Source organism: Molossus molossus, unplaced genomic scaffold (genome assembly GCF_014108415.1).
Source record: "Molossus molossus isolate mMolMol1 unplaced genomic scaffold, mMolMol1.p scaffold_m16_p_6, whole genome shotgun sequence".
In the NCBI taxonomy this organism is placed as follows: Eukaryota; Metazoa; Chordata; class Mammalia; order Chiroptera; family Molossidae; genus Molossus; species Molossus molossus.
Genome location: NW_023425399.1, coordinates 9,325,938 through 9,544,574, shown reverse-complemented (window position 1 = coordinate 9,544,574; position 218,637 = coordinate 9,325,938). Strand labels below are relative to the sequence as shown.

The following is a 218,637-nucleotide window of genomic DNA, read 5'->3' as shown; positions in this document are numbered from 1 at the left end:
TTTATTTATTTATTTTTTAAAGAAACAAAATTCTGACAGATGCTACAACATGGATGAAACTTTATTTTTTTATCCTCACCAGCCAGGGCGGGTGGGTGCTCTTTTATTTTTTATTTATTTTTTAATCCTCACTCAAGGACATTTTTCCATATTTTGTTCAGATAGAGTGGGAAGGAGAGAGAGAGAAACACCAACGGGAAAGGGACACAATGACTGGTTGCCACCCGCACGACCCAACCAGGGCCGGGGACATACTGCAACGAAGGTACGTGCCCTTAGCGGGAACCGAACCCGGGTCTCTCTGGACCGCAGGCCGATGCTCTAACCACTGAGCAAAACTGGCTAGGGCTGTAATTGAAAACTTTTAAAAAGAGAAATACCAGCTGCTTCCAAAGACTCTGTCACAGGGGCGTTTGGAATCAGATGCTGACCAGCTAATAAATAGCTCTTATTTGGACATTAATAAATAAGTAAATAATAAATAAAATATAAAGAGAAATATTGTGTTCCAATATTGTGTTCCCTTGTGTTCCAGTAAACATGTTTGAATTCGAGCTCAAATAATGGCATATTGATTTTCTTCTCCAGAGTGCTGTGGGTTTCGGAGAGGCAGGCACAAACCAAGCACTGCCAATAGGCGAGGCCAGTGGGCAGATCATGGAAGCTGGAAGGAAGAACTGTTTGTGCAGTAGGGTTTGTGCTAACTTTCTGCCCTTTTGGACATTAGCGATAAGCAGGCTATTAATACCACTTTTTAAAGAGCTACCATTTATCGATGGTTTACTGTACTCCAGACACTAAGTGCTTTTCATACAGGAAGTCCTTAAAACCACAAAACAACCCTATGAAGTATATAGCAGTATTAAACCCCTATTTTTCAGATGAGGCACAGAGAGGCCCACCGAGGCTGTATAACTGGATCACAGAGCTGAGAAGTGGCAGAGCTGGGACTCAGACCCAGGTTCTGTCTTCAGAGCAGACCAGCTAATCCGGGATAAGGGTGGGGAAACCAAGCCAGGCCTGGAGCAGGAAGTGGTTCCGGTCTCTGAGGAGCTTATGTTCCAAAGCCCCTGTTTATAAGTTGAACTGCTTAGGTATTGCAAACACCTGAGTTAGAAACAGTATCTACCAGACCTCTTACACTAGCTTTTGGAGGGTCCTACCTAGGACCTTTTCACGACTATTGAGAAGTAGAGGAAAGGAACGGACTACCAGAGATAATGGAAGAGGAAGTGAGCAGATGCTGAGGTTGGGCCAGGAAGCCTTTGTTTTCTTCCTGCCCTAGCCTCACCTCTTTCTCACCAATTCATCAACTGCCTTCATTTTTCTACTTTACCGAACAACTGAAAATTCACCAGTTCCTGACTTTTTTAGGGTTTACACTTGCTCCTACCTCAGGGGTTTTGACCTTGCTGTTCCCCCTGCCTTGAATGCTCTCTCCCTAGATTGTTCCATGGCTGGCTTCTCCTCCTCCAGGGTTCAAGCCAAACATTAACACCTCAGATGCCTTCTTCATGACTGCTTGGAGCCCACCATCATCCGCAGTAGTTTGAGGTCCATCTCCCCCAGCTAGAATGGGAGCCTGTGAAGGCAGGAACCATAACTGTTTTGCGTATAACAGTCTCACCAGCTGGAGCACAATACGACACATAATGGGCACTCAACTTTTGGTGAACGAATGCAGGGGTTTCTTTTTCTTTTTTTTCTTTAGAGATATATTTTTTAAGTAGAAATTCTAGGATGACCCCAGTTGAACAATGCACACATTCAAGGGAATTCGGTCATTTCCTGTGCTTTCTTGGGTTGCTGACACTTCCTCTTTCCATTTGCCTTGCTCAGCACAAAGAGGAAGCTGCTACCTGAAAGTCCACTTCTCCATACCTGCCCTACACACTTACTTCCCTCTAAGGGAGTTCTGGAAGGTACCCGGCCCTTAATTGCCAAGGCCATAGGTGCCCAAAGGGCTCTTGGTGGAAGTGCCACATTCCCTGGACTCCATTTATTGGATAATAATAACCATTTATTGGATTGTTAATGTTCCAGGCATTTTCTCTGCACACATCTTCCCCTTAATTCTCACAACCACACCATTGGTTAGGTACTGTTATCATCACACCCCATTTTTTTTTTTTTATCCTCACCTGAGGACATTTTTTTATTTTTTTGTTCAGATAGAGCAGGAGGAAGAGAGAGAGAAACATCGACGTGAAAGGGACACATCAAGTGGCTGCCACCTGCACGACCCAACCAGGGCCGGGGACAAACCGCAACTGAAGTACATGCTCTTAGTGGGAACCGAACCTGGGTCTCTCTGGACCGCAGGCCAACACTCTAACCACTGAGCCAAACCGGCCAGGGCACACCCCATTTTTTATAGAGGGGTACTTGGGGCTCAGAGAGGTCAATGGACTTCCCTAAGGCCACACAGCTAGATCAAAGCCTAGAGCCCACCTCTTAAACACTGCCCACACCACCTCTCAGTGCTTGAGAGCCATCAGCGCCTGTCCCCGTCCCTCTCGGGCATCGCATCCCTGATTCTCCCTTCAGGCCCTCCCTGCGGAGCCATCTCCCACAAGGCATCTGCTGTCGGAGAGCAGACCAGTATAGATCATGGAGGGCACAGCCCCAGTGGGCAGAGAGCACAGCACAGTACTGACATCTGCTGGTTCTGGACAGAAACACAAATGTGGGCTCATAAGCAGTAAGTCTAAATATTTAAAAGTTTTACGTAGAGCTAATACATTTTTTAATCAGACGCATTGTCAAATGGTAGACTTCATCAAGCAGAAATGAAACGAGCTTTTTAGTATCTAATAATTTCAAAATAGAAACCAGCCCTAGTCATGTAACTCAGTTGGTTCGAGCATCATCCCGATATGCCAAGGTTGGAGGTTTAATCCCTGGTCAGGGTCTACAAGAAGCAACCGATGAATACATCAATAAGTGAAACAAGACATCTCTCTCTCTCAAGTCAATTAAAAAAAATAAAGATGAACATTTTAAAAATGACATAGACATAGATATTCAATATATTACCAACAGCAGATGTCCTGATTAGTGAAAGATCAAATGCTGGGTTTTTTTTTGTTACTCTGTGAATTATTTACCATGTGCATGCATGTTTAAAATTTTTTAAAGTGCCTCCAATTTTTTTTTTTTAAGAGAGAGTGGAAGGGAGGGAGGGAGAAAAAGGGAGGAAGAGAAAAAACATCAATGTGAGAGAGACACATCCATTGGTTGCTTCCCACACGACCCCAACCAGGGCCAGAGATCAAACCTGCAACCCAGGCATGTGCCCTTGAGCAGGAACTGAACCCGGGACCCTTTGGTCCACAGCCAACGCCCTTATCACTGAGCCAAACTGGCCAGGGCAAAAGTGCCTTCATTTTTTAAAAAAAGGTAAGAAATGACAATCTGACACCTCTCCTTTTCAGCCCTCAGTACTCTTCTCATCCCGGTGAGATTAAATTAAAAAAAAAAGACGTGCTCTTTCCAAACAGCCAGATGTATCCATGCCCTTTGAGTCCAAATAAAAAGTAAAATTACCTTCCTTGTGGAACATACCATAGATAATTTGTCTTTTCAGAAAGTCGACCCTCGATAGATGGGTTTTATCAGGGTTTGGAAAGAGCGAAAATTACATGAATACAGACATACCTCGATTCACTGTGCTTTGCTTTATTTGGTCTTCACAGAGATTGCATATTTTACAAATTGGAGGCAAGAACCCCCCCACCAGCAAAAAGATCACGAATCAGTCTTCTCGTGGCTGCAAAGGGCGAGGGGAGAGAGCACCACAGGAGCTGTGTCCAGGCAGAAAAGTCTTGGTACAGCTTGAGGGCTTTTTGCAGAAACTGGCAGAGATGCTAGACTGGCGCGAGGTGCCAGCCAGTCTCCTTCTGATGAGCTCTCAGAAATGGAGCTGTTAAGTCATCAGTGTCATTCTCAACAGGACTGGAGGAAAATGTCCAGGAGAGCGGATTAGTATAATTACGGTGATAACCTGTACCATTGCTGCAATGGTAAAGATACATCTCTTTCACCAATGTTCTAATAACTTATACCTTTCTCAACAGACTTTGCCTATTTTTTTTTTTAATCCTCACCCGAGGACATTTTTCCATTTTTTGTTCAGATAGAGTGGGAAGGAGAGAGAGAGAGAGAAACATCGATGTGAAAGGGACACATCGAGTGGCTGCCTCCCGCACGACCCAACCAGGGCCGGGGACAAACTGCAACCGAGGTATGTGCCCTTAGCGGGAAATGAACCCGGGTTTTTCTGGACCATAGGCCGATGCTCTTACTGCTAAGCCAAACCGGCCAGGGCTGTAATTTATTTATTTTTTTGTATATGCCCCTAGCAGGAACCGACCCTGGGACTCCCTGGTCTGCAGGCCGACGCTCCAACTGCTGAGCCAAACTGGCCAGGACTTTGCCTATTTATATAGGGCATTTCATTCAACATTCAACAATCACTTATTGAGTAGCTACTATGTGCCAGGTGCTGGGGCATAGCTGTAAATAAGATAAAATCCTTGGTTCTCATAGAGTCCTTAGGCAGGTGGAGGGAAAACGATTCACACAGAGAATTAATTGTAGAAGTGATAAATGTTATGAGGAAAATAGAATGAGCCCAGATGGTTAAAGCATCCTCCCGATATGCCAAGGTTGTGAGTTCGATCCTTGGTCAGGATGCTTACAAGAATCAACCAATAAGTGGAAAAACAAACTGAAGTTTCTCTCTCCTCCTCTCTCTCCCTTCCTCTCTCTCAAATCAATAACAAAAAAAGAAGAAGAAGAAGAAAAAGAAAACAGAATGATATAATGGAGCTAGGGCTGCCAGATAAAATGCAGGACACCTCATTTAATGTGAATTTTCGATAAACCATGTATGGTGTTTTTTTAGTAGAAGTATGGTCCATGCAACGTTTATACTAAAAAATTATGCACTGGCCGTGGCCAGTTTGGCTCAGTGGTTAGAGCATTGGCCTGTGGACCAGAGAGTCCCAGGTTCAGTTCCCACTAGGGGCATATAACAAAAAAAATAAAATAAAAAAATAAAAAATTATGCACTGCTTTTCTGAAATTCACATTGAACTCAGTGTCCTGTATTTCATTTTCTAAATCTAGCAACCCTATATGTTATGGTATTGGGTAGTGGAGAGTGGACAGTTTCAGACAGGGTGAAGGCCTCTTTGAGGAGGTGGCATTTGAGCTAGAAACTGAATGTACCAAGGGAGCCAGTCACTCAGGGATCTAGAAGAAGAGCATTGTAGTCAGAGGGAAGAGCAAGTATGAATGCTTTGAGACGGAAATAAGCTGGGAGTTTGGAAGAACAAAAAGGAAGGCGGAGTGGCTGAGCTGAGTGAGGGTGAAGGGGAGGAGGGAGGAAGGCGAGAGGCCAGACAGGTTGGCAGGGGCCAGATCTTGTAGGGCTTGTGGCTATGATAAGAGATCTTGAGTACTTTTACCAAAAACTTAGATCCATAACCTGAATCTAAGCAGATTCAGAAGCAGAACTTTTTACATTTTATCCATAGGAATTGCTTTGCCATGTGACAAGGTGCGGTCAAAGGTAAACACAGCTGGACATTGTTAAAGCAGTGAAAACAGATTTTCTTCAGTAACTACTGACATTAAGTAGGGAGCTAGAGATGCGGACTTTTGCAAAGCTGATTGGGCGTTTTAAAGGGACAATGAGGGAGTAGGGGAGTGAGAAGGCACTCAAGTGAAAAGTTACAAAGGGCCCTGTCCGGTTACCTCAGTGGTTAGAGCGTCGGCCTGAAGACTGAAGGATCTTGGGTTCGATTCTGGTCAAGTGCACCCGACCGGAACTGTGCAGGAGGCAACCAATCAATGTGTGTGTCTCTCTCTCCCTTCCCACTTTTCACTGTCTCTAAAGAAAATCAATGGAAAAATATTCTCGGGTGAGGATTAACAAGGAAACAAAAAGTTACAAAGGGCTGATCAGCATAAAATTGATTAGGCCAGCTGTGTCTGCTAGCTGGCATTTACCAAAGTTAGGCTTCCAGAGGATCTACCTTCCTAATGATTAGATTTCAAAAAATGGTTTTCAGGTCCTTAAGAAGGACACTCCTGAATTGTAGAAGGTACATATACATTCTCAAAGGGACAGAGGAAAAGTTTACAGGTTTAATCCCTTTATAGCAAATGCTCTAAGGAAGGGAGGTGGGCCCGGGTCCGTTTGGCTCAGCAGTTAGAGAGTCAGCCTGCGGTCCAGAGAGACCTGGGTTAGGTTCCCGCTAAGGGCATGTACCTCGGTTGCAGTTTGTCCCTGGCCCTGGTTGGGTCGTGTGGGTGGCAACCACTCGATGTGTCCCTTTCATATCGATGTTTCTCTCTCTCTCTCTCTCTCCCCCTCCCACTCTATCTGAACAAAATATCAAAAAATATCTTCGGGTGAGGATAAAAAAAAAAAAAGGGAGTCCTATCCTCAGGTGTTGGCTAGAAAAACATTCAATTGTCCTGGCAGCATTGAGCTTGCTGTGCTCCAGTTGTCCTAGGGAAATGGCTTTATGCTGCTAGAAGCCATGATGGCGTTTGATCATCTTTTAGTGCAGAGGTTTGGACGATCATTTAGTATGTGCTGACAACTCTGTAGTTCTCAGTATCTATATAATTTTGAGTTCTTATATTTGTTTCCTCGAATGATGACCAAATAGTGTTTTTTTTTTTAACCCTCACCTGAGGATATTTTTCTACTTATCTTCAGATAGAGTGGGAAGGACCGGGAGAGACAGAGAGAGAAACATCTATGTGAGAGAGACACATCGACTGGTTGCCTCCTGCATGACCCTGATCAGGGCCAGGATGAACGGCAACCGAGGAACGTGCCCTTGACTGGGATCGAACCCGTGAGTCTTTTGTCTGAAGGCCAACGCTCTAACCACTGAGCGAAACTGGCCAGGGCCAAATGGCATTTCTTTCAGTCCCAGGAATAACAAGCAAACAATTCCAAGAGATGGGCTCTGAGTGGAGACAGCCTGGCCTGTTGAGGGAGGAGGAGGAGGCCAAAACGGAGGCCTGGGATTTCCATAAGTCTCCATTGGTTCCTCTCTTTCCTACACTCAATGTATCATAAGATCCTAAGGGCTCTACCTCTAAAATATATCCTGAAGCTGTCCCCTTCTCTCCGTATTTATGCTACACACCCTAGTCCAGGCCATAACATCCTCCTGGATACCTCCAACAGCTTTCTCACGTGTCTCCCTCCTTCAAGCTCTTCCCCCCATACAGTCCATTCTCCAAGCAGCAACTGGTGGGCCTTTTAAAATATAAAGTTGGTGGTCATGCATTTAAGACATAGTTCAAACACTGGCTTATGAAGCCTACATCATCTGGCCTTGGCTGGCCTAATTTTATCTCCTGACATGCTCCACTTCATTAAGCCCCAGCCGAGTTCATTCTTGACTGGGAGCCTTTGCTATTGACACCCCTCCTCCTGAAATGCTCTCCAGGCCGATCTGCACGCAGCCCTCTCCTTGTTGAAACTCGGGTCAATTTTCACCTGTTCAGAGGACTTCTCTGACCATCCCATTGACCTTCCAAGGCACTGCCTGCCATATCCTGGTTTTCATTTTCTCCTCTTCATAGCACTTATAAAGATCTGAAATTATCTTACTTGTTCATTCCATTTCTCCCTCTAAAACATAAGCTGCATGAGAGGCAGGAAGCTCTTTTCTGTCTGAGACGCTATGGAGATGACGTTGGGCAGTTCGTTCAAGATGTACTAAGTGCCTGACATCAAGCCCGCACATCCAAATAGGTCACAGTCCAGTAGGCACTCACCGAACCTGTGTTCATTTCAGGAAAATGGGGATTGTGATGCCTGTTAGAACGGCTTGAACCAAAGGGCATTGTCGCTTGTGACGTCAGTGCAAACAGAGAGGGGTCAGGCAAGCCACAGATTGGTCATTCGAATTTGGGTGGGAGCCGAATGGTCTTGGCCCCGCCCCCTGCCGCTGCCCTGTTCACGCATGCGCCCAGACCGCAGCCTCGCCGCCGCGCCATTTTGCCGGGGTTTGAATGTGAGGTGGAACGGCGGCAGTAGTTGGTAGTGGTGGCTACAGTCTGCGGCCGGGATTTTCGTGTCCCTTCCCGTATTCCCATAAGGTAAGGCTGAGACGTGCATGGCCAGGCAGGGTGGCCTCTGGGAACCCCGCGGGGGGAGGGTTGAGGCTCTCCCTGCATTTCTGAGCGCTGGGGAGCAAGGACCACGCCTCTGGGCGAGAGCGGAATGTGGGCCTGTCTGTCGGGCACAGTCCTGGGGCAAGGTCTTTGCCTTTACGCACCGGCCTCGCGACATCTCAGTTCTCAGTCCCAGGCCCGGCGACCCCCGTGCCTGTAGCTGGACGAGGGCTGCCGCGGTGCGGCCTAACGCGCCAGAAAGCCCGCCCCTTCCCCTTTAATGCCGTTCCGATTGGCCGCGCCGGCGTCGCGTCGCTCGAGAAGGCCGCTTCTCATTGGTCACGGCCGCGCGTCCGTTCTCGGAGCTCCCGGCCACCCGCAACGTGAGCGGAGTGCGGCGGCGAGGCCTGTCGGCCTGCTGGGCGGAGGTTGCTGGCTTCCACCCGACCACCTCTTCCTTGGGCTCACCATCTTAAGGAGGAGGGGGAGCGTAACCTCCCTGTACTTCAGCCTCCTCGACTGTATAATGGGCATCGTGATTTCACTTTGCTGTTGTTTTTGAGGATTAAATTCTAGTCCATGCACCTGCCCAGTAATACGGGTCTGACTCTTGGGGGAAACGCTATGTGGTTTGGTAGTTTTGAGCATGGGCTTTGGAATTAGAATGCCTGGGTTTGTTCCAGATTCAGCCTACCCGTAGGAGCGCAATTTAGGGCTATTCACTGCATGAGCCTCCAATTCCTTCTCTGCCAAATGGGGTTGAAAACATAGTCTACCTGGTAAAGTGGCTGTGGGGATCCACTAAGTTATTACCGTAGTTTACAAAGTCCCACCTCGGGACCATTGTCTACCTCCCCCACCCATCTTTCCTCGTTAGCCAAGGTAGGCATACTGACTTGACCTTTTTTTTTTTTTTTCCTTAAATATTCCAAGTTCGTGCCCACCATAAAGCATTTGGACCTGCCTTTTATGCTTGGAAATTACTAATATCACATCTTTGCAAGGCTAGCTCCCTGTTCTTTAAGTTTTACTCACCTTAGGCCTTCTTTGACCAGCCTCTCTCCAACTCTTCATCACATCAACCTAGTTTTATTTATTTCATTGCATTGATTGTCATCTGTAATTATTTAGTAGTTTACTTGTTTGTTGTCTTTCTCAACTGCTAAGGTGTAAACTTTGAGAGCAAGGTCTTGCCTTTGCCTGTCTTGTTTACTGCTGTGTCCAGGTGGCCAGTGCTTGCCACCCAGCAGATGCACCAGTATTATTATTTCTTTGAGGCACAGAAGGGAATTTTTTACTCGTGGATCTCACCACTGCTCATTTTCTCTTCCCCTTGGGCCCCCATACTCGAATTTTTGGCCTCTCCTTTTTTTCTTTTCATTGAATTTTTGGGGTGACACTGGTTAACAGAATTATACAGGTTTCAGGTGCACAGTTCCACAACACATCATCTGTGCACTGTTATGCCCCCCCCTTTCCTCACCTGAGGATATTTTTCCATTGATTTGTTTGTTTGTTTAGGTAGAATGAGAGGGAGAGAGGGGTGGATTGAGACAGAGACAGATAGAAAGAAACATCAATTTGAGAGAGACACATCAATTGTTTGCCTCCCACACAATCTCACCGGGGCCTGGGATCAACTTGCAATCAAGATACATGCACTTGACCAGGAATTGAACTCTAGTCTTTTTGGTCTGAGGGCTGACGCTAACTGCTGAGCCAAACCGGCCAGGGCTATGGCCCCTCTTTGTGTGTGTCCAATTTATGCATAATTCCTGGGACTCTTGATCTACCCTACCCTCTTCCCTCTTAAGACCCTTTGTCTTTAACTTCTTTCCACCAGTGCAAGGGAATTCTCTTTCCTCTTATGGTTACTTTGATTTCTGCTGGTTGGGGGCTGGGACAGAGGGAAACCATTTTCAGGAGTAGATGGGTATGAGAGCACTGCTCTAGTTTTGGAATTGATTTGTTCCTTTTATTTAATAACTTTATTGAGTAGCCAGTTAATCTCTGGGAATACTGTGAAGAAACAGTAGTGGACAAGGTTCCTTGGGTAGTTGTGTTCTTATGGAGGGAAGAAACAACGATACAGATAAATGAATTAGATAATTTCAGATACTGACAAGTAACAGGGTGATATGATGATGAAGAAGGCTTCTCTGAGAAGGTGACATTTGAACTGAGACCAGCCATGGAAAGGTGAGGGGACAGAACATTTCAGGCATACGGAATAGAAAGTACAAGAGCTCAAAGACAGGAACAAACTTGGAATAATGGAATATTTGAGGAAAATCCAGCTTGCTAGAGTAGTGTATGAAGAAGGAGAGGTATCCAGGGGCCAGATCACATAGGGCTTTGTAGGCAACGTAAAGAGTTTGGATTTGACTCTAAGGAGTATGGTCCTGTGATTAGAAAGCAGAGTGTGGGGAGATGTTGGGTTATGTTCTTGATGTGTGTGTGCCAGATAGTTTTCACACATTGGATCTCTTTCCCTTTCTCCAGATGTAAGGCCTCAGGAATGGTTCTCTAATATGGAGGAAATATCTAAGGAAAAGGCACACATCTTGGACTAGCTTATGTCATAGGTGTCTGTTAGATGGCATTGAAAAGCAAAGCTTTTATTCCAAAAGTCTATAACTAAAGGCCTGTGGGAAGAGGCTAATCTAAAGTCCAGCCATTCATTCAACAGGAAGAACTTAGAATTTAGATAAGTCTGTCATAACTGATTTGTTGTGGTACATGTTTTTTTATTTGTGTATGTGTTAGTAGGGATTTCCAAAGATAGTTTTGTGGAGAAAGTACAAAGCACCATTCATTTAAACACAAAATAATAAAATTTCCATTTCTAGTTTGAGTATTTTAAAATCAATAACACTTTTTACATTTATATTTTGCAAATATTTTAACATGTCAAATTACCTTCATCTGTGGTCAAATAAGATAACTTAATTAGACCTTGATCTTGCTGTTATATTATGAATACCTTTGGGGTATTCTCTTAAATTACCTGATTTGTCATGCTTTCCCAAATCAGGGCTAAGCTTACAATTTGATTTTATAGACATTATCACTAAGGAGATATAAAAAGGGTTTGATTCCCGGTCAAAGGCACATACCTGGGTTGCAGGTTCAATGTTCGGCCCTGGTTTGGGGTCTTGGGGAAGCAACCAATGGATGTGTCTCTCTCACATTGATGTTTCTCTCCCCCTCCCTTCCACTCTATCTGAAAATCAATGGAAAAACATCCTCGGGAGAGGATTAACCCAACAACAACAACAAAATTCTAGGATCTATGTAATATTTTAACTTTCAGACATTGTGGCATGCATATTTGTGTACCCCCCCCCCCCCCCCATACACACATTTTTTTTTCCCCCAACACGCTTTTTTTTTTAACTTAAAAATGGTTTTGCCATTTTAGGGTTATTCTGTAATGTGGTCTTAGAATCAGTTGTCTCCACCCTTTCCTGCTTGTCACAATTGACGAGAATAAATGTGAAAAATGAGTGCTTTTGATGGAAAAATCAGTCAAGGGTATGTAGCTTTTGAAAATAGTACAACCAGTATGTAGTCGGTGCCCATTATTGTAAAGCTTTCAGGAGATTGCAGTAAACAAAACACAGAGTTCCTACTTGTGGAGCTTACAATCTGGTGGGGGAAGAGAGGCATAGTAAAAAAGACAGCAAATTAATATGCCTGATGAAATTTACTTGGAAAAATAGAATAAGGGAATGGAGAGTGGCTGGGGTGGTGCTCATTCATTCATTCATTCATTCCTCACCCGAGGACATCTTTCCATTTTTTGTTCAGATAGAGTGGGAGGGAGAGAGAGGAAGAGAAAGAGATAGAGGAACATCGACGTGAAAGGGACACATCTAGTGGCTGCCTCCCGCACGACCAACCAGGGCCGGGGACAAACTGCAACCAAGGTACGTGCCCCTAGTGGGAACCAGACCCAGGTATCTCTGGAGCGCAGGCCAATGTGCTAACCCTGAGCTAAACCAGCCAGGGCGCGGTGGGTGCTTGCTTATTTATTTATTTATTTATTTATTTATTTTTAATCCTCACCCAAGGACATTTTTCCATATTTTGTTCAGATAGAGTAAGAGGGAGAGAGAGAGAGAGAAACATTGATGTGAAAGGGACACATTGAGTGGCTGCCTCCCACACGAGCCAACCAGGGCCAGAGACAAACTGCAACCGAGGTACACGCCCTTAGCGGGAACCGGACCCGGGTCTCTCTGGACTGCAAGCCGAAGCTCTAACTGCTGAGCCAAACCGGCCAGGGCGTGGGCTCTCTTAGAGAGGTCCAGGAAGGCATCTCTGAAAAGATGACATTTGAAAAGAGACCTGAATGGCCCTGGCTGGTTTGGCTCAACGGTAGAGTGTCGGCCTGCGGTCCAGAGAGACCCGGGTTCAGTTTCCGCTAAGGGCACGTACCTTGGTTGCAGTTTGTCCCTGGCCCTGGTTGGGTCATGTGGGAGGCAGCCACTCGATGTGTCACTTTCACATCGATGTTTCTCTCTCTCCTTTCCACTCTATCTGAACAAAAAATGGAAAAATGTCCTCGGGTGAGGATAAAAAAAAAAAGAGACCTGAATGAAGTGAGCAGTGAGCCATGTATCTCTCCTGGGCCGGAGCTGCCAGGCAGATGGGACAGTAAGAGCGAAGCCCTAAGACAAAAAAACAAGCACTGCCATACATGAACAGTAATACAGGACAGATTTCAAAGTCACTTCTTTCTTAAAAGCTCTTTTGAATGGACAAATTAATTATCACAGGCAAGTTTGGTCATATGTTTATCTGACAGATGTATCTGAGTTCCTACGTTCTTTTGGGGCTGCTGATAGCTGATTCTCAAAGAATAGTCTCCAGTTCAGAATGGGAATTTATGTTTTAGCTGGCTGGCTGATATTGACTCATTCATTAATTCATGCAACAACTGCTTATTGAATGTCTACTATGTGCCAGGCAATGTTGAAGGTCCTGGACATATGGAAACAAAGACATCCAAAGTCCCTGACTTAAGGAGTTTACAAATAAGAGAAAACAAGTCAAAGATATTTCAGATGAGGATTAATGCTGTTGACAGTATAACAGGATAAGGTAGATAATAGGTGTGTATTAACAGTATAACAGGGATAAGGTAGATGATAGGTGTGGAAGGCCCTTTTGAAGAGTTGAGGGCTGATAGGTGAATGATACTTGTTTTCAAATTAGAAGAAAGAGCAGTATTACAGGCACAGAGAAGTGTCTTGACTGGTTCAAGGAATGGAAAGAAAGAAGGCTTTTATGGCTGGAACGTGAGGCAATTGATTAAATCACTACTTTTCAAAATGTGTTTCATGAAGTGGCCAAGTAATGGGGGAACTATAGGTTAAACAATGTTAGACTAATAACCATTGGAGTTCCTGAAACCTTTGAAGTAAATCTCCAAAAAAGGAAATATGATGTGTAGCATCTTCCACACTTTTGACATAAAACACAGAAAGGGGTAGCCTTTTAAATTGTGTGTGTGATTGAGTGGAATTTGATATTCATGTCCATCAAATAGTTTGTACTGAGTCGAAGGAAGTGAATAGATAGGTGGTGGTATCTATTAAATCCATCAGAATATTGGCTTTTCTTGTGATAAAAATGTTTTCTAATGAGAAAGGACTGTAGTAAGGAGAATACGTATCAACATATTTCAAACAGATTGTTCTCCTTAGAAGGTGTAGTTTCTGGTAGTGGAGTAGTACTCTGCACAAGCACATCATTAGCTTATAGCCCATTTCTAGCTTAAAAATTTTTATTTTATTTTTTTTATTCTCACCCAAGGACATTTTCTTGCATTTATCTTCAGATAAAGTGAGAGGGAGTGAGGGAGGAAGAGAGAAACATTGATGTGAAAGAGACACATCGATTGGTTGTCTACTGCACAACCCCGGCCAGGACCTGTGATTGAGCCTGCAACCCAGGTACTCACCCTTGACCAGGAATCGAACCCAAGACCCTCTGGTCCGAGGGCCAAAGCTCTAACTGCTAAGTCAAACCAGCCAGGGCCAGATTTTGTTTTTCTTATGATCAGAACTTTTCAGATTTACTCTATCAGCACTTTCAAATATATATTACACTATTATTAACTATTGTCACCATGCTGAACATTATGTCCCTGTGACTTATTTTATAACAGAAAGTTTGTACCTTTTGATCACCTTTTACCCATCTTCCCCTTGAATCTGTTTTCAGTATCTGAGTTAGTTTTTTTGTTGTTATAAAAAGATTCCACATATAAATAAGGTCATACATTATTTGTCTTTAATGTATTTAGCATGATGCCCTCAAGGTCCATCCATATTGTCAAATGGCAGAATTTCCTTCTTTTTTTGTGGCTGAGTAATATCTTTTGTGCCTATATACCACTTGTCTTTTTTGGTTGTTTGTTTTTTGTCCATTCATCTGTTGATCTACACTTAGGTTGCCTCCACGTCATGGCTATTGTTAATAATGCTGCAATCCAAATCTTTCCTTTGGATAAATACCTTGAAGTAGAATTGCTGGATCATGTACTAGTCCTGTTTTACTTTTTTTGTGGAAACTTTATGCTGTTTTCTTTAGAGGTTGCCCTAATTTACATTCTTGCCAACAGTATACAAGGATTCCCCTTTTCTCCATATCCTCACCAACATTTGCTATTTCTCGTCTTTTTGTTTTTATTTTATTTTTTTATCCTCACCCGAGGATATTTTTCCATTTTTTGTACAGATAGAGTGGGAGGGAGAGAGAGAGAGAAACATCGACGTGAAGGGACACATCGAGTGGTTGCCATCCGCACGACCAACCAGGGCCGGGGACAAACTGCAACCGAAGTACGTGCCCTTAGCGGGAACCGAACCCGGGTCTCTCCGGACCGCAGGCCGACGCTCTAACCGCTGAGCCAAACTGGCCAGGGCTATTTCTCGTCTTTTTGACAATAGCCATCCTAACAGGCGTTATAATAGCTCATGGTTTTGATGTGCATTTCCCTGATTATCAGTGATGTTGAGTAACTTTTCATGTACCTGTTGGCCATCTGTATGTCTTCTTTGGAAAAATGTCTATTCAGATCCTCTACCCATTTATTTTATTAAAAAAAATTTTTTTTTCCTTATTGATGTTAGAGAGAGGAGAGGAAGGGTGAGGGGGAGAGAGAAACATCGATGAGAGAGAACATCGATTGGCTGCCTCCTGCACACCCCCACCTGGGGGATCGGGCCCACAACCTGGGCATGTGCCTTGACTGGGAATCGAACCCGTGACCTCTTGGTACACGGGTTGATGCTCAATCACGGATCCACACTGGCTGGGCTGTTTCATAGCTTTTAAATTAGGATCAACTTTTATGGTGACTTGGATGAATTCTTCAACTTTACTTTTCTGTTTGCCTGTCATTTTAAAATCATGATACTTTTTCTCCTCATTTCAAAATTATCTCACCATTGTTTCAAAAAAGCCCATCTTAGCTAAGAGTCAGGTTTATAGCCCGTGCCCACACAACAAAATGGATGACTTTCAGAGAGAAGACTGATGATATAAAAGGATTTTAATGCAAATTACTGTGTTCCCCTGTGACCAATTACCCAAACCTCATTTCTTGTTTTAGGTTTTATTGCAATGGAGCTCAGTGATGCGAATTTGCAAACACTAACAGAATATTTAAAGAAAACTCTTGATCCTGACCCCGCCATCAGACGTCCAGGTACAGAGAATAAATACTGTTTTTGGTTAATTTATTCTTAAAGGACAGAAATCTTTGTGCAAACTGTTGTTTATAAATATTTAAAAAACAGTTTATACTTGGATTCTCAGATATACTTTATTTTTTATTTTCTAGCTATAAAATGTGTGGTTAGCTGTCTACAGCTCTTACAACAGGGTGGTGTTGGGGCTTTTTGCTTTTGTTTTTTGAGTAAAATAGCTTTTATTTGGCCTCTTCTGGAATAAAAAGTACTGATATGTTTAGAATGCTTTGTCCCTTCACCTTTCTGAAATTCCCCACACCTGCCAGTTTTAGGTAATAATTAGGATATAGAGTTGAGAGTTAATTGACAGAAACAATCAGACTCTGGCTCTTAATCTTCATGCTGGATTTGACTTAATTTATTTTAAGACCGCGGGTTCCTTTCTTCATCTCTTCCTTCTTAATATGACCAGTTTTCATTAGAAACTTAATATAAACTTAGAATTGCAAACTCTGGTGCCCACAGGAGTCAGATACGAAGGTACGTGAGGGAAGCAGGCCAAGTGTGGACTGGTAATACCCTGTGACTATATGCCTTGGCTAAGGGGCAGATATTATTTGGAACCAGCTAACTTTGGAGGATTTAAACCAGTTTTGCAAGATCAGATTTCCAGCTTAACTTAAAAAATAAGGTTGTTTATATGAAGTGTCCTCATTTCTGGTGATAGCAATTATTAACTTCAAACAATTTTGAAACAAGTACAAATCAAACTCATTTTGGGGGCCATATGTGTCCTGTGAGTAGTCAGTTGATGATCCTTGATGTAAATCATATTAACTAGAAATGCTTTTAATATGCTTCTTCAAAATTTACTAATGTGCATGCTCATGAAGAGGATTTGGGAAGGGCCCCATGGAGACACAAATGAATGCATGTGTCATGTTGATGTTACATATAAGTAGAATTATAAACATGTTAATGCATCCATACTATTCTAACAAAGCCTTGGTGATTTCTGAAAGGGAAAATTTGTGATCTTCTCATTAGTGCTTGAAGAAGTAATGTATTCTTGGATAAAGGGAAATTAATGACTCCAGTATTCTTAGACTTTCCCAGAGAGCCTCTGCCAACATTGTTTATTAAAAATTATTTTTAATAATTGTGTCTTTAAAGGTGAAGGGTGCTATTTTATGAATCCAGGACAGAGTGTAGGAATAATCGAATGTTTCTGGGATGAGTTGTGAATAGAATATTTCTCAGGGATCAGTAGTAGACTGACTCATCATCTTTATTTTTTAAAAAGGGTAAAATGATCTGGTTATAATAACAAATCTAACATGGAAATTCTTTTATAGCTGAAAAGTTTCTTGAATCTGTAGAAGGAAATCAGAATTACCCACTGTTGCTTTTAACATTACTGGAGAAGTCCCAGGATAATGTTATCAAAGTGTGTGCCTCAGTAACATTTAAGAACTATATTAAAAGAAACTGGAGAATTGTAAGTATTTTGTTAATACATAGTTTAATACCATGTATGTTACTGAGATTTATATATGCGGTGCTCCTGAAAGATCCAGACACAGATTAAAGATAAAATGGCCCTGGCCGGTTTGGCTCAGCGGTTAGAGCGTCGGCCTGCGGTCCAGAGAGACCTGGGTTCTGTTCCCGCTAAGGGCACGTACCTTGGTTGCAGTTTGTCCCCTGCCGTGGTTGGGTTGTGCGGGTGGCAGCCACTCGATGTGTCCGTTTCACATCGATGTTTCTTTCTCTCTCTGTCTCCCTCCCCACTCTATCTAAACAAAAAATGGAAAAATGTCCTCGGGTGAGGATTAAAAAAAAAAAAAAAAGATAAAATGAAGCAGGACCCTCCCCAACAAAATATTAGCAAATCAAATCCAACCGAAGAGCATAAAATTATGGACCATTAATTACCAGCAGGATTTATCACAGATATTCAAGGCTTGTTCAACATTCAGAAATTAACTAATGCCTTGTCTTGACTTGGGATAGTGAACACACAATAGAGTATACAGATGATGTATTACAGAGTTGTATACCTAAAAACTATATAATTTTATTAATGTCACCCCAGTAAATTCAATAAAAAAAGTTAAAAATTGCCCAGCCTGTCACTGGTTCAATTCCTGGTCAGGGAACATGCCTGGGTTGCAGGATGGATCCTCAGTAAGGGGCGTGCAGAAGGCAGCCAGTCAATATTTCTCTCTCTCTTTCTCTCTCCCTTTCTATCTAAAAACCAATTAAAAAATTTTAAAAGAGTAAAAAAAAAAAATGTTTTTTAAATTAATGTAACTCATCATATCAACAGACTAAAAAAAAAAAAAGAAAAGAAAGAGAAAAATCAGCCCTGGCTGGGTAGCTCAGTTGGTTTGAGCATTGTCCAAATACACCAAGATGCAGGGGGAAAAAACATCTGACAAAATCTAGTACCCATTCATGATAAATACTCAGTAAAGTAGGAATAGGGGGGAACTTCCTTTTATTTTTAACTTAAAAAAAACCAAACTTTTATTAATCACCTGGCTGGTGTGGCTCAATGGTTGAGCATCAACCCTTGCACCAAGAGGTCGCTGGTTCCATTCCTGCCCAGGGCACATGCCAGGTTGTGGACCTGGTTCCTGGTGGGGGGCATGCAGCAGGCAGCCGATGTTCTCTCTCATAATGTTTCTCTCTCTCCTTCTGCCTTCCTCGCTCTCTAATATCAATAAAGAAAAAAAAATAAAATAAAATATTTTTAATTGATTTTAGAGAGGGAGAGAGAAACATCAAAAAGAGAAGCATTTATCAGCTGCCCGCGTCCCCTACTGGGGATTGAGCTTGAAACCAAGGCAGGTGCCCTGACCAGGAATCAAACCGGTGACTTCTTCATGCATGGGATGATGGATGCTCAGTCCACTGAGCTATACTGACTGGGTAGAGGGGAACTTTATAGATAAAGACTATCTTTAAAAAATCTACAGCTGCTCAACCAGTGTGGCTCAGTGGATTGAGCATTGTCCCATGGACTGAGAAGTCCCAGTTCAATTCCCAGTCAGGGCGCATGCCTGAGTTGTGGGCTCAATCCCTAGTAGGGGGTGTTATAGAAGGCAGCTGATTTGTTTCTCTTTCACATCAGTGTTTCTCTCTCTCTCTCTAAAAAAAAAAAAATAAACATATTTAAAAATAAAACCTACAGCCAACATCATACTTAATGGTGAGAAACTTGAAACTTTCCCATTAAGATCAGGTACAAAGTAAGGATGTCCCTTACCACTTTTTTTTCAACATTATATTGGAAGTCTCTGCTAATGGAGTAAGAAAAGGTAAAACTGTCTTTGTTCACTGATGGCATGATCATCTATGTAGAAAATCTGAAAGAACTGACAAAAGTTAAACAGGACACGTGTCCAAAGTTCCTGTTGTTTCATTTGCATTCATATAGATTGCTTTAACTTTATAACCCGGGGTGCTGGAGGGTTGTGGAATTTGATTTTAACCTCCATTATGGTTGGAATTTAACTCTAGCTCGTTGTCTACTGAAAAGACGTGGGGAGACACAGTCTAAATGAATAATTGAAACAATTTCTTTTGTAAACTGGGAAAAATTACATAAAACTGAAAACTGCATTATATATATGAAAATTTGTAGAATGCAAACTAACTTTATGTTGAAGTTTTTGATATGAGATTGTGTCGTATTGTCTTGTGGAACGTGGAAACACATACTAATTTTAAGATGAATCTTATTGTCCTACAAGTTTATTATTTTTTTATTTATTATTATTTTTTTAATCCTCACCTGAGGTTGTATTTCTTTTTATCTTCAGATAGAGTGGGAGGGAGAGAAAGGGGGAGAGAGAAACAAGAAGGTGAGAGGGACACATTGACTGGTTGCCTCCCTCAGGACCTGGACCAGGGCCAGGGACGAACCGAAACCGAGGTACATGCCCTTGGCCGGAATCGAACCCGCAACTCATTGGTCCGTGCGCTGACACTCTACCACTGAGCCAAACCGGCCAGGATGTCCTACAAGTTTAATGACTAGTATAAATTTATTATAAATTAATAAATAAGTATTTTTTACACCTTAGCTTAGGACAGTGGTTCTTTTTTTTTTTTTTTATCCTCACCTGAGGACATTTTTTCATTTTCTGTTCAGATAGAGTGGGAGGGAGACAGAGAGAAAGAAACATCGGCGTGAAAGGGACAAACTGCAACCGAGGTACGCACCCTTAGTGGGAACCGAACCCGGGTCTCTCCAGACCGCAGGCTGATGCTCTAACCACTGAACCAAACCGGCCAGGGCAGGACAGTGGTTCTTAATTGGGTATGATTTTGCCTATCAGGCGATATTTGATGAAATGTTGGTTGTCACAGTTTGGGGCAGGGGGAGTGGTGGTTATTGGCATCTAGTGAGTACGGGTGTTTGTAACCGGTCTACAATATGCAAGAGAGAGCCCTACAACAAAGATTTATCTTACCCAAAATGTCCGTGATTTCAAGGTTGAAGAAACCCTGGCTTAGGATAAAGAAATAAAATGAGAATTGTTTTATAGTGATAGCAGTAGAGATACTTATTTAGAAAGTATTGCAGTTGACAAACATGGTCAGTTTTTCTAAAAAGTCAACTGTAACTCGTTACAAATTTATTTAGAATCTTTTTCTTCATTTTATAAAATTATTTAAAAATAGTAAATATTGCCCTGGCCGGTTTGGCTCAGCGGTTAGAGCGTCGGCCTGTGGTCCAGAGAGACCCGGGTTCGGTTCCCGCAAAGGGCATGTACCTCGGTTGCAGTTTGTGCCCAGCCCTGGTTGGTCGTTTGGGTGGCAGCCACTCGATATGTCCCCTTCACGTCGATGTTTCTTTCTCTCTCTCTCTTCTTCTTTCTCCCTCCTACTCTATCTGAACAAAAAATGGAAAAATGTCCTCGGGTGAGGATCAAAAAAAAAAAGAAAATATTGTTTTAAGCTTGTATCTTCAATAAGCATGTGAAAAAAATGACCTTGTAATTCTTTTTTTACCAACAAATTTATTTAGTTTTATTAATTTATTTTTGTTACAGATTTCTTTTTCCTCATTGACACCCTTCTCCTGACACCCCCTCCCCCCATATTGTTGTCTATGTCCATTGGTTATGTATATAACTTCTTTGGTTGATCACTCCCCTCCTCCCACACCCCTACTCTGAGGGTTGTCAGTCTAATCTCTACTTCTATGTCTCTGGGTCAACCTGGTGATTCTTAAAATGTTTAAAAATCCCTCCACCTCTATCTTGATTTGTAAAACTGGTGAGACTTCCAGACCTCCTTGGGTAATGTAGTTCTGGATGCATTCAACCTCAGTGGTCAAGAGGTTTTCATTGAAAACACCTTTAACTTAAGGTTAGAGTCAAAATTGAAGCTTTTTTTTTTTTTTAATGTTTTTTCTTTATTGATTTTAGGGAGAGAGAGAAACATTGATGAGAGAGAACATCGATTGGCCGCCTCCTGCATGCCCCTAACTGGGGATTGGGTCCACAATCTGGGCATGTGCCCTGACTGGGAATCGAACTGGTGACCTCTTGGTGCATGGGTGGACGCTCGACCACTAAGCCACACTGGCCGGGTAAAATTGAAGCTTTTGAAGATGAATATGGGCTAAGTAGCATATATAGATTTTAACCACATGTTCTGATTAGTTTACATATAAAACCAAGAATCTTAATTGGCATCAGGGAGTCAGAAGCTCTTTACTTTGTATGTAAAATATTTGGATTTGTGATGGAATGTACATTCTTCTGTTCAAAGTGTTCAGGCTTTTATGAGATTATGAAAGGAATTCTGTGACCCATTCAAGGGAAGTCTCTACCTTTCCCTTTGTTTTTTCTTAGAAAACTAGGAAATAAGAAATGTGTCTGCCCTGGCCAGTTTGGCTCAGCGTTTAGAGCATTGGCCTGGGGTCCAGAGAGGCCTGGGTTCAGTTCCGGCTAAGGGCATGTACCTGGTTGCAGTTTGTCCCCGGCCCCTGGTTGGTTCATGCGGGTGGCGACCACTCGATGTGTCCCTTTCACATCGATGTTTCTCACTCTCTCTCCCCCTCCCACTCTATCTGAACAAAAAATGAAAAAATGTCCTTGGGTAAGGATTAAAAAAAAATGTGTCTATTTTATCCACAAACCCATCTAGTCATGGACATGGATTTTATGTTACTTGCTGATGGATGCTTTGCTTTTAGGTTGAAGATGAACCAAATAAAATTTGTGAAGCCGACCGAGTAGCCATTAAAGCCAACATAGTTCACTTGATGCTTAGCAGCCCAGAGCAAATTCAGAAGCAGGTAATGTAAGGTCCTGCTTTTTTTTTAGGTAGGCTTGTTTGTAGAGCTTTCCTCTAATTAATCTTTTTTCTCGTCCCTTCAGTTAAGTGATGCCATTAGTATTATTGGTAGAGAAGATTTCCCTCAGAAATGGCCTGACCTGTTGACAGAAATGGTGAATCGCTTTCAGAGTGGCGATTTTCATGTTATTAATGGAGTCCTTCGTACAGCACATTCTTTATTTAAAAGGTATTGGTGTATACACTCATACTTTTAAAATACTTTTTCCAAATGTTTTTGCCTGTGTAAACAGTTATATTTCTTTAACATGACATTGTTATTCTTTTGAATATGATAATCCTAGAATAAGAGTATAAGCATCTCAATTCATTACTGTTACTTCTTTTTTTTTTTTTTGGTACATGCCCCTAGTGGGAACCGAACCCGGGATTTTCTGGTCTGCAGGCCGAGGCTCCAACCGTTGAGCCAAAGCAGCCAGGGCACTGTTACTTCTTAAGTAGGATGTTTATTTCATATTGCCCTCTCACTTATGAAATACCTAATCTCCTTAAACTGTGCTTGATTACTTTAAAAAGAAAACCAAGAATTTACTTTGAATTTCAGAAAGCTGCCTAGCCATAGTTTTTTCTCTAATCTACCCTTGAAGAACTGAAGTCAGAAAACAAAAATTTGTAAGTTACCTTTTTTGCCTTAATTTTCTAGATACCGCCATGAATTTAAGTCAAACGAGTTATGGACTGAAATTAAACTTGTTCTGGATGCCTTTGCTTTGCCTTTGACTAATCTATTTAAGGTATGGAATAATGTTAGCGATATTTTAAAGTTACTTAATATTTAAAATTAATTAAATTTTTAGGAAAATTTTGTATAAGATAATGCTTTTGAAAGCTTATTTTCTAGGTAATATTTAGAGCAGTGTTTCTTTTGAAAATTTTCAAACCTACACAGAAATAGAGCAGATGGTATATTATGAACTTTCATGTATCTATTACAAAAGGTAAACAGTTACAGTTTGGTTTTAAAAAATTTTATTCTCTCCCCCTCGTTTTGTAGGAATATTTAAAAGCAAATCCCAAGTATCAGTTATTTCACTCTAGTGTTTGAGTGTGTGTCTCTAAAGGAATAGATCCACATTTTTATTTGGCTGTTTATGTTGTTTAATTAATTAATAATTTGTTCATCATCTTGTACTGAGTCGGCTACTTTCCTAAACATGTTCTTCGACTTTGTGAGAATCCTATAAGATTGAAAGATGTATTGCTAACCACTTTTTCCAGATAAGCAGAGAGGGTTCAGTATCCGACAGGCCTCAAACCTACTTTCGCTGGCTCTAGAAAAGTGGTCATTTTTTAGTTTTGAAAGGGAAAGTTATGTGATATTTACAACTTTAAAGTGTAGAGTGTACACAAGATTCTTTATGGTTAGGATGTGTTACTGATGGTACATTTTTTTTTTTTATCCTCACCCGAGGATATTTTTCCATTTTTTGTACAGATAGAGTGGGAGGGAGAGAGAGGAAGGGAGAGAGAGAGAGAGAGAAACATCGATGTGAAGGGACACATAGAGTGGCTGCCACCCGCACGACCAACCAGGGCTGGGGACAAACTGCAACCGAAGTACATGCCCTTAGCGGGAACCGAACCCGGGTCTCTCTGGACCACAGGCCGACGCTCTAACCTCTGAGCCAAACTGGCCAGGGCTACATTTTTATTTTGAAAAACAACATTGGCCCTGCTGGGTGTGGTTCAGTGGATTGAGTGTTGTCCTGGTTTAATTCTGGGTCATGGCACATGCCCAGATTGCGAGCTTGAATCCCAGTAGGGGGCGTGCAGAAGGCAGCCAATCAATGTTTCTCTCCCTCTGTCCTCTCTCCCTCTTCCTCTTTCTTAAAAAAAAAATTAATAAAATATTTTTAAAAATTGGATAAAATGTGATCAATTTTTCACATCTATTGAATTGGCAAAGATTTTTATTTATTTTTTAATGATGTTAAAAATCTTAGTGAGAGTCCAGCTGGTGTGGCTCAGTGGTTGAGTGTCGACCCATGCACCAAGAGGTCGCCAGTTCACTTCCCAGTCAGGACACATGCCCAGATTGTGGGCCCAATCTCCAGTGGGGGGCATGAAGGAGGCGGCCAGTCAGTGTTCTTTTTCATCGATGTTTCTATCTCTCTCTCCCTTTCCCTTCCTCTCTCTCTCTCAAATCAATAAAGGAAAGGAAAAAAACAGAGTGCAATGACATGAACATTCTGGTGTACTGTTCATTTGATTATAAATGGTACTAGCGTTTTGGAGTTTGACATTTCATTGAGAACACCTTAATGTTAATTTTTTTCTAACTCCAGGATATAGGAAGTAACATTTGTTGATTGTCTTTTATATGCCAGCTGTGCACAAAGCACCAGGACCTTTTATGTAGTTTTTCTCATTTAATTTGCATATTCTCTCTGTGAGGCAGGCATTATTCTCATATTGCAGATGAGGACATTGGGTCTCAGTAAAATAACTTAATTTGTTCAAAGTAATGCTTATTGTGACTAACAGAGTTTAGGTTATATTTAAGTCTGTCTGGCTTCCAAAATTTGTGCTCCTAGCATACTCTTTTACTTTGGTAATACACTTCTAGCATCTGAACTTATGAAAATTAGATGTGTGCACAAATTTTCTAGATAGGACTATTTATTACTACAGTTAGAATAATAAACGATTGGAAACCCTAGATGCCAAGTGGCAGAATTATTTGATGAGAACATGTAAAGACAGTTTTGTGTAATATATTTATATATGCACAGAGAAGTGTGGAAGAATCTAGTCCAAAATACTAAAATTGGACATTTTAATAGTGCCAGCTAGGCAAATTCAAAATACGTACTTTAAAATATTTTTCAAAATCTCTACTAATTAAAAGCCAAGTTTTGGAGAAGAGGTATAGGTAGTCTCAGCCTAGTGCAAGCCTATTTTACGAAGGTTTATAATACACTAAAACTGTGTTCCTAAATTCCTTTCTAAGGCCACCATTGAACTGTGTAGTACCCATGCAAATGATGCCTCTGCCCTAAGGATTCTTTTTTCTTCCCTGATCCTGATCTCAAAACTGTTCTATAGTTTAAACTTTCAGGTAAGTTTTGTTTTATTGCTTGCTTTTGATTCTTATTCTTTGCTATCAAATATACATCTTTTCATTTGATAAACACCTCTTTGCCAGCATTGATTTTTCTGAAAGAAAGTTTTTTTCTGACTCTTCCCTTTTTTTTTGTCTATACAAATAGTGTTCAACTTGATCGTAGTTCCTAGAGATGCAGTGGATGTTTCATGGGGAAAAATAGCATTTTCATGTAGGACCAATAAGTTAGGGAAACCCTACATCCTCAGTCACTGTTTTAAAATCATCTTCTACTCTTTTATTGAAGACACTAAGAGATCACATTGTTAGGCCTTCCTCTTGTTCATTTAAGTGGCTCTTGGCACCGGGGAAGCCATGTTTTGATTAGAGATATGTGGCTAGCTTAAACATAAAAGCTTTTATTGGAAACAAGGCTGAAGAACCAGGCTTCAGAAGGTATAAGAAGCAGTGTTATTTCAGAAGAAACTCAACCACAATTTTATAGCAGAAAATACCTGATCACCCTATTGCTATTAAGATAGTAGCCTCCAATCATTCTTTCTGTTTATGACTGATTGCTTTAAGATTCGGGCCTTCAGGAACCAGAAGGGGATCTTAATGGTACAGATTACTAGACTGAGAGATGCAAGAGGAAGGATCTGGCCTTTTCATTTCTCCTAGCCAGACCTGAACTTAATCCTTACAGCATGACTCACAGTGGTAGGGAGAGCATTCCACAAAAGGGTTAGTTAGAATAGGAGATGAATAGCTCAAAATGTCTTATCCACATTAGTTTGAGAAACTCTTAATTAATGGATGCCACTGTTTTTGCTTATACCTTTTTTTGAATTCTGCTTCCTAGAAGTCAGGTAGAATGAGGCGCTTAATAACTTATTAGGCATAGTCAGGGATACCACAGGCATAATCTTACCATTGGGGAGCTTATCAACCTCATTAAGAAGGCAGTACTATGCCACAGGAAACCATGAATTGTGTAAGACAATAAGTCTGAATTGGTGGTCCTCTTATACTAAATGCAGTATTTCAGAAAGGAAAAGGTATATATTGGTCTTCTTTCATATAGTCTTAACTAGACCTTGAGGGAATAAGTAGATCTAAATTGGGTCAGGAAATTGAGATGGTGTCATTTGTAGTTGAAAGGGTATAAACAGAGGCAGAAGTCAGAATGGTTTATTCAGCTGCTAGACCTAGTTGGAACAGAAAATTCTTGTTAAAATAGATCATGGTTGGCTCAGGCAAAGAAGTGTGGACTTGAATCTGCAGGCATGGGGAAAACATTTGGGGTGTGTGAGGTTGGAGGAGGGGAGGTAGAACTTAGGTAAATAGCATATTTATTTTACTTAAAAGTCTCAAGTTGGCATTTGTCCTTTAGGATCTCCCTGAATTTTTTGAAGATAATATGGAAACTTGGATGAACAATTTTCATACTCTCTTAACATTAGATAATAAGCTTCTACAAACTGATGTAAGTATTGTTTAAAATGTTTCCCAAGTAGCCTTTTGTTAAAATTAAGAATTATTTGAGCCAGGCCAGTGTGGCTCACTGGTTGAGTGCCACCCATGCACCAAGAGGTTGCTGGTTTGATTTCTGCTCAGGGCACATGCCCAGGTTGTGGGCCCGGTCCCTGGTGGGGGGCATGCAGGAGGCGGCCAGTTGATGTTCTCTCTCATTGATCTTTCTCTCTTTCTCTCTTTCTCTCTTCTCCCTTCCTCTCTCTGAAATCAATAAAGAAAAAAATAATAATTATTTGAAAGATAATGTTATATATCAGTTATATCTCTTTCTCTTTTTAAAATTCAAAACATTTGACTATCCTCTGAAAACCTTGGAGGATCGTTAGACTTCAGAAAATGAAATAAAGTCATTTGAGAACATTTAGCATTCTAGTTCCTTAATAGGTATTTACTCGTGCATTATTAATAGCTTGAATTCCAAGAATGCAAATAATGTTTGATTGTGTGAGATGTTTGATGTTTGGTTATTTGTAGTGTACAGAATCAATTACTCTTATTGTGGGCCTGACTTAGGTCATGGTGTATAGATTAGACTATTTTAGTACATTGAAAATAAGGCCTTGGAGTATTCAGAGTGTGAACATTTATGAAATAGGAAATTATTTGTCATTGAAGATACTAAGAAAACTTAAAACTTAGACCTCTGTAGTTGTAGTTTCTTTTTAAAAAGTCATCCACGGCCTAAGAAATAGGGGACATGATGAAAGTTTGTGAAGTTTCTGATCTGGGTTTTGTAATATGTGCTTTTTAGCATATAGCACTTATAGCACTTATTCTGTTATTCATTTGCTTTTTTTTTTTTTTATCCTCACCTGAGGACATTATGATGTTTTTTTTTTAATCCTCATCCGAGGACATTTTTCCATTTTTTGTAGACAGAGTGGGAGGGAGAGAGAGGAAGAGAGAGAGAGGGAAACATCGATGTGAAAGGGACACATCGAGTGGCTGCCACCCGCACGACCAACCAGGGCCGGGGACAAACTGCAACCGAGGTACATGCCCTTAGTGGGAACCGAACCCGGGTCTCTCCGGACCGCAGGTGGACGCTCTAACCGCTGAGCCAAACCGGCCAGGGCGTGAAAACATTATTTGTTATTTTGTTCAGATAGAGTGGCAGGAAGAGCCAAACCGGCCAGGGCTAGCTACATCTTAATATATTCAAAATGAGAACCTTTTGGAAGACAGCAAGACACAATACAGCTAACTGTGTTACAAAGGAAAATGAGATATGATCTTTATGATTCAGGTTTCTGTAAGAATATGTTATTTTCCATTTAATATGTAAATATTTTATAGTTTAGCAACCAGAAGAAAAGGCTTTAATTTGAAAACTTTTGAGAGCTGTTCTCAGTGATTAATAAAGAGAAGTATTTCATCTTTTATTTATTTGAAAGCCTAGGTGAATGAATTGACAGTGGTGTAGATGTAATATAGAACACTTGGCTTTGGATTTAAATTTTGCATTGCAGCTACTCTCTGTATTTATGGTAGCATTAACCTGTATGTTTGAGTTTTCTGTTTTCTCTTATGTGAGGATGAAGAAGAAGCAGGCTTATTGGAGCTTCTAAAATCCCAGATTTGTGATAATGCTGCCCTCTATGCACAAAAGTATGATGAAGAATTTCAACGGTACCTGCCTCGTTTTGTCACAGCCATCTGGAATTTACTAGTTACAACAGGTCAAGAGGTCAAATATGACTTGGTAAGATGATGGTGGAGACAAATAATTAAGACATGCCCCTTCCAACCTCCCCAAGAAATAAGTGGTTCAGTTTTGCTTTTAAAAATATGCTCATTTTTGTGTTTTATTCCAGTTAGTAAGTAATGCAATTCAATTTCTGGCTTCAGTTTGTGAGAGACCTCATTATAAGAATCTGTTTGAGGACCAGAACACGCTGACAAGTATCTGTGAAAAGGTTATTGTGCCTAACATGGAATTTAGAGGTAATTATAGCAAAGTGTAAAGCTTTTTCAGGAGATTGCAAACTTGGTTTTTTAAAGAGTATGTTAGTATAAATTTAGTAAGTCTTCTTCCCGTTGATTTTTGTTACATATTCTAATTTTTTTATTGCTAAATAAAACTTTTTGTAGATCATTTATTGCCTATTTCCTAAAACAAGACAGAAAGTGTGGTTGATATAAAAGGCATTTGTAAAATGGATGCTGCTGTGATGAGCTTTGTTGTGTACTGTGGAGGTTTTTTCATAGAAATATTGAATAAGACTTTAATAATCCTGGTATATTGAGTAGAAAGTAAACTGTCTAGGATCTCAACTTATGGAAATGATTTGGTTTTGTTTGATTTAGTATTTCACCAAGGCAAATAGCTGTTTTCCAACAGTTGACTTGAGATTAGAAGTGATTGATAACTTTTAAATAGAGCGAAAGCCGCCCTGGCCAGTTTGGCTCAGCGGTTAGAGCGTCAGCCTGCGGTCCGGAGAGACCTGGGTTCGGTTCCCGCTAAGGGCACGTACTTTGGTTGCAGTTTGTCCCCGGCCCTGGTTGGTCGTGCGGGTGGCAGCCACTCGATGTGTCCCTTCACGTCGATGTTTCTCTCTCTCTCTCCCTCCCTCCCACTCTATCTGTACAAAAAAATGGAAAAAATATCCTCGGGTGAGGATTAAAAAAAATAAATAAATAGAGCGAAAGCCCACTTAGGTTGTGCTTAAGGTTAAGATAGTCCTAAGAGACTGTGTTTGTATGCAGAAATGTCTTCTTCTTCCAGTTGGGAAGAGCAGGTAGTAAATGTGGAAGGAACTGTGTTCCATATCACAGCAATCATCAGATCAGTGGTTATCAAATTATCTGGAGCAAAATGAGGAAATAAAGACAATTATATAATGTGAGGTTTTATTCCCTTTTGTGTTTTCATGAAACTATATTTACTTAAAGAACAGATCTTTATTCTGATATTGCCCTACATTTTTGGTGTTAAAATGATTTTTGTGAAATAATGGTGTTTGTAGTTGTTAGTTTGTTTTTTATTTTATGTTCTTATTTAGCAAAATTAAAAAATGGGCACCCTAGATTGGTTCCCAACACTCACTTTTGAAAGTTGATGTTAAAGTTCAATTATGGTGTCACCTGTCACATAAAAACAACAAGTGAGCCTGTATCACAGCTGTGTGAAATAGCTATTACCTAACCATTCAGTGTACTATTTGCTACTCTGAATAATGATTAATAATATATGAAGTAGTCATGTGTTGGGAAATAACACTTTGGTATATGTCAGTTCTACATACTTTTCTGCATACTCAGCACAGAAGTACAGTGATTGTCATGTCTTTTTGAGGGGTTATCTGAAATGTCGTCTCTCTCTATAGCTGCTGATGAAGAAGCATTTGAAGATAATTCTGAAGAGTACATAAGAAGAGATTTGGAAGGATCTGGTATGTATTTTGATATTTTCTGTTTTTGTTTTGTTTTTTTTAGTCCTCACCTGAGGATATTTTTCCATTGAACTTTAGATACAGTGGAAGGTGGGGGGCGGGGGAAGAGAGAAACATCAGTGTGCGAGAGACACATTATTCGTTGCCTCCCACACGACCCAACTGGGGCTGGGGATCAAACCTGCAACCCAGGTATGTGCCCTTGATTGGGAATTGAACCTGAGACCCTTTGGTCCATGGGCCAACACTCTAAGCACTGAGCTAAACCAGCCAGGGCTGTATTTTTTTTTTTTTTTTTTTATCCTCACCCGAGGACATTTTTTTGATATTTTGTTCAGATAGAGTGGGAGGGAGAGAGAGAGAGAGAGAGAAACATCGATGTGAAAGGGACACATCAAGTGGTCGCTACCCACACGACCCAACCGGGCTGGGGCTGGGGAAAAACTGCAACCGAGGTACGTGCCCTTAGCGGGAACCGAACCCGGGTCTCTCCAGACCGCAGGCTGACACTCCAACCGCTGAGCCAAACTGGCCAGGGCTGTATTTTTGGTTTTTAACAGTTAGTCTTAGCAAGCCAGTTTTATTTTTTATTTATTTATTTTTTTAATCCTCACCCAAGGATATTTTTCCATTTTATCTTCAGGTAGAGTAGGAGGGAGGGAGGGGGAGAGAGAGAGAAACATTGATATGAGAGACACACATCGACTGGCTGCCTTTCGCACGACCCCAATCAGGACCAGGGACAATCCGCAACCGAGTTACGTGCCTTTGACTGGAATCGAAGCCACGACTCATTGGTCCAGGGGCCGATGCTGTAACCACTGAGCCAAACCAGCCAGGGCTAATTTTTTAAAAAATATTTTTTCTTAATTGATTTTAGAGAGAGAGATAGAAACATCTATGAGAGAGAACATCAATTGGTCACCTCCTGCATGCCCCCCCGGTGGGGATCGGGCCCACAACCTGGGCATGTGTCCTGACCAGGAATTGAATTGGCAACCTCTTGGTGGCTGGATGGACGCTCAACTAGTGAGCCACACTGGCCGGGCGAGAAAGCCACTTTTAAAGTTGGTCTTTTTTTCTAGTAAATATGAGAAAGGGGGGCAGGGAGTTCAGATTAGGGCTTTCATTGGAGAACGGTTTCTTTTACTTCACCTTAAAAAGCAGCAAGCTATATCAATTGAATTATTTATCTTTTTTTATGTACTTATTAGTAGTGTTTATCATACTACTATGACCTTTTTAGTTTCATTCTCATTTTATGTTTTTTTGTATGTGTGAAAAAATGTTCTTTTCATTGTTTATATTGCTGATAGCTCTCTGATAGTAGCTTTCTTATAAACTTGATCAGTTGTTTGGCGGATGTTTCTTTCTCATGATATAATTCCCTTTGATTTTATAGATATTGACACTAGACGGAGGGCTGCTTGTGATCTAGTACGAGGATTATGCAAATTTTTTGAGGGACCTGTGACAGGAATCTTCTCTGGTTATGTTAATTCCATGCTGCAGGAATATGCAAAAAATCCATCTGTCAACTGGAAACACAAAGATGCAGCCATTTACCTGGTGACATCTTTGGCATCGAAAGCCCAAACACAGAAGGTGAATCTTTTCAGTACAGTTTTATTTCTCAAAAAGATGTGTTGGTAACCACAGATGTAGAAAAGAAGTAATGTATTTCTGATGACGCAGTCTTCTCTGCTAGATAACCTAATGGTTCTTTAAAAACATTTTTTTCTTTATTGATTTATTTTTTAGAGAGAGAGAGGAAAAGAGAGGGAGGGAGAGAGAAACATTGATGAGAGAGAACATGGATTGCCGCCTCCTGCACGCCCGCCACTGGGGATTTGGCCCACAACCTGGGCATGTGCCCTGACTGGGAATCGAACTGCTCGATGCTCAGCCACCGAGCCACACCAGCTGGGTGGTAACCTGTTAGTACTGATTAGAATTCATGTTGTCTCCAAAGAGGACTTTATGTTCATGTGTTAAGCACTTAAATTTCTTATGGCCAAAAAGTTGACAGATGCCACACTTGTTCCCTTAGCTAAGACTCGGTGTTTTTTAATTTAGGGAAGTTTGTCTATTGTCTATGAAAATAGTCTTTTTATTTATTTTTTTATTTTTAAGCGGTTTGTGTTTTGAAGTGTCCACCTCCATTTTTAACCTGTTTTTCTAAAGTTGCCTAGATTTCCAATGTGGTAGATATATACAGGTATTTAATGTTCTTTTACCCTGCTACAAATTTGTTTTCCAGCATGGGATCACACAAGCAAATGAACTTGTAAACCTGACTGAGTTCTTTGTGAATCACATTCTCCCGGATTTAAAGTCAGCTAATGGTGAGTTTTGTGAAAAATTACTTGTATGACTTAAAACTCCATACCTCTAAATTTTTATTTGCAATTTTTAAAAATTGAGAAACAGAGGGAAACATTAATTTGTGCACTTATTTATGTATTCATTGCTTGTTTCTTATGTGCACTGACTAAAGATCAAACCCACAACCATGGCATGTTGGGATGAAGTTCTGACTAACTGAGATACCTGACCAGGGCTGCAGTGTTATTTTATATTTTAAAATAATTAACATTAGCCCTGGCCAGTTTGGCCCAGCAGTTGGAGCGTTGGTCTGTGGACCAGAGAGTCCCGGGTTCGGTTCCCGCTAGGGGCACGTACCAAAAAATAAATAAATATATCATCTTGCTTTAAAAAATAAATACATAAAATAATTAACATTATGGTAAAAGTTGTAATAGGGGCTCTACATCACTGTATAGTACTCAAAACATCGGCTCCTATGCCTGTTGCAGGTATTTCTTCTACTGAATAAAATCTCAAATGGTTCCTCCAATTTTGTCCAGGTAAAACGAACCTTTTATCAAGAAAATGTTGGCTTATATAGAAGGAAAATAGGAACAAGTAAGATTAAATTGTAACTCAGCTTTGTGTTCTACTGGTATATAGTCTAGTAATCATACTTCGATTTTCTTTTCCTTCTCATTTGAAAAATAAAGTCTTAAAAATTAAAGGAAGTTTAAAGTACTTGAAAATAATAAGTATTAAGAGTAATTTCTTTTTTAAATCCTCACACAAGGATATTTTTACATTTATCTTCAGACGAGGGTGGGGGGGGAACGACAGTGATGTGGTGTGAGAGAGGCACTTCGACTGGTTGCTACCTGCACGACCCCAACCAGGGCTGGGGACAAACTGCAACCGAGGTATGTGCCCTTGTCTGGAATCGAACCCAGGATTCTTTGGTCCACAGGCTATGCTCTAACTGCTGAGCGAAACTGGCCAGGACTTAAGGGTAATTTTTTATGTTGAAGCTATATTGATCAAGGTACATAGGTACTTCCATGTTAATGTCCTCCAGCTTTAAGAATTTTTAGCAGCTGACAGATATTCTATCCCTTTCACTAATTTATTTTCCCACCACTATAGCAATTTAAAGCAAATCTCAGCTAGAGAGACATGCTCTTGATTCATAATAGCTTCAGTTCTGGGAAGAATATGGTATGATCACTAGTCATGGTTCGAATCATTTTTATTGAGTTACATAAGTAATGCATGTTTATTTGTAATGAAACTTAAAGGTGGGGGGGATTAAATTATTTATAATCTTACCAGAATTAATAGCTACATAGTAGATTATTATAGAATTAACTAAACTTCATTAACTTGGCATTTTGGTTACCAAAACCATGTTTTAAAAATCGGACAATGTTGACACCAATTTGGGAGTAATAGTCCTTAGTACTTAAGTAACTATGATTTATTTTTTTTAATAGTGAATGAATTTCCTGTCCTTAAAGCTGATGGTATCAAATACATTATGATTTTTAGGAATCAAGTAAGTAGCTTTTCATTTATATATTATATGCCACTTAATCCTTTGAGGGGGCAATGATTTGTCATAATTATACTTTGTTTTATTTCATCAAGTCATACACCATGTCTGGTTGTCTACTTTTTTTTTTTTTATCCTCACCCGAGGATATTTTTCCATTTTTTGTACAGATAGAGTGGGAGGGAGAGAGGAAGGAAGAGAGAGAGAGAGAAACATCGACGTGAAAGGGACACATCGTGTGGCTGCCACCCGCACGACCAACCAGGGCCGGGGACAAACTGCAACCGAAGTACGTGCCCTTAGCGGAAACCGAACCCGGGTCTCTCCAGACCGCAGGCCGACGCTCTAACTGCTGAGCCAAACTGGCCAGGGCTGGTTGTCTACTTTTAGGGGCGGTAAGAGGATCGATTCAGGTTTAGAGAAATACACTTCACTTAATATAAAATTCATCATTTTAAAATGTGCACTTAAATGGTTTTTTGTTTTATTTTTTTATATTTTTATCCTCACCCGAGGACAATGTTTGCATTTATCTTCAGATAGAGCAGGAGGGAGAAAGGGAGGAAGAGAGAGAGAAACATCGACATGAGAGAGAGAGACATTGCGTGGCTGCCACCCGCACGACCCCAACCAGTGCTGGGGACAAACTGCAACCGAGGTATGTGCACTCAGCGGAAACCGAACCCGGGTCTCTCGGGACCACAGGCCAACTCTCTAACCTCTGAGCCATACTGGCCAGGGCTAAATTTTTAAAAATTTAAATGAAAAAAAAAAAATCTTTTCACTGATTTATTTTCTTTAGAGATAGAAACATAGATTGGCTGCCTCCTGCACGCCCTGTACTGGGGATTGATCCCGCAACCCAGCCATGTGCCCTGACCCAGAATCGACCCAGGACCTCTCAGTCCATGGAACGACACTTGATCCACTGAGCCACACCCGTTGGGATCCTCATATTCTGAAATAGCTATAATATTCCATTGGGTGGTTCACGCATGGTTTACTCAACCAGTCCTCCCATCAATAAATATTCTGGGTGTTTTCTATCTTTCCCTATTTTAAATAATACCAGTTATTTTTAGTAATACTTTTAATAGCCTTGTGTATATGTCACTTAGTGATTTTTGCCGTTGTAAGTTTGTGATAGGTTCCTAGAAGTAGGATTGTCAGATTAGAGGGTAAATGCACATGTAATGTCAGATCTTGCCAGATTTGCCTTCATAGGGGTTGGTTGTATCATGTTATATTTCTTTAAGAATTGAACGAGCCCTGGCCGGTTTGGTTCAGTGGTTAGAGTGTGTCGGCCTGTGGTCCAGAGAGACCCGGGTTCGGTTCCTGCTAAGGGCACGTACCTCGGTTGCAGTTTGTCCCCGGCCCTGGTTGGTCATATGGGTGTGTCCATGTTCTCCCCCCCCCCCCCCCCCCATCTGAACAAAAAATGTCCTCAGGTGAAGATTAAAAAAAAAAATGTCCTCAGGTGAGGATAAAAAAAAAAGAATTAAATGAGCCCTTGCCATTGTGGCTCAGTTGGTTGAGCATTGTCCCACAAATTGAGATCGTTGGTTCCATTCCTGGTCAGGACACATGCACTGGCTTCAGGCTCAATCTCTAGTAGTGGGTGTGCGGAGGCAGCCAATTGATGTTTCTCTCCCTCACCCTCTCTCTAAAATCAATGGGAAAAAATTGAATGAAAGTGCCAATTTTCCCAATAGAGTATGTTGGAATTTTGCCAATGTCATAGGTGTGAAATGGTATCTTACTGCAGTTTTAATGTGCATTTCTCATTTTGAGTTTGATGGCATAACCTTTCCATTTAATGGGCCATTTTAATTTGTAATTTACTAATACTTAGCCCATATTTCTGATTGTTCTTAATTTTTAGAAAACATAGTTTTCTTATTTTTTAAAAATGTTTTTATTGATTTTTTAGAGAGAGAGAGAGGAAAGGAAAGAGAGATAGAAACATCCATGGGAGTGAGAGAGAGAGAAACATCGATGTGAGAAAGTCACATCTATCAGCTGCTTTCTGCACGCCCCCTACTGGGGATCGAGCCTACAACCTGGGCATGTGCCCTGACCGGGAATTGAACTGGGACCTCTCAGTCCATGGGATGACGCTCAATCCACTTAGCCACACTGGCCAGGTTTTTTGTTTTTTTTTTGTTTTGTTTTTTTTATAATAGCAAAAGAAATTATTTCTTCAGTCACTTTAATTTTAGTGAGACAAAAAAAAAAAAGGAAAGTTATTCATCCAGCACCTCTGCCAATTACACATTTACTAATGCAGCTATCTTGCAAATTATTTTACATACACAGCAAGAATAGAAAATGCAGTGTGGGTGGGGCAAAGGTTAGGTTTATAGTCATTCTTATGGAAAATAATAAAATAATAATACAAGAATAAACTGTTTTGTGTGCTCACAACTGTAAACCTACTTTTGCCCTACCCTTTATAGTGATACAGAACTACAATAAATCTTTTTTTTTCCTTTTATTGATTTTAGAGAGAGGAAGTGAAAGGGAGAGAGAGAGAAACAGTGATGAGAGAGAACATCAACTGGCCGCCTCCTGCAAACCCCCTACTGGGCATCGGGCCCACAACCTGGGCATGTGTCCTGGCTGGGAATCAAACTGGTGACCTCTTGGTGCATGGGTCAGCACTCAACCACTGAGCCGCACTGGCCAGACAAAACCAGCACAAATTTTTTTTTTTCACTTAGGCTTTTTAATATTTCATACAGCGATTATGGTGCATTCCCCATAACCCTCCCAAACCCCACTAGGAGGGCCCTCACCCATGCCCTCTCACCCCATTTGAGGGTCCCAGGGTTTAGAGTGGAGGAGCGGGAGGTAACCACCCATCTGGGACTGACCCCAGAGACTGTCCCTGCCCTGCTTCACCCTCCCCAGGGGTTAGGGGTTAACACCTGGGCACAACCCCTCATGCGCCCGTCCCTGCCTGTGCATATATACACACTATGGCTGCTTGCTGAGTTGGTCAGTTCCTGGCAGGGCCCCTACTCAACAGCACCGAGTGGGATGGGGGCAAGAGGGCTAGGCTAGGGAGACCCTGAGACAGAAGGAGGACCCAGCTATAGAACTGCAGGAGGGAAAGACTGGGGCCCCCACCGTGTCCATCTCCCAGGGAGTCTCCAGTGGTCCTCAGGTACCCTCCAGCTGGGGTTGGCAGGCGGGGTGCTGGGGGGTAGGAAGGTGAGCCAGCACAAATCTTAACTCCGTGACATCATTACTTAAATGTATAAATACATCCCCTTTCTATTTTCTCTCTCCCAGAGATACTAGAATGAATTCAGTGTGTTTAATACTCATTATTATAAGTATTTATGGTTTTAGTATTTATTTGTTTCCACAGAGATTCTGTGATTCCCTATTGGTTTAAAATTTTTAGTTATACATAACTGATATAATACTATAGGTATTGGTGCACACATCCAGTTTTTGTGTGCTTAACATTATTTTAGAGAGTTACTCATTTAGTAGAGTTATGGTTCATTTTTAATAGCTCTGTAGCAGTCCATCATAAGAATATGCCATAGTTTATTTCCTGTGGATGAGTCTTTAATGTCTAGATTTATAATTTTTTGTGTGTCTTTAGCAAGTATTTACCATGGTTACATGCAACTTTGTGAAGCTGTTCTATTTTAAAGAATGGATCGTCTAAATTTTATAGAGGCTTTTAATGAAGATTCGTGTTCTGATTTTTTACCCTTTTCCCCCCTTTTTTAGAAGAGAAAATAAGGCACAAAGCTTGAATGACTTGGAAGAAATGCCTGCTAGGGAAAAGTATACAGTCGTCTCTTACCACTTTGCACTTCGACTTTTGCGGCTTCACTCTATGACGGTTTTTTCAAATGTTTGTAAATACCGCAATAGAGTGAAACCACGAATGTCGAAACACGAAGTGGCCAGGGACGGCTATATAAATAAAGAATCCTACTTCGCGGAAATTCATTTATTGCGGTAGAGTCTGGAACTGATTAACCGCGATAAACAAGGAGATTAATTAAATCTTAGTCTGCTTCTCCATGATACTATTTTATGGTATGCAAGATTTTACCCTAATCAGTTTTATGCTCCAAGAAAGAATTGGAAAAATGAATGTGAATTGAACCATTGTGTTGGGATAGAAGGTTTTTTGTTTGCTTTTCTAAAAAATTATTTTAAATTTGTTCTTTTACTTTTTATTTATTCATTTTTATTAATTTATTTTTGTTACAGATATTTCTCCTTTTTTCCCCATTGACACCCTCCTCCCCATCCCCCGGGGTAGAAGTCTTTATTTCTCCACTGTCATTTTCCATTGTAACAGCTTAAAGAACACTTTTTATAATTAGCAAGTTATTTTTGTCTAGTTGTCTTTTACTCCAAGATCACATCGTTGAGGTAGAGCGTGTATATTACTGTATTTTTCAGGTACCAAAAGAGCAGCTTTTAGTCTCTGTTCCTCTCTTGATTAATCATCTTCAAGCTGAAAGTATTGTGGTTCACACTTACGCAGCACATGCTCTTGAGAGGCTGTTCACTATGAGGGGGCCTAACCACGCCGCTCTGTAAGTATTGGATTCTAAGTGATTTATATTTTTTCAGCTTGGGGTCGGGTATTCTGTATTGGTCAGAGATATCTCTGAATGTACTCATAATTTCACTAGTACTTAGAAAAATAAATGTGTACTTTTTACTCATTTATACTAGCACAGTCTGAAAGAATTGAAGGCAGCATGATAAAATAGATATATTATGATAATCAAGTAGAGGAAATTGGAGCAAGGAAAATAACTGGGGTGTGTTTAATAAATAGAAATGTGTGTCAGGACCCTGGACATTAGTTAAGGAAACTCTTGACTTTTAAGTGGAGTCTCCTAGCAACCAAGGGAAATTTGTTGAGTTAAAGTTTTCACAGTGTCCATGAGATTCAAGTTAAAAGTTACTCAGAAGGCATCTCAGAGGTGGGCCTTCATGACGAGAATGTGTGTAGTGGTCGTGTTCTCAGCAGCACCATGCAGCACAGTTATTTTCACCTGGTGGTGGTTACTCAGTGCTGAGATATGACATAGCTGAGTGAAAAGAATTTTCTAGGGTCCAAGATAGTAGCTTTTCTGGCCTGATCCAAGGATAAAATGTAGAAGAATGGATGGTCTGCATGTCTTTCAGGCCATTCTTCAACAGTGTTATTTCTTGAAAACTGAGCTTTGGGTAAGAGATGGAAAATAATTCTAGGTTCTCTTCATCAAGAACTTGAAGTGCAGATATTCTCACAAGCCAATTAAGGGTTGAAAGCACATTCTCTGAGGTGAGTCAAGCCAGTGTCTGTCTTCAGGACTAGAATTTAGCAGAAAACAGTTCTGAATCTGCTCCATCTCCAGGAATAATAGGTGACAGCCTCCTGAGGGTCTTAGTTCTGTGCTTGATGGTGGTATGAACCAAGAACGACCTTAACAGCTTCAGATGATGTTAGGTTTACTCGAGTTTGGCTTGTTTGTGATTGGTCTCAGATGTGCCGTTTTAGAAATTTAACATGAGCACATGTAAAAAATTGTTTTCCTAAGCATCCTGCCAATTGTCAGTGTGGGAGATGGCTCACTTTTATGCCAAGAAGTGTGATTTAGTAGTTGCTAAGGGTCATCCAAGGTGACTGGTTCAAGAGTTGGTAGTGACTGAAACCTCTTGTTTCGTCTATAGCTTTACAGCTGCAGAAATTGCACCGTTTGTTGAGATTCTGCTGACAAACCTTTTCAAAGCTCTCACACTTCCTGGCTCTTCTGAAAATGAATATATCATGAAAGGTAGGTTATTCCCTTGGTGTACAATCTATAAGTATCTAACCTCTGATTATAAGGGTAAACCATGAGTTATATACTGTTAGCCAAGAATTGGGTAGGTTTAGACATTAAAATAAAGAATATATATATATTTTTAACTATTAACAGTGTTTTCAGGGAAAAGTTTTACCTAATTTGATATTTGATAGAGAACTTCTCTTGTTAAAGAAAAAGTAGCAAACTCCTTTTTTCCTTTTCTAGATTGAATTTCTTGAGAGTTAGATCAGACAATATTCAGCGATGGCATGCTGTGCTGGGTCTTGGTGTAAAACCTGGGTACACTTGGTAGACCACTTACAGATCCTGCCCTCACAGACATACTACCAAGGATACGAGCAGCTGTACCCATCTGCCAGGTGTTCCATTAGGAGAGTGTCCTGGTGACAGCTCTCACTTGAGGGACAGTCATAGTCTTCTTCACTGTTGGATCCCAAGAGACTAGCACAGTGTTGGGTTCATTGGAAATGTTTCTCAAAGAAAATGATGCGTATCCTGGGTCAGGACCCCTGGGGTGTGTACATGTGTACAGGTGCTTATATGTATGTAAGTATGTTTTCAGCACTATACTTCTAACAGTGATATGTAATGACTGTTGGTCTTTGTTGCTGTGTTCCTCGGGTATGTGAGAGTACTCAGGATGTAATACCTTCTCAGTAAGTAACTGTTATGTGAGTGAATGAAAGGCTTGTGTGTCTGCCCAGAGTAGAGACACAGACAGATCCTTCCACTAACCCTCTTAACCTAGATCAGAGACAGGCTTTCTCTAGGAAGTGGTGTCTAAGCTGAGATGAGAGATAGGTAGCAGTTAGCTAGTAGGAGGGCGAGGCTTTGGCTCAGATAGAGGAAACGTCATTGCAATGTGTAGTAGGCAAGAGAGGATAACTTTCTATCCCACATAGTAGGTGCTCTACTTAGGGAACATCTGTTCTGTCTGTGCAAAAATGGCTATCGTACATTTTTAGCGGAATGAATTTATCTCCCATGTCAAATGTTTTTAGGTATCTTTTTTTTTTATCCTCACCCAAGGACATTTTTTCATTTTTTTGTTCAGATAGAGTAGGAGGGGGGGAGAGAGAGAGAAAGAGAGACAGAGACATCGACGTGAAAGGGACACATCAAGTGGCTGCCACCCACACAGTCTAACCAGGGCGGGGACAAACTGCAATCGAGGTACATGCCCTTAGCGGAAACCGAACCCAGGTCTCTCGGGACCGCAGGCCAATGCTTCAACCGCTGAGCCAAACCGGCCGGGGCAAGGCATCTTTTAATGAGCCGTATTTTTGCAATATGGACCCTCCATAGCTTTATAAATGTTTTTTGATTTTTCTTATGCTCCTAGGGGATGGGCAGGTGGCCTTCTCTTTAGGTTTCTGGATACACTACAGTCATACTTCCAATAGTCTAGGACTAAACATTTTCTGCCACTAATTTCTAAGTGAAAGAAATTAAAAATAGTAGTACTTCCTCTTCCTCTTTATCTCTTTAGTCACTTTATTATTTTTATTTTTTGTAAATTCTCACCCAAGGATATTTTTCCATTGATTTTTGTTTTTTTTTAAGATAGTGGAAGGGACGGAGAGAGAGAAACATTGACATCAATTGGATACCTCCTGCACAACCCCCATCAGGCTGGGGATCGAACCTGCAACCCAGTGATGTGCCCTTGACCAGGAATTAAACCCACAAACCTTTGGTTCGAGGCCAATGTTCTAACCATTGAGCGAAACCAGCCAGGACACTTCATTTTTTTTTTTTATTGTTCCTTTTTTAATTCTTTAAGCCTTATGCCCTCTGGAAATACTCAGTATTTCCCAGCTAACTTTTGTTTCCAGTCCTTGGCCTAATTTTAAAAGGAAGGGAAATTTATAGATTTTAAATCTAGAGATTTGGGGGTTATTTAAGGGTCTAAAAATTTCAGTTGATGAATCCCCCAATCAGTGTTTTGTTCTGAAGTTTAAACTATTTGTTTTTGCTGTTTTTATATTTTACAGCTATCATGAGAAGTTTTTCTCTCCTACAAGAAGCCATAATCCCTTACATCCCTACTCTCATCACTCAGCTTACCCAGAAGCTATTAGCTGTTAGTAAGGTAATAGAACCACTTCTGAAAGTACAGTTAGTTGCCTTTTAACTTTAAGCTCTAAACTGTTTGAATGTCAGGATTCCCTGGCACTAGGTCAGGATTACGAAAAGGTCTTTAAATTCTTCTTGACCCATCAGTTCATGTGCGTTTCTGAAAGTGTGGGGGTGACATTAGACTGGAGACATGGCAGCACTCATCTTTAAGTATAGGCGCAGAAACTTGAAAACGCTTTTATTCTCATTTAAAAAGTAACGTTCCATTTAAGAAAATTTAGAAAGTACAGATCATCTGAAATCTTAGGAAAGTAGGCTTTGTACCAGGTGGACACAAAAGAGGCTGTATTCATTCCTCCTTTGATTAGAAGTTTTACAGATATTTTGATTCATATTTTAATATTAATTCTAAGTTTTAGAACATACGAAATAATTTTAAAGCTGACAGAATTGCTTTTTAGATTCTTATTTTTAATACCCCTATGAAAAAGGAGATAAATTCATAGGAAGTATTAGAGCGATTTTGGAGAAAAGTGGTTATTTTTCCACTGAAGTCTGGTGGGTAAGGGTCTTGTACTACGTTGGGCCTTGGGAATCTCAGTAAGTGAAGCAGGGTCCCATCCATGGTATGTCCCTGCCCCCACCCTTTACACACTCATCTTCTGAGTTCATCAGCTTTATGTAGTAGCCTTCCAGGAAAAGTGCTGATATGAAGGGTTATCACTTTAGACACAGACATCACAACCTGTGCAGGTGGAGGTTCATCAAGGGCCCACACAAGGCCAGTGCAGAGCAGGACTTGCACGCCCTGCTCGTCTCCTGCACTGCTGTTCACACTGGCGGCCCTGGGAGAGCACAGCTCGGGGACAGGCCCCTGCAGCATGGGCAGTCGGGGCAGCGCTGTCACCTCCCTGTGACTCTGAAGTACGTTTTAGTGGACTTTTGCTCACTACAAAAAACAAGTCCAAACAAACAGGTATTAGCAAGTATTGTTTTGTTTTCTAAATTTTAAAGTCAGTGTTAGATGGCATTTCTTTGAACGTGTTTTGGAAAGATTAGGTGTGTTTTATTTTAAATGACACTGAATGTAGTCACTTGGATTATTAGAATAATCAGCCTTTTTTAAAAATTTCAGAACCCAAGCAAACCTCACTTTAATCACTACATGTTTGAAGCAATATGTTTATCCATAAGAATAACATGCAAAGCCAACCCTGCTGCTGTTGTCAATTTTGAAGAGGCTTTGTTTCTGGTGTTTACTGAAATTTTGCAGAATGATGTACAAGGTAAGTTAAAGGGGGTTGTTTTCTTCCTAATTGAATAAAATTATTAAAGTGATTTTAAAATGCAGGGTTCCTGACAGATGGGAACCTTTAGTGGCAGAGCCATTGATTCTGGCGCTGACAGCTGTTTTTATTTTCCTCTACAGAGTTTATTCCATACGTCTTTCAAGTGATGTCTTTGCTTCTGGAAACACACAAAAATGATATCCCATCTTCCTACATGGCCTTATTTCCTCATCTCCTTCAGCCAGTGCTCTGGGAAAGAACAGGAAACATCCCTGCTCTGGTGAGGCTTCTCCAGGCCTTCCTCGAGCGCGGCTCAAATACAATAGCAAGTGCTGCAGCTGACAAAATTGTGAGTCGGATTTATTTTCATGTAATTATAATTTTCTAAGGTAGCTGAGAGGAACTAGGGATCTCAGATTTTTAAAAAGTCCTTCACTTAAAACAAGTTTAATAAAAAGGGAAGTAATTAGTAAGAAATGTGTATTTTACTACAGTTACGTATCCGTTAGTTACCTCCATGGTGGAAAATAAAGAGCCAAATAAGGTTAATTTCAAGAACTTAAACTTTAAGGGCTTGTTGTGGTGGGATTATTTTTATTTAGTTAGTTTTTTTTAATCCTCACCCGAGGATATTTTTTCCATTGATTTTTAGATAGAGTGGAAGGGAGGGAGAGAAACATTGATATGAGAGACAGACATAGATGGGTTGCCTCCCACATGACCCCAACCAGGGCTGGGGATCAAGCCTGCAACCCAGTTATGTGCCTTTGATCGGGAATTGAACCTGAGACCCTTTGGTCCATGGGCTGACACTAACCACTGACCCAAGCTGGCCAGGTCATGTGGGATTATTTTTGTCTACACTTCAGAAATAAGGACTAAAGTGGAAGTGTTAATTAGATGATTACAGCATGTGCTGTTTTCCAAGATATATCACCTGTTTAACTTTTGCAATAGTCCATGTCTCTTTAACTGATTGTTATTTATTTTGTTGTAGCCTGGGTTACTAGGTGTTTTCCAGAAGCTCATTGCATCTAAAGCCAATGACCACCAAGGTTTTTATCTTCTGAACAGTATAATTGAGCACATGCCTCCGTGAGTATCAACATATAAACCTCATTGTACATTAGTCAAGGATTCTGTTAGGTACTCAGAAAAATGTTGAATTTATATTGCTTTTATTCATTTCTTTAGTGAGTCAGTTGACCAGTACAGGAAGCAAATCTTCATTCTACTATTCCAAAGACTTCAAAATTCCAAAACAACGAAATTTATCAAGAGTAAGTAAAATCATTTTGGCGTTCTTGCAGAAATAATGAAATTAGCTATAACCCTTAGGCGTTAAGGATACAAACTTTTTATCAGTTCTGTAAAATATTGTTAGATGTTTGTATTCTTCAAACAGTAAATCAGTTTCAAATATATTGTGTTCCAGCCCTGGCTGGTTTGGCTCGGCAGTTAGAGCGTTGGCCTGTGGACCAATGAGTCTTGGGTTCGATTCTGGTCAAGGGCACATACCTCAGTTTCGATTCATCCTCCACCCTGATTGCGGTTGTGTGGGAGGCAGCCACTTATGTTGATGTTTCTCTCTCTCTCTCTCTCTCTCTCCGTCTCGATCTAAAACAAAAATGGAAAAACGTCCTTGGGTGAGGATAAAAATATATATATATATAGTCGTCCTTCGCCACTTCACACTTCGATTTTTGCGACTTCACTCTATCACGTTTTTTTCAAATGTAGTATAGCATAGTATTTGAAAAAATTGCGATAGAAAACTGCTATGAAGTGAAGCCGCGAAGATCCAAGCATGAAGTGGCAAGAGACGACTGTATATAAATAAAGAATTCTACTTCGCGGAAATTCATTTATCGCAGTAGGGTCTGGAACTGATTAACGAGGGTATATGTATAGTGTTCCAAAGGTTAGTTGATAAGTTTAAAGATCAAGATTTTTTTTTTTTATCCTCACCCGAGGACATTTTTCCATTTTTGTTCGGAGAGAGAGAGGAAGAGAGAGATAGAGAAACATCAACGTGAAAGGGACACATCGAGTGGCTGCCACCTGCACAACCAACCAGGGCCGGGGACAAACTGCAACCGAGGTACGCACCCTTATGGGAACCGAACCTGGGTCTCTCTGGACTGTAGGCCGACGCTCTAACTGCTGAGCCAAACCGGCCAGGGCAAGATCAAGATCAAGGTATTTTAATAGAAATGTTATAAATAAATATAAATCAGAGACTGCGTGTAGACTGTTTATGCTGGTGCTATAAAGGCAGAAATTCTGTATGTTAAAATGTAAAGCCATATAAGTATTGGTGCCAAAGTTAGTCGCTTTTTAAAAAAAGTTATTTTCTTTATTGACTTTAGAGAGAGGAAAGGAGGAGAGATAGAAACATCGATGAGAGAGAACATCGACTGGCCGCCTCCTGCATGCTCTTTACTGGGGATCAGGCCCACAACCTGGGCATGTGCCCTGACCGAGAATTAAACTCACGACCTCTTGGTGCACGGGTCGACACTCAACAACCTAGCCACACCAGCTGGGCAAAGTTAGTCTTTCTTTTTAAAATCCTCTCCCAATATTTTTCCATTTATCTTCAGAGTGGGGGGAAGGGAGAGAAAGAGACACATCGATGTGAGAGGGACACATTGATTGGTTGCCTCCTGCACGACCCCAACCAGGGTTGGGGATGAACTGCAACTGTGGTATGTGCCCTTGGTCAGAATCGAACCTGTGACTCTTTGGTCTGCAGGCTGATGTTCTAACCACTGAGCAAACCCGGCCAGGGCAAAGTTAGTAATTTTTTAATGACAAATATTTCATGTGGCAGACTTACTGGTTTAGTGCAATGAGTCCTCTGGATTGATAATTTTGCATCTCCTTTTCACCAGGTTTCTTAGTCTTTATTAATTTGTATTGTATAAAATACGGGGCGCTGGCACTTCAAGAAATATTTGATGGAATACAACCAAAGTGAGTTTGTTTTTATTATTCATTACATTTTACTTTTAAGTTTATTAATTTTAGAGAAAGAAGCATTGATTTGTTGTTCCACTTATCCATGCATTCATTGGTTGATTCTTTATATGTGCCCTCACCAGGGATCAAACCCACAACCTTGGTGTATTGGGATGATTCTCTATAACCAACTGAGCTGCTTGGCCAGGGCTATATTTTATATTTAAAAACAAAAAACTGGACTTTTCCAAAGCATATCTATTTCTTCATAGTTCTCGGTGCAGTGACAGTGTTTTTCAAAATATTTTGAGGGTATTGGGTCATAAAGTAGAAAATCCCTGTAAGTATTTCCCTAATTCCCAGTCACTCCCCCTCTGGCATTCTCCACGGCCAGTGTTCTGTGTGAGGCCGTGTTGTCTCCAGGAGCCTTGGTTAATATTTTTTTTTCCTTTATTGATTTTAGAGAGAGCTGGGGGGGAGAGAGAGAGAGAGAAACATCGATGAGAGAGAACAATTGGCCACCTCCTTCATGGCCCACAACCTGGGCAGGTGCCCCGACTGGGAATCGAACTAGCAACCTCTTGGTGCATGGGTCGATGCTCAGCCACTGAGCCAGGCTAGAACTTATTAATGTATATATAATCTGAGACATTTTTTAGAATCATGGAAAATTTGTAGGATGTTTGCAACAACAAAGAATGATTGGCTAAATCATATTTTACTACAGCCATTAACCTTTACACAGTTGTAGACATGTAGGCATAGGAAGTTGCGAAGTTTATAGTCCAAAAATGTTAAAACTAGACTTGGTGGTGTATACTTTTTTTTCATTCTTCTTCTTGCTCTTAGAAAAAGGGGGTAAGTTTTTTTAAAAGACTTCCTGGGTAATTAAAAAGAAAAACAACATACAAGACCCAAAATTGGCTCTAAATATTGGGCATAGCCTTTAGTGTTCACAAAAGATGACAGCAATTGGCCACAGGTTTAATGTTTTGTTATCTCTAAGTTTCTCCCATTCAGTGTAACCTTGTTATTTTGTAATAATTACATTTGTAGGGAGTCACTGAGTATAGATGACATCTCTCTACTTAGAGTGGTAATCTAATTTAATATTGACTGGGTTTATTTTGTTTTGATTAACAGAATGTTTGGAATGGTTTTGGAAAAAATAATTATTCCTGAAATTCAGAAAGTATCTGGAAATGTAGAGAAAAAGATTTGTGCGGTCGGCATAACCAAATTACTAACAGAATGTCCCCCAATGATGGACACTGAGTATACCAAGCTATGGCAAGTACTCCATTCTAAAGTTCTTGGAAATTACAGCTTTTTCCTATGACTGCAAAATCAATCCAGCTTACTCTTGAGGGCCAAGAGAACTGGGTTCCGAGTTTGGCTTCTCCACTAGCAACCATCAGATCCAAGACATGGTCTGTGGATCTTGTTTCCGGATTCTTAACTTTTTGCAGGGGGAGGTAATTCATGAACCTCTTTTTTTAAATTTTGTATTTTCACCGGAGGACATTTTTGCATTCATCTTCAGGTACAGTTGGAGGGAGAGAGGGAGGAAGAGAGAGAGAGAAACAGTGACTGGTTGCCACCCACACGACAGGGGCCGGGAACAAACAGCAAATAAGGTACGTGCCCTTAGCGGGAACTGAACCCAGGCCTATCTGGTCTGCGGGCCGTCGCTCTAACCGCTGAGCCAAACCGGCCAGGGCTCATGAACCTCTTGAGAGTCTAGTAAAAGTCCCTGTTCTCGAGGAATCTCTAAGACTGTTTAATGATAGGTGCCCAAGTAAACTGGCTTCAGTCTTGAGAAACTGAACAGGGTAAGAGAAGATCTTACATGCTTGTGCTCAATGTCGTGCAGACTGAGATTTTCTGACCTCTTGCCTCTCCTTTTCTTATGATGGTTTTACTCAGCCAGCCCTTTCATAAAGTGATCTGATGAGGATTATTTCTCCTACCTTATAGCATTGAATGTCTTTCATTTGGCATGAGCCACATAGCCTTCTAAATGGCCAGGCCCGGGTCACAAAGCCTGCTTGAGACTCTGGGGATGGAATAGTTTTCAAAAGAGAAATTGGGGTGCTGTGGCTAAAAGAATTGAGAAATGGTTTCTGGATAGGCATGAGCACTAATGTCCATCTTAATTTCATTGGTCCTGTACTATTCTTAAGACTGTGTCTATGATACACGTTTCTAAGGAAATGCTGTTTAATACTTAAATCTTTTGTCTTTCTTTCTTCCAATCCAGGACTCCTTTACTGCAGTCCCTGATTGGCCTTTTTGAGTTACCTGAAGATGATTCCATCCCAGATGAAGAACATTTCATTGACATAGAAGATACACCAGGATACCAGACTGCCTTCTCACAGTTGGCATTTGCTGGGAAAAAAGAACATGATCCTGTAGGTCAAATGGTGGCCAACCCCAAGATTCACTTGGCACAGTCACTTCACAAATTGTCTACTGCCTGTCCAGGAAGGGTAAGTATCTTTGTCGTCAGAGACCATGATTAATGAAGACCTTTATCGGAAGGTCTAAGAGTAGTTGTTCTGCTGCCTGTTATTATTGGTCAGTATATTCAAATGACTTCCCATTGTAGTCGAGGCTTATTTTTCTTTATATATATTTTAAATGTTTCTATTGATTTTTTTTGGGGGGGGGGATAGAAACATCGATTGGCTGTCTCCTGCCGCCCCTCTCCCCCACCCCTGGCACATGCCCTGACTGGGAATCGAACCCAGACCTCTCAATCCACTGAGCCACATCGGCAGGGTGGGCTACAAAAATATTTTGAGTAATTTTAGGAGTAAATCAGGGTTTAAAACCTTTTAACTAGAAATGTATTTCTGTCCTGGCCGAAATTCATATGAGGCAACAGATTGATGTTTCTCCCTTCCTCTCAAATTGAGCCCTGACTGGTTTGGCTCAGCGGTTAGAGCGTCGGCCTACAGACCAAAGAGTTGAGGTTCGGCCCTGGCCCTGGTGGGAGGCAACCAATTGATGTCTCTGCCACATGGATGTTTCTCTCCCACTCTGTCTGAAAATAAATGGGAAAATATTCTTGGGTAAGGATTAAAAAAAGAAATGTATTTTGTTTCCCTATCAAACAGGCATTTATGTTTTTTGTTAAAGTGGAAGGGAGGGAGGAGACAGATGCATCGATTGCTGCCTCCTATATGAGCCTTTGGTCCATGGGCTGATGCTTTAACCACAGCATACTCAGAAATTAAATAACAGAATATAGAGTAAACTTAATAATGGCTGTATTGTTCCAGTAGCCATCACCTTTTACAGATCCTTAAGATAAATGTATATATTATTTTCATTGTTTTATGTAAACAAAAATAATGTAGAAATAGCACAACGAACCTTCACATGCTGACCTTCAGTAATAATCTGCCAATCTTGTTTCATGCATTTCTTTTAAAAAAAATTTTTTAGAGGATTTTACAGTAAGCCTTAGGCAGCATGTCATCTCACCCATATAGATTAAAAAATATAATAACCACACTGCCTCTACCATAGTGAGCAATAGTAATTCCTTATGGGTGCACTTTTTAGACTTTTTTTTTTTTTTGTACAGATAGAGTGGGAGGGAGAGAGAGAGAGAGAAACATCGATGTGAAAGGGACACATCGAGTGGCTGCCACCCGCACGACCAACCAGGGCCGGGGTCAAACGGCAACCGAGGTACGTGCCCTTAGCGGGAACCGAACCCGGGTCTCTCCGGACTGCAGGCCGACGCTCTAACCGCTGAGCCAAACTGGCCAGGGCCCGATTCATTTTTTAAGGCATAAAAGTAGTTGAGTTAGTTGGGAATTCCTTTCCAGACCTGTGGAAGCTCTCGTGAGGAGATGGGGTTTGTGTTGATATAGTAGCATCTCCAACAGCCGGTTTCCTGACTCTCGTAGGTTCCATCAATGGTAAGCACCAGCCTCAATGCAGAAGCGCTCCAGTATCTCCAAGGGTACCTTCAGGCGGCCAGTGTGACACTGCTTTGAACTATGATTTGACTAATGAAGCCCAGGATGGTCTGAAGAAAGCTGGGAGACTTCTGAGCACAGCTGCATAAAAACAAAGCAAGTTTTCCTTTTGAACTTGTCACAAATTCCATCTTGTAAGAAATATTAAATGTTGCTTTACTATGAACCTTGACTAAATTAGGTGGTTTTTGTGATCACAAATATAATTGGATGGCTTTTCCAGTTTGCAGCTTCAAGGGACAAGTATTAATAGCTTACCATAGATTTGAGTTGAGCATTTGCAGTTTGGCTAATTTAAAAAATTTGACACTGTGGAGACTTTTCTGTTAACTGAATCCTTTTGTTTTGAGGCTGATACCAATTTGTATTTTTGTCTGTTTCTCCTTAAGCTTTTATTGGCAATGTAAGTAAAGAAATCACTTGTGATTTGCCAAGAAGTACGCATTTCAGTTTTAAATCTGTAATCAGCAATAAAAAGTCCTAAGCGTAATGTATCTAAGAACCGCTTAAAGACAGGTTTTTGGTGCTCTCTGATATTTATAATGAAGAATTTCTTTAAATTTTTCTTTTTAAGTAATTCACTCAGATTACTTACCTTTTTACAAGGGAACATTTACACCCTTCTTTGGGGTTGCTGCATAAGTGGTAAAGCTGTTGTTAAAAAGCTCATGTATGATGGGAAAAAGCCATGAACTATATGAATTCATTCACCTATTTCTGGCTTCCCTTCCTTATGAACCGGGTGATGTGAGAAACTTGGTAGTGTAGAAGCACATCAAAAAAGCCATGACAGGTCAAGGGAAAGGCTTCTGACTTCATGTAAAAGACAACCAACTGGATAAACAAAACAAGAGAAGAGGTTTATTTACCTTGCACCAGGAAACTGTTCATCTTGCAGCTAGAGTCAACCTTTCTGCATCTGGAGAGAAAAATTATTGCTGTTCCCAGGAACCTGGGTTTCTGCAGCAAACATCAGCTGAGAAGACATCCTGACCTGTCTCCAAGTGGGTCTGCAGGGGAAGAAGGGAGTTCAGGACCTACCAGGTCCTGCCATTCCCAGACAGAGCCAGTTTATGTCCTAAGAGCTGGACAGCCCCACGCCTCAGGTCCGAAGTTAGACTGGTGCCAACCCTACGCAGAGCATCCTTCGTGGTGACTGCAGATCTCAGGACAGAATGAGGGAAGACGTCCCTGAGATGGTACCTGCTGAGCACCCTGGGCAGTCACCTTTCCAAGGAGGATTTGTAGTCAAAATGGTGAAGTAGGTAAACACCATGCTTGCCTCCTCCCACAACCATATTCAGTTAAATTATATAGAACCACCACCTGAAGACTAGATGAACAAAAATCCTCTTACTAAGGATACGAAGAAGAAACCAGGATGAGACTGGTAGGAGGGGCAGAGACCAGCAGTGTGGCTCAGTGGATTGAGTGTCATCCTATGGACTGAGAGGTGTCAGTTTGATTCCTGGTCAGGGCACCTGCCCAGGTTGTGGGCTCGATCCCCCAGTGGGGGATGTGTATAGGAGGCAGCTAATTGATGTTTCTCGCTCTCTCCCTTCTTCTCTTTAAAAAAAATCAATAAAAACATTATAAAAAGAAAAAAAAATCAGGAGGAATGTCTTGGCTGCAGAGGGGTCCCCCCCAGAGGAACGATGCCAGCCCCACACCTGTCTCCAGCTTGAAAAGCTCTAGCGGCCTATGACGAGGAACTGAATTGAGCTTAAAGGTGAGGGTTGGAGGGTCAGGACAGCTGGGGATGGAAGCAAAGGCAGACACCACTACTGCTCCTTTGTTGGCAGGCTCAGGCTGGCACCCACCTGAGCTCTCCATTAAGCTAACACTGATCTACGCTGAACCTCGCCTGTTGCCCTGAGACCCCACCCAACTAGAACGCCCAAGCCACTTCCAGCAACTTTCCCATGAAAGTGGCCTTCCTCCATGGGTGCTATGGATTTGAGTAAAATCTCTGAATCCCAACAACCCCAAACAAGGAGCTGCTAGCCTCATAGTACCCTGAACCTCTGGCTAAATGGCCCCAAGCCTGGCACAAGTGGCGACCAGTCTCAACTTGTGCAGTAACTCCCATCAGGTGGCCTCAGCTTGCAGCATAGCCTCTCTCCAGAGCCTCCAAGCATGGGACCAGTGGAACCAACTGCAGATCCTTTTGTAGCTCCCACCAGGAAGCCCAAGTCGAGCACAAACAGCAGCAGACTTTGGCCTACACTGGAGCCCCTCCTAAGACACTCCAAAACCAACATGCCTGGTGGCTGGCTTCAGGCCAGATCATACCACCACCTAACCAGCTCCACAGATGACACCCCTGAAGGTTGAACTTGGCTGGCACCAGAGCCCCACTAAAGCAAACTTCCCCTCCCTGGGATCAACCTCACGTTAACAGCTAGTCAGCCAGAGGGTCAGTCCCACCCACTGAAGTGCCAATAGCAATCAAGGCTCAACTGCAACAGTAAGGTTCACATAATCTACACAAAGGAGTGCCCTGGAGCACCAGGCTCTGGTGACCAGGGAGACTGTGCCACTGGGCTTCCCAAGACACCTACTATGTAAGGCTACTCTCAGGACTGGGAGACATAGCACCAAGGGATATTGTGGGCTCCATTCCCTCAAGGGGGCATGCAAGAGGCAGCCCACTGATGTTTCTTTCTTTCTAGCTCCCTCAAAAAAAAAAACCAAAAAAAAAAACCATTCTTTAAAAAAGTTTAAATATTAAACATGAGTTGCTCAGCATATATTAAGCAAATAAGTACAAATTTCCAAAATTTCATATTTTGGGATGCCATGTAAAGTACAGTCTGATTAGACTATGGTGTTTTAAAAATTATAGTTTCACATGTGTATTCTATACAGTGACAAATTCCAACTGCTGCTTTCAGGAACAAACCACCACCACTCCTCCCTGCCCATGCAGAAGTGCTTAAGTGCTTGACAAATAATTTAACTCAAGGATGTCTAATCTGGACATCTTTCCAAAGCAGCCAGAGATGGTATCACCTTAGAAAAACCTATTATCAAAGGAACCCGGAAATCCTAACATCCCTGATATTAAGTGGACACTTTGCCCTTTTTGAGTGGTGTCAACGAGGCCCAATTGGAAATAGCAACTAGAAGTTGTGAATTACTTCTAAGACTGTTCTGTCTTATCACCAGTGTGCATACTGTGAGGCATTGAGCCTTCAACACAGACACCTAAGAACACAGGGCAGACATGGTAGGTGACAAATGGAAGAGGAAGTTGCCAGGGCTGGGAGATTGGCTACAATCTCTATGCTGGAAGAGTACTAAAAACAGAAAGGGAAGGTTGGGAAGAACCCAGAACTGCTTGAGGTATCAGTATGAATGCATGGCTTTTATATACAAACAAACAGGAGTACATAGACACATGTACACTACACATACATATTTACCAGCTGTCTGCTCAGAAATCCCAGAAACACCACCCCAGTAGCAATGAGTGCTGCAAGCACCCAGATCTTTGTTTCTAAATGCTGTTACTAAAAGGAATCAGGGCCCTGGAGGGTTTGACTCAGCAGTTACAGGGTCAGCCCTTGGACCAAAGAGTTGGTCTGATTCTGGTCAAGGGCATGTACCTCGGTTACGGTTAGTCCCTGGCCCTGGTCCGGATCATGCAGGAGGCAACCAATCAATGTCTCTCTCTCACGTCAATGTTTCTCTCCCTCCCTCCCTCTTACTTTGAAGATAAAACAAAAATGTCCTTGGGTGAGGATTAAAAGGGGGAGGGGGGCAGGATTCCTTGGAGAACAGGCTGCACCTAGGACTAGGGGGAGGGAAGAACCTTTTCCTTTTACTGCCTTGATGCCTGCAGTGCTGAATCCCCTCTACTCCTCGGTGTGTTTTCCATAACCTGAGCACTTTCCGTTCCAGTAGTGTAATCCACAGGCTGGCTTTACAGTGAACAACTTTCTGAGCATCTTCTAAAATTGAGAGAAAACCATCAGTGCCCTCCCTCAGCCAAGCTAGAAAGGAATGCCTTCCCTTTACTCCTCTGGGTGTGAGAACACCCAAGAAGGGGAAGAGACTCGTGGTGTCAGGAAGTCTCCTCCCAGTCACTTTGGGTAACAGTATCAGGTTCAGACAGAGGCATCTCCCTTCACCTGGTGCCCACGCCTCTGGTAGCGCTCCTCCCCCCACCCCCGTGCTTCTGTGCCCTCACATCTTTAGTTACTGCTCAACAGGACCGAAAAAATCATTAGTAGCTGTTTATTGATCAATGGTTTGATATAAAGTTGTTTCAGGTCTAAAGAATTTTGCCCAAATGGAATCACAAGCATTACAAAGTTTTCTTTTTCCTTAAAAAAAAAAAAGGATAGGGGGCAGGTTGGGAGGAGACCCAACCTAGCAGTAGTGACATCTGAGAATAAATTAACAAAAAAAATTTAGTATTACCATTTATTGGTGATAAACACTAAGTTTACTTACATTCCATGGGGAGAAAAATTTCCAGCGTAAACAATGGATCGAAGCAGTACTTAACTCGCAAGGCTATGGTGCTTTCCATCTGGACCATGTGCAGGAAGGACCTTACCGCACATACTTCTGTGCACAGTAACACATCAAAAGCAATACAGTTTTAGAGATAAACAGGTCATTCTTTTCAGCCCGACATGGAGATGTAATCAACAGTATAAAGCACTCGGGAAAATCAATCTGCAGTTTTATATGTACTACATGGAGATCATATCCTGTAGTGTTGTGAAAGCTATGTGTCCTCAAGAGCCATATGTATATACACACAATTGTAATAACCTTTAAGACAAAGATCAAAGTTCATTTAAGTCCTGTTGCATTAACAAAAATGAAATAGCAAAGGAGCCAAATGATCATTGAAAGTTTAAAATTCCTAAACTGTCCAATTTATACAACTGTAGGAAACTTCATAAAGATTTCTGAGAAGTCCAGGACTGTTTCAGCTAAACCAGAGGGCACACAATTTACATCACTGAAATGGTCCTGGGTTAGTCCAATAAAATACAAATTATAACCATATACACATGGATTTATCTTTGCCGGTTAGATTACTGATAAAGTTAGTCTCAGGAAAGTTTCTAAACTGTGCTATGTAACTAGATACAATTGAGAAACTCAAAAGGAAAATTTATATAGTGTCATTTCAATCAAAAGAAAATAATGAAAGTAAGAATGTGTATTTCTTTTGGAAGAGAAAGCAGTGGTGATGGTGTGGGGACCGTGGGAAGTGGGCCATAGCACGCTAGAAAGGTTAGCTTGCGCTGAGTAGGAAGCATCTGATTTTTCTCTGGTGCTTTCAGCTCTGGGCCGGTGGTCTAAGGCCTCTCTCCGGCGTGGGTGTCCAGGATATGTCCCAAAGTGTTTGAGTGAGCCAGTCTGAGAAGGGGTCATGCTTTTTGCTTTCTTCTTTTACACAGCAAAAAATACAAACACAAATCCCAAACCAAGCACTGAGGTGCCCGGGCCACAGACCTGCTGGTTTCCCAACTGAACCAGGGCTGCTTGGCAGGCCCCACCTCCCCACAGCACATGTAAGAGCAGCCACGGCCGTCTCCTTGCGTTCCCGCCTGTCACCACTGCTGTCTCCAGTTCTTTACCCATCATGTCTCTCGGCCCACTGGAGGTATCAGAAATCCCAAATTTTCAAAGCAGTTTCAGTATTTTCAGTATACGTTGGGAATTTTATAATGGTTCATGGCCAGAAGGGGTTCAGCACCTTCCACACCTTTAAGGAAGAAAACAAAAGTGATACTAGTTTTTAAATATAAGAGAATTAAAACCATGTTTAAAAAAAAGTCACAGACACTGAGAAGCCTAACAGCACAGGTCCCAGCTTATGATAATTGGATCACAGTAAAGTTTTCACAGGACACACTGTCAAGTGAAACAGGCAAGGAGAAGAATGTGTGCACAGTGTGCTATCTCTGGGAAGAAAGAAAGAAAATAAAGAAGTATATGATTATATTTGTATAAAAAAGGAGCAAGTACCCATACATAAGAAACTAATAAAAAAGTGACCCGTGGGTAAGAGTAGAAAGAATGAGATGGATGGGGACTGCATGAGGGCGCTATTTATTCATCACAGCATACCTTTGACAGTAATTTTGACTTTGGAATTATAAGAATGTATTAACTATTCAAAAAAAAAAAGTGGCGCTCTCTGTCCCAGACTTGGAAAGCTGTCCAGAGAACGGGACAGAAGTGACTGAAGCAAGGGTTTCACTGCTGAGTTAAGCAGTTTGAATTTAATGCAGACAAGGAAGAGAACCGCCTCTCCGTGTAAGTCAGCTCACTCACACTGACATTGGTCCATTTCCTGTTCTTGGCATCTCTGTATTTTGTTGGTCCAACTCAGACAGCAACTTTAAAATGTTCAGTGCGGCCTAGCAGAGAATAAAAAGAAAAGTCTGACCACAGCATAAGAGACTGATTAAGGAGCGAAGAGATTCTCCTATTAGCCAACAAAGCAGGTGGTCCCACTAAATAACCTTATTCTTTAATATCTGAAGTTTTAATTTAAAATTTACATCATTAAATCACCTGTTACTTTTATTATATATTTCCTTCTAGTATTTTTAACCTTATCATAACTGGACTGTACAAATTTTATGTCTTGCTTTAAAACAAAAATTGATGTTTCCTTGTTAAAATACATTATCTTTGGAGACATTAATTTGACTGACGCATTATATTCCACCGGGTGAATGTGCCGAAGTTTATGTAGATTAATCGATTCCTTTTCGGTTTTAATATTTCTTACAAAAATTTCACCTTAACAGAATACCAAAATAAGGGGCTTTCTGCAGCTGCCAGAACCTGGGCCTGCAAGTCCTGCTTCCGGTAAGAGGCAGACTGAACAGTATCTGGAGGAGTTCCAGGACCCAAGGTCAGCAAGGGAAGGGCTGGTTAAAGCTGAAGAGTTCTCGTAAACAGAATGTGAAATCAATCCAATAAACTAAGAAAAAAGTCTTCAGAAATATGAAATCTATAAAACAATCAACTTCCAAAGTATGTTGGAGACCCCTTTATCTATCTTCCTGAGGCCAGCAATAGGTTGGAACCAGGCCCACCGTGTGGGAGAACATACCATATCATGGCAGGATTCCAAATCCTTTCCAATACCGTGGCTGATCAGAGGTGGCTGAGAGGAGCAATTGATAAGAGAGACAAATTCGTTCTTGTTGTTTTTGGGGAAGTCTTTGTATTCAACCTACGGGGGAAAAGAAAACTGAGGCAAGAGTAGGGAAGCACATGGGGCATGAGGCTGCAGCTCCAGTCCCAGTGAAGAAGATGACACCTCTCTCCCTGGTCTCAGCCTGACATGCTTAGTCAGCACAAAAGATGGAGGGGCACCTGGGGCTGCAGGCAGATCATGACCACAGCTTCCAGAATCTTCCAGGAACCTAGATGTCTACTCAAAACCCCAGTTTGGCCCTGCTGGAGTGGCAAGGTGGTTGAGCACTGACCCATGCACCAAGAGATCGCAGGTTCAACTCCTGGTCAGGGCACATGCCTAGGTTTTGGGCTTGATCCCCAGTAGGGGCATGCAGGAGGCAGCCCGTCAATGTTTCTGTCTCATCGATGTCTCTCTCTCTTTCCAAAAAAATAAAAAACATGAAAAGAAAACACACCCAGTTTGAAAGAAGCTATGTTGCCCTGGCAGGTTTGACTCAGCAATTAGAGAGTTGGCCTGAGGACTGAAGGGTCTTGGGTTTGATTCCTGATCAAGGGCACATACCTGGGTTACAAGTTCAATCCCCAGCCCTGGTCGGGGTCGTGTGGGAGGCAACCAATTGATGTGTTTCTCTCACATCAATGTTCTGTCAAGAAAGAGAGAGAGAGAGAGAGAAAAGGAAGGAAGGCAGGGTTAGGGTTAGGGTAAGAGAAGGAAGAAAGGAAGCCATGTGCTTCCCTACCAGGGGAAAAGGGCTAGCACAATGAATGCGTTCTCACTGAAATCTAAATTTATAGCTACCACTAGATCAGAGACTTTGTTATTACAGATGGCTTCGAGAATTAAAATTTTATTACCAAAGGTCAAGGATTTTCTCTTTATCACACAGGCTTATAGTACATCCCATACTCTCTACCCTTCCCCAGGATGACTCTTTTAACCACGCTTGCCTCACCCATTCCCCTAGACAAAAATCTTGATTTAAAGAACAAGGTACAAAGCTATTTTTCTGAGAGAAACAAGATGACAGACCACACAGCTCAGGTTTAGCAATTACCTGGAATCCCTGGACTCTGGAAAGATAGTCCAATTGCTCAGAGGGTCTCGTGAGAGGTCCATGGGGTACGTGGCCTGAAGAGATGTTATTCTTTAAAATGGTCTCGGCTGTGGGTGAGGTGCCCCCATACAACAATTCACGGGCTATCATGGCAGTTACTGTGGCCTTGGCAGGATTCGGAGCTGCCCGGGTAGAATCTTTGGTGTGATGACCTTGACTGACTCCTACAGCCTGGGCAACCTCAGGCACCATGGGAAGAATCCCAGCAGGCAGCTGCTGATGACTAAGATAAGGCATCCTAAACTCGTCCTCTTTATTGCCTAGGGAGGGACACAGACAAATCAATGCGAGTGCACACACACTACGCTGCCTGCCTGGAAAGACATCACACACCCCATTCCAACCCACCCTCAGCACGCACACTGCCATAGAGATGAGGCAGAGCTGAACACATCATAATTCGTTCACTGGGCACCGGCTCTTACCAGGAACCATGCAAATCCCAGAATCACATTCAGATTGAGACAATATTAACGGCACACTTACTAGTCCCATTTTCATCCCCAGAGCCAGGTTCAAAAAAGGTTACTTTTCTTCCATCCCCTGGTTTCTTTATAGGTGTCTTAAAAAAAAAAAAAAAACTATGAATATAAATCAAACTGTTGAAAAATTAGTTCCTGCTAGCTAAAAAACTATGAACGCTAATCAGCATTAGTCTTTGGTTTTTATGGTTTTTATGCTTTTGAAATCTGAGGAGTCGCTCAGCAGAAAGCCCTCCTCCCAAAGCCTGACCACTGGGTTTGCTTCTGCTGCTCAGTGAGCCCCAAGGCGAAGCCTCTGCTCTCCCAGCGCACAGCCCCACCCACCCACCCAGCCTGTCTCCAGAGCATCTAACAGCGCAGCGCACTGGACTGAGTGCTGAGCCTCCGCCTGTACTCACAGGAAGAGAGGGGAACATTAAATCAGAAGGAGCCTGAGGATACTAGATTGGTAGAGCCCATGGTGAGGAAAGACGCTTTTCGACTGAAGCTAAACAATTATTTCTTGGAGCTACTATCCAATTAAGATATAAGGTGACATTTCCACAGGTGATAAACTTAGGAGGAAATGTTACTAGATAAAAATTTTGTCCAATACAGGGTCTCCATTCTGAGAAGGTAAGGATGCCTATGAATGCTCTAATAAGATTTTGGAATGAAAAACCCAAAAGCCAAGTCCAGGATCTATGCAGATTCTCTGATGAGTGTCTGGGGTCCCACTCATTATGTGCCCAGCAGGTGCTGGGCTGACACAACTGGCAGAGGGGAATGAATCAGTACTGGATTTTTCAAGTTTATCCTGACAGGAGCATTCATTCAGTCATTGGAGACAGGGCCAGTCAAGGCTTTTATTGGGGGTACTGCTTAACTCTTGGCAGAAGTTAAATGTTCAATGTGGCATTATTTTTACCTAGTGTTAAATTTATAAAGAAAAAAGAAATCTCAAGTCTAAACTGTGGATTTGGCCATCTCTAAAATCACATTAAGTGTCCCAGAAAAACCAAAGTCTGCTCCACAAATCACGAGAGCCAAAGTTGATTCATCTTTTATGCAGGCCTCATTCTAAGAACGCAAATGATGGAATCACTTATTCATTAATTTCAAGCCCAATTACCCTTCTAACAGAGAGGAGCAGGCTGCCCTCCAGTGAGGCATCCTAGACCACAAAGATACTGAAACAATAATAACTTGACCCAGAGCCATTCCTCTGGCCATGGACATGTGATTCCCCTTCTGACCACATTATAAAGGTCCAGATGGAGAAGACGTTGATCGGCAGGGCTGCTTTATAGCCAGGATGAAGCCTTGCCCTGAAGCTTGGCCCTGGAGGTGACATGAGGGGAGAAGGACAAAGAGAGCAAAGACACAGAGCCCCAAGCAGTCACCTTCTCCTCTGATTTGAGGGCTGGTTTGGTGGGCTGAGCCTGCGGGACTTTGAAACCAAGAATCTCCAGCATATTCTCGGCTGCATTGCGTTTGGCCACCTTCTTGTTGGTGCCCGTTCCCTCTGCGGTATGGTTTCCCACCTTCACCTGCATAAAAACAGCAGGATTCATATCAGTGCTTAAACCTTCAGAATAAAGAACAGTCAGGAATTGATGTCCTAGCCAAAGACTCCAGCAATAGAAGCCAGACAGCTTACCAGTGACGTGAGGGAGCCAGCCTGCACCAGCCTTTGCAAGCAGACTGGTAAATATGCAAGAATTGGGAGAACTTGTTGTTAAAGACAGTCATTATCAAAGTGTATTATATAAGCTTATACTTAAATAAATTCAATGGAACCTCAATTCTCAAACTTGTTCTGAAGTCTGTTCAAAAACCGAATCATTTTTGTTCCCATTAGAAAGAATGCAAATTGGCCTGGCCAGTGTGGCTCAGTGGAGTAAGCATCATCCCATGGACTGAGAGGTCCCAGTTCAATTCCTGGTTAGGGTATATGCCCGATTGTGGGCTTGATCCCCACCCCACCCCGGGAGGGGGGGGGGCTGTGCAGGAGGCAGCCTATCTATATTTCTTTCTCACATCAATGTTTCTATCTCTCTCCCGTTTTCTCTAAATAAATTCAATAAAAACATTAAAAAAAAAAAAGAAAGCAAATTGAATTAATCCATTCCAGACTCCCAAATGACTCCCTGTTTTAACCTTTCCTACATACAGTACATATCTAGTGTACTGTTTAATCTATAAACACTTTGAATACTTAAGATTTATCATTTCTTAATTTGACTACATTTTGCAGTTATCTATGCTTTCGAAGTTCTTTACATCAGTTGCATTTAAATATTCTTATTGATTTTTAGAAAGAGGGCATGGGAGAGGGAGGGAAAGAAACATCGATGTGAGCGTGCAACATCTATCAGCTGTCTCCTGCATGCCCCCTACTGAGGATCAAGCTGGCAACCTAGATATGTGTCCTAAATGGGAATTGAACTGACAACTTTTTGGTGCACAGACAACGCCCAACCAACTGAGCCACACTGGTCAGGGCACATCTGTTGTATTTGTATGGTGGAAATGTTATATAATTATATGTTGCTGCTCATTGCTTCTTGACTCCATAACCAGGCATGGAAACAGCCATGATTGGGATTTCATGGTACTGAAATCTGCAAATACTACAGAGAGCAAGAATTAAGTTTTGTTGAATCTTCTAGACTTAAGTGATGGAGAAAAGGTTAATAATGAAAATTAAGCTTAAATGTGTGTAAAGTCTCAGCCATGACACTTTAGTACAAAAACTGAAAATTCTTCTATGAAATGCCAAAATTATTATCTGATTGAACAAAAAAGTCACTCATATCGTTTACAAATAAGAGAAGTTTCCACATTGTCTTTGTTGTTTTCCTTTCATCTCATTCGTTAACATGAACAAAAATACCAACCAATACTCATGCTGGAACTACACTCATTTGTCAGTGACATGAGCAGCCTGGACAGTACAAGCATTTATCCACAGTCTGAGTTTATAATTCTATTGTCACTGATGGTCACACTGAAGTTAACAAGGTATGAAATTTACAATAGAGTACTACACATATGTAATATATTATTTGTAAACATCCTTTCTTCAGTGAAATTTATAAAACATCTGTGTATGTATATACAGGGTGGGATAAAAGGTTTAGAGTTGTGAGCAAGAAAGTTTATTTTTGTATTATTATTTATTAATTATTGTACTGTTTTTCATATGAACAACTAAATCTACTATTTAGTTGTGTGTAGATCTCCACACACACATCCCTCCACCATGCTACCCTCTCCTAAGAGCTGGAAGTAAAAATATTCCAGGACACCCGAAGCCACAATCCCCTTGTAAGCTGGTCTGACCAAATCCAGATGCCCCATGTCACAAAACTGAGTCAAGAAAACCTTCCCTGGCCGGTGAAGAAGGGTCTAGGTTGAACCTCAAATAGCCATCTACAAGCCATTTGACCTTGGGCAAGTTAACTACTGACCCTCTCAGCAAGCTGGTTTCTTCTTGTAGAATGGATCAATCATTACTCTTCTCGCCTTCTGACTGGGTAGGTGGAACACACCAGGTTAAGTGATGGTGCTTTAAGTTGTAAATTGCTACAGAAGAGTTAAGTATCCTGATTTTCACTTGACAACACTATTAAATGCAAATCACAAATTAAGCTGCCCATGTAACGATCTGTTTAATAAGCTAAATACAAGAAGAAACCCTCTGTACTAATCTGAAGTGCCACTGCACTCTAAGGAAGAGCAATCTGGACTCCAAATTCTATAGAAGGATTAGGAGGAGCAAGAAGAGATTGTTTGATATAACTTATAAAATTTACCTTCTGAAAATATAAACCTTCAGGTAGATGTAAAAAATAAAATAATTCACTACTCCAGCGCTCTTCAAAACCGACTCACTGTGTCCAAGCGCCTACCTGCAAGCAGCGCACATGTGGTGCATATAGGAATAAAGCTTAAAGGCACCAAATTCCTGCAAGCAACATGGTCTTAATACGGAGAGTGCTGATGGCAGGAACAGTCCACTGGACCAAGGGGATCTCTTCAGGGTCTGAGAAGGACAAGGTCAGAGAAGGGCCCTCCACAAGCCACACTGACCCACCTGCATCACAAACTCCCTGCGGCGCGGGGCACCTCGCTCTGTGAGAAGCATGTACTCCGGCTCCTTGTCCTTTTTTGCCTGCTGGATCTGGGCCAGTCTGCTAACTGGGTTGATCACCTGGCCATGCTCTGGGCCACTCTGTACCTGAGGGACAATTATTGCAGAAACCATGTGCCATGTTAGTCACAGAAAGGACCTTGTCAATTCAGAGATCAGGACACAACAAGAGTTACTTTTATATTGATCTAATGGCTAAGAATTAATCTGCTTTTCTAACTTTTTTAAAATTGAAAGATGCTTAATGATTTTCTATTATTGTCCTAAAGTGATTTTAAGGTCTTAGAAAACCAACATCAACATTTCATTATGAGTAGGCAAGCTGCTTTTTAACAATTTCAACATATCACAATTAATGAAAAGGTAAAAAAAGAGAACACTATTCCTAAAATTTCCCTAAACTCTGTATTGCTAGATGAGTTCCCAACCCGACGGGTGTGGCTCAGTGGACTGAGTGTCATCCCATGAACTGAGAGGTCCTGGTTTGACTCCAGTCAGGGCACATGCATGACTCAAAACTCTAAAACAAGGTGTACAGGGAGATGTCTTGCTCCTACACCTGCCCCTGGGCCAGCTTTCCTCCCACAAATCTCCTTCACGATGGAACAGTGCAGCAGTCCACAGGGTAGAGGAAACTTGGTTCATTGCTCTCCCTGTGGGTGGGTACTGACTGCCCTTGTGATCACAGGGCTCTGAGGACACCCACATCCACAGATGTGTGCATGCCTGCAGGTGCCTCCACTGAACCCAGCTCAGTGTCCTTACCTGCCTGACATGGGACTCCCAAAAGAACTACCAAGGTGGCTCCTGTAAAGGGTCCCAGGCCTGGTATGTGCGCTAGCTCCCTCCCCTTCCACTAGTCAGCAGCCAGCCTTCCTAGCTCCCCAACTGTCCTGGGGCAATGAAAACAGGATATTCAGAAAGATTCTTACCCTGACTATGGGTTTTGTTTTCTTTTTGATTCGGGGCTTCACCCGCTCAACTGTAGGCAGGGGTGGTAACTTCCTCAGCTCCTCAAGAACAGCTATAGCAGCATTTTTCTTTGAAATCTTCTTGCTCTTCCCTTCACCTTCCCCCACAAACTCCCCAACAGACACCCTGGTCACAAAGCTCTTCATGTGGGGTGGGCCACTCTCCCGGGCGACCTGTTTTAGAGGGAAAGACTGAATGAAAGCGTGACAGACACTTATTACAAGCTGTAGGACACACTGGTTAGCACACTACTTCACATGAGACACAGATAAAGGGGAATTAAAGACAAAATCCATTAAATGAAGGGAGTATAAATGTTGGCAAAGGAAACAGTGATCATGCTGAATACTTTCTTTTTTTCTATTTTTCAAACATGTTAATGCTCTGGAGTCTGAGTCCAAAACACTGAGGCATGGAAGAGGGAAACATTTTTTTTTCTTTCTTTTATTATTTTTTAAAGTTTTTTTTTTGTTTTTATCCTCACCTGAGGACATTTTTGCATTTATTTTCGGATATAGCAGGATGGGAAGGGAGAGACACAGAGAAACATCGATGTGAGAGAAACCCGCATGACCCCAACTGAGGCCGAGGCACATGCCCTTAGCAGGAGTTGAACTTGGGGCTCTCTGGTCCACGGGCCGACACTCTAACCGCTGAGCCAAACTGGCCAGGGCGAGGGAAACATTTTCTATCACCACCCTCCCATAAGAATGGCTCACATCTTACCAGGGTCACAGACTATCCTGAATTACACATGATCCACTGTGGACGGCATAAAGGAAGCTGGCCCAGCAAAGCCCAGAAATAACTGCAGCACAAGAATTCAAGTTTAATATTTGCTCTGAACCTCCGGCCAAGATTGATATTAAATACTGGCTGCTATGCAGCTGTAAAGAAGAATGAGAAAATCTCTAACAATGAGAGTGATTAAAATCTAAGGAATCGCTAAGTGAAAAAAGCAAACTGCAGAAGAGTAGATATAGTTCTTTAACTTCTCTGTTTAAAAAAAGGGTTTTAGGCCCTGGTCAGTTTGGCTCAGCAGTTTAGAGCATCCGCCCGTGGACCAAAGAGTCACGGGTTCATTTCTGGTCAAGGGCACGTACCTAGGTTGCAGGTTTGATCCCTAGCCCTGGTCAGGGTTGTGCAGGAGGCAACCAATCGATGTGTCTCTCTCACATCGATGCTTCTCTCTCTCTATTCTCCCCTTCCTCTTCTTCCTTCCTCCCTTCCACTCTCTCTAAAAATCAATGAAAAAAAAAAAAATAACCTAGGGTGACAAAAAAAATAAAAACATTTAAAAAGTGAAAAGGGGACCTATAGAATGACAGCAAATATTTGCAATGCATGTACCTGACAAAGGATTTATATCCAGGATATTTAAAGAAGTTCTACAAGTCAATAGTCAAACTACTCAATTAAAGAATTGCCTGAACAGGTATTTTACAAAGTAATAAGATCTCTAAATGGCCAATAAGCATGTAACAGTGTTCAACAGCAGTGCTGTGCTCCTGAGGTGGGAACAAGGGGCATCTTGACAGAGACCTTCACTGCCCTACACAGGAAGAGGCATGCTGGGAAGGACCCCGCTTGCACGGTCCCTGCACCTGATTTCAGAGCACTTCCTCAGGTTGCCTCCCATACTGACAGCCTAGATTCCGAAATGTTCCCTCCCTGAACAGTGTCCTTCATGTCCTCAGACCAGCCACCATGATGGTTCACATCAAATTCACAGCTCCACCCTGGCCTCTCAGCAACCATTTTTACTGTATTCACATCATGATCCCACCAATCTACACTTAAGAGTTTGACCTAGAATGTATTTACTGTGATCAAGTCACAACTGCCTCCCAGTGACTATATCAATAAGCATCATCACATTTTCTAAGTAAAACTATGTATTTTATTAAAAAATTAACTTGTATACTTTTTCTGAAGAATTGTATGAATGAATGTCTTCTACCAAACACCTAACCCAGCTTCCTGTGTGACAGATTTTACTATCAAAAACTTAGTTTAAAAAAACAAAACAAAAAGCTAATCTGTTGCCCGGTTGATGTGTGGCTCAGTGGTTAAGCGTCAACCCACGCACCAAGAGGTCGCCAGTTCAATTCCCAGTCAGGGCACGTGCCCAGGTTGTGGGCCAAAAATCCCCAGTGGGGGGCATGCAGGGGGCAGCGAGTTGATGTTCTCGTTCATCGATGTTTTTATCTCTCTCTCTCCCTTTCCCTTCTTCTCTCTCTAAAGTCAATAAAGAAGAAATATTTTTTTTAAAAAGCTAATCTGTTCATTTAGTCAATAAATTTTTGCTGAACATCCGATATATGCCAGGTAATCTTCCAGGTGCAAGAGATAGAACTGTGGGGGGAAATGGAAGCCCTTGCTCAACCTAAGGGAAGTTAATATGAACCTTTGATAAAAAAAAGTTATTTAATGTAAGTATTCACATCAACAAACTCAATGCCTTAAAACTGTAATGTTTTAAATTATTACTTTAAAAGATATTCACCACCAGAGGGCACTCCCACAATTTCTTTTGTGACTACTTGACAACTCCCGGCTATATGTTCCATGTTCCTTCCTGCACACACATCTGAAAGCCAAATCTGAGACCTAAACAAAAGTGGAAGTGGAATGAAAGCAATCTGGTCTCCAAATACCACAGAGCCAAATATAAATGGCAATCCTGCCTTGGCCAGTTTGGCTCAGAGGTTAGAGAGTCAGCCCTCTGACCAAAGGGTCGTGAGTTTTTGACCCCCAGCCCCGGTTGGGGTTGGCAGGAGGCAACCAATCAATGTCTCTCTCTTACATGGATGTTTCTCACTCTCTCTCCCTCCTTCCCACTCTATTTAAAAAGAATAAATGGAATAATATCCTTGGGTGAGGATTAAAAAAACAAAAAGAAATCTGCCTGTATATTAAAAGATAACCTTGCATAACCAAGCATGGAAATCAAAAGAAAATAGTCTAATACATGGCAAATTCAAAGAAAAACATTTTATTTATTTTTTCCCTTTATTGATTTTAGAGAGAGAAGACGTGAGAAGGAGAGACAGAAACATCGATGAGAGAGAACATCGACTGGCTGCCTCCTGCATGACCTCCACCACCAGGGATTGAGTCCACAACATGGACATGTGTCCTGACAGGGAATCGAACTGGCGACCTCTTGGTGCATGGGTTGATGCTCACCACTGGGCCACACAGGCTGGACAGGAAAACTTTTTAAAATTCTCCCTTATCGCCCTAGCTTGCTCAGCGGTTAGAGCATAGGCCCGTGGACCAGAGAGTCCCGGGTTTGATTCCCACTAAGTGCTGTACCTCGGGTGCAGTTTGTGCCTGGCTCCGGTCGATGTGTTTCTCTTGTGTCGATGTTTCTCTCTCTCTCTTCCCCTCTCTCCCTCCTGCTCTGTCTGAAGGTAAGTGCAAAATGTCCTCGGGTGAGGATTAAAAAAAATAAATAAAATTTCTCCCTTACCTGCCTAGTCTATGTGGACTCACTGTGTCTTTGAAGGAAACTCATACTAAATATAACTTATTGTCCATTTTCAGCTAGCAGCCATTAATTATTGTTTTTAGACTATAAAGTCTCCAACAAGAAGTTATTAGATGAGAGAACTGGGGTTGGGAGAACTGATGCTGGACAGTAACAAAACCTATGTCCTTTTAAAAATTACTCGGATAAGATATTTAGGGACTACTTAAAAGTCTTAACATTTAGGATAACAGATGGTTTTGACAGTCTTATGAAAATAGTGAATCCTGCTCTGGCCGGTTTGGCTCAGTGGCTGGAATGTCAGCCTGCAGACCAGAGTCTTAGGTTCGGTTTCCACTAAGGGCATGTACCTTGGTTGCAGTTTGTCCCCAGCCCCGGATGGGGTTGTGTGGGTGGCAGCCAGTCGATGTGTCTCTCTCACATCGATGTTTCTCTCTCTCTCTGGTCCTCCCTCCCCCTCTACTTGAAGATAAATGCAAAAATGTCCTCAGGTGAAGATTAAAAAAAAAAAGTGGATCCTCTCTAGAAGAACACACATGTGAGTATAAATACAATGTTCCTCAGCCCATTTTAGGAGGTTAACAGACCCTCTGAGGCCATCCATGGACCATCCAGAGAACCAGGGCTGACCCTAATCACTCCTGGAAGAGAAGACTGCACTTTGCTAAATATACAGTTTTAATCTTAAATTTGAAGGTTCACATATATGTGATTATTATTCCAATGTTAGCTAGGAAAAATATAATTCCAACAATAAATGCCAATAGAATTTTATAATACAGAGTCCTACATGTAAAATAAACTTACCTCAAAATTCACAGGCAAGTTCCGTTTAAGTGCAATCTCAAACACTTGACTTATTTCAGATTTATTGAGATTTTCTTCTTCTGATTCTCTTCCGTTCATCTAAAAGAACAATAGTTGTTTAATAGTTAACTCTTATTAAAACCATCAACATCCCAGCTGTGATAAACCTTAAAAATACTAAACCTTGACTTTATGGACTGAGCATCAAACCAGTGAAGAAGGCCACGTGTGCCATGTGTCAATGAATTTAAAAGGTTAAAAAAAAGTCCTCTATCAAACTTGGGTCAAATCCACCACAGACAATGTATATAATAACAGACCTTTGAGTATGAATCAGTCTAATCATGGTGCAGCGAGATGCCATGGCTGCTCTAGAAGAGTGACTTCTAAAGCCCTCCTCGAGGGTCAAGTCACATGGCAAGTTCAAATATAAGTCTCTCCACCTAAGTATGCATGTTTCTTATCTGTACATGAACCCCCTAGAAACCACTTTTTCAAAAGGATGCAGTGGAACTATTATACAACTGCCAAGCATCCCATACTTCCTGCTGCTGGCAGAAATGGAAGGTGCAAACTAAGAACGTATCCTGGCCCTGGCCAGTTTGGCTCAGCGGTTAGAGTGTTGGCCTGCGGTCCGGAGAGACCCGGGTTCGGTTCCCACTAAGGGCATGTACCTCGGTTGCAGTTTGTCCCCGGCCCTGGTTGGTCCTGCGGGTGGCAGCCACTCGATGTGTCCCTTTCACATCGACGTTTCTCTCTCTCTCTCTCCCTCCCACTCTATCTGTACAAAAAATGGAAAAATGTCCTCGGGTGAGGATTAAAAAAAAAAAAGAACGTATCCTGAACAAAGGCTGAGACTATCTTTGTAACCAGGTTCCTTTGCAGTTCTCCAATCAGGGCTGGGCCTAAAGAGGAACAGAGACCTTCTCTGTGCGGGCTGATAACACGATTCTATATTGTGCTGCAGTGATAGGAGAAATTATATCAGCTCAGTAATAGTAAAATGCCCCCAAAACATGGCAAGCAATCTGTGTTTTTCCTCATATTATTTGGTCTCTGTAATCATAAAATTGTAAAATCCTACTTCCAAGATCCGAACTATCTGACAGAAACCTTCGGCTGAAACTGCTGAATGGGCAAGGCATACAGGACTAGCCAGGATTTCCTTACGTTTTTTCAGGTAGATTCTATACCTACAATGGATCATTATTTTAAGCTGTAATGAAAAGAAATAAAACTCTAAGTTTTTAAAAAATTAATATAATCAAGAATATAATCCTGTACAAATAAATTTATCCCAGACACTACTTACAACTCCTTTTAATGTTTTCTTCCCAAGCTGGTTTCACCTCACTCTCTGCCTGGTCAAAACTATTTGTACAGCATTTCTGGTGGTTTCTTAAGCTAAACACACTTTTATTCCTGTTGGTTAAACCCTAAGAAGAAAGAAGGCCTGTCTTTTTATGAGTGAATCCTTAAAGCCACAAATCTTCAAGCAAGGTACCCTGTAAGGTATAGGTTCCACAGAGGTTTGGTTTGACATTTATTACTTAAATTGGTTTTAAACACCACCACCCCCCAAAAAACCACAAAAAACTATATTTTAAAATTAAATATGTTCAACAAATGGTGCTGGGAAAAGCAGATAGTCACACGCAAAAAAATAAAATAAAGTTGGACCCTTACCTTACACCATATACAAAAATTAACTCAAGATGATCAAAGACCTAAACATAAGGGCAAAAATTATAAAACTCTTAGAAGAAAACATCAGGGAAAAGCTTCATGACACTGGATTTGGCAATGATTTATTGGATGTAACACCAAAAGCATGGGCAACAAAAGAAAAACATAAATTGGACTTCAAAATTAAAAACTCTTGTGCATCAAAGGACACTATCAACAGAATAAAGACAACCTACAGAATGAGAAGAACTATATCTGATATGTAATATCCATAACATAAAAAGAACTACAAAACTCAACAACAAACAACCCAAGTCAAAAATAGGGAAAAGACTTCAATAGACATGTGCCTAAAGAAGATAAAATGGCCCAAAAAAGCATGTTAAATGATGCTCAACATCACTAGGGAAATGCAAATCAAAACCACAATGAGATACCACTTTATTCCCATAAGAATGGCCACAGAAAACAGCAAGTGTTGATGAGGATATGGAGAAACTGGAACCCTTGTACGTTGCTAGTAAGAATGTAAAATGGTGCAGCCTCTGTGGAAAAGTTTGGTGGTTTCTCAAAATGTTAAAGATTTATAATATGATCAAATATTATTCTAGATACATACTCAAAAGAATTTAAAGTAGGAACTCAAACAGATACTTGTACACCCATGCTCATAGCACCACTATTCACAATCACTAAAAAGTGAAAACCAAAACATCCATCAATAGATGAATGGATAAGCAAAATGTGGAATATTCATACAATGCAATATTATTCAGCCTTAAAAAGAAATGAAATTTTGAAACATGCTACAACATGGATGAACCTTGAAAATATTATGGTAAATGAAATAAGCCAAACACAAAAAACAAATACCTACTTAGATGACATATCTAGAATAGGCAAGTGAGTAGACAGAAGTAGAATAGAGGTTATCAAGGATTGGGACGAGACGGGGCAGTTACTGTTTAAAGGTTACAGAGTTTCTATGCGGGATGATGAAAAAGTTCTGCAAATGAACAGTGATAGCTGCATAACTTTGAGAATAGATTTAATGCCACAGAACAGTACACTCAAGAAATGGTTACAATGGTAACCTTTATGTTCATCTTATTGTATAGTTCATCTTACTGTTTTTTAAAGCAACAAAAAAGTATGTGTTTCACACCAAATATTAACACAGAGAAGAATGTCAACACATTAACTTGAGCTAACAGGTTAACCCACTTTTGTGCACAACAAAAATTTTTGACATCTGTTTATTTGAAGAGTATCCAGAAATTTTTTAAATAAATGAGCTTTAAAAAAAAAAAAAGGTCCACTCTCATGCTAAGTAATTGTATCAATGACAATGTTCTCCTTATGTGCAACCAGAACAAAAGTTGGAAATAAACTAGGCGATGAGGCTGATATAAGACATCAGTTATGCATGTTCTCCAATTTTCAGGTGTTTTTTTTTGTTGTTGTTGTTGTTCTTTATACCAATCCAATTAGTTTTAGCTTTTATTTTTAATTATGACCTATTTCAAACACACAGAAAAGTACAAGTAATGTAACAGGCAACTGTGCTGGATTTAACAAATGTCAACATTACTTACTATTGACATTACATTTTTTTCTTTCTTAAGGAACACAATGAAGCCCTTCTCATTCTCCTTTCCATGGCAGAGTTAACCACTATTCTAAAATGAGATGGTCTTTCCCAGCCATGTGTGTGTGTGTTTTTTTTTAATGGAAGAAAGCTACAGTATAATTCTATGGTGTGAAAATTCACATAAATTACTTTAACTCATTGCTTTATTATAAAAATCAAACTTTTAAGTTCACATTAATGAACGTTACTTTTCTACTTTATATATTGAGGTTCCACATAAGTCTGATAGAAAACAATAGTCTACTGCTAAATCTAAACTCCAAGCTAGTGGCTCTCAACCACAGCAGCATTAGAATCACTTGGGAGCTTTACAAAGACAGCTGTTGGAGCCCTGCTCGACAAGTGAACTCAAAGTTTTGCAGGTAGGGATTGAATACCCATTTTATTTACAGTACTTGTTTATTTTATTTTTTTAAGTCCCCAGGGGATTTTACTAGCAACCAAAGTTGAGATTCACTGCTCTAAGCCATTGCTTCCAAAGAAATTTCAATAGGGACAAAGCAGCCAGTAAAATAAAAATGCAAAAGAGAAAACAAAGATATACATTTATTTGGAACTGAGATTATGTTGCTCTTTTACATAAATAATTTTGTATTATCTGAATTGGACAAAATGTTGCAATGGGGGAAGCAGCAAATGACTCAAAACAAATCCACAAATACCATTCCCAGTAAGATGGGGAAAGTGTAGTAGGCCCTTAGTCTTACCTTCATGAAGTGGGAATTACTGTTAACATCAATCCCATAGTGTATGGTTCAGCAATAAAATCTAGGCAACATTAAGAAAAGAAAAAAACACTCTGAACCATGCTTAACCCTCAATATGCCAGGAAAAAATAGTCATCACCATTTACCATCTGGCTCCAACAGACCCTTTTTATTTTTCTATATTTCAAGTCATTTTACAAATAATATACAGAATAAAGGATAAAAAAATCATTTCAATAAGAATTTAAAATAGCAAACCCAAGTTTTTATCCCAGGTTTGTAGTCTGGAAGGCATATGTACCTGAAATGGGCAAGGTCCTTTTATGCAACTAACTGTTCATCAGTTGGCACACCTGAACCTAGAGCACAGTCCACTTGTAATGATGCCCAATTTTAAATCTATCTCCAATAGGTTCTAGCTTATCCTGACTCTGATTCTTCTTGTACTGGTATTGTCAAAACACACTTTTGAAACCAACTCATATTTTGTTGATGGGAAAAGAGCCACCTTCTTTGTTCCATAACTAAAAAATGTTTTCATTTTTAGATTTATAAACCCCAAAGAAGGATCTAATGATTTTTTTCATGTTTCCTTCCAGTCATGTTTGCACATACACCTCCTTTTACATCTGTCCACTTACTTCGCGGATAATAGTGTTAAGAAAGTCTGGTGGCAAAATGTCATAAAGGATGAAAGAATGTTGTCACACAAACTTTAAAAAAACAAACATCCTGGCCGGTGTGGCTCAGTGGTTAAGTGTTGACCATGCACCAAGAATCTGCCAGTTTGATTCCCGGTCAGGGCACATGACTGGGTTATGGGCCTGGTCCCTGGTGGGGGGCATGGAGGAGGCAGCCAATCGATGTTCTCTCTCATCGATGTTTCTATCTCTCTCTCCCTCTCCCTTCCTCTCTCTCTAAAATCAATAAAGAAATAAAAAACAGAAAAACAAACAAACAAACAAAAAAACTGGGATGGTCCAGGATCATGTCATAAAATTACGGTGACGAAGTTCTTCCTGTTAAATGACTGACCAGAAGAGAATATACATTTCCTTTTTGTACACCACAGAAATATATTATTCACTTGCTGATTCTTGAGTATGGGAAAATTTATCTGAGGTATCATCTGAAGACTCACAATCTGATATTTTACTTAAACACTCAATCTCACCATTGCAATTACAGTCTAGAGTACTGCTATCTGTCCCTTTGCATTCATCTTCTGATTTGTCTAATAAAGGAAATGTCTTCCTTTGTCAATTTCTTCTCTTTGCCAGTAAGGATGGAAAAAGAAAAATTCTGAATTCTCACCTGAGTTCAATGAAAGCTAAAAGCAGAGTAAAAAGATGGCACCTGTAGTCTTCTTTTGTGTCTTCTTGAAAGACAATGCAATACATTAGGCAATGCAATAAGAACATTAAAAGATGATGCAATAATGACAAATATTTTACTACTGTATCACCTACCTAGGGATTTCATCATTCTTCCATTTTCTTATTATTTCAGTCTTGCTTAGTATATTTGGAAATATATAATGACTAGTACTGAAATGATATGTAGGATGAATAACAGCAAAAATGTTTCAAAACTAGAAAAATTAAGATTTGATAATATGAAGATTTATAAAACGGTCCATGGACCCACATAATCACTGTAAGACAGAATAAGTTTTATTCTAATTTTAAAATAAGTATATTTTCTCTTTTCTTTGTAAGACCTCTAAAAAAGAATAAAAGTCATGCAATGTAAATTGCAGAGCTTGGAAAAAAAAGCCCAAAAATGAAAACTGAGTTCAATGGACCCTGATCATATAATGAGGATTAAAGTCTTCAGTTTTAGTTTTACCTAAATATAGCCCTGCCCCAAGTGAAGATAAGGCCTCAAGACAAAGAAGAAGTGTTAACTACTACAATTTTTTAAAAGTTTGTCATCTACCATTATCACCAAGAGAAAATTTTTCAAGTTTGATATAACCATCAAGATAGAAACTATGTGTGCATGCATGTGCACACACACACACACAAAAACACTACACACATAATAACAGCTCTGGATCTTAAATCACCCCACCGACTCAAGAGATTATGGTCCTCCTTTCATGCCCATGTATACAGATTTACCACTCTAGTATTCCCTTTGATAAGTGTATCCATGTAACCATTTCTCTACCAATGGACATTTAGGCTAGCTCCTGTTTTTCTCTATTACTGATACTGTAACTATGACCATTTTGCTCCAAACAGCTCAGACATTTAAAAAGTCACCCTTTATTACCACAAGCATTAGATTAAAAGTAAAAGCACTTTCCCAAGTGTTACATGGGCTGCTCCCTTGGCTGGGAAAGTACTTCAGCCCTGCTCTTTTGCTCATCCTTAATCTCAGTTTACTGAATATACCACCATTACTCCACTCTAAATGAGGCATTTTATGCTCTCATAATACTTACTGCTTTTCCATTCTAGCACTTACTGCACTTTTTGATGATACCAATGTTAAGGTCAGTCAGCTCCATTCAACTAAGCTCCACAGGGGGAGGGAGCCAGCACAAAGCCTGTTATCAAGGGACCAAGCTATACCTGCCCTGTAGACAGAAACTGCTGCCTTTACTGGCTGGCTATGTTCTAGAGAAGATGAACTAATCCACCACACAATCACATGCTCCAAAATTTTCAACAGCAGAAAGGACAATTTTTTTAAAATGACAACTTCCAATGTTGACAGGCTGTGGGCAAACAGGCTCCTCGTGCCCTGTTGGGAGAGGTCTAAAATGGTACCATCTTCCTGGTGGGGAACTTGGCCACATACATGGCCGTGCAATTGCACTTCTAGGACTGTGACTCACTAAAATAGCCACAGATATACACAAAGATTTAACTAAAACAATGTTCTTCATGATGTATAACAGGAAAAGGTGCAAACAACCTAAATAACCATGTGTCTGTTGAAAAAAATAAACTGGTATGTGCACACAATGGAACACTTAGCAGTCATTATTAAAAGTGCCTAGCTACACACTGAATCCGAGTCCTCCATAGAATTACTAAGTAGCATGATCAATATTCATGATAAGCACATCAGTGAAAATAGGTGGTTACTGTATAACATCATCCCATCTTTGTAAAATAGGTAGGTGCATGTATTTACTTGTATATGTGCTAACATCCACCAAAATGTTTATTATTATTTATGAGTGGTAAATGTATAAATTGTTTTACCTTCTTGAATTAAAAAATTTGTATAGTTCATATGCATTACTTGTAAAAAAAAAATTTAAGTTTTCCTTTGAAAATGTCTCTCTTTGCTCCCTACCAGGGGCCCTAGTAAATCAGGGACAGCTTTAGGTGGGAGGCCAACTATTTCATTTACTACTTCAAAGAAAAAGTCTTATCCTTTTTATTTTTATTTATTTATTTTTAACGTCTTTATTGATTTTTGAGAGAGTAAGGAAGGGAGAGATAGAAACATCAATGAGAGAGAGAAAAACATCGATCGGCTGCCTCCTGCACACTCCCTACTGGGGATCAAGCCCGCAACCCAGGCACATGCCCTGACCAGGAATCAAACAAGGACCTCTCAGTCCCTGGGACAAAGTTCAATCCACTGAGCCACACCAGCCAAGCTTATCCTTTTTAATTATTCTCATTTCTGAAGCACTGGAAAAAGCCAGTCTCTGAGCCATTTCTGAAGGGCACTGTCTCTACCTCAAACTATACGTGATTACGGAAGGGACAAAAAGGAGAAAACAAAGGGCACAAGTCGATTTGAACTTTACTCTTGGCAAAGTTCCTTATAGACATGAGATGAGCCCAGAAGAGCAGATCTGCTACAGCCTCTGCCCGCAGGCCTGAGCCAAGCATGGTTGCCCTAGTGAGTGATGGGGCAGGCTCAGAGACAGCAACAGGCACTTTCCCTTTCTGACAATAAACTGAGTACTTCCAAGGAGGACTCCAAGCAGGGAAAAGTGCCTGGAAAGCACTGATAATACTTAGGACCTGTGGTTCCTGAACCCTGACCATGCTTTATAATTATTCCAAGAGCACATTAAAACAGAAAAAAGAAAATGACAGACTCCTGGGTCTCACCCTAGACCTACTGTATTAGAATCATGTAGGTTGATCCAAGGGATTTTTTTTAACTTCTCAAATTATTCTAAAGTAGACAATCCACATACCAGTGTTCAGTGATCTTTTAACAATTGCTGGCTAGAAGAAACAGAGAAATATCTATTCCATCTGACTCCAATTAGATTAGCATCAAAGTCAAAAAATGAAAAGCCTCCAATAGGACTCAAATTACACTAGCTTTTGGTGTTTTACCAAATCTCACCACTGAGAAGCTCATCCTTTTGACTTCACTAAATCCTCCTCTTCTAAGTTACAGTCCATTCTCCTTTATTTGGTCCACAGTGGACCCTGGAGATCAACTCTGTTAAAATGTGATTACAGCCATGGACAGTTTGGATCAGAGGTTAGAGCATTGGCCCTTGAACCCAAGAGTCTCAGGTTTGAGTCCTGGTCAAGGGCACATACCTGGGTTGCAGCTTTAATCTGCAGCCCCAGTTGGGGTTGTGTGGGAGGCAACTAATCAATGTCTCTCTCTCACATTAATATCTGCCCTCCCCCCCCCATCTAAAAATTAATAGAAAAATATCCTTGGGTGAGGATTAAAAAGAAAAAGTGATTACACTGAAAGATGGAAATTCACTAAATGCACTGTAACAAAACAAAAACAACTTCCCTACCCCTCACTGTGTAGCCAGCCCTGAAATCACTGAACACCATCCTGAGCTGGAATACCCTGGGGGAGCAACTGAACACAATGGAACACAGCAAGCACCCTGCTAAGGGTCCACTTGGGTTCATACCTAGCATCACACACTTACACCAACGTTCTGTACAAGATTTTATTCTCTGTGAACTTGTTTCCTGAACAGAAAAAAATCACATGCTTCCCAGGGATATTTTCAGCTGGCATCTCGGGCTGTGATTCAATAGAATCATGAAATCTCAATGTTTTCTATCCACTGAGTTTCTTCTGGACCTATGGTGGTAAGACTATGCCTTACCAGAGATATTCACTAAGGCTCTGACCCCACGGTGGTATGGAGTCACTGATTTCCTAAGACCCATATTCCCATTTAGCCACAAAGAGTTAATTAAAATCCTTTTCCTATTGTAGCAGTTTCAAAACATGGCCTCCCAAGTTCTCTGATATTCCTTTCATCCAGAAGTGGGGTTCTCAACACTGTGAAATGTACTAAATGCCACGGGAATGTAGGCTTAAAAATTATTAAAATTGTGAATTTATATTATGTGAATTTTACCTGAATTTTAAAAAGTGAGATTCTACCTCTTTTCCTTTTGAATCTGGACTCTGTGCCTGAATGACCTGTAGAATAAGGCAGAAGCAATGCTGTGCTGATTTCTGGGCTCAGGCTTTAAGAAACTGGCAGCTGCTTCCATTTCCTGTCTTCTAGGATGCTCACTCTTGGAACCGAGCCACCATACCATGAGGATGTATAAGCTGTCTTTACAGGTTAACTAGGAGAAGAACTGAGGTCTCTGAGCCAGAGCTCTCACTCAGTTCCCAGCCAAAAGCCAACAATAACTTATCAGTTGTGTGAGGGAGCCACCTTGAAAGTGGATTCTCCTGCCTCAGCCAAAGCTATGTAGAGCAGACAAATTCTCCCTGCCAACCCCCACCCAACCTGCAGATTCATGAGAAAAATGAATGCCGGTAGATGTTTAAGCCACTAAGCTTTGTGAAGGCTGGTTATGCAGCAATAGAGAACTGACACTTGAATAAAGGATGGCTGGTCAAAATGGTTTCAGAAAATTCTCTAACTTGATACCATAAATCACAGTAGATTCTGACAAGTATAATCTTGAGCACCAAAGAATTCATCCATGCATGTTCTTCACAACTCAACTGAGTCACAATCTTTCTAACATGTTCATTCAAAAGGATGTCAGAGTAGAAAAGAGGGCATCTGACTTTCTGACTTCCTTGATAAGACTTTTTATTAAAAAGAGAAAAAAGGCAAGAAAGCTACCAGGGTACAAAATCTTGTAAGCTATCAAATAACAGAAATTATGAACAGCTCTCAATGCATCTTCTTAGAAAAAAGCAACTTGAGGTGATGTCTTTCATACTCGCTTGCTCGGCCAAAAGTGTCAAGGAACTTCAACTCTATTCTCTCCTTACCTCCAGCCTCTCAGGTTGGGGCTCATTCTGCAGAATCCTCAAAGCTTTCGCAGCAGCATCATGTTTTGCAGCCTGTCTTGTCTTTCCTTTCCCATTAAATTGCTGTCCTCCCACAGAAAGTTCAACTTGATAAAGTAAGGGTGGTACTGGAAATGGGTAAAAGTACCTAAAAATAAAAGGGGGTGAGGAAAATTACGGTCTCAGATTGATAAGTCACCCATACATTCTCTGGCAAATTGCAGGTACTTCCTTCATCAGGTCTTAATCGCATTAGTGTTTGCTTGCCAATGAGGACTCCTCATCATATATGCAGAATAAATCTACTCTGGATTAGAATTGTCACACAGTATTTATAAAATCCAAAATGAGCCTGGCCAGTGTGGCTCAGTGGACTGAGTGTCATCCCATGGACTGATAGTTCCCAGTTTGATTTAAAAAAAAACAAAACTATAAAAGCATATATATATATATATATATATATATTTCAAAATGAATTAAGCTTTGGCTGAATCAAAAAACTTAACTTGCTCTCCTTTCTCATATCTGAGAGTCACACCTGCGTCTTTCCACAAAAGTCTGGGAAAAAAATTTTTTAAGAGAGAGAGGAAGGGAGAGGGAGATAGAAACATCCATGTGAGGGAAATACATCCATAGGCTGCCTCGTGCACGCCCCCTACTGGGGATCAAGATCACAACCCAGGCATGTGCCCTGATCAGGAATCAAACAGGGACTTCTCAATCCACTGAGCCACACCAGCTGGGCAAGGCTGGAAATTTTCAGACAAGTCTTTTCAAAAAGACCCTCATTTATGGAAATCCCCAAAGCCTGTAGCTTGGCAGCAGCCAGACTACAAACTTCAGAGTTTATATTTTTAAAATGGCTTTGCCCTAGCCAGTTTGGCTCTGTGGTTAGTGTCGGGCCCTTCAAGGGTTTGATTCCCAGTCAAGGACACGTACTTGGGTTGCAGGTTCAATCCCTGGCCCTGGTCAGGGTCGTGCAGGAGGCAACCAATTGATGTCTCTCTCTCACATCAATGTTTCTCTTTCTCCCTCTCTCCCTTCCATTCTATCTAAAAATCAATGAAAAATATCCACAGGTGCACGGGTGAGGATTAACAAATAAATAAATAAAAATGAAATAAATAAAATGGCTTTGATCTCTCTCAAGTAAGGCAGGAAAATGATGACTCTCAACTTTGATCATCACTCTATCCCACTGATGTCTTATGATTGAGAGCAGAAGCTTTTTATTAACACATGGTATTTTCAGGTTTCAATAAGTACTGCACTATACTTGTCCACAAATGCTATTTACAAAGCACGTAAATTCAAATGTCAAAAAGTACCCATTAAATAAAAATCAGGAAATCAATGAATGCAGAGAATTCCAGTATTGCAGGAATCATGTTCAAATGTGATTCAGTTAGCCCTGGCCGGTTTGGTTCAGCGGTTAGAGTGTCGGCCTGCAGTCCTGAGAGACCCGGGTTCGGTTCCCGCTAAGGGCACGTACCGCAGTTGCAGTTTGTCCCCGGCCCTGGTTGGGTCGTGTGGGTGGCAACCATTCGACGTGTCCCTTTCACGTCAATATTTCTCTCTCTCTCTCCTATCTGAACAAAAAATAGAAAAAATGTCCTCGGGTGAGGATAAAAAAAAAAAAAAATGTGATTCAGTTAAACAAAGCAGTAACAAGGGTGATCTTTAACCAGATTGCTTGAGTGCACAAGCAACACTGCTAGTGAGGAACATGCTCAGGTCTTTCCCAAACACAAAAGATAAAAGAACATCAAGATACATTCCAAAGATATCAAAACAATGAAGACTGACTTCAATATCAGGGCAAGCCAAAGATGACCAAATCATCATGTGCCCCACAATCTATAGATTTCATTATTCTTTATAAAAGATCAGATAAAATTTCACCTGTATTTAAAACACAAACAGCCCTGGCCGATTTGGCTCAGTGGTTGGAGCGTTGGCCTGTGGACCAGTGAGTCCCGGGTTTGGTTCCCGCTAGGGGCACGTACCAAAAAATAAAAATAAAATAAATAAATAAAAAAAAACAAACACAAACATACCTTGGGGGATAAGCACCTCCTCTCATGTTGTAGTTATAGGTGGACTGCATCCGAGAGTAAGGGTCAACAGGCTTATACATTGGTTTTGTCCCAAGTTTCATGCACAGTGCATTTAGCTCTACAGTAGGGGTTATGCTGTCTGCAACACAGAATTAACACAAGCACAGTATTTTTCTTTTTCTGACATGACAATGAATGATAGTCACTAAAATAAAAAAGGATAGCATGCTTTCTACTAATTGGATTCATGATACAGTTCATGAAAGGGTCTAAGTACTTCACTGCTAGGCATCAGGTCAGGAAATCCAAGAATCTGCTGTGATTTCTAGATATTTATACAATCAACAGCACAAAATATATATATATATATCAGCTTCCCAGGTGATGGCTCAGCTGGTTGGAGCATTGTCCTATACACCAAAAATGGTTGCGGGTTCAATCTCCGGTTAGGGAGCATATTGAAAGCAACCGATCAATATCCACCCCCCACCCCCAAATCTCTCTAAAATCAGTAAAACATATCCTGGGGTGAGGTTAATTTTTTTAAATCCCAGGTGAGCCCTGGCCAGTTTGGCTCAGCGGTTGAGCATCGGCCTGTGGACCAGAGAGTCCCGGGTTTGGTTCCCGCTAGGGGCATGTATCACAAAATAATAATAATAATAATAACAATAATAAAATAAATAAAATCCCAGGTGACTGCTAAAATCACTTTATTGTTTGGGAACACTTAAATGATATAACTATGGTTGTACTGACTTACTGAGTTATTGGCTTATACTGAGAAGTATGTTTGTACACACAATTACATAGAACAATGCATTTATTCAGTACTAACTGGATGCAAAGGGCTGTATTAAGCTTGAGGGGTGCAATTCTTGCCCAGATAAGCTCAAAGCACACAAAATTCACTCAAAGAACTGCAACAGGATGTGTTATAAAGGCAGATGTAGAATCACAGAGGAGAAGGCAAGTAAATTCTATTTGGAGAAGTTAGATGAGACCCACAAAATATTCAGATATTTCCATTCTATTTATAATGGGATCTGACCAATTAATCATGTGGTAATACTTGTTAGGAAAATGAGTTTTCACAGACAACAGGAACGAGTTTATCTTGGGTTACACCTTAGAATTATCAACTTGAAAAAATACACACTATTCATTTCCCATTTTTTTCTAAGTTCATCCAATTCGTAAACCTTTAAAAAGAAAACCAACCTGAAAAGATTAGTGTCAGTGCACAATCATATTTAAAAACAACACTTTCATATCAAACACAGAACAACACTAGCAATGGCAAAGTTCAATTTAAATGCACACAAAAATCCACTTTAAAATGCCTCTTTTGTATGTTTATATAGAGGAAAATAAAAATGACTTGATTCTGTACTATAACTGGTCTGATTAAATTTAGTGCATGAATCAAATTTATTTTGGGGTTTGCAAAATCAGAGGGTCACATGAATAACCAACCCATCTCCAACATCAGAATTATATTTTTACAAAATTCATATAGTTGCATATTAAATATAACCTGAATCATTTTAAGAGCAGCTCTGACCCATCAAATTTATCTGCAATAGAGAATGGATTTAAAGACCTAATACCACAAATAAATCAAAAGCAATGAGAAAGTTGTGACCGAGTTCTTCCCAGATCATTTCTATGTACAAAGGCCTGGGATGACTTCATGTACTTGAGGAGTAATTCTGCTAAAACAGCCACTTCTCCCACAGCCACCAGGTCAGTGGTTCCCAACCTTTCAGCAGACACTCTTCTTTATTAGTATTCTTCTCGCTTGGTGCCCTTGTTTGAAGAGATGTTATCTATTGATTTGTATGTAAGTTATTTTTTCATTATTTTAAAGATCGGAGACATATAACTGACAATCACGGTTTCTGATCAACATGTTATCATCACTATTAGCATAGAGTTGAAGTGATTCTAGCTAAAACCTACATTTTTGGCTATCTGTACAACCTCATCAAGGGAAAAATACGTTTTTTCACTAAGCTTTTCCAAAATTTTAGTAATGTTTAGTGACACCCCCTCCTCCCATGATTGCCTCTCCAGATCGTCAGGAATCGAGGGACCATAGGTTGGGAACCACTGTTTTAGAGTCTGGATAAGCATTTGCCACTGGTAGTGCGGAATCTGTGCTTTCAAAATCAACAAGTTAGTTTAGAAAGAATTCATATACATACTAAATGGGTACCTCTAGACATACTTTTGAAAGGAACCTGTCTTGGCCCACGCATAATACCTGGATTCCTTCCTTCGCTACGAAAAGGGCGGACTATGGGTTTAGGAAATTTTGTTCCTTCCAAAGCTTTGGCAGCAGCTGTATGTTGGGCTTTTTTAATACTAGTTCCTTCAGCTTCCCAGTGCTGATCTCCAAGTGTTAGCTGTACTGTAAACACCTACAAATGAAAATTGTGAGCTCTCAATTCATGAAACCCGATGTTAATTGTAGTATGTCACTTGGACCTTGAACATTTTTTATGGTCATGGTTTAAAAGGCCTGGTCATTATATTGGTAATTTATCCCATCACCACTTTTTTTTGTTGTTTTTATAACACACACACACACACAAATATATATATAAATCACTGACTAGCAATGCATAGCACTCCATGAAAAAGCTATGCTTTGAAAGAGGGAGTAAGTACAGAGATTTAAAAATGTTTTCTTATATATTAAAGTATTAGACACATTATTTGGAAGTCATCAAAACAGAACCTGTCTTCCAATGACTTCTCATGGAAGAAATTTAGCAAACTTGATTTAGACACATAATAGTACCTCATAAAAATTAAGACAATATTTGTTTTGATGCTGTAATGTGTTTGTGGACTCTGAAAACACAACCCCAGTAGGACAAAAACGAATAAATTTGGGGATGTCAGCCAGGTTCTAAAATGTTGCCTTTCACTTTCCTAAGATTGCACTATTCAGACGCTGCCTCCACTTTCAGACGAAAATCAGACCCATAACAAGCAAAGAGCTAAAAAACATTTCTGAACTCAATTCTGAGGAGGCATCCAAAACAGGTAATTTTGTTCTCAACAAATGGCAAGCCTCTTTTTTCCTTTTTTAAGTATAAAGGTAACTCCACTCCATTGTCTAAATTAGGTTATGCTAATGCTATCAGTATTGAATACTGTCAGAAAACGACCCATCAGAGCACTGTGATAAGTTAACTTTGGTATGCACCTGAAGAATAACTTAGGAAACTTGGTAAAATACACACACCCAGAGATTTCAAATTAATAACATGAGAAACAACTTAGCATGTCTAATTTTAATAAGCTCCCAAAGTGATCTTGATGCACTCCAAAGTATGAGATTCACTACTTTTGAGGGTTTATTTTCCTGTTTTTATCACTGAATATCATCACTTTATTTCATTTAAAATAATTTATATGAGAAGTGTTTATTTCAGTATGTCTAGGTCATTTCAGTTTGGTGCCTAAAGGGATGGGGGCGACTTGCCTTCATAGCTGATTTTTCTTGTAGGTCTTAACTTCAGGATTCCCTCAGTGCACAGCTTCCACTACAGGGGAAAAACGAAAGACTCCTTCATCCCCCTTGACACATGAGGGGCCTCCTGTATTTATGCTGCAGTTCACAAGGTTAGTTATTTAAGCTCCAATAGCATGAATGCAAACCCCTGGCTGGCCTGTGAAGTCTGAGTAGAAGCCTGCAACACTGTGCAAGCTCTGGATCATGTTCGTGATCCTTTCATGGAAAGACACTGAAGGGGAAATGCTAAAAAACAAAATTAAGAGTTAAATCCATTAATAGTCTTGCCTTTCTCCAGGACCTGACTCATCCAGCGCTGCTGTCAGTCTGTTGCCTTCTGTGTGGAAGGTTGGTAGTGAGTTAGAATCTTGGTTTTGATAGAATTAAGAGTACACAAGACCTCTGACTTTTTAAATAGTCTAATAGTAACCTAGGAGGGAATAACTTTTTCTCTTTGAATGAGTTGTAGGTTTAAAAAAATGCAGTTATAGATTAAACACACAGCCAAATTACCTGAAGTACTAAAGTTCAAGTGAGAAAGTATATATTTAAAAATATATTTTAAAAAAATACCAACATAGTTAATTAAGGGAATCCCAAAGTTAAGGTCTGCAAAAAAAATCCTGTAGAAGAAACAGAACAGTTACAGAAAATGACTAATTGCCTGCTGAAAGTAAAGACACATTTCATATTATGCTTTAAAATAATGTTAAAACTAGTTTCATGTGAGTTGAAACTTTGTTTTTCTTAAATGTATAATTGTTTAATAATAATAGCTACCATTTCTCAAGCATTTACTAAATGCCAGGCACTATGCTCCACACATCTATTCCCTTCTTCAGTTTTCACAATACACCTATGTAGTAGGTATTATTATCCCCATTTTACAAATGAGGAAACTTAGGTTTAAAAAAGCAGTAACTTGCTCAAGGTCACACAGCTAGAAGCTAGGATCCAAATCCAGATCTGACTCCAAAGGCCACTTACCTAACCATCCTATGCTATGGTGCACATTTATGATAGTGGTTGGTGTTACTTTTAGTAAAATGTAAACAGAAGCTTGATATCATTTAAGGGTTGAGGTTTGCAGGTCAAGAAAAATGAGGCATAAAGAAAAAAAATAACTCATCCTTACTTATGTTACTGCAAAGCTAGGATCAGAAATAGGAGGCCAAATTCCTATCCCTCATACTGTAACTTCTCATTCTACATCCCCTCAGTGGCAACAGATAAAGCCAGATATGCAAACATTTATGTTCCAAGATCTATATTAGCATGAATATCAAACAAGCTTAAAAAACTGAACTCCTGAACAAACAGTAAACATTCAAATTACAGTCATCTCTTAATCTCTAAGATAAAGGGAATGACAAGGATCACTGAGACCAGAAACAATCCAAAATACTCACTTTCAGCCTGATTTCTACCTCTTATCTTCAAACTTTTTTTTTTTTTTTACCTGATGGTTAATAAGGGACAAAACTGATATCTAGTTCACCCCTTTCCCTGCCTAGTCTAAGGTACACTTGCAAACAAGCAGGAAAAGAGCCAGAGGTAGGCTGCAGCCTGGAAAAATCAGAGGAAATCATTCACAGGTGCTTGAGAATTGTCTTTATTCAGAATCCTAAACTTTGATACACTAATTGGAGCTTAAAAGCCGAATATCCTAAACAGAAGTATATCTTTTATTTGACACATTCTACAAGGATGAAAAAAGAAGCAACTTGCCAAAAATCTATACTTTTCGCATCTCTTTAAGACAACCTCAGCAGTTTGAAAAATACGTATTTTGAATCAAAGAACCACTCGCAACAGTATAAAAAAGACAAAAAACATTCCTGGTGGGTTATAAATGCACAAGCAGTATGAACAATATTTACCTTACAGTGAGCTGGACCTTGCTCACGCAAAAGCTTATACTCAGGCTGAATCTTGTTGAAACGGGCTAACTCATTCACAAGACACATTGGGGTTTTCTCTTTGGGGTGTGCCATGCTAGAAGGAACTGAAAAATAACGTAAGAGCAATGAAGTCAAGTATATAGACTGCTGCTCTCCTATGGATCTGAAAAAAGAGGAAAAGCAAACTAAAGGTCTAAAGATTTAGAGTGGCAGTGATGCAAAACTGCAAACCACATTGGGGGCACGTGCCTGAAGACAGCTGGATCTTTTCTAAACCAGCTGAGGCCAGCTCACCTAGGAGAGAGTGTCTTCAAAAGAGAGAGAATAGAAGTTGGGGGAATAACTAAACCATGGCAGGCAAGCAAGATGTGAAATCAGATGAAGCACTGCTCTTACAACCAACCAAGGGAATAACGAGGAGGTCTTTTAAGCAGACACACTGGTTACCACAACAGCTGTCAGCTGTATTCTGTTCGTTATTTCACAAAACACAACATGCCAACACCGTTTCTCAAACAAAGACGGTCATTTTCCACACATTTAACCTCTCATTCCTGGGTATTCCCTAATCTGATCTGCATAGGCTGCCATCCTCTGACCTTATCTATGTCTGAAAATTATGTAAGGAAAATAAAATGGCCTCAGTGGGCAGGCGCTTTACAAAGTCAATAGGATATGGATGTAAGACACATTAGAAGAAAAAGCAATAAATCCCAGAGTACAGAAATAGTTGGTGCCACTGCCTTTTAAGACAGTCTCAAGTGACAAATGTGGGGAAAAGTGAACCTCTAGGGATTGTGACAAGTCAAGAATACTATCTGGTGAGCCGGTCCAACGAAGTCTAGAGCCATGCAGCTCTGAGTGGGACAACCTAACACTCTAAGAATAGATTTACAAAGTAAAGGAAATGAAAGAATGAAATGCAAAGGAAAACGGTCAGGTAAGAGGGGTTTAAAAGGCATTTGTTATAAGGTGACTCTGACGTGGAGATATCCATGCTGACACTCCATTTAATTGGTTTTGACATTTTAGGGAGAGGGAGGGAGAATACTGTTTTTGAGGTTTTTTTATTCAGGAGTTTCAGATCTTTTCTTATCAATGAGCACAATTCATTTTTAGTTTCCTAATAATCAGATCTGAATGCTTCTAAACGTATTTCCTTTTTATAAATCTCTGCTTCTTTGTTCAATTTCTAACTGGTCTTCATTATGATTTCTGAACTACCTCTGGAATCCCCTCATCTTAAACTTATTCAGAATAAAAATTAACAAATGCCAATGCACTCTTCTGCTTGCCAGTAAACCTGACTGTCCCCCTGCTTGGGATAAATTCTTATAGACAGCCCTGGCCGGTTTGGCTCGGCGGTTAGAGTATCGGCCCACGGACCAGAGAGGCCCGGGTTTGGGTCTCACTAAGAGCACGTACCTCAGTTGCAGTTTGTCTGAGGCCCTGGTTGGGGTCATGTGGGTGGCAACCACTCAATGTGTCTCTCTTGCATCGATGTTTCTCTCTCTCTCTTCCTCCCTCTCTCCCTCCTGCTCTATATCAAGATAAAAATGCAAAGGTGTCCTCAGGTGAGGATTAAAAAAAATAATAATTTTTATTTTTACATACAAAATGGGGCTTAGACTGGCCAGTGTAGCTCAGTGATTGAGCGTCGACCCATGCATCAAAAAGGGGGCTTATACCTATAACAGTTTTTTGTCAGTTTTGGGAAATAATTTTAAAAGTAGAATTTTCCCACACAACAATGACTACCCAAAGTAGAATTTAGGGTTCAATTCTCTCTGCCAGCCACCACTTTATAACAGACTAGGCCTTCTAGTTTAGTTTTCAGTTCTCTTTTTTTACACTTTGAAATGGTCTGTCAACCAAGACCTCCATCAACCCAATATACATCTAAGTGGCTTATAGGTGGGATAAAAAAGCTCAGGCAGTAATATTTTCTTCTGCTTCTTGAAGGCAAATGTGAGCGCTCCCTACCTCTACAATCTACTTATCAGATCAAAAAACAGGCTGAGAACACATTTGAAACAGAAGACACTTGGATTCATACGCTTACCTGCAGCTGCACTGGTGGATGTAATAGATGCAGAGGGTAAAGCAGAGTTTTGAATAGGTCTACCTGCATTTTCAGAGGGCAGAGAGCTAGTAGTAGAAGGAATACTCATCAAAGGCTGTGAGAGAAGAGACTGGTTCTTGTTCAGTATTTGGCTCCCTGAGAGAGCAGCAGATGGGTTCTGAACTTGCACTTGAACTTGAGACATGGTCACTTTCAACAAAAGTGAACAACTGCAGGTTAACAGCTTTCAGTGCTGGTTAATTCAGTGCTATGAAGTCTAAAGTTCTACCTAAAAGTTGTAAGGGAAAGAAAATAAAAAGGTAAATTATAGAGGAGATATGTAATTGCCAATATTCAGTCAAAATTGGTGTCACCTTCTCAAGTATGAAAACAGCCCCGTTTAGCATGTAGCTATGTCAATGTATTAGAACTGTTCCTCCTAGGTATACAATGAGGTTCCTGGCCTTGTGACTTTTTTTCAGTGTTTTTAAATTACTTACTATACTCATATGATCTGCATATTTATTTTGTGAAGAAAATCAGCAGGGTATAATACTGGTGACTCTTAAGAATTATAAATTGCAGCTTATATTAAAAATATACAAATTTTAAAATATGGGGAGGTTTTTCCATAGTATATGAAATATGGTAAAGATTTCTGGCCTCAAAATTCTAAGACTGAAAGCAAACTGAGTTGCAACACCATTAATAAGTGAATGTAAACACTGCTTGCATTTAGAGGCCACGTACTCAGACTGGCATCTTTAGAGCTTCCCTCAAGTTAACTGAAGAAAGAGAAAAATCTCTCACTTCCACTGTTCCTTTTTATGATGATAAAAGATCAATTTGTTTTCCTAAGAGGTTTGTTCCAGACCCCAAAAAGAAAACTGTTACACCCACGTGAATGCTTGATCCTGAGAAATATGAATAGCAAAGAACATTCTATAGTATTTGTACTATTAAAAGCAAAAATGAAGATGAAGAGAGGAACAGATTTCAGACTGGCAATTTTTCTGGTGTGGCTGGTGAGGATAGAGCCTGGGGAAGCAGAGGAGATTGTTGCATCTAGTAAGTTCCAAAGGCATTCTTTCTAAATACATTTTGATTTGTCCACAAGTAAAAAATAAGGACAGTCTGCTCATTTTTATGACCATCCTTCAAAAAGCTGAAAATACCGAAGGCAAAAGTACTAAAAAATAACTAGTGGCAACAAAGAACAGAAAATCCAACCAAAGCAGAAACCAGCAAACTAACAAATGAGAAGTTTTATTACAGAGTAATTATTCATCACTTTAATTTTTTAAAAAGTCTCAAAATGATTTTTAATGAAAACTGGACCTCTAGAAAGAAATGAATGACCAGAGCAATTAAGTTACATGAGGAGTCCTGGCACATTCTCTCTTTCTGAGAGCAAAAAGAACTGCAAAACTCAACTAAACCAGACCAAACCAAACCTAAAGCCTCAGCTGAAATATGACTTTGAATCACAGAGGCATAAACATTACCCCATTCAACAAAATTGCCCAATATTGTTCCTTGTTTACTTCTGAAATCAGAACAAAATAACAGTTCCACTGGAGATCTAGATAATGATCTTAGCAGACAAGCTGCCAGTGTCAAGAAACATGTCCAGAACCATTTAAAGCCAACTCTGACCTTGTTTCATTGTTTTTATTTCCTTCAGCTGACAAAATATAAATATTTCTCTCTTGATCTTCTTCCTCCCTTTTTTATTCACCTCCTTCCTTTCCCTCTCTTTCTAACCTCTGTCTTGAGGGCATTTTTCTACCAAAAATACAAAAAAGTCATTTATAGTATACTCACAACTTCAGGACATCAACCACAGATCACAGGTCAAAAAGTAGCCAAAAGCAAGTGTTTGCTTCAAGGTCTACCCATATTCCAGAAGGAGCAACCCAACTCTTACTCTGGGTGGTCTTACAGTCTGTGACTGAATGAATGATTTAAATTTAGAAAGGGAGAGGCCCAAAGGGATCTATTTTGGCTAATGCTGTCTATAGCGGACCCAATACCAGCATTTCCATCACAGACAAAAATACACAGGTTTTCTAGAAGTTGAGAAAGGGAACAAAGAGGTTTTAAAATAAGACTGTTCCAAAGACATGTGACAATGTCTGAAGACATTATTTGGCTATAACTAGGGGACGTGGAGACCTACTGGTATCTAATGGGTTGAGGGGTCAAGGATGCTGTTTCAAGTACAAATATACTAACCCACAAAATAAAATCTTACCAACAAGTAGCTTATATATTTTCTTCTTTTTTAAAAATATTTTTTTATTGACTTCTTAGAGAGAGAAAGGGAAGAGAGAGATAGAAGCATTGATGTGAGAGAGATAGATCAATCAGCTGCCTCTTGCACACCCCCTACTGGGGATAGAGCCCACAACCTGGGCATGTGCCCTGACCAGGAATCAACGGGGACCTCTCAGTCCATGGGACGAAGCTCAAGCCACTGAGCCACACTGGCTGGGTGGTAGCTTATATATTTTCTTAGACAGAAAAAGATAATCCTCTTTTCCCCTCAAAGGCTCTAAAAAACTGATGCTAATTCTTTACTCAAACAGATGCTCCTCTCCCCAAGTCAGGCAACTATCATAGTTATAAATGGGAGAAAATACAGTGTTTACCCACATAATTCAAAGAACAAATACAGCTTTTGTCTACTGCTGTTTAGATAGTTCACAGCAGCCTTCAGGGGAATCATGGAATTTTGGATATATAACTTCTGTATAAATTTGGAACCTGGTGCTCACCAGTAGTCTGTCCTGAAGATTAAATCCTTAACTGAAAACTTGTCTTTTCTTTTTAACCTATCTTTAAGGATTGTTTTCTACCAGATAAATTAAGGATTCAAGAGAGATTAAAATATTTTTGTTGGAGTCTTCTTAGAGAAGAACAATATTTTACACACAGTAAAATTAGGTTGAAAAAATTTTAAACACAAAGACTCCTCAGTTTTTCCCAGTGTTGAAAACACTTTTGACTCTTAAGCCTGTGTTATGCTGCTATTTCCCTGCCTCCAACACAGATGAGGACCTTAGTTTTTTTCTGCTTGAAGAATTTTAGACATCAACTCAGAAAAACACACTCATCTTATTTTCAAATCCTAAATTTTTTTTTATCCTCACCTGAGGACATTTTTCCATTTTTTGTTCAGAGAGTGGGAGGGAGAAAGAGAGAGAGAAACATCAATTTGAAAGGGACACATCGAGTAGTTGCCACCCGCACGACCCAACCAGGGCTGGGGACAAACTGCAACCGAGGTACGTGCCCTTAGAGGGAACCGAACCTGGGTCTCTCTGAACTGCAGGCCGAAGCTCTAACAGCTAAGCCAAACCGGCCAGGGCTCAAATCCTAAATTTATGAAGCATATATCAGCACTATAACACAAAGAGGGGTGATATAACAGAATTATGGGAACCTCTTTTGAAAAGACTCCCAAATTCCAATTCTCCCCACCCAGGCATCCCTCCCCTGCCCAATCCCTCCTGGGTCCTAACTTTGGCTTAGGGACACAAAAAAATCTTCTTATAAAAACAGTCTTGCCCTGGCCGGTTGGGCTCAGTGGTTAAAGCGTCGGCCTGTGGTCCAGAGAGACCCGGGTTTGGTTCCTGCTAAGGATATGTACCTCGGTTGCGGTTTTTTTTTAAGTCCTCACATGAGGATATTTTTCCATTTATCTTCAGATAGAGTGTGAAGGAGGAAGGGAGGGGAAAAAGAAAAATATCTATGTGAGAGAGACACATGGATTGGTTGCCTCCCGCATAACCCTAGCGACCAGGGCCCGAACTGCAACTGAGGCATATGCCCTTGACCGGAGTTGAACCCAAGACTCTTTGATCCAAGAACCAACGCTCCAACTACTGAGCCAAACTGGCCAGGGCACATCTACCAAAGCATTTTTAAAAAATTATACATGCTATGCATAAAGTGATCAGGCACAAAATACATATTCTTTACTAAGTAGTGAACCTACCAAGACTAGGCCATATTAAGTACAGCATGAATGATTTGTTTAATACACAAGGCAGACCCTTCTAGAAATAGTTTACAGGACAATCTGCAATAATGCTTAGTCTTATTCACTCTCAATTAACATTGTTAAATCATAGTATGACATAACTTCAACAAATATGGAAAAACATAATTTTTACTATCTAATTTTAACCTGATTAACTCATGGTTTATAATGAAGTGTCTGTACTTTTGTGTAATCAACACATCATCTGCCATTGTAATAAGTGATGTCTCCAAAGACATGTCTAAAAAAAAAAAAAAAAAAAAGAAGTCATCCAATTCTAGCCAAGATTTTAAGATAGCCCAGCCAGTGTGGCTCAGTGGATTGAGTGTCTTCCAAAGGACTGAAAGGTCCTGGTTCGATTCCTGCTCAGGGCGCATGCCCGGGTTGCGGACTCAATTCCCCAGTAGGGGGCGTATAGGAGGCAGTCGATGGATGTTTCTCACACAGATGTTCCCCTCTCTCTCCCTTCCTCTCTCTAAATAATCAATAAAAACATATTTTTTAAAAAGATTTTAAGATAGCCACAAACATTTCACTAAATATTTCCCCATCAAAATCCTTTATTAAATCTTATGTAGAATGGGGACACAGATACAAAGGAATACTCCAGTTCCTTGCTATAATAAAGCACTAGCAGTATCAATAGCAACTTTAGGCTATATTCACTCAATATTCAAGAAAAGTTTATTAGGCATCTACTACATGTAAACCCTTAAATGGCAGATTGTACATTCTCCAGTGATAGAATCAATTTGATAGTTTTTCTGAAAGACACAGAACAGATCTTTAAGCAAGCAACTGTAAGTCTATTAATCTGTTCTCTTTAGTTTTTGAGAGGCTCCATTCTCAGAGAAACTTTGTCAACAACACGAAAAAAGTTGAGGAAGAAACCATTTTTCCTACAATAGCCTATTTTGAAATATACCTAAAATGCCTTTATATCCAACAGTTATTTCCAAGATATTTTTGACACATCTTTCTAGTTGCAATGTGGTTGCATGTTTTCTGCAAGTAAACTCACTCCCCCAACTTCACCCCCACCAGCACCTGCCATCCCCTGCCCCCTGGAAAACAGCAATTCATTGACTCCAATAATTATCCAAACACCTGTAGACAGGGCACCCACGAGTATAGAAACATGGCAATCATTATTATTATACATAATCGTTTCCAAAAAGGCAATATCAAGCAAATAATGTCCAATAGCAGACCCATATCTCAAGTCACAGTACTGAAAGGTTATTTAAAAGAAATATGACCAAACTACTTAGAGAGAGAGACCATTATGTACTTGGTGCTCAAGAGAAAGACACAGAAAAAGTAACCCTAACGAGACACAGTCACTTACAAGACAATAAAATCAGTCAAAAATAATGCCTGGAAATAACCCAGGCTGTTCAAGACCTTTGCATCCAATACAAGTGACTGAATGTGGCCCCTGTCTCACAGTTGGCTCAATGCCAACTGGGCAAAGGAGGATTTTTCTTTCCACACAAATGTAACCATTGGGTGGTCCATTTAAAGAAACACTTCCTAAAAGAGAATTCATTATTAATTGTTCATCCTAGAAAAAGCATCACACCATACTGTGTACTAAAGTGGAAAAAAAAATTACCTCTGCAGCCTAACAAGCTACAAACCTTAATTTCTTTTCTAGCTCTGAAACTTTATCAAGCTCCCCTCTTCACTTCCCTAGAGAAATTCTTATAAATAAGTAAACTCAAAAACATTATTTTTGTAAACTGGAAGTGTTTTTAAAATCTAAACTTATAAAAACACAGAAAAATGTTTTAAACCAACCAAAATAAATATCTATTTATAATATGGTAAAGATTTTTAAGAGTATTACCTTGTGACACATTCTTAAATAAGGGGTTTGGTTCAACATAACAGTTAACTGGCTTTTCCTTTCAGAAAAGGAAAATTGTAGTCTGTAACTATGTGCCATCTACCTAGAAACATGACTGCATTTACCATCATCTTCATGCAAAACAGACCAGGGCCAAGACCCAGTTTCTAAGAAACAAGCCTTGCTGCTAAGTAGCAACCAACAATGTTAAATCAGACCAAACTTCTGAGTTGTGGCTTTTAGTTTTACTCCCAACTCAGATAGCAATTACACGTCCAACTCTTGGCAAGCCACAGCCCAGTGCCTCAGTTTCCCCAAGTCACTTTGTAACAGGATATTTCACAAAGGCTCAGCCCTAGCAACCTGAGAGCTAAAACCCTGAAGGAATCCTAAGACTTGGTAAGTTATTCAGTTCTTTGAAAAGGAAAGCATTATACAATTTCAACATGACGAGTGTAAATCCATTCATTGAGCTTTGTGCAACTTTTCTAATTTCCTTATGCTTCAATTTCCTCATTCCAAAGAAAACTGGATTAATTTGTCCACTAACTGCCACCTCAAAGATATGATATGATGATGTGTTTTCAGTTCTTAGAGAGAAAGTGTTAAAAAACACAAGCAGTGTCAATGCATGCAGTGTATTTTGCAGATAAAAAACTATAAAATCCTGCCCGGTAGGTGTGGCTGAGCGTAGATCCATGCACCAAGAGGTCGCCAGTTCAATTCCTGATCAGAGCACATGCCAGAGGTGTGGGCCTGATCCCTAGTGCGGGACATGCAGGAGGCAGCCAATCGCTGTTCTCTCTCACGGATGTCTCTCTCTCCTTCTCCCTTCCTCTTTCTCTAAAATCAATAAAGAAAACAAAAAAACACCTGTAAAATCCTAGGAACACTCATAAAATATTTTTGGTCACAAGTGGCCAGTGGTGAATGGAACTTGAATCCTAACTCTATCTCACAACAGAAAATAAAGTTGAATTAGTTACACAGGTTTGAAGAAAAACAAATTTAACATAAACAATCTGAGAAATCAAAGGCAAACTACAAAAGTTTCTATAACTGAGACGCTTTTTGACCAAGTAATGTTAATAACAACTTCAGTAGTCAATTTTCACTTCCCTCCATTTAAAGTATATGGCAGTGATGGTTAGAGGGTTTTATATTCTTGTCAACATTTTCCCTGCATTTAATTACTTACTAATTAAGTCTCAAGAGTAAAAAGAAATTCAAATGATATAAAATCTCTTCTGTTTCCCTAATATTTACAGCCAGAAGTAAAAATCATTTTTCCCACGAATCAATGAAAAATTTTTAAATATTATGAATTATGAACAGGCCTGAAATTATAGAGCCAAATTATGTGTACCTTAAACAGAGGTGCTCCAGGAACAATGTTGTGGTTCAGGTCTGAGGGGTTATGTGGTTAAGAAAATTCCTGGAAAATAAGAAATAATAATTTACTAGAGATCTTTTTCTGAAAATGAAGATATATTGCTAAAGTTCAGGGGAAACCTAAAATTTACAAGAAGGGAAGTTTCCAAAAACACAATGTCCTGGCTTGAAGCAGCCCACTCTAGAGTCTACAAAAGGCATGTCTATCGACACATGAACATAAAAGACAGTCTCAATTACTTCCTGATAAGAGAAAGAACTGGAGCCCTGGCCAGTCTGGCTTAGCAGTTAGAGTGTTGGCCCTCAGAACAAAGTGTCATGGGTTTGATTCTGTTCAAGGGCACATACCTCAGTTGCGGTTCGGTCCCCAGCCCTGGTTGGGGTCTTGCGGGAGGCAACCAGTCGATGTGTCTCTCTCACATTGATGTTTCTCTCTCTCCACCCCCCTTCATTCCTCCCTTCCACTCTATCTGAAGATAAATGGAAAAATATCCTTGGGTGAGAATTTAAAAATAATAGTAACTAAAAAAAAAAAGGACCCCGCACTGGCCAGTTTGGCTCAGCAGTTGAGCATCAGCCTGTGGACCAAAGAGTCTGGGGTTCAGTTCCCGCTAGGGGCATGTACCACACACACACAAAAAAAGGACCTGGTCACAAAAACCTGATTTTTAAACTTTTAACTACTGGCTAAATATTTTATCCTTACCATGTGCTTTGTAATGTAAATACAATTAACACAGGGAATTTTTACAAAATGGCACTTTGCACACAAATATTCTTACATTATATTGCAAAATACAAAAAAGCACATTACCTCTAGTAAATCCAAATCATAATCCTTCATTATTTTTTTTGCTAATCTTTACCCGAGGATACTTTGTTCATTGATATTTAGAGAGAGTGGACGGGAGGGAGGGAGGGGGAGGGGGAGAGGGAGAGGGAGGGATGGGGAGAGAGAGAGACAGAGACAGAGACAGAGACATTGATGTGAGAAAGACATGTGCCCTGACGGGACGGAGATCGAAACTGGGACCCTTTGGTGCATGGGTTGATGCTCTAACCACTGAAAAACACCAGTCATGGCCATAATCCTTCTTTAGAACAGGATTTCAAGTGACATAAGAGTTGAATTCTCAAACTCTCAGGTCTGCTCTATCTAGAGGTTTCCCAACTTTATAAATGGTAGTAGTCAGAAACAAATAGAATTCCTTACCTTGAGATGCTTTTTGCATTTTTACAACATAATTTTGCTCATTTCAATTTCTCACTGCTACTGTCTTAATAAACAATAAAAAGTAGCTGTTTACTTATCCAAATAATTTTAGAAATAAAATCAAGTGCTTTAATTTGCTTACAGTATTTTAACAACTCAAGCTATTCTTTTGGTCAATGTTTTACTATACTAACAACTTTCCAATCTGTAACCCTTTGGTTCCATAATCTTACCCATTCAAAAGACTAGCATGAATGGAAATTGAGCAGCCCAAACAGATGTCTAAGACCATCCACCTAATAGAATCTATACCTTTTACCAATGGGGCTTTCCTCAATTCAAACCCATCTATGGCAGATTCAGGTATCTAGGTTTCTAACCCAAAACAGAAGTAAAATAATTAGATTGAAAGAAAAAGGAGCTGCTAAAGTCAGACATAAAGAAAATAGTAAGAAACAACCACTGCCCTGGCCGGTTTGGCTCAGCAGTTAGAGCGTCGGCCTGCGGTCCAGAGAGACCCGGGTTCGGTTCCCACTAAGGGCATGTACCTCGGTTGCAGTTTGTCCCTGGCCCCGGTTGGGTCGTGCGGGTGGCAACCACTTGGTGTGTCCCTTTCTCATCGATATTTTTTTCTCTCTCTCTCCTCCTCCCACTCTATCTGAACGAAAAATGGAAAAATTTCCTTGGGTGAGGATTAAAAAAAAAAGAAACCACCACCACCAACTCAAGCAAAGTAAAAAGCTGGAGTGGGAGAAATATAGCAGTCTGCAACCATTTGGATTTCAAACATCTTTATACAACACAAGTGATAACTGAGACTCACTACAGATTCACACTTCCATAAGTAAACATTTTTAAAAATCCTCTGACCATTTTCAAATGATAATCCAAAGCCATCATGACTACTACCAATATATGTATATAGCACTTACTCCAAACAGCAGCAGAGAAGAAAGAATGTGGGTTAAACTCAAATCCCTTTCTTTCCCACTCAAGAAAGCATACTAGAATCCAAGAGAGTGAATTAAATTCATTGCTTTACTCATTCAATAAAAGTTTATTGAACACCTACTATTTGCAGGCCCTATTCTAGACATTGCAGGGAGAGGAGCATACAAATATACAGCCTCTATCCCCCTGGATCACATTTGTAAAGGAATTATCTTGAACCCAATACAAATTTAAATAATCCACAATGGCATTTTAATTAGCAATAACAAATCATTTATAATACACATCACCTCATAAGACACAGGAGAATGTGAAAGATCTCTTGGCTATAAAATGTTGATTTAGGGTAAGGGAAAACCAGCTAGCACATGGCTCTTTGGGTATCATGGAGGAAGCTCTTGACTGGGGGTCTAAGTTTGGGTACCAACTCTGGTGCTCAGGTGAATAACCCTGACCAAGTTACTCCTGCAGGCCTCAAACTTTTACTGTATTAAATGAGGTTACCTCCATCAACTGCATGATTAATAAAACAATAATCATATGAATCTTGAGTGAATGACTGGTAACGTAATTAAAATGTTTATGAACGATGACATGCCATACCAAAGTTAGCTATTAAACATCACTTCCTTAGGGTATACAGTAACTGATATTATAAAATATTAATTAATCATATTCAAAACACACTATTTAAGAAAGAAAAAAATGCAGCAAACTTAAAAAGAACCTCATACCTCCAAAAATAATATTTAGCCCTGTCCGGTTTGGCTTAGAGGTTAAAGCGTCGGCCTGCGGTCCAGAGAGACCTGGGTTCGGTTCCCGATAAGGGCACGTACCTTGGTTGCAATTTGGCCCCGGCCCTGGTTGGGGTCTTGCAGGAGGCAGCCACTCGATGTGTCCCTTTCACATCAATGTTTCTCCCTCCCACTCTATCTGAACAAAAAATGGAAAAATGTCCTCGGCTGAGGATTAAAAAATATATATATTTACTTTATTCTTTTATTTTTGGTGCTTAAATTGATCAATCCTAAATTAACAGGGAAATTAGCACCTAAAGGTAGTCATCCTATAAAGGTGCACTCTTCTACAAACCATAAGGAAAACTTATTTACCTAATTATATTCGACTATCATCTAGGTAAAGGGTCACGGGGCCTTAATGAACAGGTTGGTAAATTGTTTAACAAAGAACATAAGTCTCCAAGCATAATCAGACTAATCATTACATATAAATGATCTTTCTGACAGAGGAAAGGACTGCCTAGCATTTTGGACAAAATCACAATGGCGTCAATAGACAATGGCCCTATTTCTATCAGAGTGGAATCTACAAAGGTAGAAAATTCATACTTTAGTTAATTTTAATCTATAGAAAGCATGAACTTCAAAAATGCAAAGAAGTGAGAGAATCACACAAAATCTGATTAGATCATAAAGCTCATGCCTGAGGGAAGTCTATATAGTTACAATTTAAGAAGTATTATCTGCCCTGGCCAGTTTGGCTCAGTGGTTAGAGCATCGGCCCATGAACCAGAGAGTCCCGGGTTTGGTTCCTGCTAAGGGCACGTGCCTCAGTTGCAGTTCGTCCCCAGCCCCGGTTGGGGTCCTGTGGGTGGCAGCCAGTCGATGTTTCTCTCTCTTTCTTCCTCCCTCGCTCCCTCCCGCTCTATCTGAGGATGAATGCAAAAATGTCCTCAGGTGAGGATTAAAAAAAAAGTATTATCTACTCACTTCATCCCCAGAAAAGACACATTTCCAACACATTTTCATGATTAATGAGTCACACGAATGTCATCACAGACTACACAGTTGCCTGAGTTAAGGTTAAACACAGAATGGAAATTCATATACCATCTCACTAAAACCCCAATCCAAAGGCAGATTTAATTTCATTGATCTAGCCTTTTAAAGCTAGCCATAAGAGATGACTACTGCCTGGGTGGACAACCAAAGAGGCTTCTTATTCAGAAGACAACTGATTCAAATAAATTAAAAAAGAAATTGTTCAGGAGACAGTTCAACACCAAACGGAATGTTACACTAAATATTCCTAATATCATCAAAAAGGAAATGGATGTTAGCAATGGCTGAGGGCAAAGAGAGCAAAAATCTTATAAAGTTAACTAGAAGTTCAGTTAACTCACTTCCACTTAAGCAGAATGTTATAATTCTAAAGAAACTAATTTTCTTGGCAACAACCTTGTGTATAGTTAATAAATCATTTTTTAACACACTTCATGAAGGAGTATAGCAATAATTTAGGGGAGAGTCTCCTTCAGCACAAAGGTTACTGAACACCCCCCCCCCCCGTTTACTTCCAAGTACCCCCTCAAACGTTTGAATCAGTTTATAAGTTTTAGTTTAATTTGACTGCGGCAATCTATCACAACAAACAAAAGTAAAATAAACCTTCAAATTACTTCTAGGGAATGACAAATAGGTTTCATTTTAAAAACTGAGTATTACTAAACCAGATTTTTCCCCCCAAAATTGGTCTAAAGTCCATGTGAACAAAAGTGTTTAAACACTTTCTCTCTAAATATGCTCAGGTGCTTTTTGTTTAGGATAATTTATTCCCCCACTCGTCCACCCACCGAAGCTAGGATGGATTTTGTTCACATGGACAACATCTGTAACAAAAATAAATTAATAAAAAATAAAAATGTCCTTGGGTGAGGATTAAAAAAAAAAAAATCAACGCAGCTATATATTATAATCCTATTTTCTCCTTAGTAGGTGAGAGCACAGGGTCCGGTCATCATTATTCAAGTTTTGTAATAATTTATTGATAAACACACCTTGGTGCAAAAAAATCATGAAACAATTTCCTTTAAAAAGCAGAGTTCCAGAATTAAAGCAAAATTGGAAACATATCAACAAATCTTTTAAAGATCTAGGAATACCTTATAGAGCTGTCTCAATTTAAAACTGACTGTGATAGATATGCATGCTGAAGTATTTAATGCACTGATGTAATTTACTTTAAAATGTATCAAAAATAAAATGGATTAATGAATTAAAAGAGATACAACACAGAGCAGACGTGATAAAGCAAGAGTAGTAAAATGTGAACAGCAGAGGGTAGGTAGGTGATAGATATAGAGGTGACATTAAAATTCATCCAACTTTGTTATACAGTTAAAATTTTTCATAATAAAATATTCAGTAAAAATAACCACAGCAACCATGTCTTCTCGTAGTTCAATCTCTAACTTGTAAATTATATTTTTGGGGACAGCATAAATGCTATAGTCTTAATTTCGATAGTTTTATTTAAGGAAAAGCTCAAGTAGAAAATTGCACCAGAAGCATATTAACCACAAAGGTTTCCATTACAAGTTAATTTAAAACAGCCTGTCATTGGTCTAGTATAAAATAAAATCTGTCATAAAATTCTCTAAAAACTTCTAAAGGCTCCAAAATCCCATTCTGAAAGAAAGCAATGCCAAAAGTTTTTATTTGAGGGGAGGAGTTTACATTTCCCCAAATTGAGCAATTTTGTGTCACTAAGTTGGACATCAAATAAGATGATCCAGTCTGGAGGATCAAAAAAAAAAAAAGGCCCTATGACATCCCACAAAAAGACACCCTTTTCATGAAAGTTTCATCTTTATAATGGTAAATTTCACTCTCACTTCATCCAGTAAAAGGGCATCAGAGAAAGTTGCCCTGAGAGCTGAGACCCACTCCATGCCTCCTATGTTAAATATTTCTTCATTGTTTTATGGGGGAGAGACTCTGGATGAGACAGCAGCACAAGATAGTCTCATGTTTAATGATTACACCCAGAATAATGTTAATGGTTGGACTTCAGAATTGGAGGAGGGGAGGTAATTCTATGAGTCATGCACATTTTAAAACTTAAGGTAATCTGTATATAAATAAGTTTTCTGGCTCAATTTTATAAGAGTGCAACTTGGGGTGGGAGCAGGGAGGAGGGGGTCAATGGGGCTAAGTTGCAGTTTGTCCCTGGCCCAGGTTGGGGTTGTGTGGGTGGCAGCCACTCGATGTGTCTCTCTCACATTGATCTTTCTCTCTCTCTTTCTCCCTCTCTCTCTCCCACTCTATCTGAAGATAAACACAAAAATGTCTTCAGGTGAACATTAAAAAAAGAAAAATTAGGTTATCTACTGCAATATTAAAACATCACTTCCCAAATATTACAATTTTCGATTATGGCAGAAGACATACTATGTCTTCTATTGCTTGTATAGTTGTTTGCTTGAGTGTTTTTAAAGAGTCAACCAAAGATTTTAAACTAGAAATGATGATAAGACTGTGTCAGAAAATTCTACGAAAATATCAAAAATAGAGAGACCACTTTGCATCATGTGTGTTACTGAGATGGGTATTAAATCGAAACAGTAAGTTCAGTAAGAAATTTTACCTAAAATAATCCAAAGTACAGGATAATCGTTATATAGAACAAACACACACTTCGTAGTATTTTGTAAATTTGAACCTCCACAAATTGCCTTTCGTTAATGAAGGGTACACCTAAACAACTAAGTACAGAATTAAGAGACTCAGTATTTCTCAAAGTTTCTGTATTATAAATCCCACCTGTCACCAGGACGACTGAAACTGCTTCCTCTACAATCCAGCTGTATTTTTAGTTTTTACTTCAACAAGCAGCAATGTAATTTACGTTTGGTACGCACACCAATTCTTGAAAGCCCCAAATCAACCAGAAAATCTGGTTTAACTCTTTCCATCACCCTCTAAATAATTAAAACCACAAGCAGAAGGGAAGAGTGACCTTAAAAACGTCCCCACAGCCAGAGAACAGGGGCAGAACAGACTGAAGCACACATCTTCGCCGGAACAGAAGAAAACTTCCACATAAGCAATACTGCGACACGGAGGTGGGGCAAGGGCTTAAAAGGAAAGTCGGCCAACAAGAACGGGCGGGGGGAGGGGGGGCACAGCTGCAGCGAAACATAAGTTAGAAGTTAGAGATGTAGCGCAAGAAAGGACAGATATTTTCCAGCTTCGGACACCCCCCTCAAGAGCCTGACACGCAGCAAGTGCTCCAAAAAGGTTTTCTGAACTCAAGGAAAGCATCTGCCAGCAACTTTCCCAGGAATGGAATGACAACAAGAAGCCGGATGATGGCAGGAAAACAGGGAGCTGGTGAAAATCTTGCAATTGGCTCAGCCGAGGAGATGGGAATAACAGCATCTTTTTACAGACTGCCTCCTGACAGCGTCCCAATTAAACGTACACACCCCAAAATAATAAATCGGTGCTCAAGTGGGCACGCTGAACATTTCTGCCCCTAAGGAAACCCAAACGGGGAGGTAGGTCATCTTCTGTCCACTCTACCCACTAAGTTATAACTTAATATCACGCTAATAAATTATGCAGGCGGTTTGTTGGGACACGCTGTGGGTCTGGCACTCCGATAAGCGCTTTACACGCCCCAATTCACTGAACCTTAACAGCCTTAAGAGGCAGAGACGGCATTAGCCCCTTTTTCCAACCAAGCCACAAAGAGTTTAAGTGACTTGCCTAAAAGGGCACAGCTGGGATCTGTACCCGCGTCGGACACCTGGGCGGTGCTCCTAAATTAGTACGCTACAGACGGACTGGGGAAATTTAGGTGCCCCGGACCTCAACGACTTGGAGCGGGACCCCGCGCCCCCGCCCCGGGAACAGCGTCGGCGTCCCCGCGCGCGAGGAGGAATGAGGAAAGGCGGCGTGGCACCTGTTTCTGGCCCCAACAAGGGGCGGAGGAACGGGGAGCGATGGGACCAGGAGCGACCAGGGTCCAGGCCGCGGGGCGCCCCGATGCGGGGGGCGCAGGAGGATCCTCCTCCTCCGGGAGGGCCACGCGGGCTGGGGGGAGGCCCGGGAAAGGAGGCCGGGCGCGCGGTCCCGCCTAGGCCTAGGCCCCCGCCCGCCGCCCGCCGCCCGGCGCCCGCGGCGCCCGCGCGGGCTCCGTCAGGCCCGACTCGGCCGCCTCACCTGGCTGCTGCGCGGAGCTCGTCCCCCGACCGGCGGTCCTGGGCGGCGGCGGCGAGAAGGGGAAGAAGGAAGAAGAGAAAGAAGGAAGGGACGGCAGGAGGAAAGAGGCGGAGTGGCCGCAGAGGAGGCGGGCGCCGCCGGGCCGGGGGTCAGAGGAAGGGGGAGCCGAACCTGACGCGGCCGCCGCGGGTGCAAACGCTGAGGAGCCGCTCCGGCGCCCGCAGCCCGGCAGGAAGTGACGGGGGAGGGGCCTGTGCCCGCCCCCGGCCCCTGCCCGCCTCCCTGCCAGCCCCACCTCCCCGCCCGCGGTCCGGACCACAAGTTCCGGCGGGCACTGCGGCAGCGCGGGCGCTCGCAAGGCACGCCGGGAGCCTAGCGGGCTGGGGCCTGGTACAGTTTGAGGCTCCTAGTCCCGCCCTGGGCGCTGGGGCCTGCTGGGAGTTGTAGTTCCGCTGGGAGATGGCTCTGGGCCGCCCTCGAGAAGCGGGACTGGGCCTTTCTTCTCCCTTCACCCGCGTTCGTTCTTCCGGTTTTCCTCTCCATCCTTCTCCCTTCCCGGTTCCTCCTTTTTCTCCTTCCCTCAATTCCTCCTTCTGTAAATGTCTGCTAAATGCCTGCTGTGTGCAAAGAGCTGAGGCTATGGTGGTAAAAAGAGAGACAAAAATCCCTGCCCTCATGGAGCTTACGTCCTAGTGAAAGTAAAACACAAAAATAAAATCAGTACCTTGTATAGTGAGTTAAAAGGCAGTAAGTGCCAGATTACTGTTCCTCTCACCTAGCTCTAAATAAACTAAGTGTATTTTAGCAACCATTTTATATGGCAGGTTAGGTTTGAGGGAGGGACTCTCGGACCCCTAGAACCACACAGCAAAGCCCACAGGGGAACCCAGTGAAGGAGCCGGATGCCCAGGCCTCCTCACCTGCTTCCTCACTATTTAAAAAGTTTATTTTTTCTCTTTTTATTTATTTATTATTATTATTTTTTAATCCTCCCCGAGGATATTTTTGCATTTATGTTCAGGCAGAGTCGGGGGGAGAGAAACACCGATGTGAGAGAGACACATTGATTGGTTGCCTCCTGCACACCCCACCTGGGGCGGGGGACTAACCACAACCGAAGTACATGCCCTTGGTGGCCATCGAACCCAGGACTGTATGGTCTGCAGGCCCACACGCTAACCGCTGAACCAAGCCAGCCAGGGCTCGCTGCCTCTCTCTCAATCCAGCTATTGCTCCATCTTTCTTTCTAGGCAATATAGTTTAATTCGTATACGTTGGTAATATGAGGTGTTGTAACAGAGGGGCCTCTCGAAACAGTGCTCTGGGACTTTGCCCCAGCCACAGAGGGCTCCTCTCTGTGGACCAGGACTCTTGTAAATTGAATGAAACTGAATCTCAGGACACCAGTTATAGTCAAAGGACTTGAATATCCATCCATGACGGTACTGAACAACATTCAGGTGTCGTCCAGCCCTCTGCTAAAGACGAATTATTTTTCTTTCTAACTTCCAAGCATTCTGATCCCACAGCTCACCTGAGTAAAGGAGCAGACATGGAGGTGTTTCCCTAAACACAAAGCTGGGGTCCCTGCACAATCATACAATCTCTTCAAAGGTGTAAAGGTAGAAGCTTGTGTTCTGACCCATTTTCCTGTCACCCATGAGGACTCAGGTGATGGGCCTTTGACTTCCAATCTTAACTTTCTTCCCTTATTCCATACATTGAAGGGGGAGATTCCTCTTTTTTTTTTCTTTAAATCCAAACTTTGGATTTTATTCTATGAATAAAATTGGACCTGTTTCCTCCTTAGATAAATGATCAGAACAACAATTTACTATCTTACACAGAGATCATAAGAATTAAGAGCTTGATACCCTGTCTCATCTTCCCCATCTGAAGACTGAAGGTCCCACTGGCTGGACGTTCCCCACCCCTGAAGGAATACAAAAGTAGTAACCAGGCAAAAGTGATGTGGGAAGTGTTTTAAGTAGTCCAAGCAGGGTGGAAAGCATGTACAAAACCTTGTGCCAGGACAGCATGTGGCCCAGGCTCCGGTTACCATTGCTATAAAACAAATCACTCCCAAATTTAGTGTTCTCCCTCCCCCCAATCACTAATCTTCTTTCTATCTCCATAGTTTTGCCTTTTTCAAAATGTTATATACATAATTGAAATGGGCCAGTATAGTCTTTTCGGACTGGCTTCTTTCACTTAGTAATATGCATTTAAGATTCCTCCACGTCTTTTCAATTCTTTTTTTTTTTTTGGTTCGTGCCCCTAGTGGGAACTGAACCCAGGACTCTTTTCATGGCTTGATAGCTCATTTCTTTTATTTATTTTTTTATTTTTATTTTTTCCTTTATTCATTTTAGAGATAGAGGAAGAGCCACACCAGCCCAACTTTTCTTATTTTTAATAGATATATTAAATAACAAGTATAATTTTTAGATAATAATCAACTTCTCACAGGGTTTTTATGAGCTTTGCATGTTCCCATTCCTTGTTACAAATACACATAATTTATCTTCTGGGAAAGAACACACAGAATTTAGTGTAACTTACTTAATAGTCAGTTTCTTACTTCCATCTTCTTCCTAAGGAAAAATAAGTAGTACTTCTGCCCTAGCTGATATGGCTCAGCAGTTAGAGTGTTGGCCCCAGGACCAAAGGATCTCAGGTTCCATTCTGGTCAATGGCACGTACTTCCGTTGCAGTTCAATTTCGGAGCCTGGTCTGGGTCCTGCAGGAGGTGACTAGTCAATGTGTCTCTCTCACATTCATGTTTCTCTCTCTTTCTCTCTCTCTCTCTCCTCACTCCCTACTCCAGCTGAAGATCAATGGGAAAATATCCTCACGAGAGGATTAAAAAAAAGAAAGAAAAAAAAACACTTCTTTTATTATTTGGCTAGGGTCAAAAAGTCTTCATGCCTTTGGAAAAAACTATGATTCGTAGTCTCTAGGTACAAATAGATAAAAACAAATCTATGTGATCCACTCCTAAACCCAGCCAGCCCCATGGCTAACCTATGCCTCTAATTACTATTCCTTGGTTATATAAAATGAAAGTTCAGAGTCATTTTCAAAAACAAGGACTATTAAATCTTCAGATTGCTGTTTTTCTTTTCTCTCTTTCTTTTGTTTTTAGTTTTAATCAGTTGCTGTAACTCTAACATATAATAATCTAGATTTGTATCATCTCTTTAAAAATGAGGCAAATTTGGTCAGGCTGGTGTGGCTCAGTGGTTGAGTGTCGATCCATGCGCCAAGAGGCTGCTGGTTCAATTCCCAGTAAGAACACATGCCTAGGTTGTGGGCGCGACCCCCAGTGGGGGGCATGCAGGAGGTGGCCAATTGCTGTTTTCGCTCATCGATGTTTCTTTCTTTTTTTTATCCTCACCCGAGGACATTTTTTCATTTTTTGTTCAGATAGACTGGGGGGGAGAGAGAGGGAGAGAGGAAGAGAGAGAGAGAAACATCGACGTGAAAGGGACACATCGAGTGGCTACCACCCACATGACCAACCAGGGCCGGGGACAAACTGCGACCGAGATACGTGCCCTTAGTGGGAACCGAACCCGGGTCTCTCGGGACCACAGGCCGACGCTCTAACCGCTGAGGCAAACCGGCCAGGGCTCATCGATGTTTCTCTCTCTCTCCCTCTCACTTCCTCTCTCTCTAAAATCAATAAAGGAAAAAAAAATTTTTTTTTTTTTTCCATCCTCACCCAAGGACATTTTTCCATTTTTTGTTCAGGTAGAGTGGGGGGGAGAGAGAGGAACAGAGAGAGAGAGAAACATCGATGTGAAAGGGACACATCGAGTGGCTGCCACCTGCACGACCAACCAGGGCCGGGGACAAACTGCAACCGAGGTACGTGCCCTTAGCGGGAACCGAACCCGGGTCTCTCAGGACCGCAGGCCGACGCTCTAACCACTGAGCCAAACCGGCCAGGGCGGAAAAAAAATTTTTAATAAAAAAAAATGAGGCAAATTTGGCTGCACAGAGCCTGTGAGTAGCAGTTGCTCCCTGAAGATAGACATTCTTTTTTTATCCTCACCTGAGGACATTTTTCCATTTTTTTTTTTTTTTTTATCCTCACCCGAGGATATTTTTCCATTTTTTGTACAGATGGAGTGGGAGGGAGAGAGAGGAAGGGAGAGAGAGAGAGAAACATCGACATGAAGGGACACATCGAGTGGCTGCCACCCGCACGACCAACCAGGGCCGGGGACAAACTGCAACCGAAGTACGTGCCCTTAGCGGGAACCGAACCCGGGTCTCTCCGGACCGCAGGCCGACGCTCTAACCGCTGAGCCAAACCGGCCAGGGCCATTTTTCCATTTTTTATTCAGATAGAGTGGGAAGGAGAGAGAGGGAGAACGAGAGAAAGAAACATCAACATGAAAGGGACACATCGAGTGGCTGCCACCCGCACAACCCAACCAGAGCCAGGGACAAACTACAGCTGAGGCACGTGCCCTTAGCAGGAACCGAACCCAGGTCTCTCTAGACCACAGGCCGATGCTCTAACCTCTGAGCCAAACTGTCTAGGGCAGACATGTTCTTTTCATTTCACCACAGTCCCCAACCTGCCCTCGTCTTATGTTACTTGCCTGTTTGCGTTGACATTGATGTTTGCAATGCCTGGCCCACTGTGTAACTGCACGGGCTGGAGGTTGGTCTATGAAGCTGAAAACTCATCAGAAAGATAAACACTCTCCAAATGTAAATATAATAAATACAGGAAGGAAAGGTACATGGTATTATGGGGTTCTTTATTAGCATCCTGAAGCACTATAGTAGTGCAGGGGTAAGGAAACTTTTTTTTCTGCCAAGGGCCATTTGGATATTTATAACATCATTCACGGGCCATACAAAATTATCAGCTTAAAAATTAGCCTGCTATTTGGTCAGGTTAATTTGGTGAGGCGTGTGACGTGACGTTAGCTGGTATTGATTTCAAGGGCCTTATACAGCCCATGGGCTGGACGTTCCCCACCTCTGAAAGAATACAAAAGTGGTAACCAGGCAAAAGTGATGTGGGAAGTGTTCTAAGTAGTCCAAGCAGGGTGGAAAGCATGTACAAAACCTTGTGCCAGGACAGTATGTGGCCCAGGCTCCGGTTACCATTGCTATGAAATAAATCACTCCCAAATTTAGTGCCTTAAAAGATCAGCAATCATTTAATTCTCTCATAGATGTGGGTCAGGAATTCAGAGTTTGGCTTGGTTCTTCTAACTTGTCGTCTTTAATGCAGAGCTGGACCACTGGGAGATAGAGCACCTAGGAGCGGACTGGTTGCCTTTGGGCCTATCCATGTGGCCTCTGCATGGGCTTCTGTGAGCTTCCTCACAGCATGGCAGCCTCAGGGCCCTCTAGTTGTTAATCAGAATAGTTAAATACTTAAGCTGCAGTGGAATGGCAGCTGAAGGCTTCAAGAGTGAGTATCCCAAAGAGCAAGGCAGAGCTGCATTGCATTGCCTTATCTGACACAGTCTTGAGGTCACATAGAGCCATGTCAACTGTTGTTTATTGGCTTCAAGCAAGACACACGCCATCCAGATCCAAGGGTAGGGGGATTAGACTATCTCCTGATGGGGAAGTGGAAATGGCAGGTCTAGAGCTCAGAGGAAATGCAGGGCTGGAGACACAACATGTGAATATCATTTGGGAGGAAATTGAAGCCTTGGGTGTGGCTATTAGTGGATGTTAACACCTGACAAATTATTTCTGTTCCACTCTCATAGCCCCTTAACATATCTTTGCAACCTTATAATTATTCAGTTATTTGCTGAGTTTGCTCTGTTTGGCTAGGACTATGTGATCAACTTCCATGAGTGCAGGCACTCAGACTATCAGTCACTATGGTGTCTCTGGCTCCTAATACGGTGCCTGGTACACATAAACATCCATTAACTCTTGATAAATCACAGCCTTTCTTGTCTTTGCAGGAGTCCCTAAAAATCAAGGAATACCTGTTGAATTGATTGGTGTATGTCAAGATCACCTATACTATTGTGTGTTGCAAGGGAAAACAAAGTTGAGCACTACTTGCTAGTCTAGATGAGTAATCCTCAAGATTATTTGAGGTAGACTGCTCCCCTAAAGCTATTTCAGAATCTCAGGGTGACAGGAGTTAGAGGATGTAATGAATAAAAAAAGATATAACGGAAAAGCCCATTTATAAAGCAATTTAAAAAATTCCTAGCAATAAACTTTACAGTAACGATGTGCAATCTATGTGAAGGAAAAACTATAATTCTACAGAAGGACAGAAAAAGATTAGAAGAAATAGAAACATAAGCTATGTTTTTGCTTAGCAAAACTCTGCACCATTAAGATAGATGTTTGATGTGATCCCAATAAAAACACAAAGAGGATTTTGTTTGGAATTAGATGAATCATGTCTAAAATTCTTATGAAAAAATTAACAAGAAAATATTTCTGAAAATGCCAGACCAAGTAGTAAATATACTATAAAAACTTACTAATTAAAACTGTTAGGCACTAGTGCCTAATTCCACAAATTAGTGGAAGACAAGAGAAATTCCCAAATAGACCAAAACACATGTAGGCATTTAGTATTCAATAAAGATGGCATTTCAAATTGGTGAAAATAAGACAGATTTCAGTCAATAAATGGTTTGAGACAACTATGTAGCCTCTATGGAATAAAAAAACAAAGTTGCCCTGGCAGATTTTGCTCAGTGGTTAGAGCATCAACCTGCAGACCAAAAGGCCAAGGATTCAATTCATGGTCAAGGGCACGTACCTGGGTTGCAGGTTCAATCCCAGCCCTGATCAGGGTCATGTGGGGTGCATCCAATTAATCTGTTTCTCTGACATCAATATTTCTCTCTCGTTCCCTCCCTCCCTCCCACTCTATCTAAAAAAAAAGGGGGGGGGAAATATACTCAGGTAAAGATTAACAACAATAACATCAAAAAACAAACAAAAACAAAGTTAAAGCTATACTTCATATCTTATACCTGGAAAAATGACAATTGGACCAAAGAATGTATATGCATGTATGCACAACCAATGGACACAGACATTAGGTTGGGCAAAGCAGAAGGGTGGTGTGAGTGAGGAGGAGGGGATCAATGGGGAAAAAAGGGAGATATGTGTAATACTTTCAACAATAAAAAAAATAAAAGTAGATGTAAACAGAAAGAAGGAAACCATAAAAAGATGGAAAGAATCTCTAATTCCTTATAACCCTGATGGAGAAGACCCTTTTAACTATATGTGGATTGCAACTAGTGGCCATTTGTAAACTGTTTATTACCTGCTCAGGACAATGTAAGTACAGAAATTGAGAATAAACTTTCAGAAATGTTTGTAGCAAAATGACATTGTCACGTATTATTGTATTTTAATGAAAGTACCAGTCTGCAATGGATTGGGAAAGTAAAACGCTAGTCTTTCACCACACATAGTTCACTTGCAGTACTGCTCCAAGGTCCTGGATGAGTTGGACATGGTCCTGTCCTCCAGAGCTCAGGTAAGGATGGAGGGAGCCAGAGTTGACATAAAGTCTATTTGCGTTGAGCAAACACTGACACACAGACTTGATGTACATCTGAAAAACACATGAAGATATTCACATTTATTCATATTTACTGAATGCCTATTACATACAAGTACTGTACTAAACACTAGGGATACAGCAGTGAACAAAATAGACAAGGCCCTCACCCTTTTGGATTTCACATCTAGTCAGACAGACTATAAAAAAGTTCACCAAATAGCCCAGGCGGTGTGAGCATTGGCCCATGGACTGAGAAGTCCCAGTTCGACTCCTGGTCAGGGCACATGCCCGGGTTTCGGACTTGATCCCTAGTAGGGGCGTGCAGGAGGCAGCTGATAGATGTTTCTCTCTTACACAAATGTTTCTCTCTCTCTCTCTCTCTCTTCCTCTCTTTCTAAAAAAATCAATAAAAACATAGTTTTTAAAAAGTTCATCAAATAAATATACTGATCTCAAAAAATGCTAAATGCTATAAGGAAATAAAGAGGAAGGGAATAGAGTGACTGCAAGATGGGCGCTGCTGGTTTATAAGTTGGTCAGAGAAGGGCTGTCCAAAGAGGTGACATTTGAGCTGAAATCCGTGGATGGGAAAGAGCCAGACATGACTTGAGTGGAGGGAACAGCGCTCTCAGTAGGGGGAAGTCAGTGCAAAGGTCTTCAGGTGAGAGAGAGATTGGCTTGTGTAACAGGAAGGCCATGCGGTCCGGAGAGACTCGGGTTCAATCCCCGCTAAGGGCATGTACCTCGGTTGCAGTTTGTCCCCGGCCCTGATTGGTCGTGCGGGTGGCAGCCACTCGATGTGTCCCTTTCACGTCGATGTTTCTCTCTCTTCCTCTCTCTCCCTCCTACTCTATCTGTGCAAAAGATGGAAAAATGTCCTCGGGTGAGGATAAAAAAAAAAAAAAAAATAACAGGAAGGCCAGTGTGGCAGGGGTGTAGGAAACAAGGTGGAGGGCAGCAGTAGAAGCTGTAGGAGTAAGGACGGACTAGATCAGGTTGCCCATACAAAAGAGTCAGGATTTGCCCTGGCCGGTTGCTCAGTGGTTAGAGCATCGGCCCACAGACCAATGAGTCTCGGGTTCGGTTCTGGTCAAGGGCACGTACCTCGGTTGCGATTCCTCCCCGGCCCTGGTTGGGGTTGTGCAGGAGGCAGCCGCTTGATGTGTCCCTTTCTCGTCAATGTTTCTCTCTCTCTCTCTCTCTCCCTCCCACTCTATCTGAACAAAAATGGAAAAATGTCTTCAGGTGAGGATAAAAAAACAAGAGTCAGGATTTATTCTAAGCGTATTTTAGTGTTTAAGTAGGGGACCAAGGCAATATGATTTGGGTTTTTAAAAGCTCTCTGTTGTGTGGAGAATGGATTGAAAGGAGGCAAGAGTAGAATCAGGGAGACTAGTGGGAGGCTGGTGCAGATGTCCAGTTGAGAGAAGATATGACTTGAACTAGGTGGTAGCTGCAGAGGCGAAGAGTAGTGGACAGAAGGTGAATCAGATCAGGCCTCTGCTGTCTATTGTTTGGATCAAGGGATTTTACTTGGGATGATTGAAGGGACTTCAGGAGGCTGATGAGGCCCCTGTAATTGTATAAAAAAATGTGTGTTTTTGTGCTTATGAGAGAGTTTTGTATTTATGAGAGTTATACCTTGCATTAGGATCTGTAGGTAAAGAAATAGTTGTCTAGGACAGTGATTTGCAACCGGTGTGCCACAGGAATTTTAAAAACATGCAGTACTGCCCTGGCCGGTTTGGCTCAGCGGTTAGAGCGTCAGCCCGCAGACCAGAGAGTCCTGAGTTTGGTTCCCACTAAGGGCACGTACCTCAGCTGCAGTTTGTCCCCAGCCCGGATGGGGTCCTGTGGGTGGCAACCAGCTGATGTGTCTCTCTCACGTCGATGTTTCTCTTTCTCTCTCTTCCTCTCTCTCTCCCTCCCATTCTATCTGATGATAAATGCAAAAAAAAACACACACAAAAAAACCCCAAAAACATGCAGTACCTGACTATTTAGTCAGGAGTACTGACCTCTTTTCCCTTAGATTGTCAAGTAAAAAAATGACAACAGCCAACACAACACTAGCTGTTTGGTGTGAATGCCTTCCTTGTCTTGAACCATAAATATATAGATCAAATAATAGAGTTGCATCTTATTGGTCACCTTGCATAATAAGGCTGTGTCTATTGGTTAATTCTAGGTACCAGAAATCCTTATATACAAATATAGACACCTGATTTGTTAAAAAAAATTTCACCTAAGGATATGTTTATTAATTTTAGAGAGAGAGAAAGGGAGAGAGAGAGAAATATCGATGTGAGAGAGAAACATCAACTGCCTCCCATACGTGCCCCAACCAATGATCAAGCCCACAACCTAGGTATGTGCCCTGACCAGGAATGGAGCTTGCATGTTTCATGTATGGGACAATGTTCCAAACAACTGAGCCACCCAGCCAGGGCTAGGCACCTGATTTTTTAAAAAGTCACTTTGGAGCTAAAAGCGTAGGTAATGCCCTGGCCAGTTTGGCTCAGCGGTTAGAGCATCGGCCCATGGACCAATGAGTCACAGGTTAGATTCTGGTCAGGGGCACGTAATTCGGTTGCAGTTCATCCCTGGCCCTGGTCGGGTCGTGGGGGAGGCAACCAGTTGATGTGGCTCTATCACATCAATGTTTCTTTCTGTCTCTCTCTCCCTTCCTCCCTCCCTCCCATTCTATCTGATAATAAGTAGAAAAATATCCTTAGGTGAGGAATTAAAAAAAAAAGGGTAAGTAATTACTATTATTATTATTTCTTGTAAATCAATAAAAATTATACCTATTTTTTGTTAGATAGGCAAAAAATGTGTTTTGGTGGGCTGCAGAATTTTAGTAATTAGTTTACGTGTACCGTTAGATGAAAAAGGTTGAAAATCGTTGGTCTAGGAAATAACACTCAATGAAGTGGCAGTAGGTGTTCTTTATTCACAAGACTCTGCATCTGAAACCAGTGGTATGAAACTTGCCACCATCACAACCACCATTAAAAGAGATGTGAGGCACCCGGCTGGTGTGGCTCAGTGGTTGAACGTTGTTGACCCATGCACCAAGAGGTCGCCAGTTCGATTCCCAGTCAGGGCACATGCCCAGGTTGTGGAGCAAATCCACAATGGGGGACATACAGGAGGTGGCCAATGGATGTTCTCTCTCATTGATGTTTCTATCTCTCTCTCCCTCTCCCTTTCTCTCTCTCTAAAATCAATAAAGAAAAAAATTAAAAAAAAAAAAAAGAGCCCTGGCTGGTTTGGCTCAGTGGTTAAAGTGTTGGCCTGTGGTCCGGAGAGGCCCGGGTTCAGTTCCCACTCAGGGCACGTACCTCGGTTGCAGTTTGTCCCTGGCCCTGGTTGGGTTGTGTGGGTGGCAACCACTCGATGTGTCCCTTTCACATCAATGTTCTCTCTCTCTCTCTCTCTCCCTCCCACTCTATCTGAACAAAATATCAAAAAATGTCCTCGGGTGAGGATAAAAAATAATAATAATAATAATATAAAATAAAATAAAATGCTACAAAGCAAAAAGTGAACATTGAAAACTCCTTTAAAAAAAAAAAAAAGAGATGAGGCTATACCTTTGATGGTGTAACCACTGAGCAGTGGTTACAGCATCAGCCCATGCACCGAAGACTCACAGGTTTGATTCCCAGTCAAGCACACACCTGGGTTGCAAGTTTGATCCCCAACACTAGTCAGGGTATGTGCAGGAGGCAACCAATTGATGTGTCTCCTTTTTTGGGGGGGGGGTATGTGTCCCTAGCGGGAACCAAACCCGGGACTCTGGTCCGCAGGCCAATGCTCCACCTGCTGAGCCAAACTGGCCATGGCTAATGTGTCTCCTTTTACATCATTGTTTATCTCTCTCTCTCTTCCTCCCTCCTCCCTTCCACTCTATCTAAAATCAATGGAAAAGATATCCTTGGGTGAGGATTAATCAAAAGAGAGAGAGAGAGAGATCTGAGGCTATAATAATAATAGTAAAAAACAAGTGTTGACAAGGATGTGGAGAAATTGGAACCTTCATAACTCACTAGTGGGAATGTAAAATGGTGCAACCACTGTGAAAAACACTTTCGTGGTTCCTCAAAAGGGTAAACATAGAATTTTAATATTCCCCAGCAATTTCACTCTTAGGTATATACCTAAAGGAATTGAAAAGATGAACTCAAGCCCTGCCAGTGTGGCTCACTTGGTTGAGCATAGTCCTATGCACCAAAAGGTCACTGGTTCTATTCCTTCGGGGCACATGTCCTGGTTGCTAGCTGAATCCCCAGTAGGGGACATGCAGGAGGCAACTGATTGACATTTCTCTCTTACATCTATGTTTCTCTCTCTCTCCCTCTCCTTTCCTCTCTCTAAAATCAATAAAAACTTTAAAAAAAAGAGGGACTCAAATATATCCTTGTATGTCAATGTTCATTGCAGCAGTATTCACAATAGCTAAAAAGTGGAAACAACTCAACTGTCTACCAACAGAAAAATGGAGAAACAAAATGTTCTACAACAAAACATTATTTAGCCATAATGAAGTTCTGATACATGCTTCCACATAGATTAAACTTGAAGGAAGTACGCAAAGTGAAATAAGGCAACTTACATGAAATATCTAGAACAGGCAAATTCATAGAGACAGTAAGTAGATGTGAACTTACCAAGGATTAGGGAGTGAGAATGGTCAGTTATTGCTTAATGGGTACAGAGTTTCTGTTTGAGCCCATGAAAAAGTTTTGGAAACATACAGTAGTGATGGTTGCGCAACACAGTGAATGTAATACATGCCACTGAATTGTACATTTTAAATGGTTAAAAAAAAGACAACTGAACATACATCGTGGTACAACTACAACACTTTTGCAAGAAGAAAGTGTTGCTATAGAAAGAGCAAACATCTATGAAAAAGGGGTGGGCAGACCAGGAGGGCTTCATATAGGAGGTGTTGTTTAGGGAAAGTTGTCTAGAGGAAGTAATCACAAGCTGCATTTAAGAGTAATATTTCCACAAGCAGAAAAGAGGAAAAGTTTTTGGTAAAACTGAGATCTGCTTTCCTAAGGGCAGTGGAGGCATTGCCTAGGTTATTACCTTGGCTCTGTTATTAACTGCTCTGTGCCTCAGTGTCCTAATCTGTAAAATGGCCATAGTAATCGTACCGTCTGCAAGGATTGTTGTGAGGATTAAAATAATTAATACACGTAAAAGAATTTAGCAGTACTTGACACACAGTAAACAATCTATAAGTGTTAGCTATTCTTATTTCTGTTTTATGAAAATGTTTATTGTGGCCCCACCAGTGTGGTTCACTGGTTGAGCGTCAACCCATGCACCAAGAGGTCACCAGTTCGATTCCTGGTCAGGGGACATGCAAGAGGCAGCCAATCAATGTTCTCTCATCAATGTTTCTCTCTCTCTCCCCTCCCCCCCCCCGACTCTATCTAAAGATAAATAGAAAAATATCCTCGGATGAGGATTAAAAAATAATAATAATAAAAAAATGAAAAAGTAAAAAATAATAATTAAAAAAAAAAAGAAAATGTTAATTGTGGATAAATCTAAGAAGAAAATAAAAATCACTTACAGTTCTACCACCCAGGGAAAATCATTGCTAACCGTTCATTATATTACCTTCCACAATTTTTGTACATAAATACATACAGAGCTTATCCACGTACCTCTTTACACTTTCTCGCCCCTCGCACCCTCTAACCGAAGTTCCCACTGCATTCTAAGTACCAAGACAATGGAAATTGACTAAGACAAAGCCCCGCCCCTTGTTTTTGTCCCTAGAAGCCACGCCCCGTATCGCCGCATGCGCACTCGAAGAATTCGGGGGCAGCGGCTCCTCAAAGGTTTCCTCAAAGCGGAAGTGATGTAAGCCGCGAGGCGGCGACGGTCGCGGAAAAGCCTGGGCCGGCGTCTGCGCAGTGCTGGTTTCCGGAAGTAGCCGCTGCGGCAGCATGCTTGAGGAGTTGGGTTTAATTGGGACCATCGGCGAAGATGACGAGGTGCCCGTGGAGCCCGAGTCTGACTCCGGAGACGAGGAGGAGGTATGAGCCAACCGGGGATGGGGGCGCAGCGGCGGGCACTCGTTTCCTTGACTAGCTTCCCTTCCCTGTGATTCCTCTGTCCCTGTCCCCCAGTTCTCAGCATCTCCCCTAGAGGAGTCTCACCCGACCCCAAGATCTTCCTCCGTTTGCTCGCCACTAGCTTTTCCTCACCGCCGCACTGTGCCCGTGTCGCCTTGGGGAACTCAGAGCCCATTCCCTGAATGTGTGTTCACTCCAGGCAGTGTCGTAGAAATCCGGAGGTGAAGCAAGTGCGGGCTTCTGCTCAAGGGGCTATGGTCATCCAGTCGTTCGTTATGCCAGTGTTTATTCAGTACTTAGTTTGTTACATCTACTATTGAGCATTAGGAACATAGACATGACAAGGTGGACAAGGACACCGCTCCCCTGAAACGTATGGTGGGATGGGGGTGGGGTTACCGGCAGGAAGCAGTATGGCAATTAAAAAGGGATCGATGTCGTGAAAAAGATGCTCCCCTCCAAAGATCCAGCAGGGGTGTCTTTTCCTCTGCAGCCTGTCTGTCCACCCACTGACACCTCCATGGGTGTCCTATGGCCTCCACAAATTTAACTGCTCCAAAGCCGAACTCTAGTCTCTCTCCCTCGCCCTCCCAACCTGCTCCATCTCAAACCAGAAACCTTAGAGTCATCCTGGACAGCTTCTTCCTCCGCTCCCCCTCCAGTGTTCTAGCTTAGGAATCTCTCTTAAGCTTCTCCCCCTCCCTCCATCCACACTGCTTCCATACTAGTCCAGGCCACTGCCAAGCTGCGCTCGGATACCTAGAATTCTAACATACCTGGTGTCCAGCTCCTCTTGCCCCCTCTAGTGTATTCACTTAGCAGCCAGAATAATCTTTTTAATTCTTGAATGGAAAACTATTTATAAAAAAGGAGTAAAGCAAATATGACAGATGATGATGCAAAACTTCAAGAATGAAGTGCTATACAACTATCAATAAACTAGGGACCCGAGAAATTATAATCATTACTAATAATGAAACTGAGGGTCAGAGTTCTTATGAGGTTAATGCAAGGAAAAATGTCAGTATAGCACTTTTTAGTTCAGGTTTTTTTCTTCTCAATTTATCCTCCTGAAACCAGAGGTCAGCCAGTCCTCTTTCCTTTCCTATTTCCGAATGTATGGGTTTTTTTTTTTTTCCTTTATTCATTTTAGAGAGAGAGGAAGAGAGAGGGAAAGAGAGAAACATCGAAGAGAGAGAACATCAATTGGCCGCCTCCTGCATGCCCCCCACTGGGGATCGGGCCACAACCTGGGCATGTGTCCTGACTGGGAATCTGAACTGGCGACCTCTTGGTGCATGAGTCGATGCTCAACCACTGAGCCACACTGGCCGGACCAAATGTATGGGTTTTTAAAGTTATCTTTTTGTTATTGATTCTAACTGAATTGAATTGTGGTAAGAGAACAAATTCTGTATAATATTGATTTTTTTTAAACTAATTGAAGATTTGCTTAAAGGCCTACTACGTGATCAGTTTTTGCAACTATTCCATGTGTGCTCAGAAAGAATGTTCATTCTCTAATCATAGATGCAGTGCTCTCTATATGTTCATTGGAATGAAGCGTAAAAATTATGCTGTTCACAATTTTTACAGATATACTCATTGTTTGTCTGCTCAATCTATCAGTTACTGAGAGAGGTGTGTAAAAATCTCAAATAACGGCCCAGCCAGTGTGGCTCAGTGGTTGAGCATTGACCCATGCACCAAGAGGTTGATGGTTCGATTCTCGGTCAAGGCATGTGCCCAGGCTGTGGGCCAAATCCCCAGTGGGGGGCATGCAGGAGGCGGTCAGTTAATGTTCTCTCACATCGATGTTTCTCTCTTTCCCTCTCTCTTTCTCTCTCTCTAATATCAATAAAGAAAATATAATTTTTAAAAAATCTCAAATAACAATTATAAATTGGTTGGTTTCTTCTTGTCACCTGTCAGTTTTTGCCTGGTAGATTTCTCTTCTCTGTTTTTTGGGTACCCTCATTTTCTTCTTCCTTTTTTGGTGTTCTCTCATCTCAGTCCCACAGTCACACTTCTTCTCCCTCTTCTCAGGGGCCCATTGTGCTGGGCAGAAAGCAGAAAGCCTTACAGAAGAACCGCAGTGCTGATTTCAACCCTGACTTCATTTTCACTGAGAAGGAGGGAATGTATGATGGCAGCTGGGCCGTGGCTGATGTCATGAGCCAGCTCAAGAAGAAGGTAAGACTGATAGTAATAGGCAGTTCTGGTTGGGCTGTTATGATTGAACCAGCAGCATGTTAAGAGGTCTAACCTTGAACTCACTGCCTTTGCCATCTGCTTACATTCAGCAGATATTAGAACTCCTTTGGAAAATGTGGTGTTGTTTTCATGGGTTAGGAAGTGATTATAAATTACCCACAGTTTTGATTAAAAACAAACAAGTGCAAACTGTTGCGAAATGGATTTATTGCAGACTTTAGTTACAAACACACTCATTGATTTACAAATGACATTTAAAGTATCAATAATATTTTATTGTCTTCATTAAAATGTCCATGATAGTCCAGCTGGTGTAGCTCAGTGGTTGAACGTTGACCCATGCACCAAAAGGTTGTCAGTTTGATTCCAGGTCAGAGCACATGCCCAGGTTGTGGGCCAAATCCCCAGTGTGGGGCATGCGGGAGGCGGCCAGTCAATGTTCTCTCTCATCAATGTTTCTATCTCTCTCTTCCTCTCTCTCTAAAATCAATAAATAAAACAAAATGTCCATGACAACTTTTCCTAGAGGAGGGGATAGTGAGCTCAGACTAACTTCAGTTTATACAATAAGAGAGAACTTCCTTGATTTTATAGACATTAAAATGTATGTGTGTGTGGGGGGGGTGGGAAATCTCAGAGGGAATCTGATGATACCAGTTCAGTGGTTTATTTTTATTTATTTTTTTATCCTCACCCGAGAACATTTTTTGATATTTTGTTCAGATAGAGTGGGAGGGAGAGGGAGAGAGAGAGAAACATTGATGTGAAAGGGAAACATTGATGTGAAAGGGACACATCGAGTGGTTGCCACCCTCACAACCCAACCAGGGCCGGGGACAAACCACAACCGAGGAACGTGGGCCGACGCTCTAATCGTTGAGCCAAACCAGCCAGGGCAGATTTCAACATTTTAATTAATAGGCTAAATTATGTCTGATTGGCAAGGGGAAGTTTTTCTAAGTAGTATTCAGATATAATGTGACATCTCTTGGTAAATGTGTTGTTCTGAATAGTGAATACCTAAAATGTGGATGTTCTTATTGGTTCCAGGTAATTTAAAGCACCACCCCCCCAAAAAAAATACACTATTTATTTATTTATTTATTTATTTTTGGTATGTGCCAAACCCGGGAACTCTGGTCCGCAGGCCGACGCTCCAACCGCTGAGCCAAACTGGCCAGGGCTGTACACCACTTATTTAATGTGTTTTTGGCTGTGAATAATCTATGGATTGTCCAAAAACACATTAAATAAGTGGTGTATAGCCCTGGCCAGTTTGGCTCAGCGGTTAAGCGTTAGCCTGTGGACCAGAGAGTCCCAGGTTCGGTTCCCACTAGGGGCACATACCACTAAAAAAAAAAAAAAAAAGAAAAGAAAAAAATAAATAATCTATGGATTGATTAATCTATCCAAGAACAGACTCCCTTTTTATATATTAATGTCTGAAATCCAACCCTCAGAGAAAGCTTGCTTTGTGTCTGTCCCCTGTGTATATTCTTTTCATCTCTCTATTTTTATCTGCAGAGGGCAGCCACTACATTAGATGAGAAGATTGAGAAAGTTCGAAAGAAAAGGAAAACAGAGGTGAGAAAGCAGAACGGTTTCTTCTCTGCGTGGTTAAGCCCACCCGCTGTTTCTCTTCAAGCCCGAGTGGAAGTGCAGCTGGTGCAGGCCGGCTTCGTGTGTCCGTTGATAATAGTCACTAAGAATCCGCAGAGCTCTTTGGAGGTTCTGGGTTTCCTGTAGTTTGTAGTCCCTTTGCTTTATTACACGTCCCTTCCCCCCAGGATAAAGAAGCCAAGTCTGGGAAGTCAGAGGAGAAAGAGGCAAAGGAGGGCTCTGAACCACAGGAGCGGGAAGACCTTCAAGGGAAAGATGAGGAAGACTCAGAAGATGAAGAATCAGAGACCGACTACTCATCAGCTGATGAAAACATCCTCACCAAAGCAGGTAGGTGACGCTGTGGTGCTGTCAGAAACAAGAACAGGACACTGGAAAGTGTCCACCTTTACTTACAGTATTTCCTATGCTCTTTCACACAGTTAAATTTAAGATCTCCATGTTGAAGTCCTTTCTGTAAGCTTCCCTTGTCTTGAGATTTTGTTAGGGTTGTACTTTGTAGAAAGTTTACTCTTTTCCTCATCTCCAGCCTCACACAGCTGCCAGCACCTCTGTGACTCAAACTTATTTAGGTGCTAGGTCTCCTACATCCCACCTCAGATGGGTCCAACCACGTAGTGGGTGCTCCATGAATATTTCTTGCAGAAATGGGAGCTAAAGCATCATAATATAGCATAGAGGTTGAGAACTTGGTCTCTGAAACTTGGTGAGTTTGCTTACTGTCTGACCTTAGGTGAGATGCTTGTCTGCACTGCTGTACTGTGAGCTCATCCTTGAAACAAGGCTAATGACCGTCGTACCCTCAAGTTGTTGTGTGGATTCAGTTAGCTGTCCACATAAAGCACTTAGGATAGTTCTAGTAGATTGTAAACGCTCCATAAGTATAAGCCCTGATCAGCAGCTATATTTTTCTCCACAGACACTGTCAAAGTAAAGGAGCGGAAGAAGAAGAAGAAAGGACAGGTGAGGGTGGGCTTGAGAAAAAAGTGCAGCTTGTTTTTGCAACCTAAGAGGATTTAAGGTCAGTTTGTTTTCTTGGGGCCTTTTTGCTGAATTCTCATTCTGTCTTTTGATTTTCCGGTGTAGGAAGCAGGAGGATTTTTTGAAGATGCATCTCAATATGATGAAAACCTCTCATTCCAGGACATGAACCTTTCCCGCCCTCTTCTGAAGGTAGTGGCTTCTTTTGACTACTGTGGGATTATTGCAGTTGCCCTGTAACTGGGCTTCCTAACCTGGACCCTCTGCCTCCCTAAACTCTGTTGTCCACACAGCTGCCAGGGAACCCTCTTAAACAGAAAGCTCCATCTTGACCTCTAAGGTTCAGTCCCTCTGGGCCCCTCTGATAATGTCTCTCAGTACTCATTCTGCTCTGGCCATACTGGCCTCCTCTCTGGCCCTCAAACAGGTCAGGCATCTTCTTCCTCAGGGCCTTTGCACTTGCTCTTTGCAACTGCCTGGAAGATTATTTCATAAATCTGCTTGCATTGCTCCTTGCCTCTTTCAGGGTTCCACTCAGTAACTGCCGTGCAATGAGACCTTCCCTGACAACCTTACTGTAAATTGTACTCATTCTACACCCCCTCCCCGCCACTTTTCTTCATAGCATTTGTCTTCTTATGACATGTGTTTGTTTCTGGTCTGGTTTTTTTTTCTGTCAGATTATAATATTCCCGAGGGCAGAGTTTTTATTTCTTTTGTTTACTACTGTATTCTCAGTGCCTCACACACAAGCGGCACAATAAATGTTTGTGGATTAAATGCCTGGGGTGGACTAAGATACCACTTGTTTGGAAACCTGCCTTATTTATTTCATGCTGAGACTCCCCCTGCTCCTCTGTCTAATTCTTTCTTTCTTTTTCAGGCCATTACAGCCATGAACTTTAAGCAGCCCACCCCAATCCAGAAGGCGTGCATACCTGTGGGACTGTTGGGGAAGGACATCTGTGCCTGTGCAGCCACTGGAACAGGTTAAAGGATGGGGATTTGAAGAGTAGGGAGGCAGAAGGAGGGTGTTCAAACCAGAACAGGCTCTAGGTTGACAGAACAGGCTCTAGGCCCCTTTCATAAATACGCAAACATGTAATTATTCTTGTTGTTAATCCTCACTGGAGAATATTTTTCCATTGATTTTTAGATAGAGTGAGAGGGGAAGAGAGAGAGAGAGAAAGAAACAGGTACATCCCCTTGACTAGAAATTGGACCTGAGACCCTTTGGGTCCATGGGCTGATGCTATATTGAGCCAAACCAATCAGGGCCAGATATGAATTTTAATGCAATAACACTATATATTTTATTTAGTAGTTCCCCCTTTTTTTTCAATCTTTATTAATTAATTTTTGTTACAGATGTTTCTCCTTTCTCCCCCCTAGTATTTTTTTTTTTTTTTTTTATCCTCACCCAAGATATTTTTCCATTTTTTGTACAGATAGAGTGGGAGGGAGAGAGAGGAAGGAGAGAGAGAGAGAAACATCGATGTGAAGGGACACATCGAGTGGCTGCCACCCGCACGACCAACCAGGGCCGGGGACAAACTGCAACCGTAGTACGTGCCCTTAGCGGGAACCGAACCCAGGTCTCTCCGGACCGCAGGCCGACGCTCTAACCGCTGAGCCAAACTGGCCAGGGCTATTTAGTAGCTCCCTTTAAAGAAACTTATAGCCCTGGCCGGTGTGGCTCAGTTGGTTGGGTGTCATCCGGGTCACCAAAGGGTGGCTCGTTCAATTCCTGGTCAGGACATATCTCCAGGTTGTTTGATCCCCAGTAGGGGGTGGGCAGGAGTCAGCCAATCAGTGTTTCACTCTCTCTCTCTCCCTCTCCCTTCCTCTCTCTCAAAATCAATTTTAATCAATCAATAAAAACATATTTACGAAAAAGAAATAGGAAAATGTATAGTAAGTTGTTTTTCTTTTCTTTTAAGATTGTTTAAAATTGGCTTTTAGAGAGAGAGAAGGGAGAGGGAGAGAGAGGTAGAAACATCGATGAGAGAGAAACATTCATCTGCTGCCTCCTGCACTCCCGTTACTGGGGATAAAGCCCACAATCTGGTCTTATACACTGACCAGGAATCAAACTGGCTGGGCTATTTTCCTGTTTTCTTTAAATACTCTTTGCTTTTAAAAAATGGTTGCATAGTATTTTTTTACATGACTACTTTTTTACTATATAATTAACTGCACTAATCTGCAATGTTTCATTGAATGTCCCTTTCATAAAAACTTGACTCCTATGACAAGGGCCCATGGTGGAAAAGACAGGTGGTCATAGTCAAGGAGATACCCTGATAGAATTAAATGATGAGGACCTTCACTAGACCCCTGCAACCTGTGACCCATAACTAACAACCTGTGTGACCCATACATATATCTGTGCTCAGATTAGAACCTAAACCTTGAAGGAACTGAAGCTCTTCTCCTTGCTTTTTTCCTGCCTTTGTCTCCAGGTAAAACTGCTGCTTTTGCGCTGCCCGTCTTGGAGCGTCTAATCTACAAGCCCCGCCAGGCTCCAGTAACCCGCGTGCTGGTGCTGGTTCCCACTCGAGAACTGGGCATCCAGGTGCACTCGGTCACCAAGCAGCTGGCCCAGTTCTGCAACATCACCACCTGCCTGGCTGTGGGTGAGTGTCTGGCTGAGGGCTGCCAGCCCCTGAGACCACGACATGGTGGAGGATTGATTTACCCTGCCATCTGAGGGTTGATGGGTGCCAAGGAAGCTTTTACGTGATTGAATCCACTTAAAAAGTGGACGATGTGTTTTTTATAGTAGGTAGTGGCAGGGAGAGGAGAGATTTAACCAGTCTTGCAGAATGAAACTTTAGAATTATGAAAAATGTTTATTTTGGTACTAAGCAAACCTAGGATATCACTTTTGCTTTGCATGAATAATAAATCAAATATTGTTTAGGGCAGAATTTTTCTGATGATGTTATATGATAGTGTTATCCAGTCTTTATTTTACCCTCCTTGTGCCATTGGAATTCAAAGGTGATGCAGAAAGACCTCAGTTTTGCAGCTGCTTCTCTCAGTCCTTTTCTCCAAACAGACTGTAAAATCCATGCACATGGTGCCTTTGTCATTCATTTTCTCTGTTCCCTCTGCATCTGGCATGAGACCTGGCAGGTGGCAGGGCTCAGTCAACACTGGTGAATGACTGAACTGGCTGCCTGGTGGGGCTTTTTCCTTCACAGGTGGCCTGGACGTGAAGTCTCAGGAAGCAGCTCTTCGGGCAGCACCTGACATCCTCATCGCCACCCCAGGCCGGCTCATTGATCACCTGCACAACTGCCCTTCCTTCCATCTGAGCAGCATCGAGGTGCTCATCTTGGATGAGGCCGATAGGTAATCAATCATCTGGGGTCCAAGGGGCCACAGTCTCAGATGGGAACCCGCCACCTTGTATTATTCTCCATGGCTCTCACCATTTCAGCTGCTCACCTTTGGGCCTTTCTCCATCCTCAGACCAGATTATTCTGCTCTTTCTCCTTCTGGAGAAGCATAAACGTCAGTTGGCTGCCTCCTGCATGTTCCCCACCGGGGATTGAGCCGCAACCTGGGCATGTGCCCTGGCCAGGAATCGAACCAGTGACCTCTTGTTGCGTGGGTTGACACTCAAGCACCTAGCCACACCTACCAGGTTGCCACTTCTTTTTTTTTTATCCTCACCTGAGGACATTTTTTTTGCATTTATCTTCAGATAGGGAGGAAAAGAGAGAGAGAAACATCGATGTGAAAGAGACACATCAAGTGGTTGCCACCCACACGACCCCAACTGGAGCCAGGGACAAACTGCAACCGAGGTACGTGCCTTTAGTGGGAACTGAACCCAGGTCTCTCTGGTCCACGGGCCGATGCTCTAACTGCTGAGCCAAACCGGCCAGGGCCAGGCTGCCACTTCTTAACTGAGATCTGGAAACATTTAGATTTTCAAAGCAAAACCTTTTCTTGTTTGTATGTAGGGATAAGAATAGTACCAACCTCGTGGTGTTGAGGATTCAAGGAGTGAGCTGGGTTACGTGCCAGTGCGTACTGAGGACCCCGCCAACAGCATCTGCGTTGTGATGAGGGCTCGCACCCTCTCTCTCTTCCTTCCTCATTGTGTCCCATCTGCTCACCTCTTTCCTTCATGACCGAACAGAATCAAGTCTTAATGACCTAGACTGATGAGGGAGGGAGGGCAGGGGAAGGAGGCCACAAAAAACCCCAAAGCCTGTTCAACTGGACTCTCAAATTACAGCATCTCCAGACTGAACAGGTCGTTAACCAAGCTCTGATCCATCTGCCTTTCCCTCTTTCTCTCTGTCTCGTGAACGGCAATGCAATCTTTTCCGTTGTTCTGGCCAAAATTGGTTTGTTTTTTTTTCTTTATCCTCACCTGAGGACATTCTTTCTTTTCTTTTCTTTTTTGTTCAGATAGAGTGGGAGGGAGAGAGAGAGAAACATCGACGTGAAAGGGACACATCGAGTGGCTGCCTCCCACACCACCAACCAGGGCCGAGGACAAACTGCAACCGAGGTACGCGCCCTTAGCAGGAACCGAATCCAGGTCTCTCTGGACCGCAGGCTGACGCTCTAACCACTGAGCCAAACCGGCCAGGGCCTGGCCAAAATTCTTTTTTTTTTTTAATCCTCACCCGAGGATATTTTTCCATTTTTGTACAGATAGAGTGGGAGGGAGAGAGAGAGAAACATCGATGTGAAGGGACACATCGCGTGGCTGCCACCCGCACGACCAACCAGGGCCGGGGACAAACTGCAACCGAAGTACGTGCCCTTAGTGGGAACCGAACCCGGGTCTCTCTGTACCGCAGGCCGACGCTCTAACCGCTGAGCCAAACCGGCCAGGGCTGGCCAAAATTCTTAATGTCGTTCTCGACTCCTTGTTTTCACATCCCACAAAACATCCATCGATAAATCCTGTCAGCACTCGCCCATTTCGAGGTTTCCGCATCTGCCATTCCCCCAGCTTGGAATGACTTCCTTTACCTCCTCGGGTTTCTGCTCCAGTTGTCACTTATCTGAAGAGCTCTTTGCTGGCCACTGTCTATAACCGGTCCTGATACCCCCCCTTCCTTCCTGCCTTACACTCTCTGAGGCGCTATGCCTTGCCAGCCTCTCTGACCTCCCTTATCATTACCTGAATGTTGGCGTGGTGGCTGTGCCCCAACTTTCCCCTAAAACATCGTATTCGTACGCGGCTGGCTTGGTGTCGCTGCTGCGTCCCCGCACTGCATCTGGAACCTAGCAGATGCTCAGTCAGTGTTGAATAATTGGCCGACAGAGCAAATGAACCATTCTTGAGGCCTGAGGGAAGTAAAGGAGATCATTCTCAGCTAAGGGGCGTGTTCTGATTCAGGTTTTAAAGGGCAAAGGAATTGTATTCTTCAAACACAGTTCAGCATCTCAAAAGACCAGGAAAGGCTATGGAAGTTTCAGACTGAAGTGACTAAGGAGACTTGACAACTAAACATAATGCCTGATTCTCAACTGGAGCCTTACTTGGAGGGAGGCTGGTTGGTGTCAGTTGAAAAACCCTGGAGTCAAAGTAAGCTCACAAGTTACTATTATTGGTGAAGAGAAAAGGCTTCTTTTACCAGTGGAGAGAGCTGGCAGACACCACCTTAACCAAGTGTTCAAACTCCCATCAGCAGTACTGGAACAAACTGATGATCTGTGCCTCCCGAGGGAGTGGGAGTGAGGTGCACATCGCACCCCTGCGCATTCTTCCTGCAGTGATTTACTGAATACAGTCCCTGGGAAACAGACAAGTACAGAGTGTGCAAAAGGCTGAGGGGACTTTTCTAGATTAAGGGAGACTAAAGAGATAAGCTGACCAAATGCAACACAGGAACTTTGGTTCCTAGACTAAAAAAAAAAGACAGCTACAAAATGATATTTGGGAACAGCTAGGAAGATTCAAATGTGGACTGTGCTTTAGATGATGTTATTCAAACTCAAAATTCTTGGGTGTAACAATGACATTGTGATTATATAGAAGGTCATTGTTCTTAGGGAATGTGTGCTGCAAGATTTAAGCGTAAGATGTCATGATGTCCACAATTTATTTACAAATAGTTCAGCCAAAAAAAAAGATTAAGCAAATGATAATTCTTAGTGAATCTTGTTAATGCTAGTAGAGTAAGTAAATAAATGAGCCTGAAACATAACCAATGACAACATCAAAACATTGCCTGTCTGATGTTTTCTGCCCCTCACTGTGACAGGAGTGAGCTTAGTCCATTTTTCTTGATCCCTTCCCTTCCCTGCTCACCAGGATGCTGGACGAGTACTTTGAGGAGCAGATGAAGGAGATCATACGAATGTGTTCCCACCATCGCCAGACTATGCTCTTCTCGGCTACAATGACAGATGAGGTGGGCTCTGGGGACTTTCCTAGGCAGGGTGAATGGAGAAGACAGTGCAGAGGACCCTGGCCTGGGCTGGGGGCAGGTACCTGGGGCCAACACTGGCTTGCCTCCCTCTCTGCCCCCTGGCAGGCTAGTGAGCATCCCTGTCTTTGTGCCTGGCAGGTCAAAGATCTGGCTTCTGTCTCCTTGAAGAACCCCGTCCGGATCTTTGTGAACAGCAACACAGATGTGGCCCCCTTCCTGCGGCAGGAGTTCATCCGGATCCGGCCGAATAGGGAAGGGGACCGGGAAGCCATTGTTGCAGGTGAAAGCCCAGGGTGGGACTGGGCAGGGTGGGTGCTCAATTCTCTTGGCCTCATGGGTGCCACACTGGAGCACTTGGGTTTTGCCCGGGAGCCTCCTATATCCAGCCTCCCCTAACCTAATGTGGGGTGCTGCCATTCCATCACTCCACTGTTGGTACCTCTTTCCTTCCTTCCTTTTATCGCCTCACCTCCCTCCTACCATCCAGTCCTTATATCCTGCTGAACTCCCCACCACCACCCACCACTGCCCCTTTGGCCCTTAGTCCAGGCCACTGCTGTGTTGCCGGGACTACTGCAGCAGCCTCTTAATGGCCTTCCTGTTTCCACCCTTGTCCCTTGGTAATCCACTCTTCACCTGCAGACCATTTAAAATGATTGTTCATAAATGAGCATTTGTCCCTGTTACTTCCTTATTTAAAGCCCTCTGATGTCTTTCATTGCTCTTAGACTAAAGTCCATGCTCCCTAGCGAGTTCTGGAAGACCCTCTGGGTCTGGCCTTTGCCTGCCTCCTTGTTGCCTTTGCTCCTGGCACTCCTGCCCCACTTGCCGGCTTTTGCTTTCTCAGACCCACAAGATTGTTCTCCCTGGGGCCTTTATGTTTGCTCTCTCTTCTGTCTGGAGTCTTCCCCCAAGTCGTCTCATGGATGATCCTGCCTTGTCGTTCAGCTTGAGAGGGGCCAGCACTAAAGCTATGCCGCCATCCTCCCTCCACTTTCTCAGGGGCACTTATCATCCTAGGGAACTGGGGATTTGTGTCTTTGTCTCCACCCTGGAATGTGAGTTCACAAGGGCGGGACCTTGCCTGTGTCCCTGGTCCCTCCCAGGCACATAGCACTGCGCAGGTGAGGAGGGAGTATGTTTTAGAGATGTCTGCCAGCTCACTCTTCTGTCCCTGCCAGCTCTGTTGACAAGGACTTTCACCGACCACGTGATGCTGTTCACCCAGACCAAGAAGCAGGCCCACCGCATGCACATCCTCCTGGGGCTCATGGGACTGCAGGTGGGCGAGCTCCATGGCAACCTGTCACAGACACAGCGGCTGGAGTCCCTCCGGTAAAGATTGGGGTGGGGGGGTTGGCTCCTAGCCACCCTTCCTGGGCAGGTCAGAGAGCGCTCTCCTAACTCAAAAGAGGTAAAATACCACTCAGAAATTGTGTTAGAGCAGTAGCAGGGGATGCAGGGAGCACAGTTTCCCTGGGAGGTCATGTCAGAACTCTGACTTTGTAGTCTCACAGATGATACTCATGGCGCAGGGCTTGAGTGTGGGAGCTGCTGAGTGGGCCAAAGCAGGAGATTCTGACTTGGGATGACTCAGCATATACTCTTCTCTACAGTTGCTCCAGAGCAGTGGACAATCCTGAGTCTGATGGAAGGAGATTTGGGATCAAATCTGGCCACCATTTCTTGACCATTTACTTTGCCAGGTCCTTTGTGGTGTGCTTTTCTATGTGATTCGTTTAATTCTCACAAAATGGAGTCAGCCTGGTAGGCAACGAGGGATCTTTTAGAGTTCTTCCACCTATTCCTATTCATCATAGGCAGCGGAGAGTTGTTTTCTATCGAAAAGCTGTTTTGTATGCTGAGACATTTGCATATGCTGCTTCCTATATAGTCTAGCTCTGTGGTTCCCAAACGTTCACGTGTACAGGAATTACTGTGTAAAGGGGTGTACACAAAATGATGTTGCTTAACTTTATGGATTGTTTAAGAAGGGGTGTAAATGCTGATGAGCTTACATTTAGGGTCTGTCCCCACTATGATAGTCTGCACTGTGCTGCTTGACTCCAAACGGATTTGTGTTCTTTCTGGCTCCAGCTCCTGCAGAGCATTATTGGGGTTGGGAATCTGAATGAACATCTCTTTGTGGCTATTTCCAGGCGCTTTAAGGATGAGCAGATTGACATCCTTGTGGCCACAGATGTGGCAGCCCGTGGACTTGACATCGAGGGGGTCAAAACGGTGAGCAGGCTCCATCTTCCTTGAACTTTGGGTGGGAGTCTTTTTGCCTCCTTGTGTCCCCGCTTTTCCTCAATTCCCAGCTATGACTGGTGGTCAACTTTGACATTCCAGGTAATCAACTTCACGATGCCCAATACCATCAAGCATTACGTCCACCGGGTGGGGCGAACAGCACGTGCTGGCAGGGCTGGGCGTTCAGTCTCTCTGGTGGGGGAAGAGGAGCGGAAGATGCTGAAGGAGATCGTGAAGGCTGCCAAGGCCCCTGTGAAGGCCCGGATACTTCCCCAAGGTGAGCAGGCACCACTGTAGCAGCTCCGGGCAGTTTGGGTAAGTGGGCCAGGGTCTTAGGTCAGACCCTGCGGGATGGGGCAGAGGCAGGGGCAGAAGATAATGGGTGAGAGCAGGAGCTTTGCAGTCAGGAGCCACATTCGAATCTCTGCTCTGCTACTTCCTTGCTGAGTGACCCTGGGTAGGTCCCACCTTGCCTCCCTGGGCTTCAGACTCTGTGTGTAAAAGAGACTCAAGATAGACTTGTGCCCCAACTGTCTCATTTATAGTTATTTTCTAACCTTTGGAAAGACAAAGCCTCTTAGGGCAAAAGACCCACCAATTCCCTCCTGCCCACCTGTCCTTGAGGGGCAGAGCGTGGAGAGGAGATCAGCACTCATCCCTTTTGGATAGCTGTCATGCTTTTTGTTCTCATCCACAGGAGTCATACAAAGCACCTCCTTTAAAAAATACATTTTCCAAGGTTACAGCAATAATACATATTCAGAGTTGGAAATTAATAAATAAAATAAGAGCAAAAATGTAATTGTATGTCAAGGAACTCACCACTGTTTAGATACACATCCTTTCTGACCTTTTTTCCATTTATATATGTCTGGGTTTTTTTTTTTTTTTTTTTCATTTAAAAATTTTCATTTAATTCATTCAACCAACAAATAGTTATTGAGTACTACTGCATGCCTCCATTTGGAGTCAAGCAGCAGAGTGCAGACTATGTGGGGACAGACCCTAAATGTCAGTCCATCAACATTTACACCCCCTCTTAAACAATCCATAAAGTTAAGCAACATCATTTTGTGTACACCCCTTACACAGTAATTTCTGTACACGTGAAAGCTTGGGAACCACAGAGCCAGACTACATAGGAAGCAGCATATTCTATTCTAGGTACTGGGGATACAGCAGGAAACAAAACAACTGATCCGCCCTGGCTGGTTTGGCTCAGCGGTTGGAGCGTCAGCCTGTGGACCGAAGAGTCCTGGGTTCGGTTCCTGCTAGGGGTGCATACCAAAAACAAAAAAAAAAGCCCAAAAAACAAACTGATCCTCTGGTGGGAGAAAGGTATAATAAATAAATTAATAGAGGTGTGATTGACAACTATAGGAGGAGAGGTGGCTGTTTTAAAAAAGCTGTTCCGGAAAGGCCTCTAAACAGATGCATCCTGCATGACAAGAACGAGGTGGCCATGAGTGGTCCAGGGACAGGGTGTGCCGAGCAGAGACCAGGGCAGAGCCTCTGAGACAGGAGCAAACTTGGTGTTCGAGTAAAAGGGGAGAAAGGCCAGAGGGCCCAGGGCATGGTGAGCAAGGGGGAGACAAGTCAGAGAGGGCAGCAGGGGCCATGCTTAGGAGTTTGGAATTTATTTTAAGAGCAACAGGAAACCTTTGGGCGGGGTGGGGGAGGGGTTGTTAAGCAGAGAAGTCACACATTAAAATAAAAACCCAACTTTCCAAGTCACTGAGTACACATATACATTATTTTCATCAGCTACAGAGTTTTCATCCTTATCTTAAACTCTTTTTTGTTCTCTTCCCTCAAGACGTCATCCTGAAATTTCGGGACAAGATTGAGAAAATGGAGAAAGACGTGTATGCAGTTCTACAGCTAGAGGCCGAGGAGAAAGAGATGCAACAGTCGGAAGCCCAGGTGAGGCTCTGTGGAGGGCTCTGGTCCCCAGCGCCACTCCATAAGCACATTGGATCAGCCCGTCTGAAATCCTGTGTCTGCAAACAGACCATCAGAGCCCCAAGCGTTTGCAGGCAGTGACTTCCTGCAGCTGCCATGTTATGTATTATCATAGGTAGGTTCCATGGCAGGCACCCTTTTGCTGTCCCCACAGATCAACACAGCAAAGCGGCTCCTGGAGAAGGGGAAGGAGGCACAGAACCCCGAGCCTGAGAGGAGCTGGTTCCAGACCAAAGAAGAGAGGAAGAAGGAAAAAAGTACGTGAGGAAGTTCCTCAAAACCTAAACATAGAAATTATAGGACCCAGCAATTCCACTCCTTGGTCTGTACCCCCCCCCAAATTGAAAATGGACTCAAATGGAAACATATGTCAGTGTTCACTGAAGCAGTTTTTTTTTTTATCCTCACCCGAGGACATTTTTCTATTTTTCGTTCAGACAGAGCGGGAGGGAGAGAGAGGAAGAGAGAGAGAGAGAGAGAAACATCAACATGAAAGGGACACATCAGGTGGTTGCCAACTGCACGACCCATCCAGGGCTGGGGATAAACTGCAACCGAGGTACGTGCCCTTAGCGGGAACCGAACCCGGGTCTCTCTGGACTTCAGGCTGACGCTCTAACTGTTGAGCCAAATCGTCCAGGGCTGAAGCAGTATTCACAGTAGTCAAAGGGTGGAAGCAACTCATGTCCATCAATAGATGATTGGAGAACTAAAATGTGTGTACATACAATGAATATTCTTCATCAATAATTACTTTCTGGCCCTGGCTAGTTTAGCTCAGCGGTTAGAGCATTGGCCTGTAGACCAGAGTGTCCCAGGTTCGGTTCCTGTTAAGGGCACGTACCTCGGTTGTGGTTTGTCCACGGCCCCCGTTAGGGTTGTGTGGATGGCAGCCACTTGATGTCTCTCTCTCTCACATCGATGTTTCTCTCTCTCTCTCTCTTCCCCCCTCCCTCCCTCCTGCTCTAAAAAACAAAAACAAAACAATAATTAAGTTCTGGTGCATGTTGTCAGGTGAACTATGAAAACCTGGTGAGTGAACTAATCCAGACACAACAGGACAAATGTTTATGATTCCACTTATACGAGTTATCTAGACAGGCAAATTCATAGACACAGGAAATAGAGATTACCAGGGGTTGGGGGAGGGAGTTAGTAATGGTTACAGAGCTTCTGTTTGGGATGAAAAAGTTTTAGAAACAGAATGGTGATGTTTGAACAATATTGTGAATATAATTAATGCTACAAAATTGTACACTTAAGAATGGTAAAATGGCAAATTTTATATTATATATTTTGCCATAAAAGTCAGAAAAATATTTTTAGATATTCCCTGCCTTTATTTTTAACAAACAAATTGATTCACATTGTTCTATACCTTGCTTTTTTCAATTAATTTTATAGCTTGGAGGTCAATTTTATGTAAGCAATATTCTATTGAAGAGCATTGAGGTTGTTTCTAATCTTTTGCTATTAACAAGTCATGTAGTGAATAATTTTGTGTAGATGCCTTTTCACAGTTAAGTGACTATATTTGATTTGCAGGATAAAATCCTTAAAATAGAATTGTAGGTCAGAGGTTATATGCATTTATTATTTCGTTAGGGATTACAAAATTACCCTTCAAAAAAGTACCAGGAATTTAAGAAATACTGCCTATATATGATGGGAAAAAAATTAGGGTGTATGTATGTTAAATGTCTATGTTGAAAATAGAGTTGTAGCCCTGGCTAGTTTTCTCAGTGGTTAGAGTGTCGGCTCATGGACCAAAGAGTCTCGGGTTCGATTCCAGTCAAGGGCAAGTACCTCAGTTGCAGTTTGGTCCCTGGCCCTGGACAGGGTCGTATAGGAGGCAACCAATAGATGTGTCTCTCTTGCATCAATGTTTTTCTCTCTCTCTCTCCGTCTTCCTCTCACCCTCCATCCCTCCCACTCTATTTTCCATTTAGAAGATAAATGGAAAAATATACTCTGGTGAGGATTAAAAAAAAGAGTTGTAACTATATTGTGGGACGGTATACGGGGGTATAAGTGAACTAAATCCTCATCTTTCACAACAGGAGGTAGATAGATAAAATGCCTCAGATGGATTAATCGAGATATAGTGGACAAGCATGTTAGTGAGATGGAGGAAATCACTAGAAAGGAAGTGATTACTGCTTCTCATTTTAAGCCCTCATGTACCAATTTAAAATATGTGCACTTTTAATGTGAGTTTAAAGAAAGATACAAAACAGTTCCTCTCGTGCTCCCTTCTCATCCTAGTTGCTAAGGCTCTGCAGGAGTTTGATTTGGCCTTAAGAGGAAAGAAGAAAAGGAAGAAGTTTATGAAGGATGCCAAGAAAAAGGGGGAGATGACAGTGAGTGGCCTCCCCTTTGGAGTTGGGTCCCTGCCCAGTGGAATGGGCCAGGACTGCCCGATCTGTTCCATACTCCCGCGTCATCCTCTCTCCAGGCAGAGGAAAGGTCCCAGTTTGAAATCCTCAAGGCACAGATGTTTGCTGAGCGGATGGCCAAGAGGAATCGCAGAGCCAAGCGAGCCCGGGCAATGCCTGAGGAGGAGCCAGCAAGAGGCCCAGGTAGGCATATGGTGAATCCACAGGAGCTGGTAGGAAGGTTCTTGTTGAAATCTGTGCTTGTGGTCAGGGAGAAAATTGAAGGGGTGATGAAAAGAGCCCATATTTCTTGAGTAATGAGTATGTGCTAGTATATACAGCTATACCTTTATTGGCTGCAAGTGGTGAAGTGACGCTGTGGTTAGTGGGAATAGCTAGGATTTGAAACCGGGCCTTTGGACTCTGGAGCCTGAGTCCTTACCAGTTGCCACGTGGAGGAGCAGGTCTGTGGTAGAATGAAGTGAAGGTGGTCTTTCGCCCATTTCACTTTGGACTCTGCAGTCATTCTTTGGAGTGGTTCCTTCACACCTGGTACTTCTTCTGATTCCTTATCCCTTTTGTGCCAGGATCTGATGTCTCACCTCATGTCAATAAATCATCAGTCCAGAGCATCCACTGAACTTGGAATCATTACCCTGAGCTTAAGAGGATTTAGGAGCTTGGGCCAAAGGGGACATATTTAACCCATTCTCTCTCGGCACAGTGAAGAAGCAAAAGCAGCTGAAGAAATCTGTATTTGATGAAGAACTCACCAACACGAGCAAGAAGGCCTTGAAGCAGTATCGAGCTGGGTAGGGTATAAGTCATCATGGTATTTATTTATTTTTTTTTAATCCTCACCCAAGGACATTTTTCCATTTTTTGTTCAGGTAGATTGGGAGGGAGAGAGAGGAACAGAGAGAGAGAGAGAAACATCGATGTGAAAGGGACACATCGAGTGGCTGCCACCCGCACGACCAACCAGGGCCGGGGACAAACTGCAACCGAGGTACATGCCCTTAGCGGGAACTGAACCCGGGTCTCTCGGGACCGCAGGTTGATGCTCTAACCGCTGAGCCAAACCGGCCAGGGCTCATCATGGTATTTTGATGAAAGCTATGAATCCTCTTTCTCCTTCCCTACTCCTAATTCTCATATACCTATAGCTTTATAACATATAATTTCAAGGGCTTCTGTCTGCCCACCCTCCCACCAGCCCGTCTGTGGATCCCAGGGTGACAACAGGAGGAAAAGGGGCCTATTGAGGCCCTATTGCCTTGGAGGTAAAATGGCACATTTTTGTTTCAGAAACAGAGCTTTTCCTCAGGAGAGTGATAGAACCCCAAAGGATCCTGGTTTGCTCTTGGGAGTGTATTGTCCACCCCTCCTCTTCCCAATCTCCTGGGACTGGGTTGGGGTGGGAACAGACTAAGCTTCCCAAGTAGTTTATTACATACATGGGAAGGGAGGGCAAGGCCTCTTCCAGTTTTGTTTTAAAGCTGGGCCTTGACTTCCACAAACTCATGTTATCAGACGGAAACACATACAGGCGGGGAACCTCAGGACCTGAAAATGATGCATCTGTTGATCCTGTTGCTTTGTGTGGGAGCTGGGTGGGGTGGGGGTGAGACCATCCGTTTTTCCAACAGCTTGCCACTTCATCGTCTCATCTTCTTTCACCTACAGTCCCTCCTTTGAAGAAAGGAAACAGTTGGGTATGCCCCACCAGAGACGAGGAGGAAACTTTAAATCTAAATCTAGGTAATGTTTCCCATGTTAGAGGACCAAAGGTTATGACTATTTGGTGTTGGAGAAGAAACCTTTCATGGGAAAGGAGCTTCTCCTTCCTCTTTCTGGCCTGGTGGGGGTTGGTCTTTTACTCTGCTTTATTAAAAATTAAATTTATTGGGGTAACATTGGTTAATGACATTATGTTTTAGGTGTATCATTTTATAATACATTTTCTGTATACTGCATTGTGTACTCATCACCCAGTATGTAGTCTCCTTCCATCACCATATATTTGACCCCCTCTGTTTTTCTTAATAGGTACAAGAGGAGAAAATAGCCGCGGTGGCCTGAAGAAGTTTGTAGGGTGGCCCTTAGATCCCTTCCTTGTGGGAAGTCATCCTGGCTTGATCTTTTCTCCATTTCTAAAAAAAACTCTTTAAAACTTGAAGAAGTCTGAGTCATTTGTACATTAAAATAGAGTCAGTCAGTCCAGCTGATGTGGCTCAGTGGTTGAGTGTCAACCCATGCACCAAGAGGTTGCCGGTTCGATTCCCAGTCAGGACACATGCCCAGGTTGTGGGCCCGATCCCCAGTGAAGGGCATGCAGGAGGCGGCCAGTCGATGTTCTCTCTCATCGGTGTTTCTGTCTCTCTCCCCCTCTCCTTTCCTCTCTAAAATCAATAAAGGAAAGAAAAAAAAGTCAGCCAAGGCTCTCTCTTGCTGGTTAGTTTTTACATAAAGAATATACTGAATGTTAGAAGTACTTTTGGATTGGGGGAAGAAGCCAATCTCATTGTATATTTTATTCCTGTCTCTACCCTCAACATCAGTGTGCCCCCATGTACTTGGAGTACTTCTTTGTGCCTGTAGAGATGTGGAAGAAATTCTTACTAGTTCTCTTCTGTTGATGTCCTAGAACTAAAAGCTGTCATTGTGTACCAGATAGTCTATGTACTGAGCACTGACTCATTTAATTCACTACATCCCTGAGGCACATACCATTACTCCCATTTTGCAGATAAACAGGCTTGGAGAGATGGAGTAACTTTCTATTGCACAGTTAGGAATTAAGGTTTTATTTTTTTAATCCTCACCAGAGGACTTTTTTTTTTTTGTTCACATAGAATGGGAGGGAGAGAGAGGAAGAGAGAGAGAGAGAGAAACATCAATGTGAAAGGGACACATCGAGTGGCTGCCTTCTGCACCACCCCAACCAGGGCCAGGGACAAACTGCAACCGAGGTATGTGCCCTTGGGAGGAATTGAACCCGGTCTCTCTGGACCGCAGGCTGATGCTCCAACCGCTGAGCCACACTGGCCAGGGCAGGTTATTTTTTTTCTTTATTGATTTTTAGAGAGAGAGGAAGGGAGAGGGAGAGAGGGATAGAAACATTGATGAGAGAACATTGACCAGCTGCCTCCTGCATGCCCCCCACTGGGGATTGGGCCCATAACCTGGGCATGTGTCCTGACTGGGAATTGAACCGGCAACCTCTTGGTATATGGGTCAATGCTCAACCATTGAGCCACACCGGCTGGGCGGGAATTCAGGCTTTTGAAACTAGAGTCTACCTAGCTTCATACCATAACTCTTCACTATGGTGTAGAACTGCTAATGGAGATGGAAACTCAAAGGGTACGGGAATCCCCAGATACACTGGCTCCTTGTTGCAAAAAAAGTTTTTACCCCGTAGAATGATGGTTCTCGCCTTTTCCTGAATCACAGATCCTTTTGAGAATTAGATGAAAGCTATGAGGCACCTCTTGAGAAAATTTAGTTTGTCATACAATTTCAGAGTACATAGGACCCATCCCTCCCCAGCTAAATAATTATGTTATCTAGCAGCACATACCCTCAACATTGAAGAATGTGCTAAAAGCTATTCAGGCTGCACCTAACATTTGCCAAGAGGGTTCTAATTCAGTTAATAATGGCACACCTGTATGATGGAATGCGGTTCGGACTTATTGTATGTGTACAGAAAGATCCCTAAGTTAGGTCATTAGGCTGGGGAAAAAAAGTCAAGTGCAGAACTGTACTTTTCTCTTAAAGGCTACATATTACATATACATAATCTCTGGGAGGACTCATGAAGCTATTTTTTTTTTAAATTTATTTTCCTCGTAGATTTTAGTGAAGAAGGGAGAAGGGGAGAGAGACACACATCAAGGAGAGAGAACATCGCTTGGTCACCTCCAGCACGCCCCCCACTAGGGATCGGGCCCACAACCTGGGCATGTGCCCTGACCAGGAATTGAACCAGTAACCTCTTGGTGCATGGGTTGACACTCAACCAACTGAGCCACACTGGCCGGTCTCATGAAGCTATTAAGGTTGCCTCTGGGAAAGGAAACTTCAAGTATATATATCCTTTTTGTACAGGTTGGAAAAACTTACCATGAAGAAAAAATGACTCCCCAGTTACATAAAAGTCCCAAACCACAGAAAGGAATGTGCCTTCATTCCCATCCTCATTGTCTCAAGCCACCTGAGCTGCTGGTAATATGTGAGAACAAACACAGACCAGTGATTTCTTGCAATAATTTTTATTAATTAGCTTCATAGGCTAAAGTGCATAGTAGACAAAAAAGGAAGTGCATACATAGGAAAGATGGATTTCTTACATTAGAAAGACCTGAGAATGCCTAAGTGTCTTCTAGGGGACACTGGACAGAGGGAATATGTATACAGGAGGCAGGCTGGGGGGCTGGCCTCTGGCATGGGTTGGGGGCCTGCAGAAGCTGCTGGCATGCTAACCCAGCCCAGGCAAAAGCTGCAACAGACAATGTTGGAATAAAGGGCCACACTTTGGATTGGGGCTGCTGGTAACAAATATGAGTTTAATTCCACTCTGGACCCCAGGGAACCAGCACTGCTACTGAACCTTTCGTGTTATAGGCAAAGAAACTTCCACCATTCCAAAGTACAAGTCACAGGAAAGGATATAGGGATCACTCCTTAGGTTAGCCTGGGCTTCTTGCATTAGCCCCCAGGTGTGGGTGGGTAGTCACACTTTCCATATTCTCAGTGAATATGTAACTGGGTCAGGGCTAGTCAGTGAAGTCTGTCTTAATCACATGCCTCCAACTCTTGGAGTGAGGGTGCCCAAGGAGAAGGGCAAGAGGGATTCTTGTGCTCCTTGAAAGGATAAGCAGTTCATAAACAACTCCTCTGGGCCTCTGTTTATTAGAATGAGTCTGCTTCACTGAGCTCAGTGACCCCAGAACACTGCAGAAAAAACATCTGACCAAGTCAGGCCCCAGAGAGACGATTATGTAGCCCTGGTGGAAGCTCCAAACATACTCCAGAGAGTCTGACCTGTCCACTAACTTGCAGGAGAGAAAAGGAGAAATCTGTTAACCTTGCTCTCAGGTCTGGAAGTAAAGTGCTTGCTCTAGCGCAGGGGTTAATCTAGAAACAAATGTGGGCAAGCCCTAAAAATGGATCCTTAAATAGGTGCTAAGACTAAAGGACAATTAAAAACAAATTCCGGCCCTGACCAGTTTGGCTCAGTGGTTAGAGTGTTGGCCCGTGGACTGAAGGGTCTTGGGTTTGGGTCCCGATCAAGGGCACATACCTGGGTCGCAGGTCTGATCCCCAGGCCTGGTCAGGGTTGTGCACGAAGCAACCAATCAGTGTGTATCCCTTGCATCGATGTTTTTTTCTCTCTCCCACCCCACTCCCTTCCACTCTATCTAAAAAATTGATGGAAAAATATCATCAGGTGAGGATTAACCAGAAAAACACAACAACAAAAAACACACACACACAACAAACTTCAGTTCCTTCATAAGGGAGATAACTCCAGCCTCACAGTGGCCAGGGCAAAAGACAGCGGTGTGCCATCTTCCTACATCATCCTCTGGATCTCTTCAAAGTTCATCAAGTTGTTGGCTGTCTCGGACCAGGCAGCATGCTGAGCTCCATCCATCTCAGAAGCAAGCTGGTTACTACTTTCCAGAGTATGATTCATGCCTCCAATCACTTCCTTACATTCAGGACATGTGCCCCTCTGCATGGCTCCTCCACAATCACCAATCACATAGATGTGGCCATTGCGGCATTTGAACCAGTGGCCACGAGGTAAACCCATGGCTTGGACGATCTGTACACGCTCTTTCTCTGAGATGCCCAGGCCAGAGCAGGGAAGGGTGGCTTTCAGAGCTTCCATTTTTTTTTGCACAAGCTTTTCATCTTCCTGGGTGAACTTACATGTTCTCTCAAGGAGCTTGCGGACACTGCAGATCTCTTCTGCTATGGTACCACTCACTTTCCCCTTCGCCATCTTGCAGCGGGTCAGGAGGTTCACCAGGTATGTGAGCCTCTGGATTTCACTTTGGAGGTCATTCAATTCTTGGCTGGTAAAGCTCAAACGCTTCTTGGCTAGCCACTCATGGACCTGGTCTAGTCGAGTCCTCACTTTCCCTTGTTCTGAGAAATCCACCTTTTTCAGGAAATCATACAGTACAGCCAAGTGATCATAGAAGCTGATGTAATTCTCTACAAGGCTCAGGTCCTTCACTGACAGATTTTTCTGACCCAGTTTCTCTGTTAACATTAGGAAGTCTTCAGGAAGCAGCTGGGAAAGGAGGCTTTTCCCCTCCAGTAGGGCCTTAAGACGTTCCCGGCTGGTTGCAATTTCTCCTGCTGAGCCCTGGATCTTTTGTTTAACTATTTCAATCTCTTCCAGCCGCTGTTTGATGCTGGTTCCATACCTCAGGTTTTTGCGGATGGGCACCTGGCAGATAGGGCAGACTTTCAACCTGATGGCAACTTCATCATCCTTCTGCTCATTCATGTAGCGGTCCAGGGCCTGCACCTCAAAGATGTGGCTGCAGTCTTCCAACTGCACAAAGCGGGCATCAGGCTCATCCTCAAAGCCAAAGAAGATTTGGGTGACTTCCTCCTGGTGGCAGACACGGCACTTCTTAGGGCATGGCTCCCCACACAAACCAATGCAAGGGTGGCCACAAGCCAGCGGCTTAGAACAAGGCACGTGGCATGGGGGTCGGTTGCAGGGCTCAGAGCAGAGTTTGGTGCACCGGTAATGCTGGCAGCGCCAAACACAGGGTTCTACACAGGGGCTGCACAGTTCCCCACATTTCTTCTTGCATTGGCTGTGGACACAGCGGTTCTGACAGGTCCGCTGGCAGGGCGGGCACTCGCCGACGCATGGCTCCTGGCACTTATGTGAACAGATGAGCAGACGTTTGCAGGGCTGCTGACAGTGCTCATGAAAGCGCCCTTCAAAGCAGCTGTGGCAGGAGCCAGGGCAAGGATGCCCACAGTCCAAGACGGCACCACACTTGGTGGTGCACTTGACTGGTAGGCCATACATGATGTCTTCCACATTACCGCACTTCACTTGTTGATTGTGCCCACACTTCAGTTTCACGGTGACCATTTCTGAACACAACCGCACACACATCTCACCACAAGGGTTGCTGCATCTGTGCCCACATTTCAGAAACTTGGGGCAAGGCTCTTGGCAGCAGAATTCTGATTCACGCATGGAACAAGGGACCATTTGTTCATGGCCACATCGAAGAATGATTTTGGGTACCTTCACCTGACAAGGCTGACATTCCTGGAAGCAAATAAGAGGGCACCGATGCCCATCTTGGCAGATGACCTTCTGGCATGGCTTCATACACTGGAACTCCTTGTGCAAGGAGTCATAGGGGTGGCAAGCACGGGTGCAGACGTGCCCACAGCCCAGTCGGAACTCACAGGGTAGGCTACAGCCTCCTTCGGGCACTTTTTGGAAGTCAGCAGCTTTGGATACTAAAGAGTAGGTATCAGGGTGGTTCTGGCAGCACAGCTGGAGAGTTTGGCCAATTTGATTGTTCTCTCGAAGGGTATGGATAATCTTGCTCCACAAGGGAACTTTGGCCAGCATCTGCATGTTTCCAATGCAGTACATACCCTTCTTGGCGCGGGACAAGGCCACACAGATGCGGTTGGGTATCTGGAGAAAACCCACCTTGCCTTCCAGATTGCTCCGCACTAGTGAGAGGAGAATGATGTCATTCTCTTCTCCTTGGTATTTGTCTACCACATGGACCTTGACACCAGCAAATGTCTTAGCTGGCATGAGTCTGCGGAGACAGAACAGCTGCCCAGTGTAGGTGGTGAGGATGGTGATCTGGGAGGGCAGGTATTCCTGGCACAGGAAGTACTTGCAGAGCTCCACTACAAAGTGAGCCTCATGCTGGTTCTGGTGGCTTTTGCCTTCTTGAATTTCCTGTTCAGGAAAGTTGTGTTCTACAAAGAAAAGGTTGGAAGAAACCCCCTGGAAAGAAAAAAAAGTGACATGTTAGAAAGTTCACTCATGGCAGTTTTTTCTTTCTATTTTCACATTTGTTGGCTATTATCCTGTTCCAGAGAGGGAGAGAGAGACCTTGAAGGCCTTTTATATACACTGTACCACAATCTTTAATTCCGTAGTAACCATGTGTTTTGTTTTGGGGCATTGGCAAATAGTGAAATGGATATAGAATTTATGTCTATTTTAGTTTCCAAGATATCTGTTTGATATTAATATTTATAATGGCCATCCACAATCCAAATGTTATAGCTCAGGGAATAAGCAGCAGCTATGATGATGAAAAGAGAGAAGTTAACTTATGAGCACTCTACTGTGTTGACTGCTTTACATACCTTATCTCCTTCAATCCAATAACATAATGAGGCAGCGGCCATTATACTCACTGTACAGAAGACCCTAACATTTAGAACTGGTATATAACTTGGTAAAATGTTACACAGCTACTAAGTGGCAGAGCTGTGATTCAAAACCCAGGTCTATATTCTCCAATTCTGTAACATTCCTCCTCTTAAAAACCAGCTTTATTTTTTTTTATCCTCACCCGAGGACATTTTTCATTTTTTGTTCAGATAGAGTGGGAGGGAGAGAGAGAGAGAAACATTGACGTGAAAGGGACACATCGAGTGGTCGCCACCCGATGATCCAACCAGGGCCGGGGACAAACTGCAACGGAGGTACATGCCCTTAGTGGGAACCGAACCCGGGTCTCTCTGGACCGCAGGCTGATGCTGTAACTGCTGAGCCAAACCAGCAAGGGCAAAAAACCAGCTTTTTAAAAAGCTGGCTCTATTCCCTTCTGAAAACTCTTATTTGTCCTGAGGAAAATACAGCCTTCTAGGTTGCTGACAGCAGCAGCAGATCAGGTAGGGCAGACTCACCTTAATCTTCTCATATTTGAGAACAGAGGGATGATTCTCCAGATCCTGGTAAATGTGAGGGGTCAATAGCCGGGCAATTTCAGGGCGCATGCGGTGCTGAAATAGGACATGTATGACATTAAGAACTTAGACAGAGTATAAATGCAGTTTTCTAAAGACTAGGTTCCTGATGGAAAATCTGGGGAGGTAACATATGAGAATAATAGGGAGAAAAGAGCAGAATGTAAACAGCTCCTTCATCCAACACAAACTCAATACCAGCTGATCTTGTGATATTTTAAAACAGAAAACAAAGTAAGTCTGAGAGTCATTTCATCACTAAACCAGTTTTATTTTTATGAGAACTTTCTTGCTGGCAGTTGGTAGGCTCCCAGGAGCCTTCTCCTAGACAATTCGTAGTAACAGACACCCAGCTTCTCACCTGGTAATTCAGACGGACAAAAGGAATGTTTACTTTCACCAGCCGTTCAAAGAGGGACACCTCAAGGTTGAAATTCTTGGCCAGATCATATACATTGGCACTGGGGCGCAGCTGAGAAAAGAAACATGGCTGAAACTTCTCTATTAAAAATATATTTTATCCATTCATTCATCTACCCACTCATCAAATTTTTTTTTTTTATCCTCACCCAAGGATATTTTTCCATTTTTTGTACAGATAGAGTGGGAGGGAGAGAGAGGAAGGGAGAGAGAGTGAGAAACATCGATGTGAAGGGACACATCGAGTGGCTGCCACCCGCACGACCAACCAGGGCCGGGGACAAACTGCAACCGAAGTACGTGCCCTTAGCGGGAACCGAACCCGGGTCTCTCCGGACCGCAGGCCGACACTCTAACCGCTGAGCCAAACTGGCCAGGGCTCAAATGTTTTTTTAAGTGCCTTCTATGTGCCAGACACTGCTGTAGGTGCTAACAGGCTAAGGATAGAGAGTGACAAGGGCCACAAAGGCAAGAAATAATGGTGATGTGACAGAGTGCCCAGGGGTGCAGGTTCTTTAGCAAGGCCTCTCTGAACAGTGACATCTGAGTTGATGCCAGAATGGAAAAGGTTGCCAATTATTCAAAAAGTAGGCCATGAGCCTGGCTGGTGTGACACGAGGATTGAGTGTCGTCCCATGGACTGAGAGGTCCGGGTTCAATTCCCAGTCAGGGCACATGCCCGGGTTGTGGGCTCCATCCCTAGTAGAGGATGTGCAGGAGGCAGCCAATGAATGTTTCTCTCTCACATTGATGTTTCTTTCTGTCTCTTTCCTTTCCTCTCTCTCTAAAAAAAGAAAAAAAAAATCAATAAAAAAACCTATTAAAAAAAAATGTAAGCCACGAGAGGGAGCAGGAAAGACAGCGGGCGGGGGGGTGGGGGGGTGGGAGTGGACCATAGTGTGCAACTGAGATGCTGGTATGAGGTGAAGTCAAGAAGCAGGCTGAATCCTGAGAATACTGTAGGCCACTTTAAAAACCTTGATTTTTACATTAAGTGCAATGGGAAACCACTGGAGGGTTTTGAGCTGGAAGTGACATAATCTGATTTACTTTATTTATTTTTTTGGTTAATCCTCACCCAAGGATATTTTTCCATTGATTTTTAGATAGAATGGAAGGGAGGGAGGAGGAGTGAGAGATAGAGAAACTTTGATGTGAGAGACACATTGATTAGTTACCTCCTGCATGACCCCACCATGGCTGGGGATTGAACCTGCAAACCCAGGTATGTGCCTTTGACCCTTCGGTCCAAGGGCCAATGCTCTAACCACTAAGCCAAACCAGCCAGAACATCAGATTTACTTAAAAAACAAAACACTCACATTGGTACCTTTGTTAGGAATGGATTAGAGGGTGGCAAAAATGGAAGCAGGGGGACAGGAAGGAAACAGTATTGCAATAGTTCACTTAAAAGGCCATGGCGGATAAGAAAAGTAGCAGAGCAAACAGATGAAATGGATGATGCTACTTCTAAAATATATCCCCAAATCTGAGAGTACCTACTCTTAGATTAAACATAGGAGGTAAGGGGAAGAGGAATTACAAAAAGCCATTAACAGGCTTGAGCACTGGTGAAGAGGCCAGGGTCTTCCTTACTGACTCCATCCCCAGTGATTGATTCTACTGCCCTACCTGCTGGTGGTCCCCAATCAGAATGAGATGCTGGCAAGCTTTGCTCAATGTGGCAATGGTGTGGGCCTCAAGAACTTCGGCAGCCTCTTCCACAATGACAATCCGAGGCTCTACCTTCTGCAAAATCTGGCGATATTTCGCAGCACCTCAAGTCAAGAGAGAAGAAAGAGGCTCCGCTGAGATGATGCACTGGATCTACCAGGCCACTAGGTTTCTAGGTCTGTGACAACCAAGCCCTCACATTCACCCTGTGCTATGGTGACTACTGGTGAGAGAACAAGTGCTGCTGGATGGTCACCAGAGCATCATACCCATGTTGGTCGTCATTGGGGTTCTAAATGCAACTGAAGAAAGTGGGTGAATTTCACCAACAGTTCCCTAAATATAGCTTGCTTGCTTTCAGTAGCTTTTCATGGTATTTTCCCCTAACCTACTAAAGAAGCTACTCTTTACCTGTCCTAGATAATCTGATAGGAGCTTGGCTCCAGGAGTGAATATCTGGAGCAGGTCAATTTCCTCTTGTTTTCTTACCTGTGGTCGTCATTCCTATGACCTGGGCATCTTTTAGAATGTGCAGATCTTCCTGAAGCCTCAGCTCTGCCATTCTCTCTGCTGATGTGTGGTACTGGTGCTCATAGCTGAGGATCTTTCGGCGGGTGTCAGCCTGGTACCTCTGTAGCCACAGCCTGAAGAACGGGAAGAACCAGGTAGAGGGAGCTGTGTGCTCCTGGAGTGTGCCCTATGTATGAAGGGGACCACTGAGGAGCTTACAGGCCACTGAGAAAAGGAAGGAGAGACCCAAATGTTCAGGAACCCAAGAGTCCAAGATGCCCAACAAAAAGATATGTAAAGATGTGTATACAATAGTGGTCAGGAGCTAAAGAAGGGGGTGGGATAAAGAACAGAGGTTGAATATTGGAAAGAGAGTAAGGGACTTCACAAACTTCAAGAAGAATTTTGCAAAACTGTTCCTGCCCCATCCCTGGCTGAGTCTTTTCCCCTCCCCAATTCTGCAGTCTTCTTTTACAAGTAAAACAGACCATGTCACTACTCTGCTGTGAAATCTTCCAATGGGTTTTTGACACTCTTCAGATGAAAGCCTTGCTCCTCACCTTAGCCCTACTAGGCCCACAATGTCTGGCCCCTGCCCACCTCTCTGACTTGAATCTCCATTTCTCTCTGTGCCATAGCCATGCTGGCTGCCTTTTTTCAAACAGATATGTTCCCTCCCTTCTCAAGGTCTTTACCTATGAGGTCCCCAATGTCTAATCTGTTCCCACTTCCCTGCTGGCTTTATTAATACCTACTCCTCTTTCAGATCTTGCCTCCAATGTCATTTCCCTGGAGACCTGGGAACAGCTCAGATCCCACATTAATATTAGCACTCCTTGTTTTTTTTTTCTTTCTTTATTTTAACTGTTGACACTATTTCAGATGTCCTCATTCCCCCCAACCTTTGCCCACCTCCACCTAGTCCCTGTTCCCCTTTCCTCTGGCCACACTCGCACTCCTTGCTCTTTTCTTTCTTAGTATTTATGTCTATCTGTAACTTTTTATTTGTGGAATTGACTAATTTGTCTCCTTGGATAGACTCTAAACTCCATGAGGAGGGAGAGCCAAGTGTCTTCTATTCCATGGCTGTATCTCCAGCAATCAGCTCAGTGGGGTGGCTCAATCTATCATAAGTTAACACTGTTGAAGGCCTGGGGAGGTTATATTCTAGGAACAGAAAAGGAACCTTCTAGAAATTACATGGCCTGGCTGGTGGATATGGGGGTGGGAACAGTACCTATAAAGCTGCCAGCGAGAATTCAGGTCCAGCTGCCAAACATCCTGGATTTCATTGGCCTTGGCCTCGGTCATGGCGTTCAGTTTGCGAAGCTCATCCTTCACTTTCTTCTTCATTTTCTTTTTCTGGCTACGCTGAGTCTGTAGACATCAATACCAGTCAGGGTCACCATCTGAGCAGAGGTTCTAAGTCATAGGTGGGGATCACAGCACATAAAAAAATGGGGCTGCCACCTCTGATTAACTTTTTTTTAAAATCCTCACCCGAGGACATTTTTTGCATTTATCTTCAGCTAGAGTGGGAAGGAGAGACGGGGGAAGAGAGAGAGAGAAACATCGATGTGAGAGAGACACATCGAGTGGTTGCCACCCACACGACCCCAACTGGGGCCAGGGACAAACTGCAACCAAGGTACATGCCCTTAGCGGGAACTGAACCTTGGCCTTGCTGGTCCACAGGCCAATGCTCTAACTGGCCAGGGCTGATTAACTTCTTTAAGTGTCTCACACTCTCTCAAAAGATATTCCATTGCTGAGTGGCTAAATGAGGACTCTGGGGCCAGTGTGCCTGGATTCAAAGCCCTATTTACCTCTGATTAGTTGTAGGCCCTAGAGTAAGTTACTGAAACTCTATGAGCCTCAGCATTCCTTCTATAAAATGGGAATAGTAATAGTTTCTCATCACAGGGCTGTTGGATTGATTAAAGGAGTAAATACATGGAAAACACTTAGAATAGTGCTGGTACCAGTTATCACTGAACATCTATGGACCACAGTTCGTTTCTCATTCCTAAAACATGTGTCATGAAAGTAGTGGAGGTGAGTCTTTCTTGTTGAATGCCTTAGATGGTCTTAGCACCATTGTATCATGATAGTGCCTTTAACAAGTAGGTTAAAGGCACCATTTTGGAGAAAGTGCTCTCCCCTGGATGGGTCACTGAGTCTAAGGCCATGAGCCATTAGAACAATTGGCATGCAAGACAAATGTCACAATATTATGGACTTCACCCTACTTCAAAACCAAAGAAACTCCTCTTGAGGCCACATGGTAGAGAGATGCCCAGGCCATGTTTCAAAGTATTGGGATCCATCATATATAGTGATGCTGAACTGAACTAAGAGATCAGTTTCAAAGTCATCAGACTGGTGAAAATTGCATCTAAAGATAGCGTTGAAAGTCCTTCAAATCACCAGTGGGGTTCGGAAAATGTTACTTTGAGTCTCCAGTCCTCTAGTATAGTAACACATACTAAATTCTGAGGACCACTCGTTTCTACCAAAGGAAGGAGCAGAGGGAAAGTCTGGGTATTCACACTATTCTGGCTTTAAGAGAAATATTCAATTCCAAGGTGAATGAAGTATTCCATCCCTGTATGGCTTGCTTCATTCCGTTTTACTTGAATCCTCTAAAATCTTAATGCATGTTCAGACGTGTTTGTAGTTTCTAGTTTGTAGAAGATAACACCCATGGAAGCACCAAGCACTAAGACCATAAATTTTTTATCTGACCCGTATGTGCTGCATGTTTCTGAAAGTTCAAGGGAAGCACTTGGCTATCTGCTTACTGTCTTTTTAAAATGGCATTTCTTGCCAGGGCTCCTCTGAAGGGCCATGATTTTTATATTCTTGGGAATTAGACTCATACTATACTAGGGTATGGTTATAAAAGGGATAAATTCTGCTAATTGTGAGGATGAGGTGAATACACTGCAACAAAAGTGGGTAAAAAAAAAGGGGGCTACAGTTCTGATCAAAACAGATGTTCTCAGGCCTATTTCAGTCTAGCCCCCACCTGCCAGGCAGTAATAAATTAAATCCCATTTCACATTCTGTTAGGACTTTAAGGTAAGTGAGTTTACCTCCCACTCTCCTGCGGCTTGTTCCTGCCCAGCTGCTGTCCCAGGGCCGTAGTTTTCTATCCTCATGGCCAGAAGCCCTTTAGCCAGTTCCTGGACTGCCCCAGTCTCTTCCTTCTTCCGCCGCCGGGGCCGCACCACCTCTTCCTCCTCAATCACCCGGTCTGCTTGGATCAGGTCAGCCTCCTCTGCGATCTCAATCAGAGAACCCTCCTCTTCCCCTTCTTCCTCCTCCTCTTCCCCTTCTGCCTGGGCTGAGAGAGGAAAACAGGCAGGACAGGAATGAAGACTCCTGAGCCAAAGGATGAAAGAGGGTACTGACAAGAACTTAGATGAAGACATTCTCAATAAGGTTTAAGTGGTTACCTCTAGGGAGAGACACTGGAAGGAACCAGTGTTAGGGGACAAAGACTTAAGTTTCCTTATATACTTTTTCGTTACAATTTTATATTACTCATTCCCCCTTTAAAAAAATCTTTACCACTCTGGCCAGCTTGGCTCAGCAGTTAGAGCATTGGCCTGAGGACCAAATTGACTGGGTTCAATTCTGGTCAAGGGCACGTACCTCAGTTGCAGTTTGGTCCCGGCCCTGGCTGTGGTTGTGCAAGAGGCAACCAATTGATGTGTCTCTCTCACATCGATATTTCTCTCTCCATACCCCACCCCCTCCACTCCCATTCCATCTGAAGATAAATGGAAAAATATCCTCAGGTGAGGATTAAAAAAAAAAATCTTTACCACATACAGGGAGGGACAAAAGTAGGTTTAGAGTTGTTTGTATGGAAAGTAATACAATAATTAATAAATAATAATGCCAAGAATAAACTGTGTTTTGTATACTTACAACTGTATACCTACTTTTGCCCCACCCCATACATATTTAATGTATATACACCTCTAAACACCACACTGTCTAGTCATAACTTTTTTGAGCTCTATTTAACTGAAATCACATTGTATATATTTTCCCTTAACTTGCCTTTTTCATTCAGCATGTTTTTGAGATTCATACATGTTGCTATATATCCTACAATTCCTTTTCACTGTTGTACAGTATTTCATCATCTGAACAGACTGTAATGGACCCATCCATTGTACAAATGTTGAAAGACATGCGTTCCTTCTGTTTTTCCACTATCATGAAGTGGTCATGCCAATTACTAGCCCCACTAGCAGTGTATCAGAGCTCCCACTGCTCCACGTTCTTAGCAGTGCAGGGTTATGTACAACTTTTTAATTTTTGCCAATCTGGTAGGTGCACAATACCTCATTGTGATTTTAATTTCTCTAGTTTCTATTGAGCACCTTTTGTATGTTTATGGACTATTAGGATTTCCTATTTTCTGATGTGCCTGTTAAAAGTGTTTTATCTATTTTCCTACTAAGATATTATTTGTCTTTTCTGATTGATTAAAGCTCATTACATATCCTGGGTATTACTTTTAAGTTCCGCTCTTCTGGTCTTTACCATATTCCATCTTACGACGTGATTCTAGACAGACACACGTTTCTTACCTATGCTTTCAGGTCCAGCTGGAGCAATACTTTGGGTGAAAGAAATGACACCCAGACCCAGCCACTCCAGCATCATGGAATGTTTCCAGCTTTGGAAGCAAACCCATTCATTATCCTGGAAGGAAGAATCATCAGTCATGAGAATTCTATGACAACCAGTGTGAAGGAAAGGTCTCCTTGATGGATCAAAAGTAACTTCCTAAAATTTAGAGGCTGCAAGGTGGCAACCCTTGGACAACTGGATCATTTAATATGACTTGCACAGAATTTTACAAATACCCTGCCTCTCTTCACAACATCAGGAGCGATGGCGGCAATGAGGCTGCATTCCTGAATGGCAACAAGTGGCTTGAAGTGGGGTGCTGCCACCCATTTCCCAGTCTGCACCGTCCTCTCTATTTTCCATTGTTTCACATCTAGCCTGCTTCAGTCATTTCCACCACTTAACTGACCCCTTTAGGCTTTCCGGTTTGTAACCCTGAAATGCACCAACCCATTATTAATAGAGGTACCATTCTCACTAGGCTCCCGGTCAGCCACTTTACAGAGACTGTGTTAATTCTCATAATATTTTTTGAAGGTACGCATTATTATTAATCTTGTGCGACTGTTGAGAGATCTGAGGATCACATTGGCTAAAGTCACACAATCAGCCTGTGAGACTTAGGTCTACTGACTCCAGGCTCTCTATATGTGCTAGGTTGTCTTATTATAATATTTCATTTAACAAGCACTTATAGCACACTTATTAAGAATTTATAAATATTAACTTGTTTATCCAAATAAAAATCCTGTAAGAATTAAGTTGATCAGTAAGAAAGTCCACTTTTGTAAGTCAAATTCACAAAAACTGGCAATATCATATGGTTTAATTTGATGTTATTATCCCCACTTTAAAAATGAGGAAACAGGCATAGAAAAATCAAGTAACTTGCCCACAGCAAAACCAGGATTCCAACCCAGAAGGTTAGTTCGAGTCTTGTTCTCGACTGGTATACTCAGCTGTCTCTCCTCATGAAATGGAACTTCTAACATTATGGCAGCATCAGATTACCAAGCAGCTAATACTTTGGACTACTGATTCCACTGAAGGCTCCTTTCAAGTACTGAGTCAAGACAGATGCTTCCACCCTTCCACGCCCCCACTCCCACCAGGATGACCCCTACCTGTATCGGCCCATTAATCAGGCTTTTCCAATGCTGGGAGGAAATGTACTTCTCCAGGTGTCGTTCCTGTACTATGCCTAGCATGGTGCACTCCAGGGTCTGGGCCCCTTTACACAACTCTTGCTCTGATTCCTTCATTTGTGTCATGATCTGCCAAGAACAGTGGTAAAGAAATGATGAGGAAGTAACATCATCCCCCAAACTCAGTCCCTGCCTTGAGGGAAAACAGAACGAAGATAGGAATAGCAAGAAGGGAGAATAAAGAAATAGACCAGTCAGTCAACAAACCAGTTTCCCAAAGCACATTACTGTGGTCTTAAAGCCAAAGGTTTTGTATCTAAAATGTCTAAGACCCCTACCAATCAGTCAGGAAACAAATAATACAAAGAAACACAGGCCAAAAATACATACTGTGGTGGAGACTTCTCTTTTTCCTTGAGTAATAACTCAGAGTTTTGGCTGGGCACATGGCTGCCCAACTAGATGATCAACACAGGCTATAGGTAGAAGTGCTGTGGATGGTTTGGGGGAATCAGCCTAAAGTCCTGGCAGGAGTTGGGAGGGGGCAGTGCGCCCCCTTTTGTTCTTTCTCCACCTTGAACTATGAGGGCGAAGGTCATACCACAGTATTAACAGAATGTAACGCTGGAATAAACCTGGGTCCTTCACAGTGTTGTGGAGCCTCCCTATCTGCCTTGGGCTGCCTACCCAGAAATCCAGTGCTGTCTTGTTTGGTTCCCCCTTGAGCTACCTCCAATATCCAAAGCTGGGACTTACACTCATGTAGGCCCTTCGGAGGTGCATGGGGAGGTTTCGGCGGAATTCCCGCTTGTTCCTCAGCTCCCGCAGGGTGAACTGCTTCAGGATGTCACTGCTGCTCCTTCCGCCTACGCGCACGATGCTGGGCTTCTGGCACTTATAGATACCTGCGGAGAAAAGCGAAGCACAGCAGAGTTGAGAGGAGCTATGCTGGATTCTCTCTGGTGACAACTGTATGTGTTTGGGGTGTTGTGTCACTGAGTCCATTAGGGAACAAAATGGTACTTATAGGAAATCTACCCTATTAATGAGCAAGAAGGCTCCAGAGATGATATGACCTACAGAACAGTAAAGTGTGGTGCTTAAGAGCACAGGCTTTAGAATCTGACAATTCAGGACTCAACTTACTGTCTCCACAACTTATTGCTATGTAACCTGGGGCAGGTTACTTAACCTGAGCCTCAGTTTCTTCATCTATGATTTGAAAACAGTAATGCTTTCCTTATAGGGCTACAGTCTGTATAAACTAGAGAATATCTTTATAGCTCCTAGGTAGGGCCTGGCATAAAGTAAGCTCTTAACGAATGCTCTCTATTATTCATTCTACATATATTTACTGATTGCTTATTATGTGCCAGACATATGCTAGGTTCTGAAGATTTAGCAGTGAAAACAGCGACTGTTTCTAATTTATTCTCATGTCTCACAGTCTGGCAGACAATATACACATTAAACAACTTAACACTACAGTGAAAATGCAGTAAGTACTATAAATACATGATGCTGTAAGTATGTAACAGGGGACCTTACCTAGTTTGGATGAGGTAGGGATCTAATTCTTGAGGATCTAATACTTAAACTGAGACTCCAAGAATAAGGAAGATTTAATCTAGGTGAAAGGAGGATAGAGAAGAATGGAAAATAATATTCTAAGCAAACGGGAAAACATACTTATTCATTTATTAATGCAATTAGTATTTTTTCAGTGCCTAGTATGTGCCAGAATCTGTGAATATAGCAAGAAACAGGACCAACCCTCAGTGTTTATCTTTATTTATTTACTTAATTAATTAGTTAATTAATTAATTAATTTGTGTTTTTCTGCCTTGTTGAAACAAGGCCACCAAAAATTTGGTTGCCTCCCACAGAAAAAAAATGGGAGACAGAGAACATGACTTACGGTGTTTATAGTCTAGGGTAGATCCACATAAAAATAAATTGTTACAGTCTCTGAAGAAAATACACAAAAGGAGAATTAACCTTGACTTGGGGCAACATTAAAGTGCACCTGAAGAGAGATTTAAGGTGAAATCTAAAGAATCAAAAGAGCTGGAGCCAGCCAGGCTGGATGGGGACAAGATAGAGAAAGAGGTAGAGAGAAAAAATGTATACTCTAGGCAGGGGGACCAAGAAAGAAGCTGAGGAATTCAAGGAATTAAGACATTGGGAAGAGGTAGGAGATGAGATTCAGAGTCAGGCTGGAGCAGATGACACAGCCTTACAGGTCATGGTTAGGACTGTGGACTTTCTTCAAACAGCAATAGAAAGCTACTGAAGTTACTAATGGTTCAACTATAAATGTCTTGATAGAGAACAACTTTGTGTACAGACATTACCTTCCAAAAACTGATCCAAAGCATGATTAGTGTAACACACAACCAAGATGGGGAAGTTCTGGCGGCTAATTTGCCAAACAGGATCGTTGGTTAGAAGGGCCTGAACAATTTTTAGACCCACATAAGTTTTGCCTAGAAAACAAGAAAAAAAGGTTAGAAAACTTAGAGACTTACTAAAATGAGTAAGTATAAAAAATTATTATTATTAATTTTTTAAATCCTCACCCAAGGGCATTTTTCCATTTATCTTCAGATAGAATGGGAGGAGGGAGGGAGAGAGATCGAGAGAGAGAAACATTGATGTGAGAGAGACACATCGATTGGCTACCCCCACAAGACCCCGACTGGGGCCAGGGACAGACCCTCAACCGAGGGTAAAATTATTATTATTATTTTTTTAATTTAAGGTAATATACTGAGGTGGCTTAAAATCCAAGAAACACAAATGAGTATATTATAAAAAGCCCTCTCGCTCTTCTGTCCCGCAGCCACCCACTTCCTCTTAAAACCACTGATGTTACCAGTTTCTCGTGTAACTTTCCAGAGATAGTCATTTAATGCATATATAAAAATATATGGCCCTGGCCGGTTTGGCTCAGCAGTTGGAGCGTCCACCTGCAGTCTGGAGAGACCAGGGTTCGGTTCCCGCTAAGGGCATGTACCTCGGTTGCGGTTTGTCCCCGGCCCTGGTTGGTCGTGCGGGTGGCAGCCACTCGATGTGTCCCTTTCACATCGATGTTTCCCTCTCTCTCTCCCTCTCTCTCCCTCCCATTCCCACTCTATCTGTACAAAAAATGGAAAAATGTCCTCGGGTGAGGATAAAAAAAAAAAAAAATGAATATAGTTATTTTCTAGCCTTCCCCCTTTCTTCTTTTAAAATTTTTTTTTATTGATTTTAGAGAGAAGACGGGAGGGAGGGAGAGAGAGAAAACACTGATTGGCTGCCTCCTACATGCCCCCCACTGGGGATTTGGCACACAACCTAGGCGTGTGCCCTGACTGGGAATCGAACCTCCTGTTCATGGGTCGATGCTCAACCACTGAGCCATACCAGCTGGGCAACCATTTCTTTTTTTTAATACAAATAGTAGAAAACTGTTTTCAGTGTTCTACATCTTGCTTTTTTTCACTTAATGTATCTTAAAGATAGTTCTCTATCAGTACATAAAAAGAACGTCCCTCTTTTTTTTGATTTCTCTAAAATCAATAAAGAAAACATTTTTTTAAATTTTTTATTAATTTTTGTTATAGATGTTTCTCATTTTTCCCTCATTGACACCCTCCTCCCATTCCCCCCACCCCATCCCCAGCTTTGTTGTCTATGTTTATTGGTCATGTATACATGCATGTAAGTTCTGTGATTTATCTCTTCCCCCCCAAACCCAGTCTCCTCTGTACCCTACCTCTATGTCTCTGGGTTAATTTTGTTCAAGAGTTTGTTTACTTCATTATATTCCACAAATAAGTGAGATCATGTGATAAAAAAAGTTTTTAAATAAAATTTTGAACCATATTTTTATTAAAATTAATAATGAGGCCCTGGCCAGTTTGGCTCAGCAGTTGGAGCATCGACCTGCGGACCAAAGAGTCCCAGGTTCGGTTCCCACTAGGGGCACGTACCAAAAAAAAAAAAAAAAAAAAAAGTTAGCCCTGGCCGGTTTGGCTCAGCGGTTAAAGCATCGGCCTGCGGTCCTGAGAGACCCGGGTTCGGTTCCCGCTAAGGGCATGTACCTTGGTTGCAGTTTGTCCCCGGCTCTGGTCAGTTGTGCGGGTGGCAGGCAGCCACTCGATGTGTTCCTTTCACATCGATGTTTCTCTCTCTCTCTCTCCCTCCCACTCTACCTGAACAAAAAGATGGAAAAATGTCCTCGGGTGAGGATTAAAAAATAATAAAATAAAATAAAATAAAATAAAATAAATAATGAGCCAAAAATTTTAACCTCACAGATCAGCAAAAACTGATCAGCAAAAAAGAATGATAACATACAATAATGCTGCAAAGGATATAAGGAAATGGGAACTAAATCACTCTTGCTGAGTATAAACTGGTACATTAAAAAAAAAAAATCCTCACTGCCTGACCAGTGTGGCTCAGACAGTGGTTGAGCGTTGACCCACACCAGGAGATCGCCGGTTCGATTTCCAGTCAGGCACATGCCAAGGTTGTGGGCCCGAAACCCAGTGAGGGGCCTGTAGGTGGCGGCCAATCAATGTTCTCTCTTATCGATGTTTCTATCTCTCTCCCCCTCACTTCTACTCTCTTTAAAATCAATAAAGAAAAAAAAATCCTTACTTTAATTATGCATATTTTCTCTTCATGTAAGTGTCTCTCTCTCTTTTTTTTAATCTTCACCCAAGGACATTTTTTTGTATTTATCTTTAGATAGAGCGGGAGGGAGAGAGGGAGGAAGAGAGAGAGAAACATCAATGTGAGAGAGACACATCGAGTGGTTGCCACCCACACGACCCCAATTGGGGTGAGGACAAACTGCAACTGAGGTACGTGTCCCTAGCAGGAACCGAACCCAGGACTCTCCAGTCCACGGGCCGATGCTCTAACCGCTGAGCCAAACCTGCCAATGCTAAGTGTCTCTTTAAAAGTTTTTTAAAAATAATTTTTCTTTATTGATTTTAGAGAGAAAAGGGAGAGAGATAAAAACTTCGATTGGCTGCCTCCTGGGGATCAGGCCCACAACCTGGGCATGTTCCCTGATTGGTAATCGAACCAGTGACCTCTTGGTGCATGGGTTGATGTTCAGTTGTTCAACCACTGAGGCACGCCAGCCAGACTAGGTGTTTCTTATTAGAAAGAACTTTCCATCTGTTACATCAACTTTTTTTAACATGAGTTGCTATTACTTTATCAGTGCTTTTTAAAGACCTCTTCCTGTGTTTTTTTTTTTTTGTATATCCTTTTGGAAGGGTAATTTAGCAGTACCTAGTATAACTATTAATGTGAATTCCCATTTAAAAAAATTACAGAAATAATAAGCACAGTACCCAAAGATAAACACACACAGATATTCATACCCTACAGTGAATGCAGGCACAGTAAAAAGAGTGAGGTACATGTCCGGCCAGTCATGTATGATGTCATCCCATGGACTGAGTGGTCCCACTTCGATCCCGCATCAGGGTACATGCCTGGATTCTGGACTCGATCCCCAGTAGGGGGCATGCAGGAGGCAGCCGATGGATTTTCTCTCTCACATCGATGTTTCTATCTCTCTCGCCCTTCCTCTCTCTCTAAAATATCAATTAAAAAAACATAAACATTATAAAAAACTCTCTAAAAATATCAATGAAAACATATTATGAAAAAAAAAAAGTGAGGTACATTTCTAAATGTAACTATAGTGTAAAGAATGTAAAGATGTCCATAACATGTTATATATATAATAGAACAATTAAAAAAAGCATGATCTCATTTTTGTTATTAAATAGAAAAAAATGTGGTATAGTATGTAGACATATAAATATACATACAAACATGAAGAAATATCAGTGCTAATCTTGGAGAACATCTGGAAAGAGACACATCAAATTGCTAATAATAGTTATCTCAGAGTAGGATTAGAGAATGACATGTGATGAGAAGGGTATAGGGACTTATATTTTCATGAGAAGCAAGTATACTGTAGGGGAGCCAGGACTCCAGAGCCAAAATGCCTGAGTTCAACTCCTCGGTCTATCACTTACCATCTATGTGAGCTTCAATGTATTATTCAAGCTCTCTTTATCTGTTTTTTCATCTGTAAGATGGAATGGTTTCTGCCTCACCGAGTTATTGTGAGGATGCAATAAGTTAACATATGTAAACGATGTAAAACAGTACTCGGCACACAGGGCTATTACTATTACAGTAAGTCCTCACTTAACACTACTGATAGGTTCTTGGAAATTGAGTCTTTAAAGCGAAATGACATATGACAAAACCAATTTTCTCACAGGCTAATGACAGTAAGTTTCTATGGCATATTTCTGGTCACAAAATCACCAAACTTCTAAATAAAGACCTCAAATACTCCTAACAGTAAACACTGAAATAAATGTGAGCTATACATATATTTAAGAAAGGTAAATAAAAACAATTAAGAGAATTCTTTTCGCCCTGGCTGGTTTGGCTCAACAGTTAGAGCATCGGCCTGCGGTCCAGAGAGACCCGGGTTCGGTTCCCGCTAAGGGCATGTACCTCGGTTGCAGTTTGTCCCCGGCCCTGGTTGGTCGTGCAAGTGACAGCCACTCGATGTGTCCCTTTCACGTCGATGTTTCTCTCTCTCTCTTTCTCTCTTACTCTCTCTCTCTCCCACTCTATCTGAACAAAGAATGGAAAAATGTCCTCAGGTAAGGATAAAAAAAAAAGAATTCTTTTTCAACCCACGTATTCCAGTTCAGGGCCGGTGGTGGCTGGAGCCAATCCTGGCAGCTTAGGGTGCGAGGTGGGACCCACCCTGGACAGGACGGCCTTCCGTCACAGGGCCACTTACACACTCATTGAAACTGGTACAGTGCAGACACGCCAGTTCACCTCATGTGCACATCTTTGTGGAATGAGAGGAAATGAGTCCCTGGAGAAATCCCACACAGACACGGGGTGACCATGCAAACTCCACTGTGGCCCTGGCTGGGAACTGATTTTTTTCCTCATCAATATTATAACAAAATGATGTTGAATAAAATAACATTATTCGTAGACCTGCTGTACTTGATGTTATTTAACTGAAAATCAAACAAATTAATATAGCCTTTGATGAAGCAGAGGTAATGCATCTTCTGAAGTTTGATCCCTTGCAATCTTTTCTAACCTTGCAATTTTGGCTTATTACTATGCATACCAATGGGTCTCCACTAGAAAAATCACTATAATAAGTAGCAACTTTATAAACAAGTTTGATGCCCATTTCATGGGAATTTTTTCTTTAATTGAATTTATTGGTGATATTAATAAAATACAGGTTTCAAGTATACAATTCTACAATACATCATCTGTATATTGTATTGTGTGTTCACCACCCCAAGTCAATTCTCCTTCCATCACCATTTATCATCCTACCCACTCATGGGAATGTTTCTAATTTAGACAGTCTAGAAACCTAGAGTCAAGCCTCCCTTCCCTACCTCCTAGAGCAGATGACTTATGTTCTAAAAAATTCTCTCTTACCTGTTCCAGGAGGTCCTTGAATAATAGCTAGTTCCCTTGTGAGAGCAAAATGCAAAGCTTCCATCTGGGAGTCATCCAGCTTCAGGGCTTCTTTGGAGGGCCACTGGCTGAGGTCTAAGACATTAACTCTGGAATGTCTCAAGCCCTCGGCATTCCTTAGAGATTCCCCAGTGGCTGAGGGATTCGTTATTAAGGGAGTGAAATCATATCTGCCTCCCATTAGCAAGTAACTTGGTTCCCTCACATGAGAGTCACACTCCACAATGTTTCTTTGGAAGGGGACATCTTCCTCCTGGATCTCCTGGAGTCCTTCGAGGACATGCCTATAGGCCTCAAAGTATGCAGTTGTCTCCACCATGAGGAAAGAGTCAGAGGGCTGGACTTCTGCTAGCAGCTGTTGACTCTGTTCATTGAAGCAGAGCTGGACAAATCCCCGGCAAAGATCCTCCTGCTCCCGGTTAGACACTGTGGCAAAAAGAAATGTCTCAAAGTTGTCCTTGGACATGCACACCAAGGACCCATAGAGCAATCGCTTGGAATTCTGCCAGCGAACATACTTCAGTGGTTTTGTGTCAAACTGTACCTTATACACAATGCCTGATGATGAACACACAGGGGTGATAATCCTGGTATTAAAGTAGATTCGGATATCATCAAACTTTTTCTTCCTCAGGCCTTGGTCTTCAAAGCTTTGGAGAAGTTCCAAAATGCCTTCTCGTAAGGGTCTGACAAAATCTTCTCGAAGTAATCGGAAGTGAGTATCCAGATAGACTGCAGTGCTCTCGTATTTTCCAGAAATGATGTTGGGGCGAAGGAATGGCTTCTCATCCAAGTGCACCTCATTGTAGGTAGGGTAAATGGGCATGGTCCGGTAGCTGTCAACATGGTCTTCTGCCTTAGGTTGTACTAAAGTGTAGGTGTCCACTCTTAAAGTGTCCTCTCGCCTCTTTTCCTGCAAATGTTCGATGATGGTATGAACCTTTTCCAAGTTCTTCTCAGTCTCCTCTTCTATGTCAACACCAGAGGCTCTCAAAGCATTAAGAGAAGCTGGCAGGAGGGAAATGAGCATGGAAGTTTCCTGCACAGAGCTGGCAGGGAAGACACTTACAAGGTCCTGGAGGAGAGAGATGATGTTGCTAATGTGTTCTGGATACTGGTTTCGAACATCAGGGTTGGATTCAGTGGCCATCCTTACCACATAAGCTGGCAGGCAGACTCTGAGGAAGCTTGAGTTCTTCAATATGCCAAGGACATGGAGAACACTCTGGCGATCCATTCTGGAACTGCAAGCCTTTCGAAGAACCTGGCAAATGAGCTCAAGGAAGTTGGGTTTCATATAAGAATGCGAGAGAAGCTCCTTCAGTCCTAAACTTGTGGCAAGTGTGATGACCACCTCAGAGGGGTCTTTATGCAGAAGACTTTCTAGAAACTTATAGCCCAGTTTCTTCACCTGCTGTGGCTGTTCTGCAGACTTCTGTTGGGGGGTCCGCCGCTGTTGGAAGTTTTCATCAGCCCATGGTGGTCTGCGGTTCCTCCCCTCCTGATTGCCATTTCTCTGCCTGGTGTCATTCTCCTGACCATGTCTTGGGCCTCTAGGTTCATCATTCGCGTGTCCCCCATGGTTTCTCCTTTTCGGGTGTGGGTTCCTTCCCGTGGCCGCAAACATCTCTTCTCTTTGCCAGTGAGGAACAGGATGGTTGTTGGTTCTAGGATGCCTTCCCAGCTGGTTGGCTCCTCCTCTGAAAGCATGGGCTGGTGGGTTATTGGCCAGATTTCTAGCTCTTGGTGGTAAATCACCATCAATAGGTCCTAAACACAATGGGAATATTGGGTAAGCACAAAAATCAAGGTGCAAAGAAACTACCGTAGGACAACAATGAACACGTTCTCATTTTCGAGAACAACCAAGGAGCTTAGGTTTTATTTGGAGAGAACTAAGTCATGTACTAAATGTAAAATAGATTACTATGCTGCTGTCTATACTGTAAAAAAAAATTATTTCAGGGTGCAAAAGGGAAAAGGAATAGACATTTGTTGAGTGCCTAATACATGCTAGAGAATAAATGCTTATAGTATATCAATTAATCATCATAAATTGGGATTATTGCAGAGGGTCAAAAAATCAACTCAGCCCTGGCCAGTATGGCTCAGCGGTTAGAGCATCAGCCCTTGGACCAAAGAGTCAAGGGTTTGATTCTGGTCAAGTGCACATACCTCGGTTGCAGTTTGGTCTCTGGCCCTGGTCGGGATTGTGTGGGAGGCAACCAGTCGATGTGTCTCTCTCACATTGATGTTTCTTTCTCTCTCTCCCTCCATCCTACTCTATCTGAAGATAAATGGAAAACAATCCTTGGGTGAGGATTAATAAAAAAAAAGATCAGCTCATTGCTTCCAGTTTCTTTCCAGTACCAAACAATAGTCAGCATGAGTTGCAGAGCCAAATAGACCTACTTTTAAACTTGAGCCAGGCACTTCCTCACTGTGTTACGTTTGCCAAGTTACATAATTTCTCTAAGCCTCAGTATCTGGGTTGTTGTAAAGATTAAAAATTTATAAGATACTTAGTATATAGCCCTGGCCAGTTTGGCTCAGCTGTTAGAGGGTCGGCCTGCAGTCCAGAGAGACCTGGGTTCGGTTCCCGCTAAGGGCATGTACCTCGGTTGCAGTTTGTCCCCGGCCCTGGTTGGATCGTGTGGGTGGCAACCACTCGATGTGTCCCTTTCACATTGATGTTTCTCTCTCTCTCTCTTCCTCCCACTCTATCTGAACAAAAAAAATGGAAAAATGTCCTCGGGTGAGGATAAAAAAAAAAGATACTTAGTATAGTGTAGTACCTGACATATAAAAAGCTCTCATTGCCCTGGCCAGTTTGGCTCAGCAGTTAGAGCATTGGCCCTGGAACCGAAGGGACGTGGGTTCAATTTCTGGTCAAGGGCATGTATCTGGGTTGCAGGTTCAATCCCCAGCCCTGGACAGATTGTGCGGGAAGCAAGCAATCTGTGTGTGTGTGTGTGTGTCTGTGTCTCTCTCTCTCTCTCTCTCTCTCTCTCTCTCTCTCTCTCTCCCCCTTCCTCCCTTCCACTCCATCTAAAAACCAATGGTAAAATATCCTTGAATGAGGATTTAAAAAGAAAAAAGCTCTCATTAATGTTAGTTATTACTAGTAGCACTAGTAGTAATTTTCTGTTGGCCTATCATATTGATTTTTAGAGCCATTGGTTCTGCCATTAAACAATTATATCATAGGCAACAGAGGCATCAAATGAGACAAAACTATAACAGGAAATGCTTCTGAAACTTTGCCTAGCATCAGATAGCAAAAGGGAAAGTGGGGCTTCCTTTACATATTTTTGAGCTTATTAACAGACTGACTGTACAGGATAATGAAAAATGAAATTTGAGTTTTCTTCCTTTCTATCGCACAAGTTCATTTACATAGTATTTATCTATTATTATACCTCAGAAAAGAAAGTGTGGAGGGGAGGGAGATGACATACCCAGTACACACAGAAAAAGTTAACATCACCCAGTGGATGAAACCGAACTTGTCTTCCTTGATCTGCCATACATTTCATAAGTGACCTTGACCCACACACCCACGTTTAGTTTCACTTTTCTTTCCTCTAAAACTGATTCTGGAGCTGACCCAACTTAGTAGAATGACTCGGAGATTTTAAAAATGAACAAACAAAAACTAAAGCTGTATAAAATGATTTGATGATAAAAAATGTTGTAAAGATGTCAAGTGCACATCATATTCAAAATGATCATTTCACTCAATGACATCAGATGCTAAATTCATTTATGTATATTTTTTCTTGTTTCACAGTTTTTAGAGAAAATTTTAATGTGAAACATAAAGGATTATTTGGAAAATGTAAATACTTCATACTACTAAACTCTAAATTTTTATAATTATTACTTTCAAACTCCCAAGATAGCAAAAAAAATCCCATTTTTAATATTTTGATCCATTTGGAAAATTAGACATTTTGGAAGAATGGAAAATTGTATCATATTTCATTCTTTCAACATGCACGCAGTTCATAAAATAAAATTCTACAGTCTTCCTCATTTGTTCCACAGCTAAACTCAGATGACATATTGCAAACTTAGAGAAAAGTAAAAATTCATTTGGTTATCTTGTTTTAGAAAGTTCTGAGCAAACAGAACAATTATTGCAGTAAAGTAATGCTTTTGAAACTAACTTTGCTTTGGTGGCTAAGACTCTAGACACATGCTACCAAATATATAGCCACTACCTATGTGTGGCTACTATGCATCTTAAATGTAGGTAGGTAGTCGGAATTAAGATGTGTAAAATAACACATGGAATTTTGAAGACTTAATACCAAAAAAAGTTAACTATCTCATTAACATTTTTTATATTGATAAAACCTTAAAATGATAATACTTGAATATATGTGAGGTAAATAACATCAAAATTATTGAAGTACTATGACAATAAAATATATATTCAATTATAATAAGGTGATATTTGAATATATTGGCTTAAATAAGACAAGTACTAATCATTAAATTTTATTAAGTTAGTATTAAATTAAGAAATTGGATTTCTGCCTGGCCAGTGCGGCTCAGTGGTAGAGCATCAACCCATGTACCAAGAGGTCGCCAGTTCGATTCCTGGTCAGGGCACATGCCTAGGTTGTGGGCCTGATCTCCAGTGGGGGGCATGTAGGAGGCAGCCAACTGATGTTCTCTCTCATCGATGTTTCTCTCCCTCTCCCTCTCCCTTCCTCTCTCTAAAAAATCAATAAAGAAAAAAAATTATTAAAAAAAAGAAACTGGATTTCCCATTTCTATTTTTAAAATATATTTTTATTGATTTTTTTAGAGAGAGAGAGGAAGGGAGAGGGAGAGACAGAAACATCATTGGCTACTTCCTGCACACCCCCTACTGGGGATGGAGCCAGAAACCTGGGCATGTGCCCTGACCAGCAATCTAACTGGTGACCTGTTGGTGCATGGGATGATGCTTAATCCACTGAACCACACTGGCTGGGCTCCTGTTTCTTTTTGCGTTTTTTTTTTTTTTTAATGATGTTACCTAGAAAAACTTTATTTTATTATTATTATTTTTTATCCTCACCCAAGTACATTTTCCCATTTTTTTGTTCAGATAGAGTGGGAGGGAAAGAGAGAAACATCGATGTGAAAGGGACACATCAAGTGGCTGTCACCCACACGACCAACGGGGGGGGGGGGGGTGGGCACACAAACTGCAACTGAGGTACGCGCCCTTAGTGGGAACCAAACCCAGGTCTCTCTGGACTGCAGGCCAATGCTCTAACCGCTGAGCCAAACCAGCCAGGGCCCTAGAAAAATTTTAAATTACATTTTTGGCTTTCATTATGTTTCTATTGGACACTGCTGCTCTAAACGAGAGCATTATTTCCATCTCTGACACCTTCTTACTATCTTTGTTTAAGTGTACCCATTCATCAGCTCTCTTAGGGAAAAGGGTAGGCTGTTTTTCACACTGCAGCTAAGAAATATGCCATTCTTTTTTTCTTTATCTTCACCCGAGAACATATTTCCATTTTTTGTTCAGATAACGTGGAATGGGAAGAGGAAGAGGGAGAGAGAGAAACATCGACGTGAAAGGGACACATTGAGTGGCTGCCACCCGCATGACCAACCAGGGCAGGGGACAAACTGCAACTGAGGTATGCGCCCTTAGCGGGAACCGAACCCAGGTCCTCTCTGGACTGCAGGCCAATGCTCTAACCACTGAGCAAAACCGGCCAGGGCAGAAATATGCCATTCTTTATTTGAGAGATGCAGTCAGTCTTAGGTGGGCCTGCTCATTCATTGGGAACTCAGTTTACTTCCCATTAGTTAGAAAACCCTGCTCACCTCTGTAGTTGGTATGGGGATTCCTGGGCCTGACATCCGGACAAGCTCTTCTGTCCTCCATGTTTGAGTCACTGAAATTCCACCACATTAACGTTCCTTGAAGTTACCTGGAAATCTGTACAGGTTGAAAGGAATTAGTGCCCTTGAAACACTGTATCTAGCAGAAAAACCCAAAACAGCAGTAAGCCAATCCTTCTGCCTCTACATCTTAATGATTTGTTAACTAAGATTTAAACAAAGGTTTTAATCATGGACACAATGTTAAACTCAGTAAGTACCCAATTATGATATAAAAACATTAAAGTCCCAATTTAGGTGATTTCAAGAGGTCAAATTCCCCTCTCCTCTTTGCACTTTCTCAGGGAGTGCCGTTAGTTCCCATTCAAAACTACTGTTTGGTTTATGCCTTGTAGCCAAATTACTTAATCAGTTGCTAGGTTTCATTTTCCTCTTCTATAAAGCAGATAAACATTGTAGCCAGGACAGAAAGAAGTATACTTTTCCTTAATCCAAAAACCATGCACGTATCACCCCATTCAGCATTTATATTACATAGCATTCTATATAGCTTACACTTTGTAAATAATTAAGTTATCCCTTATCCTACTCTTTGGAATGCAGCCAAACTGACTAAGCCCTGGCTCTGGTGAATCAAAAGAAAGAAAAATACATGTTTCAATTATCAGGAGGCTTAGCATCTACAGGGCAGTTTCCTCAACCAGCTAGAAACCTGCTTTCTACCTTGATGATTTTTAACAGTGGTCCTATAAGAGGAAGAGGAATCAATCCCCTTTAAGGGAACTTCTCAACCCAAGGCATACACATCCTGTGGGCTGGGGCCCAGAGAACAAGTGGGTGGCTCGGAGTCCTCAGCAAGGGGATTTTTGAGGCTGTCCTCACTGACTTTTTTAAACATTCATAGTTGGAAACTGTGAATCGATTTGGCATTATAGGATCAGTAGCCTTTATCCTCCCCAGAAAAAGGAGTCCCTTCCCTTCCTGCCGTCAATATTTCCTTCGTCATATCAAACCCGGCTCTCATGGCGCAGGTTCAATATTTAGAGTTCTTTTTTAAGTAAGAAAAAAAAATCGTCCGAGGGGAAAATTCCTTCTTCCTTTTGTTGGGAAACAAACAAACCAACACGAAAACAGAACCGTTCTGGGATAAAAGGGATGCAAGGAGAGAAACAAGGAGGGCAAGGAAGGGAGAAGCAGACATAAACAGGAAATGCTAGGAGGAAAGCGGGGAGAGGGGGTTTCTTAGGAACCGAGGCCTGAAGGGCAGGAAGAAGAGAGTCCGTGATGGTCAAGCTGGGCTGGGCTCAAAGGACAGGACGGCCATCTCCAGGGTGGGATGGAGGGGCTGCACCAGCAGCCGGGCTGGGTTCAGGGGGAAGTCTCCAGGGTCCTGAGAGGGCAGCGGGCGCATGGAGGGGCACGGGCACCCCGGGGCCACCCGCCCTGATGGGCATACGCGGGGTCAGGGGGCCAGGGCTGCGCGGGCGAGACGGGGCCGTGGCCAGGCTGACGCGGGGAGGGGCCGGGCAGGTGGGGGGCTGGACGGGCAGGAGGCAGCGGGGTGCTTGCGGGGTGATGGGGGCCTGGAAACGGACGGGTGTAGAGATGTGGACGGTGCTTCGCAGAAGACGGGGATGGACGAGGCGAGCGCAGAGGAAGATGAAGGGGTGTCTGTGGCAGAAAGCGGGGGCAGAGATGGGGGTGGGAGGCCGGAGGTAGAGGCGGCGAGGGAGGGCTCGGGTGGACAATGGGGGCGCCGGGGGCAGAGGGGAGGCGGGGGATGGAGGTGACGGGGGAGCTGAGGGGGGAACGGGGCCTGGGAGAGGGGACAGGGATTCGGAGGTGGAAGATGGGGGCGCTGGGGGAGGAGGGTGATGCAGGTGACAGGGGCGCCAGGGCCTGATGCGGCGGCGGGGTCGCCGGGGGTCGCGGGGCCCAGGGGCAGGGGCGGGGTCAGGGGCCACTCACCAGGCCCCAGCGTCCAGTGGCCGCGGCCGCGGGCAGGTGCTGGAGTCGGGCGCGGCGGGTCTGCGAGGCTGCGGCTCCGCCCGGCGCCGCGCACTTTCGGTTTCCTTTCCTCGCAAACACTGGCGGCGGGGGAAGGGCCGGCGGCAGCCGCGAGGCCGAGGAGGAGGAGGAGGAGGAGGGGCGCTGGCACGGCCGGCTCCCCCGCCCTCAGGCCGGGCAGGCTCGGCTCCCCGCGGCGGGCTCGGGCGGGCGCGGCTGAGGGGAGGGGACTGCGGGGGGCGGGTTAACAGCGCCCAAGGCCTTTGCAAGCCTCAGCCGGCCTCCGCAGAAGGGGGACCCGGCGGGTGTCTCGGTGCGTGCGAAGCGCGACATGGCGGCGAGGCCGACGAGCCCGGGCGGCCCAGGGTGTGCGGGAACGAGGGCGGGCCTAGAGCGGCCATGACAACCATTAGGTATCCTCGGAGACTGCGTGCCCGCCCCGCGCTGGGGGACCGGAAGCGCTCGGGCCCAGTGCGCAGGCGCAAAGCCCCCGTGCTTATATAAAGCAGGTCCCGGGCGCAGCTCGTTCTTTTGCGTCCGCCTCGCCGCCTTCCCACCTCGTCTTGTTCCAGTGAGTCATCCTCATCCGACGCCCTGGGAACTCGAGGGTATTACTGTCTGGTGAGTTGCGACCTACTGTTTTCCCTTCGAGATCTCCATTCCTCCCGCCCCCGCCCGTGGCTCCCTTGCGCGCGGTTCCTCTTGCTTTAATAACCGAGCGGGACGTATTAGTACGTTAAGCGTTGCATACAGTGAAAAGGGAGTTCCCCGGTTATTCCCCGGTTAACAGGTTCATCCTCATAGGCCTTAGGGCCGTGGGGGAGAGCAATTAGAGCCGGAAAAACCTGCGCCCTTCGTACGGACCCGAGGAGTCCTTGGCTGGTGAAAATGATGACTTGACTTTTTTCCCCATCAGATCGACCATGTTGAGATCTCTGAACACTTGCCAGTTACTTCTGATACACCGGCCTCCGCAGGCCCGGACACGTTCTTTTTCTACCGTGGGAAGGTGGTGATTGAGGCCCTTTCTTTGTTGTTTCGCAGGTTAACGTGATCAGAGGGTACAGGATGAATCTCGAAGGAGAGGGTCGTCTCTGGGCCTCCAAGGGAACCCCGTGTAGACATCGAGAACCTTTGGGTTCCTGACCTCGGGTAAGCGTTCTTCTGGCCTGCTGTAGGCACCACGTGCTCAGAGGAGCCTCTTCCTCTGCTGGCCTAACTGGGAAGTGATTTCACGATAGCTCATTTGTATTGAGCGTGTTAATAGGTGTTAAAATGTTTTGAATGCTTTATCGTAATTCTCACATATGTACCTATCAGACCTGTTGAAGTGGATTAAACTCTTTAAAGCTACGGAGGCAAGAAACATCTAAACCTGTAGAGAATTTGAGTTTATTTGAGCCACACTGACTACATATGCCAGGGAACCAAAATCTCAATGGATTGGGAAAATGTACCAGAGCATGGTTGAAAATCGCTGCATTCGAGTCCAACGAGGAGGCAGGAGAAAACATAGTAGGGAAATGTCTAGGATTAGACAAAAGGCAAAGTGCAAAAACACAAAAAGCCCATAGAGATGGTATGTGGGGAACAAGATAATGGGTTCTGTGGTCTGGTGCCAGCAGTTGTGTTTCAAGGAGTAAGAAATGAAAATTATTCAGACATTGCAAAGATGTCGTTATAGATGTATTTTTTTTATCCTCACCAGAGGACATTTTTTCAGGTAGAGTGGGAGGGAGAGAGAGAGAAACATCGATGTGAAAGGAACACATCGAGTGGCTGCCACCCACACGACCAACCAGGGCCGGGGACAAACTACAACCGAGGCACGTGCCCTTAGCGGGAACCGAACCCGGGTCTCTCCGGACCGCAGGCCGACGCTCTAACCGCTGAGCCAAACCGGCCAGGGCTATGAACAGCTCACTTAGGGTAAAGATTTACCTTGGGAAGGAAGCTAGCTATAGGCCTGGGACATGGCTATCTGTTGTGACCTGCCCAATGAGGAATTTGTAATCAGACCATCCTGTGGTTATTTCTGGTCACTGAGCTTGTCAGGTTTGTTATATAGCCCTTTATTGATTTTAGGGAGAGAGAACATCAACTGGCCACCTCCTGCATGCCCCCCACTGGGGATTTGGCCCACAGCCTGGGCATGTGCCCTGACTGGCAATCGAACCCATGACCTGTTGGTGCACGGGTCGATGCTCAACCACTGAGCCACAACCACCTGGCTTTAATGCACTTTAAAACACATTTTGTAGTTCATTCCTTCATGGGTTTTTTTTTTTTTTTTAATTTTTATTGATTTCAGAGAGAGGCAAGGGAAAGGAGAAACATCCATGATGAGGGAGACATTTAGTGGCTGCCTCCTGCACGCCTCCTAGTGGGGAATCAAGCCTACAATCCAGGCACACCTTCATGTGTTTCTTGATAAACAGCTTTCTTATGCACTTAAATTTCCAAATGGATGGATGTGATGACATTTTTTAAAGGAAGGCCAATTGTCTTATTCTGTTGACCTAGCCACTCAAATTCCCACGTGCCTAACTCTTAAGTTCTTGAGTCCAGGATTGATACCCCTAGGGGCAGGACTTCTTGGGGGACATGTTTTTTTTTTAACCTTGCTGTTCCAGGGTGTCCCAGCTTTCTAGCACCTTACATTAAAATGTAGGTTCCTGAGACCTGGCCGATTTGGCTCAGCAGTTAGAGCTTTGGCCCTCAGACCAGTCAAGGGCATGCACCTTGGTTTTGATTTGATCCCGAGCCTTGGGGTTGTGCAGGAGGCCAATTGATGTGTCTCCCCCTCCCTCCTACTCGATCTGAAAAATAAATAACCTCAGGTGAGGATTTTAAAACAAAAAAAAATTTTTAAGTTACATCTTGACACTTGGTCACAACTCTGCACAAAAGCCAAGCATTTCCCCACAGCCCTTGTCAGCCACACGGGCCTATATCATATAAGCTCAGAAGGCAGGGGCATTTGTCTTAGCTGCTGTTTTCTTATTGCCAACAAATGGGACACAAGTGCTCAAATATTGAATGAATTTGTAAGTGTAGAAGCAGACCAACCAAATCTTATGCATGATTCAGGGCTCTCTCTGTAAAGGTCAAGAGCTTTCTACTGGCATATATGATGACTGAACTTTTTTCCCCGGCAGATCGACCATGTTGATCTAACTTCTCTAAGCCAGTGTGTCTGATATGCCAGCTTGAGCAGCTCCTTAATCCCCTACTTCCTTGGGCATCTAGCTGATTGGAGCTTCTGTCTCATGTTTTTCCTCAGGTTTTCTGTTGGCAGAAAGCAGACTTTAGTGGAACAGGATGGATCCAGGAGTAGGAAAGGACTGGTGATGTGCACATTTCTCCTAAGTACCCATGTCCACATGGCTGAATAGACAGAGTCTGGAGAACAGAGGAGGTAATAACTTTTCCATTTAAATATGAGGCTATCCCCCTTGCATTCTATTTTCTGTGATTGAAGTATGGCCATTGCAGCTGATGACATAACTTTTTTCCCCATCAGATCGACCCTGATGATCTAACTAAACTATTAGCCAGTTTTTGTCTGATGCATTGGCTCCGGAAAACTTCTATCCCTGTTTTTACCTTACCACTAACAGGATACCTTTTTTTTTTATCCTCACCGGAGGACATTTTTTTGCATTTATCTTCAGATAGAGCGGGAGGGAGGGAGGGACATCGATGTGGGAGAGGCGCATTGAGTGGTTGCCACCCACATGGCCCCAACTGGGGCTGGGGACAAACTGCAACCAAGGTACCTGTCCTTAGCAGGAACTGAACCCAGGACTCTGGTCCGTGGGCGACGCTCTAACTGCTGAGCCAAACCGGCCAGGGCAGCAGACTACTTTCTTTGTGGGTTTTTTTAAAATGGGGATTGGGTTTGCTCTATGGGGTTTCTTCTCCCTTAACATTCAGGTCGTTGATCTTTGCTTCATCTGTTAACTTCATGCAGGTCAGGAGCCCTGTGTGCCACTGGGCAGAAAGAAAGTAGGTTGATTGCAGTCTGATACTCCCCCTGGTTCAGTCTGTCCTGACAGGTAAGTTTCTGTTACTAGGTGTCAACCCCCTAATAAAATGATTATTAAATGTGCCCAGGGTAGAGGGGTGTTGTTTGCTCACTTGGGAGTAACCTGGGGACCCAGTTCCAAGTTGGGTATATAAAATAGGAGGGGACAATTAAGTCCTCAACAGAAGACTATTGACCTATTGGTACTACTAGGTCTTAAAAGAAAAAGTGTCTATACACCTCCAGTCCCGTTTTTATTATTTATTTTTAAACTTTTTATAAGAGTTTATTTAAGCCAAACTGATGACATGCTGGGAAGTAAGATCTCAAATGCTTCCTCCAGTCCCATTTAAAAAAACAAAACCCCTTTCTCTATCCTTTGTCAATGATCACTTATTACTCTAAATTTAAAATGTTTGCTTTGTCTGTATAAATGCGGTTTTTGCTATTTGAAAGTTACTTTCCTGACCTTCAATCCTTGGACTGTTTAATCCTTAATATCTGTTTATCTGTTCCATATTTAAACACACCCCTATTTGTCTCTAAAATATCTTCTATGCATTGCATTGGCGCTATGCCCCTCTAGAATCAACATAAAAACCTTTTGGTGGTGTGCTCCCAAATTTGTCTCCTTGGCCATTCCCTGTAATTAGGAAGGATTTAGACTGAGGTGGAACATTAACATCAGTTACAACATACAGGCTTCAGTGAGGTGCAGATGTGACAGATTGTCTCAAGAGATAGGAAATCTCCTTGGTCTGGTAATTGATTATCTATTCCATCTGGTTCCTAAAGTTTTTGTTAATCCTCACTTGATATTTTTTCCATTGTAGAGAGAGGGCAGAGGGGATGGGCATCAATTGGTTGCCTCCTGCACTCCCCAGTCAAACTTGAACCTGCAACACTTCAGTGTTCCAGTGTGTGGGCAGACACTAACCACTGGCCAGGGCAGTTCCTAAGGTTAACCACACCCTCCCACATTTTAGAATGAAGTACTGATGGTAATCAGTACTTTTTAGAATGAAGTACTGATGGTAATCTTTTTTTCTTTCTAAGGAGTTTCTCACCGCTGGAGTTGGAATACAAGGCCTTTTGGAAAAGACTGACCCTGTATTTTCATGAAAAAGCATAATATAATTTTGTAGGTTTCCTATCTGTAAAAGAAAAATAAAAAATCCTTTAAATCCAAATGTGCTCGGATTTGGTCATTGGGGGTCAAGAAACACTCAACAGGGTTAATAAGCAGTAACTAAATGTCTAGAGACCTCAAACTTCAGGGGCAGGGGGCAGATCCCAACCCTGTACATTTATGCAGGCATTTCTGAATGGATTGCATATAGGTTCTGTGCTTTATAGGTGATATATGAGATCAATGTGTTTAACTGGAAAATTCCAATGACACATGACTAATCCTTGGGCTGAAGATTCCTGGGCAAATTGCTTCACCTCTAAGCCTCAATTCTATCTGAAATGAGGCTCCGCGCTGCCTGCTTCAGAGTTGAGGTTCAAATTCATGCCTGTAAAATACTTGACCTAGCGCCTTGTGACTTCCACCAGCACTTGGCTTCAAATCTCCATCTATAAAATGGGTATTAACAGCCCTGGCCGGTTTGCTCAGTGGACAGAGCGTTGGGTGGTACAGGAGGCAACCAGTCCCTCTCACTTCTGTTTCTCTCCCTTTCCCTCCACTCTTATCTGAAGATAGATATCCTTGGGTGAAGATTTTATCCTCACCTGAGGACATTTTTTTTTTCCATTTTTTGTACAGATAGAGTGGGAGGGAGAGAGAGGAAGAGAGAGAGAGAGAAACATCGACGTGAAAGGGACACATCGAGTGGCTGCCACCCGCACGACCAACCAGGGCCGGGGACAAACTGCAACCGAGGTACATGCCCTTAGCGGGAACCGAACCCGGGTCTCTCCGGACCGCAGGCCGACGCTCTAACCGCTGAGCCAAACCGGCCAGGGCGGGTGAAGATTTTAAATGAGTAGAACATCTTCCTCTTGTACTGTGAGGATCAAATGAAATCCAGAAAGACTAGTAGTGCAGTGCTTGGTGTGGGTAAGTGCTCAATTAGTAATGGCTATCTTCATCAGTAATGGGAATGAACTAGCACATGGGACAGTTCGGGTCCCAAAGATATTGCCCTGAGGAGGAGGGAAGCTAGTCTAATGGTTAGATGCTGTGTGATTCCATTTACTTGACATTTTGGAAAAGAAAAGTGATGGGGAACATGATCAGTGATTGCCGGATGGGCAGGGGGTGTGAATATAAAGGAATTTGGAGGGTGTATCCTTATTGTGGCTACACAAATTTATACATGTTAAAATTCACAGAACTGAACAAAAAATCAATTGTAAGATAACTAAAAAGAAACTTGGGCTCTGGAATCAGATTTGTGTTTGAATCCTGGCCCTACTGCTTATGAGCCATGTAACAAGTGATTGACATCTCAGCCTCAATTGCTTCATCAGAAAGGGAGATGTACCCACCGTAGGGGTATTTTGAGGAGTAAGTAAACACGTAGAATCTGCTTGGAACATAGAAAGCTCAAATGCTAGCTATTTTTTTGATTCTTTTATTTATTTTGCCACCTAGATTTTGCCTGCCTCACTTCCAAATGTGAACCACACAATTACCAGGCCTGGATCTGGGGTCCCTTCCAGGACTTGCAGTTCCACCCTGTGTCTGCAGGGGGTGCTGTGGACACATTGCTCTAGCCTTTGGAGGAACGCTTCTAACCTCAGATTAGAAGAGGGAAGATGAAGGCCTGGTAGGGGCCTTGCAGATGAGTTTTTTGGATCCTGCAGCCAGCACTTCTGGGATCTACTGAAGCAGCCAAGCCTGAGAAAGGGCGAGTTGCCCAGGCCTGAAGCGTGGGGTGCTGAGCTGCTGACGTGGGACCACCACACTCATGCAACAAAGGAACCAGAAACATTTACCCCCATCCCTTCAATCTAACCTATTAGTAATCAATCTTCACTTTTCCACATTCCCTTCTGTCCCCATTATGTTGCTATCGTGAGGCAGCTACTACCACATGGTGGGAGCTCCCCAGTTTTAAAGGAAGCCAGAAATCCTTAAAATATTGGTAACATTTCAAGTTTATTGACTGTGAAGACTGAACAACTCGTACGTATGGGCCTTATACGGCCCACAGTCCAGTTTGAGACCTCTACAGTTTGAGCTGTGTTCCTTTTAGCACTGTCCTTGTTACTCCTGGGTCAGGAAAAAACATGTGATGCCCAGTTAAATGTGAATTTCAGATAAATAACTTTCAATGTAAGAATATCCCATGCAGTATTTGGAACATAGTTAAAATTATTTGCTGTTTAGTCCTGGCCGGTTTGGCTCAGCGTTTGGAGCATTGGCCTGCGGACCAGAGAGTCTTGGGTTCAGTTCCCGCTAGGGGCACGCACCAAAAAAAATAAATAATGTTCATGACATGTCAAAAAGAGGGAAACATTTATAAAAAAAAATTATTTGCTGTTTATCTGAAATTCAAATTTAACTACATCTGTTCAGATAAAGCCTCGGTGGACCTCATATCTTTTGAGTAACTTTCAAGTTTTCTGTTGACTTGGATTTTTCCTCCAAGGTTGTCTGGGAGGAAATTGGTCTATGGAGTTTCCCAACAGTCAGCTTCCAAAGCCTGGGTGGGTGGAGTTGGCAGATCTCACTGATCACTGAGATCTCAAAGCCCCAATGTCAATTAATTGCAGGTCTGTTTTGACTGTCTTTTATCTGTTAGTTGTGGCAGAAACAGACCATCTTGGGCTTTTTTAAAAAGAGAGAAAAGGAGAAATCTGGATCTTCTTACTTGGCAGACTCATTTAAACAAATGGTCCTTTTGCTCAAACAAATCGGCACCATGGGGCCACAGTTCACAGGTGGTCCTAGTGGGTGGCAGCATTTTTTTTTTCCTTTGATGTTAATTAAAATGACAGCGTGTGCAGTCTGTTTTTCTTTTTTGATTTCAGAGAGAGGAAGGGAGAGGAGGAGAGAGAGAGAAACATTAAATAGTGAGAAACATCAAATGGCTGTCTCCTATATGCCCCACACGGGGACCGAGCCCAAAACCCAGGCATATGCCCTGATCAGGAATCAAACCATGACCTCCTGGTACATGGGACGGCGCTCAACCAACTGAGCCACACCAGCCAGGCCAATCTTTTTTTTTTTTAATCCTCACCCAAAGACATTTTTGCATATATCTTCAGATAGAGCAGGAGGGAGAGACAGAGGAAGAGAGAGAGAGAAACATCGATGTGAGAGAGAAACATCGAGTGGTTGCCACCCACATGACCCCAAGTGGGGCCGGGGACAAACTGCAACCAAGGTACTTGCCCTTAGTGGAAATTGAACCCAGGACTCTCTGGTTTGTGGGCTGATGCTCTAACTGCTGAGCCAAACCGGCCAGGGTGCCAATCTTTTTTTTAAAAAAAATTCTTTTCTTTATTGATTTTAGAGAGAGGAAGGTGGAGGGAGAGATAGGAACATTGATGAGAGAGAACATCAATTGGCTATCTCCTGCACACCCCCCACTGGGGATCGGGTCCACAACCTGGGCATGTGCCCTGACCAGGAATTGAACTGGCGACCTCTTGGTGCATGGGTCGACGCTCATCCACTGAGCCACACTGGCTGGACCAGTCTGGGTGTTTTGTTTTGTTTTGTTTTTATCCTAACCCAAGGACATTCCCCACCCCCCCACCCCCATTTACCTTCAGACAGAGTGGAAGGGAGAGAGGGAGGAAGAGAGGGAAACATCGATGTGAGAGAGACACATCGATTGGTTGCCACCAACACAACCCCAACCAGGGCCAGGGACAAACTGCAACCAAGGTACGCGCCCCTAGTGGGAACCGAACCCTGGTCTCTCTGAACAGCGGGCCGACGCTCCAACCGCTGAGCCAAACCGGCTAGGGCCAGTCTGGGTTTTTTTTCTTTTGTTTTTTTTTTTTAATCCTCACCCGAGGACATTTTTCCATTTTTTGTTCAGGTAGAGTGGGAGGGAGAGAGAGGACCAGAGAGAGAGAAACATCGATGTGAAAGGGACACATCGAGTGGCTGCCACCCGCACAACCGACCAGGGTCGGGGACAAACTGCAACTGAGGTACGTGCCCTTAGCGGGAACCGAACCCGGGTCTCTCAGGACCGCAGGCCGACGCTCTAACCGCTGAGCCAAACCGGCCAGGGCCAGTCTGGGTTTTTGATGTCACTTTTGGCTCTGCACAGGTTGACCTGATGTGTTCTCCCTAGTGAAAATCTTCTAATTTGCTGATTATTACTGGAAAAGCTGGCTGGTGATGGGCCTCAGCTGAGGTCAGAGAAAAGGCCTCAGCCTAATATTATTTGTCAAAGCAGTAAATTTTATCTGATGCCAAAACCCATGTGATGCTTAAAAACTCTCCTGATGCAGAAGAAAACAGATCTTGGATGAGATGCTAAATAAGATGCTAAAGAAAACCATCTGCTACTGGAGCATTGGATTGATTATTTAAATAATTTTTCATCCTGAATCTCTAAATAGCAGCGCCTGGTAGCTTAGCAGGAATGTAAATTCAGGTGGTGAATACAAATCACTGAAAAGATGGCTAGTATGTGGCAAGTGCTCACAAAATAATCTCTATCACTTTTATTTCTAAGCTTTAGCTTTCTTATGGATAAAAATGTAACTTAGGATCCCTAATTTACAGTGTTGGGAGGATAAAAGAAACTGGTTTGTAATTCTCAAGTCCTGTGCCGATATTAGTCAGTGTTTCTGGCTGTGCCATTTACTAGCTGGGTGACTTTGGATAAGTTACTTAACCTCTCTGTGCTTATTTTCTCATAGAAAATGGGATAATGCTAATTGTACTACTTCATAGGGTTGTCGTAAGGACTGTCTACAACAATATATGTAAACCTCTTGGTACAATGCCTGGCACATAAACACTTAATAATGTTTTTATTATAAAATGGATTTTGGAGTTCTTAGCTCTGGATGCAAAATGTGCATGGTAGGCAGCTTCTGCGTTCATTCAGAGGATCTGAATTCAAGGCCCACTTTAGGCACTAACTGACTCAGCCATCCTCATTAATAAAAATTTACCAGTTTTTTGCCCAGCTGGTGTAGCTCAGTGGCTGAGCATCGACCCATGCACCAAGAGGTCGCCGGTTCGATTCCCAGTAGGGCACATGCCCAGGTTGTGGGCCCGATCCCCAGTGGGGGCATGCAGGAGGCGGCCAATCGATGTTCTCTCTCATCGATGTTTCTATCTCTCTCTCCCTCTCCCTTCCTCTCTCTCTAAAATCAATAAAGAAAAAAAATTTTTTTTTAATTTACCAGTTTTCTTCTACAAAGTGTCAAGTACTTTCTAATTATGTGGCCTTAGGCACGTGACTCTATACCTCTGAGTCTTGTCCCACCTCTGAAACGGGTCATGCATAGTATTTATCTGTGGTAGATACTGCTGGTTCCTACCCAACCTGTATCCTTGTTGGTAGCGCCTGTCTCTAAGATAGAGGCCGATAAAGCCCAGCCTCCTTTGCATTAAAGCATTCGACCTCCATTCGACCTACTTCTGACCAATGAGATGCAAGGGAAACCTGACCAGGAGGCTCCCATGGCTCTTTTCACATGATTATCAATAATAACATGATTTCATGCAGCTGTTAGACAGAGGGAGGCGACCCGCAGAAAAGCCCAGAACATCCAAGGCATGTGTGCTGCTGTCTAGGTTAGAGCAGTACTTCTCAGACCTCACTGTGGGGATCTTGATAGAACACAGATCTTGGTTCAGTAGGTCTGAGGTGGGGCCCGAGATTCTGCATTTTTAGTGATAAAAGTTCATTCGTATATCAGGACCCACGAAACGGAGGCCACCCTTGTCACAAATCTAAACCTAAATCGACCAGCCTGTCAGGGAGACCTACCGTACAGCGGTCACGATGCTCCGACTCAGTTTGAGCTAGCTTCCTTACCCCAGAAAATAGGACCTGTGAGCCAATCATGCCCTGTTTCGGCCTCTTCTAAGGCACTAAAACTCGCTCTTACCCCAAGTCCCTCGGAAACAGTGCCCACTGCTTGGGAGGCACTATACTCCCCACCCCATGGATTGTTTCCCTTGCTGGTACTGCAGGTTCTTGGACCACACTTTAATTAGCAGGGCACTACATGCTTTTGAACACAAATAAGAGAGAAGCCAATTACATGTTTGCACAGGGGGTGGGGTGGGTTGGGGTGGGTATCAGTCAGCAGTTCAACAACTTCTGCAAGGACTCAGGTTCTCTCCTGATTTCCTCTCCCCTGGGTGGTCCTCAGGCTTCTAGCATCAAGGCCATGAGGCAGCTCCAGGGGCCACAACCAGACACTACTGAACTTTCAAAGGAAGAGGAGAGCATCCCTTCCCATGCATTTCTCTATCAGTGAGAACATCTTCCACAGGGGCCCCCACTATCCTGTTCCCCACGCAGGGGTGCTGATATGCCCAATCCAAGGGTACTACATATATTTTTTTATCCTCACCTGAGGACATTTTTCCATTTTTTGTTCAGATAGAGTGTGGGGGGGGAGTCATCCATGTGAAAGGGACACATCGAGTGGTTGCCACCCGCACGGCACAACCAGGGTCGAGACAAACTGCAACCGAGGTACATGCCCTGAGCGGGAACCGAACCCGGGTCTCTCTGGACCGCAGGCCGACGCTCTAACCACTGAGCCAAACTGGCCAGGGCCAAGGGTACTATTTAACAGACTTTACCGAAATGCTGCCCCAGAGGCTCCCAGTGTCTTCTCTTTACTCTCATTGGCCAGAAGTGCATAACGTTACTGTGATTGGCTTAGACCTTCAGTTCTCAGAGTGAGCTACACTGACCAGCAGCACCAGCACCCCCAGACCTACTGAATTAGAAAGCCTAGGGGTGAGGCTCAGCTGTTTTCACGGGGCCTCCTGGTGGTTCTGATACACACTGGAGCCAGCCCTGGCTGCATCTTAGAATAATCTGGGCAACTCTTAAGATTACCACTAGATAGAAATCAGAATAGTGGTTACCTGGAGGTGGGCTGGAGTGTAGACTTTGAAGCAGTGTAACCAACTTGTCCTGGTTTGCCCAGGACTACCTCAGTTTTAGAACGGAAAGTTCCATGTCCTGGAAAAACCCCTCGCTCCTGGACAAATTGAGATGGTTTGTCACCTTACCTTGAAGGAGCAAGAGGAAACTTTCTGGGGTGCAAGAAATGGTCTGTGTTATTATCTGGGTGCTGGTTACATGAGTGTAAAAAATGCCAAGTTAGCCATCTAGAGTTAGTGCACTTTACTAAATCTATGATATACTGTTAAAAGAATATTGCTGTCCAGATCGTATTCCAGGATCAATTAAATGGAAATCTCAGCGGAAGATCTCAGACATTGGTATTCCGAAAAATTCTCTTCAGGGAATTCTAGTGTTTAGCCAGGTTTGAGAACTAATGTGTTCAAACTACCAGAGATCTTGTTAAAATGAACATTCTGGTTCAGTAAGATTGGGGGGCGGGGGCCTGAGATTCTGCATTTCCAACAAGCTCATAGGGGATGCTGATGCTGGACCATGCTCTGAGTAGTGAGGGTTAAGCCCAATCAAGATTTATCCTGCAGCATTACTAGTCATAGCCATGTTATGTAAGCAAACTAGATGTCCATCAATAGATGAATGGATAAAAATATGGCATACGTATACAGTAGGATGTTATTTAGCAATAAAAAAGAATGAAATCTTGCCATTTGTGACACCATGGGTGGACCTAGAGAGCATTATGCTGAGTGAAATAGGTCAGACAAAGACAAATACTGTATTACCTCACTTACTTGTAGAATCTAACAAAATAAAACGAATAAACATGGCAAAATAGAAACAGACCATAGATATAGAGAACCAGCTGATAGTTGCCAAAAGGGAGAGGGCAGGGGGGGAGAGAGGAGTAGTAAATAAATGAATATTAAAAATTAATTTAAAAAAGCTGCACATTGCCAAGTTAACTCAACACCAAAAAGTTTACATTCAAGTGAAATCTCCAAACTCAACTAGGAATGAGTTTCAGTTACGTGTGTTTCCTCACATAGATGCTCATAGAGCAGGCACCACCTTCCACTGAATTAGGCATAAAAAAGAAATTAACGCCAGGCCGGTGTGGCTCAGTGGATTGAGGGCCATCCCATGGACTGAGAGGTCCTGGTTTGATTCCCAGTCAGGACTCATGCCTGGGTTGTGGATTCAATCTCCAGTAGGGGGCATGTAGGAGGCAGCCAATCCGTTTCTCTCTCTCTCCCTCCCTCCCTCCATCCCTTCCACTCTAAAATAATCAATGGAAAAATATCCTCCAGTAAGGATTAACAAAAAAAGAAAGAAAGAAAGAAAAAAATTACCTTCTGGGTCTGGGGGTAAGGGGAGGTAACACTCCCCTGAAACATCTTGGTGCTATTATGGAGGAAGGAAGGAAATTGGGGGGTGGGATGGATGAGCTGCAGGGTAGCCAACGCTTGTGGCATTCAAGGAACCCGTGTATAGGGTGAAGTTAGGAAAACAGGAACACTCACTTGGGCAACCGCACAATGTAGAAGCTCAGACAGCTCTTCCAGCCCCCTGACATGTCAAGAGGTCCATGTTTGCCTGAGTCCTGGACCTAGCCAAGTCAAGACCGAGGACCCCAATCTGGGCTCAGCTTGTTTGTCCGAAAGTTACCCAGGAAACTGTCCCTCTGGAGAAGCCAAGTGTGGCTTCCAGAGGTGCCCTGTCTCTCGGCCCTGCAGACGCCCTGGAGACTGATATGGGGCTGCCAGCTGGTTTAATTACTCAGATGGGAAGTTGGCAATAGGAGCCCAGTCTTGGGCAGAGATTAATGACTCCATTATCTTCCTGGGCAATCATCCCCTGTGGGCCCCAGGCCGGAATGTAGATATAAGGTGTAAATAAAATCCTTGTTCTGAGGGAGCACAGTTTTCATTGTCTTCGAATGGAAATTTGCCTCCAGAAACCCTTGGCTCAAATCCAGGAGGTGTCTTTGTTTGGCAGAATGACCTGGTCTGTTGAGGGGTATGTGACAGACCTCCTGAGGGCTGGGCAGAGGCTGGGAGGCAAAAAAATGTATTGCATTTTTTCTTAAACTTGTAAGTAATATTGCTTATAAACAATTGAAACTAGAAAGCTGCTTGCAACGTCACGGGTGATAGCTCCCGCTTTCCAATCCCTGAAGGTAATTGTTGTTAACAGTTTGGTGTGTATTCTTCCAAACACGTGTCTTTTTTTTTCTTTTGATTCATTTTTTCCAAGTTTATTGAGGTATAATTGAAGTACACCACCTGGAACATATTTAAGATATATAATTAGATTAGTTTTTTTAAAAAATGTTTCCTTTATTTAATTTTAGAGAGAGAAGGAGGGAGAGGGAGAGATGAAAACATCAATGAGAGAGAACATCAATTGGCTGCCTCCTACATGCCCCCCACTGGGGATTTGGCTCACAACATGGGCATGTGCCCTGATCGGGAATCAAACTGGTGACCTCTTGGTGCATGGGTCGATGCTCAATCACTGAGCCACACCAGCCAGGCTAATTAGATTAGTTTTGACATATGTGTTCATCCATGAAACCTTCACCACAATTAAGATAGTGAACATACCCATCATCCTCCAAATCCATCATCCATCCCTGAGCCCTTTCGCAATTCTCCCTCCCTCCCCTTCGCCACTGACTTACTTCTGTCACTATAAATTAGTTTCCATTTTTGATAATAAATATAAATGAAATTGTACAGTATGTACTCCATTTTTAGGTGGTGAGTGCTGGCTTCTTTGACACGACATGATGATTTTGGGATTCACCCATGTCTCAGGTATCAATAATTTGTTCCTTTTTATTGCTGAGTAGTATCCCTTTGTATGGATGTACCACAATTTGTTTATCCATTCACCTCTTCATGGGCTTTTTAGGTTGTGTCTAGTTTCTGGTGATTGCAAATAAAGCTGTTCTAGAACATGTGTGTGTCTAAGTCTCTGTGGGAAAAATGTTTTAGTTTCTCTTGGGTAAATGTCTAAACATGGCATGACTGGGTCATGTCATTTGGTAGGTATGTGTTTAACTTTTCGAGAAACTGACATACTGTTTTCTAAAGTGGCTTACCACATTTTGCAAAGCCCCACCCAATAGCGAACGAGAGTTCCTTTTGCTCCACATCCTTGCCAACACTTGTGATCAGTCCAGTTTTAGGCATTTAATGGATGTGCAGTAGTATCTTATTGTGATTTTAAGTTGTGTTTTTCTAGTGATTAATGATACTGAGTATCCTTTATTGTGCAATTATTAGCTATTCACATATATTCTTTTGAGAAGTGCTTGGGAGCAGGGGGTGGAAGGTGGTTTTAGAGCTGCTGATGCTGTGGTCTCTGTGAGACATCCAAGCAGAGATGTTGACCAGGCAGTTGGAGAAAGGAGTTTGGGCTTCAGAGGAGAAGTCCAGGCTGGAGATGTAAATTCAAGAGTTGTCAGGGTATAGGTATTTAGACTGACTGAGATCACTCAGCCGGAGAAGAGACCCATGTCTGAGTTTTTGGTTAATTTGAAGTCAAAAGATGAAAAAGACCCCAAAGAGACTAAGGTGTGGCCAGTGAAGTAGAAGAAAGAGAAGAAAGTGTTGAAAGGCACGCAGCATTGTCCTGGGTGGCCTCCAAAGATGGCCCATTAAGAATCACACCCTTGAGTAGCCCCTCCCACCTTTATTCTGACTGACCCTGGGTAACCAATAGAATATTGCAGCAGAAGTGACATGCCTGACTTCTGAGTTAGGTCCTAAGAAGTCTGCAACTTTCACCTTGACTTTTGGAATACTGCTCTGGGATAAGCCAACCGCCACTGGAGACATTTGATTACTTTGAGACTGCCATGATGTGAGGAAGCTCAAGCTAACCATCTGGACTCTATGGAGAGAAAAAGATGAGAGGACCAGCTAGGTCCAGCCATCTGGGTTGGAACAGCAGACAGGTAAGTGGAGACGTCACTTTGGACATCCAGCCTAATGAAGCTTTGAGATGACTTCAGCCTTAGCTGCTTTCTGCCTGCAACTGCATGAGAGACCCCCAAGCAAGAACCACCAGCTGAGCCCAGTCAATTCATGAGACTATGAGGGATAATAATAAATTGTTGTTTAAACCTCTAAGTTCTGGGGTGGTTTACTGTGCAAAAATAGATAACAGAGACAGATGTGAACAGTGAAGAGAGACTGACTAGCATCCCTCTGTCCCCACCCAAAACAGTGCCCGACAGCCCAGACCCATGGAGAGAGGGGTGTCCAACCTCAGCTGGACAGCGCTCTGCATTCTGATGGGCCTCAGGCCTCCCTCACCCTGCGAAGAGGAGAATAAGCTTCTCTTTGTGCTCACAGTCGTGGCATCTGCCAAGAGCTCCATAGCCCCCAGGGCCCTTACAAAAGGACAACAAAGAGATTTTTCTGGGAACTGGGTCACCAGTTATTTGGAGGCCTCAAACCCAGAAAGACAGAGAGAAATCAGATAAAGGAGGCTGGAAACTATAGGAGGCTGCTGGGCCTTGTCATGGGGACTGCTCAGGGACATGTCATGGTCAGGAGTGGCTGCCTGCCTCCACTTGACCCTTACATCAATAGAGCCCTCCTTTCTCTCTCTGTCTTTCTGTCTCTCTCTCTCTTTCCTTTCTTCTTTCCTCTCTCTTGGTAGTTAAAACATTAGTAAATCAAATATATATCTCCTCTCTGTCTTTCTACCCTTCCTTCCTTCTCCTTTTACTTATGAAAAATATTACTGGTTTTGCATTTATAGTAGTGACGATTTTTTCTTTTTAAAAATAGACTTCATTTTTTTTTAGAGCAGTTTTAGATTCACAGTAAATTGAGGAGAAAGAACAGAGAGTTCCCATATATTCCCTATCCCCCCACCCCCACTTGAGTGGGACATTGTTACAATTGATGAACCTACATCCTCGCTCAAAGTCCACAGTTTTCATTAAGGTTCACCCTAGCATTGTACATTCCACAGGCATGGACAATGTATAATGATATATATGCACCATATATTATCACACAGCTGAGTTTCACTGCCCTAAAAATCTGCATCCACCTATTCATCCCTTCTTCCCCCTTAATCTCTGGAAATCACTGATCTTTTTTTTTAATCCTCACTTGAGGACATTTTTGCATTTATCTTCAGATAGAGCGGGAGGGAGAGAGGGAGGAAGAGAGAGAGAGAAACGTCGATGTGAGAGAGACATGAGTGGTTGCCACCCACAGGACCCCAACCGGGCCGGGGACAAACTGCAATTGAAGTACGTGCCCTTAGTGGGAACCGAACCCGCGTCTCTCTGGTCAGCTTGCCGACTCTCTAACCGCTGAGCCAAACCGGTCAGGGTACCACTGATCTTTTTACTGTCTCCATGATTTTGCCTTTTCCAAAATATTTTATACTTGGAATTGTACAGTGTGTAGTCTTTTCAGATTAGATTCTTTCACTTCATAATGTGCATTTAAGATTCTTCCATGTGTTTTCATGGCTTGATAGCTCATTTCTCTTTGGTGATGAATTATATTTCATTGTCTGGATGTGTTACAGTTTATCGGTCACTTAGTCAGGTGCATCTTGGTTGCTTTCAAGTTTTGGCAATTATGAATAAAGCTGCCATAAACATCGTGTGCAGGTTTTTGTATGTACATAAGTTTTCAACTTAATTGGGTAAGTACCAAGAAGCACGATTGCTGGATTTTATTGTAAGAGTGTATTTAGTTCTGTAGGAAACTGCCACACTGTCCTCCAAAGTGGCTGTACCATTTTGCATTCCCACAAGCAATGCACGAGAGTTCCTGTTGCTCCACTTCCTTGTCAGCATTTGTTGTTGTCAGTGTTCTAGATGTTGGCAGTTCTACTACATGTGTAGTGGTATCTCGTTATTTTAATTTCCCCGGTGACATATGATGTGGAGCATCTCTTTTTATGCTTATTTGCCATTTGTGTATCTTCTTTGGTGAAGTGTCTGTTTAGGTCTTTGGCCCATTTTTTAATTGGAGTGTTTGTTTTCTTGTTGAGTTTTAAGAGTTCTTTGTATAGTTTGGATAACCGTCCATGATCAGATGTGTCTTTTGCAAATACTTTCTCCCAGTCTGTGGCTTGTCTTCTCATTCTCTTGAGTGATGCAAGTTTGTAACAAATAAATAATTTTAAATAAATAAAAAAAGAGTCCATTTGAGGAGAAATAGTCAGGAAATGACAGTCAAAGGGGTAGAAATACAGCAAAAAATAAAGGTGTATGCAAAGAACTCAGGTTTGGCTAATACTTATGCCATGACCAGAACCTGGTGCACAGCTTGGCTCTCACACTCCTTACCTGGCAATTATTATGACTATTATTACTATTTGAATAATATTGGCACCTATTGTTGGTATTATTGATAATCTAATTATGGTTTAACAACTATACTATTACTGTTATAACAATACATTGTTGTTTTATATTATTATATATTGCTTTGATGAACCTCTGTGACACCTCAATTTCTGGAATCTGGGGGAACCCTGAAAAGTTGTTGCAATGATTATCACCATTATCTTGATATTTTTCACCTCCACTAGCTGCGCAAAGTTTGGACCGGAGGAAGGGAGGTGGGTATCAGTTCCCAGACTGGTAGGGGAGGGGTCAGGCGGGGAGCCTCCGCCCCAATAAGGGGCGGGCCGCTAGGGTCGGCCCTGTGGGCGCCGGGCGCCCAGCCCGAGCCTGGTGATGGCCCCGCGGGAAGCGGATCGGATCCGGCCCCTGGCGCTCGCCCTGGCTGCAGTGGCCGCGGTGTCCTGGGCGCGGGCGCCGGCGGGCGCACTCGGGCCCGGGCAGGGCTGCTCCGCGCTGGGCCGCTGCTGCTCGGGCCGTGACCTGACCTGTGCTGCCCGCGGGCCCCCGCGCTGCTTCTGCGACCAGGCGTGCGGCGCGGTGCGGGACTGCTGCGCCGACTACACGCGGGCCTGTCCAGGTGCGCCTCCCGAGCTCCCAGCGCGGGCGCAGCGCTCGGCGCCTTGGGGAGCTTGGGTTCTGGGGTGCGGCGGCGGACAGAAGGATATCGTCCACCGAGGGTTCTGGGCCAGGAGGCGCATGCGGAGAAAGATGCGCGGGGCGTGGACCAGGACGCTTGAGTGTTGGGGGACAGAGTGGAGAAGGACTCTTGGAGAATTGAGGGGTGTTCCAGAAGGATTTGGAGGGCGGCGCAAGGGTGGGGGCTCATGGAAGGGGCGCGCCAGCCAGGCACCAGGGGGGGACGGACACCAAAGGGAAATGGGCATGTGGGGGGATGGAGAGGTACGAGGGAGAACTGGGTGCACGGGGGGCATTGTAGACGGGATTCACAAGGCAAATGGAGGGGGTCTTGAGAAGGTCCAGAGAACCGCTGAAGCCAGGAGGGACGCACTAACGGGACCTAGAACCCCTGCTGGGTGACCCGGGAGGGGCAGAGGAACTCGGGGTGGGGTGAGGAGGGGGCGAGGAGCAGGCTAAAACTTGTGCAGGCCAGTGGAGGCGGAGGGGCCGGATTCGTCTCCAGGCAATGCCCCACTGTGGTCCCGTGCTGGCGGTGGCCACCAGACCAGGGTCTAAGCATTTCTTATAAAGACCCCGCCAGAGTGGTATCCACTGGGCTCTGAAATCAAGGGCTGATTGTTGAGTCACTGGTGAGGAGAATTCTGTCTTTTTTAAATCCCAGGAGTAAGTTTTTTCACACCCACTAGAGAGAAAAAAAGTCTGCATTCTGCCCCCTTGTACAGTGGATATGACCCAACATTCCTTTGTCAGGGGTGACAGCGATTGGACCCTTCTATCCTGAGACATCAGTAGAATGAAAGGGACCCAACATTTATTGATCACTTACCATCTCTGTGCCCAAGAGCTGGTCTGGGTGTCTCATCAAACCTGATTACTTTCTCACAGCACGGGGCCTGGGGGGGGGGGGGGGGGAGGTTCCTGCACATCATAGTGTCCCTGGGCCGCAGATGAGACAAGCTGACGCTTGGAGAGGAGAGGGCTTTGGCCAGCCAAGGTGATCCAGCAGGTTTTGAACCTGGTCTGATCCTGTCATCTAGCGCCTTGCTGCTTCCCACAGATTTGATGGGCTAATGGTGGCGATTCAGGCAGCAGCGAGAGGAAAAAGTAATTTGGGGTGTGGTATCTCCCCAAATCATAGCTAATGAGACCCCCCTAGAGTAAACGTGCAGGATTGTGTTGGGAACACTTTGTACTTGTCTGCTTTCTGTACAGAGAGTGAACTCAGTCAAGGGGTCATTCAGAGTGTGGGGCTGCTCCCACAGGGGCTCCCTCACCTTAGCCCAGGGGTGGGGGGCCCAGGAAGGGGACCAGGCAGAGGGGCTAGTGAAACTTTCCCACGGTCTCACCGTCATCCACAGAATCACACGATGTTATCAGCTCCCCAGCATTGTCCGTTGTATAAACAGCTTCTGCTGGTGGACCCACAAGCCTCAAAGCTTTGAGTCCCTCTTTGTTTTGCTCCTTTGGGAAGGTGTCAAAAAGGCAGCAGACCTAGGATCTGGGGTGAGCCAAGCTAAGGTCTTATGAACAGACCAGGGACAGGTTCACTTTTCTACCTCTCAGAGGAGCAGGGCAGGAGGGGACATGGTGACCAATTAGGAGGCAAGAAATGAAGAAAAGTATGTTTTTGTCATGAGTGATAGGGGATAACATTGACTGAATTATAATTGATTGTGGTAGAAAGAGATATTGAGGATGACTTCAAAACAAAACAAAACCCTAACACATTTAGTGAGTACTTGCCCGGCGCCAGGGAGGTACTGTTTGAGGTGCTTTAAATAAATTGTCACCTTTAAGCCTCATAACAACCTTATGGAATAGTGTTTTCATGTCCATTTTACAGAGGCTCAGAGAGGTAGTGACCTGCTCAGAGTTGCACAGCTATTAAGCATCAGATCTGGGTTTGAATCCTACCAGTCTGGCTCCAAACCAAAATATTAAATAGTTGCTCAAGAAGGGTGGAGCTGGAGTGACTAGTAAGGCCTTAAAGGACGGACACCATTGCTTCATATTTTTCAAGTTCTTTAGTGAATGTTTTCATGTATTTTATATTCTTTTTTTTTTTTTTTTTTTTACAGATAGAGCGGGAGGGAGAGAGAGGAAGGGAGAGAGAGAGAGAGAGAGAGAGAGAAACATCGACGTGAAGGGACACATCGAGTGGCTGCCACCCGCACGACCAACCAGGGCCGGGGACAAACTGCAACCAAAGTACGCGCCCTCAGCGGGAACCGAACCCGGGTCTCTCCGGACCGCAGGCCGACGCTCCAACCGCTGAGCCAAACTGGCCAGGGCTATTTTATATTCTTTAATTCTCACCTGAATCCTGTAAGGATCAATGTCCCCATTTACACACTTATGTATTCATTGCACTAGTCAGTACTCTTAGAGTTGTGACACAACTCACATTGACTTAAGCTAACAAAGAAATTGATTGGCTCAGGTAACTGAAAAGCAATTCATGGCTTCTGGCTTCTGGCATGGCTGGGTCCAGGGACTCTAAGGATATCATCAGGGCTCTATCTCTTTCTACCATTCAGCTCTACTAGTGTTAGCTTCATTCTCAGGCATGCTGTCACCAGGTGGTGGCAAAGGTAGTACCTCTGAATCGGTGTCTCCAGTGAAATGGAAGCATACTTTCCCCATTTGTTTCAGCCAGAATCCTAGGGATGGTTTTTATAGACCAAGTTTGTATTACACCCATGATCCAATCAATCACTGAGCCTAGGAGAAGGAATATATCAATTGGCCATGTTTGGGTCACCAGCCCCATCACAGGAATGAGGGGTGAGGTCACTCTATTCTAACCATGTGGACTGAGAGTGGGGAGGATTGGTTTCTCAAAAGAAAACTGAGACAGTGTGACCAGAAGATGGGGGTAAGGAGGCGGGGAGGGTAGACATGACAGCTGCCCACCGCTGCACTGTGGGAGACTCACAGCGCAGGAACCTCGAAGTAAAAGAGTGTTGAGATATTAAATAGGAGGAGGGAGTGGATGGCTGAGGGTGTGTTGCAGGAACAACTTAGATTTTTAGTCACTAGGCTTGGGGGTCTTTATGATCCACTATCAAAAGAAGACCTTTTGTGAACCACATCAATAGAATACAGGAACCACCCAAGGATTTCAGGTGACAGGTTAGAACTGCATTCCAGAAAAATCCTTTTGGTAGACAGTGAGGGGGATGGACAGTCAGGGGACTGGGCAATGAGGTTCAGAGAAGAAGGTGGGGTTTGGATTGTTCAGAAAGGCATTTTCTGATGCGCCTGGGCCTGTCAGAGTGGGGGCAGAGGGATCCAAAGGGACTGTGGGAAATTCTGTCTGGCTCCAGCAGGCTCAGCTGGCATGATGTTATCTGGGTCTCTAGGGCTGGATGAGCAACCTTTAAACCTCCCCCTTCCTCTCCCTGCTCTTTTTTAGCAACACTGATAAGCTAGAATTTCTCCTTTATGGTACTCAGAAAAAGGTGGGACGGCCTTTGTTTTGAGAAACACGCCATCTGGTGGTATCTTTTTGAATGCCAACTTGTGGTCATATTTCCTTTGTTGTCACTAAGGCAAGATTTACTCATTCGATATTCACTTACTCATTATTTGCTGGGTCCCTATGTGCTAAGCACTGTGCTTGGTACTGGGATTCATCAGGTAACAAGGCCATGCTTCTGTGGAGCTGACATGAGTGGAAGAGGCTAACAAGTTATGAATAATCACACAAATGTACGGAAGTTGCAACCCTAGGTCTGAGGTGTGATGACAGTTCCCTGGAAATGTCATATGTGCATGCTGCTTGGTGGCTTCACAGATGCCAGCAACATGGGAAGAATATATGTGGGGTGGCATCTGCCTAATTTTCTGCAAAATCTCTCACCTGCTGGGCAGGCAGGGCAGGACAGGGAATCATGGTGGGACGTTGGTGTTCCCCTTTGGTCCATACAATCATCATCAAAGCCCTGTATGCTATCACTGCCTCTCTCTCTGCGACATCACCTCATACCACTTTCTCTCCTGCTTGTTCTGCTTCAGCTACACTGGCCTCCTCACTGTCCCTCCAGCATCCAACCTTGACCCTGCCCCAGGGCCTTTGCACTGCCTGTTTCCTCTGCCTGGAACACTTTCCCCCAGACACCTACACAGCTCCCTCCGTCACCCGCCTCACATGTTCTTTGTCTTGGAGGTCTTCCTTGACCCCTTTGTCTAAAACAATTTCTTATCACCCTACCCCTGCCATACTTATTCTGCTTTGTTTTTTTTCTCAGAGCATGGATCACTGGCTGAAATTACATCATAGGTTGTATCGTTTATTGTCTGTTTCTCTCGCAGAATGTCAGCTCCTCCAGGACAAGGGCATTTTCTGGTGTGCTCAGCTGTGTTCCCAGCACCTGGCTCAGCAGGCCCTAAATAGTTGTTAAATAAATGCGTAAAGACTGCTGTTGTAGTGAGCACTTACGGTCTTCTCGGTGCTTCACATTCATCACTGCACCAGGCCTGTGAGCCTGCAGTTTGCATCCAGGTTTGTCTGGCTCCAGCACCTCGGCTCCACTCAGATATTCCACCTGCTTAAGCTCCCTTTTCCTCCTGTGAGATGAGTTGACAATAGTACAAATACATATAGGAGTCAGGGTCCTGGCAAGTGACAGATGGTACGTCTAGAGAGTTAAATGAAAGAGAATTTGATGAGGGCTCTAGTCACAACGGGGTACAGGAGGAAGTGGTGTTATTGGAGCCTGGTGAGAGCAGGATTCACGGCTGAGGGTCCCCCCTCACCAGGAGCGAGGCTGAGTCAAGGGGTGGGGTGGGGCCAGCAAACACCTGGGCCGAACTCTCCTCCCTACCAGAGTCCCCCCATGTGATGAAGTCAAACGGCATCTAGGGGTCAGGGAGCCTCTGCGATGCACAGGCTTCCCGGAGGGCACAGGGCAAAGAAGGATCCGGGAGCACACACTTTCCTAAGATTGTTGGGAGGATTACATGAAGTCAGGTATGTGACTTGCCTGGCTCACTGCCAGTGACATAATGGATGTCATTATGAGCTGAATGATAAAAACAATCATGATTGTTAGGTTGCCATGCTTGAGTTACTCCCTTCCTCCCTTCTTCCTCCTTCCTTCCTCTGAACATTTCAGCTCTGCTAAGAGTGGAGATCTGGGCAAGGGGTCCCTGCCCTCCTGAGGTGCCAGAGGCAACACTGTGTTTACAACACAATAACCGTATCCCTTCAGTTCAAGGACGTACTTTTTCTCACATTTGCATGTTGCTGAACTAGGACACATCTCGTTGCTGATGACCCACCTGTCTTGTTCACCACTGTGTCTCCTGGCTCACAGTAGTCTCTTGGGAAATATTTGTGGAGTGAATGAATACATTTTGACAGTAGGAGCCGCCTTGTGTGTGCACGACTCCGTGTGTGTGAGTTGGGACTCAGACCCCACGTGACAAACCCCTGAACTGGAGCTTCTTGCTCTGCATCTCACTACCACCTGCCACCTCCATCCCGAAAGGCAGATGGGTCTTTTTTTTTATCCTCACCCAAGGACATTTTTTGTTCAGATAGAGTGGGAGGGAGAGAGAGAGAGAGAAACATCGACGTGAAAGGGACACATCAAGTGGCTGCCACCCGCATGACCAACCAGGGCCGGGGACAAACCACAACCGAGGTAGGCGTGCACCCTTAGTGGGAACCGAACCCAGGTCTCTCTGGACCACAGGTCAACGCTCTAACCACTGAGCCAAACCGGCCAGGGTTATATATCATTCTTTTTTTTTTTTTTAATCCTCACCTGAGGACATTTTTTTTTGTTTTGTTCAGTTAGAGTGAGAGGGAGAGAGAGACAGAGAGAGAAACATCGACATGAAAGGGACACATCGAGTGGCTGCCACCCGCACGACCCAACTAGGGCCGAGGACAAACTTATACAGTATATCATTCTTTTTTTTTTTTTTTTTATCCTCACCCGAGGATATTTTTCCATTTTTTGTACAGATAGAGTGGGAGGGAGAGAGAGGAAGGAGAGAGAGAGAGAAACATCGACGTGAAAGGGACACATCGAGTGGCTGCCACCCGCACGACCCACCAGGGCCGGGGACAAACTGCAACCGAAGTACGTGCCCTTAGCAGGAACCGAACCTGGGTCTCTCCGGACCGCAGGCCGACGCTCTAACTGCTGAGCCAAACTAGCCAGGGCTTTATATCATTCTTAAACCCTATGTAGCACTGGTTTGCAGGTTTTATTATTTATTTGTTTATTTTCCTTTATTGATTTTAGAGAGAGAGGAAGTGAGAGGGAGAGAAAGAGAGAAACATAGATGAGAGAGAACATCTATTGGCCGCCTCCTGCATGCCCCCCACTGGGGATCGGGCCCACAACCTGGGCATGTGCCCTGACTGGGAATCAAGCCGGTGATGTCTTGGTGCATGGGTCAATGCTCAACCACTGAGCCACACCGACCGGACTGCTTTGCAGGTTTTAAAATTGTATCTGACTATGTCACCCCAGAAATAGCTCCTGTAGGAGGCTTCTTTCCACTCCGTGCTGTTGGTGGCGTCGCTGTGGCTCACGTCCCTGCAGCAGAGGATTAGCTTTATTTACCGAGCACTCGCTATGTGCCAGAAGCATGGGCTGTATGTCGAATCTGGTCGAATCCTCAAGGCCATCCTATTAGCTGAACACTGTTTTTATTCTCATTTGACAAAGGAAGAAACTGAGGCACAGAGAAGAGAAATCAGTTGCCCTCAGTGCTTAGGAACTGTTTTTTGAAGGAATGAGTGATGGGAATGACCTCAGTGATCATCAGAAAGTGACTAAAATGCGGAATGTTAAGTTTAGGTGGATGTGTAAATGGTTATCATAGAGGAACTGTTGAGGAAGGCGTGGACTCAGGGTTGCAAGAGTCCCAGTGCTTTGCATGGTGTTTTTGAGGGTTTGGCTTGTGGGGAGGTGGGGAAGATCTGGCCGCTGGCCAGCCCAACTCCATACAAGTTGCCCCTGCAGACATTGCCTTCTCTTCCAGCGGTCTCCTGCGTAGTGGCAGAGTGGAGTGGCTGGAGTCGCTGTGCCAAACCCTGTCAGGTCTCCTATCGTGTCCGCAGGAGGCATGTCCTGCAGGAGCCAAGGAATGGGGGTGCTCCCTGCCCCCGTCTGGAAGAGCGGGCTGGCTGCGTGGAGTACCGGAGCCACCAGGGAGTGGAGTGCCAGCAGTCCTTGTGTGAGTTGGAGTGGCCACCAGGGGTGACTGTCAGACCCTGTGAGGGGTCCAAATCTGGGGTAGAACTTTGCATTCCTACTGCCCTGATCCTCTCTCCTCACTTTGTGAATGAGGTAAGAAGCTCGGCCTTCCTTCTTACTCATCTCCCAGTGTGAATCAGTCAGGACTTCGCATGCACGTGATGGGAACTCCAACTTAAACCGACCTGAGCAAAAATGTGTGGCTCATGTAACTAAAATTCCAGTTGCTGCATTCAGGCATGGCTGGATCCAGGGGTTCAAGCAATATGGGCAGGACTCTCTCTCCATTTCTCAGCTCTGTTTTCCTCTGAGTTGTTCTCATTTTCAGGCCAATGGGGGATGGTCTTTGATAATTCCAGGTTTCCCTTGAACCAGCCTAGCAGCTAGAAGAAAAGGTCTCTTTCCCCATAGTTTTAGCAAATGTCCTGGGATGATATCTCATTGGCTTGAGCTGGGTCATGTATCCACTGCTGAGCCAATCAGTATGTTCAGAGCGTCGGAATATGTTAATTGGCCAAGCCTGGGCACATACCCCCTTTGAAGCTAGGAGGGGGGCCAGTCTCATGTGAGTGGGAATAGGGAAGGGGTGTTCTCCAAAGGAAAATTGGGTTGAATGATGCAGGACAGGTGAAACTTCAGAAGTTGGCTGCATTGCATACTCAGACAAAAGGTTTGTATCCACTAGACAAAATAGGTGATGCCGGTTTTGCAACTGAAGAAATTGACCAAGAGAGTGCAGTGGTTTTCCTGAAGGAGGAGAGCAGGCAGCAGGGCTCAGCTGTCCCCTTGCAACCTCTCCCCCTGCTGCAGCCTGGTGCAAAGAGGTCATTCTACAACTACACCGCACATCTTACATGGTGCCCCCTCCTGCTTTCAACTCTCCGGTAGCTACCCAGTGCCCTCAGGGTGAAACCCAAATGCCTCATCATGTTCTATAAGCTTTTGCCTGCTGTGACCTCATCTCTTGCTTTCTCTGTCCATGGTTTAAAGGATCATTCTGATCCGCGTGGGGACAGTGGGTCAGAGGGCAGCCGGGAGACCGGGGAAGAGGTGACTGCAGTGGTGCCGGCGAGAGAGGATGGTGGCTGGACCGGGGTGGTGGCAATGGGGTGATGACGGGGGCAATGTCATTCCCTTTGCCTGAAATCCTCTTCCTCTCCCCTGCCACCTGCATCTAACTTTACCCAGCCCATTATTTCCTGTCCAGATGTCAGTTTCCCAGGAAGACCTTCCTGTCCGCCCCTACTATGTGCCACGCACTTTGCTACATTCCTCGACTCTGTGAGGCCAATGATAGTATTCTCATTTTTTTAGAAGGGGAGACCAAGGCCCAGGGAGACACAAAACTTGCCCAAGATACATGGCTCACCATAAATCATCTTATTTAATTCTGACAGTAACTCTATGATACAGGTACTAGCATCATCCCCATTTTGCTGATGAGGAGACGGGCTCAGAGAGGTGCAGTAAGTCGGCCAAGATCACTCAGCTACAAGAAGCAGAACTGGGTCTAGAACCTGGGCTTCCCTGGGGCTCTCCTTACTGCTTTAGGCTGCGCCAAAAGGAGCACCATGGATGTTAAAAGAGAGTAGGGAAGGGAGATTGTGTTAAGTGTTATGGCAAAGACCAAGCCCAGCCTCCAAGGCAGCAGCTGGAGAGGAGCCTGGGATGCCCCAGTGTGGCCCTTTTCTAGGTCACTAGCTTTACTTCAGCACCAAATCTTTGATCCAGCTCCATCACTCAGGGAATGGGGAGAAGCAGGGACTTCCTTTCGATGTTTTATTTTCCTAAGGAATCACCAACTTCTCTTTTTTTTTCTGTGTTTTTTATCTGCTCTAGGAAGTTGGTCCAACGAAATAATTTTATCAATTCATTTATCTATCCATTCCTCTGTACCTTCTTTCTTCCATCCTTCCATCTTCCCATCCATTCATTCACCCATCCATCTGTCTAGTTTTCCATCTACTTCTTTATTCATTCATCTATCCACCTGCCTGTCATCTCTCCATCCATCTTCTTTCCATTCATCATTTCTGTCTCTTTTTTCTCTATTCTCCCATCTTCTCATTTATGTACCCATCATCCACTTATTCTTCCTGTCTTCCATCATTTTAGCCATCCCTCCATCCAGTTATTAACTCTTTTTATCTACCTTTTTACTCATTTATTTATAAAAAATCATTCATTTGAAAAACCTTTGAGACCCACTATGCAACCCTCTGGACTAGGCCTTGAGTCTCAGAGATAAATGTGATTCTGCCTGCAGCATCACATAAAGGGTAGTATTGGGGACCACCTATCCAGCTCCAAGATCCCATAATCTCCTTAGGGCTGCCATATAAATAACTTGGAGGCCAGGAGTACTTAACCCAGCTTCCTGTGGTGTCATAACCTGGTCCATGCTGAGCTACCTAACTGTTTTCTCCTTGGCCCACAGTCCCTGCTCTGATAACCACAGGCAGCTATGGGAAAGAGCGGAACAAGCGAGGTGTCCCCAAGGAGCAGGAGACAGCAGGGTAAGCTGAAGCAAATGAACCCAAAGCCAAACTAAAATTTGTGAACATTTTCCTTGAATTAAACTTGCATCATGTCTTTCTCTTACTTTGACTCCCCATTTCTTGTCCTGTTACATTTGTAAGCTCGTTAACATGAGTTTGAAGTCCTTAATAATTGGTCTTCATTCAAATGTATTCATTCATTCAACGTTTATCGAGTCTCATTATATGAAAGACACTGTGATAGGCCTTGGGGCTACAGCAAGGAACAAAACAGGACAGAAATACTTGTCCTCATGGAGTGGACAGTCTAGTTGGAGGAGACAGACAATAAACAAATAGCATGTCAATGGTGCTAAGTGCTATAGAGAGAAATAAAGCAGGGAAGGGGTGGGGTGGGTGTGTGCCAGCAGCATCCTCACTGAGAAGGAGACATTTGAACTAAGATCTCGAAGAGGCTTTCTGGGGAAGAGTAGGTCTGAGAAAGAGACTAGGAAGTGCAAAGGTCCTGGGGCAGGACATGCCTGGTATGTTCAAGGATCAGCAAGACCAGTGTGGCTGGAGTTCTGGGAGAGTGAGAGTATAGAAAATAAGGTCAGAAATATATAGGAGTGGGATGATAAGATCTCACAGGGCCTATTGGCTATCGTGAGAAATTGGACACTTTCCAACATGAGATGGGAATCATGGGAGGGTTTTGAGCAGAGGAGTGACATGATCTCACTTGAGTTTTCACAGGATCCCTTTGAATGATATTTGAAGAGAGAGAGAGAGACAAGGAGGGAACCAGGAGACCCATGGGGAGGCTACTGCAATGGTCCAGGTGAGAGATGAAGGTGGTTTGGACCAAAGTAGTAGCCCTGCATCTTGTGAAGGGTGAATTGCAGGGACTGGAGGCAGACTGCTGTGTTGGGGATGGTGGTGACGAGGTCAAGCTTCTAGGATATTTCCTGGCACATGGCAGGTACTCATTAAATATTAATGGCAAGAATAAGGTCTGAACAAAAGCAGTAGCAATGGAGATGAAGAGGGAGCTATATTAGTTAGAATTCCTTTCATTGTAGATGACAGACACTGAGCTCAAACTGGCTCAAGTGAAAGGAGTATTATTGGTTTATATAACTGGGGAGGAAGTTTTGAAATACTGTTACTTCAAGCATGGTTGGAGTCAAGAGGTCAAATAATGTCAGTACTCATATTCATTTTCTCTCTCTCTCTCTCTCTCTCTCTCTCTCTCTCTCTCTCTCTCTCTCTCTCTCTCTCCATATATTGGCTTCATTCTCAAGCAGCCATTCTTCCTGCAGTGGCCAATGTGGGAACCAGTAGCCCCACATCCTCCCTGCTTAGCAATGCTAGTTCTGGGAAGGAGCCCTCCCTCCCAGTCTCAGTGTGTTATTTCTGGAGAAGAATTTGATTGGACCTACTTGAATCCTGGAGTCACCCTTGAACCAATCACTGTGGCTGGGAGGATGGGAACTCGGATTGGTCAGCTTTAATAATCTGCCCATGCCCTGGCTGGTTTGTGTCAGTGGTTAGAGCCTCGGACCACCGACCCACTGACAAAGGGTCACGGGTTTGATTCCCAGTCAAGGGCATGTACCTGGGTTGCAGGTTCAATCCCTGGTCTTAGGGGTCATGTGGGAAGCAACCAATCGATATACCTCTCTCACATCAATGTTTCTCTCTCCCCCTCTTCCATTCTATCTAAAAATCAATGGAAAAATACCCTGGGGGTAAGGATTAACAAAAAGAAATAATAATCTGCCCAGGCTAGTGGCAGGTGTGGGCAGCGAGTATCAGCCACCCTGATTGGTTGCCCCTCTAAGACCAAATAGGGTGAGGGCAATGGTTCCCCAAATAAACTACAAAAAAAGGAAGAGATAGGGTGTTGGGAAGACAAAAGTTCCATTTATCACATGTTGCTGGTAAGAGACAGATTCCTGAAGAGTTCTGGGGGTAGCTCAGAGAGGAAGCATCTGGGGACAGTTTTGGGCTGTCCTAGGAGAAAACTATCTATGCCTTAGGCCTCCCAGAGGCTGCAGCCACCAGGGGGCACCAGCCCCACGCAGTCACCCTTGCATCCTTGATAAGCTGCCTTTCTCCAGTGGGAGGTGCCATTTACTGCCATTTGTAGAAAAGTTGGGTACGTAGAGGTAACATTTTGGCAAATTGGTTCTTACTTCAAATACCCCATAATGGGAAGTCCCTTTTAAATAATTCTCATGGAGAATCTCTTCTATAAAATATGATCTTTTGTAAATGCAGTGGAGTAGTAGTAGTTAGGAGTGTCAATTAGGCTTTGAGGTTTAATTTATTTTATTATTTTTTAGTTTTTATTTTTTTATCCTCACCTGAGGACATTTTTCTATTTTTTGTTCAGATAGAGTAGGAGGGAGGGAGAGAGAGAGAGAGAAGCATCGATGTGAAAGGGACACATCGAGTGGTTGCCACCCGCATGACCCAACCAGGGCTGGGGACAAACTGCAACCGAAGCTTTGGGGTTTTATAGAAGGTTCCATTCTTCCATTTTAGGCACTACCACTTATTAGCTGTGACCATAGGCAGATTAACTCTCGGATCCTCAGTTTCCTAATCTGTAAACTGGGGCAACACCTACCTCATGGGATTTCCCTATTCCATTAGACCAAATGATTCACCCAGCATATTTTTTAAAAATATTTTTTCCTTATTGATTTTAGAGAGAGAGAGGAAGGGAGAGGGTGAGAGAGATAGAAACATCGATGAGAGAGAATATTGATAGGCTGCCTCCTGCATGCCCCCCACTGGGGATTGGGCCCACAACTTGGGCATGTGCCCTGATCAGGAATCGAACCAGCAACCTCTTGGAACATGTAGCTCAACTAGTGAGCTACACTGGCTGGGCAACCCAACACATTTTTATGGAGCCAGTACTGCTCTAGGAGATGGATGCTACGGTGAGCAGAACAAACAGATATCCTGCCTTTGTGGGGCTGACATACTAGTGAGGAGACAAGTGAGAAATAAACCATATAGTCTTTTGGATACAGTGCTTGGAAGAGGGTCTGACACATGGAAGCCAAGTCTCTGTTGAATGCAACCTGTTTTTGCAGACTGGGTTGCCTCAAAGGTTTCCCTATCAGAGAGAAATGGTATCAACCTGGACCTACATAGGGCCAGGTGCACTGTAGGTGCTCCATAAATGCTCACAGGTGCTTGGGGTGGTGTCTCCCTGTGTGGCTGCAGGTACTGTGTCCAGTTCCAGCTGGGGCCCATTCCAGGGAGCTGTCGGCAGGTGAGGGCACTCCACGCCCAGTGGACAAAGTATCTGACCCAGGGCCACATGGTCTGTGTGAGGTGTGAGTGGCCTGCCCAGGATGCCAGGAGCCGACGTTGCTACGGGGATGGCGGCGGGGCCAGAGGGTGAGCAGTGGGACCAGGGCATGGGAAGTGTGACCACAGAGCCCAGGGCTTGGCTGCTGCACGAGAGATGATGGTGCCACAGGAGCGAGATGCTGCTCCCTGGTCAGGGTGGGGCCTGGGAAGGTCCTGGTCTCAGTGTCCGAGGAGCAGCAGCCCCTGCCGCTTCCAGCTATGTGACCCAGGGCAAATCCCATAACCTTTCTGAACACCAATTTCCTGAAAATGCAGATAAGAGGAACTTCCCATGGGGCAATGGTGAAGGGTAAGTGAGATAGTGCAAGCCAAGGATTTAGCATAGCTCCTAACATCCAGAAAGAGCTCAAGAGAAGAAAGTTGGCATTGTTGTTGAATCTTCAAAATTCCCTTCAAAGGCAAATTTGGTTACTCTCATTTTATAGATGGGGAATCCAAGGTTCAGAGAGGCAGTGTGCTTTAGTCAAAGTCACACAGCAGGATTTGACCTAGATTTGGCTTATAGCAACCCCCTAGACCACCTCCCACAAGAACAGGTGTCTCAGAAAGCACTTAGCATACTAATTATAATAGCAGCTAACATTTATTGAGTGCTTACTATGTGCTGAGCATTATTCTAAGCTCTGTGTATTCATTCATTCATTCATTCATTCATTCAATAAATGTTTGTTGAGTACTTACCATTGAGCATGTGCCTGGCAATGTTTTGGACAGTGGGGCGTTGCAGTGAACAAAGCAGATGTGCTCCCTTCTCTTATGGAGACAACATTCTGCTGTGAGGAAACAGACATTAGGCAGGTGAATTTGTTATTTGTCCGATGTGTTAGGGAAAGAAAACAATGCGGGGGAAGTTCTGAGGGTGGTTCCTTTTTTTTTTTTATCCTCACTCGAGGACATTTTTCCAATTTTTGTACAGATAGAGTGGTAGGGAGAGAGAGAGAGAGAGAGAGAAACATCAACGTGAAAGGGACACATCGAGTGGCTGCCACCCGCACGACCAACCAGGGCCGGGGACAAACTGCAACCGAAGTACGTGCCCTTAGCGGGAACCGAACCCGGGTCTCTCAGGACCGCAGGCCGACGCTCTAACCGCTGAGCCAAACCGGCCAGGGCAGGGTTGTTCCTTTTTAAGGAAGGTGACACTTGAACAGAGATCTGAAGGAAATCAGGGAGGGAGCCATGTGGATATCGGGGTAAGGTGTTCCAGGCAGAGGGAACATCAAGAGCAAAGGCCCCTGAGTTGTGGGAAGGAAGGATCCCATGCCCTTTGCCCAGCACCTGGCCCCTTATAGATGCTTAGTAGTGGAAGCGGCTATTGTCATGTCTAACAGAATGGGTACAATAATATATACTTGGTGAACATGAAGTGTAATGTGTGATAAATTTAGCACATAGTAGATGCCCAATAAATTAATGGCAAACAATATTATCACATTCTAAAGAGGCCTTCTCTGCCCAGCCCCCTCCATCTCTTTCCCACTTAGACCCGAGATTCTGCTATTAGGGATTTGTTGTTTGAGCTAGATGTTCACTTCTTTTTTTTTTTTAATCCTCACCCGAGGATATTTTTCCATTTTTTTTTTTTGTTCAGATGGAGTGGGAGGGAGAGAGAGGAAGAGAGAGAGAGAGAGAAACATCGATGTGAAAGAGACACATCAAGTGGCTGCCATCCGCACGACCAACCAGGGCCGGGGACAAACTGCAACCGAGGTATGTGCCCTTAGCGGGAACCGAACCCGGGTCTCCCCGGACCGCAGGCCAATGCTCTAACCGCTGAGCCAAACCAGCCAGGGCTAGATGCTCACTTCTTAGAGCCTTGGTTTATCCACCCATCTTTGGAAAAGACTTCCTAGCCCCAAATCTCTGATTAATCCCAAATTTCTTCTTTTGGATGCAAATTCTTCAGAATGAGGGACGTGGCACTTTGGTGAGGCCAAGGTGAGGGTCCCAGGAACCCTGGCTCCACCAGGGAGGGGCAGGAATGGCAAGCAGAGCCAAGCAGAGCCAGGCTGAACCCGGGAGAGCCATCTCCCCGTGCTCCGCCCATACCCAGGCTCACAACAGGTGATGGAAGGTCTGCCTGGGACATGAGCTCACCAGGCAGGACTGGCAGAAGAGGAGGATCAAAGTGAGGATAGAGATGAGCTGTCAGCTGGATTCTTTCCATGGGCAGCTGGCAAGGGCGGGAATGCAAATGGCCCGGGCCCAAGAGGGATTAGCCTGTCTGTTGGGGATTTTAGGAGGGTTTCTTTAGCCTGAGAAGTGTCTCTGAGTTCCGGACAAGCCGAAGGAACCCTTGCCATAGTCATACACCTGTAGAGTACTGGGCACCAGGTAGGTGTTTTGCATCATTCAAGCCTCCAAGCCCTTTGGAGACAAGAGACATTAGCTCCATTTTATATCATGAGGATGGCAAAAATAATGGTAACTTTAAATACTATCTTTTGTGAAGCCCCTATTGTCTGCGAGGCACTGTGCTTAGAAGCTTAGAACAGTGCCCAGCATCTATCGGTATTTGTTATTCTTGTCATTATTTTGCATTTTTAAAAGATTTGAATCATACCTACAGAGAATTGGCTAAAACGTATATTAACAAATGTTTGGAAAGGAGACACACCTTGGTATTCACAACCCAGGCAAGGAACAGAACCTGGCCAGGCCCCCACACCCCTCCTAGCCACAGCCCTTCCCCTCCCCATGAAGGAAACCACCGCCCCAATTTTCACGGCAGTCCATCATACAGTTCTCTCCATAGCTGTACTCAGTGAGGATCCCTAAGCACTATGGCTTGATTTGGCTTGCCCCCCAAACTTTAAATATGTGAAATGATGCAGGGTGTGTCTTTTGGAATTGGCTTCTTTTGCTCGCTATGAGGTTGCAAGGTTCACCACGTGGCCGTCTTGCAGCAGATTCATTCTTGTAGCTGACACTGTCATGGTCATTTTTATTTTCTCTGCACACAGCCTTGCACAGAACCTTCGGCACTTCAGAGAGGCGGAGACTATGGATATCTCTGTTGTCCACTGAAGGAAGAGAAGGCAGAGGCTCCTAGGAGCTGGGTCATGACACCCCTTGATTCCAGGGCCTCTGTTCTTTTTTCTAAAATTCTCACCCAAGGATATGCCTTCCATTGATTCTAGAGAGAGAGGGGAGAGAGGGAGGGAGAGGGAGAGAAAGAGAAACATTGATCCGTTGCCTCATGCACACGCCCCTATCAGGGATTGAAACCGAAACCCATGTATGTGCCCTGCCTGGGAATGGAACCTGTGACCCTTTGGTACATAGACAATACTCTAACCACTTAGCAACACTGGCCAGGGCAGGGCCTGTGTATTTAATGACTCCTCTGTGTTACCACCCAAGAGGAAAAGGGGCACAGGGAGGTTAAGTGTCTTTCCTGTTTTGCCACCTCCGCTGACACTAGGAGTGAGTCTGGTTACCCCATGTGGCCTCTGGGGGTGGCACCGCGGCTAGCTCAGGGCCATGCTCCATCAGGCGCAGTCGACATAGTGCCCAGTGCCCGCCCACTTTTAGGGCCCAGGAAAATTAACACTTTTTTTAAATCAGAAGAAAAAACTATATATTAATCATGAAGATCTAATAATGAATCCAGCTTGGATTGTATGCATCTTTATCCAATCCCGTCATACACTATGACTTAAGATATTGATTTGCATGGAGGAAGGGGCCCACACAAGCAAATGTCCCTGGAGCCCAGAGATTCCTAATGCCACTGAGCCCAGCCCGTCTCTTGCAGGAACCAGCTGTTGCAGTGGAAAGCGGCGGGCCACCCCCGATGTCGAGGGACCTGGGAGAGGCTTGGGCAGCTCCCCGACTGTTCCTGTCCTGAGGTCCATAGCTTTGTCTTCATCTAGTGCTGCGGCCCCCAACTGTCCAGACCCCTTCTCTCCAAAGCCTCCCAGGCTGATAAGAAACCTCCCACCCCAAGGCTTGGGATCCCACAGCATCAGGGAGTGGGGAGAAGTCTGCAAATCTGAGACTGAAGGAACAAGTCTTATCCTTATGTTGACACTGAAAATAGCTTTATGTTTCTACTTGGTTCCCGCTGAGTCATAGCCTTACTGACATCTCCCCGTGGTTCCAGGCTTCCCAAATGTCCTCTCCTATGTACGCTCTTGTGGCTTTTGCCCTGTCCTCCTTACTGTACATTTACTTTTTACTGACTCTCCACTCCTCCCTCCCTTTTCTACTTAAATAAATATACTTTAAAAGGCAGTTTATACTCAAATGTGTTTAAAGAGAAAATGTTTCATCAAACTAGAAATGAAAATAAATAAGATTGGCCAACATTTATTCAGTACCTACAGTGTGCCAAGTGCTGTTCCAGCTCATTGGATCCTGAGTTAGTTGCAATTATATCCCCATTTCACATGTGAGTAAATTGAGGCACAGAGAGGTTAAGCCACTTGTCTGAGATCACACAGCTAGTGAGTGGCACAGCGGGGGTTTGAAACCCATGAGCCACATCTACTGCTAAGATTCCCTACACTAGTAGTACATCAGCGTGTGAGGGCAGGGTTTTGGTCTGCTCTATCCCGTGCCTAGAACAGTGCCTGGCACGCAGTAATGCTCAATAAATATTTGTTGAATAAATTAATAATCACTTGCCATAAATAGAAGGCAATCAGAAAAATGAATACAATGGAAACCAAACAAGTATGTCTAGGTATTGTTGCCTGCCCTAGAAGCTGAGCATCAAACCCGCTCTCTTCTTGTTCAAACGAGAAATGTGCACATGTGTGAGAGAGAGTAAGGACACACTGGTATCTAATGGAGACTTGGATCCTTGACAAATTAGAAGAGTTACACAAGACTTGAAAGGGGGCTAATTCTCTTGGGAAGTCAACTGTTATTAATATATATGCTAATCCTCACCTGAGGATTTTTCGCCATTGATTGTAGGTAGAGTGGAAGGAGGGAGGGAGGGAGGGAAGGAGGGAGGGAGGGAGGGAGGGAGGGAGGGAGGGAGGGAGGGAGGGAGGGAAGGAAGGAGGGAGAGAAACATTAATGTGAGAGAGACACATCGATTGGTTGATTGGTTGTCTTCTGCATGCACCCTGACTGGGGCTGGGGATCAAACCTGCAACCCAGGCATGTGCCCCTGACCCTTCAGTACAGGGACCAAGGCTCCAAACATTAAGCCACACCTCCAGGGCTGTTATTAATATATTTTTAACAGCTTTATTGAGATACAATGTATGTATCATACCATGTACTCATTTAAAGGACCATTCAGTCCTTTTTGGTATACTATAAGGTGGTATAACCATCACAAAGGTCAAGTTTTAGAACAGTTTTTGTCCCCCACCCCACAAAAAAGAAATATTATATACCCATTAGTAGTTACTCCCCATTGGTCAGACCCCTCCAGCCTTGGCAACCACCAATCTACTTTCTGTTTCTATGGATTTGTCTATTCTGGACATTTCACACATATGCAATCATATAAACGGTCTTCTACGTCTGGCTTTCACTTTGCATGATGTTTTCAAGGTTCATCCATCTTGCAGTTGATTATTCAACGTCCCATCCCGGGTTGGTGTAAAACCATCTCAGATCGAGTTCTCCACTTACCACTTGGGGAAGCACCACTGTAAGAGACAGAGCTTTCGGGGGGTCGGGACTCACCCCTGTACCTTGCGAGGAGTGTGCCGGCGGTTTTCCCTGCCATTGGACCCAGGAGTACGGACAATGGAGTGGGGGAAAGGGTGTCTCTTTCAGCTGTCCTTGGGACTGGGCAGGGACTGGCCCGTGTTGCTGCTACTCCACGCTCCTTCCTAAATCAGGACTCCGGGCACTTCTGGGATCACTGTCTGTCCCCCTCTCTGAGAGTGAGTGAGTCACTGGGTGAGCTTTTCGGCAGCACTGGCGTGGGGCGAGGTACTGGGGTGTGAAGGGAAGACAGGTGCAGACTGGCCAGGTAGCCAGTGAGGGGGCTCCCCAACTCACATCCCGGCCAGGTTCCCTGGAAGCCAGCTCTCCCTGTCTCCGCACCTACACTGGTTTTGGCCAGAGGAGGCCGTTTTACGGGGAAATTATTTTATCTGTGTGCTCTTACCAAGCAGACTGTCGGTGTCTGAATTGCCCAGGCTCGGTACATACACTTGTTGGAGTCCCTCATAGCTACCATTTTTTCACCCCTAGATAGTGATGCCTGTTTTATTTATTGTTTTTTTTAAAATCCTCACTTGCGGATAGTTTTCCATTTATCTTAAGATAGAGGGAGAGGGAGAGACAGAGAAAAACATCGATGTGAGAGAGACACATGGACCGGCTGCCTCCCACACAACCCCAACCAGGGCCAGGGCCTGAACCACAACTGAGGTACATGCCCCTGACCAGACTCGAACCCGGGACTCCCTGGTCCTTGGGCGGACACTCCAATCCCTGAGCCAAATTGGCCAGGGCAGTGATGCCTGTTTTAATCCCCTCGACGAGCCTGTAAGGTAGGTAATTCCCCTCCACCCCCGTTTACAGATAAGGAGACTGAGGCTCTGGGAAGCCCAGGGACTTCGTGAGCTGTCACGATTAGGAAACACTGGAGCTGGGGCTGGAGCCGGACCTTGCTCTGAGAAGGCACAGGCTGTGGCGGGCCACGGTTACAGCCCAGCATTCTAGCTTAACAGACCCGCGCTATGGCTTAAGAATGCGTGGCCCTCACCAACTCGGAGACTGAACTTGACACTGGACATCCAGCCTCCTGTTCCTGCCCATCCTGGCATGGTACAGCCTGTGACGATGGGAGGAGAGGGCTCCGAGGAGGTTTCTCTGTACATCCCCAGCATTCTCCATCTATAATTGGCTCCAAATGAAATGATCTCATCCCTGAACGCTGGGAAAGCAGAGGGTAGGGTGGGGAAACAGCTCCCTGGCAACATCTGACATAGTTTGTGACTAACCCGTTTTCCTGCGGGAGACAGAGATGGTCCATTCTCTCGAAGGCTATGTAAAAGTTTGAAAAAAAAGTCTTGGTAACTCTAGATTGAAGAGGCCCCAGCTTCTTGGGCTTTTGAGAGGCCCAAGGCATTTCTCCGCTCTGTGCAAACCAGGTGTCTTCTGACTGCTCTCACCTGGCTACCTGACCACCTGTCACTCAAACCCTGGCCTGGAGGAGGTGAGCACGGCCAATTCATTCATCAAGCGACTGATCTTGATGGAGTTTTGTGGCCAGCTGAAGCTCGTTTAAATGCCCATACATTAATTTTGAAAGACGAGCGCCTAATCAACTTTTAAAAAGCTTGTCACAGCACCATCTGTTTGGCGTTTGTCACTATTGCATTACATAAGAGGAAAGACATTTTTAAAGAATGCGGCTGCATTTAGTAATTGGATCGCCGGAGACGAGCCAACCCGGGGCGGATGCCACCATGATTCCGAAATGCCATAGGCCCTTCTCGGGTGTGCGGCCGCCTCCCCAGATTCCACACGGTCGAGGCAGAGACCTGAGGGCAGCCCAGCTTGGGAGACAGGCCTGGGTAGCTTCTTTTCCTCTTGCCTTTCTCTCCCTCTCTTATTTTACCCCTTCCCATTAATTCTCCCTCACCCCTGCCACCTCAGATAATTTGTCAAGTATTAGCAATGACCAAATGACTTCACTTCCCTTTGCCCCAGTGTCCTCATCTGGAAAATGGGAATAATACTATAGTGCTGCTGTGAGGTTTAAATATATCAGTACATTCCGTGAGGGCACGTAGGGAATGCTTGATGATTATTACCTAGTTTAACACAAAGGGGTGTCTGACACATTGTAGGTGCCGAATACGTGTCCATTTTGCTTCAACATGTGTTTAGGAAAACTTAGAGGCAGAGCTGGCTTCATGGATGTGCAACCTGGGCAGTTGCTTGGTATAATGTTCTGCAGCCACTGTCTTTAAATTCTTAATTTTTGAACAAGGGGCCTCGAGTTTTCATTTTGCACTGGGCCCCGCAAATTCTGTAGCTGGTCATCCGGATGATGCTAGGATTTGATAAATTGCCTGGTGTTTAAGTTAAACAACTGAGTCCACATTTTAAAATCAGGAGAGTTCACATAAAACTCGGACGTACTTGGAAAAATTAGAACATCTTGCCACATATTCCATATTCCCAGGTGCTGCCAAAAATGGGCTGGAGCTGGTGGTGGCGCTCCCATCCAGCATATTCCTAGGGGCTTTGAACCGAGTCCCCTTGCTCTTCACATGGCGGTTGGGGTCATGGCTCCACCAGGTATGTTTTCAGCTTTGCCAGTCAACAACCATTTGACTTTGGGCAAGTAGCTCTTTGCCTTCATTTCCCCCCTGTGAAATGGAAATGATGATGGTACTAGTAACCTCTCTTACATGTGAGGGTTAGGCCGGTTAATATATATTATAGGACATATGTTACTATTGCTAGTTTTTTTTTTTTGTTTTTTTTTTTATCCTCACCCGAGGACATTTTTACATTTTTTGTTCAGATAGAGTGGGAGGGAGAGAGAGGAAGGGAGAGAGAGAGAGAAACATCGACGTGAAGGGACACATCGAGTGGCTGCCACCCGCACAACCAACCAGGGCCGGGGACAAACTGCAACCGAAGTACGTGCCCTTAGCAGGAACCGAACCCGGGTCTCTCCGGACCGCAGGCCGACGCTCTAACCGCTGAGCCAAACTGGCCAGGGCACTATTGCTAGTTTTTTATTCTCACCTGGTGCAGAAGCTCCGACTCCAAGGCTGAGAGCTGCCCCTCCAGGAGCAGGGAGCTGGACCTGCAGCAGCCGGCTCTGAGGTCATTGCCTCCTGCCATCTTAAGCAACGTCCTTTGTCGGTGTTCACTCTCTCCACCTGCAGTGTTAGAGTTCATAAATGGTTTACCCTGGGCTTCCCGCTAAGCTCCGGCAGTGAGCATGTGACCCAGGTGGCCCAAATAGCGTAGTCCTTCCCTTGGGCTGTAGAGATCGGTTATGGGGTGAGCATATGATCCAAGTTGGTTCAATCAGAGTGAATCATGGGACTTTTGCTGCTCTGTTGGGAAAAAAAGAAGCTCTTTTTCAACCAAGATTTCTAACTGTAATAATGATATAAGCCTGGAGCTCCTAGTGAGGGTCTACTGCATGGAGACGGGGGAGCCCTTAGGACATCTTTGGAGCCCCCGGATCCAGCCATACCTGAAGCCATTACCCTAAGACTTTTTTTTTTTTTTTTAATTTATTTTTTATTTTTTTTTATCCTCACCCGAGGACATTTTTCCATTTTTTGTTCAGATAGAGCGGGAGGGAGAGAGAGGAAGAGAGAGAGAGAGAAACATCGACGTGAAGGGACACATCGAGCGGCTGCCACCCGCACGACCAACCAGGGCCGGGGACAAACTGCAACCGAGGTACATGCCCTTAGCGGGAACCGAACCCGGGTCTCTCTGCACCGCAGGCCGACGCTCCAACCGCTGAGCCAAACTGGCCAGGGCTACCCTAAGACTTTTAAGTTATAAGAGTTTTTTCCCTTTTAAAACCCAGTTTGAGAGGGCATCTGAAATCTTGTGCTTGAGATCTTTACACATTCTCTTCTGTAATTCAGAGATAAACCCTGAGGGTAATGATTATAAAGGAATTGAGCCTCAGGGAGGTAAGTGGCTTGTCCAAGGTCACTCAGCAGGTCAGTAGTTGGTGCTTGGATTCAAACCCAGGTTTCGTAGATCCCAGAGCCTTTCTTCTATCCCACATTGTCTGAACTCTGGACAAGGCCTGTGGGTGCAAAACACAAAAGACCTGAGTCCCATTCTGGCCACTATTTTGCTGTGTGACCTTGATCAAGTAATTTCGCCAATATAAGCCTCAGTTTTCCCATCTGTAAAATGGGGAAAAGAGCAGTGCCTGCCCCCTCAGTTTGTTGTTAGAGTCAAATGAGCTAACCCATGGAAGTAAAGTGCTTAGAACAGAGTTGGGCATGTAACAGTGAACATGAGCTGTTATTACCATGGCTCTTCTGTTTCGGGAAGAAAGGGATGTGGGGGCTCTCTCCCCAGCCTGCAGCCGTTGCGCTCCCCGACTCTCTGTGGGTCGCCGGCTCCAGCAGCCTTGGGTGGTGCCTTCATCCATCTCCTGCCAGATGCGCAGACCTGGCTCACTTACCCAGGAAGAAGGCACTTAAGGAGTTGCTTCCCAAGTTTCTCTTTTAATTTTCATTACATAAATTTCACATTTCCCGGAATAGAGATCTTGAACGGCTGAACTCATTTGGAAATCGAGTCAGCAAAGGGCCTCATTTATATTAATGGGGTCTTGAGTCTGGCTCACAAGGAGGCCGAGACAAGGACGGATAGTGATGAAGCCAGGCTGAGCTGCTCCAGGCTGAATCTGGACCCTGCCTTAAATGAGCAGGTGCCTCAAGGTTTAGGCTGGGACCATTCTCATTATGTGGGAGGCTCCAGGATGCAAGGACTGGACTACATTGTTCCCTGGCTTAAACCTACCAATGGCTGTGCACTGCTCTCAGAGAAAACTCCGCATTTTTCACCCTGCTCCACAAGGTGCTGTGTGATGGGCTCCTGCTAATCTCTCCCACCTCTACCCACCTCTCTCCTCCTCACTCATCCCTCTCCAGCTAAGCTGACCTTCTGAGAATGTTCCTGCCTCAGGGCCTTTGCACTTGCTCTGCCTTCTGCCTAAAAGTCTGCTCTCCCAGCTCTTCCCGTCAATCAAACCTTATCTCACAATTATCATCTCTGGGAGGCTTTCCCTGACTGCTCATCTAGAGTAATACTCCCCAGTCCCCCTATGTCAACACCCATTTCATTTTGTCCATAGTGCTGAGCACTAGCCTATATCTTCTTGTTTACTTAGTTGCCTATTCATTGGCTGTGTCCTCAATGAGAATATAAACTTCATGAGAGCACAGACCAGGTCTCATTCACCTTTGTCTCCCTCAGACCTGGCACAAAGAAGGTGCTTAATTAATAATTATGGAATGAATGCCAGGCTCTGTGCTGGGTGCTTAGAACACAGATAAGACTTTATAAGAGATGACACATTTAATCCTTACTGTAGTCCTTGGAACTATTGTTACTAGTACTAGTTCATAAAGCACAGAGGTGAAATAACTTGCCCAAGGTAACACAGCTAGAAAGTAGAGGAGCCAGGATTTGAACCCAGGCTATCTGGTTTCCATATCACCTAAGTCACAGGAAGCCAGAAGGGCTGTAGTGGAGCAGGCTTGGGAGGCTGAGGCAGCCCAGAAGAAATACCTGAACTTGCCTTTGATGGGGGAAGGGATTGGCAAAACCTCTGCGGTGCCTTAACTGTGTCTAGAATTATTTATTTTTAACTTTACATTATAGCTTAAGAAGTTTTAATATCTCCACATTATCCATAGTTAAAATTTTAAGTCATGCATATGATTCCAATGAGAGGCAGGGCTATGGCTATTCATCATTGTCGGGCAATTGCATGCTTGCAATTTTGATATTCTCCCTAATGCTGCCAGGCCCACTCCCTGAACTTAGTGGAGCAATGAAATGCTTCAGAGCTCGGGCTCTGGACCTGGGTTCAAATCCCAGTGCCTCCCCGTGGCTCCCAGGGTTCTACATGCCTGGACGAAGAGCATCTCCAAAGTCTCTAAGGAGGTTAGATAATAGACAACAAGAAGGCCCTGTCCCCCTTCACCCTCCATACCCTGGTGCCAGGTGGGACCCAGGCCACCCAGCTCCCCATTCTCCCCAGCTCAGCAGGTTCTTGGGAATTAGGTTGGTTCAAGAAAATAAAGACATGTGACATTTCAAAAAGGAACTAGGAACAGTGGTTGCCTCTAGAGAGGGAAACTGGTTGGCTGGTGGGCTGAGTGAGAGGGAGACTTTCCTTGCAGGTTCTTTCATGCCCTTCTAGTTAATACCATCTGAAATTATTACCTAGCAAATAAATAAACATTTTAAAAAACTTCTAAGAAGGAAGTGTAGCTCTGGCTGATTTGGCTCAGTGGTTAGAGTGCTGGCCCATGGACCAAAGGTTCTTGGGTTCAATTCTGGTCAAGGGCATGTACCTGAGTTGTAGGTTTGATTCCTGCCCCGGTCAGGGTCATGCAGGAGACAACCAATTGATGTGTTTCTCTCACATTGATGTTTCTCTCTCTCTCTCCCTCCCTCCCTTCCACTCTCTCTAAAAGTCAATGGAAAAATATCCTTGGGTGAGGATTAACAAAAAAAAAAAAAAAAAGAAGAAGAAGAAAATGTGTTATTTCTGCATATCTGTTTGTGGGCTAAGCTTTATAGGATGTATTCATTTTCTTTATTCAACTCAACATCATGGGAAGTAGTTATTGTTGCCCCTGCCAGACAAATAAGAAAACTGAGGCCAGGACAGGAGCAGTGCAATGCCCGAGGGCACATGGTGAGTTACTGGCAGAACTAAGACTCCAACCCAGGCTTCCTGACCTTCTGCTGAGGGAGCCTCCACCCCACCAGGTGCTTCTTCCTTCATCAGTGGAAGCCATGTCAAGGTGTGGATTGAGGGGTGGTGATACCGTTGAGTGGTTACACATTCCACTTATGTCATATGATCTGGGTTCAAATCCTGGGTCTGTCACTTGACTGTTGAGTGTCCTTAAATCATTAAACCTCTGGGAACTTGGTTCTGTGGTAGCAGGGCTCAAGATGAATCCCAATGGTTTCCACCTCCTAGAATTCACTCCCTTGTGTCATCCCCTTCTGCAGTGAATGGGGACCAATAGGATGTTGTGATCAATAGGATGTTGACCAATAGGATGTTGTGGAAGTGACAGTGGGTGTGACTTCCAGGACTGGATAATAAAAAGTACTTGTGACAATAAAATACTATTCTGCCTTGAAAAGGAAGAGAATTCTGCCCTGGCTGGTGTGGCTCATTTGGATGGGTGTTGTTCCATGCACCGAAAATTTGCTGGTTCGATTCCCAGTCAGGGCGCATGCCTGGGTTGCAGGTTCGATCCCCAGTAGGGGGCATGGCAGGAGGCAGTCCATCAATGTTTTGCTCTCTCTCTCCCCCCCCCATTTCCCTTTCTCTCTCTCTAAAAAAATCAATAAAAATATTTTTTAAAAGGAAGGGAATTCTGACATATGCTACAACATGGATGAATTTTGAGGACGTTGTGCTGAGTGAAATAAGTCCGTCACAAAAAACTGTATGACTCCATTTACAGGAGGAAGCTTGAGCAGTCAAATTGATAGAGACAGAGGGGAGAGTGGTGGTTGCCAGAGGATGCAGGGAGGAGGGAGTGAGGAGTTATTGTTTAGAGGGCACAGAGTTTCAGTTTTGCAAGTTGAAATTTCTGGAGGTGGCTGGTGGTGACGGCCGCACAATATGAGACTACTTAATACCACTGAACTGTACACTTAAAATGGCTAGAGACAGTAACATTTGTGTTATGTGTGTTTTGCAACAATACAAAGTTGGGGGATAAAGACGCTGCAGCTCTTGGATCACTTACTCTGGGGGAAGCCTTCAGCCATATTGGGAGGATGCTCAAGAAATGCTGTGGAGGGCTCCTGTGAACTGAAGCCATGTGCCAAAAGCTTCATGACAACCTCCAGCCAGGTGAGGGAGCCACCTTGGAAGCAGATCCTCCAGCCCTAGTCAAGTCTCAGATGACAGTAGCCCTGGCTGACATCTTGCCTGTCTCTCCTCAGAGAACCATGTGGCTAAGACTTCTCCAAATTCTGTGTAAAACTGTGTAATAAATGTTTATTGTTGTCTTAAGCCACTAAGCGTTTGGGTAGTTTGTTATGTGGCAATAGATAACATGTTCCCTATCTGTAAGATAAGAATGATGATAATTTTACAGTTGTTATTGATGATAGATTTATGATGCTACTCATGATGATAGTTTCATGCATTGTATTTCATAGGGTTGTTCCTATGTCTTGATTAGCAAATGCATGTGAGGTTCTTAGAACTGTACCTGGCACACAGTAAATGCTCAATAAATGTTAACTAGTATGATGTTATGTTCCATGATTTCCGGCATTGTGAGAAAGTCAGCCTGGACAATAAATCTCCATTAAGGAACAGACATAGGCACCAGGCTGCAGTGGGAATAATAATGATGATTACAATGAGCTATCATAATTGAGCTCTCCCTGTATGCCAAGTCTTGGGCTAAGTACTTGATATCTTTTCACTGAAACCCTCCAGCAGTCCCTTGAAGGAGATAATACTATTTTCCCATTTTACAGACTAGACAACCGAGGACCAGAGAAGGAAAATGGCTTGCCCTAGGGCACACAGCAAGGAAGTAGTGTGGCTAGAATTTGAACTCAGATGCTTTGGACACCAATGTTTCTATTCTGAACTACTGGATTGAGCTCCAGCTTGAAATTCCCCCAAAGCCCATCTTTCCCCTTTAGCAATTTCCTCTTTATTACACAGGGTTCATTGCCAACACATCTGACAACCAAATCATTTGTTCCCTCATCCCCCATCTGCAGCATGTCAAATGCCCTTCCCCTTGGGAGACCAGAGGGTGGATTCCCTTAGAAGTTTTGTTTTTCTGATTCCAATATCCTCCCTCTCACTCTCTCCTTTGATAACCAGGATTGGGAATAAGAAGAACACACACACATACAGAAAAGCACAAAAATATCTGCCTGTCTAAGTTCCCTACAGTGCTTCATCAGAGGCGGTTTAATTAGCCCCAAACCTTTGTAGCCTGGAACCTCCAGACATGCCGCCAGCTGGCTCTTCACAAACAGCTCTCCTAATATTTGCTGTGGGGACATGTGGCCATCAGGAGGGGCATGTTCCCAGACAGGCGATGAACTCAGGACATGGGCATCGCCACACCTGCTCCTCTCCCCGAGGAGGGCGGAAATAGTTGTGCAGCCTCGGGCAACACAGCCTTTTTTGATCGTGGGTCTTGTGTGTCTACTTGCGTGTAGGCAGAAGGGCAGACAGGGGCCAACCAAGGCTGACTGGGGCCCAGAGGGAACGACAAGGATATTTGCACCTGCAAGGTGGCAGTGTCTGTGTTGGGCCCACTTTCCCCCATGCTGTGGCTTCTCAGATATTTTTGACCATGAGTTGCAGGAAGTATTTTTGCATCATGACCTGTAAAACACACACACACACACACACACACACACACACACACACACACGCGTGCTCGCATACAATTGAAAGGGAAGCTTCATAAATCTGTACTCACCTTTATTATGAGCAATGCATGCTGATCTTTTTCAGTCTAGTCTAGTCCGTATCATTCATTCATTAAATGAGTGCTAGTCATGACCCATGAAATAGATTTCAAAGTTTTTTAATGCAGGGACCTGGGTCTGTGAACTTGGATGGGACAAACCTCTATATCTTTATTTTCACTGACCTCTAGCTGAAACGTAGTCCTTTCTTCAGTTATGAATATAGACAACAAATCAGTACTATTAGCAGTACTTGTGACATTGTCACTAATAAAACCGTAGATTATTTTCACCTCACTATAGCTTTTGTGGATGTCTCAAAATAGCATTTATGCTCTTCCCTAGCTTGAAATTATGGTGACTAAACCCACTGCTAGATCTTGTTACTATACTCACTGCTAGATCTTATTATTTATTTTGATAATAATATATCACTATATCACATATTTAAAAATATTTTGATAATTGAATTTTAATAGAATATGGTTCCTTTGTAAACCTATGCATTTTATTTTATGCATTTAAAATTATTATTCTGAGAAGGGGTCCATGGGCTTCATTGGACTATCCCAGGGGTTCACAGCACATCAAATTTTCAATAAATGTTTATGGAAAGAAAGAGGGCATGAAGAAGGGGGTGGATGAAGAAGGGGAAGGAAGGAAGGAAGGAAGGAAGGAAGGAAGGAAGGAAGGAAGGAAGGAAGGAAGGAAGGAAGGAAGTCATTTATCTCAGAATTGCAATGCTTACCCAGAGCTGACATATAGGGGTCAGTATGTGTTGAGTGAATGATTATTGTAACTTTATAGTTAAGTCATGAAGTCAAGTAGTGTCGGTTCTCCAACTTGATTCTTCTTCAATATTGTGTTGTCTCTTCAGGATCTTTTACATCTCCAAATCAATTTTAGAATCAGTTTGTTGATATTCACAAAATAATTTGCTGGAATTTTGACTGGAATTGCATGGAATCCATGGATCAAGTTGGGGACAACTGATATCTTGACAATATCAAGTCTTCATATCCATAAACATGGAAAATCTCTCCGTTTATTTAGTTCTTTAATTTCATTCATCATACATTTGTAGTTTCCCTCATATAGATCGCATAAATATTTGTTGGATTTATACCTATTTAACTTTTTTGAGTGCTAACGAAAATGGTATTGTGTTTTTAAATTTCTAATTTCACTTGTTTATGGTTGGTATGCAGGAAAGAGGTTGACTTTTGTATATTAATTTTGATGAGGTTTTTTTTTTCCCTCTTGCTGTTTTCAAGTTCTCTCTTGGTTGATTTTAGACTGTTTTGTTATACTGTGTATTGGAGAAGACCTCTTTGGGATGAAATCTGTTTGGGAACCTATAAACTTCATTAACTTAGATGTCTGTATCTTGCCCCAGATTTGGAGATTCTCAGCCATATTTCTTAATTTTTTTTTTTTTTTTTTTAATCCTCACCCGAGGACATTTTTTCCATTTTTTGCACAGATAGAGTGGGAGGGAGAGAGAGGGAGAGAGAGAGAGAGGGAAACATCGATGTGAAAGGGACACATCGAGTGGCTGCCACCCGCACGACCAACCAGGGCCGGGGACAAACTGCAACCGAGGTACATGCCCTTAGCGGGAACCGAACCCGGGTCTCTCCGGACCGCAGGCGGACGCTCTAACCGCTGAACCAAACCGGCCAGGGCTCAGCCATATTTCTTTAAATAGGCTTTCTGCCCTTTGTTTTTCTCTTTTCCTTTTGGGACTCCCATAATCCATACATTGTTTCATTTTATAATATTCCATAATTCATGTAGGCTTCCTTTACTCTTTTTCAATATTTTTTCTTTGCTCTCCTCTGACTGGACAATTTCAAATGACCTGTCTTTGAGTTCAGAAATTCTTTCTCTGGATTATTTAAGTCTCCTCTTTATGCTCCTCATTGCATTTTTCATTTTGTTCATTGTGTTCTTTAGCTTCAGAATTCTGTTTAGTTCTTTTTTATGATTTTATCTCTTTGTCAAACTTCTCACTTTGTTTGTGTATTTTGCTGATTTTGCCAATTTGTTTTCTTTAAAAAAATTTTTTTTCTTTATTGATTTTAGAGAGAGAGGGAGGAAGAGGGAGAGAGAGAGAGAGAAACATCAATGGAGAGAACATCGATTGGCTGCCTCCTGAATGCCCCACAGTGGGGATTTGGCCTACAACCTGGGCGTGTGCCCTGAACAGGAATCGAACCGGCAACCTCTTGGTGCACGGGGTTGATGCACGACCACTGAGCCACACCAGCCGAGCTTTCTGTGTTTTCTTATTGCTCACCGAGCTTCCTTAAAACAGTTATTTTGAATTGATTTTTTGTTGTTCCTTGCATCACTGTCCACATTTGAAGAAGCAGTCACCTCTTCTAGTCTTTATGATTGCTTTTGGGAAAAAATACCTTTACCTGTTAGCCCTGCTAGGGATTCGGAAGCTTTCCCAGAGGATTCCGACCTTTTTTATGGAAACATCTGTCCACATTTCTTTTTTTTTTTTTTTTATCCTCACCCGAGGACATTTTTCCATTTTTTGTTCAGGTAGAGTGGGGGGGTGGGGGAGAGAGGAGAGAGAGAGAGAGAGAAACATCGATGCAAAAGGAACACATCGAGTGGCTGCCACCCGCACAACCGACCAGGGCCGGGGACAAACTGCAACCGAGGTACGTGCCCTTAGCGGGAACCGAACCCGGGTCTCTCAGGACCGCAGGCCGACGCTCTAACCGCTGAGCCAAACCGGCCAGGGCTGTCCACATTTCTTATTCCCTCTTGGGAGTGGGGAGATTCTTAAGATTAAGGTTCTTAAGATTCTTTGCCTTCTCCCAAGTTTGCAAAGCCCAGCAGGGTGCTGACCCTAGGGCAGTGCTGAATGTTCAAGTTTGCTTTCTTCTAATCCTGCAGTTAGGTCAGCTTTCTGTATGTGCCCACTAGCCATCTGCAAAGACTCGAATTCACTGCCCATGGGGTGTGTGTGTGTGTGTGTGTGTGTGTGTGTGTGTTGCATATAGCATTGGGTCTTGTTTTTTGATCCACTCTGACAATATGTCCTTTAATTGGTGTGGTTAGACCACTGACATTCAAAGTAATCATTGAATATTGGGTTAATATCTGCTGTATTTGTTACTCTTTTCTATTTGTTGCCTTTGTTCTTTGTTTCCATTGTTGTCTTCCACTCTTTTTCTGCTTTTTGTGGTTTTAATTAAGCATTTTATGATTCCATTTTCTCTCCTTTCTTAGCATTTTAATTATATTTTTTAAAACACCATTTTTATTGGTTATGCTAATGTTTGCAATATACATTCACAACAAATCCACCTTCAAATAACACTATACCACTTCACAGGTAGTGTGAGTACCCAACAGGAACAAAAGAATTCTAATTTCTCCCTCTGGTCCTTTGTATTATTTCTGTCATTCACTTCATGTGTGTGTGT

The 218,637-nt window shown here is 43.2% G+C and overlaps 5 protein-coding genes, 2 long non-coding RNA genes and 3 other non-coding genes across 33 annotated transcripts; 7 read left to right on the top strand and 3 right to left on the bottom strand.

Annotated features, from left to right (window-relative positions):
* The first annotated feature begins 8,011 nt into the window (after nucleotides 1-8,011).
* On the top strand, nucleotides 8,012-50,370 carry CSE1L (chromosome segregation 1 like). Its single transcript, XM_036244742.1, has 25 exons — nucleotides 8,012-8,133; nucleotides 15,773-15,868; nucleotides 17,207-17,349; nucleotides 22,063-22,164; nucleotides 22,247-22,392; nucleotides 22,867-22,957; nucleotides 25,174-25,281; nucleotides 26,660-26,752; nucleotides 28,337-28,504; nucleotides 28,617-28,746; nucleotides 30,129-30,194; nucleotides 31,597-31,799; nucleotides 32,455-32,539; nucleotides 33,992-34,053; nucleotides 38,485-38,621; nucleotides 39,751-39,854; nucleotides 41,882-41,979; nucleotides 43,102-43,252; nucleotides 43,396-43,604; nucleotides 44,253-44,350; nucleotides 44,450-44,535; nucleotides 46,150-46,231; nucleotides 47,360-47,506; nucleotides 48,477-48,708; nucleotides 50,140-50,370. The coding sequence occupies exons 2-25, from the start codon at nucleotides 15,784-15,786 to the stop codon at nucleotides 50,227-50,229; spliced, it is 2,916 nt and encodes a 971-aa protein (XP_036100635.1). The 5' UTR covers nucleotides 8,012-8,133; nucleotides 15,773-15,783; the 3' UTR covers nucleotides 50,230-50,370.
* STAU1 (staufen double-stranded RNA binding protein 1) lies at nucleotides 50,181-103,748 on the bottom strand. 22 transcript variants are annotated; one of them, XR_004957061.1, is made up of 19 exons: nucleotides 103,626-103,747; nucleotides 95,470-95,538; nucleotides 88,210-88,498; nucleotides 86,127-86,251; nucleotides 82,939-83,143; nucleotides 80,724-80,862; nucleotides 78,649-78,814; nucleotides 68,398-68,496; nucleotides 64,058-64,288; nucleotides 63,069-63,212; nucleotides 60,373-60,519; nucleotides 58,995-59,070; nucleotides 58,449-58,768; nucleotides 57,305-57,427; nucleotides 56,515-56,600; nucleotides 55,815-55,942; nucleotides 54,670-54,786; nucleotides 50,923-51,045; nucleotides 50,181-50,292 (listed from the first exon to the last, which is right to left on the bottom strand). XR_004957061.1 is itself a non-coding variant. In XM_036244743.1 (16 exons), the coding sequence occupies exons 3-16, from the start codon at nucleotides 88,412-88,414 to the stop codon at nucleotides 55,927-55,929; spliced, it is 2,082 nt and encodes a 693-aa protein (XP_036100636.1). In that variant the 5' UTR covers nucleotides 88,415-88,498; nucleotides 95,470-95,538; nucleotides 103,626-103,747; the 3' UTR covers nucleotides 54,626-55,926. The 22 variants fall into 22 exon arrangements, 15 of the variants coding, with proteins under 15 accessions (XP_036100636.1, XP_036100637.1, XP_036100638.1 ...); XR_004957064.1 differs by lacking the exon at nucleotides 82,939-83,143 and adding an exon at nucleotides 84,217-84,277 and having other exon boundaries at nucleotides 54,670-55,942; XR_004957059.1 differs by having other exon boundaries at nucleotides 54,670-55,942.
* Nucleotides 103,749-110,961: 7,213 nt separating this feature from the next.
* On the bottom strand, nucleotides 110,962-116,906 carry LOC118619326. Its single transcript, XR_004957158.1, has 2 exons — nucleotides 116,844-116,906; nucleotides 110,962-111,207 (listed from the first exon to the last, which is right to left on the bottom strand). It is a non-coding gene; the product is annotated as an uncharacterized LOC118619326 (long non-coding RNA).
* A 192-nt stretch (nucleotides 116,907-117,098) lies between these two features.
* DDX27 (DEAD-box helicase 27) lies at nucleotides 117,099-137,381 on the top strand. Of its 2 annotated transcripts, XM_036245565.1 has the most exons (21): nucleotides 117,099-117,218; nucleotides 119,304-119,450; nucleotides 120,996-121,055; nucleotides 121,259-121,421; nucleotides 122,011-122,054; nucleotides 122,178-122,264; nucleotides 122,956-123,061; nucleotides 124,535-124,708; nucleotides 125,279-125,429; nucleotides 128,362-128,461; nucleotides 128,618-128,759; nucleotides 129,661-129,814; nucleotides 130,639-130,720; nucleotides 130,832-131,009; nucleotides 132,549-132,655; nucleotides 132,849-132,951; nucleotides 134,960-135,054; nucleotides 135,150-135,273; nucleotides 135,794-135,881; nucleotides 136,756-136,830; nucleotides 137,119-137,381. In XM_036245565.1, exons 1-21 carry the CDS (start codon nucleotides 117,129-117,131, stop codon nucleotides 137,135-137,137), a joined length of 2,289 nt encoding a protein of 762 aa, XP_036101458.1. In that variant the 5' UTR covers nucleotides 117,099-117,128; the 3' UTR covers nucleotides 137,138-137,381. The 2 variants fall into 2 exon arrangements, with proteins under 2 accessions (XP_036101458.1, XP_036101457.1); XM_036245564.1 differs by lacking the exons at nucleotides 135,794-135,881; nucleotides 136,756-136,830; nucleotides 137,119-137,381 and adding an exon at nucleotides 135,657-135,785 and having other exon boundaries at nucleotides 117,111-117,218.
* Nucleotides 137,382-140,499: 3,118 nt separating this feature from the next.
* Nucleotides 140,500-167,904, bottom strand: ZNFX1 (zinc finger NFX1-type containing 1). Its single transcript, XM_036244366.1, has 14 exons — nucleotides 167,844-167,904; nucleotides 165,858-165,972; nucleotides 159,981-161,789; nucleotides 154,820-154,951; nucleotides 153,222-153,370; nucleotides 152,445-152,594; nucleotides 151,278-151,392; nucleotides 149,766-150,016; nucleotides 147,908-148,047; nucleotides 146,650-146,804; nucleotides 146,119-146,264; nucleotides 144,428-144,538; nucleotides 144,007-144,102; nucleotides 140,500-143,092 (listed from the first exon to the last, which is right to left on the bottom strand). Exons 2-14 carry the CDS (start codon nucleotides 165,943-165,945, stop codon nucleotides 140,651-140,653), a joined length of 5,784 nt encoding a protein of 1,927 aa, XP_036100259.1. The 5' UTR covers nucleotides 165,946-165,972; nucleotides 167,844-167,904; the 3' UTR covers nucleotides 140,500-140,650.
* Nucleotides 167,905-168,367: 463 nt separating this feature from the next.
* Nucleotides 168,368-173,110, top strand: LOC118618697. 2 transcript variants are annotated; one of them, XR_004957083.1, is made up of 5 exons: nucleotides 168,368-168,503; nucleotides 168,927-169,034; nucleotides 171,166-171,300; nucleotides 171,856-171,940; nucleotides 172,966-173,109. It is a non-coding gene; the product is annotated as an uncharacterized LOC118618697 (long non-coding RNA). The 2 variants fall into 2 exon arrangements; XR_004957084.1 differs by lacking the exon at nucleotides 171,166-171,300 and having other exon boundaries at nucleotides 168,370-168,503; nucleotides 172,966-173,110.
* On the top strand, nucleotides 168,761-168,851 carry LOC118619488. The gene has a single exon (XR_004957256.1). It is a non-coding gene; the product is annotated as a small nucleolar SNORD12/SNORD106 (small nucleolar RNA).
* On the top strand, nucleotides 171,003-171,091 carry LOC118619489. The gene has a single exon (XR_004957257.1). It is a non-coding gene; the product is annotated as a small nucleolar SNORD12/SNORD106 (small nucleolar RNA).
* LOC118619487 lies at nucleotides 171,368-171,460 on the top strand. The gene has a single exon (XR_004957255.1). It is a non-coding gene; the product is annotated as a small nucleolar SNORD12/SNORD106 (small nucleolar RNA).
* A 13,559-nt stretch (nucleotides 173,111-186,669) lies between the features above and the next one.
* Nucleotides 186,670-204,250, top strand: LOC118618994 (somatomedin-B and thrombospondin type-1 domain-containing protein-like). Its single transcript, XM_036245622.1, has 5 exons — nucleotides 186,670-186,913; nucleotides 193,978-194,172; nucleotides 196,630-196,708; nucleotides 199,913-200,089; nucleotides 203,820-204,250. The coding sequence occupies exons 1-5, from the start codon at nucleotides 186,670-186,672 to the stop codon at nucleotides 203,935-203,937; spliced, it is 813 nt and encodes a 270-aa protein (XP_036101515.1). The 3' UTR covers nucleotides 203,938-204,250.
* The last annotated feature ends 14,387 nt before the right edge of the window (nucleotides 204,251-218,637 follow it).

Coding starts and splice junctions, on each gene's coding strand:
- ZNFX1 (XM_036244366.1), bottom strand. CDS start 165,945: ATGTGGTGGAATTTCAGTGACTCAAACATGGAGGACAGAAGAGCTTGT. Junction 161,790..165,857: donor TCCCCATACCAACTACAGAG/GTGAGCAGGGTT, acceptor CATTGTGTTTAG/GACCTATTGATGGTGATTTA. Junction 151,393..152,444: donor TGATTAATGGGCCGATACAG/GTAGGGGTCATC, acceptor TCTTCCTTCCAG/GATAATGAATGGGTTTGCTT.
- CSE1L (XM_036244742.1), top strand. CDS start 15,784: ATGGAGCTCAGTGATGCGAATTTGCAAACACTAACAGAATATTTAAAG. Junction 28,505..28,616: donor AAGAGGTCAAATATGACTTG/GTAAGATGATGG, acceptor GTTTTATTCCAG/TTAGTAAGTAATGCAATTCA. Junction 32,540..33,991: donor GGATTTAAAGTCAGCTAATG/GTGAGTTTTGTG, acceptor TTTTTTTAATAG/TGAATGAATTTCCTGTCCTT.
- DDX27 (XM_036245565.1), top strand. CDS start 117,129: ATGCTTGAGGAGTTGGGTTTAATTGGGACCATCGGCGAAGATGACGAG. Junction 122,265..122,955: donor TTTCCCGCCCTCTTCTGAAG/GTAGTGGCTTCT, acceptor TTTCTTTTTCAG/GCCATTACAGCCATGAACTT. Junction 128,760..129,660: donor CCGGGAAGCCATTGTTGCAG/GTGAAAGCCCAG, acceptor TGTCCCTGCCAG/CTCTGTTGACAAGGACTTTC.
- LOC118618994 (XM_036245622.1), top strand. CDS start 186,670: ATGGCCCCGCGGGAAGCGGATCGGATCCGGCCCCTGGCGCTCGCCCTG. Junction 186,914..193,977: donor CTACACGCGGGCCTGTCCAG/GTGCGCCTCCCG, acceptor CTTCTCTTCCAG/CGGTCTCCTGCGTAGTGGCA. Junction 194,173..196,629: donor GGAGTGCCAGCAGTCCTTGT/GTGAGTTGGAGT, acceptor CTTGGCCCACAG/TCCCTGCTCTGATAACCACA.
- STAU1 (XM_036244743.1), bottom strand. CDS start 88,414: ATGTCTCAAGTTCAAGTGCAAGTTCAGAACCCATCTGCTGCTCTCTCA. Junction 80,863..82,938: donor TTTCAAAAGTATGTCTAGAG/GTACCCATTTAG, acceptor TCTGTGTTGCAG/ACAGCATAACCCCTACTGTA. Junction 78,815..80,723: donor GGAGGTGCTTATCCCCCAAG/GTATGTTTGTGT, acceptor TTTTATTTTTAG/GTACTTTTACCCATTTCCAG.